Here is a 286,594-nt window from a genome sequence, read left to right on the forward strand (position 1 = left end):
AAAAAAAATGATTCAGGATTTCAAAACAAGCTGATAAGAATTAACATTCAAAATGTTAATAAGACAAAACAAGGGGATACATTTTTTTTAGCAGACAGACAACCATTTACCAAAATAGCAAAAGAACAGTATAGACAATACAGAGTTACAAACAAAGTGGTAGGAAATTAACAATGCTTGTTGTATTACATATTGATATCTTCAAAGTGGTTTCTCATGAAAACAGAGACATGCAGTATTGATCAACCAAGGACTCATTAACAGTTTCTTTCAGCAAAGAAATAAAACACAGTAGAACAACTATGTTAACTATCCTGTATATACATACATACAAAATTTCTCTGTCTTTCCCTTAAGGGAATACATTTATCATTGAAACCAAATTGTCCACAAGTAGTTAAAAATGTCTGTTAAAAATCTTTAGCAAAGGTATCAAATTTTTGTGCAGCAAAATATTACCATGAGCAGCAACAATAGCTGAGAAAGGACACAATTATCATTAATGACAATTAGAGTAGAATTGTAAGAAATAGTGAAGTCTTCACTACAGACCATAATGATGGTGATTTAAAACCTTTAAATTACAGATACATTTGTAGTAACAACCCCAAGTGTTCTGATGCAAAATCTCTTTGAGTCAAGAAATTATAATCCTTCTGAACAATTTTTTAAAAATTGCTTGGTATTCTTTTGATTGTGCTTCTGTACCTTTAAGTCAAGTTCATTTAATACTTTCCTTTGAAACTTCTTAGACACTTTAGGAAAATGCACAACTATAGTCTTTGACCTTGTTAAACCTTCCTCATAACTATCAATCTAGAATGCCTGCTTTCATCTATAACTAAGGCTTAATAAATTAGCTTTTAATGAGTAGTAAAGACTTAAACTGAACCTTCATTTTAAAAGCCCAGAGTCCTATACAATGTTGATTTATTTTTCTTTTCACATCAGAGGGAATATAAAGACCAAGATGACTAACAAAAATATGGAGACTATGATTTGGTGCACTTCTTGAGTCCACTCTCTTTAGCCCAAAATACGTGCATGACTTAAGCAAAAGAATCCATGTTCTCATTTACTGATGAATTCATTTAGTCTAAGGGAATTCACTAACCACCTTCTGGAGTCAAGCATTTCACCAGGCATAAAAGAGACTAAAAGGAAATTTTAAAATAAGCAAAATACATATAATTCTCTTCAAAAAGTTAGGGCACAAACACTTGAGACAATTAGATTACAGTGTAAGGATAGCTCTAAGGCTGGCAACAGATGCTGTGAGAATCCTGGAAATATGTCACTTACTTTGGGCAGCAGGTGAGGAGAGGACCAGGTCCAGGATGGCTTTCCACATGAAACATTGTCCAAATTAAGTCCAGAAAGATGTACACAGATTAATGAGTCAGAATGGTTGGCAAGAGCCATTCCATGCAGGAAAAATATACTTAAAAATGAGGCTACTTTTAGGAATGAGCTTGAGTTAGTGTGACTGGACAACAGGTACACAGGTCAAAGACACTGTGAATAATCAGTTGTAGGACAATGGAAGACAGGAACCAAATCATTACAGTTTCCTACATCATTTGTATTACTCTGTTTTGTGTTGCTGTAACCAAATACCTGAGCCTCAATAATTTGTAATGAAAAAAAATTTATGTGTTCACAGTTCTGGAAACTAGAAACTCCAACATCAAGATGCCTGCCTCTGGTGATACCTTCTTGCTGTGTTACTGTATGATTGAGAGCATCTCATGGTAGAATTGGTAGAAGAGTGAAAATGTAAAAAAGAGCAATAACCCACACTTTTAATAACAAACCCACCACCAGCATAACAGTATTGCTCCATTCATGAGAGCAAAGCCCTCAGGCTCTAAACACTTCTTAAAATTCTCACCTCCCAATACCTCATAATGGCCATTAAGTCCCAACATAAGTATTGGAAGAGACAAGCATTCACACTAAGGCATCACTCTAAAGTGTTTCTGTGTTGTCTTGAAAGAAAGGGATTCAAGGATTTTTCAGTGGCAAAAAGGTTTAAAGTCATCCTCCAAGCTTTGGATCAGTTTTTGTGATGTTTCTTGCCATACTTTATAAGTATTTCCACATACATGTTATTCCTGGATTTATTTTATTACTTTATCACTAAGATGACCTGGAAAGTATTTCTGTGGCATGTTCTTCTCATAGAAGACCAGTATCATAAAGTGAGGGAGGGCTAAGTGATTTGAAAGTATATCTTAAGGACTATTGGATTAATTACAAAATTGGCAGTGGAATTTAAGTTGTGAGAAGAAACGGGAGTGGAGGAAGGCAGTGAGGGACAGTGAGAAGTCATAGGATCTGTGGATTCAGGCAGAATCAAAGGAAGTGGAGATCAGGACAAAACGTTGAGCTGGGCAGGTAGAAGGTGATGGTCTCAGAAAGAAACACGTACTTGAAATTGGGATTGTAGATGGTGACACTGCAGGTTTTGTGTTATGACTATAACTGGAGCAAAGCTTTTTCCTTCTTCTGATGTGGACAGGGACCTCAGCGACTGGACCTTCCCTAACTCACGCTACCACAGTGCGAATGAATTGTCTTGTGTGGGTTCAATTCTTCCCTTCCTTTTTTGCAAGAACACAAGTTCTCTTCTCCTCTCCATGCTGTCAGGTGTGTAGGACCCCAGACTTGTGAGAGGGAGAGGAAGAAGAGTCTCTCACCTCCAGTGCTGCTGGAGAAAGGGTCAGTAGATTTGCCTGCTGTGAGTTCAAAATTAGATGTTCACTTGGCTTACAAACCCAGAATTACCGGCACAAGTTGAAAGAAAAAATTGCTGCTGAGAATTTGAAACTCAAAGCCGACCCTATGCTACAGCATTTGGAAGTAGTAGAATCACTAGCTAAGATCATGCACTTAAGCAGAAGAAGCCCAAGAGACCATGATGTACTCCTAAGAGCCAGATAAGAAAGAGTCTTGTTCCAGGAGCCAAACTGAAAGAGTAATCCAGGCTTTCTGAAGCTAAAAGGCAGAGTGGAATGTGCTGCAAACGTGGTCGCAAATTCATCATTTAGGATCTGGCCAAAGATTCCAATTCTCTCTTTGCCACTTGCTTTTAAATATTAAGCCTCATTTTTCTTGTCTCTATAATGGGGTACTAACACCAACCTTGCCAAAATGTAAATAAGGATTTATTTCTGATAAATATGCTTCCAGACGCCATGGAACACTTTACGTTCACAAGGTAACTGCTGCTCTGTGGATAACAGAAGCTAAAAGATATTCCCATGAAGATGGAAGAATTATAGGGAGAGACTAAGTGATTATGTTTTAATTTAAACCTATGCCCAACAAAGACACAATAGAATTGCCTCGATTGTATTTGGTTTGTTTCCTCCAGTTCTTTATGATATGAGAACGTTTAGTTGGGTTTTAAACATGGATGGTGTGGGGAAAATAGAGCCTGCTGACAGAGGAGAAAACTAGTGTTTGGTGGAACCAGATAGACAAACCTCAAGGAACTAACCTGGGAGTCCTCAGGTTGTAGTACATTTAAGTACATATTCAGATTTGATTTAAAACCTAAATGTGACAAAACACAAATTCTGTCTAAAAATTTAATTGCTATTTTCCTCAGTCCTTATGAAACTTCGTCTTAGCTGACAAAGATATTCATGAGCCTCAAAGACGTTTTCAACTGTGCTCAGCTAAATCAAAGTGTCCTTGAGCAAGTCTGTTATAAATTTATAAACTTTATGTCCTAATCATTTCTATCTTGAATGAAAAATTTATATAATATAGTAAAACAAAATATTTATTAATATGGCAACCATGGATGAAGTTAGTATCCTCACAAAAGCAAGAGATACTTCACGTATGCATTCAGTGGTTGGTTTCTGCATGCCTACTGTGTGCACTCATATCACTTCTTGTGTAGATGCTGTGGCACCCACACATCTACTACATACTGTGCCTAGGTCTTTATTTTGGTTTCTTTCTGATGCTAAGGGGAAAAATTCAATTCCAAATCAATTCTCTCAAGACCCAAAGACTGGCTGGAGAATTGTGGGAAGTTTCAGAGCCCCAGCAAGGACACAGTCTGGGGTAGCATACAAATAACAGACTCTCATTTAGAGCCCTGGGCCCTGATGAAAGCTCCCCCCTCAGGCTTTCTGGAAAATTGCCTCCTGCTAACTCTGCACCTTAGTGTCCTGATCAGAAAGGTGGACAGTTGTACAACAGAGCTAGGAAACCTATGTGAAGAATAAATTTCTTTTATTGGAAATTAGATTGTATGCTTTATGTTGGGTTGCAAAAGGAAACATCTATGAGAAAAATAAACTAGTGAAAGTATTTGCCTCAGTCTCACTTTAGAAAAGATTTATATTACAAAGAGAATCAGTTTAATTTGCTCATGGTCCCATTTGCTCTTTACCAACTGAGAAGGCTCCTTCACATTTTTAATATTTTTTTTACCAAAGCATTGTCTTTTTTGGTTTGTTTTCCACTCTATTGCAACTGTTTCTTTTCTGTCAACCTAGAGAAGAAAATTCACTAGGTACATTTAGTTTTTCTCTAGCTATCGCTGAAGTTTACCTAAGTAAAATTTATCTCTATGTTTATTTTAATTGATCATTCTTACTCTAGAATCTCCTCTAGAAAATGACCACAGCTTTCCCCAAGGATATTATTGCCGACTTCCTCTGAGCTGTACAGCATACCCCTTGAAGTTTCCTGAGGTTGCACGCATATATAACCGTATGATTCCAAGGGCCTTTGCCGTCATACACAGCCACTATGTAAACAAAACATACAGAGATTCAGATTTATCTAAAGATTAATTAAACTTTTTTCTTTACAAAGGAAAGAAAGAATTTGCCATAGGACTTGTCCTGCCAACTCTGTCGCATGTCATCAAACACATTTTAAAAAATATTAAAAGCTACATATCACCTATTGCAAGGTCTGGTAAAGAGTATGCACAAAGAATTTATAACTAAGATGGGGCAGAAAGACAGAACAACTAATTAACTCAAAAACCTGCAACAATCTTTAAAAGGAGTGTAAGTAATGTTGTAAATATGGAGAAAAGGGACCAATGCATTTCAATTGAAATATTGATGCTTCAAGAGCTGTTGTAACTTGAAATGATCATTAACATACCAGTAGAACCATTTTATAGATGGTACAGCAAATTGCCTTGGCAGTCTGCTCTAATCCTCAGCCGTCCCTATTACCTATTACTGGTTTGGCTGATGTGTACAAACCCTAGTAGCTGGTAGGTGCTTCTGCCAGAAGTTCTCATGACCACCCTTCTTTGGACTCATGGACAGGTGAAGCTGGCTTGTTTTTACTTGCCTCATTGACAGCTGTCAAGCAATGACTGGAGGAAATTACAGAAAAACTCTGTCTCTTCCTAACTGTCCATATGGGACAGTATCTGTGATGCAGCTGACAGTCCCCATTTGATCATGGTGACATTAGATTATTATGAAACCCCTTTCGGCCTCATTTCTTTCTCTGCTGTCTTTCTCATGAAGATTTTACTCTAAATGTGATAGAGACCCAGCTGTTCCGCTGGCAGGACAGAAAACAGTGGAATTAGAGTATGAGAAATGTGATCATTATGTATATTTAAAATGTTCCAATGAAAATAATTGTTTAAAAAAGACACTGGGATTGTATCTTGAGGGTAAAACCCTTGCCTGGAGGCTGGGTCTCTCCAAGATGTATTTCAAAGAGAGATCTGATGGGCATGGCCAGATGGATGGAGCCTGAAATACGGTGTGGATCAGATCTCATGAAAAATAAAAGTATCTGGGAAATGCAGAAAAAATGAAAGAAAGGAATTTAAATCCTTCCAAGAAAATCAGTGAGTGAAAAAATAATTCAGAATTAATCAGCAATACCCTCTTCTCCTTAGCAAAAGCAGCAAAAATGGACGTTGATCGAACCCAGAAAATTTTGTCATGGGGCCAAACTACTCACAACATGTCACAGTCTCCCTCTTCAGCTCAGCCCACCTACCTAGAAGTGGGAGATTAGGGACTTGGCCTCTACACATAAGACTCTGGAAGTAGCACAGAGCAGAACCTCTCCATGACCGTGAAAGCCTTTACCCACCCGGAAGGAAAATGCTTGAGATGGAACTGCATGTACCATAACAAGACCAATTACAGCCAGAATGATTGCAGCCGCAAGGATCAGTGCTTCTGTTATTGTCACAGGAGGAGAATTTGGAGTCATTGACACATGGTGTGTTGGGAAAGAACATAATGTTGGCCCCAGAGAAAGGTGCTCTGTAGCCATGAAAAATATGGTCCTCCTCCTAGCAACATCTGTCACCTTTGCTTATGCCCAAAGTGTGGTTACGGTTGCTTTTCTCAGACTATATTTTAGACTTTCATTTTCAACAAGATCTCACACATATATCATGCATCAAAACTCTTACAGCATTTGCTGAGACATATGGGAAGAGGAGTGTGGAGCAGAATATCACTGGAAAGAAGAGAAAAGAGCAGAGCCGAGATCATTTCTCATCAGTGAACCCAGAGTTCCCCCAGAATGGAGTTGAGTCATAGCAGCAAGAATATTTGCAAAACATAAGAAATGTTTTTTGTTCTTTTAAAATAAAACTCTTGAAGTAGACTGTCCAACTGCTGCCATATATGTATTTCAAGATAGTGTAAATCATCACTGCGTATACAAAAGGAAGCACACACCATTTTGTACACATTAACAATCCCATTCCAAACAGTCTGTATGATTTGTATGCCTCTAATGCTAATTAAACCTCTCATGTTAATAATTTCTATTACAAATCCCCAGGGCGTTCCTTTTTTAAGGCAGTGAAAATGAAACTTTGACTTGCTTTAGTCGCAGGTTTTCTTGTCAGAATAAAGCAACCGCAGAAATACCACCACATTCCTTTATGATCATGTCAACCATAAAGCCTCTCTGAGATATAGATTCATCTTGCAGAATGATTTTCTGAACTAATTAGCTGTCATCTAATGTGGCAGTCATCTTCCTTCACTCACCAATATCAGTGTCATAATACCACAAGTCGTGGGATAGGGACTCCTGAGGACATACTCCACCTCAGTGTTGGGAGTGGTTATTCTGTTTTTCCTCTAAGAACATTATATTTTTTTCAGAACTTCATTTGCATAACCACTTTCTCAGAGCAGGGCCAGAGCTTTCCTCCTTGAGTGTCCTTTGGCATAGTCAGTCAGCCAGACTCCTCAATAGACAAGGTGGTGTCAGGGTCAATATATTTTCAGATATCCATTAGCATTTTTTGGAATGTGTTTCCTTTAATGCCTCCCTTGCAAAGCTAATGGCACAGTCCAAACTGACTCAAAATTTAGATGTTTACTTTTATTCTCCATAATCAGGAAGACTGGAAATTTAAAAAAAAACTTATAGTTCAAAACAATTAAAAATGTTAAGGAAAATAACAGTTACACTTTTAATGCAAAGTCTGGCCAATGAAAAAATTAATGAAATTCAAAGGACCAAAACTACATGCACAAGAAAGCACAAATATAGAAAGTTAAGCATGTGCTAGGAATTTTTCTGAAAACTTTGAGTGCTTTATCCCTGGAAGCCTTTGGTTTACTGAAACATAACAAGGTTATAAGGTAAAACCGCAATGTCTCATCAAGAAAAAAATTGTACACCAAAGTATAGTACAACAACTCTTGATAATCTCCTACCTCTTTTGTCTCTAACTCACTATTATTTGTCTATTTGTTTTCCTGAGAAACTATTTTGTAGATAACAATATGTAAAACAATAACCATTGATAATTTCCTACCATTTTGTGTGTAATTTGCTAAGTCCCCCAATTATTATGTTATCCTTCTTTTACTCTTTAAAATTAAAAAATGTTGAAAAAAAAGAAAAAAAAAGAAAAAAATTGTATCAAGACCCAGATAAATAAGGTGTCTTCCCAAGTCAACATCTTTAATAAATAAAGATAAAAATCAAGCAAATCTAAACATTCTGTGTGGGAGCCAGTCATGTAAGCCTTGGGATTCTGCATAGTGGAAGGAAGGGAAACTAACACAAGATCCCTACAGGACAGTCGCGCCTGCAGTGAAGCTATCGGCTGGAGGGAAACCTGCTTACCTGAGGCAAGACCTCAAAGGGAATACACAATAAAACTTCTTTGTGTTAAATATGGTTCTGAGTGAGGGAAGAGTACAATAATGAGTTTTCTCCTGAAATTTTTAACTGTAGACAAGTCTGTATTTGGGCCCGGAATTCAAGTGGAAGTTAATAGCATGATTATGGAGGACTTACACCAGAAAATAGAAAGGAGGAGGAGGAGGGAGAAGAGGGAGGGGGAAAGAGGGTGGAGAAAAAGTAAAGAGGGGGAGGAGAAGGGAGGAAGAGGAGGAGGAAGATCAAAATCCCTTGTGAAAGAAAAATGGGAAGATAGATAAGACCAAATTTTAAAACACATTGCATAGTTTCTGTAAATAATATTCTGGTATTAGTTCATAAATGGACAGACCAATGAAATAATTAGAATTTCCATTTAAAGACCAAAGAGATATGATATCTTGCATAAAAAATATCATCTGAAATCAGAAGGATGATTTTATACATATAGGTGATTCAATAGCTAAATGGAAAAAATATAACAATTAGCACACTCCATACAGCTAAAGGATAAACTGCAAATCATCAGATATGGAAATATGAATAATAACTCAAGTGTTTATATACTATATATAGATTTCTAGATCTCTCTGACAACTACCTGGTAACTGAATAGGTCAAGTAAAAGAGTCACTTTAAAATTCATCCACTATCAAAATATTTTGTGGGGGGCCGGGGATTTAGCTCAGCGGCAAAGCACCTGCCTGGCAAGTGCAAGGCCGTGAGTTCGGTTCGGAGAAAAACCAAAACCAAAAAAAAAAAAAAAAAATTTGTGAAGGTTTGACTATATAATAGAGTACATAAAGTATTACTACTTAACAATCTTAGAGAATGAACATGTGAAAAACGAATGATAGGGCAAGGATGTGCTTATGTAATGATATGTATCTATACAGGATGCTTTTTGAAAACCTGATCATGGGATACTAGAAATCAATATATGAATGATGCAATAAATTGGCAGTTCACCTAAGAGAACAGACTCTTTCAAACACATTACATACTATGACTTACAAACAACTATGTCCATGACATGGCCTAGGCACAGAAATAGGGTAATGAATCAGAACTGCAAATCATTGCTAAGTACTAATTGATGAAATTTCCAAGGAAATTCTCTTTTAAATATTTATATTTTGGAAAAATTACTTTTCTTAGCCTACAGTTGAGATTATATTATTTCAGAATGAACTTTCCTATTTCTTTCTCTTTTTTACTCCAGAAAGTCAATCCTTATTATTGATATTTATAAATTCTGCTACTGCTCAAAGTAAATCATCGGTATTAGTAGCCACTTTCACTCACAACTTTAACTCAGTTTCAACTATGAGTCAGTTGTCGGTAAGAGTGCTCCAAAGGAGCTTTGCAAAGATAAAGAAATAGAATTTTGCCTTAATCTTAATCAAATAAGACCATTGAAGAAACTGCAATGAGAGAGGTGAAAGAAGTTGACCTCTTTTCCCCACAGCCTCAGCAACAACTGGACCTAGCAGAAATGCAGATCTTCATAGTCCTGTGCACAAACCAGGGGAAGCTATCAATGGTTTGGCAGTTGGGATTTTGAATAGTTTTCCACACCAACTTCGAAAACATTCATGTTTAAATATTTCAGTGTTCATCTTGTCATTACTAGTAATGGCTTCATCTAGAATCGAATTTTCCATTCAAATAGAGGCCTGCTGTTATCTCTCTATTTAGAAAAGTGATTTGTAACATTAGAATTGCTAAACCTAGAAATTAGCAATTATAGACAACACCCATGGGGAAGGAAATCCCTGAGCATTTCTGCAGACTTTTCTATTCCTTTAAAGTAAGTCCTCTTTATTATGCCTTTCTGAATTTCATAAAATCTATTGTCCTTGCTCTGAGCTTTTCCAAGTGAAAAGCTTCCTGAAACTGTGTGCAGCAGACCCCAAGAGTGATGAAGAAAGATACACTTGAGTGGAGTGTAGAAAATCATGGCTGTCCAGTCCGGTAGTGTGGAGCTCTGTGCGAAACCCACCAGGTCAGTGTGCTTGAGTTGACTCGGGAGGTGGAAGACTGCTGACCCCAAGAAGCCAAAAATGTCTTGAAAACAGGATGTTTTGCCAGTTGGAGCAGAGATGGACCTGGGGAGGGGGCGGTGCGCCCTAGGGGACAATCAGATAAAAGTTAATTATTCATCCAAACTGTCACCATGCCTTACTTGCCTGCCTTACTACCTAAAACAAACATCTGCTCTCGGCAGAACTCCATTGCCTTTCCTGTTGCTCAGTAAATCTGGGGGTTTGTGTCCGTGCTGGGCTTCACTCCATGCCGGTGAGCACCCTGGCTTTCCCGCAAAGACATTCTCTGTCTCTGGCATCATTTATCTCTCTAACACAGTTCACTGGACCAAACTCGGCAGAGCAGCAGATTATTCCATTATTAAAGTGAATTGTTAAAGTTCATTGGAAACTTGGGAAACAGCAAGGCATTTAAGGCATTAGTTCCAGTCCTCCTTTCTGCACCCTTACAATTTATCAATTCCACTTCCTTTAATAAGCCAGCCTCCTAGATCTCAATGTTTGGGCTCATCTTTGACCCCTCCCCATCACTTCCTCTATTGCACAGACCAACTAGTCTTCGTGACTCATCTCATACTGTCTCTCATACACATCCTTCTGTTTCTAGTCAGCACTCTTCTCAGCCCATTGTGAGCTCTCGTGAGCCTGGCCCCATGTACTTTTTCTGATGCCCTAATAATGACAGCTAGTTAGAACTGTGAAGAAAAGTACAGCACTGACCCCTTCTTCCATCAAATCTAGTGGTGACATTGATTTGCAGAGTACACAATACACACCTTCCAGAGAACGGTGCAAAGGGAGGTGGTTATAACATTTTCTTCATTTGATTTAAAATCTTGGAAGAATTTAGCAATTCTTGTCCCCAACTATTTCTTTAACACATCTCTATTTTGGGAGTGTGAACTTCACTTTCTCATATTTATATCAAATTCCTCAAACTACTTATTGTCATGTAGCCTCCTGGTGGATAGATGTCATGTATTTGGATTATTTATTTTAAAAATAAAGGAAGAGGGGCTGGGGATTTAACTCAGCGGCACAGCGCCTGCCTGGCAAGCGCAAGGTAGTGAGTTCGATTCCCAGTACCAGAAAAAAACAAACAAAAATAAATAAATAAATAAAGGAAGGAAGGAAGAAAGAAAAGGAAAAAAAACTAGGTGAGAGGAATTCAGGATGAGTGAGTCACACTCTGAGAACCCTCACTTCTGCCTACATGTGTAATACTTTCCAGCAATACTGAGTCCTTGCTTCTTTTCAAATTATTCAAGGATCTGCTACCACTCTGCCTCCCAGCCCTGGCTCCCACTCCATATATAATATGCATTGCTTAGTGGTGTGCCTGCTTCACTAACTTCTGATACATTATTTCCACAATAGTAAAGCAACTAGATTTGCACACTACCAAGGTAGTTAAGTGTGTCAGAAACAGTACTCCTTTGGCTTACACCCACAAACTAGCTCCATGGTAATGGATTTGTAAGGTGAACTGCACTCACTGAAGTACTGGTTGCTTCAGATTCCATGGACATGAAGCTGGCTAAATACTCACCTACAGAAACTGAACATTTATATGAGACCAGGAAACTCTGCACATCCCTTTGCTTCCTTCCGTGGACACCAGATTACTAAGCAGGGATTGTTAAATTTACCTTAACTCTATAATAGGCCCCTAATTTTCTGGGCTGGTCATGAGTACACACCAGTGTGTGTGTCTAGTCATCTGTCTAGTTTATTAATATTCTGCTCTATAGTTGCTCAATTCAACACATACATTTTTAAACCTGTTATAAAAACAAAACAAAACAAAAAAGCCCATCTCTGGGACTAGCAGGAATATTACTTAACTTGAAATTCATCATTTTGAATGGCATTGTCGGAAACAGGAGCTTAGAGACGAAAAGTGTAGAAGAATGTGACTTCCAGCCTAGGTGCTGGTGAATATTAGAGATGCAGAAACACTGTCTAGGCTACTCTTTTTCTTATCAGTCAGTGTACAGCTCGGAGCTTATAAATCACTGTGTATTCCTAACAAAGGAGTTTAACCCAGGGCATTGGCAACTAGTGTGTCAAGACTTCTGACTGAGCAAAGGAGAAGAAAAGTGACACCTGAAAATTGGAAAGCCGCTCTCACTGCCAGGGCATGGGCTGGTTCACGGGCCTAGGGGAGATTGAGCCCCCGCAGCTGGGAAGAAGCGGTCTCTGAGAGCCCTTCTTAGAGAGCCCTGTGCAGACCTTGTGTGGCAGCTGTCCCCGAGGCTGCTGGACCCAAGACCACAGAGGAGCCAAAAGTTGCCTGTACTGCCAGAGCAGGAGTCCCCCTTCCCCCTTCCTCCTGCCTTCTCCTTTTGCTTCAGGAGTAAACCATTCAGTGGTGAGATGAGGAGGCGCAATTTACATGGTTCTGGCTTCTACAAGGAATGCAGAGGTCATCATCGACCGCATCTACAGACTGTAAAATGTTATAAAAGACGTGTGTACACAGAACATGGGGCATACAGATGAGGCAAGGGCAAACACTACAGAGAGAGCAGAAGAAACAGTGTGTGCAAAACCACAGGTATGTGTTAAAATAGTGAGCTTAGAAGTACTGTTTTTTAAGTAAAAAGCTTTTGAGTGATTGATACATTTGTTTATGAAGCGACTTTGAATTTTCAATGCAAGCAAAAGAGAAAACAAAATTATTTTCAATACAATTTCTTTTAAGAGTATGTATGTTTATTTACAGTGTACATTATAAGGTTTTGAGATACATACGCACACATATTGTGAAATAATTAAATCAAGCTAAATAACATTTCTATTACCTCATGTGCTTTCTTTTGTAGTGAGGACATTTGAGACCGTCTCGCAGAAATTTTTACTTGTAGCAAGTACACATTTTCATTAGCTACAGTGTCACCAGCAGAATGTATCCATCCTGCCTGGCTGAAGCTGTACACTTTAATGCACGTCTTCACCTCTCCTGTCACACGAGATCCCTGCCTCCCAAGCTCTGAGGACTCGGTGCTCTCTGTGGAAAGTACTACTGAATCGAGCCTCAGGCTTCACCTTAGTACTTCTTGCCTCCAAAACCCTCCCTGGCTCCCTTTACACTAGAAGGATTCCCAGAGTCCTTTCAAGGCCCTGTGTGACCCGGCCACTGACTACCGCTGGGGCCTCGTCTCTTTCCGCCTGGCCTTCTTGTTGTCCCAAACACAAGCTCTTGACCTTTGCTACCCGGAACTCTGTGCCCCGTGCCTGCCAGGTTTGATCCTTTGCTTCGGTGAGGTGGTTGTTCAAATATCTCACCAAAATGCCTTTCCTGGCCTCCGTGACTAATAATACTTCTCTCTTCTCACCATGATTAACTTTTCTTAATGACATAGGTTCTAACTGGCATTATATACTTTATGTACTTACACATTATAACCAACTATTGACATTCTACCCTTAGGCATTGTTTGCACTTGGGGGCAAGGATCCAACATCATTTGCTACTGTATCTTAGCTCCTACAATAGGCTGGTACGTAGTAGCCACTCATTATTCACTTGCAAAATGAACTAACAAACAACTAGATGAATGAACAAACAAATCAACAGGTGGGAAACAAAGTTGAAGACCTAGATAGGGTCTTCTGGTGGGAATATTAAGATAGTAAACTCCACTCTTTCTAGTCAGAGAAGTGCAGCAGAATGGGTAAATGCAGAGAGAAGATCGAGGGGCCCCTTAGTCGCTCTCCACATTCTGAATTTTTCCTGGAACTGGTCCTCTGACAAATCACTGACTTTTACATCCCATAAGAAATGGTTCTGGTACACTTACAAAGCCTTGGAAGGGGAAATCTCTACACAGGCTCAGTGGATGCTGGGTCTTAAAAAACCAAAACAACAACAGCAATGAAAAATAGAGACATTTACTTCCAAATGCTGTATTCAAAATAAAGTATGCTAAATATAAAATTATCACAGATCTCTGGCTGAATGACTAATTTGTGAAATCCCTGGCCCACCCTCCCACCCGGGTCACTGTGGCTCACAATAACATCAGGGAAATCTCCTGGAGACACATGTTGAAAAGAAGTTCCACTTCCACAGGGGAAAAAAGGGAAGAGGATAAAAATAAGAATAAAGACCTGGCAAGGGAAATTAACAACAGAAAGAGAAAAAAGCTGAGAATCCAAGTGAGCTCAACCAGAACCCACCACAGCAAACAGCTGCTCCTGGCAGCAGCGCGGGGGAGAGTGGAGGAAGCAGTGCCTTTTTCCTTCCCAGGAAACCTACAGGTCCCCAGCCTTACCTCCACCTCTCCCACTGCTCAGCCAGTGCACACTCGTTCCCTGGCTGGGCCTTCCTGACCTTGGGCCCCAAACTTATCTTCCTTGGGGCCCGGCCAAGAACAAGACGGAAATTTCACAAAAACATGGAACAGACTCCAAAGCTTCTCCTTGACGGCGAACTGGTCTGAGAAGCTGTCTTTCCCGGCTGCTTGGTTCCCAGGACTACCATAGAGATCTCCTAAGTATATGCAAAACGCTAACATTTAGCAGAGGACAGGGAGAAACGGGATTAGGATGCCTCCTGCTGCCGCCCTCGCAAGGCTTTGTGAGTCGGTTGGAGCATAATACAAACAGCTTGTCTTGCCGCTGTCATAATAACGTCGAATTATTAATACAGATACGCACAGGCAAATGTGAAATTAAAACACTGTTAATGAATTTCACCACGTTCTGTTCAGCTTTGTTCTGCTGTACTCTAAAGCTTTGAAGAGTAAAAAGGCAAGGAGAGGGTGCAGGAAGCTTATTAAAATATATGCAAAACATAAATAATTTTTCTCATTCTAGTCTAGTGAGAGTTCTCTTCTAATCTCTACCTTTTGCCAAATGATTTGGGACACAGCAAATCTATAAGAGAGTTGCCAGGTTTAACCACAAAAGAAAACAATATAAATATTTAAATATAACTAGACATTCTGTAGCTTTTGTTTTTATTTTTGGCACCTCTGCCCTGTGGCTTCTTGCCTTATTTAATGCCATGGTTTAGAATATGGCTCCACAGAAAGGCAATTTTCTTAGCTTAGTAGATAATTTAATTTCAGTAAACCTAAATTTCTTTTCCTGGACCTCAGTGAATAATGGTGTGTGCATCATAGAATGGTTTTGATATTAAATGGCTCAGTTTATTTATTTGTTTGCCTTTTTTATTTTATGGAAAAAAGGTAACACAAAATTTCATAACAAAGTAACAGAAGGATGACAATAGTTAATACCTTCCATATCGTTATCTTTAAAGTAGTTCGCCTTTCTCTCCTGGAGATTCTGACCTCCCCTGTAGACCTCAGGACAACAGGAGTGCAGGGCTTGGTACCCATACAGGAAAATAAAAACTCCCAGCCTGAATGATATCTGGGGACGAGTTCATGTTCTCCAAAATCAAAGAATGAATTTTAGGAACAACGGAGGTTAACAGCAGAATATATTTACTGAGGGAAAGAAAATAAATCTTCGGTCCAGAGAGGACAGATGGGGGGCCCAAGTGTGTGACCCAAGACTGTCTTTTCTAGGGACTTTTATAGAGCAAAACCATGAGGTGAGGCAGGTCCAAGGTAGTGAAAAATGAACAAAACTATGGTCAGCCAATAAGAATGGTTCAGGTAAATGTGACTAAACTGGGATCAAACGGGGAAGTGAGTCGGGTAGCAAGCCAGCATGAGTACAGAACAGGGGCTTTTCCTGTAAGGGGTTGGGTCAAAGACTCTTCAAGGTGATCGCTACCTATTTGGAATATCAATCCCTGATGTCCATCCCTAGGGAGGTAAGAGGGTGTGTTGGTTTAATCTTTAGTCTTGAGATCTGGCCAGAAGCAAGTACCACCTCTCTGTTTGTAAGGTATCTTGTCTTCCACACTGGCTTCTTTGAGGACCTGGCCCTTTCTGACTCCCTGTAAATTTCTAACTCAGCTGCCTATGACTCTCCCCCCTCTGAAGAAGTAACCCAAACTGCCGAGAGCGAGTAACGGGCGATGATCGCTCAGTTCAGTTTACTTAATGTGACAAACAATGGTGTTTCTACTTATAAAATATTGTTATCATCATTATTATTTTTAAAGGGATGGTGAATTTTTAATCAATGTATTAAAAATTTTAGGAGATTAATTACCAGTAAAATTCAGCAAATTTTCTATTTTGTTATGCTTTATTGTGTTTAAGTTTATGAACAAGAACATATAAAATTATTACACAAATAAAAACATCCACATTTCAGTTCTGTGTTGGCTACCAAGAGAGACATGGGAAAGGAAAAGACTAAGGGAGACGAACGTAGGAAAGATGGAGGAAAGACAAGCATATGTGGTTTGTCTGGCCCACACAGTACTAAAACGTGTATTTTATAGCAGTTAAAATCTGAGACAGTTCTCATGAGCGCACCAATTCTGACTTTGCTCAACAAATGAAACTTTGGGCCCTCACGCTCTGAGCACTGGTTGCCCTCTTAGAGGGAGCGTGTGCTTTCCAGGCCCGTCTCCTGTCTTCCACCGGGGGCAATGTTGGTTCCACTGAGAACGCACTTGTGCTCGCTCTTTATACACAGTCAGCAGAAGTCACCTATTTCCTCTGGGTGAGGTCCAGGTTTGATAGAATTGCTCTGACCCTTTAAATTGACAGCAACCCCAAGCCACCTAAGTAAACATACACTCTAAGAAATAGTGGGCTTGGTGAGCTAAAACCACTTATGACAAATCACCTAAATCAAGAGCCCTCAAGCATTTACACTCAAATACCTTTTGAAAGAACTTTTTAAACTTTGTACTCCTCACACATTTTATGTTGAAATCTAGTTTTTTTTTAACCATATGGCTCGACAGTGAAAAGGATGTCAGCTTTAGCACAATGCAGTCTGCTTTCACCTTTAGCTTCCTCCGCCTCCTGATTAATTTTCTTTTATTGGCATTCAGTGACACTCTCTCTTTGTGGTGTACAACTCTGGATTTTTACAAGCGTATACCCGGTACCACTGTCCACCCCCTCTAAGGCGAAACAGTTCCATCATGCTGCCCTTCTCTTGCAATACTATTTAGTATGTGTGATTCCCTTACAGAGTTAATTGGAAAGCAATGAGGTTCACAAATTAACTGCAAAACAATAAAAAAAAAATGCATCTAACCTTATGGCAAGCAGTACCCATTGTTTCCAATAACCGTTTACCCTTTCCTTCACTGACTAGGTCCCCCCCAATTTCAGTGGCATACTCCATCCTTCAGAACTAAGTTTATACTTCTTAGGCTCCCTTGTATCTAGTTTTTGCCATGTAGCTAAGCTGTGGTCAACAGAGCGAAGCTGGAAGAGTTAAGTAGCAGAGCAGATAGCCCTTACTTAGAAGATAGCTGCTGTCTGCCTTTTCTCTTTGCATTTTTGTCGCTACTTCTGTTGTCCCAGCTGATACTTGGACATGATACTGATATCTCTAAGGGGCCAATTAGAGTATTGGGACAAAACCCACACTCTCCAGAGTCCATGTTCAGAGGACCACTTTCCCAGTCCTAGACTGCTTATCTGAATTTTTAGAAGAGGGAAAAGTATTTGTCCTATTTTTTATTTTATAATATCTGTGTCTACTAATCATACCTGGATCTAATTATAATCATTATGCCAGTTGTGTTTCAAGTAAGTTAATTTGAACAATATGATGGTGTCATTTGATAAGTCCAAAATGATACGTTATTGAAAATTCCTTGGGGTTCAACCTACCTGCTCATGGCAAGAGAGTGTGAGAAAAAAACTTATAGAGACAAAAATAATCTTTGGTCACATCACAGAGATAAATAATATTAACATTTTATGTATTTACTAACAGTTTTTCATGCCTGAGTGTGCCAAAATTTTCCTTGTAGTATTGTTGTCATCCTATCTAGAAGATAGTGAACTCCTAGAACAAAACAGTTTTTCTGATCATAACTACAGTTTAAAATTTATTTAATAATGTTTTTCCAAAGGGCCAAATGAGATTGATTGTCCTGTAACTTTAAGTTTTATAATTCACTTTAAGCCTTTTTGGATTATTATCTATGTCCTTCTCCCATGGAAATGTACTTTTTGGGGTTTTTTAGGTATTGAAATCTATAAATTAATCTTTAAAAATAAACTGAAATAAAAATAAGCAATCTTTTAGTATCCAACCTTATAATAGAAGCCCTGTGATCCATATGTTGCTTCTAAAGATACTTTCCAAAAGTCATACCCATACATAAATTTACACTGGCAACATTTCTTTCTTCCTGCAATAGTGCTTTAAAATTCAAATGCGGAGAGATCATCCTTAAATTATCTTGCCTTGTGAGTGACATCCCCCATTAAGGCCTAAATTTACCTCCAAACCACATAGAACCAGTGTCCACAGAGTTTGCTGGTATGAATTTTAATAGTTGGAAAGAAGAATAGCAGAATAGAGCTCTGAGAAATTACTTATGCTGCAAAAAATCTTAGCTTCATATCAGTTTCACTAACCTTTGTAACAGCAGGCTTTAGAGAAGGAGATTTACAAAAGAGTGCATTGTGACTGGGGACTACAGAGGAAGTGGGCAGCATGAGTTGGTACACCTGCAGCGTGTGTGTGCGCATTTGTGTGTGTATGTGTGTGTGTGTGTGTGTGTGTGGTGTGGTGTGTGGTGTGTGTGTGCTTTATCTGACATCAGGGATGACTTTGCAGAAAACTACCTTGTGGCACCTCCCATACAATAAAGTCAGCAACAGGGAGGAAGATTTCTGGGTCATGTCCCTATATAAAAATTTCAAAAGGTATCATCATACTATTTGTGGAAATGAGGGGGAAAATCAGATGAAAACATTGACTTTGAATTTCCACACATTACATGAGATGTTATTATACACAAAAATGACTTTTAAAAATCCTCTGTATCTTCACTGAGAATGGAACAGAAAGACAAAAGAGCGACCTGAAACATGAGGGAGGTCATTACATAAGGGAGGAAGCAGTTTTGTAGAAAGGACTCACAGTGGGGGGTTGAAGTTCTAGTAGTGAAAGCATTTTGGAATCTATGTTCACCCACCAAATAGTCTCTTCTTTTTTTATGGTAAGTGGTAGGAAAATATACTTGATCATAGCCCAGTACCTACTTCCATTTCTCTTCTCAGTAATCCTCTTACTGCCCAATGAAAGGGCAGGTGAGAAGAGTTCACCCAGAACAAGACATGGTGAATATTCTGGGACAGAAACCTGGAGTGAGAGAGAAGTTGTGAGATGATAAGCTGTGAGCAGAAGAGAGAAAGACACTAGAAATGCCAGCTTGGGTGAGGTGAAGGGAGGGCTGGACCTGCGTTCCCATTTCCTCCAGGATGAAGCTGGGAAGGGATGAGAGGCATAATCTGTAGATCCACATAGGTCCAGGCATGTTGAGAAGGTGGATAAAATATTTGCCCACTGGGCTTCCAGACGCTTCTGCTCCCTGGTTCACTAATCTGTTCTCCCGGGACCCTCAAATGCTCCTTTAAGCCTCTGTCATCTCTTTCCTTCAAAATCCATAGTTGAGGGAGAGTTGCATTCACCTAGGTCAACTTCTTGGTCTTCTTTCTTAGATATGTCTGCAAAAGTAGGCCCTATCTTTATTTGTTCATTGTTAAACTCCTAACAATTTCTGTATTCTTCATTTCTCTGTCATTCCCTCACAGTGGCATTGCAAGGGTACAGTAATATGCATCAACACATGAGTTGTTCAAGTAACTCCAGACTCTCCAAGATTCTACTCTGAGATTTGACCCATAGGCCCCCAAAATGTGTTAGGATCCAAAGCTCCTTTAGTGATTCTAATGGACCCCCATATTGGTTATGATTCTCTAGATCTCTCGTGGAACAGAATCAGCAGGATGGATAGGTAAACAGACAGACAGACGTTTGCTAGAGGCTTTCAGGATCAGGGATTAGATAGTCCACAATGGCTGTCTGTATGCTGGAAAGCCAGGTGATAGAATAGCTGCTCAAGATAAGAAGCTGGAAGCTGCAGAGCAAGATGGGATCAAGGATGCAGCACTGGGCCAAAGGCCTGGAAGCCCCGAGGAGAGCCGGTGTCAATCTGCACTGAGAGTCTGAAGAAGCTGGAGTCTGGTCACCACAGACGATGGTGACAGCAAAGACCACACCTGCTGAAGCAGAACGAAGACTCAGCACCGTCTCACTTCCTCCCTCTTCTTGCTTGTTTCATCTGGTCGCAAGGCTATTGGATGATACCAGCATGATCAGGTAGGTCTTCCCCCTCAATGTGCTGACCTGCACGCTGATCATCTCTGAAAGCACCCACACAGAAACACCTTCAGTAATCCAGATGTCTCTTGATCCCGTCAAGTTGATGATCAAGGTTAGGTATCAACACAACTCATAACAGCTGAATCTTATGTGTAGATAAGAAAGTGTGTTCACACACAATGGAGAGCTACTGTGACATGCAGAAGGGTAAACCTGGATCATTAGTAGGAAAATGTGTGCATTTTGAGACCATAATGGTAAGTAAAGTAAATTAGACATAGAAGCTTGATTTCTCTTATATGAGAAAGGCAGAGTACAAATAAATTAAAGAGCAAAATAGGAAACACAGACGCAGATCTTATGCCGAAGGGAAGGTGACCAAGAGATGGGCCAGGAGGAATATTGTGGGGAGGGCAGTTTACCAGCTGCCCACAAGCATGTAGTGGTTATGTACCACAAACATGCTCTAATAAGAGTAAAATCTGGAAAGGAAAAGATTAAGCCTCATAACCCCCTATTTGGGAAAAATTAGATCAATAGATATTTCCAAAGAAAATTGTAATTCACCCTAATCTATCAAAAAAGGTTTTTGCAACCATTTTTAAACTATTGAGGATATTTTCTTCTAGTGGATGCATCTTCATCTTATTTTATTCTTTGTGCATATTACACTTTCTATCAATAGATGGATGATATTTGCATCTTTCCTTTCATTTTTCTTCCCTTCTTTGTCTTCTCTGTTTTGTCTTTCTTGCCTCCTCTGACTAATGCAGACTCACAAGGGTGAATGTCTTTAAGTGGAAAATTTCCATGCAAGGAGAGCTAAGGACCAGGAATGGTATGGTGAAGAAGGGCAGACTAAGAAATCTACACCCCAAGAAACACGTGGCCAAGGGCAAGGAAGGCACAGGCAGAATTCCAAAGTCAAATAAAACATGTTTTCTCTCATATGCAGAACTTAAAATTTAAAAAGAGAGAGATGACAGGAAAGTAAAAGGGAGACCAGTACAGAAGAGAAAGGGGATACAGGGCTGGTGGAAAAGAAGAGAGGGTTAAAATAAAGTATGTCATAGGTATGCATAAATGTGTCAAAATGATGCCCACTATTCCATATAATTAATATTCACTAATAAAGTTTTAAAAGAAACAAAGAGATGCAAGAACACTAATAATATAAAAGGAGACAATCTGTCAAACTCATGCACTTCTGCATTCTTTTCTAGCATGGAAAAGAAAACCATTTGTCATATCATAACATCCTCTGTCCTAACATGAGTCCTGCCCACTAAGAATCTCACAATGGAACATTTCTCCAGGGTGTAACAACTTCCATCCATGGCTCAAAAATAAACTAAGGGGAACTGCAAATACTTCTTCCTGGGGAACCTCCAAATACTTTTTATTGGGGAACCTCTGTTAAAAAGTAATAAAAACAGTTTAAAACAATCTTAATTGATCCTATTTGTCTTTCTCTGCTTTATATCAATATGGGTCAGGAATAAAGAAATTGAGTATTCTAAAGCTTGTTAAGATGATCTAAAATCAGATATATTGTAGGTCATAATTAATGAAAGTGGTGATTTCCCTTTTATAATTTTATTCCCTGTATACTTAAACTACCTGCATATCATTGCTCTGAAAAGTGTAAGCAAATAGATAATAAGAAAATATATAGGCCCAAAGTGGATTATTAAAAATTATAATCTCATCTTATTAAAAAGTTTTTGTGCAGTAAAAAAAAAAAAAAAATCACCAACAAAGTGAAAAAAAAAAACCCACAGAGTGGGAAAAAATTTTAACCGATTGTCTCTCAAAGGGCTTCTATCTAGAACATACCAAGAATTGAAAACAAATCAGATTCCCAGATTCAAAGGCCGAGTTCAAAATGTGCATCTGAGATGAATATACACTTCTCAGATGAAGAAATAGAGATGGTAGGTAAATATATGAAAAAAAGTTCAACATCACTGCTCATTTGAGAAATGCAAATTAAAACAACACTGAGATTCCATTTCTTGTCAGAAGGAATGGCCATCATAAAAAAAAATCAACCAATAACAAATGCTAGAGGGGCTGTAGGGAAAAAAGGAACCCTTCTCCACTCTTGGTGAGAGGGTAGACTGGTACAACGACTGTGGAAATCAGTGTGGAGATTCCTCAAAAAATTAGGATTAGAGGACCCGTTTGACCCAGCTACTCCCCTTCTGAGCATCTTTGCAGAAGAATTAAAAACATCATACCACAGCAATATATGTGCACCCATGTTTATAACAGCACAATTTATCATAGCAAAATTTTGGAAGCAACCCAAATGCTCATCAACCAAGGAATGGACCTAAAAGATGTATTTTTATGCCAAAGAGTATTATTCAGCTATAAGGAAAGATAAACTCAAGGCTGTTATAGGTGAATGGATGCAGCTAGAGACCATGCTCATAAGTGAAATAAAGAAGACCCACATGAGTAAACATTGTATTGTCTACCTTGTGTGAGATATTGCAAGAGTAAATAAAGTCTAAAATGTACAATGGATATTGTGAAATAAGAATTGTTCAAAAAGAAAAAGGAACTATGATGGGTTAAAGGGAAAAGGACAGCAGGAAAAAGGGAAAAAATGCAAGTGATTTATACTATTAGTGTCTCAGATCATTAAGAAGGAATATTTGTACTAATATGGATGGGAGAAATTTTTATGCCCATATTTTGTACCCCAAGCAACTACTTTAAAGATAACAACATATAACGTATTAACTATTGTTATTCCCCTATTATTTTGTTATGAAATTTTGTTTTACCCTTTTTTCATAAAATTTTTAAAAATTACATGAACATTTCTTTTCCACTCTTCTCTGTAATTCTCTCTACAAAGAATGTTTAGCTGGAAGGGAAAGAACCTCTAACCACCAAAAAGACAGGAGACTAATGGAGATGACACTCCATATAATTCAGATTGCAATAAAACCTGCAGACACAAAGGTAATGCAAACTCATTTAAAGAATATAACAAGGTGGTGCAATTAAGGACCTATTACAAAAACTTGTATCATGAAACATACACTTAATATGTTCTATACATAGTGAAGTCTTCATTTCACATATATTCATTCTTACTTCATTTTATCTTATAAAATATTACCAACCACATTCTATTAATAGTGTGTGTAATGCGAGTAGCTGCCAAATCAATTATTTGTCCGTGTATACAGTACTTCTTTAATATACATAAGAAAAATGTAATCATAACATCTAGTGAAGATAATAGGTATTTGTGATTTTTATACATAACTCTTTTTAGTTATTTCCCAAAGCTAAACATCATGGTCTAGTAAATGCATGAGGATGGATTTAAAAGAATTCTATGCCTTTTAGCATGCCGTGTCCCTCATATATAAATGAATTATAATTTTAGTTACTATACAATGCATTATTAAAAATTAAGTAATGAAAAACAATGTAGACATTTATTGTTTGAGCTCCTCAAAGCATAAATTATATTAGTTACATTAGTATCAATTACACTATTTCTTTTATCACCATAAACATGCATTTAGTGTTTTCAGTAATTTTTAATGAAATACAGTCCATAAGTTCCATTTGACAATTTTATTACATTCTGAAAAGTCCTGTTAACATATTTATGTGCATTAAAAAGCAAGCTAGAGTTTTCTGACAACCAAGGCATTTCAGCTTATTCTGTTGACTGTGAAGATTGACGTTTTCAAAATGTGTTATCTGACAAGCAGGTAAATTTCTATTAGTTCAGATCCTCCAAGAAGCAGCTGGCAAGGCAAGATTAGATGCGGAAGAGATCTGTTAGAAGAAATGCCCCTATGGAGTGTAGAAGGAGGATTGAGAGATGTCAGGAGGGCCTTCAGACCCCGTGCAGGTCTCACACATGTGCAAAGAGAGGAGGCACGAAGAGGAGGGCAGGAGGAGCCTCAGACAGCAGCTCACACCCGAGAAAGCTTTGGCTAAGGCAGTGAAGGCCCCTGAGCGCAAGTGCCTGTTAGAGGACCCTCCTATCCACAGGACTGAACCGACATTAAGTGACTGGCTGAGAACAGCCCAAGAGCAGGCAGTCTGAACGAAAATCCACGGTGGACACAAACAGCAGCAGTTGGGCCATCAGCCCACCGTTCTCCAAACAGAGACCTAGAGCTGCGCTTTGTAGCTGTTGCAAACGGAATGACTTAAATCTGCAATCTGTGCTTTTCAGTTTTGAAAAGAGTCTACATAAGATGAAACATGAAGTATTATACTGAGAAAAGGCTTTTAAAATGAAAATCATTTTAATTTTCACAGAATCATCTGGGTGTGCTGTGTTAAAAAGGTGTCTTGACACAAAAAACCTAGGTGTTAACAATTAATAGTCATTAATTCTCAAGATTAGAAAAATACATTATCACAATGAATATGTAGCAAATCTTCTTGTGAACCAGGCAATGTTCAATTCTTTGCCTTAAAATTAAAGGAGAACCTAATTGAATTATCCACTGAGGTGTAAATTAAAACAACTTTTGAAGTCAAAATGCTATGCTTTTTGGCATATAGTATAAGATTTTAGGGAATTGAGCAACATAGTCAAAAACTTGAAATTCTACTTTATATAAATGTTTGCTGCAGAAAAATATGACATGTAATCAATAAAACAATTCTAGATATAGATTTATACTACACGAGGGTCAAACCCTGGAAGGAAGGTGGAATTGAGAAAGTGCATAGTGTACCTTCATACTGTTGGGAAAACATCTACATAAGAGGAGGAAGAATATCAAATCACTATTGCATCGGTTTCATCTTGGAGATTTAGACAGCTGGAAAAAGCATCAATTCCATTCTTGCAAGAAATAAAAATATGAAAAGGATTAAATTAACAAATTTTCTTTAACCAATCAGACCACTAAAGGTACAGGGTAAACAAATGACCTGAAATATTGGGGGATGTAGGGCCCTCCTGGGAGAAGCATTTGTTTAGCTGGAGCTGACAGTTCCCGTGAGACAGGTAAAAAGAGTTAGCTAAAAGTTTTTAGAGAATTACAAGGATGAGTGCAGGCCAGCAGAAAATGTCTATTAGGTCTGTTAGGCTTCCCAGCCCCTTGACAGCTGTTCCTCCACCAGCCTGACTTGCAACTCACAGGAATGATCAGGAAGAACAGAGAGAAAACATCTGCAAGAGCACCATTTGGAAGAGGAGATCTAGTCACTGCTGAAACTCCATGGAAACCCTTCTCCCTGGCATCCTGTAATTTTCAGGCGAAAGAAAGCAACACCACCACAACAACCCTCTTGCCTTTTGGAGCACTTGTGAAAACTCACTGTAGCTGCAGAAAAGCTCTATTACTGTGGTAGGGACAGGAATTCCTGCTAGACTCAGCACAGCAGCTGGAGGAAAGGCAAGAACTCTTCAGAAAGCCACATTTCTGAGACTCAAGGGCATACTACACTATCTACACAGAGAAGGTTAATCAGAAAATACCCTTGTTACCTCCCACCATCGGGTTAACCACTGGCAAATAAAAATAACAGTTGAGTAGAGCTAGGATAGCACTTGAGAGGGATTCTCTCAGGCTCAGTGAACCAGGAAGACTCAAAGTCTACAAGGATCAGACACTGAGCAAATGACTTCCAGGGATATAGCTCACACCCTAATCAACAGAGGAATGTGAAATCTATAGTGCACACAGCCAGTATCCATCCTTCTAAATGAGGCACCCAGCATAAATCAAAAAGTTATGAGGCAAAAGAAAAAGCAAACGAAATACTCAAGAGAAGAGACACCAGACAGGATAAAATATAAACGTTGGAACTATCTGATAGGAAATTTAAAGCCACTATGATTGATATGTTAAAGGCTTTAACTGTACACTACATAAGACAGGTAATTTCAGAAAAGTGATGGTGATTTTAAGAAAGAATCAAATAGAAATACTAGAAATACAAAGTACACTAACGGAGATCAAGAGAGTCTTCAACTGGCTTACCAACAGACTTCACATAGTGATTTTGAAGACAGATCAAGAATACTTACTTAAAAAGAAGTGCAAAGAGAAAAAAAGTTGGGGGTAGTGAAACAGAAACAAATGTTCAAGAACTGTAGGATGATATCAAATGACCTAACACGGACATAGCTGTGTAAGATAAGAGAGAAAGGGGCAATATAAATACTTAAAGAAATAATGGTAATAACTTTTCCAAAATAAATGAGAGATCAAACCACAAATCCAAAAATCTCAGAAAACACAAAAGGATTTTAAAAGAAATAAAACCTAGGCTAAATATCTATCATTTTCCTTAATTCTGCAACATATATATATATATATATATATATGCATCTAATGTATATATAAATTATGTGCGTATATATAAATTAGGGCTAACATAACGGAATGCTGTAGATTGAATGATTTAAACATGATTTGCTTACTTTCTCACAATTCCAAGGGTTAAAAGTCTAAGATCAGAATTCCAGCTGACTTTTGCATGGCAGAGAGAACTCTTGATTCTCTTCCTGTTCTTTTATTGGAATCAGAATTCTTCTATTCAGTCTCCATTCTAAGAAATTCATGTAACCTTAATAATCTTCTTATATGCTCTATTTCTAAGTACAGTCACATTGGAGGTTAGAAATTCTACATAAATATTAGGAGCACAAAGTAGTCCATAACATTCCACCCTTGAGCCCCCAAATTTCATGTCCTTGTTACTTTCTATCCAGGATGTTCCCAAAGTCTTAACTCATTCCAGCACCAAATTCTAAAGTACAAAATCTCATCCAAATATCATCTAAATCAAATATGGGTGAAATTCTAAGTATGAGTGATGCTGAGGCAAAATTTCCCTCTGCTATGAGTCCTGGAAACCAGGAAGGTCATGTGCTTTCAAATCGTAAGTATAAAGAAAACATTCCTATTCCACAAGAGGTAAATAGGGAAAAAAAAGAATGGGTGCTAGGTCACAACCAAGTCCCAAACCTAGCAAGGCAATTCCATTCCATTTTAAGGCTAGAATAATCTGCTTTGTTCCATGTCTCACCTTTCAGACATACTGAGGTAGTAGCTCTGACTTTAATGTTCGTATCTTTTAGTTATCCCTTTGACAGTCTCAGTTTGTTCTAGCACATAGCTCAAAACCCTTCCAACTTTTATCCATCATCCAGTTTCAAGACCACTTCCATGTATTTAGGTATTTGTTACACTAATACCTGTACTCCTACTACCAAAATCTGAATCAACCAGAGAGAGTAATTATAGGGCATTGTGAATTGCAGCAAACTGGAGAACCAGGAGAGCTGATACTGCATTTCCCACTCAAATTCCAACAAGCTTAAAACCCAGAAAAAGCCGATAATTTCATCTGAGTGTGAAGGTAGGAAAAAAGTGATGCTCCAGTTTGAGACAGCTAGGTAGGAGGAACCAACTTTTTTACTCAGGTCCACAATGGATTGGATGAAGTCCACTTGTGGTGGGGAGGGCAACCTACTTTACTGAGTCTTCAAATATTAATTTCATTCAGATACACCCCATTCTAGTGGTGGATGTATGACGCTAGGCACTTCTCAAACTGTACACCGCAGAGTATTATTGTATGCAGAGTTTAAAACATCCAGGTCTCTAGGGGAATCCAAGAGGAAACACAAACTATGATAAATGAACATAAACATATTACAGATTAATGACATAACTGTGCACCAGATGTAGGGGGAAACAAGGAACTGGGTAAGAGATAGTGTGTTGACCAAATAATGTAACCTTAAAGACAAATCAAACTGCATACACTATACTCTAATTTAAAACTTTTTTTCGTAGGAGTATGGGTTAGCAATTCAGAATCTGCTTCTCATGCATAATAACTTTGGTCTATTTTCTCATGTTAATAACTTTGAACAAATTTATAAATATTTTGTAGAAAATGGGAGCCAGTTGTCTGTTAGAGAAAGAAGTTACCAATAAGTAAATGAGGAATGGCAGAATAATCACTGTGATGCTGGTAGAATCTAGGATGTCAGGAAAAACTGGTTTATTTTAATGTGTAGGATGATATATTCAGAAATATAGACCTGTGTAAATGAGTTAGTATGCATACACACATTTCTACTATGTCCTCTTTGAAGCCATTGGCAGTGACAGTCCAGCATCAAGCAGACCTAGCATCAGATCTTGGTATCTAAAAACCATTATTCCAAAAAAGGAACAAAGTCTTCTCGGAGAATGGCTGAATCTCAGACTGGAGTAGAGAAAAATCTCAGAAGGAACTGGGTCATTTTTTGACAACAAAAATCAAACATGTGGAAGGAGAGAAATATTGAAGCTACATCAAAAGGACTTAGACACCAAAGTATGGGAGAATGTAAAAAACAAACCTGGAAAATTTGGCCAAAAATAATAACATAAATACCCATGAGTTCACACTTGTGTGCAGGATAATATATGTTAAAGTGCTGAATGCTAACTGACATTCTTTCTTTGGACAGGTGAAGTTCTGCTGCATTTGCCTTCCTGAAAAATACTGGAAAATGAAAATACAGGCCATTGCCCAGGGGTGTGATCTTGTTTCCTAACTGTAATTGCCTTCCTGGGATATGATTGATCTCTCCCAGCAGTAAGGACTTCCCTGAGGCATATTTTGCATCTCCCACAACGGCATCAGAACAGCTCAAAGGACTGGAGAGAGGCATGGGAGGGGAGAAAAGAAATCTAGGAGTGTTTCAACATTAAATTTAAAAAACATTCCTCATCTGGATTTTATAGATGAGCAAACTTCTAAAATAGATTTACCTTGAGGGAACACTCGTATTTCTTTGACTGGGTAGTTTTTAAAATCTCATAAATTCTGTCAATGTGATACCTTCATAAATTATGTTAGAGGAAGTTATGTTTATGACCAAAATTAAATTATGCATTACACATAAAACTGCATATGAGTGAAAACCTGCCTCAAAGTTTTCTTCCTAGAAATGTGCCTTTAGTTTGTGTGTGAATCTCGGGAATGTAATGTGCATAGAGCCAAAAAAATAAGACATGTAACTGAATATTTTTGAAAATGATAGCTTTTAATTAAAGCAATAACAATGGACTATTTTGCACTTTTAAAAAGTAACATTAGACTGAATATACAACATATTAAATTTGCTAAACAGAGCTAAATCACTGTCTAGAAGGAAACTTCTAGTATGAAATGCTTACATAAGAAAGAAAATAAGGTTTCAAATTAGTTAAGAAACTAGGAAAAGATAAATCAATCCAAAATGAATAGAGGCAAAGAATTAATGAAAATAAGAGGAGAAATCAATGACATAAACAATAAAATATCAGGTAAAGCTAGATGTTTATTCTTCATGAAGTAAAAATTTAGGATAACCACTTAAAGAGATAACCTTCTTTATTAACCACAAACAGGAGAAAATACAATCATTGATGGAAACAAATGAAATTATATCACTACAAAAATTACATACATATTAAGAAATTAAAATGAAATATTTGTGAAGTTTTTATGTAAAGAAATAAACTCAAGTAAATGGAAATTTAAAGTACATAATTATTAAAAGTGACACAATAGGAAATAAGAATAGTTGAATATTTATTTAGAAAAACTAATATGGTTCTTTTCTAATTTGTAGAAAAGTATCAAAAACAGCTGATGGAATTTTTAGATTTGGGGATTTGTGTGCATTTGTTTGTTCTGTTTTGTTTTATTTGTTTTGTTTGTTTTGTTTTGTTTTGTTTGCAAGGGATGAAACCCAGGGTCTCATGTTTAGAAAGTGCTCTATAAATGAATGGCGTCTCCAGCCCCTGGTTGATGGAAATTTTAAAATAAGTGTACAAAATTCTGAGATTAGAACGCCATGTCTGGATAGGACATCACTACTCTTGAAATTAATCTATGATTCAGTGTAATTCCAGTCAAAACCTTAATAGTGTATTTTTGAAGGTAACTGATGAGCCCCCTCTAAAAGCTACAGATGTAGAAATCCAAAGGACCAAAAGTGTTCCCATGGGTGGAACTGAGAGTAAGGGGCCACTAAAGGGAGGTGACTGTTGTACTAGCTCATTGGCGTATTGGTTATAAGAATGTACACATTTTTCAGAATGCATTGAATTATATGTTTAGTATCTATGTATCTCACTGAAAGTAAATTTTGTCCTAACAATAAAATGATGCAATTAAAATAAGTACACTTCAATTATTGCAAATAAAAACTGCAAAGATAGTATACTGAAGAATTATGTTCCTTTTTGTGAGTGTCTTGTCATAGTTTGTCAAATTTGTTTCTTGAGAAATATCACTTTTATTAAAAGAATACTTAAATATTTTATTATTTCTTTTTTAATTTTTAATTTTATTTTAAAGAGAAAAGGACAAAAACAAAGCAACCCAAAAACTATAAAAATGATATAGAATATCAAAATAAGATGATGGGAAATCAACAATGGCTGGTGTATTGCTTACTGTTATCTTCAAAGTAGTTGCTCAGATTACCAGATATAGGTATGCAAAATTGATCAAACAATTAAACATTAACTGTTCCTTTCAATAAACCAATAGAAATTACTAGTACAATTATCTTAGCTATCTTGTGTGTGTGTATATTTCCCTTCCTTCTCTTTCTTTTCTTCTTTCCCTCATTCTAGTTGTTCTTTCCTATTAAGCAGTTTCTTTCCCTTTCACCATATCTATTGTACCATTCAGCTTTATCTATTCTTTCAAGTTCTTACACTAGGGAGACAATACAGTGTTTACACATGCAGGTCTGATTTATTTCACTTGTGAGTATGGTCTCTAGTTGCATCCATTTACCTAGAAAAGCCTTGAGTTTATCTTTCTTCACTGCTGAGTAATATTCCATTGTATAAAAATATGGCATTTTTCTTATCTACACCACAGTTGATGGGCATCAGGGTTGTTTCCAAAATTTTGCTATGAAAAATTGTGCTTCTGTGAACATGGGTGCACATCTATCGCTGTGGTATGATGTTTTTAATTCTTCTGGGAAGATGCTCAGAAGGGGAGTAGCTGGGTCAAACGGGTCCTCTAATCCTAATTTTTCGAGAAATCTCCAGACTGATTTCCAAAGTGGCTGCATCAGTCTACACTCCTACCAACAGTGGAGAAGAGTTCCTTTTTCCCCATAGCCCCCCCAGCATTTGTTGTTGGTTGATTTCTTGGTGATAGGCATTTTTCCTGTGGTGAGATAAAATCTCTGTGTTGTTTTAATTTGCATCTCTCGAACGACCAATGATGTTGAACATTTTTTCATGTATTTATTTGCCATCTGTATTTCTTCATCTGAGAGGTGTGCATTCATCTCAGATGCCCATTTTTGGATTAGGTCTTTTACATTTGGGGGGTCTGATTTTTTTCAATTTTTTATATGTTCTGGATAGAAGTCTTTTGCCTGTGGGACAGTTAGCTAAAATGTTTTCCCACTCTACAGGTTGTCTTTTTACTCTACTAGTGATTTCTTTTAAAGTACAAAAGCTTGTTAATAAGCTGAGATCCCAGTTTTTGATTCTTTGAAGCATTTTCCATGCAGTTTGGGTTTGGTTCATGAAGACTATGCCTACCCCTATGTCTTCAAAATTCTGATCTACTTTCTCTTCCAGTAGATTTACTGTTTCTGTTTTAATATGTAAATCTTTGATCCATTTTGACTTTAGTGTAGTGCATGGTGATAGACATGGGTCTAGCTTTAGTCTTTGGCATATAGAGCCAGTGTTTCCAGCACCATTTATTAAAGAGGCTACCTTTCTTCCAGTGAAAATGTTTGGCTCCATTGTCATAGATAAGGTGGCTGAGTGTACATGTAGTTGTGTCTGCATCTTCTAATCTGTTCCAGTGGTCTTCAGGTCTATTTTCTTTTGGCCAGTACCATGCTGATTTTATCACAGTAGCTTTGTAGTATAATTTCAAGTGAGGGATTGTGGTGCCTCCTGACTTGTCTGTGTTGCTCAGGATCACATTTACTATTCTAGGTCTCTTCTGGTTCCAGATGAATTTTAGGAGTATTTTCCCTACCTCTGTGAGGTATGCTACTCATTCATAGCATTTGTACTAGTGCAGGGATGTTTTCAGAACCAAGTAATTGCTATGAATTCTCAGGTACTTGGAACTGCTTTCATTCTGCACACTTCCATACTTTGTGGAGAGATCCTGACTGACATATAGCATCTTACCTTTCATGGTGAAGTTTTTCTCCAAAAATTATTTTAAAAGAGGGTTCTAAGTAGGTTAATAGGCAGGGCAGGACTTGTAATTCCAGCACTCTGGGAGGCTGAAGCATGAGGATCACAGTAGGAGGCCAGGCTGGGCAACTTAGCAAGCCCTGTCTCAAAATAAAAACATGAAAAATGGGCAGGGCTTGTAGCTCAGTGAAGATGCCCTGAGTTCAATCCTCCCTTCCACACAAAAAGTAAAAATACAAATTAAATTAAATAAAAGAGCAAATCAAGGTGTAGCATATCTGCATGATGTGGCAGTGCATATCTATAATCTCAGCACTTGGAAGACTGGGGCAGGAGAATCACCATGAATTCAAGGCCAGCCTGAACTATTCTGTCTCAAAAAAAACAGTCAAATAATTATATAATTTAAGAACTGAGAAAAACACCAGACATTAAATCTGTTCTAAAAATAGTTTGTATTTCTGGGATTTTCTCCAAAGAAAATAATTATAAAGAATGTGTTGTTAATATAAAACAGCTGAGGTTTTGTTCAGCAAGGGAGAATTTCTTATCCTTCTTTCTAAAACTTAAAAAATATTTTTTGTCAACTCATGAGCCCTGCCCTACCTACTTGCTGTGTATAATAGAAATTAAGTAGTTTCTTGCAATGAGAAATAAACTCCAGTTGGTTTGATTTGTGTCAGTCTAAAAACAGATACAAAAAAGAGCTATCACAATACATAATGTTTATTTATTTGAATAAGTGATATTTAAAATTGTTCACATTGTTATAGAATATGTGTAACATAATAAAGCCTAAAAAGTTTAAAACCACATTACAGTTCTTTGTTTTGAAGGCAAATCAGTCTCCTGAAGTATGAAAGAATTACTGACTTTGCAAATTAGAAAAGAGAGAATTAGTGAGTTGTTGTCTTCCTAAAATTGCCCAGCAGCCTGTAATTCGGGGAAGATAAGTACAGGCTAGGAGGGCCATTGCAAGCTGCCAAACAGAAGCAGTAGCAGAAAGCCACGCTGAGTGGGAGGAGACTGACTACACAATCCATTTGCAGATAAAGTGTTTGTGAAGCCGAGGCCGGGTTTTCTCAGGGCTTTGCCATATAAAGTTCACAGTGAGTTTTTAATATTAGTAAATTTCATACCTGCAGAGTATCTGCACTAGTTGTTCACACATAACACACCTGGAAAATTCACCTATAAAAAGAGCTCTATTTGCAATAGTTTTCATGTGCATTAAAGGAAACAATAAGAATAAGGGCAGAAACGAGTAGAATCAGAACACAAGGCTTGGAGATTAGGGAGGAGGGGGGAAGGAAACAAAGTGCACAGGGTGCAATACATGCGTGAGCTAATTCCACCAGATAAAGGTCATTATTATGTCTCATGAACATATATCAACAATGACAAACAACTTTAAAAAGGAATACAAGGGTTGCTGGACAAATCCCCATGGTGCCCTGCCATTATCCTTATAGTTTATAACCGTATATACCACTAAGAAAATGACCAGTCATTAAAGGTAAACCTAATTCTCCATGCGCTTCCCACCAACATACTACAAATTGGACAAGAAAATTACACTGTCTTAAAAGATAGTTCAAACAAGTAAATACTGCTCCTTCATGTAACAGACATTAGACACTTTCTGTGTTGCTGCAGAGGTGTTGCCAGCTCGTATTATATATAAGAAGGCACAGAAAAATCATAATTATTTGTCAGAATGTCTACCTGGATTCTTTGAGCATGCGGATAGTATTTTTGCTTAACATTGTAGCCCCAACACCTAATTAAAGTCCATAGTAAACTCACATATATGATTGATAGAGGAGTAAGTGAATGGATGAATTGAGATGACCTTGAAAAATGCACAGAATGGAAATAGGCAGAAGTAGGGATGAGGTAAGAAAGAATAGCAGGGGGAAAGTCCAGCTTGTGAAAATGCATCTTAGCAGAGATAAGCATAGAAGTTTGGATGAATAAGCATTTCAAGGATTACTAGAAAATATCCAATATCTTTCTCTCCTTACTTGTGCTTACACCTAAATTAATTCACAAACCAAATACTGGAAATGCTAAACTTCAGGAAATTATTTTGTTGGAGAGTCAGAAAAATACAGACATTCTAACTTGTGCAAAATGTGTATACTCTGTTCGAGATTAATTTGTTCCTGAATCCCTCATACCCATAGTCACACCAAGTCACTTGAGTGAATGATGATTAAACACTTCTGAATTGTTCTGATATACTATTAATGTGTTTTTACATAATATAAAATGCTAACTCTCTACAATTTGAAATCATTTTTGCCAGGTATATGCTGGGATTATGTTTTAATTCTGCTTTGTAAGTAGAAGTGAAAACACTGGAATTCAGTGTGTTCCACAAATATCTTGGAACAGCTGTCCACAGTACAATAATGAGAATTAAACACTGATTCTGTCATTACCAAAAACTGCTCATATTTGAAAGGGTCATGGTCTAGTAGGCATTTTCCTCTCCTAATTACATTAATTTGTAACATTTGTGAAAATATTTCCTTCTGAATCAAGATTGAAAACTGAGTATAGGTACGTATTTTTAAAGTTAGTCTTCATTAATAAAATTTAGTCACTTTTATTTGTATTATATGTGTGTTCTTATAAGAAATTTTGTGATCTGCAGTGAATTAGCTTTAAAGTGGTAAACGTATAGTCAAGAAGTCTCTTCAAGCTAAGATCATCCAATATATTGTTTTCTTGAATAAAAACTTTACTATGTCTGCTTCTGAAACCACCTCACATTTAAATGCATATTACTGTTTTCTGCAAAAGACAATGTGATAGATTTTGGAGTCCAACATGATGCTTTATAATGCCTAGTATGGAATGACATATAATTTCCTCTATCGGCAGCTCTTGGATCCAGTAAAATAACATGATATATTGAATCTAATGAGGCACCACAGCACACTACCTGGAATATCATTTGGATTTGCCAACAACCTTGACTTGTGAAATTTCATGAGATCGAAATGATCTTATACTAAAAAATATGAAAAATGTTCCCTTCCAATCATATAGTGATAACTCTCAGCCTGTAGGAAATACAGTTTGTAACCTGTTGGTTTAGAAAAACGTCATTACTTAACCATTTAGGGTCTTTAAATATTTGCATTGTGAAAATCAAACTCCAATTCAGTGGACACATTGTTGTGTTCCTTGGAAGAATGTCTCCTTTGGGCAGTAAGGCCTCCAAATCCACTGCGTTCCAGGTTGAAGGGATGGGAAGTACGATTCTTCACGCAGGTTATATGCTATAACAGTGACAGAGGCCACTTTTCAGCTTTATGTTTGTGTTCCCAGCCCTGTGCATTCTCAAGGCAGAACAGACAGCACCTTCTACAGTACAAGCCAGCTCTGCCCCTGCTTCCCAACCCATGCATTATGAGTATGAATATGCTCATACTGCGGTGCTGTCTGCACTTCGGCCAGGGACTCCAGATGTCCATTAGCAGGATACTTCCTCCCATTTTATCAAGCCAGATATTTCTGAGAGATAGGGACACCACAGGGCCCATAAATTTTGTGAACATGAACCCATTATCACACTAAAATAATTCCTTTAAATAATTATATTATCTCTACAATAATTTCATTGTGAAGGAATGTGATGTGGTTCTCAGTAGGTTCAGGACTGTGTGGACATAAATACTATAAGCAGACAAGACAAAAACAAATGCATATTAAGGATGTATCTTCATGAGAACAAATTTCTGTCCACTCCATGAAGGAAAGAAGCCAGTATAATCAGTGAGTTACCAGATGGCCTGCTGATTTCCTTGAGGACTGTTACCTTCTCGCAGTTTATTATAGCCTTATGGTGTTGTGGATTAGGTACTCAGCTTATGATGGAACCTGTAACACTGTTACAGGTTCACTGTGTTACAGGTTCACTTGATTCACTGTGTCAACTTGAGAAGTTTAGCAGCTTAACTAAGCCACTCAGCAATTCTACATCCTAGGGTGTAGCCTGCTGACCATATAAGAGAGGAAAAGAGGCTTGCTCTCCCCAGCTTTTGGATCTTGTTGCTTTTGCTGTCTTCTGTCGCCGTGAACTGTGGCCCTTCTGCCATGCCATCCTGCCTAGGAACCAGCTGCTTATGGACTGAAACATCTACAAACTATGAGCTAAATAAACCTCTTCTTCCTAAATTTTTGGCATTAGGTATTTCATCTCAGCAATGAGAGAAAAGTAACTAAGACAGTACACAACTCAGCTTTGGTGAGAAAATTCTTTGTTGTTAAACCCGTAAATAAGCTCCATCCTTATGGGTACAGTTATATTAGAAATGGGCTCATTGAGTGAACACTCAGAAAAATAGCCAAAGAAGCTGTCTTATATCACGAGAGGATCATTTTGTCCACTTGATTAGGGACAGGATCCAGTGCAGTGAATGCCCCCTTGGACACACACATCATATCTGTCCTTCCTCCTGGATTCTCTACCAATTTCTTTTTCTACATCTCTGGCCGGTTGATCAACTTTTTCAGGCACTACTATGGATTTATAGATTTATAAAACCAGCCAACTCCCATTCCAAGAAAGATGCAATCATATATACCACCTAAAGTCCTGCCTCTGTCAGAATTCCCTTCACCTCTTTATCTGTCTTCCACGACCACCCTAAACTGAACTGTAGCACAGTGCTGAGCAGAGATGAGACTCAGCCCCAAGCCAGACCACCCACCAACAGACTGTACAGCTCCTTCTCCAAACCAGGTCACTTCTCAAAATCTCATTTAAGTAGGCATAGGGATCTCGATGAAGCCACAGCTGTTAGTTGAGGGGTACACAAGAAAAGGGGAAAGGAGAAGGAACACAGCCCAGGAAAGTCTAAGCTATTTACTTTATGTGGTTTGCATGGAACTCAGGTCTGCTGGAATTGTCATCTGTCCATATTTATAAGTATCTGGTTCCCTGTCATCTCCCATTTCCATATTACAATGAAATGACGCTGTGCAGTCAACTTTATGATGAGTGTATCTGATAACATACAGCTTGCTATGAGCATTTTGCACAGCCGCTTAAAAACTCATGATTAGGTGATCGCTTCTGCTATGACCCAACAAAAGATGAGGATAGTGAGAAGACTTGACAGGAGAGGGCAAGCCTTGCTGCAGTGCCCCTGATACTGACTTTGTCATTGTCTGGTGGGGCTGTCAAAGGCTCCACACAGCACCCCGCTCCATTTGGCAGATGTGACCATTCGTATCGCCTATATTGAGACATGGGCCCCGGTAGAAGGAAAACTTGAATGGCTGTAGTGCTTTTATCTCACTTGAAGCTAGCAGTTGCAAGTTTACTGGTTAACAGGTGAGAGCACAATCCCTGCATGGGACCTATCTGCCTCCAGAATCCAAGGAGCCAGATCAGCATGGAGCTTTTATGGTATGTCACACGGAGTGCAACAAAGTGTTTCTGGCTGTAGTGAAAACCTGGGTATTCCTGGCTGTCTCAGTCAATGTCCAGTCAGAAGACAGCATTATAATTGAAATAGAGAAATTTTATGTAAAGAATTCTCAACAAGTAACAAGAGATGAGTCACTGTGAACAGAACTCTAAAAAGTACAAGAACAATGGATGTAGGGCGCGCCCCCACTATCTCTATGGTAGAAGAAGATCAACTAAAGGGAATATACTTTAGAAGGATGCCCCACTTGAGGTTGAAATTCAGACCTTACTGTAGAGGGTCTAGATGCAGCAAAGAAGTTTGCTGTGAGGGCTGGCAGGCAGTGAATTGCTGTCCAGGGCAGACCCTAGGAAAGAGGGAAGTAATATAACCAGAGAAATGGGCTGGAGTCACACAGCCCAGGAAGCCAAGGAGTACGTAAAGCCACCAGAAGGCATTAGAGACAAGTGAGTTTTGCACTTCTGCCCTGCACAGCTATGGGAAAATACATTTCTGTTGTTTTAGGGCACTAAGTTTATGGCTCCAGGAAACTAGTACATCTATGTATTTCATGCCTGAATATTTGATTATCACTGTTATGAATGATCATTTATAATTGTTACAGATCCCTACAGGGTCATTCAATTCTGCCTCAGGGTTTCTTAACATTGTGGTAAGTGTGCTTGATGTCCCCTCAACATATTTTTAGTGTACAAAACATCACTGTCATTTATAAGCACAGCATTGTACAGCAAATTCCTAGCGCTCATTCATCTTGCATAAATGAAACTTTATACCCACTGATTAGCAACTTCAATTACCTTTCACACCATAGCCTGTGGCAACCACAATTCCTTGTATTTGACTATATTAGACACCTCTTAGAAACGGAATCATGTAGTCTTTGACATTTCTGACTGGCTTATTTTGTGTAGCATAATGTCTTCAAGTTTTATCCATATTGTCAGATATTGTAGGATTTCCTTTTTGAAGGTTGAATAACATTCCATTGCATATATACAGGACTTTTTAATCTATTCACTATCTTTTTAATCTATTCACTATGAACATTCAGCTGTTCTTTTAATTTGCAATTGTCAACATTGCTTCCCTGAACATGGAGGTGCGGATATCTGTGTTAGATCTTAATTTCAGTACTTTTGGATACTTAGAAATGGGACTATTGGATCATGTGGTAGTTTTACTTTCATATTTTGAGAGATCTTCATACTATTTTACACAACAGTTGCACCACTTTGCATTTCCACTAACAAGGGACAAAAGTTTCAGTTATCTGCAACCTTCACCAACACTTGTGTTTTGTTGTTTTTTTCCCTAGGGCTTCTTATAAATCCTCTCACAGGTTTGTCTGATAGGTAAGCTCCAACCCTGGCTTCGAGCATGTGAGACCATATCATTCCCACTACACCAGGTTATCAAACTCTGTCTCCGTGCACATATTGTCGTGTCAGGACTATAGGGACAGGCTGCATAGAGCTCCTCAAGGGTCACCGAGGCACTTCTTAATCTCTGCATCTTACTATAAATGTCATAGGAAGTGTCAGAGAAGGCTGCACATGATAGATCCACCCCAGCTTCCTGAGGCATTGCTGTTCTACACTGTAGCACTTCAAGCTCACTGGTATTGCCACTCCGAGTCTAGTCTTCAGTGTATATATCCAACAAATTTCCAGACTTCGAGCATGTTAAATCCTGAATTCTAGGCAATAACATAAATCTGGATGAATATAGTTATTCACTTCGCTGTCTTTAGTCTAATACCCTTAGAGTGTTTTTCCAGCACACAGATTAACTCAGACCAGATCACCCCTTCTTCTTCCTTACAGGTGCCTTTATATTAGCCTGAAATCTAAAAGAAGCACAAGTTTAGTTCAACACAGTCCCGAAAATTTTACAATTAAGCTCTAGATTTAATCCTCAGCTATCTCTTCCCTGCATACACAGGCGATAAGGAATTTTTTATAGTTATCATTAAGGCTTTCTCGGGGCTGGGGATTTAGCTCAGCAGCACAGCGCCTGCCTGGCAAGTGCAAGGTCATGAGTTCGATTCCCGGTGCCAGAAAAAAACAAAAATGAACAAACAAAAACAAACATAAAGGCTTTCTCAATTATTATCTCCCCCTGGCAAAGATGTTATCCATATACTTTTCAAATATGTGAGCAATCCATGTGTAGGATTCCATTTTCAGGTCGGTTTCCTGGCACGATTTCTGGGACCAATTACTGCTTCTACTTAGTTCCAGCAGGAACTTCTTGGTACACTCAAACTGCCTACTTTGAGAAGTATTTAATAAAAAGTCTGTTTATAAAGAAGAGAATATGACTTAAGAAAATCAACAAGAAGCAAAGGCATCTTATAAGCTTAAGGAGGAAAAAGGATGATTTCCAGAATACAAAGTTGTAGTGTCAGAGATGACCACACAACTAGTTCTGTGGTCCCAGGCTGAGAAACACTGCCATTGATAACCAATCAAGAAACATAAAAGGAAAGCCAGGTAATAAAAATCCCGAATTTTATCTTTCTGTCAAACTTCAAATTTCCTATTCATTTCTTAGTTTTATTCCACAAATCTTTTATTCCTATGAGTAAATGCTGTAGTGAGCTGTTTACCTGTGGGTTAACGGGATTTCTTAAAATCCTTTATTTGCCCCTATCTGGCACCCCCCCACGATATACACACAAACTCACTATCTTTCCAGCCCTTCTTTCTTGGAGCTATCACACTCTCCTGAACTTTACTGTGAAAATCTGTTATTTTACATCTAGTGTAAACCCGCATGTATGTGTCAAATTGTTACCCTTTCACCACTGGTGAAAATAGTCCCTATTCTGGTTCCACCTGTAATTTGTTGTTTGGGAAGATTCCAGACTGTCTGGATTGTCTATGAAAATAACAGCCTCATAACACTTTCTTCCTGGATGTTTAGATCTTGAACAATTGCCAGGGGCTGTACTTTTGTTATGGAGAGAAAACCTGCAGATATCCTCGAAAATGTGCTGCTAAAATGTTGTGCAATATTTACATAGAACAAATATTTAGTTTCAAGTTTTTGGTCACTAAACTTGAAAGGGAAGCCTCACTAATTACTGATGAGAATTAAAAGGGGGATCATTATACGTCTTTCTATGATTATGTTGTGAGTGGAGTACCATTATGTCAATTATAGATTTGTATTTTTCATTCTTTCCTTGACTAGCTACTCTCTAGCCCTTCAGATCTACTGCCCCTTCTTTCTACTCTGCTCTTTGCCCTGAAGCTGTATGAATTATGACTTCTCCCTCTGCTTTCTCTTTGGGTTCTGCCAATGGGAAGCCCAAGTAGGAGACTGGAAGAAGGAAGACAGATGAAATTGGGTATTTGTTTTTTCTGTTTCACCACGATTGGCTGTTCCCTTGACAGCCAGTCACTGATCACAATTATCTTCTTTATCCTCTTTCTGGGGTGTCAGACTTGTCTCTTCCCAAGTTCATTTAAGACTAGAGGTGGACACAGCAAATGTGATAGCTGCCTCTGAGTTCCTGTGCTATTCCTTGAGCTTACATACTGTCCACATCTTAAAATAGGCCCTTTGGTATTTAAAACCGTCTTGAATTATGCTATTTGAGTGTGCCACCTCTTTTCTGTTAAGAGTGACTGATGGACCATTGTTCGCCATCACAGGTCCCTGGTAGATACACAGTCCAGGTTATTCCTTTGGCTTGCTGATCAAGTTTATTCTTCCTGCAGTTTCAACATTGCCCCTGGGGGGCGGGGGGCTCCTGCACCTCATGGGACAAGATTTCCACAGTTTACCTTGCTTCCTGGCATATTCATTCTTACTTCCATCTGTATTCATAGGTTTGGTTTTGTACAAGGTCTGATGTACCCAGCTTTCTAGCCTGCATTTGATCTGGGAGTGATCATGTAACTGGTAAGAAGTTTTCATAAATATATGTATGTAAATGTATGAGGTGTGAAAATAGCAGATTTTTGTGGGTTTTTATAGTTTCAGTTGTTTTATTGATATATGAACAGGGCAGAAGGTGCAAGCAGAGAATAAAAGGCAAAGATTCAAATCTGTGTACTAAAAAAACTTACACACAAAGATTTTTCAAGAGAGAATTCTATATTTTTTCCCATTCATATACTAATTATACTCCTATAATTATATTTTATTTTAAATAGATTAATTGTATTGAAAGTTGGGCCTGGTTTTTTTTGGTTACTCTGTTTTAATCATAAAGATTTAAATGTTCAAAATACTTTAATGAGGAAAATATGAAAAAATAAAATGTTCTCTTTACTTTTAGCTATTAATTTCAGTAACAATATTCCAATTCAGTTTAACACTGCCTGCCTAGCAATCAGATAACCATATAGAGATGTTTTCATATAACTTATAATACTATAAAAAAAAAAGAAAAATTTCATTTCCATATGATGTGACCTCTGTATTACTCTACTAGCAGCGGGAAAAACTTCTTATCATCAAGCAAATATTTCTGGATCCTCTAAGGACAAGGTCTCCGGACTTCTATAATTTTTGGTGCTGTGTCTACGTGATATTTACTTCTGATCTCTTCTATTTCACCATCATCAAGTATAAATGACGCCAGCACTGGAATCTGAGAGAAGTAGTTCTTAGCCAGAATATGTTTATGTTTGATTCTGTGAATAAATACACGTCCATATCCCTGCAAAGAAAAGAAAATCAAATCCTAATTAAAAGTCACAAATATATTTTGCTGGGCAAAGACTGTCATATTGCAGTGCTTTTGCTTATCAGTTCATTCAGCCCAGAATGCATTTTTTTCTCACTTTGTGTATTGTCTTTTAGGGCTCAATTCCTATGATGCTTCAACCCGGAAGCCTTCTCCCAACCCATCTCAATCAAAACCACTGGTAGTTACCAATCTGATACATATTCATTCTTAATTCCATCTGTATTCATAGTTTTGGTTTTGTACAGGGTAGGATGTACCCAGCTTCCCAGCCTGCATTTGAGCTGGGGGTGATCAAGTAACTGGTAAGAAGTTTCCATAAATATATGTATATATGAGGTGTGATCAGAAAATATGTTGTATGTTTACATAAAAAAACTTGAAAATTTTATTGTAACAAAAAACACTTGCCATTAAGTCCCCTCAAAATATCTTCACTACTCTGACACACTTATTCTGTCATGCTTGCTACTTTCTGAAGCTGTACTCAAGGTCCACTTTCATGTCTGATTGTACTACTGTTGCTGCCTTAACATCCCAAGTCAATGAAAACTGTTTACCTTTCATGTCATTTTGATCTGGGAAGAGCCAGGAGACGCACAGTGCAAGACCTATGAACTAAGGGGGAGGAAGACACACTATAATGCCTGCTGTTTTGTTGGATGGCAATTGGCAGCAGAATTACATATTTTTTAGCACACTTTGTAAAGATATTTATGAAAAAGAACTTCCAGAACTACTTTAGAAAGCAGCCAGAATGATGGGATGGTTAAGCACGGGCTCCACGAGAGAGGGAAGTAGTTTGAGGGGTATTAATGGCAATGTGTTTTTTACCATAATGATTTTTCTTAATTTAACACACAACATATTTTAATAGCATACACACACACACACACACACTTAGATAAAGTTTACAGGATAGCTTTTCAAAGATCAAGGTTCTAATAGTGAAAAGACACCTATCAACCATCTGTAGCATTTTTGCATATGTGGGACATAGATATAATGGAAGCGGTGAAGTTACTGACTCCATATTTTTAGCTAATCTTCTAAAAACTTGATGAAGCGAAGAGGGCAGGGTGTAATGCCCTGCAGGTTGTGAAAGCTGGGTCAGGACTGCTAACTTTTTGTCTGTGGTCGTTTCTACCTTGCCCAGTGTGCACACTATAAGAGATCGGTCTCCCACACTGAGTTCACAGAGCAGACATCTTCTTCAATGACTTTTTATAACTTGTGAGATTCCAGGAAGTCAAGATTATTGTAGGTTTCCAGTATATTTTACTTCATGGGAAAGCAACTATCTTTGTGTACTAAGGAAATTCTGGAAATACTTTAATTTGCTGTCTAACATATTATTTAACTGGACTGCATATTAATATTTAAAAAGTACACCAGGCCAAGACCATAAACAATGCAAAATTTTTTAGTTAGTTTGGTTGTTTCTTTGCTCCATTTACAGAAATTCAGAGAGATTGGCATCTTGAAGTTAGAAATGCCTGTGAACAGACATTTAATTTGATACTGCAATAATTTGACTAAATGCACAAAGGGAGTTGTACAGACTAATTGGAGAAGCTCTAGAATATCAGCTTTGGGAATGAACTTCAATCTCATTGAGTCCTAGATGAAATGATATTGCTGGAACTGGCTTGGCTTCCAGTGATTAAATATTTATGAGGCAGCTTAGTTTACTAAGTATAACATTTAACACAGCTTCAATTTTTTTGCTGTCCTTTTTCAATCCCTAGAGTGAAATTTCTTTTAGCTTGGCTTCTTAAAACTCTAAAAAAATTACTGAAAAAGAGCTAAAAATTTAACTAGTTTCTTCTCTTTATATCTCCTTCTCCAAAAATATTAAAAATATGTAACACTAGGCAGGGAATACTACTATTCAAAATAACTACTACATAATGTCATTTCTTTATTTTCCTGGCATCGTGCATGGAATTGAAGGCGCAGCAACTTAATCAATTGAACGCAGAGAACTAATATCAGTCCTTGGGATCCTAAGCACGCTTAAAATAAATGGAGTTCTCTACAAATTCTTCAGAGACCCTTCAATTTTGTTCATCAAAATGTTTTACAGATTGTGTCTTGTAAGTTACTGAAATTAAATGGCATTTAATTTTCTCAGTGCTTTCTCCACGCCTACTTAGCTGGAAGCAAATGAAAAATGATGCCTCATCAGTGTGATTGCCACGGAGCACACAAAATTATGAAAAAGATTCATTTGACAACTGAGTGATTTTAGGTAGACTCATGAGGATTAATCAAAGTAGCACAGATTTCGGATCCCAAATGCCTATCAGGCGGAAATGTTCATTGATTATTCAAAAAATACATATTAACCTTCTCCTTCATGGTAGCCGCTATTGGACATATCAGAACTATAGATGCAAAGAAGTGAAGCAGGTCCTTGGCTTGAGGGAACACGCTGTGGAATTAACAGGCTTGAACTTGCTATTTGTAGAAGTGTGGTGTCCCACTTAGATACTTAAGACATTCATATCTCTTAACCTTTCACATGTCTTCTCTCCCTTTTCATTTCAATCTCTGCAATACATACTCGCCACAGATTTTGTTACTGTTAACCCATAAATTCTATCTCTTAATCCAGTGGATGCATTTAGATCACTTACGGAATGCATTTACAAAGGTAATCTAGCTACACCTAATAATTCCAGTGACTAAGTTAACTTCCCAAATAGAGTTCAACTTCCTACCTTTTCAATACTTTCTAGCTTGAGATGAGCAGCTGCTTCATCTTTGGTGAGGAGAATGCAGTTCCAAGGGGACCACTCCACGGACTTATCCCATCTGACCATGACCAGGTCATTGAGGTCGGTCCAGGCACTGAGTGCAGACTGCGGTGCCCAGATGTTCTCTATTAGGTATTGAATGTCTTGGAGCTGCAGGCAAAATAAGTTTGAAAGTAATTTTCTTTTATTCTAAATTAAAATGTTTTAAAATTATATTACTTGAGAAAATAATTAAATTATATTGACTACATTCATGAACATCATTCATAAGGTTTAAGTGCATACAGTAGCCCTTATATTTTATCAAACTTTTTATTTTTTTCGTACTGGGAATCAAACTCAGGACCTTGTGCTTGCTAGGCAGGGGCTTGTGTCACTGAGCTATATCCCCGGCCCTCAAGCTTCTGCCCATTTTGCCCTCACTACATTATTACTCTCACATCGTGACTCCATCCTTAACCTCCAGTGAGCTGAACATATTCCTTCTGGTGTGCTAATTACTTATGTCTTAGTAATACCTTAATAAATATATGGCACCAAATGCTTTTTAAAAAAATCATTATTTAAAAAAATCAACTATTCTCACGACCATGATAAGGTCTTTTTATAGCTATTTACTGCCATTTTACAAATGAAGAATCTGAGATTTAATAAAGACGAAATAAATCACTTAATGTTAACTATAAGATTTTGCTGTTCTAATGAACAGAAGATATGGAAGTGAAATAGGCATTTCAACTTTTAAAAAAACTTAAAAATTGCATTAACAAAAACAGATCAAATCCAAGACCTCAAACAGACTAAGGCAAGTGCTGTATCACTGCGCTACACTCCAAGGCATCTTGGAATTACTTTCTATCATGAGTTTTTTGTATGTAAATTTAGAATGTAAGAAAGGATCACACTTGACAAAGTATAAACATTGAAAACAGAATTATTATTTTTAAAAAGTTTGTGTAAGAAAGCAGGAATGTTTTCCATAAAATCAGTAGATAAAATCTAAATTCACCAAACTTTAAAAGAAAAAAAACTAGCCACTGTAACCTACTACAGTGCTCATAAATGAATAATTCAACATAAACTCAACTAACACAATTTAGTTTTTACTTAATGTAAGAAAATACAGTATTATAGCACCTGCTGTGCAAAAGAGTCTATAGTCTATATTAAAGTGTAATGTTTCATGTATTTTCACTTATATTCAAAGTGTGTATCTTCTTCATACTCTGTTGTAAATTGCATCAATTGTAATAATAATTTTAAGAATGTTACAAAGAGTATGAGATATTTATTTGCATGTAAATATCAAATGTGAACCTGACCAGTATAGTTAGTAACAAACCGGCTCTATAGTGCAGAAAGCATTATAGTTGAAATTGCTGCAATAATGAGAAATAGTACTGCTCATTCGGTAGTATCTGTATGGGTTTCAGGTAAACCAGCTGACTACTCAAACACTCAAAATCTCTGGGTATGAGAGCTTTTACTTCTTTTTTTGACACAAGCTCTCACTATGTTGTTCAAGCTGGCCTTGAACTTGCTGTATAGCCTGGGCCAGCCTCAAACTCATGACACACTCCTGCCTCAGCCTCCTGAATGCTGGGATTAGAGGCACGTGTCACCACACCCACCTTGACTTTTACTTTTTATACACTTTAGATTTCATCTTTTTACTGTACATTCCATCATGTTCAAATTCAGTATGATTTTACCATTGCTCATAAGCTTTCCTATTTCATGAGAAAGTTCAAATATTTAAATTATGCCTGACAATAATATTACTGAAATATATATTATTCAAAATTATATCAATTACTATGGAGAAAGCTATTGGGTACTCATATTTGTCTGCTTATTTAGGACATTAGAAAAGCAAGGTAAGAGGGCCAAAATCCAACACAGGCACACGATCAGAGACTAATCTTATCTGAAAGGCAAAAACTTTCCTGGGATGCTTTCATTTGGTATATGTGATAATTAGTTTCATGTTAACTTGAGTGGGCTAAGGGTTTCCAGGTATTTAACCAAATGACATTCGGGGTGTTTTTCTAAAAGTATCCTTGGATTAGACTAACATTTAAATTGGTGAGTCCGGATTACCCTCCACACATGGGTAGGCTTCATCTAACTGGGGAAGTGTGGAATACAATAGAAGCTTGACTCTCCCCTCAAGGAAGGATGAACTCTGAAGCCTAACGTGCTGTGACTTAAGACATCTGTCCTTCCTCTCTCGACAAAGCCTGCTGGTCTCCAGGTAGACCTAGGCACTGGCTTTGCAGATCTAGGAGTTGTTGGGCTCCAAAATCATGCATGCCAATTCCTCATGATAAATCTCTTTCTCACAGACATAAAACCTCAGGATAATCAGCCCTAAAGCAGTACTGAATATTGAAGTGGTGAGCTATTTTAAAGCCTCAATCTACAATTCTCACAAAGGACATATTCATCTGTTATACTAACAATTCTTGAAGAAAAGCACTTAAAAATTTAAACTATAACATAAATCATCTTTATTAATAAAGTGCTTATTCCTGTGAAAGATATGTAATCATTTCTGATTTATAGTTTTCAAACTGTGGGTTGTTATATCTTGAATGATACCAAGTTCTTCAAAGGAAAATTAGAATGAGTAGATTTGGATTGAATAGAAAATATCAGAGGGCATCTATACTAATAAAGGTAAACATTATTTTGGGAAAATTTTGTTTCTGAAGCAATACTAGACTGCCTAGGTTTGAATCCCAGTGACGGTACTTACTAGTGTAAATTTGGGAATGTCAGTTAACCTCTCAGAGCTTAACTTTCTTCATCTGCAGAATGAAAATAGTTCCCATTTTCATAGGATTACTGTGTTAGATGAATCAACACATAAAATGTGTAGAGCCATATAAATACTGTTTGTTGGTTATTGTTATCAATAATCTTATCATTCATGCCTATGCTAAATTTTGATAAAAGCACATATTACAATATAGATCATATCAAAATATTTGAAAGCTATTGATTTGAGACTTTTTTAACAAAGCATATTATATTTGGAAACTATTTTTTAAACACCTAAAGCTTTTTATTCATAGTATTGCCTATTTTGCATTTAATATTAAATTCAATTTAGTTTATTTTAATTAATATCTTCAATTACAGAAAATTTGACCTATTTGATAGTCTGTGAACACAGATATCATTATTGAGATCAACAGTTCTTTATGGGGTGCTTTTATCAATAAATTGTTTACATGGAGAGCAAGTCTACTTTCCCAAAATAGCCTCTGGTAATCATATTGTGGTGGGGAGATGTAAGCACATCGCATGTACTACCATTTTTCTTTCCTTCTGGATGAACATAGAATAAATAATACCAGGAGACTGAACACCTGTCCCAAATGATAATATACACACAATAGCATAAGAAAAGATTACCCTCTTCTATAAGGAACATACATGTGCTTTACTGGTTTTGCTATGTTAATGTTTCTACTAAGAAATACCCATGGAGTAATATGATATTCCACTAAAGAATGTTTTAAAAATCTTACCCTTATCTTTTTCTAAAAGAAGCGAAATTTGTGATTGGATGTTATTCGTGCCCATAGTTTCAGCTCAGGGAACATAAAGAAAAAGGACTGAAACTGGGCCCACCCCCATCTCCTCTTCCCCTGTGAGGCGGTCAGGTACCAGACCACTCCTCAGTGCCCGTTCCTCCCTCGGGGAAAATTTCAAACTTCTTTTATATTTTAACATTGGACAGAAGTCTTGTCAAGTTTGAGGCAGAAGACAAACCAGTGGAAATGACATTCTATTGTTCTTTAGTATCTAGAAGATACTTCAAAAGGAACTGCAGAACTGTTATCCATCTATAAGAGCCAAGAAAGGACTGGCAGAAAGTTTAGGGTGGCACCTTTGGTCTCGGTGACACCATGACATCATCTTTATTTTCAGTTATGAGGCTCCCTAGTCTACACCTCGGACTCCTCGCATAGCAATAGAAATAGAACTTCAGCTCCCATACACAGCTGCCCACTCTCAGGATTTATCTCAACAATCCTATAAACCACCTGTATCTACCATGCCTCTATTTCTTAGGACTTCTACTTGAGCCAAACAGGTCGTTCACTACTTCTCCACTTCTGGTTGTAGCTGCAGCTTCCCACTCACCTAACTGTTCATATTCCTCTCTCCCTTCCTGTCTCCAGCTCTTTCATGGTGTCCTGTGGAACTCCTCTCACTGACCAGCCTCCGCATAAATCCTCGACACCCACTCTCAATAACCCCCGCTCCCCTCCTCCTTCAGCCCCCTTTCTCAGAATCCCTGCCCGCTTTTCTCATCATGCAACTTCCTCCCATCTGAACTCTACCACTGAGACGTCTCAGTATGAATATAGCGTTCAGTCTCCTGCAGCTTGTATGATTTATCACTGAGGCAACAATTCCCCGTCCTCATCGGAATTATCAGCTTATTGTTCCATTTATGTTTTTGCATTGATTAGCATTTTCCTGGTTGTAGCTTCCTTTTTACAGCCTATATTACACATTCTGCCCTTTCTGTTGCAATCTTACCAGTACCCTAACATTCCTTTGCTTCTTGTGTTTTTCTTGTAAAACACGTAACTACTGATTTCAATGCTCCATATTCTTCCTATACATGCTTTGCTAAAGAAAATCTTGCAGTTAACCAGACTGGTACCATGTAAAGTCATGTCACTCATCTTAACTGTCATTCTTACAGAGTTCATATAAAATGTGCCCCCAAAACCTCATGTTCAGAGGGGGGGCAGGGGGGCGGGGGGTAGGTCACAGGAGGTACGACTTGAAAGGCTCCATGCTCATCCCTGGCTCCTCTCCATCTGCTTCCTGACCACGCCCCATGAACAGCTCTCCTCCGCCTGCTGCTCCGCCTGCTGCTCCGCCTTGCTCTTTGTGCCTTGGACCCAGCCAAGTACTGACTGAAAGCCTGAGCCAGAATGAGCTTTTCCTCCTTTAAACTGTGGGTGCCGGGCTTGTCTGAGTGACAGGGAAGTGTCTCACCCAGTCAGCAAAGGTCCTGGCTGTGCATCTTAACTCAGTTTTGCTTCGGTTTTTCACAGTTCTTCCTCCCCTATCTGCAATGACTGGAATTTCACTATAAATATTCTACACATTCCATAATTCTCTCCTTCATAGCATCTCTCAACAAATGGAAATAGACCATCAGGAGGCAAACTATAGAGTATGGAATATATCCGCCTTTATTTCGATAGAGGGGGTATCCTCATCTTAACAAAGGCCAATCCACACACCATGCTTTAGATCATATCCTCTTGTATTCTTTGTTCATGTCATTTAAATAAAGTATAAAGACACTATCCTGTCCTGCAATCAATAATTTAATGTTCATATAATTTCTCTGTGAGTAGATCTTATTGATATTCCCATTTCACAGGCAGGTAGACTGAAGTGCATATGACTTTAGCACATCACATGTCCACAGAGAGAACTGTTATGCTGCAGAGCTAGAATGTGCTATGCTGGCTCCAATGAGCTGCCTGTGAGCTTCAGTCTCTTCCTTCCTACTGGTTTGTTGGTTGGTTGTTTCTAACAGCGTTAAATGTGTTCTGTCTCCCCAGTCTAAAGCTCAGATTCCCACACTGTATGTCCCCTCCACTGCAGCAGAGCAGCGTCACTTCTGCCTTGTCTCCATGCCCACCATTCCCTCGGCCTGTGATGCTTGTGTATAAAGGGCACCAGGTTAACTCTTCCTCACTCTTTTGTCTCATCTTTAGGTCGTATCCTCAAGGAAGTCTTTGCTGGCCCCCAAAATATAGTAGTATCATTTTTAATACCTTATAGTCCTCGGCACTTCCTCCTCTAGCACTGTTATTGTCATTACAGAAATTTATAATAATTTTAATGTCTGTCTTCTAGACTATAAGGTCTGACTCACTAGTGCATACCCAGAACTCAGCATAGTATTTAAATACCAAGAAAATGCCTCCACGTAGAAGTCAGGAATGCAATCATGGTCCACATTAGGAAATGAAAAGTAGCATTTCTGATACTAGCATATGTTCAGCTCCACTGCACCTTATGTCACCTTATCTCCTTCAAAGACAGACTTTAGTCATGGCACCCCTTGTTGATCATACCTGCATCAAGAAAGCAATTTGAGCACCGTCATCATAATTGGCTTCTGAAGCGTAGAGCCGCTGAAGTAAACATTTATATTTCAAAAATGACTCTCGTCGCTGCGCCTCATTCTCAAGGCTAACACACTGACGACACTTGAATATATGGCGTGCAGTAGACGTAACAGCAAATTCTGTAGAAGGCAGGTACAGTTGGCAACTGCGGCAAAAGTAAATCTTCTTGTAAAACTTCAGTGGGTCTTGAGGGACCTAAATGACAGAAAGAAAAAAGTGAAGGAATAAAAGAGAAGAGGGGAGGGAGGGCGGGGAGGGATAAAAAGTCAGGCAAAATACTACACAGAAGCACTGATGACTGAAAATTTTATTGTCCCATGTCTTATAATTTTTGGTAGTAAAACAGTGTGTACATTTAAAACAATAAATTCCTCTGGGTTAAAGAGTGATCTAGACATGGAATCAAAGAACTAGAAGGTAACATTTATGGTTCTTATTCTGAGTTTTACCTATGAAGCTTATCTTGAACAATTTTTTTATCTTCCTGCCTCCCACAAATTAGACTAGACAAATGTATCAGTAGACTTCATGAAAACCAGGTAATACACCTCTCGCTACTGCATGGATAGAGTCATCATGAAAGCATGAAAAGACATTCTCTACCTATTTGAAAAAGAGAAGAAAATTTATTCCTATTATGAGTATGATAGCAGAGAGCACTGATTAAACCAACCTGCACAACTTAACTACATAAGAATCCTCTAGACAACACTGAGTGCCTTCTCTGGCTCCCTTCCAGAAAGAAGTGGCAGGGTAAGGGTATGTCTTCAAATTCTCCTACTAGGTAAACTTGAAATGTACAAATGAGTCACATCCTTTAAAATTCAGTGACAGATTTTTGTTCCAGCATGTAGTTTGAGATTTAAAAGAGTACGTCCCCAAAAATAGAAGGATCAAATCCATAGATTTGTTCTAGATATTACAAAAAATTAAATGTCTTCTTTTCATTGATATTTCACAAATGCATGAGCTCAACATTTTGTTTTTATGTAAACAGAAAAGTAATCTTAAATTTGATAGAAAACATATGGGTTATAGTTTGAATTTGCTTAATGAATTAAAGAATTATTTGGGATACTCTATTTGATCATTTTATGTAAAATTACATTTTCTTTAAATAACAACATAACTGCCGGGTGTGGTGGTGCACGCCTGTAATCCCAGCACTCAGGAAGCAGAGGCAGGAGGATCGTTGTGAGTTCCAGACCAGCCTGGGCTACAAAGTGAGCTCAAGGCTGGCCTGAACTGCATAATGAGACCCTGTCTCAAAAAGACAAAAAAGCAAACAAAAAGAAATAACAACATAACTAACTTTGACAAATGAGAAGTTTCCTTTTGGCAATTTCCAACTAAAACTTATCTCATCTTAAACCAAAACAATTTGCTTTGTTTGATAAAAATCTTAATAAAATGTTATAAACTTCCTTTCTTTATAGAGCATACAAAACATAACTTGACCAACTATTAATGAGTGAGAGTATCTTTGTGATGGTATGCCAGAGTATGTTTGTAGCAACATGGTATAGAATTGATGACTGCGTATCTGCTGCTCTTTGTTATCAGCTGTTATTGACCACATTTCCATTGTTCCTGTCTCTAAGAGCTCTCACATTGTTGCAATTTTTCTTTCTATCCTGTTTGAAATGAAAAGTAAAATCCAATTTTGCCATTCTACTTTGTACTCCAGCAGCTTCAAATATCACCCAAATGATAAGTACTCCTGACAGGGCAAGAGAGACTCCATTTTCTGTTTTTAACTCCATTTTAAGAGAAGCCACTTAAAGTTCACTTACGTGGTAGTTGACCTCACTCTTCACTCCTTCCACTTGGTTAGTTATCAACCCACTCAGAGGAGAGCAGAGTCATAAAATGGGAACAGAACAAACAGGACAAATTGGGAAGTAGGCTGATCATACATATATTAGTTTGGTTGAACTTATCCCAAAGCTTAGTGATGTTCTCTTTTTTATTCTTCTTTCTCCATGTTCTTCATTTTGAATACTTTCTGTTGCTGTCTTCTAGTTCAGCAAGCTTTTCTTCTACATCTAATCTGCTCTTAATTTAATCTGATGTGCTCTTCATCTCATATGTTACAGTTTTCTGCTCTAGTTTTAAAAATATATTCTAGGGCCAGGAATATAGCTCAGCAGTACAAGTGCCTGCCTGGCAAGCACAAGGTCCTGAGTTTGATTCCTGGTATCAAAAAATAAAAAAAAATAAAAATAAAAATATATTCCATACTTTAATTTTTGAACATAATACTAGTTTCAGTAACTGATAAATGTGCTGGGCTTGCTAATTCTAACTCTGGGGTCAGTTTGAGGCCACTTGTGAGTACTCCTTTAGGTACTTATTTTGGATCACATTTTATTTGTATGTGTAACAATTTCCTGTTGGATGTTATTACTGTAATTCTTACTGTGCTGAATTGTGGATTTTTTATTTGTATACATAGTCATAAACATTTCACAGAGACACAGTTGAATTACTTGTAAACAGTTTGCTTTTTTAATCTTGCTTAAGGTTTTTAAAGAAAGAATAAAGCAGCTCTCAAGTTAGGGAAAACTATTCTCCAATACCGAGTCAATCCCTTTCTGGTGCCTACTTCACACTCCGAACTATGAGGTTTTCTCTCTGGGGAACTGGTACTGTGAAATCATCTCCATGTGATGCTTAAAACTGATACCTGAAGATATTCCTTTCCTGCCCTTAAGCGGTTTCCTCATATTCGTGCACGGTCAGAACTCAGCTGAATACCTGAAAGAGGTACTGCAGTTCTCCAAGATTCTTTCTCTGTGCAATCTTCTCATTTCTATTATGCTGTAAAAACACTAGCTGCATTGGTCTCAAGGACCAACAGGAAGCCTGGTTTTTCTCTTCAACTCTAGGAATTCTCCAGTCTTAGCCTGTTCTCTTTCCTTATGCTGTACTGTCAAGAGTCTTTCAAGGTACTGAGAGGGGACAATTACAGGCTTGCTCCATTTGTTCCTGCCTTTCAGGGATCACTGTCTTCTGTGTCTCACAAACCATTGTTTGTCCTTCAGGTAGCGTGGCTAACTCCAAGTTAAGAGTTCTTGGTCAGAGTGGAAGAAAGTAACCAATTATATTTGACAAAGGGGCCAAGACAATTCAGGGAAGAATAATCTTTGCATAAAATTATATATTAATCTTCAAAATAAAAAGAATTATACCAGAATAATGTGTGAAACAAAACCAAAAATATTTCATTAATCTTTTGTAAATTATAAAAATAACAGAATGAACTGTAGGCCTAATTATAAAATGTAAAATGACAAATTTCTTGGATGAAATGTAGGATAAAATTTTTGTGCCTGAGGCTAGGTAGATTTCTTAAATACAAAATTAAAACTACGATCTTTCTAGAAAATAAATTTGGCTTCTTCAAAATCGAAAACTTCTACCCTGTTAAAAATACTATTAATAAGCTGGGCATGGTGGCACATGCCTGTAATCCCAGCACTAGGGAGGCTGAGGCAAGAGGATCGTTGACAGTTTGAGAGCAGCCTGGGCTACAAACTAAGCTCAAGGCCAGCCTGAACTGCATAGTGAGACCCTGTCTCAAAAAGACAAAAAAAAAAAAAAAATACTATTAATAGAATGAAGACAAGCCATAAACTGAAAGAAAGCATTTTCATATCATATTTCTGATAAAGGACTTACACACAAGAAGGGATTGGGAAGAAAAGAAGAATCAAGATATATCATGTACAAGTACAAACTTCTTATGATGAATGTTATCATCATGCATATCTAGAATGTACCAATAAAATTGATAAAATTTTAGAATCTACGTGCAGAACTTTTAAGATTCTCAAAATTTTATAATGACAAAATAAGCCAACCAACAAATTGGATAGTAGAAAAAGGTAGGTGAAAAACTTCATCAAAAATATACATGGCAAAAATGTACATGAAGAGATGCTCAATATTACTAATTGGAGAAATACACAGTAAATATAATAGGACCCCACTACACACTGTGTAAGAATTTCCAAAGTTAAAAACTGATAATGCCAAGTACTTACAAGGACACAAAACAGTTGGCACTCTCTTAGATTGCAGGTAATGATGCAATCTGGTACTGCTAGTTTGAAAAATCAGTTTAGCAGTCTCTTATAAATGGAAATATACATTTATTATTGCATCAGAAATACAGTTTCTTATGTATTTAATCCCAATCAGTTCACCCAAAACTCATAACAAATGTATATTGTAACTTTATTCATGAAAGCCTCAAATTTTAAACACTCAAACTTCTAAACATGCAACTGTGAAAGAATAAAAATAAATTTCTTGCACAGTCCAGATAATAAAAAGGTTGCTAAGTTATAACAAACTACTGACACAGTAAAAGTCAATGGTGAGTCTTAAATGCAACCTGCTGAGTGAAAGAAGTCATTCCCAAAGCCTACCTATATTACTCTATTTATATGACAGCACATTAGCAGTTCTCTACTCTCTGGGACAAAATACCTGACACCTTTGGCTTAAAAGAAGAGGATGCTTATTTTGGCTCATGGTTTCAGAAGCTTCAGTTCATGGTAATCTGGCTCAAGGCAGAAGTGGCAAGATGGAAAGGTGCAGTGGAGGAAAGCGACTCCACCCAAGAAAGCTGGACGCAGAGAGAAAGAGAAGAGGAGGAGCCAGGAACAGGAGCACGGCCTTCCTGGTCACATACCCAGTGACCTATGCTTTTCGGCTGGGCCTCATCTCCTCCTGGGAATTTAGCTGTGAACTCACCAGTAGCGTAATCCACTGACGAAGGTAGTTCCCTCATTATCCTGCCACCTTCCCAAAGCCCCAGCTCTGAACACATGAGACCTTGGCAGACATTTTAGATTTAAAGCATGACAGATATCCTTGAACAGATACAACTACAGAAGCGAAGTGCAAATCAGTGTTTGTGAAAAGCAGAGGTCAGGGAAAGGACTGGCTTCGAAGTGGAAACATAAGTAAATTCTAAGGTCACTGGACTATTTTTGTCTTGATTGTGCTGTTGTCATTTGTCAAAACTCACCAAAAAAGAGGGGATTTTAGCAAAGGTAAATTTAAAAAGCGATTAGGATGCTATAACATTATGCAAAAGCACAGCATGTGAAATTCACTCTTACACTACTGCAAATGTATATAAACTGAATACATCTATAGAGAAGGGCTAGAAGTTCACTTAGACAGATGAAGCACTGGCTAAAATAAAATACAGTGGGTAACTTTTCACTTGGGATTTTGTTATCTACAACTTAGTATGCTTTTGACAATGCAATGAAGTTTTCAAAATCAATTAAAAAATATATAAAAATTTAACATTTTTTAAAGGTTAGTGGATTTTGTTTTGTCAAAAAGCCAAGGAGTTTTAGTCAGCTTCTTCAATTATAACTCTAAAAATAACTGTTGAAATAAAGAAAAACATATAATTCTTTAGAAATCTTCTCCCCCTTTCAGATTTACTAAAAGTATTTTCAAAAGTTTTGCACAGTCGGAAAGCAATGAGTTATTCAGTTAAACAAATACAGGCATGTAAGATTGATCAAACAATTGAATATTAACTGTTCCTTTCATTAAAGCAATAGAAATCAGTAGTACAACTATCTCAGCTCTCCTGTGTATACATATTTTCCCTTCTTTCTTTGTTTTCTCTTTTCCCTCATCCCAGTTGTTCTTTTCTTTTGAGCAGTTTCTTTCCCTTTCACAATATCTAATGTACCTTTTAGATTTTCTTTACTCTTTCAGGTTCTTATACTAGTGAGACAATATGGTATTTACACATGTTTATTCTTTTATCTTTAAAATTAAAAAAAGCAATGAGGACTTATCTTGGCTTTAGAGAGCAAAATCCCCCAAAAGCCTAAGCAAGTTGGAGAAGGTACTTTAATTCAAATACAAATTACACGTGGATTTCTCTCAGAATATCTACGTGGGTCTGTTCACCAATAATTATGACCATAAGTAGAACAAAGAAGAGAAATGAAGGGCAATGCACAACCTTGGAGGTGAACATTTTAACTTTCTCTGAGGACTAATGAAGTGATAAACGTGAGAACTGAGCATTTAAAAATCTAAGTAAGAGTTTGCTAGGTAAGGAGGAGGATGGCATTTCAGGTGGAAACAGAAGTATACACATAGGCATGGGAGTGTGCCAGGTCACAATGCACTCTCTTAGCATAGGATGAACTGGGAAGTTGGTTCCGGTGTCAGGAAAGAATTCAAGCATAGCAAAAGACATAGAAGTTAAACGAGTACTTAGTCAACATAATAATTATCCAAAGCAGATTTTACAAGTAAGACAGTTTTCCATGTAGATTCCAAGTAAAATGTTAAAGCAAAACTTAAAGATATTTCAGTTTAATATATTACATCCTAGGGTTCCTAGGAAAAAAGAATATAGGAGCAAAAGTAGCGTACCTTAAGGTATCTAGCAGCCTCCGGGTTAAATAGAGGTGTTTTGATATAATGAAAAAAGAGCGTTGCGATTCTTTTTCTGAGTCCTTCAAGGTTCTCAGGTTTGACCCCTCTCATCATAAGATCAACTTCTCTGTCAATCAACTCTAGGATTTCCTGGGTCAGTTCACACTCATGCTCCTATACAAAGCACAAAAGTGTTTAAAATAAAATTTTAAAAATCATTAAGTTCATTTTTGAAATTACCACCCAAACAGACCAGAAGCTACATTCCAAGAGAAATGAAACAGTTCCAACAGGGATATAAATTGGTAGAAATAATTTGGAGACAATAGCATTATCTAATAATAATTAATATGCATAACCTATGACCCAGAAATTCCACTTGTGTGTGTGTTAGACAAGTGTGCAGGTACAGCTATTTTCACAGTAGCCAAACGTTGAAACAACCAATTAAAAATGATCAAATGAATGATAACCTATAAATAAATTATATGTTATTCATTCAGTAGAATATTATCTAAGGCATACAAATGAATGAACTAGCCAGATGTAGTGGAGCACATCAGTAATTTCAGCACTCTGGGAAGCTGAGGCAAGAGGATTGGAAGACTGAACCCAGCCTGGGCAATTTATAGTAGGACTCTGTTTTCAAAAACAAAAATTAGCCAAAGCTGTTGGCACACACCTGTAATCCCAGTACTTGGGAGGCTAAAGCAGGAAGATCACTGGAAGTTTGAAGCCAGTCTGAGCTACATAGTGAGCTGAAGGCCAGCCTGAACTATATAATGAGACCCTGTCTCAAAAAATAAAAAAGTAAAAGGGGCTGATAATGTACCTCAATGCAGAGTTCCTGAGTTCAATCCCCAATTCCACGTAAAAAGAACTATAGCTACAGGGGCTGGGGATTTAGCTCAGCGGCAAAGCGCCTGCCTGGCAAGCACAAGGTCTTGAGTTCGGTTCCCGGTACCAGAGAAAAACCAAAAAAAAAAAAAGAACTATAGCTACATACTAATAACATGTTTAAATATTACACAGTAATTATGGAAAAAAAATTAGTAAGGCAGACAACAACACAGCACTATAATTTCACTAAACACAATTTAAAAGTAAATAATACTAAACTATATTATCTAGAGATTTTTACAGAAGTAATAACACTATGGAGGAAAATTAATGAAGTGACTCCCATGAGAGTTAGCAGGGTCATTACCTCTCCCAGGTGAGAAAGGCTTTGCCAAAGTGGGAGAGGGGCACACAGCAAATGTTCTCACTGACCGGTTCAGTATTTGCTGAGCTGTATATTTTGTGTGTGTTTATTGTAGTTCCTAACACTTTTAATAAAGATTAAAAATGAGCATGTTTGACTAAGAAAGCAGCCAGTATAAGTTAAGGGATTAAGGCAGTACGGGTATTTATTTACTAGTAGTAAAACACAATCCCTCTGACTTCCCAAAGAAGTAGATGGTGCACGGTTGATGGGAGTTAGACGGTAGCAATGATGACAGAATAAGGCTCTGCCACACTCTTTAGTACTTGGTAAAGTTAGCACAAGTCTGCCTCTCTGCTCCCTCGCCTTGGAGGAATTTTAGAAAGATGTGGCAATTTTAATGTTTCCTTTAAAGTTGAAGATCCAATTTAGTTGCTCCAAAATGAGACCTAGACAGCATTCCTATTTATTCTCCTATCATTCCCCCCTTGTTCTCAAGGGGTTTCTAATGTGTACCCAGGTTAAACATGCACTAGTCTAACTGTCATCAGAATATTATTTACAGAGAGCATCCTCCTTAGGAGGCACAGTGAATAATTTTATACATAGTGAAACTGATTTGCAGAAATATTAAATAATTTATTTAAGGTTATATAGACATAAATGCATGGAGTCAGAATTTGAGTCATACTTAAATATCTTAAACCTCTATCAAAATAATTATATAAGTGTATATTTAAATACTGTAGATTATTTATGTGCATGGATTATCTTTTGGGTCCATCCTTTGCTTTTTAAATTATCTAGCTGTTTGTCATATTTATGTCTGCACTCCCTTCTGACCAAGCTGGGTTTTTTGTTGCCCTCTACATACAATACGCTCATTTCCTAGCTCTGGCCCTATTGTTTCTTCCTCTCTAACAGCTTCGTGTGTCAAGGTTGGTCACAACAAAACACCTGTGAAAAAGTAGTCCAGAATAAAAGCCATCAGGGCCTCTGTTCTCAGGACAGGCAGAAATGCAAAATATCTGTGAAAACTTGTCTCCCAATTAGAACTGTTTACCCAGCTATTTAATTTGTCTTAAGAGATTTGCAGCTGGCCGTGAGTGGTACATATCTGTAATCTCAGTACTTGGAAGGCTGAGGCAAAAGGATTGCTGCGAGTTCAAAGCCAGCCTTGACTACACAGTAAATTCAAGGCCAGCCTGAACTACATAGCAAGACCTTGTCTCAAAATAAAGAAATTTACATGTTTAGTCTTGTTTTTCTCAACAGAATGAGAGCTCTTTGTAGTTAAGGGGCAAAGAATACATAGGGTATATCTGAAATTCATGCTTGTATAATTCTCAGGCTTATCATCTTGTACCTTACTTAGACCATCCTAAATTTGGCTTTTTCCCCCCAAGTTATTTTAGTGAGCCACTGATTATCACTAGGATGTCTGTACTATTGTATGCCCTAGCAATTTGGGTCATACTGATGATCAAGATGGCCACACAGTTATCTCATCCATTGCTCATGTAAAAACTTTAGTCAGTACAAATGCTCCTTTCAAAACTGATATATCTATCAAAAATTGAACAGAGCAGCTGTCAAGTGTCTTATTATCTTCAAGAACTCAAAAGAACAATTCAGAAACCAAGTATCTTTAGTTGAATTGCTCATTTAATTAATTTACATTGACAATAACATGTGTCTGCCATTACCTTCCATTTGAGCTATAAAAACCAAGGACATTGTTATGGTTTATATCTGGGTGGCCCCCAAGGCCTCAAGCACTCATAGGTGGGGCTTTGGGAAGGTGATTGGGTCATGGACTGGATCAGCCCACTGATGGGTTTATAGCTGGGTGTGATGTTGGGAGGAGAGGTCTGGTGAGAACAGGTGGGTCACCAGGGGCACGGCCTGGAGATAGATGGATGTATATATCCCTCTTCCTCCCTTGATTGTTGCAGCTTCCTGCCTGCCTTGCCATGAGCTCTTTCTCTTCTGCATGCTGCCTTGCCTGGAGCCAGCCAACTACGGACTGAAATTCATACAAACTGTGAGCCGAAATAAACCTCTCCTCCGTTAACTTGTGGGTGATGGGCATTTTGTCCCAGCAATGAGAAAGTAACTAAGACATGCACCACTGGTTCCAGTGAAACTGGAGTTTTCTCTTGTATGAGTATTAAAAACATACACAATGCATCAAATGCTGAAGTGTGCTTCCCAGATCATCCCCACACCTCGAAGGAGGCAGGACAACTCTCCACTGAGCCTTCTCTGGGGATGCACACCGCGGAAAAGAGCCATCTTAGTGAAGGAAATTGCCTCATCAAAGGCCGTGCTTTTTTTCTCTGAGCATCCTGAATCAAATGACTAATCAATGTGCAGGAATAAAGGTTCAGGACCCTATGAGAGTTAGGAGTAGGTGGGAACAGAAAATAAATGGAGAGCTGGCCCGGTTCAGCTCATAATCTATACACTGGATTCACTGAGACAACAAGTGCTCATTTCTCTGGTCCTTTGATAAGTAATTGGAATAGAATACTTGTAGTTGGCACAGACTCTGCACTCTTGATTTCTTGACCTCTGGGTTAAAAGCTAACATTGATGCAAAGGACCATGTGGAAGGCTTTGAAGCCACCCAGCCCTAAGAACAAAGGAGATGGATACAGAAATGGCTCAACCTGCTACTTGGAGAATTTTTGTTACCTTCCCTAAAACTCTTGGAGGATGAAGTTTAGGGGTTCTAGTTTCTGGAGAGAAAAATGTTTCTAAGGGAGGACACAGCAAGAGTCCTTTTATACTTCCGTTCTCTGGGCCACAAGACCTGGAGGGAACTGACCCTGACCTTCCAACAGTTGAGGCTGTTATTATCCAGTGGGGTGGGAAGAATGTACTCAGATACTGGCTTTTCTTGATTACCTGAGTTTTACAATGGAAGTCCAGTAACCCCAGCCTGAGAGGAGCAGTGACCTACACAGTGCTAAAGGTACAGGTCATTCCTAAATGGTAGGTCATCCAGATCAGTAGAGGTGCTAGTTGAGGGTGAAGGAAATCTAAAATAGACGGCAGAAGAAACAGGAGTATTTTCTGTGACTTTAAAGTCAATGACTACAGTTGGAGCTGTAGTTTTTGTCATTAACCTTGCTCCTAAAATTTTCTCCACGAAAAAGAGCCTATCCAAATCAGAGAAAATGCTCCCAAAAACTTGTGGATCACTTGAAGTAGATGGATCCAAGAAGCAGTATGTGTAGTGTATACTATATCCAAACTGGAAGCTCCTATTCTCCTGTCAGCTCTCAATGAGTTCCTTTCTGAGGACCACTAAGGAAGAGAGATGCTTTTCCAAAGTTACACTTCTTCTCCAAGGTCAGCTCACATCCAATAAAAGCTCCATGTGGGAGCCTTCTCCATCCCTTGCCTCAACTCAGGACAACTTTCAAGGGCGCCCTGCCCCGCTGCGGAGTTTCCGTGAGACTGGCTGAAGTCATTGCTGACACTCCACTGTAACTGAATTTCTCCATCTCGTTATTGTCCTGCCTCACAGGAGTTACCCCGAGAGCACTCTGCAGTGAAATTCCTGAACAGAAACCCCCACTTCAGTTTGTTTCCTTAGGGAACTTGACCTGTGTCTGATATCCATTAATTATTCAAAGCAGGATTAAAGATATAGAAAATCAAAAATGGATGCAAAAAACAAATACAAACAGTTTTAAAGCTGCTAAACATATTTCTTCATTAAAAAATATCCAAAATGCACATAATGTAGATAATTATTGCTGTCTTACTGAAATAACTATTAATGTCATGCTGTATATCTGCATATATTTGCATACATTGCATAAAGATATATCTACATATTTAAATATTCATTATTCTGTGTTTACATTTTATTGTTTTTCATCATATTATTATGAATTTTTCAGGTGAATATGAATTCATAAGCTTACTTTTTCCCAAACAAAACAATATAGCTGTCTATATGAAAAACATATAGATAATCACATTAATAATCTTTATGCTTGTTTCAATATTCAACTAATTTTTTACTGATAGTGAACTCTACCCCAACTCTAAGAGAAACTTAACATACCTTCACAGTGTGCTTAAGTGTTAAGAGTATATCCAATCGCTCATCTTGCGAGATATTTTGCAGCTTGATGCATTTATAGATGTTTTGCAGTTCTCTGGCTCTGACTGTGAACTGCGTAGCCATCTCAACTATTTTACCATCAGATCTTCTCCACACCTTTGGACTTGAACACTTGAAAATAATATTATGTTTATAATTATAGTTAGCTAAATGCTTAAAGTAACAATATTATTCCTTCCACTAGAAGTTTCTTAGTATCATTTATAACTAAAAGAATCACTAAAACTTAAAATTAATTGAAGAATTTATAGAACAGTAGAAGAAAAACATTTTAGAGAAAAAAGACAGCTGTTCAGTCTGTTGAAGAGGCAACTCTTCTAACGTATTCAGAATTTGCAACCAATCTATACTAACTGATATACTGAGTGGTTTAATCGGTTCATACATTGCTCACTAGCTGCATAATATGGGAGGGGCATATCTGTTTGCTTCAATTATATTGAGTGTGTATGGTGTGTTTTAATCATGCCTTTTCAATTAAAGATAAAGAAGTTACAACAACTCTCAATGGTTGAGACCTAAAGATATACTGAAAAGGGACCATATGAATGATGGTTTAGTGTCCAGTATATAATCAATTCTGTAAAAAGTTCAAAATTCTTCATCAAGCAGATATCCTTCATGAAAAAGCTATACATACAGTCATCCTTCTCTATTTGCAGGTTCTGAATCCTCAATCAACCACAAATCAAAAACACTGTTTTTAAAATTGCATCTAGGGCTGGGGATATAGTTCAGTGGCATAAATGCCTGCCTGGCAAGCGCAAGGTCATGAGTTTGATCCCTGGTACTGCAAAAGAAAAATAAAATAAAATAAAATAAAATTGCATCTGTACTGAACACTTACAGATCTATTTTTCTTGTCATGATTTCCAAAACAATGTAGTATAATAAACATTTTACACAGTTACTTTTATTGTATTAGATATTATAAGTAGCCAAAGACGATTTAAAGTATATGGGGAGATGTCCATAGATTATCAGCAAATAGTATGCCATTTTATACAAGAGACTTGAGCAACTGAGTATCCCGTGGGTTACTATCCCATGGGTCCTAGAACCATCCCTGGTGGTTATGAGGTGCTATTGTATTCGATTATCTTAGCAGTGCTGCGATGTTTACCACCCCAATGATGGCTAACAGTCTCACTTTCTATTTCCATGCTTGGCTTGATGCCTCCCAGTCTAGCCCACCTCCTCAACTGAGGACCAGTGATGGAGTTCACTTGTTCCATAGCTCATCTAAGCACTCTCAGGCGAAGAAGTCAGAGACCAGCAAATAGGACAAGGAATGAGTCCCCTACAGACTAGAGGACACCAAGGTAGTCTTCAGTGATAATACCTCTGTGGATGCTGCTATTTCAGTTACCCTAGAAGACGCATCCACTGAGAAATGTCACAGTGATAATGTAATTGCTCTTCTACTTTAGGGTAAAATGCAGCTCAGTTTCTCTGATTATAATCTTTCAGAAACAAGGCTATGTTGACCGCAATTGTTAGCTGTTATCTGTTCAAATGTTGGCTGCTTTCATAGGTTAATTGGTAACTGTTTTGAGGTCTTTGTAACCCAACTTATGCCATACTAGCAACCATTTAAATCTGAGCTGAGAAGTAATTTAAAATTTAAGTAGAAGCTCTATGTGTTGGAACAAATCATTAAGAATGTAGACTACTAAGTGGAGCTGGAATATAAAACTATATTTAGAATGACAGTATTGTGAAGAATTTTTTAGTTTTAACAATTATCAATTTATCCTGAAGTTTTTACATTTTATATTAGCAAAGCTACATTGCAAACTATGGAGCTACCTCTTAAAAACAACTGTATTAGATACATTTTCAAAATAATGCCATTATATTTAGGTCAAAGCAAAAGTGAATGTTGTTTACACTAGGAACCCCTACTAAGAAAATTTAGATTCTCACTACTGGTTTTAATTCAGTAAATGAGGAGTTGCAGCTCATAATTAATTTATATTATTAGACCATAAATTTGATAATTAAGTAAAGAAGGTATTGTTAATTAGCAGACTGATAAAATTAAGTAAATTGATTAAAGAATTACAAAATTTAAATAGCTCAGTAAAAAACTGTACTATTTAGTTATTATCACAGAAATACAATGATTTGAAATGAATATAGCTTTGTTTTGGGTAATCCTCAGAGTGCACCTAGCAAACAATGTTTGTCTCAAAACTATTTTCAAAACTTTAAGGAATAAAGAAACATAGGCTGTTTCATATTTCAATATTCTAAAGTCTAACATCATAATCTTTGCATGCAGTTGTGATCAGGGTGGGTGATTTTAAACTACATTTTAAATGTAACCTTCTTCCTACCAGTAATGTGGACAAAATCTTTTTCTCTGCACACTGATTTTTTCCATTTGTAATAATCTTTATGGTAATGTTTTTATGAAATGCCTACTTTATCTACACTGCATTTTTTTCAGTTGATGCCAATTGGCTTTTGGGGGCTTAAATGCATTGATTTGATTCTACCTTCTCTCCAGTGTTTAGTAGGAAGAAACACTATAACATGACAATATCTAGGGCTTTTCTAAAGACATTCTATTATCCAAATTTTTCCCATCTTTTAATTTTGAATTCAATCCTACCTTTTCCATAAAGATTCCTCTAATACTGTTTTGGACCAATGACTTCACACATCTGAAATCCTTCCACAGTTGAACAAATACACAAACACATACAAATCTATAGGGCCTATTTTTCAATCACCTGAGGCAATGAAATTTGTATTCAAATTGTTCTACAATTACTTTATTAATTCTATTTGCACCAAAACATAACAAATAAATTTCTCATATAATTCTGTATATTTCACAATGCATAGAGTATTCATCTATTAATTTAAACATTTTTACTTATATACAGTTGTATACTAGACACTGAGTAGATAAAATATTGCACTGACTTCAAGAGCTCTCAAATTTCATGATATTTAAAGGTAACAAAACAAGTAATTAAGGAAAGAGCAAGTATGGCTAATGATTGCCAATAAGGAGCTAACTATGGGTGGCTATAAAGGACTTCACTGGTGAAATGAAAATAGTATCTGGGTGAAAGCAGAAAAATAACTAGGAGTTATCCAGGTTGAAGAGAACTAAGTGAAAAAAAGAATACTAGATTTGAAGTTCAAGTTCCCTAGAGCTGGAATGAGGATGATATATATATATATATATATATATATATATATATATATATATACACATAAATATACATGTTTGGTGTTTTATTCTTAGATGTAATTCTGCCAATTCTGATAACTTGGTCTTCAACTGTAGGCTTCTTTGATTTCAGGCCTGAAGGTATTTTTTACTCTGACTCAGGAAAACGTCGACTTCGCTTACTTCTCTTTCCTATTTTTTTTACTTTCAACGCTTTGGTTATAAGAGATGTACAACAATCATGTTTTTAAATTGCTCCGAGAAATAAGACTGTAATAAATTCCATTTAGCTGCCAACAAGTAAGACAGCACAGACTCTGGAATAGAGAAACAGAAGAACAGCAGGGAGACACATTTCAGGGAAGGCAAGGTAGAAAGATAACAAAACCTTGAGTCAGCAGGCCTCTCAAAAAAGAGGAGAAATGGCTGCCCTGCAAGCGTAGGTCTTTTCTTTCTCCGAAATTAATTCTCAAGCCCCTAAGGGCACAAATCAAGCGTAAGGTTAAGCCCCCAAAAGCACTTCGCCAAGATCGAGTTTTCTTTTACACAGCGCAGGGGTTCTGTTCATCCAGAGTGACGCCCGTTTTTAAATGCACTGCCCAGAAGAAGTGGATGCATTTTTCTATCCCATTTAGCTGTGGACCACCTGAGTAACCAGAAAAAGCATTAAAATGACACATGGACTGTAGTTTTAAGCTTATGATTTTGAGAAGCAGTGTACAATCAAAGAGAATGAGAGGAAAAAATAGTCTTGACTCTAGGAAAAAGATCTTTAAAAAGTCCAAATATCTCTTCCTCATTGAGTTTGAGTAAACAGTACCCAAAATCGATTAGAGACCAGTTGATGATTTTTCAATCAAATTTTTGACCTGAATTTCTTTATCTCGCTTTATCTGTGAATTTTTAATATTTGATAGCTTGTGGATATCAATGTTTGAGGTGTAAAATTACACATTATTTAATACTTCAAGAAAAGCTTTAGATAGAGTAAGCTTTTTATTAAGAATGAGAACTTAGTATATAAAAGCCTTGATAGTTATTCAGTTCCTCAATTGGACTAATTTTAAATCACATCATGCATTATTTAGAGAAATTCTATGGTCAGACTAAGAAGATAAAAATAAAATATTGCTTCAATAGATCACACAGTATTTGGGCTCAATGAATTTAAATTAAAATATAAACATAAAATTTATTCTCTGAAGTTATTTCCAAACTATAAAAAAGTAAATATTTCTCTTTAAATATCCATACATTGTGTTGTTCAGTGTAGAACTTAAATTTACATTATGGCTTTGGTTGTTTGCTAGTTTTGACATCTGTAAAAACTATCTGTATATGTTCAGGGATTAATTATAAGTCATTTTTTTCTTAGAATCAAACATAAAACCTATAGGATAAGAAGTTGTTTTAATTAAAATTTATGAAATCAATATTGATTTCTCTCAACCAGGGATAGAGCTCAGTGGTACAGTACCTGCCTGGCAAGCACTAGGCCCTGAGTTCAATTTCCAACACCAAAAATATATATATACTTCTCCTGAATAACTGAGACAAGCATAAAAGAAGGGTATCAATGCAAGGGTATGGATGCAAGATAAAGCAACTTGCTGATGGAATGAGTTTAGTTTGAAATATGACTTTGAACATTATGAATTTATGGCTTCCCTACAGTTGAGTCCTCTTTCTCAGAATTAAAGTATTAAAAGATTCCAAATGACAGCATCAGCATCATGTAATTTCTTGATGATATTTGGAATATAAAATTACACAACATTGTATCTGTCCCTTATTTTTCTTTCCTTTTTTTCCTCCAAAAGCATGTATCAATACTTTGAGATATAAAGATGGAGACATGAAAAATTCCTCTTGCTTTAAAAAGTTTAGAATCTAGGATTTAGACATTTAATAGAAACAATTTAAAATGACCAGTGCATACAAAACCAGAGATAAGACAAAGTCCCCTGAAAGCACACAGTTCAGGCTAGAGTAGAAGGATCTGTGCCTAACCCCTAGAAGAGGAATCTGAGCTTACTCTAAAACATGAGCAGCTGGCTACTGAGGAAGCACGGAAAGGATATTTCATGTAGAGATAACCACAGATACAAAAGCATCAAGAGCACATGGTCTTCTGGGAACCTCAGAGTAATTTAGCACCCCTGGAGCAAAGCACATGTAGTGTGCAAGGAAAGATGACACAAACAACAATGGGATGAAAGATGGGTACATAGAATAGATCATGAAAATCACTATCCTTCCAGGCAGTAGGCAGAGACAGGATCAGAGGTGTATTTAATGAGTCCTCTATGGCAGTCAAATGGATGGTAGAAGAGGAAACTGGACAGTAAAATTTGAGAGACCATAGTTCAATACGGAGCTCCATTGCCCCAGACAACACAGCTGGTGAGAGGAATCTGAGTTTGGTTCCTCTCCCCCCACTGGTGGGACTCAGGGCCCCAGATGCCTTTGGGAATGCCAGTGACACAGAGGACCCTGGCTAAGGTACACACAATGGACAGGCAGAACTAGAAGCATGGAAATATAGCATGCAACAGTAACAATGTGAGCCAACAGGTGACTGCTAACCTTTCTTTTGGTTTTATTCTACTCATCCTCTTCCTCTCTTTTGTCAACTATCTCGCATGACTTTAGGATACATTCATGTGAGCAAATATTGTTTCTTCTCTTTTGGGTTCACTTCAAAACTCCTAGGCCTTCTCTTACAATCCTTCCCTCCTGTGTCCTACAGTTACCCAAAACCTGGATGATCATCCTGTGAACTCAGCCTTGCTCCTACTATATTTAACCTTATTCATCTCTCCATCCCAGCCTCATTCTCCTGCTCCCCACCCTTAACATAGGGTAAAATCACTCTATTAAGTGGAAAATCATTGCATAAAAGTTCCTTGTATAAGTTGGATTATATTATATTTCTGTAGACCTTCCTCCTACTGTTATAGATATCAGGCTAATAGTTACCAGTTTGTCAATAGCCAGGATGTACTTGAGTCTATTGTTATTGCCAAATGAACTACTTTAACCAGGATGTCGTACATGCTATAACCAGTTTTCCCCCATATGACAACACTGGAATTGTAAGGAGTGATAACCATCACCATAGTCCAGTACCATAGGAATGGGCCCTAAATCAAATAGATAGCAACTCCTCAATCCTAATACATTAGGAGAGTAGGTTCTTGGGATAGAAATAAAGACCAAGAACTACTTATATCTAGAAGACATCCATAGGAATAAGAAAATTCCTAGAAAAAACTTAACACCAGTGGTAAGGCTTTCTAACATAAGAAATCTACAACCATCAACACAGAAAACAAAATAAAATAGAAAATAGAAGATGACAAGATGAGGAAGCAAAATGCAATCCCAAATGCCCAGCCCACCTAGCACAAGTCCATAGCACAAAGAGACAGAGGAAATTGGAAGCCAACAAATGGAATTCTCTGAAATTGTAGAAGCAGAAGTGAAAAAACAAATGGAAGAGGCCATAAAAATCATCCCTAAGGTGCAAAAAGAAATGACTACCAAAATGAAAGACATTAAAGCAGACACAAATAAACAAATAAAAAAGCTAAGGAAAATGATGAAAACCATGAATGCCAAATAGACAAGTAATATCAATGAAACAGATTCAAACAGAAATGCAAGAGATTAGAAACTCCACTGAAAGTATAGGCAGCAGACTGAATGAAGGCAAGGATAGACTATCAAATCTACAGGACAAGAACTTAACTAATGACCAGGAAATGAAAGATATATTAAAAACAGCAAGAGACTATGAAAAAGCAATCCAATAGGTACAGAATGAACCTAAGAAAAACTACATAAGATTGACTGGAATCAATGAGAAAGTTGGAGAAAGTGCAAAAGCCATTAAAAACCTCTGCACAGAAATAATAGCAGAAAACTTCCCAAACATGAATAAAGAACTTGCCTCACAAATAAATGAAGCATATAGAAATCCAAATAGTCAAGATCGAAATAAATCTACAACAAGGTATATAATAATCAAGATTGCAGGAATTCAGCACAATAACAAAATATTAAAAGCAGCTAAAGAAAAGAAACATCACCTATAAGGGAAAGCTCCTCAGAATCACAGCAGACTTCTCAAAACAAGGATAGCTTGGAGTGACATATTTCAAGCCCTAAAGGAAAACAATCTTCAACCCAGACTGACGTACCCCACAAAACTATCTTTCAAAATTGATGGAGAAATAAAATATTTCCATGACCAAGAACAACTGAAGAAATTTACAACCACCAAACCAGCTCTACAGAATGCTCTGAAAGACATATTAGAAAGAGATAACAAAGACCACAAACACAGAAAGAAGCCTCCAGGCAGGGCAAGCAATTAAACAGAGGAGAAAGACAGGGAACAAACAACAGGAAAACAACAGGAAAAAGAAAAGCCAATATGTATCAGTTATAACCATCAACGTTAATGGTCTCAACTCACCAATCAAAAGAAAGAGACTGGCAGAATGCTTCAAGAAGCAAGATCCAACAATATGCTGCATTCAAGAAACACATTTAACCCACCAAAAAATACACAGACTAAAAGTCAAGGGATGGAAAACAATTCTCCATGCCACAGGAACCCAGAAGAAAAGCTGGTGTAGCTATTCTATTTATAGACAAAGCAAACTTCAAGGCAAAACTGATCAAAAGAAACAAAGAAAGTCACTACATACTTGTTAAGGGAAAATAAGGAGAAGAGATAACAATCATAAATATTTATGCATGAAACACAGATTTACCTAACTACGTAAAACAAATATTAACAGACATGAAAAACCAAATAAGCACTAACAGAATTGTAGTGGGGGACTTAATATCCCACTCTCACAAACAAGCAGATTAACTAGACAAAAAATCAACAAAAAAAATTAGAATTAAACCAAGCCTGTGAACAAATGGACTTGGTAGATGTCTACAGAGTGTTCTACCCCAAAACATCAGAATACACATTCTTTTTAGCTGCACATGGATGTTCTCCAAAATAGACCATATATTATATGATAAAACACATTTAACTAAGTGTAGAAGAATCAAAATCATCCCATACATGCTATCTAACCTTAGCAAAATGAAACTGGAAATCAGCCACAAAGGAAATCACAAAAACTACATACATAAACACATGAAAATTAAACAGTACCCTCTGAATATTCAATAAGTAACAAAGGAAATTAAATATGAAATTAAACAGTGTACACAATTAAACAATAATACTGATACAACATAGGAAAACTTATGGGACATAATGAAAGCAGTCCTTTGAGAGAAATTTATACTGATGAACTCACACATCAGGAAAATAGAATAAACTCAAATAAACACCCTAATGTTGAGCCTCAAACTTCTACAGATCACACGCAAAGCTCATACAAGGAAGGAAGTTACAAAGATAGGTACCGAAATTAATGCAATAGAGACTAAGAAAATAATACAAAGAATCAATGAATTGAAAAGTTGGTTCTTTGAAAGAATATATAGAATTGGTAAACCATTAACCATCTTCATCAAAAGGAAGAAACAAAAAAATACAAATTCAAGCAATTAGGAATGAAAAAGGGGAAATCACACAGATCCCAAGAAATCCAGGAGATCATCAGTACCTACTATGAGAAGCTATGTTCTAAGAAGATGGAAAACACAGAAGAAATGGACAGATCCCTATGTACAACTTAATTGCTGAAACTAAATTAAGAAGACACAAAAATTCTAAATAAGTGGATATCAACCAATGAATTTGAAAATGTAATTAAAAATTTGCCAAGAGAGAAATACTAAGCCCTGACAAATTCCTTGTTAAATTTTACAAGAAATTTAAAGAATTTGTGCCACTAATGCTGAAACTCTTTTAAAAATTGAAAGGGAAGCAATAGCTCCAAAATCATTTCCGGAAGCAAGTATTATCCTGATTCCAAAACCAGAGAAGAATACAACCAAAAAAGAAAACTATGGGCCAATCTCCCTAATGAACATAGATGTAAAAATCCTTAATAAGATACTGGCAAACAGAATGCAGCAAATCATCAAGAAGATGATATATCACTACTATGTAGGATTCATCCCAGGGATATAGGAGTGGTTCAACATATGCTAATCAATAAATGTAATACACCATATTAACAGAACCAAAGACAAAAATCACAGGATCATCTCAATAGATGAAGAAAAAGCATTTGACAAAGTACAGCACCAATTCATGACAAAAACCCTACAGAAAACTGGAACAGATGGTCTTTACCTCAGTCTTATAAAAGCCATCTATGACAAACCAACATCTAACACATCACATTAAGAGTCAAAAACTGAAAGCTTTCACTCTAAAATCAGGAACAAGACAAGGATGTCCACTATCAACACTCCTATTCAATATAGTTCTGAAAATATTAGCTAGAGCAATTAGACAAGAGAAAAAAATAGAAGAAATAAAGATAGGAAAGGAAGAAGTTGAATTGTCATTATTTGCAGATGACATGACACTCTACATAGAAGATCCCAAAATCTCCACCAAAAAACTTGTAATTTTAATATCCAAATTCAATAGTATAATGAGATACAAAGTCAACACTCAAAAATCAATAGCATTCCTGTACACAAACAACAAACTCACAGAGAGAGAAGTTAGGGAAAGCATATCCTCACAACAGCATGTAAAAAATGAAATACTTAGGAATCAATCTAAAAACAGGTTGCAAAAGATCTGTACAGTGAAAATTACATTCCCCTAAAAAAGGAGATTGAAGGGGATATCAGAAAATAGATATCCCTTCTTTTAGGTAGGAAGAACCAATATAGTAAAAATGGCCATACTCCCCAAACTGCCATACAGATTTAATGCAATTCCAACCAATATCCCATTAGCATACCTCACAGATCTAGAGAAAACATTCCTAAAATTCATTTGGAACCAGAAGAGACCTAGAACAGCAAAAGCAATTCCAGGCAACAAGGACAAGTCAGGGGACATCACAATCCCCAATCTGAAATTATACTACAAAGCTACTGTGATAAAATCAGCATGATACTGGCAAAACAAATAGGCCTGAGGATCAGTGGAACAGAATAGAAGATCCAGACACAACCCAAACACACTCAGTCACCTTATCTTTGACAAAGGAGCCAAACATGTGCAGGGGAAGGAAGCCAGTCTCTTTAATAAATAGTGCTGGAAAAACTGGCTTTCCTCATGCCAAAGACTAAAACTAGACCCGTGTCTATCACCATGCACTAAAGTCAAAGTGGATCAAAGATCTAAATATTAAAATGGAAACACTAAATTTACTGGAAGAGAAAGTAGGTAAAAAACTTAAAGACATAGGTGTATGCAGAGACTTCATGAACAAAACCCATACTGTAAGGGAAATATTACACAGAATCAACAAATGGGATCTCACCTTATTAAAAAGCTTTTGCACAAAAAAAGAAATCAACAGAATGAAGAGATAATTCACAGAGTGGGAAAAAATTATAGCCAGCTGTCCCTCAGACAAAGGACTTATATCTAGAACATATAAATAATTGAAAACAAAACAGACTCTCAAATTCAAAACCCCAATCCAAAAATAGGCATCTGAGATGAATACACACTTCTCAGATGAACAAATACAAATGGCAAATAAATACATGAAAAAATGTTTAACATCCCTGGTCATTCGAGAAATGCAAATTAGAACAACACTGAGATTCCATCTCACCCCAGAGAAAATGGCTGCCATCAAAATATCAGCTGATAACAAGTGCTGGCAGGGCTGTGGGGGAAAACAAACCCTTCACCACTGTTGCTGCTGGGAGTGTAGACTGGTGCAACGACTGTGGAAATCAGTCTGTAGATTCCTTTAAAAACAAGGATTAGAGGTTCCATTCAACCTAGCTATTCCCCTTGTGGGTACCTTCCCAGAAGAATTAAAATATCATACCACAGCGATATATATGCACCCATGTTTACAGCAGCACAATCTGCAATAGCTAAAGCTTAGAAGCAACCTAGATGCCCATCAGTTGAGGAATGGATAAAAGAGATGTGGTTTTTTTAATAATAGAGTACTACTCAGCCATAAAGAAGAGAAACACTAGAAATTTTCATAGGCAAATGGATACAACTCAAGACTATAGCCATAAGTTAAATAAATCAGACCCACATGTGTAAACATTGTATGATCTCACTAGTGTGAGAAACTGAATGAGTAAATATGATCCATAATATATGATAGATATTATGAACTGGGAAGAAACTGTTCAAAAGAAAAGACAAACTGTGATGGGGAAAGGGGGAAAGAAGTGAGGGAAAAAGAAAACAATATATTTATACACAAGACAGTTAAGACAGTTCTACAGCTAGTTTCTCTTAGTTCACTGAAAAGTAAGGTTAGTGCGAATACTATTTGTACACAAGACTATGCCTATATTTTGTACTCTAAATAACTATTACAAAGACAATATGTAATATATTAATTATTGTAACTCTCTTATTAACCTGCTCTGAAACTCTGTTTTATTGTTATATTTTTCTCTTTAAAATAAAGAATAGTCAACATTGTGCCCTTTGCTACTGCATTTTCTTTTCTTTTTTTTTTTTTTTTTTTGTCTTTTTGAGACAGGTCTTGCTATGCAGTTCAGGCTGCCCTTGAGCTCACTTTGTAGCCCAGGCTGGTCTCAAACTTACAACAATTCTCCTGCCTCAGCCTTCCGAGCTACTGCAGTTTCTCACTGTAGGTCACTCTCTCTTCTAAGAGTATACTTTTCTTACTTTTTCTTGGCGGAATTTGCTCTGCAAAGCCTGATTATTTTCCTATCTTTAATAAATGTAAAACTATGCTACCAAAAAATAATTATTCAATATGGAAAAATAAAATAATCTGGATGAGAAAGAAATCCCAGTTCAATTAAATGAGTGTTGATCTCACACATGCAAGGTAAGAAAGTGCAAGGTCTGTCCATGACATTCTCCCAGGGAAAACAGGGAGACATGAGAAATTCCCTACAGCAGTTCCTCAAAATCCTCTTCCCATCCTCACACTTTGGAGGAACCCAGAGCACTCCCCAGACATTCAAGAGTAGCCGCATCTCACATTTGATACCGGGAAGGTCTTCCAGATGCCACGCACGATGCTTTTCCTGAAATCAGTGATACTAATTTTGCAAAGGAAGAAGTAAAGAATTAAGGAAATATTCAAGGAACAGGAAAAAAATAAAACAGGTTGATGGGCAGATGGGAAACCAAGAATAAAGCCCAGGTTTTCTTCTGGAACAACTGAGTGGAGGATGAAACATTCACAGAAATAGGTTATATGTGGGTGCTACACAGTAGGATCAGCGTGGAGGTGAGGGGGCAAGAGATGGTGAGATGATATGTCAGCGCTGTGTTACCACCTCAAGGTGAGCTCCCGGGATATCCAAAACAATCACAGTAGGAAATTGTGTATATCACTGGGGAGCTTCTGAGGAACGGATATGGAACTTGCACCGCAGTTAAAGGCAAAGATAACTGCAAACAGCAGAGTATATAAGCAAGATGAGAGAAGGGTATCTAAGGTATCAAAAAGTGATTTGTGATAACAAATGCCCTGAAAGAGTAAGATGCACAGAACTAGAATCGCTACAGTCTGATGTCTTTGGGAACTGCATCCTTTTCTTCAGGCTGGATTGGCCTTTAATTGTTTGGAAAGATCAGGTTTATAAAAGGAAATTTGTTACTATGGAAACAGGCTACTCAATAGCAAACAGGCAGTTTTGACCACAAAAGGGTAATTACTTCAGTTTTTCCTTTAATTGTATGTTTTCACGGTCTTTGATAATCATACATGTTTTTGGCTAAAAATCTCCAATCAGTTAATGGTGCAGCAAGTGAAAGCGGAAACACCGGGCTCTCACCGTTTTCCGCAGGTTGCTCACTGTTACAGCAACCAGCCCCTGACCTTTCGTGACTTTAATACTCTGCATTTTATCCAAGTGTGCAGCTCATAAGTCACAAGGAAAGTGTCTCCATCTTTACTTTTATGGCCAAATGCCTTTACTTAAGAAGAAATGAACTTCATGTTACTATCAAATCTTTACTCTTGGCTGTAGTTAAAATCTACAGCTATACCAAAAGAATAAACATGTAGAATGTAAGGAAATGTTATCAAAATGCTAAACAAAATTCGTGTAAATTTTTACACTGTGCCTCCTTTGGATCTTTATTCCACATTGTTAAACTGAGGCTACGTTCATATTTTAAATAGTAGTTATTTCACTAACCTTATCCATAAAAGCTTGTATTACTTCTTCCTGGTTCTCCGTACAAGCAATGTATCTATGTCTCCCAATGGAAGCAATTATCTGGGTTTCTTTTTCCAGAAGCTCGCATAAAGCAGCTTTCCTTTCAGCTCCAGTAAGACATTGGTTAATGCGTGTAAGTTCTTCTTGCCGCCAGACTAGAACAGTAACATGAAAAAATTGAGTTTTTAAAGCCCCATGCTTTTACAGAGCATTTTTACCATTACATCCTAATAAAAGTCAATAGGCAAAATTTTACGTAAGTAGAACTATTCATATCATACACCTGATGTATAGAGGGGAAAAAAAACCAAATGGAATCAGAAAGACTTAAAACAATAAAGATAAAGTGAAACAAACAGCAACCAGTACCAATTATGTCAAATTATGCCTCCAAGTACATGTGCACGCTCCTCAGCGTCAAAAAGAAACACCGCATGGGTTTTGCCGCAGCCGTGGGTGTGCACAAACTCTCCCTTAAGGAATATCTGTCAAAGGAGTACAGGCAGCGGGCAGTTCCAGCCATTCAGGTCTGCTGCAAAGTTGGAACAGAGGCCACACTCTTTATCACAAATGTGATAAAGTAATTACACTTGCTCTGTACTCAAATCAGTGTGCCACATAATAAAAATGTGTAGGATATTTTAAAGCATTGGTTACTATCAGTAAAGATGGTGTCCATGGAATATAACTTAAGACTAAACCATAATATGCCAAAGAACCATATTTGAATAAACTCATTTTATTAAAAGCTTAACACCTCCCAGAAATACAAGGATGATTCAACATACACAAACCAGTAAATAGAAGCAAGGACAAAAACCATGTGACCATCTCAGTAGATGCAGAGAAAGCCTTTGACCAAATACCTCCTTTCATGATAAAAAAACAAGATTAAAATAAATATAGAAGGACCTCATCTCAATCTGATAGAAGCCATTTATGACAAGCCTATTACCAACATCATATTAAATGGGGGTAAAACTAAAATCTTTGCCTTGAAAATCAAGAACAAGACAAAGATGTCCACTATCAAGACTCTTGTTCAATATAGTACTCGAAATTTTAGCAAGAGCAAGTAGGCAAGAAAAAAGAAATAAAAGGGAAATGTATAGGAAAGGAGGAAGTCAAGTTCTCATTATTTACAGATGACAAGCTTCTATACATAAAAGACCCCAAAACTCCATCAAAAGACTCTTAGAATTAATAACCAAATTCAGTAATGTACATACAAAACTACTACACAATAGTATTTGTGTGGCTAATAATGAACCCACTAAGAAAGAAATCAAGAAAAAATGCCATTCATTAATAGCACACAAAAAAATTAAATACTTACAGATCAACCCAACTAAGGAAGTAGAAGAGTTCTGCAACAAATCTGCAGTACTCAGAGGTTGGAACTGTGGTCTACTAGTTTTTATTCTGAGCAAGCATTTCAAAACGTCATTGTAGTCTTTGACATTTATTATAAGCTTCAGTTCATTCCAAGTTCTTTTGGATCTTCAGAACTATTCCTGAAAATGCCTATGTGCCACACTTTCCATCCGCCTCTTCTATTATCTGCCTCACAAGGTGCAACCTTAGTTTTGAATTTTCAGCGCATCCTCTGGCCTTAAACTTCAAGATAGGAATATCAGAGGTTCCTCCCCCTGGGAAATAGATTCCTTTTTCTACATAAAGGTTGACATATCTGTTATGGCTTGTGTCTAGATGGTCTAGATGTCCCCTCAAAACCTCATGCAGTCATAGGTGGGGCTTTTCAGAGATGGCTGGATTTAGGGTGTGTGATGCTGGGGTTAAGGATGTGATGCTGGGATTTGTTCATGGTGAGATGCTAGGATTAGGGGTGCAGTGCCCCGCCCTGGGTTGGAGTGCTACCTGCCCAAAAGTCGGGTAGCTTGGATAGAATACAAGGGACAGAATGAGGGCTGCTGTTGTCGCTGCTTCACTACTTCATTGCATGCTGCCTTCTGCTTTGCTGCCCTCTGCCTGCCATGAACTGTTTCTCCTCTGCAGTGTCCCTCTGCCATGACCCCTGCCTTGAAGCTAGCTAACTATAGACTGAAACCTCTGCAAACTATGAGCTAAATAACCTTTCCTTTTCAAACTTTGGGTGTTGGGTATTTCACCTCAGCAATGAGAAAAGTAACTAAGACAACATCTTTGGGTTCTTTCAAGATGTCCTCATCCCAGAATATATCAAATGCTCTGGCCTCACTCTATCAGCCTTCTGTTTACAGAGCTCCCAGTCTCTTCTCTCCTAATTGATAGAGAAACCATGATTTCAAGGTGGAACCAGAACATGCTTTCATCTCCTTTTTATTCTTATGGGTGCACTACAGAAAAATGTCTTGCTTTCAGCTGTACCATTTACTACTATCTCCTCTTTTCTCCCCAATGCTTAGTCCCCTTTTTTCTAATTAAATTATGCAACAATATAACAACAAATATCATGCAGCACAGCATGCCATGTGCAAGGCCCTGACCCAAGCATTTTATGCACATGAAACTCATTTGAATCTCTTGACAAGCCAATGAAGCAGGTGCTCATAGCCCCATCTCACAGAAACAGAAATTAAGGGAAAGAGGCTGTGTGCTTTCCAAGGTCACACAACTAATACATGATAGATCCAGGACTCAAACTTAGGATGTCTAACTCTGTTGCTCATGCTCACAACCACTGCCATCCCGTCTCCCAAAATCCAGGCCATCCTTTCAGTTGCGCACAGATCTTTGTAATGTGAACTTGTCTGCTGATTTACTACTAGAAGGGCACATTTACGTAACTGGTCATCCAATTCTCCTTCTCCATGGAGATAATTTATTATTGTACTGTCTGAATGATATTTTAGGGTCTTGTGGTCCGCACTGTGGGCATAGAATCAAACCCATTTCTCTCTGTGTTTTAAAAGCCTGTTTCCCTGATGTGATTATTATACCTGTCACAACTCTATCACTTCTTTGTCAACTCAAAGTGCTCAACAATCTGTGAGCAATCATCGTGTGACAGGAACTGTACAAGACTGCATGGCGCATACAAAAGTGAGAATGACACAGTCTCTTCTTGAAGAAACTAACCTGTTTCCTTTCCTCTTCCTACTGGGACACATGGTAAAATCTGCATGAATGGAACTTCCACTTCTCTTCTTTTTTATCATCACCCCAAAGCCCAACGTTTTTCATCATTAGTTTAAAGACTTCCTTTGGATACATCTCCCTTTGATGTAAGGCTATGGTCACCTTGTATTCAACTAGAGACAACTCAATCAAATATATGTATTCTCCCACTATAGCACTGCAGACTTGATTACTCTCTCATCAGGTTGCAGGGATATTTCAGAACATACTAAGTTCATATAAATTTATATAGTTAGAAAGGTATTTGCCTGTTATTAAAATTTTGGGCTTTCACATCAGTCTCTGTAATTAGAAGACAGATCTCTGAAGCAGCAGTGCTGTTTTTGACCCTCCTTTCATAACCACTGCCTTTCATGCTATTTAGTTTTATAGTTTTTCCATGGTGTTTCTCTCTCCTCTCAAATTTCAATTTGAAATCATCCTGATCTGGTCAAGGACTTGCCAGTCATGTTCTTCATAAGAATCCTCTCTGTCCTTTATCACGAATACATTATTCAAACAGTGTACAGCTTGATCTGCTCAGCAAGAGGATTTATAAATTTAAAAGCTAAGTTATATTATGAAAGTTCAGGAAATCTGTGATTGATGAGTTTGTTATTTCAAGGTAGCTTTACCAACCAAAAGAACTTTAAGAAATATGACAAAATCTGTACACCAAAAGGCAGTTCATTAATGAAGGGAAAAATTGCTTGCTTGTGGAAATAATAACTGTGAATACTTATGTTGTAGGATTATATAAATGTTCTCCAAAAAAAACAAAGAAAAGTTGAATCATGTAAGTGAGCCTATTTTATACATCAGTTTTACATCAGAAACCTTTAGAATCAGTAATAAACCTAGGCCAGTAGGTTATTATTTAAGATATTATGGAAACCTCAAAGACCATTATACCTGTCTCTTACATAAAAACTTAAATTCTGGATAAATCTGAATATATACATATATAATACATACATATATTTTACAGTTGTTATGTTATTAATATGATATATTAAAAGAATCAACCCAACCAAGCTAATTAGAAATTAATATAATGTACTTCATGCCAATAAAATTCTTAATTAGATGAAGATAGTAAATCTATGGTAAAGGATAGAGCATGTCAAGACAGAAATACTATATCCCAACTACTAACAAGGGATAGAAACATCAAAGAACAGAAACCTCCGAACAAAATTCATTTCACATCTGACGTGACAGTTTCTGGAACTATACAGAAATGATATTATGTAACCGTAATATACAATGTTCCCTAGGGATAATAATAAAAACAAACAAAAACTTGAAATGTTACATTAATTTGCTGGAGTTGTGGCCACAGGTGGTATAAACAGCAGAAATTTCCTCAGTTCTAGGTCAAGTTGCCAGTGACCTCATCACCAGGTTGGTTTCCCTGGGCCTCTCTTGTGACAGCTTTCTGATGACTCCCCGGTGTCTTCATGTGATCTTTGCTCTACATATGTTTGTGTCCTAATCTCCTCTTCGCACAAGACACTGGTCATACTGAATGTGAAGCCCCACCCACTTGACATCATTTTCCTAATCACTTCTTTGGAGTCCTATCTCCAAATACAGTCAGCCACATCCTTAGGTACAAAAGCTTGGGACTTTTTAGATATTTTTAAAACAAAAAATATGTAAACAATTGGTTCACGTCTTGGTCACTTTCCTCATCACTGACACAAAATGTCTGACACCTGCAACTCAAAGAAAGAGAGGTTTATTCTTCCTGAAGTCTCCCATTTGTGGTCTGCTGGCTCCAAGACAGAAAGGGCCTGGCGTAGCGGCATGGAAGAGGAAGCTGCTTATGTCCGGGTGGTCAGAAAGCAGAGAGCAGAGCAGAGCTGGAGAGGGAGGTAGACCCTTCCAGGTCACACCCCAGAAACCTGCCTCTTCTGAAGACACCCCACCTCCTAACAACATCTCAGCTACAATGCATCACCCACTCAATTCAGCCACCCTCCAGAAGCCCTGCCTGTGAGAAGAGGAGGCTCCTGATTCAAATCTTGACAGTTCATTTGAAAGAATATATTTTGTCTCCTTACCTTATATTCTTAGACAAATGACCTAACGTCCAGAATCTGAAGTTCAACTATATGTGCATACTCAATCTAAAATTTCTTAAATGTAAACTTGCAATTTCTAAACAAAAAATATCAGAACACACAATATTTTGTCCACCACACACAGTTTACATGCATTTGCATTATAAAGTTTTCAGCACAACCTGGAAGGCACAATGGCATGAAAAGATCCAACATATGCCGAAGAGGGTTTATAAAATGAGAAATAAGGGAAGGAATTGGGCAAAGGTAATAACTAGAGAGACTGGAGAAAAGGTGATATTCAAATGAGACTGCAGTTTAAAAAATTATCAAGAATTATAAAGTTCATAGATTCTCAGGCTTAAGAGGCAAAGAAATTGAAAGCAGGGTAAAAATAAATAAGTATGGGTAAATATAAACACATAAAAGTCAATAGATAAATATTTAAATAGAATTAGATCTTTAAAACTAATGAAAGACAAATATAAAAAGATAAAAGTTTTATATCTTATGATATCAATAATCATATTAAATGTAAATGCTCTAAATATTCCAATTAAAAAGTAGAGATCATTTGATTTGATAGAAAGTGTAAGATCTAAGTATTTATTGCCTAAAAAGAAACATATCTTGAACATAAGACACATAAGTAGTTTTTAAAAAATCACAAAATCCAGAAAAGATATACCATGCTAACAGTGATTAAAGGAAAGCTGAAGAAGGTGTATTACTATCAAACAAAACTGATTTAACAGCAAAAAAAAAAATTATAAAAGACAAGAAGAATCACATCATAATGATGAGAAGCTCAATTCATGAACAGGATAAAGCAATCCTAAATATTTATGCATCTAATAAGATAGTCAAAACACATGAAGAAAAATTTGATATAGCTTCACAGAAAAACAGAAGAATTTACAATTATAGTCCAAGATTTCAATACCCTTCTTATAATAACTGATAAACAAAGAAATGACAAATTAGCAAATATATAGACTTGACCAACACTATTAACCAGCTTGACCTAACTGAAATTTATCAACTAATCCTCTCAAATAAAGAATGTAAATTCTTTTCAAGTGTAGACAGAACAGTTTTCAATATAACCTATATACTGATTGGTAAGTCTCAATAAACTTAAAAGAATGCAAGTCATCTAGAATTACATTCTCTCTCCACAATAAAGTTAGGAATCACTAACAGAAAGATCTCTGAAAAACTCCCACATATTTAGAAATTAAATAACATACTTCAAAATAATCCATGGGTCAAAAAAGGGTAATCAGAAAGTATTTTTGAACTGAAAAGAAATTAAAGCTCAACATATAAAAGTTTTGTGATGCAATTGATGCCACACTGGGGGGAAATTTTCAGCACCAAACACCTGTGTTAGGAAAGGAAAAAAAATCTTAGTCTCAGACCAATGATCTTAGCTTTCACCATATGACTACAAAAGGAAGAGTAAATTGAACCAAAAGTAAGTAGAACAAAGGAAGCAATAATAAAGGAAATAAAGATAGAAATTAAGAAAACATAAAAGAGAAAAATCGATAAATCCTTAGCCAAATTGATTAGAAAAAAAAAAGAGAAAAAAAACAAAATTACTAGAACTAGGAATTTAGATAATATTACTGTAGATCCTAGAAGTATCAAAAGGATATGAAATATTGTTGATATCTTTATGCTAATAAATTCAACAACTTAAGTAAAAGCACAAATTCCTTAATACATACATAAACTTGGTCAAAGTTCACCACAGGAGAAGTACATAACATGAACAGCACTATCCTTATTAAAGACTTTGAAGTTATAGTTTAAAATTTTTCCCACAAAGAGAACTCCAGGCCTACATGGTTTCAGTTGGGGAATCCCAAATGTTATAGGAAGAAATACTAATTCCTTTTTTAATATAAGAGATGGAAAATGTTTATTTCACTTTTTTTTAAACTTCAAAGTATTTTTTGCTGGAATTTCAGTAAAAGATAAGGCAGGGGAATAGTACTGCACACTCTTCAGAAACGACCATGAAAGAGACAGAAGTTGGAGGGGATGATGAAGCAGCTAAACTTTCACTCTCTCCTGTAGGAATGTAAACTGGTACAATCTCTGGAAAAGGATCGAGCAGGATCCTCTGAAGCTGACAATACCTATATCCTCTGTACCAGAAATTCGAAACCTCGATTTACACCTAAGAGAAATGTACACATATCTCCACCAAAAGACATTTGTAACAGCACTACTTGTTACTTGAAAAAACTGGAGGTGGGGTAGGCAGGAGAAATCCACACAGTAAAATAGGTAAATAAATCGTGGTGTGTTCATGCAGTGGTATACTGTCTGAACTAACCCAATAACATGGATGAGTCTCATGACATAATATTGAATCTTAAAAGCTAGACACAAAAAATTCTGAATAATTCCACTTATATAATAAGAACTTAGAATAAACACAACAGCATGAATTATTTCAGGCTTTCTTTAGGAGATGGGGCACTTAGAATCTGTTTTCTTCAACTTCCAGTCCTGGTGACAATTCATACTAGTTGAAAGTGTCACTCTCGATATACTGCTATAAGAAAAAGTCATAAAATCAAATGTTAGCTGGAGATAGCCTTGTCTTTGATATATCTTACACGGTTGTATTTATTTTCTTAAATTGATATCATTTTTCTTTTAGGGCTGAAGCACTAGCTGTCCAGAGGAAAATGTACATCTCACGAATTCTAATTTCAGACTATGTAATTGTCACTATACGCCACAAGAGGGTAGCAGTTCCAAGCATCGTACTTACAAAATCCACACTCACAGGGCAATTTAAATTACAAGCATGTGAACCAGATTTAAACTACGCTGGATAGAATTTTAAAATAGTTATTCTAAGTGTTTTTATTTATAACTTTAGAGTTGGAAAAACCTGGAAGATCTCCTTACACAAGAAACTTCAATTTTTTTGTTCCATACAAAATTTTTAGACATATAAAACGTGTGTTCTACTTCAATACAGAAATTTTGTGTAAAATTATTTAACATATGTTATGCCTTATATCTAGATGTCCCACCAAAGACTTATGTGCTCATGGGTGGGACTTGGGAGGTGGCCATATCATGGGTGTGTGATACTAGATCACTCCACGGACTGGTTTAGCATAGTTCTGGATGTGGATGATGCACTTACAGAAGAGAGAAGACCCACCCTTAGTGTGGGTGCCACCAACCAATAGGCTTGTAGCCTGGGTGGAACAAAAAGGAAAAGAAGAAGGAAGGGTCTCTGCTTGTCACACCATAAACTGCTTGTCCTGGAACAGGTTACCCACTGGTTAGAATAAACACAACAGCATGAATTATTTCAGGCTTTCTTTAGGAGATGGGGCACTTAGAAACTTCATCCAAGGCAGGATGATACCCCTCTGGCTATGTCATTCTGCCTTGGAACCAACAACCAAAGACTGAAACCTCTACAAACTGAGCTAAAATAAACCTCTCCTCCTTTAGCTTCTAGGTGTCAGGTATTTTGTCCCAGCAATAAGAAAATAACTAAGACACCACATAAAGTAACTCACACATGCGTAGATCTTGGTACTTTTTAAGTACTTTCATAAATGTAATATTTTGGGTTCTTTTTACTTTATTAAGCTACATGAAAAAGATGTACTAGAAATTATTGTGTCCTTTTTATAGATAAAGAAAGTGTGGTTTAGAAGAAGTAGGTGACCTGTTCTAGGTAAGACCACTAATACATGGAAAAGGCAGAGTTTCACTCAGCATTTTTTTTTTACATTGTTGCTTGTTAACAACAGAAAAATAACAATTATATCCTGTAGTTAACTTAGATATGAATCTGGGATGTGATTTTCATTGGGCTCTGCCCCAGCACAATGTTAATTTTTTGAATTTTATTTTAAAGAGAAAAAAATAACAAAACAATAATCACAAAGACAAAAGCAAAATAACACAAAAACAATAAAAACAATACAGGGTTTCAAAATAAGGTGACAGGAAATTAACAATGGTTCTTATACTACATATTGTTACTGTCAACAAAGCTGCTCAGATTACCAGATGTGAGAATGCAAGATTGATCAAACAATTAAAGAAAATAAAAAGTAATTGTAAAAAACATTAAAATTGTGAAAGGGAAAGAAATTGCTCAAAGGGAAGGAACAACTGGGATGAGGGAAAGGAGAAAAGAAAGAAAGAAGGGAAAAATATATATGTAAATACAAGGATAGCTGGGATAATTGTGCTGCTGATGTCTGTTTTCTTATTGAAAGGAACAGTTAAAGCTTAAATTTTTTCTTGACCAACTTTGCATGCTATATCTGGCAGTTTGAACAACTAACCTGCAGGCAACAATATGCAATATAACAACAATTGCTGAATTCCTACAATCTTGTCTAGTGAAGTACAATGTCAGTTTTATACTTGTACATAGGGCTTTTCACAGACACCTGGTTAGCAGCGCCCTCTACTGAATTACTGATACTTGACCACTGTTATCATTTGACAGGAAAAATAAAATTGAAGTGAAGTTTAAAGTAAAACAAACAGTATTCCTAGAGGCAAGTGATTAAATGAATCAGGAAAACAGATGTACAAGTAAAAGAAGACAGTTTCAAGCTACCGCAAACATGGCTACATGACGGTAGACATTCCTCAAGCCACTTGATGCTGTATATTACCAGATTAATATGTGAATAATGGTTATAATGTTTTATTGTATTGTCTCCAAGATAGGTTATCATCTTATAGCTATTTAAATAGACCCCAAATCTGACAAGCAAAAATGTATACAATTAGAGAGGAAATCATGACCTGAATGAACAGAACACATAGCACTCACAAAAAAATAGTATGTGAAGAAACAAAACTATATAAGAAAATACAGTTCAAGTTTTGAATAATCAGAGAGAGATTAAAGATTTTTTTCCTTGGACAATAAGACCCTGCTCAACTAAAAAAATGAGGCTATCTGAAATTTTTAAAAATCCTACATCTTCACAAGAGTCCAGGGTTTTCACGCTCAGACACCTAACATCGCTCCTTACTTCAGTCATTTCCACTTCAGCAGGTGCTTCTGGTGATTCAGGGGAAACAACTGCTTACTGACTCTTCTCTCCCTCCTGTCTCCCTCAAGTCACTCATTTTACCAGTATTTGTTAGGTACATGAGCCAAGCAATGAAGAGAGACTGTCAAGAATAAAAGAATTATACCCCTGGAGCTTGTAATCCAGTGACAGAAATAAATGTTAAACAAAAGAGGTTTTATTATAAACTGTGATGCTATAAATGAACACATTGGGGTGCAAAGGGTGCCATGAGGTGACGACAGAATATCCAAGATAGGCTGCCAACACGAAGTCCTTCAGGCAGGTGGCATTTACCCTGAGACTGGAAAGCGGGCACGGGAGACAAGGCCCCAAGAAGGGAAGTGGTGCGCCATTGCCCTGAGGAAAGGGTTCTTGATGCGTTCAAGCAACAGAGACCTTTACTTTATCATTGACCAACACAGAGATTTAGAAGAAATAATGTATAAAGTATTACTGATATTATTATTACTGGCAGATTAAAAAGGTATTGCCAACTTCTTCCTCTGAAGAGCACAACCGACAGGTTGCTGGACTGAGGTATTCAACAGTTTGTCTCTGGGTTGACCAATTGCCAAAAACATAAAAAAGCCAAGAGAGACGTATTTTCTCTCTTTATCTCACATGGAGGAGAAGCAGATGAAATAAAATAGTAAAGCTGCATGATCCATACAGCAGTGGGCACATTTCTTCACTGTTAATAGCATTTTCAATTTCACTGCAGCCTTTATTTCCATCCTAAATATAAGACAACATTCATCTTTCTAAATTCTCCAGCCCTGATTCCCAAATCACCTTCCTAAGATAATAGTCTTCTTCGTGTCTTCAGTAAACTGTTGTCCTAGTCATGACAATTTTTAAAAGTTAATATTTTATGCAAAAACCTATGTCAAACTTACGTTCCAGTGCATTGTAAAGAAGTTCAAAATCTTCACTTGTTTTCGGATTATGCCTTCGGTAATAGTCCAGTTGCATCCATTCTTCTTTTTCTTTTACTTTCCTGAGTTCTTCCTCTGCTTCCCACTCCAACCTCAACATTTTCTGCCTTCTTAAATCCTCTGTGAAGACTTTAGCATGCCATCGCCTATAGTAGGTTTGTATTACTATCACCTGTGTTAAATGAAAAGGAAACAAAAAGTGTCGCTGTCAACTTGGTGATCGGGTGATAAAGAAGGCAGCAATGATTACTTTGCTTCCAGCTCAACAACAACAAAACAGTAATGAGAGTCTTGTTTTAGCTCCATGGCAGGTTTCTTACAGATGCTAACATGAAAACCAGAGGTGATGCACACTGCAGCTCTTTGTCTTTGAAATCTAGCACATGCATCTTCATAGAGGCTGTTAATACATTTAAGTACAGGTTATGGAGTACAACTTAGTTTACGTTTTCCCTCTCCCCAAAAGGGGTATGATTTGGCATAAGGTGCGATCTCTCTGTTGAGTGCCCTCCTCTGTAAAATAGTGATAATAGTATGTACAAAATAAAGTGTTTAACCTAACATACAAGTCTTATGAATCTTAATTATGAATCATAATTATCTCTAGTGTATCTTCATTCCCATTAGCTTAGGCATATATTTAAAACAAAATAGTATGTCTTAAATACATAGTATGTAGGTGTGTGACAGGTTGAGTAAAAGAGACATTTCAGCAGATAAGTATTAAATTGGTAGAGTATAAACCCTCATAAAGCTCATGAGGTACCTGACAGCCTGTCTTTTTATCTATTAAACTCACAAATAAATATGGAGAGGCTGCACCAAGACTGAGGATAGGACAGATGTTGACACACTGCTCTCCCTCATCCTAATATCTAATAATTAGAGAACAATATGTGAGGAGAAGTTGGGAATAGAGTTTTGGGAAATCTCTTCTAGAAAAGAGTCACATAAAATAAACTGAAGAAGAAATTTACAGCCTAATTGTCACTGGGATGGCAAGCTAAAAATAGAAATGGCTCCCAGACTGGTGTAAGCCACAAACTGGTGGATACTCTGGGCAGAAGGGATGCTATCAAGGTAACTGCTTGGAAAACGCAAAAGGGCACCAAGCCTGGTAGTGCATGCCTGTATTCTAGCACTCTGGGAGGCTGAGGGAGGAGATTGCAGTTTGAGCCCAGCCTTGAGCAACTTAGCAATTTATCCAGACCCTGTCTCAAAATAAATTAAAAAAGAGGTGTGTATGTAGCTCAGTGTGAAGGCCTTCCACTGAGTCCCCAGTACCTCACTCAATCAACCAATCAATCATGAATCAATCAATAAGTAAAAGAGACAGGTTCCTCTAAAACAACATAGGGAACAGCAACAGAACATCTGTGCCTAGGGAAGACTGCTCAGTGACCCAGAAGGCCAGGTGATCCTGAGGATGGATAGAAACCGCTTATTCAGAAAGTAGATCCCTCCCCAAATCAAGCATGGCATCCTACAACCATCGGATTAGCACAATGGACATTAAGAATCTCAAATTTTCTAAGCACACACCTACAAAGAACAAATATTTGACAAGTAACAACAAAACAAAACGTCCCTCATCCAACAAAGCGAAGAACTTACACTTGCTTGAAAGAGAACTACAGTACTAGAATAGTGGTTCTCAAAGGGTAGTGGCCTGTGCAGCAATATAAGCATTATCTGGAAAATTACCAGCTGTGCAAACTCTCAGGACCCGTGCCAGAGCTGATGAATTAGAAGCAGGTGTGGACCCCCAAATCCTGTGCATTAACAAGCTCTCCAAGACAATGAGGCTAGGGCTTTAAAACCACTATACTAAAGTAAAATAAACCAGACTAGATGTAATTAACATTTTTAGAGAAAAGGCTATCAGACAAAACAATCATTTGTAAAAAGTTAACAACAAAAAATGCATCATAATGTTTATTTTTGAAATTTAAAAAGTAATATATATTAGCTTCAGTGCTATTGAATTTGTTAAACTTAAATACACCGAAACATATTTAAATAACAAATTTTCCCCTTCTCACACAACACTAGGGACTACTGGCAAGCAGTTTGGAGCTGGGAGAAAAGTTCTGCCACAGATGACAAATTTCATCCTACTGATTTGTCTGCTTGGCTGGTCCGCTTATCATCATCCAGCCAGGGGGATGGGGAAGGGACGAAGGCCACTTTACAAGCAACACCCGGCAGTGTCTCACACCCCTGCCCCTTGCTCCTCACAGTCCAGAGCTCCTGACAAGGAAGGGTCGGAAATGCAGTCTTGCATGGGTGGCCCAGAGAACATTACCACAACAGGAGAAGGGGAAAATGAACTTTAACAGAGAACTAGGACCTTGTTACAGTCTCACTGGGAGCATGTACAAGGCCTATGAAGGAAAACTCCTGTGAGAAAATCTTTTACAGTGCAAACAGAAAGGTCATAAAAATCAGACAGAATGAAAGAAAATAAGGGATGTGAACAATAAATTCAGACATTCTAAAATATGACTGAATCTGGACACTCCAAAGAGAATGCAGGAAGTTGGGTACTAAATTACTCAAAACATAACACAAGAACCTTTTCCAAAGGGAGATAGACAGGCGCTCAGACAGAAGGAGTCCATTACCAAGTCACAGTGCATCATAGTAATATCACAAAATGCCAAGGATAAAGTGAAAAGACCAAAAGTTCTAAAAAGAAGAAACAGCCGGGCGTGGTGGCGCACACCTGCAATCCTAGCACTCAGGAGGCTGAGGCAGGAGAATCGTTGTGAGTTTGAGACCAACAGAGCTCAAGGCCAGCCTGAACTGCATAGCGAGAGCTTGCATCAAAAAAAGACCAAAAAGAGAAGAAACAAAAAATAAGAATCAAACTGATATCAGACTTTTAATAAAATGGAGCTTCAAAGTTATGAAGGAAAATAATTCTGGAAATAAGTCTGAATCTAACCTTTTTACCTACTCAAACTAAAAATTTATTTTAGTTTATTGAATAAACTTATCAAATAAACCTTTTATACCTACTCACACTAAAAAGGTATTTTAGTTTACTGAATAAAGACTTAGACTATTTACTTTCTGCATGATCTTCAAAAGAATTACTAGGAAATACATCTCAGCAAAATTAATAAATTCTAGGGGGGAGTTTAGAGCAGTGAATAAAAAAAATTGAAAAAACCCACTAAGCTAAATGCATTTTATTTGAAGAAATCACATATATCAATGTAAATATATGTAAAACCAAAGGTCTGACATTGTAACTGCAGAGTAAAGATCAAATCCTGAGGGGAGGAATGAGGGAAGAAAGACTCTGAAGACAGGCCTATTACAGCTCTTTACCCACTCACCGAGAAGACGTATAGCCTTATTATATACATATTTGCCATAAAACAATTAGATGTGTTTTTTAAAAGTTTTATTAGTAATTACTAAAAAATACAGATTACTTACTTCTGACTAATAAAAGAACAAAAGAGGAAGAAGTTTATTTATTTAATGAAATGCAAAAGGAAGGAAAGATCAGTAAAGGATAAACCAGAATGATTAGTAAATTCACCAGATGAGATACTAAGGATGAGTGAAAATACCAGCAGGCATACATAACACCACTTGGTCTAATATGAGAAATGCTTAAATATACACTAAGTCTTGAACTCTAGAAACTAAAGAATAAAATAAACTGGGCCCTCATAGAAAGATAACTTCTGAAGATAAAGGAACTTCTAAAACAGAACCTCACTCCTTACCCCGGCTTCTAACTGCTCCCTCTTTCCTCACTCCTCACTCCCACCTCCCATGGAGGCTCCAACTCACTTCCCAAGATTCCACAGGGCACATCTACGTGGTTCCTGATGCCACCACCTTTGGCAGGCAGTTAGATTGTCCCTCTCTCTGCTCCAGTAAGTCAGCACTTCTCCATCTGCTTTATGATTTCAAAAAAAAAATCCTTTACTCTTCTCTCTTCTCATGCACTTTTTGTCCCTGCATGTTTATACTTTTCTATTCCTTTAATATCATTTTACTGGACTTGCAAAGTGGCATAGAGCGTTCTATTTCTCTACCTCACATCCTGTCTCTTCTACTTCCTCTTACAAAGAAAATTTCAACTTTCTTGAGAAGCATCGTGCTTCTTTAAAAATGCATTTCTCACACACTCTTGCCATAGTGATAGTCACATGACACACTTTAGGCCAGTGAGATGCAATTGAAAGTCACTGGGTGAGGCTTTCAGGAGAAACCCTTGAAGATGGCGAACGTGGGACCTGCACCCCTGACTTTTCACTGCTCCCTGCACAGAATGCAGCATAGTGATGAGCACCAGGCAACTGATTCCACCACGTCACACAGCAACTCAGGATGAGATGAGGAGAGTTGAGCCAAGGCTCCTGACGATATTGTAAAACCACCATCCAAACCCAGTACAGCACTTAAGTAAGAATTAGTTTGGACCAAGAAATTAGAGAAACTGTCAGTCTGGAATAACGGGCCCTAACAGAATGAGCAACAAAGTTAACAGGCAACAGTCTTTCTCCCGAGGACCCGCTGTAGCTATAAATGTCATAGCAATCCTTTTCTCTGAGTGGCTACTACTTTCCTACTCCCTGAGAAACTGTTCTCTAAAATCATAAAGTGGAAGAAACTCTGCCGTTTAAAATCAGATCAGCAAGAATGAAACATCCCACTCTTGCCAAGCGGATCTAAGTCACTTTGACAGGGAGAAGCAGCCTTGATTTACAAACCAGGTGATGAAGCTGAGAGAGCTTCAGAGAAGAAACAGCACTCTACAAGTCTATTAACTGTGTGCTGCCGAGGGAGCAGGCCCTGGCCCACTCTGCAGGCTACTGCACCTGGAGGCTGACCCTTTAGGCACACTTTTGCACTGAGAATAGCAAGAGACTCCCTCACTTAAATCCCACCTAAATTTTGCTCCCTCCAAACTCTATACTAACTCTGTTTTTCCTTTGTTTAGTGAAAATAAGTTTACACTAAAAAAAGGAAAGCTTCATCTGCTGAAATAATGCACTGATAAAGTCTGATGAGAGGCTAAATCTGTGGTTACCCTGTGTGCAGTTTCCTTCAAGCAGAGAATCTGTGAACCTGACTTTGAACTGCAGCTTCATCTCTCAAAGTCTTGGGCTGATCTCATTAGAACAACAGGTTAGCTCCAAACTTCCTCTCACTTGGAAAAGAAAATCTTATTTAAACACCTTCTTTGAGGTTATTTTTACTCATAAAAAAATAATGCTAGAAGGTAGATCGAACTAAGCTTCCTACAGGAGATCAAAGAGATTGGAAATAAACAGATGAAAAAATATATAAACTATGCAAATGATAAAATAGAGTTAGAAACTATACTAGTATCAGAGAAAATAGACTTTGCTGTCCTGTTTCGTTGTAATTAGTCAGGAAAGGTCCCTGCATAATTCTGCTCTGACAAGGATTGAAGCCAAGAGACAAAAGTGTTAAGGATAATAATCAGTAAAAATCAGTAAGATTAGTAATAACTCGGCCAAGGGCAACACATGAGATGCTTCAGATGTCTTAAGAAAAAACGAAGGGTTAGGAACGTTTAGGATTCTGGTTGCTGTCACAGAAGGATATTATAGATAAAGACTTCATTTAGCACACATGAAAAGTAATGCACATCCATATGGGTTCTTTCTTAAGCTAGTGTGGTTTAGGAAAACACACAGAGAACAACTGAGTTTTGGTATTTGCCCATAACAAAAGTTATCTTACCGCCTTCAGTCTTTGAGCATGGTATTCTGCTGCTGAAAAATATTTTCCTGGTGTTACAAGTTTATCAGTCATGTTTGATACATACACACCAATTTTAGTCATTTGTGTGGATGTTGTATTTGTAGTTTGTTGGATCTTCTTTCTCTGAAGGACTGTCTAAAATAAAAACAAAAAATTAAGTAAGTCTTCACTGTATATAGTTTTCACTCTACACACATATGTGCACATACACATATATGGAAAGAAAATTTTTCTACACATTCAAGTTAATTTTTTCTTACTATATGTATTGTCATGTAACTAACTAGAAATTTTTATTTGAGAGTCATATAGCATAGAAGTTATTAATTCTACAGCTTTAAGAGCCTAAATGGAAAATAAAAATATTACTATATTACCTGTGTGTCCCTACAAAATACATTAAACTTTTCAGGAATCTTTTTAGGTACAGTTTGTGTTCCAGCATTGTGATATTCTATTCCTGTTACTTTATGTCTAAATCCACCCAGGAATGGCTTGTGAAAGTCAGATTGTACAATTTCAACAGCTACCTCCTGGAACTGATCAATGCCTAAGGAGAAAAAGCCAAAGCTAAATGGAAGTCCAACTGCAAATACACTTGAAATACCTTATCTAAGAGACATTAAACAACTCACCAGTTTGTATAATGACAGTTATGATATGAGAGACATCATTTAATGTAGCTATTCTTTTGATTGGATACAGATCTGGATTTAGAGAAGAGATTTCCACTTGTACACTTTGCTGTGGCTTAATTCCATGTTGTATGAGAGTCTCATTGTTTTTGAGAATTTTACCTAAAAATGAAAATTTTAAATTTTATAGTGAAGAAATTGCTGTGTCTTTTGTTGGTGTCTTTAATGGAGACATAAAATTCTATGTACTTAAAATGTACAACATAATGTTTGGATATACGTACACATTGTAAAATAAAGCAAATCAAGCTCATTAACATATTCATTACTTCAAATATTTATCATTTTGTGGTGAGAACACTTAAAATCTCCTCTCAGCAATTTTCAAGTATGCAATATATTGTTACTAGCCATAGTCACCATAATCACAACAGTCATTAGAAATATATAACAAGGTAAACTCATTTTAATGTGATATAAATTACCAAAGATGTTTATAGGAACACATATCATTTAATTATTAAATACATAATTAATGATTTCTGCCTCTTGCTTTAATGTTAGAACAGAAAACTCTATAAGAGAGTACTATAATGTACTATGTATTTTATGAATAACTACTAGAAAGAAGCTCAAAGCTACAACTCTGAATTCTTTAGATGTACAAGCATAGAATAACCATGAAACATTTAAAAATAAAAACATTCTATAGTCTGAACAGGATCATGTATTAAACCTTGACACTACTGAAAACCACAATGTGCAATTTGTAAATATGGGACATATCTATATGGATTATTATAAAACCCTTTCTACCCTAGGGTTAAAAGCATAGACTCAAAATTCCACAAAATTCCTTCCTTTTTCTCTTTCCATAACCAGAAATTCACAAAAATTAATAAATGCCAAAATGAGGGTGAAACCCAGTTTTATGCTGGAGAAAGTGTGTATCACTTTATTTCTTCTTCTTCTTGTGCCCTTTGCCTGGCTCCATCCTACCATAGGTGTATTCACTAAGTTAACTCTCTTTCTCTGTTTTAAGTCATATGAAAGTGCAATAATGTCGCTGGCTGTTGTTTTGTGTCATGGAAACTTTACTGATGGGCTCTATATCAGTCTTCAAATGTACAGTCTTCCTCAATTACAATTAGAAATTTGAACACAGCAATAATCATACTCATAAGACATATCAAACGCCTGTCATCTGTTTTGGCTATATCCAGGAAAGCACATTCCAAGGTCTTTGAGCATCAATGTCATACCCTATATTCTTAACTTTAAAAATAAATATGAATTTCTGTAGACTTGGTGATTGTTGAATAATGGCCCCCAAATGCATCCATATCCCATTCCTGAGAATGCTCCCTTATGCAGGCAAAAGGGATTTTACAGGGTTCTGAGGCAAAGCGATCATCCGAGCTCTCTGGGTGGGCCCTACATGCAATCGCAGGTACCCTTATTAGAGGACGGAAGACCAAAATTTGATCCTAGAGAGAAGGCAGTGGGACAGAATCAAGGAGACCTGAGTGTGCCACTCCGTGACTCCGAAGACGGAGAAGAGGACAATGGGTCAGTACGTGCTGGGAATGCAGCTCGGACGGCTGGATGGCTAGGAACTGGCATCTCCCCTTCAGTCTCCAGGGGACAGCAGCCCTGGACACCCTGGGAACTGAGTGAGTGTTTCTGGCCTCCAGAAGCAAGCAAAACGCATGCGCTGCTTTAATGAAGCCACTAAGTTCATGATATTACAGCAGCCATAGGAAATCAATACAGGTTCCCAGAGCGCTCTTCCTTTTTCTGCTTGTTTCCACAGTGGGCAGAATCCCACCAAACAGACTCCAGTCCCAGTCCCAGAAGAAGCCACCTATCTTAGAGAACAGCTAGTATAAAATCTAGCTCTTCTGTCCTTGCTGCTGGCATCCCTTGTCACCCAGCGATGACACCTGGTGCTCAGAAAGACAGAAAGTCGTGGAGTACAAGTACGCGGACAGAGAGACCGGTAAGTATGGTCATGAGCCCCGGTCTCTAAGTGCTCTTCCTCTTCAACTGTGAACTTTCCCTCTGATAACCACAAGCGATTTCAAATTTGCTCTTTAGAGTCATACCCTGTTTCAGTTCAGACTCTGCAACTTATCACTTTGTGACTTTAGCAAACTTCCCTGTTTTGTTTTCTCTCAAAAAAAGGTCAATAGTAGTACCTATCTCAAAAGATCGGTGTGTGCATTAAATGATAATGTAGGCAAAATACTTTGTAGAAGTACTAACACATAGTAAGGATTCAATAAACCAATCATCATGATCACCATCCTTATCATTATTTTTTCCTAATAATTATTTAAAATATATCCTGTTTACTTAATCAAACTCTAATCAGTTATTTGAACATATTTTACTTTGTGAGTATTACATTCACTATAATGGATTTTTAAAGCAATATTTCAATTGAATTGTTTTTCTCTGGAAACTTTATAAGGCAATACCAAAGCTCTTGAAACAAAATATTAGGAGTTGTTCACACATATTTGATAGAAACATATACTAATCTGGTATAACTATCACAAAAACTATATCCAATCATGAAACAAGGATAACATAACTTTTGTGAGGCTTTTCAATATCATCCACAAAATAGAAATAAACCTAGCAACGTGGAAAGGACCTTAATATATAGAAAACACAATATTTTCAGGGGCTGGGGATGTAGCACAGTGCAACAGTTCTTCCCTAGCATGCATGAGGCCCTAGGCTTCCTCCCCAGGGAAGGAAGCAAGGAAGGAAGGAAGGAAGGAAGGAAAGAAGGAAGGGAGGGAGGGAAGAAGGGAGGGAAGAAGGGAGGGAGAAAAGAAGGAAGGAAGGAAGAAAGGAAGGAAAGAAGGAAGGGAGGGAGGGAGGGAAGAAGGGAGGGAGAAAGGAAGGAAGGAAGGAAGGAAGGAAGGAAGAGAGAGGGAGGAAAGAAGGAAAGAAGGAAGGAAGAAGGAAAGAAGGAAGGAAGGGAAACCTAAAGTCTCTATGTCCCTTTATCCCATTCTCATAGATTTTTGTGCATACTTTCACTGAAGTATTTACACATTACGTAGTAACTGCCACATGCAATTCTTTTTTACTAGTCTATGGACAACTTGAGAATAAGAATCTCATTTCATGTTTCTTTGTGCTTTCAGTTATTAGCCAAATATGTCATACAAATTCATCATTAAAAATCTTTTAAACAAATGAATGCATAATCATAATATACTGAAATAGTAAATATCAAGATATTGTTAAAGAAATCAAAGATATTGTTTACATGTTAAAACTAGAGATGACTTAATAAATTCATTACCCTCAAACTTACCTGCATGACTTATCTGCAATTCAGAAGGTGGGATACCTAATAAACGTGCAATGTGATCCACAAGGTATTTAAAAAAGGTGTCAACTTTAAAAGACATTATAATTTCCTGACCCACAGGAATAAGTACAATTTTTACTGTTGAGAAAAAAAGAAAAAAATAATCATAATCAAATATAGCTGGGGTAACCACTGATACTCCACAAACAGAAGCGAAATTCTGGGCCCCTTTCTAATCATATGGAACACAGGCTGCTTCTCCACCACACCCAGTCATATAGGAGAAATGGCCAACGATGACTTAAAAACTTTGGCTCAAAAAATTGATCACCTATAATATCAAAAATGTTCATCCTTGTTCAACAGCTGGTACATATTATCCTGATGGAAGCCTAGGAACATCTCAAAAAATCAGACATTTTTGGGTTGTAAGCCCCATGAAGTTAGAATGCACTGCAACTACTTTTCAAAGAAATGGCTACTATATGGCTCACTCACCCACCACAACTATTTTTCACAAACATTGGCACTGTGTGACTCACACTCCAGTCCACAAAGCGGGAGGTCAGGATGCTTAATTTTAAATACAAAAAATGTTATCAGAAAATGATTGTTCAAAAGCTATGAGAAAGAATATATCACTTAAGCCCTAATTAATATGCAGTCAACTTTTTTCTTCTATATCTCTAAACTTTAAATTTTAATAGGATTTAATAAGACGAAGTATAGAATTCATATTATATGAAAAGAGTATGTGTATTTCTAGATGTCAGACATCAGTTTTTCATAAAGCTAAATGAGACATTTATCAATAAATAACCCTATGACAAAACTTACCTAGGCATTAGTAATATTAAGGTACTTTGAGCTTACTAAAATCTGTCCTAATAGTTCTATAGAAGCAAAGACAATACTTTCAGATGCTAAACATTATCAGAAGACTGTTGTGATTGTTTCATGAATACAAAAACCTATAATTAACAGATTTTAAACCTTCCTTAGTAGTGTCCTCTTGAGCATTCAGAGAGGCGTATGTTAAGGGATTTTTCAAACTCAGGACTTACAGGACCAAAACAATTTTTTGTAATTATCATGTGTTTGTTATAAGTTATAATATCAGGGAATTACAAAAATATTCAAACTTAAACCCAAATTTACAGTAACTAATGAAATTGAGAAATACTTTGTTCTGTCAGATATAATTGGCTTAGTTTTCTGTTTTTCCTTTTCATTCTTTTTTTTTTTTTTTGATACCAGGAATCGAACTCACCACCTTGCAGGTGGTGCACAGCTGAGCTATATCCCCAGCCCCACAGTTTCATTCTTTACTTTTGTGGACACATCACCCAAAAATAAACTACCCACTGTGTTCAGAAACTATTTTTGACAAGCCAAAATATGCTGCTGCTACTTTTGTTAAATAATAGCCCATGTTCTCCACCCTATTGCCGGAAACTGTCTTAAAATTCATAAATAAGGAGGAAATGGAATGGTGAATTAATGGCTTTCTGTGTAAACACTTTATTCCTACTTCCCCTTCTTTGGTTTTTTTTTTTTTTTTTTTTTTTTTTTTTTTTTTTTTTTTTTTGGTCTTTTTGAGACAGGATCTCGCTGTGCAATTCAGGCTGGCCTTGAACTCACTGTGTAGCCCAGGCTGGCCTCGAACTCACAACGATCCTCCTGCCTCAGCCTCCCCCGAGTGCTGGGATTACAGGTGTGCACCACCACACCCGGCCCCTTCTTCGTAAACAGGAACACAATAGTAACCACTATGCACCATCAGGGTTATTTGGTGAATGTCTTTAAAACTGATCTACAACGAAAGACTACAGTTTTTCCAAAGCTAAATATGCAGTTAACACAAAGCACACTACAGCCATACGTGAAAGCAACTTGCTTAGTGGAACAGACCACTAAGATGTAAAACTGGAAAAGTCAGGGCTCAGGTTCTCACCCCACTTCTTGCTAGCTGTGTGCAACAGTTAATTCCAAAGTGGCATGCAGAGGACTCCAATTATACAGAAGCATTTGTCCACCCTTTCCCAAGGTCCCCGAGCAATTTTAAAGGCTACTTTTTTGAAAAAAAATATACAAATATGAAATTAAAATTTAATGATGCTCATTTATTGAGGAAGAATACACAGTGTAGGACAGAATTTTTCACAGATATTGAATAGATTCAAATGTTGTCACCACAGAAGTCTGGTGAATAAGGGAAAAGTAAAATAGTATCAGATATAAAATATATCTTCAAATAAAAATATACCAGAAAAAAAATCCAAAAAAAAGCATCCATTTTGCTAAAAAGGGAAAATAAAATATCCTATCTTTTCTAATACCTGTTGCCGAAGGATCTTTAATTGATATTTGCAACGACTGCCTTAGAGCCCTTATTTTATCCAGAAAAGCCAGACTTTCGTTACTGAGATTCTCTTTGTCAGACTCCACTGAATGCTGCTCTTCCTTGGGGCTCACAGACCCGGAAGCCTGTCTTGAGGACAGAGCCTCTTCCAGGAGCTGTTCCTCGCTGGATTCCTCATTTGTCACACTCTGGTCACTTTGCTCTTCAGGTGTTTCAGGACCCATACTGAACTGTTCTACTTCAGATATATTTTCTTCAGTTGGTTCTGACTCTTCCAGTGCTTCTGAGGGAAGTGGGATATTGATGATGTCAACAGCATTCTCGCTTCCTTCTGTGGAATCAACTATATCTCTAATATCCAACTGTTCGTCTTGGTCAGACATTTTCCTAAATTAAGAAAAATAAACACATTTATCACATATGTAATGGTTTCTACATCAAATATCAAATTCTTGCTGGTATAGAGTGATGTTCACAAATTAATACAATGTTGCCCATTAGTTCTCCAATGTTGATTACCTTATTAATGGCAATGTCAAAAAGCATTGGTGTATTTTTAAAAACACAGAAAGTAAAATAAGTAAAATAATTCCAAAACAAGAGTTTCGAGAGCAATATTCTATGAAGCATATATGGAAAAAATACTTGAATACGTTTTGTCACTCATCCTTAGTGCAGTGTGTCTTATAATAAAAAGACTTTCAGAAGTACTCTTTTCTGAATATGGATGACATGGATGTATGCTTCTGACAATAAAAATAATTAGAAGCTTCAAAGAACCAGCCAGGTTCAAAGCAATTGTTTCTTAGCTGCAGTACAGTTTTTGCATTAGTTCTGTGCTCACACATCCTGGCACAGATCTCCAATGACCTGTGCCCACAAAAACAAACATGTAAATGTGAGTTGAGCTTGGAGTTCATTGGAGCCAGAGGCCTTGGGCTTTGGAAACAGGATGACAGCGACTAGAAGCTTGGGCCAGGGTGGTCCAGGGTATGCCAGAGTTAGGTACAGAGTAGGAGCTAGATTAGAGCAGTGCGAGCCCAAAGAGCAAGCTGCGGAAGCTGGCGTCCAGGAAGGGAGGATAGGGCAGGCGGCCCTGAGCTCGCACTTCTATGACAACAGCAAGAGGAAGAGTAAACCTAGGAACAGGAGTAAGATGCAAAAGCCATGTCTGACACTTCTGATCTGACCACAAATTCTTAGAGAGAGAAAGAGGACAAATCATTCCCAGCCAGTGGAGATATCTGACCACCAGCAAACAAGATGTTTAAAAAGGAACATCTAGAATAAAAATATACAATTGTTTAACTCAGTGAATAAGCTATCAAGCATTAAAAAGAGCTGAAGAAAGGATTAGTCAACCAGGAGGAAATACTTTATAATAAATGCTGCAAAGAGATTAGGACATAAAAATACGAGTGATTAAGAACCATGAAGAAGAGAAAAAAGTCTAGCATATGGTTTTGCTATTTTTCAGCAAGCAAAGAATGGTTCTGTAGTCTTAAAAAGCAACAAATATGTGATACAGATCACACATGGCCTGTGAAGCCTAAAAATGGCCTTTTCTGAACATTTTTGTCAGTTTCTGATCTAGCATATGTCAAATTAGAGTTCCAGAAGGAGAAAATAAAATTATGAGGAAGAAGAAATATTTTAAAAGACAATGGCTGAGAATTTTTCAGAACTAGGAGAATGTGTGGATTCACAGATCCAGTAAGCACAGAATAAATCTACCAACATAAGATAAGCAGAAATAATTCATAACCATACACATTGTAATGAAATTACAGCAAACCAAAGACAGATTCCTGAGGGTGAACACTGGTAAAGGACACAATCATCTATTATTTGGGATCATTTTAATTTGATTTAATTAATTTAATCATTAATGTAAAAAAAAGTGACTGCAGACTCATTATAAGAAAAATAGAAGCAAAGCCAAGAAAGGACTAAGAGAAAGAAAATAATCATCAGTGTAGAATTATGCACCCAGAAAAATTATCCTTCAAGAAAGAAAACTGAAACATCTACAAGTCAGTTACCACAAAGATATCTGTTCTAAAGGAATTTCTTTTTTTTGTTGTTTTGTTTTTTTTTCCGGTACCGGGAATTGAACTCACGACCTTGCGCTTGCCAGGCAGGTGCTGTGCCATTGAACTAAATCCCCCCTCTAAAGGAATTTCTAAAGGATACACTGAAAGGAGGAAAAATGATTCCAAACTGAAATCTGCACAAGAGGGAAAGATGAATGCATAAAGCCACAAATATATGGATAAAGTCAAACAAATATTGTCAGTACAGAACTATAGAAAATCAAAATAGTAGAAGTTAGAGCCCACTATACAATTATACATCAACAAATTGGAAAAATGAGACGAAATGGATAAATTGATAGAAACACACAACTACCAAAGAAACAGAAAACCTGAACATACTAGTAATGAGATTGAATTAGTAATCAAAATCTTTCAAAAAAAAGAAAGAAAGAAAAGAAAAGCACAGAACCAAATGGGCTCATGGATGAATTATTCTACCAAATATTCAAATAATTATTCTAATCTTTTTTACAGTTTTCAAAAAGTTAAGTTAGGAAATACTTCAAAATTCATTTTAGGGAGCCAATATTATACTGACAATAAAGTCAGACAAGGACTCTAAAGAAAAAGAAAACTACAGGCTAAATATCCCTGTGAACATAGATGCAAAAAATCCTCAACAAAGTACAGGTTGAAATTCTTAATCCAAAGAGTCAAAATTGAAAATGCTACTAAATCTAAACTTTCAGCTTATTCTAAAATCTGAAAAACCTTCAACTTTGAGACACTTCTCTTTTGGAAAAGGAATACTCCATCTGTGTAAGTAAATGGAATTCAACAGCATTTTATTTATTTATGTAGCATCTGTACACGCATTTACTAGTGCGTGCAGTTCGCCGTCATCTTGGGGAGTGCTTACGTGTACACATTACAGCTTCTTATTTTTTAAATCCCATTCCCCTTGCCTCCCCCTCACCCCTTCCCCTCTGCTTCGCTAGTCCCTTTGTTCACACTGGTTACTTGTCTTAGCTCATGCTGTGACATATAGTGCTTACACTAATTGGGCCTATTAGGTTCTAATACATGGCACATCTTTATTCTTTTTATTTCCTCTTCCCCCCCTCCTCACGCCTAGCCCTTGTGCCCTTGGACCACTTCCCTACTGCAAGGCACCTGTCCCCTTGCCCTTTCTGTCAGTCTTTTCTCATTTTCTTTGTTTGTACTTTGGCTCACTCAAATGAAAGATACCTTCCAGTATTTAAGCTGTGTGTCTAGTTTACTTCACTCAACATTATTACATTTTCCAATAGTTAACATGGCTGTTCTACTGTCTTCTATTTCTTTGCTGAAAGAAACTGTCAGTGAGTCCTTGGTTGATTAGTACTGCATGTCTCTATCTGTTTTCATGAGAAACCACTTTGAAGATATCAATATGTAATACAACAAGCATTGTGAATTCCCTACCACTTTGTAACTCCGTATTGTCTGTACTATTCTTTTGCTATTTTGTAAAATGTTGTCTGTCTGTTAATGTTTTCCTCCTTTTATTTTTAAAATTTAAAAGAAAAATTATATTTTCAAGGTGGATCCATTTTCCTACAAATGCTCCAAATTTATCATTCTTTCCAGCTGATTAGTGTTCCATTATAGACAGATACCACATCTCCTTTATCCAGTCATCTGTTGCTGGGTAATCAAGCAGCTTCCTGGATTTAGTTATTGCAACAGCACTTTTTAAAACATCATTCAACATAATCAAGTGAGAATTATTCCTGGGATGCAAGGATGTTTCAATATACATAAATCAGTAAACATACACAGTTATTAGCATATCAGCAGAATTAAGCCCCAAAATGTATGATCATATCAACAGATGTAGAAAAAATATTTGACAAAATTCAACATGTTTTCATATTAAACGTTTCAGTAAATTGAGCACAGAAGGAATGTATCTCAGTGTTTCTCAAGAAAAGCCACATAATGGAAAGCTCACAGCTACTTCACTCAATGGTAAAATGTTGAAAGTTCTTCAAAGCTCAGGAATAAGCCAAGGATGCACTCTCTCACCGCTTCATTCAACACAGTACTGTAAGTTTTAATCAACCAACTAAACAAGAAAAAAAGAAAAAAGGAAGGAAAGAAGGGAAGGAGGGATAGGGAGAAGGGAGAAGAGAAGGGATGGAAGGGAGGGAGGGAGAGCGTCTAAATAAGCAAGGAGTAAGTGACAATATTTTGCACTTGCCTAGCATGCATGAGGCCTGGGTTGTCCCAGTGCTGAAAAAAATGGTCTGTGCACTAGGAGACTGGCTCTACCTCTCCAGGCTGCTCATCTGACAAATATCCGTGAAAAGCCAGTGCAGAACAACGCAGCCACTGCCTCTCACGCAGAAATACAGGAGAGCTACGGAGAATCGTCTCCCAAGAGGAATGGCAGCCAGCCCCAGGAGCCTCCAGAGCCAGGCTCTTGTGATTATTTTCATAGCCGCCCAGTGAGGATGCTAAGTTCACAACATTAACAACCGTGCGCCTCACGCAATCAACAGGACCTGTGCCCGCTCATCTGCACTCCGGAACACTGTCAAGTTCCCTCTGACCCCACCCAGTGTGGATGAGGCCCCACAGCATGGCCCATAGCACTTACAAGCACCCCCAGGGCACAAACCTACAGGGCATTCAAACAAGGTAGAAAAACAGTAGACCAACTAGGGCACCCACTGCTACGGCTTGTGTTGGGATGTCCCCCCAGTGCTTCACGTGATCACGGGAGGCAGGCTTTTCGGAGGTGGCTGAATCTAGAATTTGTGACTGAGTTATTTGTCTAGTGCTGGGATTATGGGTGTGAGTGCTACACCCACCTAGGGTGAGTAACCTACACAATATACGGACAGAAAGAGTCTTCTCTTGCACTCCTCCCTTTTCTTTGCTTTTGCTGTTTTCTGTTGCCAAGAACTGCTGTCTTCTGCCATGTGCCACTGTGCCTTGGCACCAGCCAAGTATGGACTGAAACCTCCACAAACTGTGAACTAAATAAACCTTTCTCTCTTTAACTGTAGGCATCAGGTATCTTGACTCAGTAACGAGAAAAAAGTAATCAAGACCCCCACCAAGGGAGCAGCACAGATCCTCGTAGGCCTGAGGCAGTCAATTTTGTACCCATAACATATGTAATTCACATCCAGCAGCGTAGTAAACATGTAAGGTTTGCTTTTGGGGTCACCCTCAATTCTTCCCTTTCTCACCACCATTATTCAGTCATTCAGTGAGCCCTGTGGATACTGAAACAGTCTCAGTCACTGTAACTGTCTGTTGGTCACCTTAATTTCAAGTTTGAAATCCTTACATCCAGAAAGTGTCCATTAATCTCACAGTAGCCAAAATAAAATTTTTTTTGGTGACTTGGATCAAATCCAGACCCTCATGCATACTACATAAGTGCTCTACCACTGAGCACCCTCCCCGCTAGGCAGATCAGATCATGGCCCTCTCACTCTTAAATACCCCTATAATAGAATGCTTTCTAGAAGAGAAGTTAAAATACTCATCTTGCCTTTCAAAGTCCTAAAGGATCTAGCTCAGGCTCATTTCTGTTACCTCATTTTGTAAACATCCCACCCCAACCCCATCTTAATATATGTGGGGTTGAGTTCCAACTTTGGAGGTTTTCTCTTTTCTTTTCTTTTCTTTCTTTTTCTTTCTTTCTTTCTTTCTTTTTCTTTCTTTCTTTCTTTCTTTCTTTCTTTCTTTCTTTCTTTCTTTCTTTTCTTTCTTTCCTTCTTTCTTTCTTTTGGTACTGGAGATTAAACCTAGGGCCTTGAACATGCTAGACAAGCAGTCTATTACTAAGCCACCACCTCAGCTATTTACATTTTATTTTTAGGCTGTTGCCCAGGTTGGCCTTGCACTTATAATCCTCCTGCCTCAACCTCCTAACTAGCTGGGATTACTGAGGTGTGTCACCACCACACCAGATTTGCATTTTCCATTTTCTCTGTCAAAAGTGTGTTACCACAGATCTGTACCTCTAACTTCTATTAATCTTCCTCATCTCAGCTCAAATGCAACTTCTGTAAGACGGATGCTAACCACACCCCACCGCCCTCCCTATGTTATTTTATTTATAGATCTAATCACTGCTGAAAAGCATGACTTCTTCCTTTACTTCCTTGGTTCATCCTTTAGTAGAATAATGTGTCGTGAAAGGAGGAATATTTTCTGCCTTGTCAGTCTTGGTTTTCCACAATGAGAAATAGGTTTAGCAAGTGGCACATGCTAAAATATTCTTGATTTTTGTAATCCCAGCACTTGGGAGCCTGAGGCAAGAGGATTGCTGTGAGTTCAAGGACAACCTTGACTATAAAGAGAGTTCAAAGCCAGCCTGAACTGTGTAGTGAGACCCTGTCTCAAAAAGACAAACAAATTCTGGATTTTGATGTATAAATAGATAAATACAAGATGCAAAGATCAATATTATGAGAACGTTGACATAATTCACTATGCTAAGCAAAAGGAAAAATACCTATACATATGTCAAAAGTCAGTACATATTCCTGACTTCAGAAACTTACGATTTAAAAATAAAATCAAAGTTTCTTTTTTCTGATAAAGTGTATCAACCTGTAATGTCTTATTTAATTGAACACTAGATGCATTCTCATTAAATTTAGGAACAGAAAGAAGATGCAACTATTGCTGCATTGAATACCACAAAGGAAAAAGAAATGAGGCATAAATATTTGAAGACAGTGCCAAAATTTTATCACTTATATGAGTCCTTCTAAGTTAAAATAACAAAATTGATATGAACATCCTTTATTGAAAGAAATACCCAGAAATTAAAAAAAAAGGATACACTGGTTCAATTTCTCCATCTATGCTATCAACACCTTTAAGAAAAACCTTGGTCATAATTGACCTCACTCGTTTTCTGACAAATTTTTATTGAGTACCTGCTCATTACCAGTTACTCTTTGAGCTGTGTCTAAAGACACAGAAATAAACAAAATACAGTTACTGAAACATCCCTGCAGTAATCAGACTTACATTCTAGTGTAGAAATCAGACAAGAAACAACTAAATTAGCAAAATATATACTAGGTCAGGTAAAGACAAGTGTTAAGGAGGTAAAAAGTGAAGATAACTGAGACGTATTCCTGTTTCCAGGGATGGCACTGAGGAGGGATTTGCCGAAACAAGCGTGGTGGAAGACAAACAGCTCACCTAGGGTAAGGTGACATTCGAGCAAAAGGCTAAAGTGAGAAAATAAGCCAAGTATGAGGACAAATGGGGGAATAATGGAAAGCAAAAACCTAAGCAATCGTGATTTCATGTGCCTGGACAGTAGTGAGCAAAGGGAAGACTAGGAGACAAGGTTGCAGGGCGAGGGCATCACATCAATTGGGCCTGACAGACCATTAGAAAGACGCTGGCCTTGCTCAGTGAAGCCAACAGAAGTTTTTGAGGAAAGAAAGAATGGTGTCTCACAATTTAATAGACCTAATCAGGCTGCTGGGCAGACAAGGTGATTATGGGAGGCAAAAGAATAGTTAGCTGGTAGATGACTGGGCATTTCCTGGAATCTACTGCAGTAACCAAAATATGGGGTGAAAAGGACCACAGTGATGACAGTGGAGGGCAGTGGGTTGGCAGGGGCTACATTCTGCATATATTTTCAAGATAGAGCTGAAGGGATTTGATGATGAACTAGCTATAGCCTATGAGATAAAGAAAGGAATCAGGGATACTGCTAATATGCTTCGCCTGAGCAACCGGAAAGATAGTTACATTTAGAGAAATGAGGAAAGCTGAAAATAAAGCCGGATTGGAATGTGAGTGGGAGTTATAGCACAGTTTGGTTTGGGGAAAGATGTGTGAGATGCCCATTGGACAATCAGTGTAGGGTGGGTAGTTTGGAGTGCTGAGAAGCTGTCTAAGAAATGGAACGTGGACAGTTAGAAGTCTGCAGATGGTGAGATATGTGACATCTGTGCAGTTACAAATAGCAGCCTCACGCTCTAAGCAGGTCCTCGGATGGGTTCAACATAAATCAACACCCCTCCACGTTGCTTAGCATGCAACTGCCTCCATTTCCTACTTGCTATGTTCTGTGATGCCCATTTTCACTTCATTACTAGTTTATTATGTGATCTGCACTACCCTCCTGCATGCCAGATACATCCTCCTGTGGAAGACGGTACTGATGACATCCCTTCTCGACAGCTGGTAGGTTCTATGTATTGCAGTATCAACAGTTCACAGGGGGTCTTTAATTAATAATATGAGTAAGTCATAAAAAATACATAATTACATAAAAAGTTTTCAAGCTGTTAACTGTCTTTAAAGAAGGTGGTTAGCAATTGTCCTTATAATAATGAGTGATCAGCATCTTTTTATCCTAAAAATAAGAAAGTTTAAATTTCTTTCCTTCTTTTGTCTTTTTGAGACAGGGTTTCACTATACGCAATTCAGGCTGGCCTTGAACTCACTTTGTAGCCTAGGCTGGCCTTAAACTCACAGTGAGCCTCCTGCCTCAGCCTCCCAAGTGCTGGGATTACAGGCATGCGCCACCACACCCAGCTTTAAATTTCTAAATTATAAAATCCTAGTGATTGTAGATCAGAAAGGACTCACTGCTATCTAGTACTGTGGTACTCAGCTTCGGTTTTCCAACATGGAATTTCAGGAAGAAATCGACCCTAGAGCCAGTTTGCTTGTGTTCATATCCTCACTTAGTAAATCCCTGGTGAGAGAAGCCATCCGCCATGGGTTCTGACGGTCCCAGCATGTTCTTGCTAGGTACAACAAAGACACAAAGCCAAGTCCAGTGCTCACCAGGCCACATGTCAGTGTTGCGTTTGCAACAAGAGCCATGAAAATTGAGATACTTTCCCCTACAGAGCAGGCTTTGCTTAGATGTGGTCTGAGTATGTCTCTCACAGGCTCATGTATTGAGCAACTGGTCTTCAGTTTGACAGTGCTGGGAGGTAGTAGACCTCTAAGAGGGGGATCCTAGTGGGAAGTCACTGGGGACTCCATCCTGGAAAAGATTAAGGGATTTCTGTTGGACCCTGGGCTACTCCAGAGAGAGCCCTCCCGACACTGGCTTCTGGCCTGGAGGTTGTGGCTCCCTCTCAGGTGACCTGATGCAGTTACCCTGAGCAACACTGCAGCGAGGGAAGTCTCACCAGGCTGGCACTGTGCCTTTTGGACTTTCATCGTTGGAAACTGTGACCTAAATAAACCTATTTTCTCTATGAGTTTCCCAAGAGAAGCTGCTCATTTACAGTCACAGCAAACTGATGTATTTACCTGTGTCACCCCTGAAGGACCATAGGAAATTGGCACAAACTTGAAGCTCTGGCTACTTCTTTTGCCTGGAGCCCTTTGTCTCTGACCAGCTCACCACAAGCGGTGATAGATAAATGTATTCCTACGCAAGTAAGGCAAAACACCAAACCTTCACAGTTCTTCATGCTTACTAACTGTTTGCCTTGAAGAGATAAAGTTTCTTAGGTCTCATTTTCCTCATGTGTGAAACAGATTATCAATAGCTTCAAATCAAAGGTTCTCTCGAGAATTAAACAAAATAATGTATAGAAAAGTACTTAGCAAATGGTTCCAGGCATACAGTAAGCACTTAAATGTTATCCAACTAGCAATGGACTCTTTGTAAAGTTTCTGAAAGGCTAGTGAAAATTATATATGAGCAGTGCCTCACAGGTGTTACATAATTACTTATTTTTTCAACAGACAAAAATATTTCTGAAATACAGTATAAAGCTAGTAAGTATTTATACTAAATTATCTAATCCACATAGGTGATTGATGTTGTTGTGCTCATTTTACGGAGAAAGAACTAAGCATAGGAAACTTGAATAATGTGTTCAACATCGCTCAGCAAAAAAGCAGATCTGTGACCCAAATGCAGTCAATCTGGATCCACATTTTTAACCATGGCGCTGTGCCGCGCTTCTGGGTGAGAATTCATGGGGACCCGGCAGAACAGGTGAGGGTCCTGGTGATGAAGGAAAAATCTAGGAACTGCTGACCTTCATCTAGATGAGGAGGTGGAGCCTCCGGGATGCCTCATGGTATGAGGAGGTCTGATTCAGAAGTTCATGATAATGTTACAATGAGAAACTGTCCTTTATTTTTCTGTGAGAAACATGACATTTAAAAATTGAGTAGAAAATATTCAGCAAGGTTTTGTTTTCTTCACCTTTCTAGGATAAGCGGGTAATTACAGTGATTCCTAATACTCCCCAGATGTATATTAACATGCTCCACTTGTACTTACAAATATGCATCAACTGTGTCAGTAGATATTAAATGTAAATGACAAAGCACAGATATCACAGTGGGAAACATAAAGTGTTGTGGAATTCCAACCTAAACAGGTAGCAATATCATCAGGTATTTTGTCCCAGCAACAGAAAAGCCTAGTAATATAGCTTATATCACTATGAATTTGAATATGTAAACTACATTATCATCTATTTTAAAGCTCTGTACTGTTACAACTTTTTAAAATTTAATGCGTACTTAACATATTTCTTCACACTTATTTCTACATAAAACCTGTTTTTCTACCTCATTCCTTTCATCGTCATCACAAGAGTGAGCCATCACCAGCTCTTTGCCCTTCTGTGCTCATTTAAGCCATCTCCAGTTTCTTGCTATTAGAAATACAGAGCTGCAACAATCATGTTGTCCATACGTCTCTGTGTGCTTGTGTAAGTGACATACAATATCACCTAGAATTAAAATGAATAAACCAAAAGGTACGCAGAACTTAATTCTGTCAACTCCCATCAAACTGCTTTGCAAAAAGGAAGCATCCTTTTCAGCAGTTTTTTTCCCTTTCACAATATCTACTGTACCTTTTGGATCTTATTTACTCTTTCAGGTTCTTCCACTAGGGAAACAATACAATATTTACACACGCGGGTCTGATTTATTTCACTTCTGAGTATGGCCTCTAGTTGCCAAATTCTGTACTGTTTTTATTGGTTTATTTTAAATTCTCTTTAAAATTTTTTTAAAAAAAAATAGTTGTACAAAAGCAACCCTAATTCCTGAACTGGTATTGATATAATGCCACTTAAAAAGAAGCATCTTTCTTTTTAAGAAGAACAGGCCCGAGACACTTTCCTTCCATACTTATACTGTTTCATGAGGCTTAATCAAATGCCCTATTTATGTGTGCTTTATTTCCTATTATATATGTGATGTGTTTGTGTTCCCTTTTATTATACCCTAGTTTTAAATTGTTAGTTAGTGAAATGTATTCGCCTTTTTGCTTATGACAGTTTCCAAATTTCACGAAATGCTTAGGAACATCTCAAAATGAAACATACATATTTATCTGCACATAAAGTGAGGCATATCTGTAAATGATAAACAGTGATTTCAAGATATACAATGTTAAGAATAAACATGAAGGACAGTACAATATACACACTGACAGGTATAACTACAGGTTTGTATGTACATAAGATCACCTCTGGAAGTTGAACTGGAGGTGTGGAGAATAGGCAAAAGGCAGATTTTCAATGTTCACTCTTCCTATTGTTTAAACTTTTAATCATTTCATGTATTATCTATTCAAACAAGTTCTAACTTTATCATCAAAACCTTAAAAACCTACAAATACTGGTGAGGTTGTAGGGGAAAAGGGATACTTCTACATCACTGGTGGAATGTAAAGGAGTACAACCACTATGGAAATTAGTGTGGAGATTCCTAAAAAAAAAACCCTAAAAATAGAAATTCCATTTGACTCAGCCATCCCTCTTCTTGGAATCTTCTTGAAAGAGTTAAAGACCTCGTATTACACTGATAGATGCATACCCGTGTTTACAGTGGGCAGTACAACACCTAATACCTAAATCTTGGAAGTGGCCTACATGTTCATCAAGAGATAACCTGATAAAGAAAATATGTTGGGTACATAATGGATTACTGCTCGGCCATCAGGAAGGATAAATTTGAGTCATTTGAAGAAAAATGGGTGCACCTTGAGACTATAATACTAAGTAGAACAGACCAGATAAGAGAAAGTTAAATATGGCATAGCTTCCTCCTTCATGACAAACCCAAAGGATAAATAACTTAAAGAGCAAAATACAGATTACAGGAAACGAGGACGCAGATGTTTTGATGGGAAGGCGATCTAGGACGGAGGGAGGTGGGGAGGGAAATAAAGCGGATTTAGAGGCAATAAGTACACGTACCAACTCCTCATGATGAAGGTATTCATGGTGCTCAGCAAAAAACTACTAAAAATAAATGAAGAAAAAAGAACAAAAACACTCTGTTTATGACTGTACACAGGAAGCGCTCCTTTTTACTTGCAGTGCATGATTTCATTTCTTACCTTTTAAGGCTTGACGCACCTGGCACATGAGCGTAAGCAGAGAGGCGGGACCCAGTCTTGCCCTCTACCAGTCAGATAGGCCTGGTGACATTTTAAGTTTAAGACACAGGGACGAGGCGCAGGAGAAGGGCCCGCCTGCCGAGGACAAGCGGAGAGCCCTGGGCTGACTGGACTGAGGAATTTCGAGGGCTGGCCAAGCGTTTCTAGAGTCTCGTGTCTGCATAGTTACCTTGTGACAGGCGCTCAGGAGGGCGGGACGCTCACCGCGCAGCCTGCAGCCGCGCTCGGACTCCCAGCGGAGCGCAGTAGAGGGAGAGGGCAGGTCGGACTGACCGAGCGTGGTGTTCTCCCGCGGCCCGAGGGCAGCCCGAAAGCGCCTCCTACCCGCGCAGAAGCGCAGCCCGCGGGCCCGCAGGCGGTTTCGCAGGTCCTCGCAGGCTGCCCTGCGCCCGCCGAGCCTCCGTTGCCGTCCGTATCCTAGCAACGGCTCCGCGCATCCTCCCGGCGCCCGGGCGAGGCCCTGCCCGCCCCCTCCGGCTGGGAGGAGGGCGCGGCCGGGAGGAGTCCCGCGGTCCGTCTCGAAAGTCCGGTCACCCTGGGAGAAGGGCGCCGCTCTCCACTCCAAACTTTAAGGGCAATTGATGAGTACAATAAAAAACAATCATAATCAGAGAACACAGGTGTGCAGCGGGGTGTGACTTCTTGTTTTTGTTAATTTTAGAACTCAGCTTTTGGCTTTCTGGCAGCCGAAGAGAAAAGGCACACAGCAGTTATGTAGTTGCCCATTTCTAAGGAGAAACAAAACATTTTTTAAACTTGTAAAGGGCCCTCCTCATCTTTAAACTCTTTAAGGAAGTTTTAAAGAAGAACGGAACAGTGCTGGGGAAAGATCGAGCATGTTCCTGTGCAAACTGTAGCAACAAATTCATGTGCCTGTTTCCTAATAGGCTCATAATCGTGCTTATTATTGTCACCTTACAATAGATTCCTCAGTCCTAACGAAGATTTTATTAAGGAGGAACTGCTATTAATTTCATTTCACTGAGAAAACCAAGACACACAAAAGTTAAATTTAAAAAAGGGATTAAACCCAAGTAGTCTTACTCTAGAGCCCAGGTTTTAAACCATTATTCTAGACTACTATCTTAACACCCTAAAGTATTTTTAAAACATGTGGAAATTAACAAAATAAAGTTTTGTTATATATAAAGTGCATTCCTTCATTTACAATGGCCAGTGTCATTTCCGTATACCATGCTCCTACAGTTGTACTCTCATCTCTCCAGTAACTCCCTGATGTTCAGGGCTGGTTTCTCTAGTCGTCCCATTTTAAAATGCCTACTTCTTACTAGGACAATATGGAAGATGTCTTATATTTTCAGATAAAATTGGCTTTGTTTTAGTAATGATTTTAAGACAAGCAAAAGCTAAAATTTTATGTCCTTTCTACACACTTAGGAGGAGCAAAGAAAAAAGTTACAGAGGTAATCATCAGTATTTGTCTCCATGGATAGCCCTGGTGTAGAAGTGTGCAGAAAAGTGTCTCCAAATACCCACTTCTGCTTCCAAAATCATCATGTATCTTGAACCCCACTAGGAATAAAAAATCCCACCCATCTTAATTCCCACTTTTCCCGGTCTCCTCTTTAAAATTTATGTTTCGTTGTCCTCCATGTTAGATGCAGTAGGAAAACAATAGGGTTACAAATAGAGATAAGAAATACAGACAAGAAAAACAGGTAGTAGATTTCCAAATACTTCTTAGCATTAAATATGACTCGATACCCACTCTGTGTTCATATTTCAGAGTTTGCTATCATTTTCCATTTTACTTTCTACCCTAAATTTATCTATTTTCTCAGAATTTATTATCCAAAATGGCGTCTTTGTCAAGAAACATCTACTTCAGTATGTATCTACAAAATAATCATTTGTTTTAACTTTCTTATACTCTACTTTTACAAAGATGCCACCTAGTGGCTTTATGAGATTGAGCATTTCAAAGCAGTTCCCTTACTACTAAGCACCTTACATAGATTTCTAATTTAGTCCTTACAAAGATTTTATTAAAGAAAAACTGCTGTTACTTCCATTTTATTAATGAGAAATCCAAGACAAAGGTTAAATAAAAAAAAAAAAGGATTAAATAGGTTAGGTTAAAATGTATCATGATATAAATGGATATTAGAAAAAAATATATATGAGTAATTGCTATAGGCAGCTGAGTTAGATAGAAATACTATAGGCAGACAGGGCCAGGCCCTCGAAGGAGCCAACATGAAAGATACGTATTTGCTGCAGGCCAGACCTCAAGACAAAGGACTAAACAAATGCACCCACATACCTTCCTAGGGATGGACATCAGAGCTTGATATTCTAAATAGGTAGCCGATCACCTTGAAGAGTCCTTGAACCAACCCTTCAGGAAAAGCCCTTTTGTATTCACGCCCGCTTGCCACTTGACTCACCTCCCCATTTGAGCCCAATTTAATCAATTTTACCTGAACAATTCTTATTGGCCATAGTTTTGTCCATTTTTCCCTACCTTGGACTCGCCTCACCTCGTGGCTTTACTCTGTAAAAGTCCCTAGAAAAGACAGAGTCTTAGGGTAACTCACTCGGGCCCCCCTTCTGTCTCTCTCTTAGACAGAAACTTTCTTTCCCTCAATAAATATATTCTGCTCTTAACCTCCGTCGTTCCTAAAATGCATTCTTCGATTTTAGAGAACACAAACTTGTCTCATGTATCATTCAGGTTGGGAGTTTTTATTTTCCTGTATCATAATTATTTAGAACACTAAGGACCAGAAAAGTATTCTTTGTTTGGTTTTGTTTGTTTTGGATACCAGGAATCGAACTCAGGACTTTATGCTTGTCAGACAAGTGTTTGTGCCACTGAGCTATATCCCTAGCCCCTGGAAAAGTATGCTTTGGAAATTATCTATGTGGATTAATTTTGGATCTTGTTTGTGAGCTAGCTAACAGAAGTACAGATCCACAGACACTTTTCTGAAACTTTTTCAGTTAGTCCAATCTGTTTAATATTCAAAGTTTTTTAGTTTTGAAAGATAATATGGGCATTTGTTTTACATTATCTAACAATTCATGAGTTTGGGGATAGAGCCCAGAATCAAATACAGTAATACTTCTATGGTAAAATATTCAAATAACAGTGGAATAAAGGCCATAAATATCTTTGCATCAATTGAGGTCAGGTTTGTTTCTGAATGAGTTATGAAAAACTGTCAATTTTCAGAGATTTTTGAAATTCACATAAATTGTGGACCTGCTTTATCTGGAAGAAAAGGCATCTACCCTCCAGTTAAAAGAAAGTAAAATGCAGTATTTTTTTAATAAAATAGCAATACTAATCTTTAAGAAAGCAAATGGGGGATGAATATAATCAAAATATATTATACATAATGAAATTCTCCAAAATGTGAAACTGTAGGAAAGGAGGGGCAAGGGAGGCTCCAGGGGTAATGAGTAAAGTCTGCTGTGTCCATGCACAAATCTGCCAGATGAAACCCATTAATGTTTACCCAATATGCACTAATAAGAAAATGTAGAAAAAAAGCTAAAGCATTCACTTAAATTTGAAAATCATGAGAAATTTTTAAAAAATCATTGCAATGTTTTTTCTTTACTCATATATATAGGGTCATCTATCACAAATTACATTTAAGTGCACCACACAAAGTTATCTATCCTGAAATTAAAGAGCACTGTGAACATTGTTAGCAATGCATAGCAAACTCAAGTTCTCTGACATATTCAAAAATACTTTGTGTGTGGTTTGCTTCTATGTGTGAATCTCTCTTTTTCCCATCCCTACCATGTTTATGGAAATGAGTTGGTGCCATGCAGTCTGGATCCCTTGTATGATTCTTCCTGAGCACTCTTTACCCACCCTCCTTAGGCACATAGTATGGATGAGAAACAAACTTGCACTGAAGACATGAGATTTAGGAGTAGCCTATGCCAAGTCACTTTTTCACATTCATTTTCTTCATTATCTAGAGCTTTGGCTTAGTGCCTCTAAACAGAATTCCAAATGCATTTCTATAGTTCCCATTGATATTCCAAGTCTTATATTAAATCTACAATGTAGAATTTCATAGAACAGTGATTTTTATTGGGGAGAGAAAGGAAGGAAGGAAGGAAGGAAAGGGGAGGGGAGGGGAGGGAGGAAGGACGGACAGAAGGGAAGAAGGAAGGAAGGAAGAAAAACTTGTATGTTCAGCAACGTGGTACATAATCCTAAACCCCAGTGTTAGGTTTTGTTTAAATGATGGAACCTGAGAGAAAAAAAAGAAAAAGCAGACATTAGATTATATGTAGAAATTTCCCTATATTGACATTGTTAATATTTCCTCCCTTTGAAAAGTGATACATTTACAGATGTTTGGTTTTTTTCCATAGATACTGTTACCAGCTTAATTAGCCTCTCACTTTTCTGACTGCACTTAGGATTTGAAGCAGGAGGGATTGAAAGTTAAAGTTCCACCCTATTTTCAGGCAACTCTAGCTAAAAATAAAAAATAAAAAATGTTGGAGATGTAGCACAATGTGAACGCCCTGCATTCAATCCCACTATGGGGAAGGAGAAAAAAAGGAAAAGTAAAAAGTCAAAAACAAGGTAAACTCCCTTTCTTCTACCCCCATTCTCTGAAGGCAGAGTTAGAGGGGAATAAAAGGACCACTAAAACCTGACGCCCAGTGCATCATGTTCTACTCAGGTAACAGACTGGACATCCAGCTCCTCCTCTTACAGGAAGGATGACAACCTTGAGAGCTGATCTTTATTTAGTAGGGTCCAGGACAGTTATAGTGTACATAATCATCCTTATGAAGTTACTGAATAATACATTACACAGTTCTCCTAAGTAAAATCCATTTCCTTCCAAAGGAAAGAAATTTGCATAAATTGCAATATTCTGAAGTCCAGATGTGGGAAGGAGTATCAGCTCTCATGTCATTTTGTTTGCAAAGCTCAAATGGAGTACTTCTCTTTCCTGAAATACCTGAAGTATGGTGACTAGCTGAATGAAACCCACAGAGAAGCTACAGCAAATTAAAGTAAACCATTCCGAAAATTACTCAGATTAGTGTAGTGGACACTTGGCAACACTGAAAATTCACGAACAGAAGAATCATCTGCAAAGTGCTTGGTCAGGATGCTTAATGTGGAAGTTTATAGGCAGCAAATAGAAAAAAAAATTTGATGGAGCAAAAGCCATCAAGTATATGGTGGATTAATTAATGCTCAATTTGAGTGGGGACACCCAACTGAACTAAACACACAGTTCCGGGCATGAAGACTCACCTGAGTATTGCTGTCATAATGCATAAAAGGAGAGAGGAGGGGGAGACTGCATGCTGCTCATTTCCCAGGAACTTTGTTGTGGCTGTTTTTTTCTGATATGAACTTGACTGTTTCCATCAGCAAATGAGCTCAGGTCTTCACTGCCGCTGGGGATGGCTGCTGTTCTTTGGGCGGTGGGGGTGCAGGGAGGGCTGTGGTCTTCACCTTCTTGAGTGTCCCTCCAGTGCAGATCCCTCAGCCTGCTGGCACAGATCCTTCACCCTGCAGGTGCAGACTTTGTAACTTCCACCACTGGCCCTTGGGCCTTTCTGGTGCAGAGCCTAGAGGCAGAGCTGCATGAGACACTGCCATGAACTCTAGGACTCCAGCTTGATGGAGGAAAATTGCTGTGGGCTCTAGGCCTTTGGCTAGACTCGTGGCACACTGCTGTGAGATTCAGGCCCTTGGCTGGATTCTTTGGGTCTCTAGCGCAAAGAGATTACGGTTCTGCATCTGAGTTTTTGGGCCAATATTATAAGGTAATCCTATAAATTTGTGTCCTGTATTAAACCTATTTCCTTGCAAACTCTGACTACAAGGTAGAAGGTTATATGGGCAGTTAATAAATGCCAAACAATAATGAACCAAGTTACAATGGCTTTTAAAAAGTATCTCCCTTATAATTTATAACCAATACTAAGCTCTCTGCAAAAAATGAAATCCAATTTACTACTTCTGTTCATATTTGTTTGTAACTGTTTAATGGGAAAAGTCAAAGCAGCAAGATATAGCACGGGCTGGAGTGAGCATCCCAAGTACAATAGTAAAGAATAACATACGAGTTAGCAACAAGAGCTCTAGAGCCAGACTGTCTAGTCTCAAAATTCAGCTCCACATCTTACCAGCTATCTAACTTTGGATGTGCTACTAAACCAATCTCTTTGCCTCAGTTTCCCCAGCTTCTCATGTTACACAACTGCAAGGCAGAATTCAGTCTGGATTCTGGTTTCCTTATCAGAACAATGGAGGTAATTTGCAGTACCTCACTCTTCGGCTTGTGGAACAGATCTAATAAGCAACAATAGTTAAGTACTTAATAACAATACCTAGCATTCATATTTAAGTCCCACAAAACACTATGTTTTACATTTTAACCATTATTCTACTATTTGTTGTATTATTCTAGAACCATCAATTCTAACACAAACACCAATAAGGTCTTCTTTTGGCAATAAAGCCATAGTAATATTGTTAGTGAAACAGAAAAGCTCCTCAAAAATCATGGAGAAATGACACTGAAAGTATGAGAAAGGCACAGCAAGCCAATTTTGTTTTTTATGTACTCAAAGAACCTGGACAAATTCACTGGTTAGAAAATTGGCTTGAAAGCATCCATGCACACATGCTTTAGGATCATATATTTTGACCTTAATAAACACACTAAAGTAAATGTCAGAACTGAAAAAGTCATACATCATAAATTCTACTTGTTTTAAAAAGCAGGAATAAGCCACCCGAGAGCCCAACAACTTGCCTCAACATCATGACTGAATTCACAATGGGGTTAGAATCACAGGAATGAGAACCTCAGGCTTCTGATCCCCCAACACATCTCCCACTTCCCATCCAAAATGAGCTCTCCTGCAATCTGACTGCTAAGAAGCAAACCCATCTATCTAATAGCTACTTTGTACTTACATTATACCTCGATGAGTTGAGAAACATACTAGGTAAAATAAAGAATATAATTTTCTTCTGACTACCTGTCATAAGATACAGCAAAATACATACACACATACATGCACACACAGTAAATAGAATAAGTAATCCCAGCTTGCACTAAAATAAAATGATATTTACAGTGGAGTTGATAGTCAGTATATAATTATATATTTAAATTTTACTTTATATATCAGATTACAGCCAATGAGTTTATAATTTAAAATTTTAATACAAACTATTTCTGCTATTTTTCTCACAATTGAATATATTCTTACTACCGCACCTTAAGTAATGACCAGTAAGTTTAGACAAAAGTATCCTTTCTCTTTTTTTAGGATAAAGAAATAACGTGCTGAAGATATTACTGAAGATACTTCATCTTTTGATTATAGCCTCTAGTGATGATCTGTGGGAATTTCCTAATTAACTTCCAAACCTTCCCACAACCTTTTTGTTCCAAGAGATACTGTCTGCACAATAAACTGAGTGAATACGGTGCAACCCAAAAACTGATCCACAAGACCCCATTACCATAATCACTAAGTTTAACAAGACTCCTAAATATACAGTGTCTTTTTTCTTAATAAGAAATAACAGAAACATTTTTAATATAACAGAACATTTAATTACATCAGTTTCCCATCAACCCATTCAAGATGGTGAGTGACAATTATATTGGCCATTTCCACTGGTTGGCGGGAGGCTCTTCCACTAACGGCTCCCACGGTTTCCACTGCATCATTTTCCTCGCCAGTCTTAGTTCATTTTCAGCCTGTTAATAAAATTTTTTCAAAGATTGACTGTTCAAAGGCCTTTTATTGAAATTTAACTATTAGAACTTCTACTTTTATATTAATACTTCATCAAATATTAAACATTACATTAATTTTGTTACCTTAATTTTCTCAGGTACACTATCATGACTAAGAGTATCTTTTGACTTCTTCTATTTGAGTGAGATTTGCTATAATTTCTAAAGTTTAGCTGGTGAGTTTTCAATCTTAATTGTGTTTCACAAGAACTTTCCGGATCACAAGTATGTCTTTTCATCTGTATCAGTGGCTTTCAAACTTTATTCCAAAATGGCTCATGGCAAAAAATACAGTAATCCCTCTTTATCCATGGAGATCCATTCCAATACCACCAGTGGATGACTACTGAAACCATAAATAATACTGAACCCTATATAATGCTTTTTATATGTACACACAACTAGGATAAAGTTTAGTTTATAAATTAGGCATATGCTAAGACCCGGACTTACAAACATTTGAGTTGCTAATCTTCACTGATACTAAGAGACCTCGCATTATGAACACTCACAGATGGGAACAAATCCTGGAAGTACCTCACGTGACTGCCAGATGCTGTTACAGTTGTGCTGCTGTGTGCTTACTGTATAGTAGTAAGTGCTTGCTGTGTGCAGTAATGTAAAGCAGTATAGTGCTTGAACCAAGCCTAGGACCTCTGGAAGCAAGAGGGAAAAGTAGTGGTGATGTGGAGAAGACTACTAGGAAACTCAAAGTGGTATTTTGTGTATATTTTTGTCAAAGGTGTATAAAACTCACTGTGAGACTTACTAACAAACCCAGCGTTCTCCCAGAACGGAACTCATGTGTAAGTCAAGTACTTACTGTAGCAGGAAACTGGCAGCACAACAACTAATAATAAAACAATTGCTGTATTAAATAAGATTCACTTGAACACAAGCCTTATGACATGACAGCTGATCTGATAACAGAGACAGTTACTAAGTAACTAATGGGTGGCTACTGTATAAAGGGTGGACCCAGGGAAAAAGCAATAATTTACATCCCTGGCAGAATGGAGTGGAATGGTGTGAGGTTGCATCAAACTCTCTGAACAGCATGCAATTTTAAACTTTTTTATTTCTAGAATTTTTCACTTAATACTTTCAGACCAGGTTTGACCACAGGTAATTGATATCACAGAAAGATAAACCTTAAATACGAGGGAACTACTATACCTTTTACTACGGGATCCACAATAAACACACGTAACTAAAATAAAACTAAAACATCATTACATCTATTGTGGTATTTTCTATTGTATCTTCTTTAAAAAATGTTAATCACAATCCACTTATTTCATGACCCATAATCATTTGAGACTTAAACTTAAAAGTTTAGAAAACAGTGATCTACAGAACGCAAGGGAACACACAGGTGCACAGTAAATATTTATTGACTTAACTAATTCCTTTTTCTACATTATTCTATATTTTTATTTAACCTGACACATAAAAACCATACATATGTTTGTACCATGTTTCAATAGAGATATCTGACCTGTAATGTTAAATAAAGGTAAGCCTATCCCCTCAAACATTTATTATTTCTTTATAGTAAAAACATACAAAATCCCATTTATTAGCTTTTGTTTTTCAATAAAAAGTATGTTATCGTTATCTATAGTCACCCTACTATGCAACAAAACACAGTAACTTTTTTTTTCCCCCTTTTAAGACAGGGTCTCACTATGTAGTTCAGGCTGGCCTTGAACTCATGGCAACCTGCCTGCCTCAGCCTCCTCACACCTGAGATTACAAGTGTGTACCACCACACCTAGCCAAAACACAACTTAATTGTCCTTTCTAACTATAAAAGTAGAACCCACTGACCAATCTTTCCACATCCCTCTGATCCTATTCTCTAATATTCATAAGAATGTAAACTAGTACACAACCTAATTAGAAGCAATATAGAAATTTCTTTTAAAAATTAAAAATAGAAGTATCACATGATCCAGCAGTTCCACTACTGTACATATATCCAATGGAACTGAAACTACTACGGTGAGAGACCCCAGCATTCCATTTTCTTTTTGAGTCCAGCTCTTCTAGATAGCTCAGGCTGGCCTCGAAACTTGTGACCCTTGAGATTCAGCCTCCTTTTTTTTCTCTTGTATAAGTAATGAGAAGGACAAGAAAAAGATTTAAAATGGAAAAGATATTCTAAGTATAGTAATGATAATTTGTCCATAATATTCATAATCATGCTTATATTTTAATTTTTTTAAGAGAAAAAACAATAAAAACAATGATACAGAATTTTAAAACATGACAATAGGAGATTAACAATGGTTAATATATCGGGAACTGTTATCTTCAAAGTAGTTGCTCATATTACAAGATATGGGCATGAAAACTTAACCAAACAGTGTAAGCACAACCTGTTTTTTTTTGTCTTTTTGAGACAGGGTCCCCCTATGCAGTTCAGGCTTGTCTTGAGCTCACTTTGTAGCCCAACTTGGTCTCAAACTCCCAACAATCCTCCTGCCTCAGCCTCCTGAGTGCTGGGATTACAGGTGTGCGCCACAAGGTCTGGCCAAACCATTCTTTTTAATGAACTAATAGAAATTAGTAATATAATTATCAGAGCTATCTTGTATATCTATATCTAATTTCTTTTCCCTTCCTTCTTTTCTCCTTTCCCCCATCCTAGTTGTTCTTTCCTTTTGAGCACTTTCTTTCTCTTTCACAGTATCTCTTGTATGTTTTGAATCTTATTTACTCCTTCAGTTTCTTACATTAGGGAGACAAGACAATGTTTACACATGAGAGTTTGACCTACTTCACTTGTGAGTATGCTCTCAACTTGCATCCATTTACCTATAGAAGCCTCAAGTTTATCTTCTTTATAGCTGAGAGTAGTACTCCACTGTATAAAAATACATCTTTTTTATCCATTCCTAGGTAGATGGGCATTTGGGCTGTTTCCAAGATTTAGCAATTACAAGCTATGTTGCTATAAACATGAGTTTATGCTTATATTTTAGATTCATATCATTTTTCAGGATTAGTGAAAGGATACTATAAAATGAAGCTCCATAAAATATGTACTACTAAAAATTGTTTTAAATTTATCAAATAATCCACCCCACCCTCCCATTTTGTACAGGGACTTCCTATCACTAAGCTACATCATCATCCATATTTTACTTTTTATTTTCAGACAGAGTCCTACTAAGTTGCCCAGACTTTGTGAGACTCAACTTGGAATATTCTGCCTCAGCCTCCCCAAATCCTGGGATTTTAGGCTTGAGCCAAATTTCAAGTAAATAATTGTATATAAAAGAAGGTAACATTACTAAAATAATAGAAACAATGTGCTACTAATCTAATTTAAGGCTACTAAGAACTTGCTGATTAAATAGAAAGACAGCATCAAACTCCAATCTTATTTTGAAAAAGCCTCATGAGGGGCTGGGGATTTAGCTCAGTGGCAAAAGCGCCTGCCTGGCAAGCGCAAGGTCGTGAGTTCGGTTCCCGGTACCGGAGAAAAACCAAAAACAAAACAAAACAAAAAAAGAAAAAGCCTCATGAAATTCAAGTTATAATCAATGACAATTTGCCATTCACATGTCTTATATTTGATCAGTCAACGGTAAGTAAATTTAGGTTTCATTTCTCCCTGGAATATCAGTTTTGTCTCTCTATATAAAATGAACATTTGAAATCAAACAACGAAATGTTGAATTTTTCTTTTACCTGAAGAATCACCTCCTCTAGTTGGCCAAGCTGAAGTCGGTCCTCTAATTTGTTAACATCTGGTTCCTGTATTTTCAAAGAAAAAAATTAAAAACAGGAGCACAATATCTGTCTTAATATTTGATATTTTAAAAACATATATAATATGCACTTCTAACATAATTTTTCGAGCACGACTGAAGTTTTCACCAAATATTTGGTGAAAAGCCATTTCATCTCTCTGCTGTTTTACTATTTTTCTGTCTGAATATTGAATGTACTGCATATTTATTGACTTACTTATCAAAAGACACAATACCCACATATATACACATATGTAAAGAATCTGTCACTATTAGGGTGATTTTTATGTTCTATTACTAGAATAAAAAGAAAAAAACAACAATTTTTTGCTTTTTGATTATAGGAATCAGCATGTTTCTGCCTCACAGAATCTGCTAAACAGTCCAAGACAGCGAGGGCAAACCCTTTAGAGGTTTCAGTGACACAAATGGCTCACTGTAGCATCAGCATCATGGTTTGCCAGCACTGGCCCAGGACATCTACATGGTTTATTCCTTCATTGTCTTCCAAATCTTTGCAAAATTATCACCTTCTTAATGAGGACTACTCATAATTTATACTCTAGTAGGCTGAACAGTGTCCCACAAAATATGTAATTATTAATCCCTGGGGCCTGTGAATGCTATGTCATATGGCAAAGACTTTGTGGGTGTGATTAAAGACCTTGAGATGACAAGATTTTTCCTTGGATTGGTCTTGTAGACAATCGTAAGTGTTCTTATAAAAGATGACTGAGGAAAATTACACAGAAAAAGAAAAAAGTAATCAACCACGTAGGTGATGCAACCACAAGTTAAGGAATGCCAAAAATCACAGAAGTTGGAAGAGACAAGAATCAAATTCTAACCCAGAGACACAGAGAAACACAGCCTTCACAACTTGACTGGGCCCCTGATAGCAATTTCTGACTTGGCCTGAACAAGTAAAAGAAAATTTGTATTATTTTAAGTCATAAAGTTTATGGGTGTTATTATACAGCAGCTATAAGAAACTAATACACATTATAGTATCTTTCATCCCTATCATGACACAAATCATTATCCCTTGCTTTATTCTCCTTCACTAAACCTGTTATCTTCTAACAAGTGTAACACTGTGCCAGGGCAACATTATGCACTTAATACTTACTTTTTAGACTTATTTATTTTTTGCCTCCCATCATTAACATGCCATTTCCATAAGGCCAGGAATTTTACCTGTTTTGCTCACTGCCATGTGGGCACAAGCCTCCATGCCTAGAACTATATATGGCATTTAAGTCATTCTGTAACTGTTTCTTGGTTTAATAAATGAATAAATTTTAAAATAAATGGAAAAGGAAGAAAAGAAAACAGATGAGCATGTTTCAGAAAGACAATTTAGGACAAAATTAATTTAGCTACAAAGCCTAAAGTAAAACCCAAACACATGGACATTGTTATAAGATGGGTAAAATAAAGCAAGGAAATTTCACCAATATTTTCAACTCAGGAAAGACTTGTATTCAGAAAATTCATAATTTCTTTTACTGAGAATGAAGCAATAGTGTCATTTTTGTTTACCAGCCACATAATGACACAGCTTAATAATGTACTAAATGTTTACTACATCTATAAGGTCAAGTTAAACTGTTTACACATACTAATTCATCCTAACAGTATGTGTTCAAGATAGGTATTACTATACCCAAGTTACAGATGAAGAAATTGAGACAAAGAAAAAGAGCAATATGCTAACTTATTCAGCAAATATTAGAGCTGAGATGAAAATCCTGCACAGGATACAAACCAATTATTTTTTTACAATATGTTATTACTATTTTCCCAGTAATAATATGAAAACATAAATTTACTTGCATTTTTACTTTATGCTTAGTAAATATGAAGATGCCTTATAATCATAACTACATTCACTGAAGCTTGTATACTGGGTTAGAAGAAATCACTGATAATTTTATCAAAAATAGGAAATCAGAGATACAACTATTATGAAGTGTTTCTGTTTGTTACAGTGGATTTGTACTTATTTAGTCTTTTCAGGGACTTGATGTACCCAGAACTATCCTAGACTTTTGGATATGAATCCAGTCTCATTCACAAATCACTTATGACTAAAAGAAGAGGCACAAATAAAGTACAGTGTGACAGACAAAACTATGCAGGAGGTTAAGAAAAAGCTTCACTGAGAAAGTAAGGACTTGAGCACTAAGTAAGAACTGTGGGTTAATCCATCTGTGCTGCTATAACAAAATACCCAAGACCGGGTAATTTATGCAGAAAATTTATTTTCTCATAGTTCTGGAAACAGGGAAGTCCAAGATTAAGGCACTGGTAAATCTGGTTGTCTGGTGAGGATTGCATCCCCAAGAGGGGAAGAACACTACTGTATCAGGACATAGTGGCAACAGAGGGGCAAGAGAGAACTAATAATCCTTGTTTATTTATAAGAGTTTTAAGCTCATTCAAGACAGAAACCCTCATGGCCCAGTGACTCTCAATACTACCACACTGGCCACTAAGGCTTAACACCCGAATTTGGAAGAGGATATATTCAAACTATAGCAAACTGTCAGGCAGATAAGATGATACGGCCATTCCAGGAAGAGAGAAAGTACAAACACAATAATAAAACTCCACAAAATCTACAAAATTGCCAGCAGCTTGACACTACTGAAGTATAGGGTACAACGGGAAATGACAGAATAGAGCGGCAAAGATAACTATGAGCCAGACCTTGGTGACTTTACATCACGTCATTCTAAAAACTTTATCCTGTTACAATCCCGGTTCCTAAACATGGTTGGCTCTACAGCAAAATCATACAGATAAAGGTCATACAACAAGCTCCACACAAGTCTTTAAGTCACCCTCTGAGAAATACTAAAGGAAAAATTAGTAAGATTTTAAGAAGGAAAGAAAGATTTACTTATTAAACAAACCACTGTTACGGCACTGTGAGACATATAATTACGATAAAACTACAAATAGATCAGTTAGTTAGAAGGCAACTGAAATAGCAAAGAAAAGGATTTAGGAGCTTAAGTGTAGACATTTAACAGTGAACTATTCTTTGTTTACCTTGGTTATGACACAATACCAAGAAATAGGATAGTAAGTACAAATATAAACATAGTTTTTTCTTCTAAGATGGGAATAAGCTACATACATCTTGAGGCTATTGAAGATGATGATAAAATGGGAAAGGTTAAAAAAAGAGCACACAGAATAAATGATTAAAAGGCTACAAAGTTATTGGGAAGGAAAACAGAAAAAAGTCAGAGGTGAACAGATTCACCTCATGAAAAGAAAAGGGGAAACATTCTGAGATGACAAAAATGTGTTGTTTCCTCAAGCAAGACAGGAAAATGAAAGAAATGTGAACTACTTCTTTACAGACTTTAATCTCTAATTTACTTCCAGAATTATCATAATAAATGTTCCAAATCAAACTGCACTGTTCTGCTGTATACCTAAGGAGAATGTAATTCTCTAATTACATAAAGTCTAGAAATTCTAATGTGAAAATTTAACAATAGTGCAATATAGTTTGGTATGAAAAAAATCAGCAGTAGTCTACCCTATTCCTGTTTAGCGTGTTTGATGCAAAGTCTCTAAAATGCTTGTATTAGTTTGCTTGGCTACAACAGCAAAATACCACAGACTGGATTCCTTAAAGAAATTTATTTTCCTACAGGTCTAGAGACCGAAGTCTATGATCAGAGTGACAAGTGAGCTGGTTTCTGGTGAGGGCTCTTCCTTTAGACTGCAGACAGCTGTGCTGCTGTATGCTCATATGGCCTTTCCATACCATGTGCTCATGAAGAAAAAGAGTGAGCATGAGCTATCTCACATCTCCTTTTACATGAATCCTACAGGATCAGTGCCCACCCCCTATGACTTCATTAACCTTAATTATTTCCTTACAGGTGCCATCTTTATTTTGTTTTGTTTTTTTTTTTTTGGGTTTTTCTCCGGTACCGGGAACCGAACTCACGGCCTTGCACTTGCCAGGCAGGTGCTTTTGCCGCTGAGCTAAGTCCCCAGCCCCCAGGTGCCATCTTTAAATAAAGCCATATTGTGTTACGGCTTCAATATATGAATTTCTGGGGGAAACAAATATTTAGTCTCAACATAGTGCCTGATATAATTTTTAGTCATTAAGTGAAATTAATTTGGTCTTCTTTATGAAGAAAGCACTCTTTAAAAGAATTTTTGAAATAGTTTTATTTAAAAACAACAGAGAAATCCAAAATATAAACAAAGAACAGAACAAAAGACAAACAGAAAGCAGGAAGTAGATTTTTCTCAAACGGGACAGGGATCAAGAAATGGAGGCAGTGAGGAGGGAGCAGGGAAAAGGGGTGAAAAAAGAATTAAACTGCATTATGTACATGTGCCAGCTCCCCACACGGAATGTAATCATTATATACTGCAAATATGTACTAATAAAAAATAAAAACAAAATCAAACAATTCTGTGTTATTTTGATTCTTTTCTACTCTGTGATTAGACAAAAAGAGATCAAGATTGATGTATCAGCTGTGGGTGGTAGCGCAAGTCTGGGGGTGGGCCCTGGCCACTGAGGAGAACCATAACATCAAGCCCAGCCTGGGCTACATGATGAGACCCATTATCTGAAAACCAAATCAAAAACTAAAACAAACAAACAAAACCCCAAAAACCAGTTTGATGTATCTACAGATAACAAGCAAAAGATAATAAAAAACTACACAGGAAGGAGAGGTAAAAGGTACAGGTATAATGTTACCCTGGGCAAGAATTAGTAATACAGTATTTAATAGTGCTTTGTCTACATAAAGCACTCAGGAAACAGGAGTTTGTTAATGAAAGGGATAAAAGATGGAAGAAAGCACTGAAGTAAGACAGTGTATAAAATATGCAAAAGTAAGCAACTAAAGGTTTTTTTGTTATTGTTGTTAAATGTTACACTGGATACATAAATCCAAGGAACACCAAACTGATTTACTTACTGCTTTCACTGTCGCCAGCCTCTCATTTGTAATTTGTTCTGTGTATTTTCTATATGCAGCATTTTTAGGGATTTGTTCAAGAACATCAAGAATCTTTGTGTACAATATTCTTAGCCTCTGAAAAAACAAATTGTACAAATTTCTATAGGTTAAAATATCACCATAGACAAAAAAATAAAAAATAAAAAATAAAAAATCACACGATTTTTAAAAACACTTAACTCTTCTCTCCTGCAATTTCTTCATGTCTATACCTTTCTCCTATACATCTTAGAAAAAATCTGAATATATGTGAAAACTCTTTTTGCAGGTTGTATGTAAAACAAAAGTTATATAGGTCAAAGGTATAATAACAAGCAAAAATAAAACTTGCTAATAATGACCTTTCTCAGAAATCAAACCATTTAGTAAACCAGCATTTCTCAAATCATGGTACTAGACTATAAATTCATTAAATTCTTTTTTATATATTTTAATTTTTCTTGCTTGAAATTCTGTAACTTTTTAAAGTACATGTAAACTTTAGATTGTCAGTATGGTAAAATTTAACTGAAGTTATAGAATTCAATGCTTTTGCTGTGATTATAATTGTATTTTCCCATATGAATAAAAGCTTTGAGGCTCAACAAAAAAAGAAGCAAGAGAACTGAGAATGATAATTTTAAAAGTACTAACCAACAGACTTAACTTGTCATCTGACCCTTCTACTTCTGCAGTGAGTACACTGGGGTATACCTGTCAGAGCCTGTGCTGTCTACCTCATATGCTGTTTCTGTTATTTATGTTCCATAACAAACACAGCCACTGCTATTACCACCTATGTTCACTACAGTGGGTATGCAAAAGCACAAAGAAGGACAAGACAGATACTTCTAACTCCCTAAAACCTACTAGAAACACTGTCACAGTCTTTTCTAAATATTTTTAGGAAGAACTTTAACAAATAAACACAGGATTTACGATTTAAATTTGACAAGTGTGTATCGTACTATCTTCCTAATCTATACAATGCATCCACTTTTTTTTAGCAAGTAACAGTGCAAAAGTTTTAAACCAATTGGGACTTTCACTCTTGACTTCTATTCTTCATTCTTACTTACTCCAATTTATATATACAATGCATGTTAGTTTTTAATGTAGCATTTTAACAAAGTTTTAATCTGATTTAAAATTTGGTTTTAAATTTTTATTTTCATCTTTTCTGATAAAAATATATCTGTTCCCAAAGAATACAGATGAGAACCAGGAATGATTAACATAGTGAAAGAAAGATGTTGTGAATAGGATGGACATCTACTTTGTCATTCGAACTATTAGTCTTCATGCCAAACACACGTGAGAAGCAGAATAGTGCACACATACCTGGTCCTTCTACATCTATTTCAATAATTAAAAGTGGGGGCTGGGGATTTAGCTCAGCGGCACAGCAACTGCCTGGCAAGCGTAAGGTCGTGAGTTTGATTCCCAGTACCGGATTAAAAAAAAAAAAAAAATTAAAAGTGTATGAACACTTTTCCTAAAAAATATTCCTCTTCTTTTCAACAAGAATGTATTCCTCAGTTTTGCCATGTGTGTACACTATGTGCTGTCTGGCTAAAAAGGTACATTGGGCATGGATACCACTCCCAGTATGCTTAAGGTATTGTTGGTTAAGAAACAGAAAAGGAAAATAGTAAACCTCAAAATCTGAAAATAACTGTGTATGTGTAGCGGGTAAGGAAAGACAGAGCAGGAAGGTATCACTTAGCAAGTGTGCTAACTAGACTCTGACTGCCTAGATCGACACTGCTTCCTCTGTTGGATGCACTGGGCAAATTATTCCCAGCTGGATGTCTTCATCCTTCATCTGTAAAATGTGGACAATGTTTGTTTCCAGTGCTTTATCACTTGGAATAGGCCCTGGTATATATTAAGTCTTAATAAATATTAGCATTATTATTCTACAAAGAAAGAAGAAATCATTTCAACAGATATCAGAGAAAGGTTCATAGAAAAGGCAGCAGAGACAGATGTAGAGCAGCAGTAGTGGTGAACCTACGGCATGTGTGCCACAGCAGGCTATTTATTATCACTGAAAGTTCCAAAAGGTTCGCCATCACTGATCTAGAGGACATGGAAACAAAGATGTTGGAAAAAGCAATTTCCACACAAAAAGTTACATTCAAACATGGCTTAAATGTGTGGTTCAAATTTCTACTGAACAGTGCTTAGCTAGAGAATAGGATACTCAAGAAAATGCTTAGGAAATATAGCTGAAGAAACAGTGAAGATTGTAAGTAATTTTTTTCACCTGCCTGGCAAGTGCGAGGTCCTGAGTTTGATTTTCGGTACCCAAGTGAAAAAAAATTGTGATTTTTCATTCCAAGTTAAGGCATTTGGGCTTTACTATGTGTACAATCAAAAGATTTAGAAAAAACTGTATGATTTCATCAGTACTTTTGAAAAACTAAACTGACAGTAATGAGTTAAAAGGAATGAAGGTGAAATAAGGTAAAAAATCAATGAAGTTGTTGCAGTTCTCTAAACAGGAGGCTACACGGTGGTAGGAATAGAAAAGAGTCTGACTGGAAAGCTGTTACGGAAAATAATCAAAAGAACTTAACAACAATAAATATGAAGGTAAATAGATACAAGAAGTATAAACTATGGGGTTCAAATTCCTAGTCTGGGGCACAGAAAGATTCTAAAAAACTCAAAAAAACACAGTCCACAGAGGAAGAAACAAGTTTAGAAAGGGAAAATCACGAGTTTAGTTCTAAACAATAGAGTCCCAAGTCATTATGAACTAATGACTGGAAGGTATGCAATATTATTTACTGACCACATGCTTTAGGATAGAGTTTTAGTGAACAAAATAATAAAAAAAAATCCTTGCTTCATGAAACTCACACTCTTGTACATACAGACAACACGGGAAATCAGTAGAATGTAGTCTGATCTGGAAAGCCATATAAAGGACTTGGCTTTTATTTAGCGTGAAATGGAAAGCCACCGCAGGGTTTTAAGGAAAGGAGTGGCATGACCTGACTAACACTGCAGCTGACTGACTTATTATCTGGCTGAAAAAAGCACTCACAAGCGGAAGAGGTGTTAGGAAGCTACTTCAATTATCCACAGCAATGAGGGCAGGATCCAAGTGGGCGACAGAAACAATATGGGGAGGTACAGTCGAAATCGGGATACACAGTACTTGGAAGGCATTTCCAGGATTTTCTTCAGTAGCGGATGCGCGGTGTGGCAGAGAGAAAGGGATCAAGCTACCCGTGCGGCACTGAAGCGGAGACATCCGCTAAGCAACGAGGCACACACTCCTCGTAAAGGGCGAGGACACAGACCTCGGAGTCCTCAGCGCGCACGTGCTACCGAAAATCATTAGGCTGGCCAACTCACCCAGGGTGCGGGGCTAAATAAAGATTTTTAAATGAGAATATAAAGAACCAGGAAAGGAGAAGCAAGGATTAGGGGTGAAAGCAGAAGACTGCGGGCTCCTGACGCCCACGCCTGGGCGGCTGGCAGCAACCGCGTCAAAGGTACTGTCCATCAACTAAGCCGCGCGCGCCGCCCGCTCCCCGGTGACCTTGGAAGGGTCAGCTCCAGCCGCGCCTCGCTGCGCACGCCGAGGGGTCGTGAGAGACACCGCAGGCGGCGCGCACTGAGAACCTGCCTGTAACCGCAGACACGATTCGCTCGTGGAAGGGCCCGAGGGGTGTGGCTGCGGCGCTCTGTGCGACGGCAGCTCGGCGGACGCGGAGCTGCACCTCGCGAGTCCCGCGGGGGGTGGGGGGCAGGAAGGACCGCGCCGGACTCCCCCACGCGCCCGCCCAGGACCGGGCCCACCCGCACGCTCGCGCCGCACACCGCGCCCTCGGGGTCCCGGCCGGCCGGGGGCACCTACCTCGTGCGGGGTCTCGCACACCGCCAGTCCCACCAGGCCAGTGGTCTGTCAGAAAACAAAGCACGACGCGAACAGCGTTTAGCACGGCGCCCCGGAAAGCACGCCCGCCCCCCGGCTGAGCGCCCCTGCGCGCCGCTCTCCCCGCCTTCCCGCCGCCGCGAGCGGGCGCCCGCCCGAGCCCCCCAGAGCGGCCCTGCGCGAGTTCCAAACGCTGCGCTCAGCCCGCATCGGTCAAGGCCACCACCCGCGGAGGGGCCGTGGGGCCGACTCCCTCTACGGTCTAAACTTCAGCAGTGACCTCCGGCCGGCTCACCTTCTTCAGCACACCCGCCATGACGGCGACCGAGCTCGGCGCTCCGGGATCTCACTCAGACCCGCTCAATCGACTGTCGAAGCCGACGCTCCGTCGCCCTGGAGACGGCTTGGCTCCACCCCCTCAGGATCGCCGGAAGGACCGAAGGCTCAGTTCCGCCTGTCCCAAAAGGGGAGAATCGACGCCTGCGCAATGAGTTCGCACGGGTCTAAGGGAGGGTTGGAGACAGCTGGGAGGGAGGTTTGTGTGGACCGAGTTTTGTGTTTCTAAGCCCATCGCTGCCATCAAAGACGACTTGTCCAAAGGCCGAGGGACATTCTACCGACTGCCAGAAGCTTCGACATAGTTGTTCTGTAGGAACGTGTATTCTGCCTAACCTTTGAAGACATACAGAATAGACAGAAACAGTCTCTTCACAGATCCCTGATTTGGAAATAGTGTACACAGAAATGTTGAGGAGCACGTACATACACACAAACATTTAATGCAAATATATTACCTGAGGTTGAATTATACATGATCAACAAGGATCAGCTCAGGCTGCCGAAACAAAATACCATAGACTGGGTGGCTTAAACAATAAAAACATTTCTCACACTTCCCGAGGCGAGGAATTCCAGATCAAGCCCTCAGAGGTAGATTTTCGAGCCCTTTCCTCTTGGCATGTAAGTGGCTGAAAGCCACTGGGATATATGTGGCACCAATAGGCTTACAGCCAGGATGGAATAAAAAGGAAAAGAAGGCAGTTTTCCCTTTGCTTCTTTGGGGACGCTCTGGGCTTCACCATCACCTTTGGATGGTGGCATCTAGTTTCTTCAGTTCCAGCACAGACTCCAGCCTACAACACAGACCCTGCAGGTTTCTAGCGCGGACTCACATCAGACTCTGCAGTGAGCTCCAGGTCTTCACCTTTCAGGCATTTGACTGGATCCTCCAACTCTTCAGGCCACAGACAGTCATTTTGCACTTCTCCACCCCACAAGTGGCCATTGTAAGCCTATTTTGTAAATCCATATATTATATTTATTACTTTTGTGAACCCTAACAGATGCGCTATCTCTAACCCTACCTTATTGGGAGTTAGGGCTTCATAATATGAGTTTTAGAGGGACATAACATAATCTTTAGCAACTGGTAAACAAAAATCTATTCTAGCAATTAATAATCTGAAAGTGGAATTAAGGAAACAATTTACAATGGCACTGGGGAGAAAAAAATATGTAGGAATAAATTCTAACAAAAAAGTGTAACAATTGTACACTGAAATCTTTAATACATTTTTTTAAATACTAAATTCCAAATAAATACCCCATATCCGTGAATGTGAAGATGGTATTCTAAGATAGCAAAATTCTCAAATTGAGTATCTATACACATACACTCACAAATATACAAATATATATAATATATATATATATATATATATACGCAGATTTATTATACATCTTGGCCTATATCATTGTGGAGGCATGTACTGCTGTCTGCATGCTGTAGATCCAGGAAAGCCAGTGGTACAATTCAGTCCAAGTCCAAAGTCCTGAGACCTGGGACAACCAGAGACATAAATCAACATGAGATTTTGAAGGACCTGTAAGCAGCAGTGCTACTACCCATGGGAAAAGAACACTGACATTCTAGCTCAAACAAGGAGAATAAATTCACCCTTCGTATGCCTTGGGCCCTAAGTGGTTTGAATGTTGATGAGAGTGATATCCTTTGCCCTAGTTGATGAATACAGATACTCATCTGTTCTGCAAAAACTTTCCAGACAACAGACACATCCATAAATTATGTGTTACCAGCTATCTTAGCCCAATTTACTTGAATCCTACATAGTATCTGTCCTATTTCTTCTCTTTCTTTGTAGAACCCTCATAATACAAATTGTGTCACCAAAAATATGTATGTTGTATGTACCTCAAAAAGAAACTTCCCACACGCCATAAGTTGAGTAGTTTTTCTTCACCATATCCTTCCATCACGATATCTTTGCCTTGGAGCCTGACAATCATGGACTGAACTCTCTGAAACCATGAGCCAAAATAAACTTCTCCTCCTCTAAGTTGTAGGTATTAGATACTTCATCTCAGCAATAGGAAAGTTGATCAATATACAATTATCATCATAATTTTCAATATATAGCCACCTTTTTTTAAAATTTTGTTTTGTTTTGTTTCCAGTACCGGGAATTGAACTCACGGCCCTGTTCTTACAAGGCAGGCGCTGTGCCACTCAGCTAAATCCCCAGCCCCTCTAGTCACATTTAAATCAGGATGGAAAAAATCTATATTAATAAATACATACATATATCAATTACATTTAAAGGTATAAACATTTGTATATGTGTGTATATGTAGAAACTATTACATTGGGGCTAACCATCTGATGTATCTATTTGCTTCTCTGTGAAGTGACACAGACATACATATACAATCAATGTTTTTCAGGAAATTACATTTGGATTGGGAGAAACCCAGCCCAATCTCTCTTTCTCTCTCTTTCTTTCTTACTTTTTTCCCTCCTTTTGAGACAAGGTTTTACTGTGCAGTTCAGGCTGGCCTTGAACTCGCTTTGTAGCCAAGGCTAGCCTCAAACTTGCAGTGATCCTCCTGCCTCAGCCTTCTGAGTGTTGGGATCACAGGTGTATACCACCACACCTGGTCAATTATCCTTATTTTTCAAACCTGACCATGATGATATAGTCCCTGGGACCGAGATGAGTGGAGGTTTATGAGATCATAGTCTTTGTTTCCTGTCCCTCCAGATTCTAAGCATTTTTTTCATTGTGAGATATGTTCTAGAATACAGAATCATGTGATTATGAAAGATGCTTGTGTTTTCATGTGTTGTAACTTTGGATTGTGAATTCTGTTATACCATATTTACTAAAGACACCAAAGTTAGACTCAGCTGATCCTGGTTAAGGTACTACATAGCTGACTTTGTCCATATGGTGTAGATTCTGTGGACTAATGCTTTTGCACAGGGGCACAGCAATTATGGAGGAGCCTCAGTCGTGGTATTTTGTATTTAACAACTGGCATTAATTGTAAAGGGACATTATCATTGGCATATGTGATATCAGAAGGGGATTCAGGAATGTCTTAATGTGCATAGCAATATCACATGCATTACCTTCTCAGGTGGGAGAGGTGCATTGTGTACCCAAAGGGATAAGTGTTCCAGTCATTTCCAGAAAGGAGATGGATGTGGGGAAGTTCTTCTGTATATAATGTTAGTAGGCTAGGTAATTTGAAAGAAAATATGAGTATTACATTTTACATAATTATCTCTGCATGACTTCTAGCCCATCTAAGGGAGCTCTTGTTTCTACAAGATTAAGTAATAAAAGAGTCAGAACCTCCTCTACTGCTTCTCAGTGAAAGAAGTCTCTCTTGTGAGGAGCTGCATCTCACCAAAATTAGGTGGTTGAAATGTTTTGCTGGAATCTACGGTCAATCTCCAAAAAAGGAACGAGGCTAAGTGAAATGAAAGGAAGAAACATCTCATACTCTAGGGTATGAGGTCCTCATTGTGGGAAATCTACATGAAGGGGACAAGTGCTGCCTTTGCCAGCTTTCCCTTAATTATCATGGTCAAAAAAGCAAATGTGGAAATAATGCCACATGAGGGAGTATCCTTTCTAAATGTAGAAAAACAAATTTGTTAATTATTCAAGGAGACTAACATGCAAAGTCCAGTCATGTGGATGTTATCTATCTCTTGTGTCTTCATCCATATCAACTATGTTCAAAATTAGTTGGACTTCATCATGTCTTCTGAATCCATACTACAGATTCTTAAACACTGTACTTAGTAATTTTATGTTTCAAACACGTTGTTAAAGCTTCATTCTAAAATGAGCTGACATTCAGATAAAAGCCATTACCTTGTTTTATCGTAGTGGCTGTTTGCTTCCATCTAGTTGGAGTAATAAATATGGAAAATTGTGGAGCTCCAACACTCCCACCTACATTTGGGTTAGGTTTAATACTGCGATTAAGCATGGTTTTCTATTGTAAAACAGAAAAAAAGCATATGGGAACACCAACTAATAAAGATTTATGACTACCTCACCCTTACCATCGGGGGCATATTTTTCTCCACTTCTGTACACCAGGCATTATTGCTCCCCATTTAAAACTAAAAAAGAAAAAAAGAGACAAAAAGCAGGGAAATGTGTTGAATAAGATGAAAACTCTTGTGAGAGTAACCATTAATACAAATGCTAATGAGAATATAATAATAAATAAAATGATAACAATTATTATTTTAAAATGAATACCTTAGCATTCCAAAATAGAAAAAACAAAATTAAGTTTAATATAAAAGTTGAAATATGATGTCAACCTACCAGGAAAAAGTCATGCTTTATCTGGAGTACTGAGGAAGATGTTAAGAAAGCAATAAAAGAAGGCAAGGAAAACTAAATATAAAGTGAGATCCCCGTATCAGGGACTGACAAAGGAACATGAGTTGAAACAGCTAGTGTAACGACTGGAAGGAAGAAAAATTGTCAGAGTACCCTTCAAATTCTAGCTGAAATTACGTGAGTCCATATTTTTGAAGAGCTTGGCAAATACTTTAACTATGGATTTTTTTCTAAATTTCATAGTCAACTAATTCCCAAAAGCTATTTTACTTGCTATATATATATTATCATGCAATGTATAGTACAGTAAAATATAATGCAATGAGAAATGGTCTCGGAGATCTTCTGATACAGTCAAGAAACTTGCCCTGTCTGTTGCAGTGTAATCTTGTAACATAGATACAATTATGAAATATCCAGAACTGCGTCTTTTCCATAGTTTAAGATGATTTAAAAGCCATACACTCATTTCACCAGGAGATGGTGATAAAGAGACAGATTTTAATGTCAGTCTTCTATCATTGAGCGGGGCAAAGTGGGGTGTGTGTGTGTGCGTGTGTTTGGTTGGGATTTTTTTTTTTTTTTTAGAAGTTCGACCAAATTCATTTATGAAGAAATATAATCAGTACGATATAAAAGAGTTTGGGCAGAAAGATGTCAGATACCTTTAGATATCAGGGAAGAAAATCAAGTCCAAGAGTGGCTAAGACTCAAGAAGACTTAACTTGCCCTGAGAATATCATTACTAGTAGCACTAAATAATAGGGCAAGGAGGCCTTCCTTAGCGGCCCTGTACAAAACTGAAATGTTGCATTGTAGGTATTTTAAGAGGTACAGGACATCTGCGACTGACTTTGGAAGCCTTAGAAGAAGGAAAGAAAGGGGGAGTGGGTGGATTGTTGCTGGTGCCTAAGGGAAGTGAAGAGGGAAGGAAAAGAAAGGCAGTTAAGGTTGTGATGAAAATCCAGCTGAGCAAGAAGTAGAACCAGCTCCCTCACAATGGCTCAGTGCCAAAAGCAAGGTGGAAAGGGAAGGATATAACATTTCGGAAGCAGCTGTGATGGTGCTAATGGACTTGCTGAAGAAACTTGTGAGGAAACAGAGGCAAAAACATTAAGTATAACTGATTTACCTGATAAGTTACTGGGAAGAAGGTGTAAAAGGGAACTAGAGTGTGGTGAAAATGCCTTCTTGTGTGTGACTTAGGTCACCAGAAATTAGAAGCAAAGAATGATTGGAACTGTTTTAGGAAAAATGCACTGTGGTAGTGCACAATTAAACCCTTGTCAAACATATCTGAGGATTACGTAGGCTGCCAGTGATGAAGGGTAGCGGTTTCTTTCAGATAATGTCACCCACCCGGTGGTTCCGATCCTGCCCTCTTCAACAGAGGGCTGTAGGGGCGGCTGCTGGTACAATGGCCATGTGATTCCTTGCGAAATGCTTTTTTCCTTCTGGGATGATCAAGACATGAACAAAGAAAGCTGATACAGTAGGAAACGGGCTTCTAAAGCCCTCACTCCAGCAGGTTTGCCTGCCTACCTCTACCTACAGGCTTGAACCGACTTACCTGGACACATATGGGCCTGACTAGAATGGCCAGAGTCTTTTGATAAATCACTTATTAGTTCTGCAGAAGACACACTGCAAAAGAGATATAAAATAATTTTTCCTCTATTCTTCATTTGAACATTAAGGGGAATTACATATTTTCGCTTTTAAGCCCCACTTTTCTCTCATTCCCACTTAAATTTATTTGCTGCTTCTAACAAGTTTTCCCATCCATATGACCTTTTCTTCAAAATCATTAAAACTAAAAATAGCTCCAGCAGAAATATAGCTCTAAAGCTTGCCAGCTTTATGGCTTGGGTGAGTCTTTTAACTTTTCTGGACCACTGCCAATATTTCCATTTGGAAAGCACACAATGATTAGACTAGGTCATTGTTTCCTGGCGGTGTTTTAAGAACTCCCTAGCTTTTCAAGTCTGTGTTCTAGGTCATTTGGGTCAACAGAGATTGTAATAATTGTTTCTATTGATATTTTTAGGTAATCAAATTATTTTAAATTTACCAGTAAAACAAATATTTGGAGCCTCCAATTGAACAGCAGGTCTGTGATGTGTGGATAATGTCAGTCAAATGAGATTGGGAGTACTTTATCAAACATATAAAATATATAAATATTTATATAAAACTTCAAGTATAAAACTTCACATTTTAAATGTTATTCAGTATTCAGCTGTTTTTAATTTTGGGTCTGTCTGATTTTTAATTGCATTGAATCATTTTTAAGGCAACAATAGTAAGGAGCCATTAATGACTTACTATGAGTTAAGCAAGAATACAAAAATGCTAATTATGTTAACTTTACTTAATATATTTGTAATTCAATTTACCAGTTGAAAGTGATTAGCTATCACAGCATATCACTCATATATCAAAAAAAATTTTTAAATAAAACAAAATCATTTTCCATCCAGTTGTCTTTTCATTTGTAGCCAATATGTAGGCTCAACCCTCCTGAAAGAAATACTAAACCAAAAAATATAAACAGCTACAACCTTTGCTATACCTTGGCAAATTGCTTTTCAAAATAGCAGTACCAATTTAAAATACAGAATAACAATGTACAAGAGGCTCTTGCCAGAAATACATTCTAATTTTGAAAAAAAAATTTAAGAACAAAGAATATAATACAGTCCTACTTGTCTGTTTTTGCCTTTGTTGCCTGTCATTTCAGTGTTATATCCAATAAATAACGCCATGACTAATGTCACAGGTTTCCTCATACACTTTCTTCCAGTAGTTTTACAGCTTCAGATCTTTAAAGCTTAAATTTTTAATCAATTTTTATTAATGGTGTAAAGTAAGGTTTCAATTCTATTCTTTTGAATGAGGATATCAAATTTTCTCAATGTCATTTATTAAAGGGATTTTCTTTTCTGTATTGTGTATTATTGGAAATCTTGGCCCAGATCACTTGATTACATATGTGGACCTATTTCTGTGAGTTCATTGGTTTATGTGTCAGTTGTTGGGCTAGTACCATACTGTTTTAATTCTGTAGTATACTTTACAATCAGGAAATGACATATCCAGCTTTCTTCAGCTTCATCAGATTATTTTAGCAACCTGGGTCTTTTGTAATTTCACATGAATTTTATGACCCAATAATCCTACTTTTAGATAAAATCAGAAAATAGTTGAAATCAAGATCTTGAAGAGGTATCTGCACACTCTGTTCATTGTAGTACTCACAATAGCCAAGATATGGAAACAAATCAGGTACCAAGCAATGGATGAATGAATAAACAAAGTGTGATTTATGCATACGATAAATTTTATTCAGCTCTTGAAAAGAGGGAAATCTGGTATATGTAACTACATGGATTAAACATGGGACATTATGCTATATGAAATAAGCCAGTTACAGAAGGGTGCTGGTTAAATCCAATTATATGTGATGTCTAAAATAATTTAACTCATGGAAGCAAGAGTAGAATAGTGGTTTTTCAGGGACTAGAGGGAAGAAGAAATCAGGGTAAAATTTCAGTTATGCAAGGTGAATAATTTCTAGAGACTGGCTGTACAATATAGTGCCTACATTTAAAGAATGTACTCCAAATTTTTTTAAAAAGTAAATCATTATACATGAAGTTGAAGTACCACAGTTTATCTTTCCTTCTTATAGGCAATCACTGTAAAATAGATAGATATAGATATAGATATAGAGATACATATACATGTACATATACATGTATATATATATTCCAAACTTCTGGATGTATCTGTAGTCAGTATTTTTTGAATTTGCTAAAATGTAGTAATAGTGAATTATACATATTCTGCAGCATCTGCTTTTCAGTTAACATTTTGTTTTTAAATTTAATCATATTGACTCTTACGTATCAGTTTATTGCTTTTAGTTCTACATAGTGTGCTATTATACTACATGGTGATAGCATGCTATGTGAATTCATTTCTCTCTATGTGGTAAATTGCATGTTAACATGTTTCCTGGCTCACATCTTGATCTCTAGGGGTGAGGGACTGCTTCTTCTCCTCCTCCCCTGACCTCTTTTCCCTTGTCGTCATGGACTCTAAGACTGACAGAACCCGTGGCACTAGAAAGGGTCATAGTTTTTCTTAACTTGACTAAGGAATCTAGGACCAGTTCTAATTTCATGTAAAAACCGTCCTTCTGAATCTTTCCACAAGTAAATTACTTGTAGTTACAATTACACAGAATGTCTTCAATCCTAGAACATTTTAGATCTAAAAACAAAGATCACCAAGTCTATATCTTCAATCATTACCTAAGGATATGTGTCAATTTTGGTTTTTCTCCTATAGAAATATTTATATACTTTAGGCAATGGCTATATCTTATTAATTTAAAAAACTACCATTGCTTTGTGCTTGGTCAAGAAAAGGGGGCAAAATTTAGAAACTTACAATATTATTCTGACTAAATTTCATTGAATACTTTCATAAATATTTGGCAAAAATATATGTTACTTATTGAATTTTCATTTCCTCTGTTAAAAGTGAAACTGTGTCCACACAATTATTAACTGGTTAAGTATTCTCTTTGGAGCAATGTTTCCTCATGTTCTTTCCCAAAATGTTCCCTCAAATCATGAACTTTTTTCATTCTTCTTTGTCAAGCTGATTGCCAGATTCCATCTTCTTTTTTTGTAATTTTTTTGTTTGTTTGTTTTGTTTTGTTTTCTGATACCGGGAATTCAACTCACGACCTTGCGCTTGCCAGGCAGGCGCTGTGTCGCTGAGCTAAATCCTCAGCCCCTCCATCTTCTTTCTTTGACTATGTCGCTATTTCTATTTCACTGCTGGGTTCTCAACACTTCCTAATTACCCTGGTGCGTTCTGAGCACAACCTTCAAACAGCAGATCTCCAACTGTGGCATTCACCAGAATCATCTGCGGGCTTGTGCAAACACAGTGCTGGGCCCTGGTGAACACCTGCTCCAATCCATCCGACACTCCTACTTTCTCAGTCTCCACCTGGGATCTGGAGGTCTAGGATACAGCCTAGAATGTGAATTTCTAACAAATCCCCAGGTGGCTGTTTAAAAGCATTATTTATATTTTAGCCCTATGCTCCAGCAGCTTCCAGGTGCCAGTAATGTCAGGTCTACATGCCCCTGCTTGAGGCCCTCCAACACCCACTCAATTTGACCACTCATTTTATTTCCTTTATTTTTCCAGTAGTCTCACAGCCATGCAGTTAATTCCTCAATCCTCTGTACTTTGTGTAAAGCATCTCATATCAGATGATATTGTTTTTGAAGAATGGACTCATTTTTTATCCAGTAACAAACAGTTCACACCAGTTTGCGTAGATCCAGTCTTACTTTTCTCTATAGTACTTTTTATTTTATATTATTGTATTTCAGTCTCGAAGAGTCTGTTGGATTTACAACCCACTGTAACTTCCAGCTGCCCTGGGCACTATTTAAGACGCAAGAGAGAAAAAAATTATGAAAATAGAGGTAAGAATCCAACCATGAATATGTTAATATTTTTAATTGATCAATGAGTTAGGCTCATTTATATTTAATGATGTGACAGATATAGCTGCTTTGTTTTTTGTAATTTTTAAAACATCTTTTCATGCAATCTATTTTGATTTTTATGTGGTTCATTAGATATCTGGGAAGGCTTGCATTTCTTACTTTAGTGGTTAACTTAATAATGCTACATAACTGTTGATTTTTTATTTTTCTATACATAACCTTTCAGTCCATTACTAGGAAAAAATGATAGAACTGTCATGTTCCTTCTTGTCATTTTCTTTTTACCTCCTCTTCTACTGATTTAATGAAAACTTTCCTTTTTTAGGATTTGCCTTTATATTAAATATGCTTATACTTTCCACTTCTTGTTATGTAAGACCTCAATATCTCCTTTTATATCTCAGCGTCTCCAGATGGGACAATTAACAGCGCTTATTTGCCTGTCCTGCCCCAAAGTTATAATAGTACTGTTTCTGTATTGTTAGCATTTATAAAATCAACATTCTGGGTGGTAACCATCATCCCTACATTTCTCTTATTGCGAGCTCGACAATGAAATCTTTTAAACACCCTCTGCTAATCCATTTATTATAGTACTCCAGTCACTGTTTGCTGAAGTAAAATAACTCACTTGCAATTTCCTAAGGTTATATGGGATCATTCCTCTTACTGGGTAAAAAACAGGCTGAACACTGAGAGTTTAAAGATTTTGTGCTTGTATGTAGCATTTATCTTTGAAAGATAACATAAAACATAGGTAGACGTTAAATTATTTGCTTATACTTTTATTTCCTTGAGTATTTTATAGATATTTCTTTGGAGACATATTATATAAGATTGTTATTCTCCTTATAAATCAGTTGATTTTTTTTTAACCTGACAACACATTTTCTTTATGTTTAAAATCAACTAATATTCCCAGCTTGTGTCTCTGTGTTGATCTTTATGTAACTTTTTCTGGCACACATAGTATATCTTTCGGATATTTAGATTTAAATGTTCTTTTATGTGAGAAAATCTTCCTTGATTTATTTATTTCAATTCTTGCTTGCTTTATATTGTATATGCATATACAAATATGTAAATACTAATGCACTTTAATACCCTTTTCAATGCTCCTTTATTTCTATTTCATTTTTTGTTTGCTTTTCTCATTTTTATCCCAGATGCTTCTTGTGTTTCCTTCAGAGTCTACTGTCCTTAACATTCTACAAAGTTGATCTTTATTTCTCTGACAATATTTTTCCTTCTTTTCCAAGTTCACAGTGTCAATTTCCTCCATTTCCACCCCTCATTGACACATTTGTACATTTTAGTCTTCCTTCACAGATAGAGTTGTGTTATTTTAACTAATGGTAAAATATATGATTGTAATTCTTCACTGGTCAGTGTAACATATCCCAGGTAAGTGTAATTTATTTGTTGGAATAAAATTTGTTTGCAAATAAATAAATTTATTTGCCATTTTTTTCTATATCTTTCATAGTATTTTATCCTTATGTTGTAAGTATTTCATGTTTATTAGTCATTTTGAAATTATCTGGCTTTTCCTGGATGAACAATGTCTATCAGAAAACAAAGAGGCACCTTCCCAAAATCTGATGCTCATAGAAATTGATTGAAAATTTTAATAGACATGTTGAATAAGTTGAACAACTGAGTCAAATTGACATCACCCATTGTTAAGATTTTCTTTGGATGTGGTTATTCAGTCAAACTCACCAACTGTTGTACAGTCAACTCGTATTTTTTCACCTCCAGGATTGCTAGGAGTTTCTTTCACAGGACTTGTGGAATTCATGATCTTCGCTTACTAGTCTAGTCTTTCTTTTGAAAAAGTAGCCAACCATAGACTTTGCACACAAAAATTCGTTTTTAAATACTGAATGAATAAAAAGATAGATGAATAGTAAAACAAGGTTCAAATGAGAAAATTATTCTCAATTCATAATGGATAATTATATTTTTCCTAAGTACTCGCCCATGCGTACTTACATTCTCTGTCAGTGGAAAGACTTATGACATTTATCCATTTAAAACTTCCTGATGCCTCTTTCATTATGAAATTGCCATGATTATCTCTGTGATCAAAATTGCATATTTTTTAGATTGAAGGAAATAATTTGCTTTAGCCTAGAGACCTGTCATTTTCAAATTTGCTGTCTGCCTAAGCTGTGGACAAATCTTTCTTTCCTCCCACTGTGTCTTATTTTTTTATGAACATTTAAAAAGTTTTTTAGACATTCAGTACTTATGTATTTATTGATTAACCCACTAGTATGAATAGGTTCAGTTAATTTGAGGCTTTAATTGTCCTCCAATGATTGTCACTGGCCTTATATTTATCCTTTTTGTACAGACCTTGGTGAACTTCTATATCTATTCTTTTAACAGCTGAGCTTATTAGCAAAATTGCTGTCTACCACGTGATTTCACTTAGTGTCTTACTTCCTTTTCCTCGGTGAGACTTTGCATGCCTAGTTAAAATTGCGTGTGTGGTGCCCTATCCTCCCCTTGTAGAGGTTCAGGCTATTGAATCATTGCTGCCTTTAAACCTTGTGAAATCTTATTTCTTATATTTCAGCAACCTGTCCAAAATAATCCAGTTTTATTTTCTTTAATATGTCTATTATAATACAATTTATATGCAGGATGTTTTACACGTTAAGATAAGAATTAACAGTAAGTGTCATGCAATATGTAAAACTGGGTCATACCTATTTTATCAATTATATTTGAATAAGTGATTCTACACTAACTTCAAAGTTTAATTAGGGAAAAGTTCTAGATTAAGACATTTTCTTAGTTATAATTTAAAAATCAAGACCTTAAATTTATGTTTTAAATAAATAACTGTGTTAAATCTCCATATTGCTGTATCACTTATGATGGTTATGCTATTTTTCATTACCAATTTACTGCTATGAAAAATAAACGATTTATATAAATATTCTCAGAAATACCTGAGTGGTTTTTAAATTTTTTTCCCTTTTAATCTGTGCATGACTCTAGCCTGAGGGCTTAATAGATGATTGTAGTCAAAATGAAAGTTAAAAATTAACTCAGAACAACTTTGCAACCTGCCTGGTGTCATGGAGTTTGCAAATGTATAACTCCTTCAGCTTCTGGGAGCTGAGTTAATTACACAAAATCACACTAATTAAATTATTCACTAGGTCTTTATTAAAAACAAATCTATTATGCTATAGAGTGCATTGTGGATTTGGCTTAAGACTGCCAGCCCGTCTTTCTGTTTATTAGGAAATTCTGTTTAGATCTTCAGTTGAAGTGAGTGCATAAAGTATATGCCGAAGCTACAGGTTTCTCTTGCCCTTGTTTAGCTTCCCAGGCCTTCCGTTCACTTCACATTTCTCAAATGCCCACACTGTGCAAAGCCCAAGTGTTACCCCTCTGTCCTCAAAGAGGTTACAATAAAATCTGAAGTAGCAATGGGCGTAAATAATTACTACTGGAGGCAACTAAAACAAACCGGACAGGGAAATAAAGGAGGAAAGAGACAGATTCCCACAGGAATTTTTTTTTTTTTTTCGGAGATAGAGTTCGGCTTTAAAGGAGCAGAAAAACTTGTCCAGCCAGAAGTGAGGGAGTGGCAAGGAAGGGCATTTGAGATAGATAACTCCGAAGAAGAATCTAGAGAAAACAGTATTTATTATTTGTTCTGAGAGAGAAAAGAAGCAAAGCTAAGGCAGGTGAGCTGCCCAGGTGTCCAAGTTCTACAACACAGCGGCTGATAATTGTTCCGCCTCTCACTGAGACACTTGAATCACTGAGTGGAGCAGTGGAGCCCACTTCTGCTTCTCTGGGCCACTTGAATAAGGACCACCGGGAGTGGGGTGGGGTGGGAAGGCACTTCCAAGAATTTTTGGCTCCAGCCTGGGAAGGGGAAAGCTGGGATTCACTATGAAGTATCCTTGCACATGGTACTCATGCTTCTGGAGCATCTAGCGTAAGAATTAAGTCTGGGTAAAAATCCTAGCTGTTCTTCACTAGCAAATTAACTTTGGGAAAATTTATTTAATCTCATAATCTTACACCCTCTTTACAAAATGGTCACAATGATATGACACCCATTTTGCACTAATGCTGTGAAGATTAACTGAGATAATGCATTTAAAGGATCAGAACTGCCTTATACAGCACATTAATACAGGTTAGAAAATTGGAACCCTCTCTCCAGGTGGATACAACCCTTTGCTAGAGCACTTGTATGGGTGAATGGAGGAGAAAGCAGATTTCAGTCTTATCTTAACTTCATAACCTGCACAACTGCACACAGAAGCCCAGAGGTTGGGGCGTAACATAATACAGTAAGTCCCTGAACTCCAGACAAGTTCTGTCCTGGGAGAATGCAAGTTAGATTTGTTTGTGAATTGAACAAAATGAGTCTTATACACCTGACACAAGTGTACAATATGTATTGCTTTGGGCTTTCTAGAAGTCCCCTCCACATTGCAGCTGCTTTTGCTCTTGCTTCCGAACATCTTGGGCTCTGATTGAGCACTGTACTACTGGACACTACCACACTTTACAGTAAGTACACGGCAGCACAACTATGACAATGTCAGCAGACATATGAGCTACTTCCGGGATTTGCTCACATTTATTAATGCTCAAAATGTGAAGTCCGTTTGTATCTGTGAAAGTTCACAATTTGAATATTCATAAGTCGGTGACTTTACTGTACTTGGTTATAAAGAAAAGCTCAAAAATGTTAACATCATTACAATCGTTAAGTGGAAAAAGACTCAAAAGCACAAAGTTGAGGCTCAGTCAGAGACTGTCTGACTGTCTCCTACCAAATGGGTTGTTCATAATGCACACCTCAGTCTTACATCATTTCTGTGTGCTGTCCTCACACTAGATGGCACTGATTATCGTTTGTGCCCACCTTCAGCTTGTAGTGGAACTGACTTCCTCTCCACAATGGCTTCTGTTTGTGGCAGTATCTGTCTATAACATAACCAGGGGGTATCTGTCTCCCCAGGCTTCCTTCAGTTCTCTGTGGGAGAGGAGGTATTACATCTCTCTCAGAGCATCTATGTTGCGTGATATATAAACACAGCCCAGAGCATATGATTCTCACTAGATGGTAGAAAGCTATAGGTCTATAAGCTGCCACAGAGAAACTCCACTAACTCCTTGTCAATGTGAATTGGAAACCAGAATACCATCAATGACTAATTTACCAAATAGCAGCATCACTGTACTATTTGACCCCTTTCGGCACTGTGAGAGTGTGATAGTGAAGGCAGGACTTGAATACTCAATGGCACAGTTAAATAGTTGCACTCTAAGAACAGTACATAGAGCTCATGCCACAGGAAGGGGATACTGCCTGAACTACTTCCTAGGGGTATATTTTCATTATTTTTGCTTTCATCTTTCTTAATGTGTCACATTCTAAAGAACTTGTGGGCCTCATGCATAATAGCCTGGTGTCTGAAAGGTCCTTTGGTTGAACCTTTGTATATCAAATCACTATGAGGAGAATGGGGTACTTAAGAAAGGACTTAGCAATTACTTCACAAAGTGAAATTTTCTTTTATTACTACTTACATCCAGTTAAGAATATACCACAGTGTTTGCATATTTTCTTCATTTTGGTCACCCATAAGTCCAAAAATTTTGAAGAGAAATCATGAGACCCTCAGGGTACTTTTCAAAAGATTTCTGCAAATCATTTGAAACCACATGAATGAACTCTTTGGATAAAGCAAATGGATTGATTAGCAATGTATAGAGTTTTAAGTGCTCCAGCCATGCATTCTGGGGAGAAATTACGTTGCTACTGTTCTGTATCTATTTATGTACAGAGAGCATCTCATTAATTTGGAACAAAATCCACATTTAAATTTTAATGAAACAATAGCTACAAAATGGAAAGGGGGAGGAACCGTTGAATTAGACCATGACATTTTCCTACCCAAGACATTGCTGGGAGCTCCCCTTGCCTCTGCAGTGGTTCTCTAGCCCAGGCCACCAAGGGACTGGGTCAGCCATTGTGCTGGAAGGTAATGTCCCTGTGGAAGGCAGGCTGTGTACAGAGACAGAAGGTGGGGGAGTACAGGAGAATGCCCAGAGGGAGTGTGTATTTCACAATGCTCCGCTTCGGAAATGCATAGTTTTTGCAGATTCTACTCAGAAATTATGGAAGAGTTTTAAATATTTGTGATGGGACATTCTGCTCTTTATCCTAAGGCAGTTGGGAGTAGAAAGTGTTAGTTTGTATTCCTCCAGACCATGATAAACACTGTTCTCCTTGATGAGTTCCATGATAATACACGACTCACATATTCAGTTGTTTGACTTTCCCCCTGAAAAAGAAATAGTGCACAGCACAGAAAAAGAAAAAAAAGTTAAAGTAATGGGAAGCTTACTACATGTAAAGTATTTATTTTCTCACATTTTTATTCCAGTTTATGCACAACTGAATGAAAGATCTCAAAGCCAAAATAATGAATAGGTGCAAGCAGGGAGCAAGGATGAGAAGGAGAAAGTCTGAAATGTACCAAAGTAAAAATAAAGTGAGATGAGACATCAAAAATTAGTGGAGTCATGTAGAGAAAGACTTCAGACGTGTTTGGAGGGTACCACATTGCTCAGAAGGCAGAGGCCTGACCAACCCAATAGAGCTCTACAGGCTGAATCAGTAGAAACATGATACATAGCCTTGTCTGGGGAGAGAGAGTGGCTGTGACAGTGAGGTCAGTCATAGTCAAGAACAGGATTCTTAATTCACAGTCAAAGTACAGATGTTGTTCGTTTTCAGGAACACAGTGTACATGTGGGCAAAGTGAGGACTGCAGTAGCAGCAGGTGCTTTAAACATGAGTACCAGGATGCCACGTGGCTCCCTGGAAACTCACGCTCCCAAAGCTCTTATTCCCCAAATAGAAATGGGTGGATCCAAGGACAGTCCTTCTAACACTGGGTTCCAACCACTTCAACATGGGACGCTTTGTTTCACTTGCTATAATTATCACCCTGAAATGGGACCTGCGTGCTTCCTCAATGTAGACAGAAAGGGTGTGTACTGGAAGGTCAGTAACATTGTATGTACTTGTATCAGAAAAGTAATACTCGGTTGTTCTTCACCATGAAGTTGTACTGCTTCCCGAAAATCACCCTCATCATCCACACCAGAGGCATGATATTTATATAAAGCTGGGATTCATTTTATTTCCACCTTTAGAAAACACACATGAAAGTCAACTTCTAAAACAGGCCAATGTGGAGGTAATGGTTAACATTATGAATAGATCATTCATTCAAATGTTTGAGTTAATATATATGTGTTCTTATATGTGTATCCATGACTAACTACTGGAGGATAGACCATATAAAATGGAAGGTGTCAGGGTCATTGCATGACTATTATGTCCATATTACAGATGAATAATTTGAATATCAAGGGGGCTAGGGAGATAGCTCAGCAGCTAGTGCCTGCCTGGCAAAAGCAAGGTCCTGAGTTCAATTCCCAGTACCCCCACAAAATTTGAATATCAAAAATTTAAATAATGAATCAAAGGTGACAAAGCCAGTAAGTGGTAAAGGAAAATTTGCTCATAGACCTATGCCTTCAGTACCTAGTGCCTGCATGTTCTTATCCATTTACCACACAGTCCCTCTTTTTTTATTCTTCCTGTCATTTTTAGCATTATTTTAAATATTGTAGGTATAGGAAGATTTATATAAAAAAGGCACAAGTTGATTAAGAGCAGAAATGCCCCTGAAAAGGCTCAAGTACATTTTAAAGTGCAGATTACACATATTCCCATACAGTTATTACACTGTAGAATTAGAATTCTTAATATTGTAAGTTTAAAAAATGTTACATAAAAACTATTTTCACAATGTTTGTGCTTTTGATAAAAATTTTATTTAAAAATTGCAGGTTAGATTCATAATTAGAAAATGCACTAATGTTTTAACCTTATTCCTGACTCTTTCAATACAAGTTTATTTATTTATTTATTTATTTGCAGTATCGGGCATTGAATTCACCACCTTGCACTTTGCAGGCACGTGCTTATGCCACTGAGCTATATTCCCAGCCAAAATCCGGTTTTTTTTTTGTTTTGTTTTGTTTTGTTTGGTATGGGAATCGAACTCAGGACCTTGTGCTTGCTAGGCAGGCACTTGTGTCGCTGAGCTATATCCCTGGCCCGCTTTCAATACAAGTTTAATAGCGGCATAAATGTGAACTATTCCAAGGATGACAGAAGTGCATCCTCTTTTTTGTTATAGTTAAAGAAGCAGCAGGACTTCTCATTTCACATCTATGGTTCCTCAAATTCTATGTTCAAACTGATGAACCCACTACAATCTGCATATTTATTCATTAACATGGAACTAGGAGAAAAGGTCAGAAGGTGGTTGAGAAGGAAAACACTCTCAGAAGCATAGAGGGTAGGAAGATTCAGGGGAAAGGCAAGAATCAATGGCAGCAAATCCATTTCTTGGCAGCAGGCCAAGAAAATGAGAAAAGAGAAGGGACTGTGAACCCCAGAAAGTAAGAGGACACAGATCCCCAAGGATAGTTGTCATAATGGGCGGAGGGCACAGAAGCCGAGGGACTTGGAGCATTACTGTCCCGAGTAAACCCAAGGTCAGCCTGGTCAAAGCAACCTTAAAGCATTCTTTTCATTAGAAAATCAGTAAGGCAGATTTTATTGGGTCTTTTTTGCTTTTTGAAAATTTTTTAAGAAAATAAATGACACTCTTAACCTAAATCTTTTTAGACTGTATATGTGCTATAATTTAACCTAACATTTCTTGATCAGAATAGATGTCACTGAGCGTCCTATCCTCAGCCTAAATTAGATTGGCAATTATTAAATTCAAATAAAGGAAATCAATAAGTTAGTATAAGAAAGTTATATATAATATGATCTGATTAGTGTCTAAAAGAAGAATGAGAAAGTATATATTAAAATATGGATCTGGGTTTCCAGTACACAAATTCACAGGCCTGTCTCCTGGATAATTTTGAGATAAATTTTACTTCTGTTTAAGTGATTTTTTTTTCCCGCAGCAGGAATCCTCCTGCAGCTGAATTGGCAGATCATTTGTTTTTCTGAGAGCTCTCTGAACCAATCAGGACTCAGATAATCTTATGACTTGGGTTTCTTTTGATGAGAGTCTAGAGAAGTCATGGGTAATACTTTGCTGTGTGCCAAGAACCGCTAGTGTTTCAGTTGTACAAGGTCAGATCTTAATTTAGCCACCAACTGGATACTTAATTTTAGATACACAGAGGAGCACATGGGCTCCAGAGCACTTCCTCTGGTTTAAGAAGGCAAATCCCTGGATAAGAATGACAGGATGATCATTCCAAAAGGTGAGATTATGAAATATTTAATCCGTACCTTGTCAACTAGTTTATGGAAGAGTTCAGTATTGGAAATATTTTAAACAGGTGGAGATACAGACTGTGATAGCTATTCATTCTTTTTGATTGATCATCCGGGAGCTTGCCAGTGCCTGTCTAGACCCTTTTAAACTGTAGAATAAAGCCAGAGTTGTTTCATTTATTTATAGAATTCAACTGAATTACATAATATTAGCCCTAACAAAGTGCTGTATACTGACAAAAACAGGCCCAGGATGAATATATCATGAATATGTCTCTGAGAAAAAAAATTAAATGATTTTTGTGAATAGTTAAAATAAAACTCTATCAAAACTTTTTCATTATTGTTGCAAACAATAGATTCTTTTCAGATTTGAAAACAAATATTGTAAGTTAAGATGGAAAAAAACTGAACTCAAGAGAATACAGAATTCTGAGTCTGGAAAAATCCTTGAAATTTATTTGTTAATTGTTATTCATCTGGCTCTTAGTTGAACAGTTGTAAGGAACTTTCTACATCTAAAATGATTAGATTTCCATGAAAGAGCAGTGCTGTAGACAAGGAAAGTTCTATCATTGCTTTGTATTGAGAGCATTAAATTATTATGATAAAACCCCATCATTTTATACTTTGTTTTCATAAGAATATTTTATTTTTAAATGAAAATTTGCCAAACTTTTTGTATTTCCACTGTAGCTGAATAAACTTGCTGGTGGTTCACTTAAATTCTTTCAGCAGGCTTTTTCTGAGGCTTGTGAATTTCTAGTTTACAGAATAAGAGCTACTTTCCATTAATTCTCTCATAGCAGCTGGATCCTCAGCTACATATAGTGGCTGAGCTTTAGTGGCTTCTGCTACCAAGTGACTGTGTTTAGGTCCCACGTCTCTACCACCTACTAGACAGATAAGCCTGAGCACATTATCAAACCTTTCTGTGCTTCAGTGTCCTCTTCCACAAAAGGAGAGAGAAGTATGGTATAAACATTAAATGATCCATTTCACTCAATGCATATAGTATAATATGATTTAAGTAAATGTATGTCAATAGATGTTAGTTAAAATACTAACTTTATCAGTGCTAAGTGTTTAGTACTAAAATAGTTAAAATACTAACTTTATTAATGCTAAGTGTTTAGTACTAAAATATTAAATTATTAACTCAGTATAGCAATCATTTACTGAGGATCTACTATATGTCTGATTCTGTTAGACCTTGGAAGGGAGGGAAGACATTGGTCTTGTTTGGGAGAAAAGTCTGGAACGCATTACTTAAAGGCAGCAGACGCCCTGAAGGCACCGTCCTGTATGGTTTTGTGTAGCACTGTGCATGAAAAATGGCAAACACTGAGTGCAGATTTTTGAATAGATGAATAGAAGGGTCAGAAATATACAAAAGCCAGGAACTTGCCGGTCAATTCTCTTCCTATGTCTTTTTGACTAGTGGAGCAAGTGAGTGGAGTAGAATCTGTAATTCAACAAGGGATTAGACAATCATCTCTTGATGATGGTCTGGTTATCAAAAATGAGACACGAACACGGGATGTGGTGTCTTTCAGAGGATTTGTAACTGGATAAACAGCTTTTCTCAAAGGGTGCTAAATAACGGATCAAATCAACCTGGAACCTCTGTACTGTACTAATTTCTCTTCAACATTTATCGTTGTCAGTGAAGCATAAGGACACATAAGACAGCTTATTAGCTCTGCATATAGAATACTTGAAGGAATAGAAAATACATCAGATCTTAGCAAATGGGGATAAAGGTGAAACCTACAAAAGATGAAATATAATAGAAACAAAGAATCCTACACAGAATTATGCATCAAATAATGTGGGAAACATAAAATTTGTAGAACTGGGGGTCATAAGGGCCCAAATTGAGTGTGTAACATGATAACCCCCAAAATTCATGCGATTCTGGGCTAGATTTACAAATATATATTGTCCAAGGAAAGGGAGGTGGTCTTAACCTCTTAATGTTGTGCTGGTCTGACTCCACCCATTGGGCTGTGTTCAGAAGCCACAGTCCAAAGCCACTTCTAGGAAGAGATGGGTAAATAAGTGTGTGTACAGAAATCTGACAGTGAAGGAGGTTAAGCCATGTCATAAGAGTAGCACGCCAGAAGGCTCAAAGGAAATCTGACAGTCTTCCTGGGAGATAGGTAAATATCTCTCATATCCCAGAGAAAAAACATTTTCTCTGTGTGGTTCTGGGGAAAACACAAGTAATGCTATCACATAATGTTCTAAAGGGATGAATTTGACTTCAGTGTTTTTCATAATCTTTAAAACTAGCCAAAAATGAGGAGTTGTGTGCGTATGGGGGGCATTAATCTTGGCCCTTTGGATTAACTGAGACTGGCCAACTACATGCTGGGCAGTAGGAGATGGGACCTACAGGTAGGGCTGCCTGATGGTTTTAAGCTTGGCATTTGCTGGTTCCAGGGTAAAAAAAAGGAGAAGATAAGAAGGAAGTCAGAGAGCCTATTCAAGGGAGGGAATAAAACCAAAACTGCTGAAACATACTAGAATTCCACTTCCCCACTCCAGAAGAGTTCAGTCATTGGATGATAACAGGCACTGTTTACTGACTGACATGTTAGACATAGCTAACTACACAGTTGATGCAGGCAGACCAGGAGCTGAATAGACACTCAATCGCTACATTCCACCACTTCCAGCAGAAAGAAATTAATGGCATATATATATATATGATTTAAAAACAAGATACTAAAAAAATGCTATAACTCATAATTGTTTAAGTTTTGAACAGAAGAGTATTTGACTTAAACACCACACAGGAATTTTATGTCAAACAAAATACACTATGCTCAGGAATAAACATGTTTAGAGAGAAAATATGTATGCATACAAAAATGCCTCTTTAAGGCATAGAAATTTTTACTGTTATGCCTAATTAATGAGTCAAAAAATTTTTACTTAGCCTACCACTCAGTTGTGTAAACCAATAGTAGCTTTTTTTTCTTTTAATCTGTAGCTTTGCTTTCTTTAGAAACTGCTACTCAGTAATTAGTGAAAAATAACTTTTGGTCTCATGCAGACAATACAATAACTTAGGTTAGTGCTTTGATAATACAGGTTAGGCTTGTGCTTGACAGTCAGATAAATGCATCCATCTTTCAGATTTTTGCTCATTCCCAAGCCAGGAAACAGCCCACCTGTGACAGTTAAATGGGGCTGTCACCTTGATTGGCTTGGGAGCTGTCCAGGAACTGATGAAGCACACTGTGGGTGTGTCTTGTTGAATCATGGAGGTGTGACTTGGGGTTCATATCTGCTCCCTTGCTCCTTTCCCCCTTGTGCTTTCCCTGGCTCTACTTCCAGATCGCCATGAACTAAAATGTCTTTGCTCCACTATGCCTTCTTACCATGATATTTCTATCTTAGAACCAGTTCCCCATAGACTGAATCCTCTGAAACTGTGAGTCAAATTATTCTTATTTCCAAGGTTTGGCAGCTTTGACAATTTGGAAGTTGCGATGGACCTCTCCTCTCCTATAGATGTTTGGAATAGTGCCACCATGACAGGAGACTGATAAACAACCAGCATTCACCTGCTTTGCTATAAATTTGGGCAAGTTACTCTCTTCTCAAGGTCACCAGGGTTCTTTGCCTGCTTGGCCCTAAGAGGTACATGCTAGATCAGTTTGTTTGTTTGTTTGGAAACTTTATCTCCACAAAGTCAGTCTTAGTCACTTTTTTAAAAAATTATTTTTAGTCATCTTCTTATTTATGTTTTTCTTTTTGAAACTCTTAAGATGTACACTCCTACCAAATTTCAAGTACACAATATAGTTATTGTGCAATAGATCACCAGAATTTATTCATCCTGCATAGCTAAAACTTTGGACCCTTTGACCAAAATCTCTCAGTACTCTATTTGCCTAGCCCCTGGCATTATCATTAAATTCTGTTTCTGTGAGTGAACATTTTAAATTTCACATATATGTGAGACCTTGGGGCTGGGGATTTAGCTCAGTGGCACAGTGCCTGCCTGGAAAGCATGAAGTCATGAGTTCGATTCCTGGTACCAGAAAAAAAAAAAAAACTATATGTGAGATCTTTCAATACTTGTTTACCTGTGTCTGATTTATATTTAAGTGTAATGTTCTCCAGGTTCAGCTGCATTATCACAAATGACAGGATTTCCTTTTTCTAAGTGCTAAATGATATCCTATTGTAAATACATTGTTCATTGTCTTTACCCATTCATTTGTCAATGGATGTCTAGGTAGATTCCATGTCTTTGCTATTTTAAATAATGCTGCAACGAACATGGGAAGGCAAATGTCAGTTCCTTTGGAAATACACCCAGAGGTGGTATTGCTGAGCCATCGAGTAGTCATGTGTTTAAAGTCTTGAGGAATTTTGCACTGTTTTCATAATGGTTCTACCAAGAAATTTGGGAGTAAATCTAGGAAGTGCCAGATAGTGTAGTCACTTGATTGTGTTGATTATTTCACAATGTATATGTGTATTAAATCATTTAGTTGTACACCTTAAATATTTAATTTTAAAATAATTTGTAAATATTAGTTCTGTTTACCTCAACAAAATTGGAATAAAGTCAATTTTAGTTACTTAAAAGTGGCTACTCACATCATTCTTAAATATGTTACTAATGATATAAATATTCTTCAAATATATTAACCAACAACTATTGTATTCTACTGTATGTATAAAAATAGCATCTCCTACAAATTCCCTATTGTTGGGCATTTATGTAACTTCTAAGGTTTATGCAGTTTATTTTTTTAATTTTTTTTTATTTTTTTGGTTTTTCTCTGGTACCAGGAACCGAACTCACGACCTTGCGCTTGCCAGGCAGGCGCTTTTGCCACTGAGCTAAATCTCCAGCCCCGTTTATGCAGTTTAAATGTGGTTGAGATAAACAAGGACTATGAAAAACTAAAAGTGAATAGCCACCCAATTAACACCAAAATTATAACAAAATTTTATTTGTAATAATTTTACAATACCTTTAAAATTACTTATAAAGGGTAAAAGTACAGAAAAATGAGGATCAATATCATTTGGCATATAACTATATTTTCTTAACAAAATCAAAAAACGAAAATTTCCTTATTTAACTGTTGCTCTTTCTCTGATAGGATAAATCCCAATGATCCTCTCTAGGACTTTCACTAGATGAGCTCAGCAATCAAGGACAATATCATTTTCAAGGTAAAAGAAAAATTCCTCTATGAATCAAGGTCCTGCATTCCATACAATAGACTTATAGTTCCTTCAGAAACTTGGGGTTTGGATTTAGGATGAACTTGTATAAACTAAGGAAGATCAAATAGTGCTCCTGTTTTGGTTCTCTATCACCTCCAGCTAGTTCTCAACCTTGGACCTTCTCCATCATCCCATGTGATTTTTTCCAGTCTATTCTCACTGTCTGCTGATTGCTAGGATTTTAAAAGGAACGCTAGAGTAACAGTGTGCCCTAAAGGACAGCATCTCTCACTGATGTAAAAGTGACACTGACACAACAGGTGCTGGGGGCAGTGTGATATTTATGGACACACAGCCCTTCCTCGCACCATGGAAGCAACTGTCCTCCACTCAGCCCACTCTCAAGGCCAACTCTGTTGTGGACTCACAGACATTGTTTCCATTTTGTTATGACCAAGACAGAGCTAGGGTAGGCGGGATTATGAACTTGGATGTAATCGGGAGCAAATCGCCTAAGCAATTCATGAGGAAGATAGTTATATTTGTCCTGTTCAGTGCAAAGGAGAACTGTGATTCGGTGTCAAGGGTACTAGCATATTTCAAAGGACGCTCTGAAGGGTGTCACACTTCTCAACGGTCTTAACAGTAAAGATCAGTATGAATGAAGGATTGGAAATAGTTTGGAGGACCTGAAGCAAGGAGGCATCATGTACTCATGCTCACTCCAGCGTCATACCTTGCGACATCCCAGCCTCCTGACCACTTCAGTCAGGCACCCGCTGGTATGTTGATCCTATTTTTTGGATGGTGATGTTTAAACTCCAAAACAAAAAGTACAGAGTGAAAGCAAGGTTAGGACACTTCTGACCACCCTTAGCAACACAAAACCCAATTGCACAGAGCCCAAGAAAAAAGATTTATGTGTCTTTGGAAGCTATTTTTTATTTTTGGAAGGTATTGTCATCAAGAGTTGGCTGTTAGGAGCAGGATCAGTGTGTTTTCTTTTACAGTCAATAGACGATGGGATGTTTTCCTGCAGCTTCTGAAAGATCTTAGAAGTGAAGGTACGATGTGCTCAGACTGTGTTAGCTTTGCAACGACACTGGGCAGGTATTTTAACCTCTTGAAGCCTAAGATTCCACAGTGATCTATAATAACCACAAAATAACATTTACAGTAAGCTTTTAAACAAAGTAATATAGGTAAAGTGCTTTGTAAGGTGCTTCACACAAAGCCAGCACTAACCACATAATTTATGGTTCTTACAACTAAACATATTCTAAAATGTACATGGTTGCCAAACTCTTGCGCTATCTAAATTTTGGATTTGATTCATTCCATCTGTAACATGAATTATTAATTGCTGATGTCTGGATAATGTATTTGGATGTTAGCATTTAAAAATCCTGAATTTCACTGTTTTTTCAACCAGGGGTACATGAAAGAGTTTCAGGATCCACGAATTCCTTAAAATTGTATGCAGAATTTTAAGTAGGCATATATTCTTCTCCAGAAAGAATCCATAGCTCTCATCAGATGGGTTCCTGACCCTCAGCAAGGGTTAAATGAAAAAGCTAATTTACAATAAGATTGCCCAAGTTGTTTAATAAATCACCTACCTGGAGAGAATAACTGATCTCACTAGTGGGATTCTACAGAATAAAACTGAGTAGAAAGGGTCAATTAATTTCTTTAAACAGACTGAGAAATGACACACTTGTGACTAGATCTTAAAGGATGGCAATATATTACTTGACCTTACTGCCTCAACCCTGGAGTGGTACTTTATTTGAATAATTTCCTATTGACTTACTGGCCTTCAGTTCAGATGAAGTCTTTTTTTTGTTGTTCTTTTTTTGTTTTTTTCCTGTGCCAGGAATCGAACTCACAACCTCACACTTGCTAGGCAGGCGCTGTGCCGCTGAGCTAAATCCCCAGCCCGAAGATCGAGTCTTGTTTGAAGTTCGCAGTCCATATAGATAACTCTCTTTTTGCCTGTCTTGTTACACCTTGATATTTTTAAGCCCATCCCGGTGATGCTCCTCGATGACCCAGAACCTTGGTGCATGTATGCATACAGCCTCCCCTCATCCCGAGCTGTTGGGATGAGGCGGGGGAGGCCTGTGTTGGAGTGGAGTTGTCTCATGTAGGTTTTCCTATCTTCTCTGCACTGCTGTCATCAGGGAAATAAACTGTTCAGAATCTTTCTTGACGGTAGCTAAAAAGACATTAAAAGAAAATCCTTTCCAAGACTGAATTTCCAGAGTAATTTAGTTCCCAAGGAGCCTATGGTGTCTCATGATTCAGAAGACCAGGTTTCAATCAGGGTAGATTTAAACTGGTGACTTAAATAGGTGAAAGGCTTTGTATTCCATTGCTAATCCCACAGCCATGCGATTCCCCCATCACCATGGTAAAAGAAAACAGGCAGTGCGCAGGTTTAACTTTGTTATCTAGCTGTGTTATCTGAAGGACTCGGTCCTCCTTGTTCACTAGTAATGAATGTGAATTGGCAAACTTTTTCCTTGACCACTGAAGGAAGCAATTTCCCACAGTTATCAGAGAGTGGGAATAGAGGGAAAAGACATAAAGGAAAAAGAAAGTGCGGTTGCAGGTGTGACTCAGTGGTAGAGCTCTTACCTAGCATAGAGGAAACCCTGGCTCAATCCCAGGAAAAGCAAAAAGAAAGCAATACTGCTTCTGAGAAAACTAAGAACACAAAACATAAATATGTGAAGAAATTGCAAAGCAAATTAGAATGAGTACAAATACAGATGTTAGGAAAGTGTTACACAAGAAGAGATATTCACCGATAAAGAAGCCTAGTGAGAAAGTGAATTCCAGTAAGAGCTTACAACAGAAGGACAGTCTTGGGCCAGGCATGGAGCGGTGTGGGCCATGAATGTCATCAAAAGCTGGAATCTTCATGAGTGAAGTTTACAAAAGCACAGAAGTGAGAAAAATAAAGCCAAACACAGTGAGCAATCAAATTTGTTTAGTGGAAGAAACTCCATTCCTGATAGAAACAGTCAGTTATGAGAACAAAGCAGAGCCTGGTTTGTGTTCCAGTGTTGTTTTATCAGATCATTAATTCATTCTATACACATGTAGCAACCTTGAAACCATGAGGCTATGGCTCTGTACAAACTGAGGTTGTAACTATTTCCCTGTTCTTATGCAGTTACCTTTTTGGGGAGGAAACCATGAACAAATAAACACTTAGAAAAAAATAAAATAGATCTATTTGGCAAAGAAGACCACAGGGGAGGGTGTCCCATGGTGAGTGGCACTGGGATCAGAGGAGCAGTGCTGCCACCGCAGTGACCTCCAAACACTACCATTGCCCTGTATCCGTTCTGTTCTGAAGTTATCATCAATAAAATGCTAATAATGCTATTATGCACCCATCCAGAGGTCAAGACCTTGGCTTTGAGCATGCGTAGAGCTGTCCCTGGAGTTTCAGACCATGTAGCTTTGCAGAATGAGAATGTCTGCTGTCAGCTGTGTTTGGGAAATCACCTGCACAAAGTTTATGTTTTCCCCCCTTGAAAAGGCAGACTGCAATATTAAAGTGTGCACAGAGAACATGCTTCGGTTTGAAAAGTATTAGCTCCAGATTATTTCATATTGGTTCAGTTAACCTATCTGTAGAATTACTTTTATTTCTACACTGACTAAACTTTCTCACCAAATACAATAAAACAATTGATCCAACAGTAAAAAGAGATATTCATTCTTCTAATTTGATATTTGAAAGAAATAAGTCAATAAAGAATAATTTACATTTTGTGTATTATCCCCAGGGGAGATCGGCCAGTCAGAAGCAGTGGCTTGTAATGGATAGACAGAATTATATAGGGAATGCATGGGGAGCATACAGCAGGGCTGCTCTCAGGCCTGCAGATGTCCTTAAGATGGTCCTTAACTGTTCGGTGATGCGCCGAGGCCAGGCAGACCTTGCGACTGGGTTTGTAAGAATGTAGAAGAATCACTGTTCTCTGTTATTGCCACTGACCCAGCTCTTTTTAGGTTGAGCTTTGAACTCGTAATGTGTCCTGTAAATAGCTGGGCCAAAATTAGTACACATCAGAAACTTGGAAAAAGAGAGTTCATATGAACCCAATGGCAGCCAACACTGAAGAGAAAGTAAAACGTTTAAAAATGCAGATGTTCAGTGGGCCCCAGTTTCCACAGTTAGAATATCCAAGTAAAGAAAGTGGACCTCACATATTTTTAAGGATTAAAATATTAACTCCATTTTTATTGTTAAATAGAGAAAGACAAATGCATTTTAGTGTTTCCTTTTGCTTTTGTAATGTTAATCCTGCCTGATCTTCAATATTATTTGTTGACATTAAAAAATTGCCTCTTTCAAAATTATGTCCAGGTATGGATCCTAACGATGACCTCAATGAAGATAATCTTACAAGTTATGATATTCAGCTTAGTATTCAAGAATCCATTGAAGCCAGTCAGCCCATATTTCATCCTGAAAGGTAGCATTCTTTTTTTTTTTTTTTCGTACCAGGAATTGAACTCACGACCTCAGGCTTGCTAGGCAAGCACTTATGCCGCTGAGCTATATCCCCGGCCCAAAAGGTAGCATTCTAAGCAACTATCTTCAGCAAAATTTCCTATGGCATTCATTTCTGACTCTTGCTCTGGGAAAATGTTTCCTTTCTTTTCTAGCAGCAAATCTAACAGCCTTGTAAAGGCCACTGTGCGCAGAGTGTAATGCTCCTTTCTGCAGATCTCCATCTTGTGTGGAAAACAGCACCATCTAAATAGAAAATTTCTAGTTGCACTGGACTGGATAGGATTTCCTATTTTCTAAATTGATAGTTAAAAGGACAAGGAGTCATTTGAACGAGTTTTTGCAAGTGCGGTTTATACAACAAATGTATAGATAGGTCTGAACATTATATAGCACTTTCTTCTACTGTCTCAGGTAAACTTTATAAGTAAACAAATTAAAATACACAATAAAAATTAATGTATTATGTAAGTAGGGGTTAGTGAGTCTAAAACAGGAAAAATAAGTTTCTGTCTGGAATAAAACATGCTTCTGACAAAAAATAAACCTTAGCTTATCTTCATATTCTGTTATCTTATTTAGAATCTTATATTCTGGAATTGAGTAATTTTTAAAATAAACTCAGTGCTACAAAATTATTGCTTTTGAGCTTTTAAAATGGACTTAATACATTTACATTTCTAGTCTTTTTAATTTTTCCTTTAGTGTCAGCAGATTTTAGAACTTGAGAGTTCCCTGGAAGGCATTAAAACTCTCGAATGCTAATGAATATTTTTCCTCAATATGGTTAACTCTTTTAATGGAATTCTATGCGTTTATTTAATTCACGCACACATAACCAGAGAATTGCCATGAAAGTTTAAATCATGACCTGCTGGCCGGTGATTGGGAGTTTGTTCAATTTTCATTTGTAGATTATTTGACAAAAACTCTAATATGCGGTGTGAAACATAAGTCCAAGTAAGTGTCCATTAGCAGTCATTAAGTTCCAAACAACAAACATCTACTGAATATAGAGTTTTCAAAACTGGAAACTTTATCTTGAAAATCCTGCCTAATCTGACCATTTTTATGGGTGAAGAAATGAACACTCAGAGAGAATACTCGGCTTCCCCAGGCTGAACCCAGTAATTCTGATCCTGAATTTGATCATTTTCTTCTTCTTCACTGCTCAGGGAGACTGGAGACACAGCACCATATCTTTTACAATGTTCACTAGTGTTTTGTTTTGTTTTTGTCTTTTTGAGACGGGGTCTTGCAGTTCAGGCTGGCTTTGAGTTCACTTTATAGGACAGCCTAGTCTCAAACTCACAGTGATCCTCCTGCCTCAGCCTCCTGAGTGCTGGACCACTCACCTGGCTTCCCTAGTGTTCTTAAGTCTGGTATATCATAAATATATTCTGCATCTGAGTCAGGAATTTACATTGTAAAAGTGGATATAATCAGTGTGTGTGTATTTCCTTTAGATCTTATTTTAATTATTTCCAAATACACAATATAAATTTTAAAAGTTGGGTTCTTTAAAGTATATCACTAGTATAAACACAGCTTGTTTTTCTTTTCTGGTAGATTTGTGCCACTAAGTGATCAAAACAGAAAACTTGTGGAGGCTATAAATCAAGGTTAGTGGGAATATTTTAGACAGAGGAATAGACTGGAAATATTACCCTGCAAAGGCCAAGATGTGTCATTCAGTATATGGATTTCATTTAGGTCACATCCTTGAGCTCCAGGAATGTATGAAATACAAATATGCACTGGATGAAGCTGATGAGAAAGGATGGTTTCCACTGCATGAAGCTGTTATTCAGCCCATTCAACAGATACTTGAAATTGTCCTGGATGGTAAGACAGCATACACCTTTTGATGAAACTACAACAAAACAAAGTTATGATCATTTCCAATGAACGTAACAAGCAAAAATAAGTGAATAAAAGATTTTTTGGAATTTGAAAAAGGCACTGTCCATGTTGTAAACTCAGTAGAGAAACTTAGCACATTTTGTGACATTTGGGGTTTACCTTTTGCATCCTTTTATCTTAGAATATGAAAGATTGGTAGGAATGTGTTATTATCAATTGAGTGATAAAATATTTTACACATTGTGAGTTGATTCAAACATAAAGTATTTTTCTTTTGAAAGTCATTTTAATTTTTCATCTTGAACTATTACTTGACTTAATAATTACCAAAAGATTATTATGTATTACAACATATAATTCTTACAACCATTAGTTTTTCTAAATGTACCCATTATGAGTAATATTATCAGTCAAGCCAGTAATAAACATGAGTAATAATTTTTGTGCTATAACACGGTGTTTTCACATACCAAAATCTTTGAGAGTGCCTTATCTTTCACCAAAATCTTTGAGAGTGCCTTATCTTTCACCTTATTTTTCAAGAGTTGCTTACTACACACTTCTATGTTTTAGGAGATAATAAATAAATGAAAATTAGTTTACCAGCTAGAAAAGCAGACAGCTAGCGAGACTGATACAGATGACATTAAAGACAATATTTTTCTAACATATTCTTACACATTACATGTCAATATATTCATTCAAATATATTATTTATGCATCTTATTTAACAAAAATGATTTCAGATGTGATTTAAATAATAACACAAGGGATTGGAGAGTTGCATTACAAGGTATCAAGAAGTAAGAATCAATAGCTTTTAAAAAAGCCACTATATGTTGGTTTTCTAGCTGTCAATTTGATTAGCAAGTCCATGTCTGTCTAGTTATCCTCACCATTACCTGGCCAATTTTTTTCATATCTCCTTTTTAATCTTCCCTTTATCATCAGTTACTGTTTAATCTGATATGTATAGTATTGAGTCATGCTGATCTATGCAATATAATTTAAGTAAATGTTTGAAGATTTTTAACGCAATTCTTTGACATTTCAGCATCCTATAAGACTCTCTGGGAGTTCAAGACCTATGATGGAGAAACGCCCTTGACTTTGGCAGTCAAAGCTGGTCTGGTGGAAAATGTAAAGACTTTATTGGAAAAGGGAGTATGTCCCAACACCAAAAATGATAAAGGAGAGACACCTCTTCTGATTGGTAAATGATATTTTTTTGAAAACTTACTTAATTTGAAACAAATAACAAGTATTTAATATATTTAATAGGAATTTATTGGAAACCACTGAGATTGGCCAGAATTATGCAGCCTCAATTCCTTCCATTCTCTGAGCTCCTCCTCTGACCCCCATTTCACCCACGCTGTGATTTTATTTTCCTGTCCCAGAAAGAGGTAATGTGAAAATAGCTACATCCTGTAGAAAGATAGCTACATCTCAATTATAGAGAGGGCAGTAAATTCAGGAGTGGTTTGACCTCGTGTAATTAGACCAGAGATGTAAAGTCTAAAGGAACACAGTACTCTCTGCATAGGATCCAGTTGGAAAGAGGATTGTGTGTGCAACATGGAACCAAAAGAAAGAGATAAGAGTAGAGATTCCAAAGATAGATACAGGTCCTCATCAGAACAACCAGAATGAATGGTTGTTCTGGAATGAAGTGGAACCAGCAAATTCTGAGGAACAGGTGCTGAGCATGGAGCCTATGAGTGCATCACAACTGTGACACAACCACGGAAAGATGGCAAATCTTAAGATATCGTCAATCAGCTTCTTCTCAGACTTGTGAATCCTGCTATTTATTGAACAATGAGAATTGACAGGACTATCTGTGGAAACAGAAACAGGTGAGATTAACTACAGATGACCAAAGGTGATGTTTCCTTTCTCTTACGGACTGACATGATGGAGCAAGAATTTGGACTTTGACACCTGAGATCTGTGGGTCTCTATCCTGGCTGTGACACTGTGATTTAAAGAAATGTAGAAAGTTATAACAGTAGTAAAATATTTTCATTTGATGGCATGCACTCAGCGACATTAATAAAACAAAATGCATTGAGAAGTCACATTAAACCAGATGGTGAACGGGGCAGCCTGGATATGAAGATGAGCAAACTAATCTTCCTCAAAGAGTCTAATAGTGGAGCCGAACCTATGGCGCACTCTCTGGAGCAGGCTGTTTGCATCGCTGACAGCTCTAAATGGGTCAACCATCACTAGTCTAGTAAGAGAGCTATGTATGATTTAAATGAAGAAGTCATGCTGCAAATGCTATTGTACATATGTATCACAGTGAATTAAGGACATAAGGAGGGAGTGAATATGCAGAGACTTCAAAAAGATTAAACTCTTTGAACTGGGTCTTCAGGGACACAGAGATGACTGAGTGGGGAGTGGAATGTCAGTCTGAGTGGATTGTTCCTCACTCTCACTGCATGTCAGAGCCCTGAGCTTTCCTAAATTCAGACAACAACAAACGGTTGAATACAATAGCTATGAAACTGGAAAATCTTCTGTAACTACAACAAAAAAAAGACATAAAGCAAGCAAATAAATACAAATGACTTTAAAAGAAGTCATTTTCCAACCACATTTCAGACATGTAGGGTTGACAAGGTGACTTTGCCACCATGACAGGAGCTTGCAAGATTGCTCCAAATGTCACCATTTTCTAGGAAACAAGCAGGAAAGAGAAGAGCAGAAGCCCTGGGAGCACATCTCCAGTTTAAGAAAATGACCTAGACATTGCCCACAGCAGTTCCATTCATATTACATTAGTTCAGATTATATTCCACCAACAGTTAAGGGAGGTTGTGATATGTACTTCCTACCTGGGTAGTCCATAACCAGCTAACACTTGGGAGTTTCTATTGCTAACAGGAAAAGGGCTAATGTGAATCCTGAGGAACAGACAGTAGCCTCTGCACACATATTAACCAGACTGTGTGTCACAGTAACACTGTGACTTTCATTAATAACCCAGAGCTCTTTTCCTAGGCAGGTTCTACAGAGACTAAGTAGAATATCCACCCCTGGGTTATTTTTCACTATTAATATGATCTGTAATATTATTTAAAAACTAGCATACGCCATGGATATTTGCAACAACATCCATGAATTTGATGTTTTTATAGATAACCTTTGATTCTTGCAAAATGGACACAATTTCAGAGTTGTGTACTATTTTACTTCCCAAACACAGAATTATTGTGTGAAATGTGTTACAGATAGCTGATTAACTTACAGGGGGAGGTAAGAAAGGGGAAAATGTTGTTCTTTTTTCTGTGTAATTCCATTTCTTAACACTCTTCTTAGCCTGTTGTCATCATCGTTTATCTATTTATAGACTATTCATATTTTCTAAAAAAAAAAACCCTATAATTACTTCCGTTCCCTCCTGTGACCTCCTTCCTTGTCAACTATATGGCTCTTACTTTGGGCACACTGAGTATCACCTCAAAGTGTTGCACAGTTACTTGCTGAGGGGTGGATATCTGATTTGTGGTGATATGACACTTACTAAGGCCTTTTTTCACTTTCACTCTCTCTGTCCACCCCTCAAGACTAGGTGTCACTTTACTCAGTTGGAGATACTCAAGCTTATCCTGACTAGCAGAGCCCAGAGTGGGGAGAAGGTTCAGGACTGTTCAGTACAACATCCCAGTCCACTCCCCTCCGTCTTTCTTGACCTTCTCCCATGGACACACCACTTCCACCCCTGTGGACACTCCACTTCCTCCCCCGTGGATACTCCACTTTCTCCCCCGTGGGGACACCACTTCGGCCCCCTTGGACACACCAGTTCCTCCCCCGTGGGCACACCACTTCCTCCCCCTGGGGCACTCCAGGTCCCCCCCCCCCCCCCGGGCCCCCCCCTTTCCCCCCCCTGGGGCCCCCCAGCCCCCCCCCCCCCGCCCCTGTGGACTCTCTACTTCCTCCCCTGTAGACACTCCACTTCTTTTCACTTCTGACATTTTCTTTCTCTCTTTGTTTTTTGCGGTACTGGGGATTGAACTCTGGACTTTGCGCTTGCTAGGCAGGCACTTATATCACTGAGCTACATCCCCAGCCCATTCTTTCTCACAAATTGATACACATCCTCTTCACTCCAGCTCCACTTTCAATCTTCCAGCCCTTTTCCAGATACCTCAGAAAAGTCTCTCTCCTATCTGTTCTGTGAGTCAGAGATCAGTCATAACTAAGAATTAAGTTACATTAGCAATGTACATATATCCAGAAAAAGAAAGAAAATGACAAATTTATAATAAAAAAGAAAAGCCAACCATCTATAAATGTTCAAAAGGGCCTATGATTTAGGTAAAGTTTCCCATATGATTCCCTCAATTCAACTTAAATGTGGTATTTTTTAAGCATTTGTTACTGAAGATATAAACTTGAAAATTATTAAAAAGATTCTGAAAAATTCTAAAGAATACTAAAGAATTTCTCAATTTTGGATTTGAAATGCTAAAGAATTAAAATATATATAATTTATACATAAAACTTCAGAAATTTTTCATTCTCATCTTACTTAATGAGTTCTATTATTTCAAAACTTTGCCTTAATAGTTTTCATTATTTCTGTCACTTATTGTTCAAGAATGTCTTTATAGGTTAGCTTGGGAAGCATTTCCCATAATTTGCCCTATTTCTCTTAAAAATACGTCCTTTCTCTTAAAAATACGTCCTTATATAGGAAGTGGATTTTAATTTTTGAGAATTTTTTTAAGCTGAAGATGGCAATCATATGTTGTTGTTTGATGAAGATTAATATTGCTGTGCAATATATTCTTGAGTGAAACAAAAGGAAACAGATCATGAGGGCAGAGGCTCACTATTTTAATACTTTTTTTCCAATTATAAACGGCAAGGAGATAAATGAGGACACACTTCTCGCAGTGCATTGAGCTTGCCTGGAGTTTGTTCTGCAGCGACATAGCCAGGGTGAGGTAATTCACCGCAATTAGAGCTGCCAGTGGCAGATGGGCGCTTTGGGGAGAGCCATTTGTCAACAGATTCTGCTGCAGACTGTGAACAGGGAAAAAAGTGGAACCTGCTCCAGACGAAGAAGGAAAAACTTGTCTTCACCCCCAGCACACATTTGGGGAGCCCTTTCCCTCCCCTTAGCCATAGATCTTTCTGAGTTCTACCTCTTTCCTACGGAATGGTGTGTGTGTAATCTCACACAAAACATCTCCTCCTGCCTTCCCAGCGAGGTTCCCACTGTGACTCTTTGCAAACAGAAGACAGGATGGGCTTCTTCTCTCGAAGGGCACCCTGCCCGACAAAGAGCCATTCATCTGAGAACAAAATGAATGAATGAATGAATGAATCATAAATGGATGAGGAAATCTAAGATCTGTTTTTTATTAAAACTTTTACTTGATTAAAAGGAAAAAAGTGTGTTCTATCTTCTGGAAGAATTTACATCTTAACAGGGCCAACCTAGAGATACAAACAGAAAAAGAGGCTCTTAACAGTATGGTTGCAATCATTACAGACCAGCAGGGGGCAGAACAGAGAAACATCCCGCTCAGTCACGGACTCTTACATTGTTCATCCTTTTAGAACAGCTGAGCTGCTCAGATTCATCACAGTCCTATTGTTAGGTCTCCACGAAGCTCAGAAAAGTCCATTCAATGTTTACTGCTGCCATTGGTTGGGGGAAAGGGAAAAGCATTTTTCTGGGCGAAAACTTCGTAAACATTGTATATACGTGGAGCACCAGGTTTCTGGGAATGATAAAATGATACAAATAATTTACTGCCCTCCCGTATGTGCTGGGACTAGCACTCTGCATGTATCAGCTTATACAACCCAGTGACCAACCGCTTTGTTAGTGAGTGGACTGAAGCTCGGAAAGAGTACACGGCATTTTCCATGCAACTCTCACCACCCTCGGAGCCTTAAAGAAAGAGACTGCTCCTGAGTATTCATACTGCACAAGTAGAAATTCAGATACGTGAAATACAGTATTCTTTCATACAATAAAAAGAGCTAATATCTGTTTTGATATTAAGTTGGTAATTGCTTTAATACTCTGTAAGTTATTCATGTTAATACGTCTACTGTTGGCTGTTCTTTTTAAAAATCATTCTCAAGCTGTTAAAAAGGGCTCCTTTGACATGGTATCTGCTCTGATTAAACACAACACCAGCCTTGACCAACCCTGTGTCAAGCGATGGTCAGCAATGCATGAAGCAGCCAAGCAAGGCCGAAAAGACATCGTATCTCTGCTGCTAAACCACGGAGGCAACGTCCACCTGAGAGATGGATTTGGAGTCACACCGCTCGGTGTTGCCGCAGAGTATGGTCACTGTGACGTTTTGGAACATCTAATCCACAAAGGTGTGTGAAAAAGAATGACCGCTTCCCTGACGTCCCTCCTGCCTCTGGGCCTCTCCTCCATCCTCCTGAGCTGCTCTTCCACCCCTGAACGTAGCTGAGCATGAGGCTCTCAGATCTATATCCTGCCTCTGCCATAAATCCCCATTCCACAACAGAAATAAGCCCTATATATTACAGCTAAGGATGTGCAAGCTCAGCTCTGATTGCTCTGTCTAGAGGCAGCCTGGTTTCCACCCAGGTCTTGCCTGTATCTTTGCCTACATTGAATTCCTTCTCTTTTCCCACACCCCAATATAATAATATATCTCAACCAGGACTAAAAAATTAGGTTTATCTCTAATTCCTCCAACATTTTATTTTCTAATCCCATTAGCTGCAAAGTCCTAAAAGGCCTCTTTGTCCTCACCTTGCCATCCAGCTGCCATCCTTGGTATCTCTCACATCTTCTCTGGACCAGTATAATCATTTCCTCATGATTCCAGATTTCCAGTCTCCTTATCTGTGTCATGCATGGCAATTAAGGATCCTGTCCTTAAAGGGCCATTGAAATAAAACTACTGCATTAGTTTGAATGGTTTTCCTGAGTTCGTGCTTCACTATTCCCATCTTGTATCCCTATGTTACAGCCAAAGTAGACAGTCAGGATTCCCAGACATACCTGATATTCCCTCTGTCTAGGTTGCATCAGATACTTTCCCTCCCTTGGAATACACTCAGTAAAACTCACCTCCTCTCTAAGTTTTACCTTAATTTTCCCCAATGGATTGTGACCTTGCCTCACTTTAGACCCTTAAAGTGTTTTACACAATTACACAACCAAGAGTTAAGACACCTAATTCACGAAATGGCTTCTGCTATCTACTGCTACCTTCCTACCCCTTTGTCCTATGGAGGAAGTAAAAACATGGCTAACGGGTCAGGGCGTCTTCCTAAACACCATGCTGCTCATGAGGGAAATTGTCTATGAATAATATATTGTGGGATAATCACTTTAAATTAAAAATACACAGTGCCACCTACTCAAAAGGTTAAACATTTATCTACTCTTGTTTCCTCATCTCTAAATGAAGGCTAGGACCGCATAACACCCCAAGTATCATCTATGGGGAACAGCAATGTTTTTTTTTGTTTTTTTGTTTTGTTTTTTTTTTAGCAATGGTTTTTAAAGTGTCTCAATATAATCTCATTTATACCTTAACAAGTCCATGAGAAATAGTATGCATCGCTCCGCCTGCAGGTGCAGATGTGTAGGTGAGTAGACGTGGGCAGCCCTCCTCGGTCATAGTCAGATACCGTCCTCGCGCTTGCACCGTGCTTCCTAGAACTGACGCACTGGAGCGTAGTACAACTAATGCTCTCCGATGACATTTTGTTTCACTTCCCTCTTACAATTAAGAGTCAAATTTAATTCATTCTAGGGTCACACATACTTTTTTTACATACTGTGGAGTCCACAAATATTCGTTGAAGTAGATAGAGGGTTAATTATTGTTACTATTTTTAATAGTTTAATGGTCTCTTTTTCTTGGAAGCATTTGTCCACTGTGGAAATCAATTTGTTGGTTTAACTTTGAGTTCTAACCAGAAAGAAAAGCAACAGATTGTTTTGAAGGAGGTAATCTTAGCAGTGCTGTTCAGTCACCCTGTGCCATGTTTACACTGCCAGGTGGTGATGTGTTCGCTTTGGCGGATGATGGGGCATCGGTGTTGTTCGAGGCGGCGGGAGGTGGGAATCCTGACTGCATTGCTCTCCTGCTGGAGTACGGAGGAAGTGGAAACATACCCAACAGGGCAGGGCATCTCCCCATACACCGAGCTGCCTATGAGGGACACTATCTGTGAGTAGCGCGTTATGGGCTGATAACTTTACACTAAAAATGCAAAATCATGTTCACGGTACAATCACACATCCCTCAGTATATGATGCTGCTCAAAATCCACAGGGAAATAGGCAAAATGTTCACAAGGTTTGTATTTAAATGCTTACAAGTTATTTGATTGTCTCATTCCTATGTTCTTGCATTTGAACAAAATGAATTTATACTATTTTAATAGTGAAAAGAAATGCGATTTTATTCTCTTTTAGATGGAATAAGTTACAGTTGAGAATTTTGTACAAGCTGTTCCAGTGAGTCTATTTAAAAATGTGGTAACAAAAGGCTATGGAGTTTCTAAAAATTTACTCTTGACAAGGATTAAAATTTGTAACAGTATAATAAGTTATTCTATTTCCTAGCATCTTCAGGATATTATAGTGTGAAGGTAAATGTATTCCTCAATAGAAAATTTCACTATAAGTTTAGATTTCTTTGTTTCCATACAACTAGTTGAAAGTAGTTTTGACTCGTGTGTTATCAACACACACAGCAACATAAGTCTAGAATCACTATATTAAATACTCAGTGTAAGAGGTGGTTTAGGCAATTAAACATATTTCATAACTTCAAAAACTTTGAAGTAATTATGCATTATGATTTTCAGTAGCCATGCTGGCTAAGTTAAGGAGCTAATGATGCATAATTGGTGCTAAGTGACATGTTGTTAAAGTTTACCTGGATTTCCTCCTGGTGTTCATAAATTCACACATAGTAGCTCTGAATTAGGCACAAGAGATCAAGTTATCCTTGCTTGCGGCTCTTGTGCATGTCTAGTTGGTTAGTCAAGTGTGAAATTCACAAGTATTTATCACATGTACTTAGAAACATAAGCTGTGGTCAGTTATTTCAATGGGACTGATATAAAATTGATGAAATAATAAAGACTTGTTTTGGCTAAAAATTCTATTCTAAATTATATGGAAAGAGACAGGTTATATACATGACCAATATTAAATAAATGAATGCTTATGAGTTAGTTAACAAGGAATAATTAATATGGATCTTAAGGTCAAGGTCTAATCTCTACATGTAACTGTGTGTTTTAGCCAAATCATCTTAGCCTTGGAGACTTTATTCTTCTGTTAAGATTCCAAGTTTGATTCCAGCTCTCACTTCCTATGACACCATGGTTCTAATGGTCAAGATCAAGAAGATTTCTTGAATGCCATCAGAAGAGCTTTGCAAATAGCATCAGCTTTTTATCAAATAGCATCAGCTACTAATAAAAATTATATCATTCAGAGAAGACGTGGAAGTGGGGAGGGATCCTGAGGAGTCACATCTAAAGCCAAACGTACAAGATCCAACATGTTCCCCAGGAGTATTTGAATGAGGAGGATAATAAAAAGTGAACTAAATTACATTAAACTAACTAGTAGGACTTTGATGGACAAAGGTTAAACATTTAAGTACAAGGTTATACAGAAAAAATAAGAGAAACCAAACAAATTACATTTACTTTTCTAGCAAGGAAAACAGTTTATTTAGTTTCTTCATTCTTTTTATGCCATATGGATATCTGAGAGATGCTTGTTTGTTTGTTTTAGTGCATTGAAATATCTTATCCCAGTAACATCCAAACATGCAATTCGGAAAAGTGGGTTAACTCCGGTTCACTCAGCAGCAGACGGGCAGAACGCACAGTGCCTAGAACTGCTCATTGAAAGTGGTTTCGATATCAACACCTTACTTGCTGATCATATTTCCAAGAGCTATGATGATGAGAGGAAGACCGCACTGTACTTTGCCGTTTCTAATAACGACATCCGCTGCACAGAAGTCCTTCTGGCTGCAGGTGCAGACCCGAACCTGGATCCCCTCAACTGTCTCCTTGTGGCGGTGAGGGCCAGTAACCATGAAATTGTCCGGTTGCTTCTCTCACACGGAGCTAATGTCAATTGTTATTTTATGCATGTGAATGACACCCGTTTCCCCAGTGCCATTCAATATGCCCTGAATGATGAAGTCATGCTGAGGCTATTGCTGAACAATGGCTATCAGGTGGAGATGTGCTTTGACTGCATGCATGGGGACATCTTTGGACACTCATTCGTGTGGTCTGAGACAGAGGAAGAGGTACTGCCAGGATGGACGTCTTGTGTGATAAAAGACAACCCGGTGAGTTACATCCTTTTCTTCTGTGTATTAGGTCATTATCCTAACTCTTATATTTGCTTCAAGAAATTTTATTTTCCCCTTTTGATTTCTTTATTTACCACTGGTTGCTCAGGAGTATGTTGTTTAATGCCCAGGTATTTGTAAAGTTTCCAAAATTCTTCCTGTTGGTGATCTCTAGTTTTTTGTCACTGTGCTTGGAAAACATACTTGACATAATTGTGACCTTCTTACAACCATTTAGGCTCACTTTGTGGCCTAGCATGTGCTCTGTCTTGAAGGCTGTTTAATGTGCTGTTAAGAAAAATTTGTATTCTGGTGTCTAACTCATAACCTTTCCCTCACTTAGGGATGTTATAAGAAAAAAATCAACATTAATTTTTATGCATTTCTTATTTTTGATTTGCTTTTGTTTGCAATATGAGGACCTAACTATAAAGTGAGCCATGAAAATATGTTGTTTATTTTTCTTGACTTGGAAACAAAATATAGAATATAAAAACATCTGTAATTAATCACTTCATGCATATTTGGTGGCATATTGGGGCCAGATAGAGAAAAACATGATTCTTCTCAATTGTATTAATTATAGCTGCATAAAAACCATGCCAGTTTTCAGGGCTATAGCTCATTTAAACAAGCAAACAAATTATTTCCCATTTTTGCTCATTACTGGTAGGGATCCTTTATTTCCTATGAAAAGACACAGTATGATTTTTCCTAACAAAATTAAGTGCTATATATGTGTGGCATATTAAGAATACTACTAAACTGAACTTATCAATTGTCTCAGTTCTGTGAGTTTATTACAGTTCCTTGGATGAAACACCTGGTAGGCAGCGTTATTCGTATATTAATCGATTATGTGGATTATGTGCCTCTGTGTGCTAAACTGAAGTCTGCACTAGAAGTACAGAGAGAATGGCCAGAGATACGCCAGATACTGGGTAAAAACAAATATTTTACCTATAACTTTTTATTAAAATTGTACATAAAGTTTCTTAATATCTTTGATACTTTTTAGTGCTTCTTCACTTTCTATTTAGAATTATCTAGGTTATTTTTTAAAATTACCGTTAACATTTCTTTGCTGTAAGAAACAAACTTTGAGGTGTTCTTGATATTTTCCAACTCTTGTATAGTGATATGACTTTATTAACATTCTGGCTGGGACTCATAGTTTAACAATTAACTTACATAACACTATACAATATGTAGACTGAAATCTCCCTGGCCTAGACCCATTGTGTTCCTTTTTCTATTCTCAAGGTTTAGTATAAGCCTAGTGAGTAGTAAATACTCAGTAAATACTTACAGAGTAAATGAATGAATGAAAAAGATTGGAATTGTTCTTTATGACAACCTTTCTCTCAGGTCTTTATTGGCAAATTCCTACTATCAAAGGCTTTGTGTAATAGGCAAGGCATTTTGTATTTTCCAAGAGAACTTGGTGGTATAGTTCAGTGGCAAAGCACTTGTCTAGCATGTGCAAGACCCTGTGTTTTCTCCCTAGAACTATAAAAATTAAAGTTAAACATTGAGTTTTAAGAAAAATAAATTTTCAATTACTCTAAATACAAGTAGAACCTAGAAAAAAGTCATAGAGGTGTTTTCTATTCAAATTATAAGTTTAAGAAAATTAGCTTTCAAAACCTACTTGGACATCAATTTCACAGAATTTAAAAAGTCACCATGGAGGCCAGGCATGGTGGCACACGCCTGTAATCCCAGTACTCGGGAGCCTGAGGTGGGAGGATCATTGCAAGTTCGAGACCAGCCTCAGCTACAAAGCGAGCTCAAGGCCAGTCTGAACTCCATACTGAGACCCTGTATCAAAAAAAAAAAAAAAAAAAAAAAAAAAGGCGCCATGGACTATACACAAAATGTAAATAATCTGACACTTGCACCTAAATCAGCTTCCCCTGGAATGCGTTTTATAATTAAAAAATTTTCAGCAACTAAAACAGAAATCCCAGGAAATGTGATGAGTCATGCAGTATTGTGAGGATAGAAGTTAAGCTCTAGAATGAGATTCATCTAGGATGAGAAGGCATTTTGGCCTTGCCTGGGAGTAGAACTGATAGCTTACTTTGTCCATAGTGTGATTGAAGGGGCTGACATGTTCATGGGAACAAGCAACAGTTTATTATATTATTTTTGTTTCTCCAAGTGCAGAAGATTTTATTTTCTATACTGAAAACCAAGAGAATCACACTGGCTATGTGACTAAGCAAATTAGCCATCCTTTTTATGTCTTGCCTCTCCCACTGCAAAGCGGAGCTAGTGTCGCGTGTACCTCATAATGTTCTGGGAGGATTTAAGGAGGTAATGCGTGGTGCCAGGGCTGCAGCTCCGTGTGCAGCACTTGCTGCCACACTTGAGAACCGGGCTTTGTTTTATCCCCAGAATGGGGTGGGGGGTGCAGAGAGAATATGTGTAACATGCTTAGCACAGTGTCTACAGTATTAAACATACTTAATGAATTTAGATATTTTCAAAACTGAATTATTACAAATAAAAGGCTAAAGAGAATTACAAAGCAGTCTAGACCCTATGGATTCTTGAAACTACCATTTTTAAAAAAAAGTTTAAAAATTAAATTCAAATAAAAATGATCAGCAGAAAAGTAGCACAATCAAATCTCAGATAGTTAGAAGAAGAAATAGAGGAACAGAATAATATCCTTACAGACCAAATACATCAGAAAAAAAAAGCACCAAACAGATCAAGACTAAAAGTTTCTATTTCAAAATGAACTAAACTGCATAGGAAAATGATTCATTTAAAAAATAAGTCAAAATTAGGAAAATTCAGGAATGAGGTAACAGAACTGAGGAAGTAATTCAAAATAAAAGAAGGTAATATTTTCAAGTATGAAGCCTGAACTAGAAGAAAACCAAGAATAGCACAATACATAAAACCTTAAGAGACATAGAAGATGAAATGAAAGAAAAATTTAAAAATCAAATAGAAGTGAAGAAATAGGTAAAAGGATATGAAAGACTGGTAAATATTGACGTGAAACAATAAAGAGTTGATATATGAATTACATATAAGTTTCCTTAAAAAGAAAAGGAAAGCCAAATGTAGGAAACCAAACAAACACAATTTTAAAAATTTCAAGAAAAACACTTCCCATAATAAAAATGAAAGATTTGAAATTCCAAATTACAGTATCCTTTGGGCAGATAGGTAAAAAGAACAAATGACTTATGAGGAAAAAACACTTAAATTAACATATATTTGTATTAATCTTTTCGTTATCAGCACTTTACACTAAAAAATATAATGGAATAATATACTTCAGACTATCTAGAGCCAGGGATGCAGCTCAGCAGCAACAAGAGCCTGCCTGGCAAGTGCAAGGTCCTGAATTCGATTCCCAGTACCAAAAAAAAAAAAAAAAAGACTGCCCAGAGATGAAGATGTGAGCTGAGGACGTGTGACAGCAAAATTGACTTTGAGTTGCTGTATAAAAAAATGGTTTCCAGCACGCAAGGACTCACGAAATTTGTTCCTCTGATTTCCCACTGAGGAATCCACTAAGAAACAACCTTTAGCAACCCAAAATGACTAGAAAGATATCAACACAAAGACCAGCATTAAATAGGACTAACATTGAACATAATACCAACACTGAGAGTTAAAAGGGAGAAGATACAGTAAATATGCACTGGTTATATTCTCTGGTGACATACACATGGCACAAATATTTACTTTTAAATATCAGTAAATAAATCAAGCAAATAATTTTACTAATAAATATATATTCATTCAAAATATTCTAAGATACTGCAAGTTACAGAACTGTCATGTTGCTACGCTGAGAATGAGGGATATTCGAATTCCATTATTCTTCATACGTGTGAGATTCAGGGTCATCCGCGTAGAAGAAAGGAAATGCAGGTGCAAGATAGAAGATGTTTTGAAGAACTCCTGTGGTTCTAATTTAAATTGGAAGTAACAGTATGAATTTATAAGCCATTTTACCTTGAAAGTATACGTGTTCATGTGCACTGTACGTGTAACTGTGTGTGTGTGTGTGTGTGTGTGCGCGCGCGCGTCTGCCTACAGAAAGCCTTAGAAATAGTGATGAACCCCGTAGCAATGAACCCCGACCACACAGATTCTGGCTTGTAGATGCAGCTCCTGGAAAAGAAACAAGAGTGTCTGAGAGGAACGCTGATTCCAGAGGAAGAAAATGTGTGAGAAGAACTGGAGCACCTCTTATACCAGGGAGTAAAAGTGCTCTCAGAGACTGTCAGAATCATGGCAAAAGAACACAGGAGCCAATCTGAAGAGACCTGCATGGCCAAAATTTACTTTGCAAATGGATAATTATTTCCGTTAATTAAAGCATATCCAACACGCTTTAATACACGACTTTTAAAAAACTGGTCACCTCCAAAGGACGATAGAAAATCACTTTATCTGAGAAACTAATAAAAGAAAGTGCTGAAGCTGTGTATTCTCCCTTATTTGTATAACTTGTGCCACTAGTCACCAGAGAGTGGATGAGCAAAACAGCCTTTTGTAAAGGTATTTCAGATAATCAATGAAAAAGAAATTACATGAATGGACACGTCCCCACAAACTATGGATATAGTCATTGAAAACTATCAGCTGTTAATGCCAAGCTATGTGGTCCCTGAAGAAGTAACATAGTTTTGCTGAAGAAATCAAACCTAAATCTGATCAAGCCTCTGAACCTAGCGATCAGTTTTCAAGAAATAGGGAAGACAGTGCAGGACATGGAACTGTAACACTGCAAAGCAATCAGCACGGTGCAGGGTGTGGGAGATACAGAGCACTTGAGTTCTTCAAAGACTGAAGGATGAGAATGGAATGGAGACCCTGCAGGCAAAAAAAGACTTAAAAACATCGAAATTTCTAAGAAGGGGTTGTCAATACTATGGCATAGAGACAGGACACCTGGGAGGTGAAACTCTAGAGGGAGTGATTGCTAGACAAGTCACAATAGCAGCGACGTGTGCAGGAAGGAAGAGTAACATTGGAAGGATTGCAGAGGAAATTCTGGGGTGGCCAGCCAAGTTCTACTTCAAGACCTGGGAGGCAATTTTTAAAATTTAACTTACAATAACTTGTAGAACTATGCATGTGAATTGTTTCTCTATATTTACCTTATTTTTCAATAAAAAGTTGAAGCAGTTTTGAGAGTGCAACGAGAGACAGGCCCCTGAAGTTTAAATAAATTAATTTCCCAAAGTTAGAACCATAGAAAAAAATAACAAAGCAAAGATTTGAACCCTTTTCTGTCTTATTTCAAAATACAGGCTCATTCTACAATGTTATTATCCAGTCTAGACAGCATAGATTTTGCTTCTGAGTGGGAATTCACTCTCCGTATGTTTTTATTGCAAAAGAATCCCCAGTTCGAATGACTTTAAAGAGACATTCTAATTGTGAATACAGCCAGGACGGTGTCCATTGTTGAGAGCACGCATTACTGGTTGTTATAATACTGATCAAACACTAGATGGCAGGATTCCTCCAAGTATAAGTGAAGCAGTGCGACGGGGACAAACAGTGGTCATCTTTTATAAAAATGAACTTTTCTCCCGTCTCTGCTTTGGTAACAATCATTTTGCCTCAATAATCTTTGGAAATTGTTATTTTAAATTTTAAAAAAATAACTTGAATGTTTATATTCTCCAGTGTATCAGAAATACAATCAGTTTTACTATTGAACTGAATAATAGTTACCATTTCTGGAATGGCTACAATGTACCAAGCACTTTACTAGTTTATATAAATTAATTTGTTTAATATGCAAATGCCCTGTAGGTACGTCTCATTAGTATCCCCGTTTCGTAGTTGGGAATATTAAAATCACAGAGATTGAGTAACTTGCCCGAAGTCAAATGAGTATACAGTGACAAAGCCAGGATTTTAACCCAAACTGACGGAGTCCAGAGCCTGTGTGTAAGCCTGTGTCCTGTGCTGCCCTTTTATGAGTTCATTTGCTGGTATCTTATACCCATATTGTAATTATAATACAAAGTAAGAATTGAAAATAATGGCTAACATCAGATATTTGAATAATCAGTATTTTTAAATTATAAAAAGTTTCGATATAAGATACTATAAACAAGCCTCAGGTTGAACCATGAATGAATCATAGAATCATTTGTATCGATGATTCCTGGATTGCTAGGGGAGAGAGGAAGTGAAGAAATATACCTACCATCCAGTTCTAGATATTTTAAATATAATTAAACATGAGGAGGTGTGAGCATTCACTTTCTTAAGTCAAGTTCATTTATTCATTTAATGCATTTTAGTTAAATATTCACCACAGTTAAATATTCTGTTCCTGGCACAGAGACAGACTAAGTCTCTGCCCTGGTGGAGTTTGCATTTCAGGCAGTATTCTAGAATACTTCACTGCAGTACGAATTTCATTCATTAAAGTATGCACGCATGCTCTTCAGAATGACGTGATTCATGGTATGCTGAAACAATCTGTAGTTTCCTGGTCAATCCACTAACATTACTCATAATTTTTGCTTGTCCCCCTCCCTGTTCATTTTAGAGAATCCTTGTTCACTGAAGCATTTATGTCGGTTAAGAATTCGAAGACTTATGGGACTCCAGCGCCTCTGCCAGCCAGCCTCTGTGGAGAAGCTCCCTGTACCACCAGCTATTCAAAGATATATATTATTCAAAGAGTATGATCTCTATGGACAGGAGCTAAAATTGCCATAACTTAAGAATCTTTTAAAATGTGATTTCTGAAATTTTTTAAAATGTGATTCCTTTAAAATGTGAGAATTTATTGGAACCACTTAACATCCTTAAGTGTATTTAAATCCACTGACAATCATGTAGGTATATTGTGTCCTTCTGGGAGTGGTAAAGACATTGAGTTTTGGAAAGACAGTACCGTATCTGGGTTTCTGGTGGTTATCATCACCTGCTACAAACCTTTAAATTCTCCCCATCACCTGGCTCCTACAATAACCATAAATGACTTTTTATGTTTTAGAAAGCAAATCACTACTTTGCTAAACCTGCATCTCCTGCCAGTTGTGGGGTCCATTTCGCCTCTGCCTTCGAAAGGCCAGTGTGTGAAAGAGCTCCTTCCTGCTGGCAGGTTCACACCCTGGCTTCATACCTGCTGCCCCCACAGCTCTTTGCAAGGTTCCTGACAACCGCTTGTTGCTAAATCAAATGCACCTCTCAGCCCCTCTCCCCATCCATGCCGACTGCGTCTGACGCTGTTGGCTGCTGCTTCCTGAAATGGGACCTCCTTCCTTGGTCTTCACTATGCGGATGCCTTGGTTTCTTGGCTCTGCTCCTGCCCCCTTGGCTGCTCTGTCTTCTTTCACACTGCTCATCTCCCGTCAGTCTTGTAGTAATGTTTTCCCTGGGATAGTTCATCTACTGCAAGATTGCCGTCATTTTGCTGATGACCCCAAGACTTATTTCCACCCTCGGCTCTTGCTCTCCTGTGCTGGAGACCTGTATAGACAAACGGCCCAAAGGGCACTTGAACACAAAGATGCTTCAAATTCAACAGGTCCCCAAGCGAACTCACGGTGTTCCTCCACAAAAGGGCTCTTTCTCTTACATTCCCAATTTCATTAGTTAGAACAATGATTAATTCCTTTTCCAAAGGAAAAAGACTGCATCAGCGATGGCCACCGCACTTCCTCACCCACTGTAACAAATCCCCAATCCCACTAAGTTTGTCTCTTGAAATAGCCTTTTTCTGCTCAGGCTCATCAGTTTGATCCTAAGCCTGACTGTGATCTCCTCTTTCCTGGGGTGATACGGTGACACTCATCTGCTTGCTGGCGGCTGTCTTACCCTGCCCCGCACATCCTCTGCACACAGAATACCGGAATTGCCTTTTAGAGATGTGAGTAGAGTTTAAAAGTAAAATCATTCTCATTTCTCACAGGATAAAGTCCAGAGTCCCCAGGTGGACTCCGCGGTCTCCCCTTGCCGCCCTCCTTGCCTCACCTCTGATGCCCTCTTCCCTCCCTCCCTTTAACTGTAGGCTCTCCAGAGGTTTACTCTTCCACCAGTGACTCCCCAGACTTTAAAGTTGTAGACACAATTAGTTTTGGCTTTCTTAGTTCTAAAATTGGGTCCTCTATTTTTTAAAAATGCCATCTACTGTCACCATTATTTCATAAGAGCGATCAGTTCTTAGAATGCCAGAAAGTGAGACATCGCAAGCTGAGACATGAGAGCTGAATGGCTTTAGTGCTGGACACAGGGACCCCACTGCTTCTTTTCCCTGTGGACGAGTGAAAACCTCGCTGTGGCCTAGTGAGTTATATGAGAACTTTTGAGAATCCTGCTGTAGATAGATAAAGGTTTTTGCACCTCAAACCTGTGCATTTACTTCTCCTCTGCGTGGAACCTTCTTTCCATTTCTATCTGCTTGTCTTTGCCTGGCTAACTCACCCTGACCCTAAGGCCTGGACTGAGAGGTTACTTCCTGTAGGACGCGAGGCCCCTCCCCAACACTTCTCATCTTGAACTGTGGGAAACTCTGGGCCCATCTAGCTTCCCCACCAGACTGCAAGCTCTGTCAGGGCAGCGTCTACTTCTGCCTGATTCCCAGTCTCCCCTCCGGGCCAAACACATTCCCTGGAGCACGAATGTTATACAAGACCCAGACAGAAATAATTGGTGACCTCATGGTGAAATGACACTTTCAAATTTCTGAATTGCTTGGATAATATTAACAATGTGATTATTGAAATTTATTATTCTTAGATTTTAATAGTGTACTTTTCTAATATTTTAATTTTTATCTTGCAGGACTATATTCTTTTAATCGTAATGCCTCTGTGGTTTGTACTTTTTTTCAGTTACAGTTAGTGTCAGTTATCTTTACAACACAAGTGTAAAAAACTGTTTAATTAGGGCTATAGTTTAAGCCTAGTGTATTCTCTAGAGGATATATTCTTATATAAATTAAACTTTAATGTATTTAACTTGAGCTGTATTGTTTTGTGTACACAACTTCTTGTGGCTTTCTTACTCATGGTTAAAATGTGTTGTTACCTACAAACATTGCTGTGAATAAATAAAAATTTGATAACTGACCGTGCAAGTCTGTTACATGACCCTTCAGACGTTAAACTGTAGCACACCGACCTTTGACATTTTCCCTAATGTATTTTGGATACATTCAAAAAAGGCTTGGATGTAAAAATATAAATTAATTGCACATGCTATTTGTTTTGAAATTGTTTCCTTTAGCATTTATGCAGCAGTAAAAACACCTATCTTAAGAACTGAGGCAATTGCTATATCCCAAACAAATGGATTTTTGCTCCCCACATTTTGGACGTTTTTCGGTGTTTTTGTTTTTAAGCAGGCTGACGGAAGAGGAACTAATTTCTGTGTAATTAGGCCTCTCTTTCTCGTAGAGCGTGTCATTTATCTGGGAGAGGGCAGCAGCTGTTCCTCCCAATCAGCCCCAGATGAAGCCAAACATTCCCCCGTGGTGCCAGTGCAACCACGGCAGTGCCGTGCTGGACTCCGACACCGCTGCCCCCACCGCCAAGCTGTCTGTAGCTGCTGCAGTCTCTGGGACCTTGCTTTGTATCTCAGAGTCCGGTGGAAAAGAGCAGATCTGAACTGTCACTAGAGTATGTTTTGTTTATCTTTTCTGTTGGTCAAATAGCACCACTGTTTCCGGCCAAAAAAACTTTCAAGCACACTGAAACCAAATGGCTCCTGAAGAATATGGCTTAATCATTTTAATCGGTTACAGGACATGTATCCAGGCCATAGTACGACCGTGCAGAAGTGTGGAAACAGCTGACATGTCGCAGGTATTCATAGGTAATGCCCCTTTTGTTGCAGCGCTTTGAAAAATCAGTATAAATGGAGCAGAAGCCATGGGAACTACAAGGTGGAGTCTTTCATGATGCAAAGAACTGAAGCCTTACACTTAAGCCTTTTCATTATCACTGACATTTTACCAGAAATTCCTACCCAGCTCCTGGTTTGCAATCATACTATTCTTATGTTTGTAGCCACCCTCCATATCAGACATTATTTAAGACAAAAATTCTAAGCTATTTCAAATTATGCATTAAACAAAATGGACATTATATATCTGCATATATATAGAAGTACATATATATGGCATATGTACCTTTAATACAATGCACACGTACAGAATGTATTGTGCTGTCATGCTATTGCAGTATCACATGTAATGCAGTAGGCAAGGACATGTACTTTTTATTCAAACAGACATGCATTTAAGTGAAATAAGCCAGACAAAGAAGGGCAGCTACCGTATGATCTCACTTACATGTGGAATGTAAAACACACAAACCCAGCAGCAGAAAGTAGAATGTGTTTATGAGGGCGTGGGAGGTGGAGGGGGAACCAGGGAAATGCGGCCAAAGGAAACGAAGTATCAGTTAGACGGGAAGAATGAGTTACAGAGACCTGGTGCACAGCCTGGTGATTATAGTTAATAACAAGGCATTGTGCATTTGAATGTTATTAAGAAAACAGATGTTAAGTGCTCTCACCATAAAAAATGATTAAGTATGTGAGGAAATTCATATGTTAAGTAGCTCAGTTTAACCATTCCACAATGTATACATATTTCAAAACATATTTTATGCCATAAACATATACAATTTCATTTGTCAATTTAAAAACATACACATTTACAATAAATAGTGATTAGCTTTATAGTGTCCTAGAAGAAACATGCAAATAAATCTCATTAAAATACAGACTTTGCACTGGTTTGAACCAAGGTCTTAAATCATTAGCTCCATGAGTTTGAACAAGATGTGAGTGCACTATATTCAACACAGAGCAAGTGCCTGTGAGACTCAGGCTCCCACTATTATTTTCACAGAGTGCCAGAGCTGCAAGATAAGACCCTCGGTCTCACAGTACGGTGCTTCAGATGGTCAAGAGCTTAGAATCTGGAAATAATGCTAGGGATACATGTGGCATCCTACCAGCATCTCTAAATTCTTCCACATAGGAAGGAAACAGCAAAACACTGCCCGTGCCACATAAAACCTCACTTTCTGTCTGTCTGTCTGTCTTCCCTTCTTTGTTTCCTTAATTTTTGTGGCTCTGGGGATTGAACTCAGGACCTTCGCGATGAACTGCATCCTTGGCACCCCAATTTTGTTTTTGAGGTAGTCTCACCGACTCACTGAGGTGCCTAGGCCAGCCTCAATCTTGTGGTCCTTTTCCTTCAGACTCTCAGCTGCTTTTGCTTTTTAAAGTTTTGATCGTGCAGTTATTGACAGAGGGAGAGGAGGGGAAGACGTGTGGAAACAGTAGACTCACTTGACCTCAGTGGCCCGTATTATGCAACGCCAGGGAGTGCTGGAGACGTCTGGGCATTTGCTGTTTTCAGAAGGAGACAGTCTAGTAACTTGAATCTGGGCACAGGGAACACCTGAGTTCTAACACTCGAGAGGCCAGTCATTCCTCCAAAGGCGCTGAACTGGGACTCACAGGCTGTGCCTCAGACTCCAGTAAATGGAACAGCCGTTGCTCTTACCTTGAAATCTTCCATGCTGACCTCTGGAAAGAGATTAAGGTAAAACTTCATGAAGCAGCCTATAATGTTAGATACCTCACCTTTGTGCTGAGTGGGTGTCAGACACTAACATTTGGTTATTTCTGTTTAAAGCAAAGTCCACATTGTCTTTTGGAGGACACTATTTTCATGCTCCATAGAACTTAAATGCTATGCATGACACACAGGGGTCGGTCATCTATGTTCTGGTATGTCTGAGTACCCCTAAAGATGCAGATATCCAGTTAGCTTAATATTGTTTCAATGAAGCAATAATTTCAGCCACCTTTGACTGAGGATGCTAATGTTTACTTAGGCTTGGTTTTAATTCACTAGAATCCCTCGATCAACTCTTTCTTTGGAAGTTACCCAAAAGACTCACTTGCGGGTTGGAGGGTACAGTGATTAAACCTCAGTCACCAGTTGATCACTGATCAACTCTTCTGAGTTGTATACTTCCGACAGTGATTCTCAAGGCTCTGGAAATCTCCTTTTCAGTAGCAAGCAAAGCCTTTTATTTGATAATCAACAACAAATATTTAAAAACAAATGAATTTAAGAGAGCTAGAATGGTATTAGCATCTTTCTAAAGGCTAGGCTTTGATAAAGGTTATATTCTGAGAACCTCAAGTCCACAGGAAAAATGTATTGATATTTCCTACAGCGCAAAGGCTTCATCATTTGTTCCAAAACTGTGGAAAGAATCCTGAGAAACATCTAGTCCATTTTAACACAACTGGAAAGCTACTTTAGCAGCAATGCCTTTATTTGTCCTGTGCTTTAGAGTTCACAAAGCATTTCACGTATAACATCTTACTTGATTTTTATAATCTCTCTCGGAACAGAACAGGGAAGGGTTAATTGGCTCCACTCTCTGTATGAGAAAACAAATTTTACAGATAATTAAGGCAATAAATACTTAAACTAGGATTCCTGACTGCAAATTTGAAGCTTTTCTGTCATTTATAATTCACTAGGAATCAAAAAGCATCATTCATAGTAGCCAAAAATGGAAATGATTAAAATGTCCATCAGGGCAACAAACAGTGTAGCATGGCTTAAAATGGAATATAATATAATCAGTGAACATGCTGTAATTCGGATGAACTTTAGAAACATTAGATTAAGTGAAAAAACCCAGGCATGGAGACCACAAGCTGCATGATTACAGTTATTTAAAATAGCTAAATAAGATTGATAGAGGCTTTAAACTGATTAGTGGTTGCCTGGTGCTGGGGCTTGGGAGCAAGGATCTGCCGTGAGTGAGCACAAAGGATCTTTCATGGGTAAGAGAAATATTCTAAAATTGTTTTTTGGTGATAGCGGCACAACTTAGCAAGTGTCCTAGAAGAGTCATAAAATTTCACCCGCACGGTAAGTAAATTTGATAGCATACAAATTGTACCTCTAAAAAATCCCTTTACAAGGCACAATAGGAACAGTGTTCTCTGGCAGGTGGTGCTATGTTTACAGCGTGGTGGAAAGCACTCAGCTTGGGTTCATCGGGCTCAGAGGAAAGCGCTCGGTTCTTGTGCTGCGAGAGCGTGGCTTGTGAGCTCTGCTCGAGGGCTAAGAGCATGAAGAGCGGAAGACGGCAGCCTTCACAGGCAGTGCAGTGCTTGCTGCCGGCTTCAGCTCACCGGCCCTCACCCGGACCAATGCAGCCTGCGTGCCAGCCTCAGCCGCATTCATGCTGCTCAGAATATGACCTTTCCACTGCTTGTAAATTTATAAAACAAAGCCACAGAAACATATACTTTGAAGAGCTAAAGGTTTCCTGTTCTTGAAGGGCATGAGTTGGCACAGGATTATGTTACTAGCAGGATGAGTCTTTTGTAACACCCTTGAGAATCAGCTCCAGAGAGGAGAACAAGGAGAAAGCTGGGCTGCAGAAGTGAGTGCCAGGGGAAGGTGACAGAAGGCAAACAGCCAAAAGGCCACAGAACTCAGGAACACAAGGAAACTGTGGAAGCGAAGGGCAGTCAGGAGCTGTGTGTCTGAAAACACAGCAGCTTTGATTTTCGTGATAAAATTGCAGTGAAAGCTCAGGAAGGAGATAACAGCTTTCAACACGAACTGACTCACTATAGACAGATTTAGTCTCCGTGTTCCTGGACTTTGACACCGCCTTTACCTTTCTACTCTTCCCAGCTGGATCTCAGCCTTCTCTTTAGGGTATCGTTGCCTACAGGACTTGAAGTTTTCTAAAGGAGCATGAGGACATCTATCCCCAGGAAGAGGTCCATGTCTTGGGTGCCCACACGCCACACAATTCCTTCCAACACACTGTGGGTGTATCTGTCCAAACGGTGATGACAGCACTGGGGTTGCAACTGAAGTAGTTGCTAAAGCGAATGCAAGATCTTTTTGTCTACTCCAAGCAAAAGATCACTTATTAGAACTTCATGTGATGTGTATCAAATCTGTTTCCCATCTCACAAGTGAAACTCCATACTCATGGTCTGTTGTACATGATGAAAGACTTGATGGATAAAACTTGGTTATTTCTTTCTCACTTTGGGATTTCTTTCCGCGGGTCATATTTTTGCCTTTATAGTTTTAATACTGTCAGTTTACGTCTTCATTTGCTTGCATACATTCATACATTGACTCTGTATGAGCCAGATCAACAAATGATCATTGCACCTACTATACCTGTGATCAAGAATTAGGTGCTTTATTACCCCTCTGTCTTATCTACAGCCGTACGACCCTGAACCCACCTGGCCTTGTCTGATTAGGAAGCTAATTAGGGTCGGTCATAGTTAGTACTGGGTGGTATTTCACATCGCTCTTTCATCCCATCTGTGCTTCCTGTGCATACATTTTGAAATGACAAACTAGTAAATCTCCAGTGTGAGAGGTAGCTTAGAGTTATGAGTATATTCAGAGTCCTATCCTATGTAAAATGGAGTATTTCATCATATGCCTCACACACAGGAAAAATCAGCACGCACAGTTATTAAAGAGAGAGCGTACTATTTTGCCATATTGACTGACACACTGGCTGTATATAAAAGCACTTTGTAAACTATAAGTATTATACAATTGGGAGCTGTTGTTATAAATAGCACTAATTTTAAATTTGACTCATGCTCTCTACACGTTGGCACAGCTAGGAGATGTGCTCGGCTGCCAAGCCTGAGAGTGAAGACTTGATAAGGGAATTGCCAGCTCCCATCTGGTCCCTGTGGCCCGTTTGGTTGTTGTCCGTCCAGAGCCTGACCTCTGCCTGACATTCTCCCCGGGAGCCTCTCTTCAGTTAGCTGCAGGGCTCCCAGCACACAGCCTGGCCAAAGTCGGAAGCTCACTTCCTCAGGAACCATGGCACGCATCGCACAGCCTTGTTACAAACCTGCTCTAAGAAACGCTGAAAACCCAAACTCTTCTGTGTGAGTTGGAAACTTGTTAGTTCTCTCTCAGGAAGCAAACTTATACCAGGACAATGAGAGAGATTAGATTAGATAAAACTTGGGGGGGAAAGGCAGAAGTTGGGAATAGCTTGTTAATAATAGATCCTTGACATTTGTGAAAATAAAAGAATTTCATTGCCCAAGTTTGCCAATGACAGTATAGCACAGTATGCATGTTCCTCATCCAAAAACTGGGGACAACTTAAATAAGAAGGTCATCCTTGAAATAAACAAAAACGCTATCATGGGATAGGAACACTTACCGGCCAGACGCGCTGGTTCATTAATTTGGGAGCTGTGCTTAGATGCAAACTGACTGTAAGGCATGTGTTTCTAAGCCCCTGTAGGTGTTAAGCTTTCCAGGAGGCGTAGAGAGTTGGGGGAAGGGAAAGAGAAGCCATGTTACAATTAGGTAGGTTTCCTTTGAAAGCATTTCGGGTACACTCTTTAGGAAGATCTCAGGGCTCAGAGGGTGTAGCTCAGTGGTAGAGCACTTGCTTAGCATGCTTGAGGCCTTGGAATTAATCTCCAACATTGACCGAAAAAAAAAAAAATCAAAAGAAGCCTGAGTCATCTAAAATCCAGTAGTTTGTCATTATTTCTCTTATTATTTCAAACACGCTTTTATTTCCTAACTGATTTTGTGTTTATTTTGTGTTATTTTCTCTAAAGAAGTCCCCAACACCATATAATCGTCAGGGTCCATAGGACCTGGATCTATTCTTGCCTACACTCTAACTTTCTTGTTTTGTTTTTAAACTAATTCTACACCTAACAATTATACTAGCCCTTGAGAACAGCAAATGGGGATGACTGGCTCCTTCCACCGGAAAGCGTGCTTCCTGAAGAGGCCTGTGTGAAACAAGCTCTCCCAAGTGGGGTGCTGCCATGGAACCAAGTTTTATGGGAGCCGAAAGAAGTACTCTGGCCTGGAGCTTCAGGAAGGATAAGTCCGAGCAAAGTAGAGGAGGCAAAGGCTTTCCAGGCAGAGGGAAAGCAAGCACAATGGCTAAGAGGCGGAGCAAGTAAGAAAAGTTCAGCGCAATATGGCTCAAGCTCAGCCCAGTACAGCTCAAGTGCGAAAATCAGGGAGAAGGATTCAAGTTGAAGCCGGAGAGGTGAGTGGAGCACCATTCTGGAGGAGCCAGACCCACTGGCCATCCATTCTGTCTGAAGGACAACAGCAGCCAAGCATTGTAAGCAGGGATTGACCTGATAAGATTGGTATATTTAAAGGTTACTCTAGCTGTACTGTGGGGGAAGGGGAAGAATCAAGCAGCAAGTAACAGGCACCAGGGAGACCATCAGTCCATTTTTGAGGACAGCAGAGACCAAGGGGAATGGCCAGAAATGACACAGGAAGTCAAAGCCATTAATGTCTAGGACTCTGGGCTTCATGACAAAACATGGTGGGAGGGAAGGAGCCAAAGGAAACACAGTCTCCAGCAACTGTGAATAAAGATGGCTTCTCCAGACCTGTGGAAGCGTGAGCGTGGGGTGGGAAGCTGCAAAGAGGGAAATCCATACGCTGGTTTGAGGCAGGTTGACGTTAGGTACTAGTGAGACACTTGGAGATATTCTGAATAGTTTCATGAAACACTGCGGAGCTTGAAGATACAAATTTTATCTAAGTGAAAGGACACCTTTAAAATCAGTGTAAAAAATATAGTATATTAAATCTGCAAATGATAAGTAACTGATGTAGTATGAATCAGAGGGCCCATAGAAACAAAGTTTTTAATTAACTATTAATATATAAATATTAAATATTGAAATTAAAGACTCATAATTCAAGCATTTTATGCTTTTTGTCATTATAAACAAGAATGCCTTCACAAAAATTTTGAAATATGAACAACTCTTGAAATTTCCAAATTCTTCCTGAAATTTGGGGGTTATTAAAGTTAGAAAACACTTTAGAGGGCATATTAAGACTACTAAATACTAACTGCCAAAAGTATATAATCCATAGGAATCGAATTCATTTTTACAATTCTATATGAAGGGTTGGGCTGAAATAGCAGGCTCTATACTTATTGGAATGCCTGCCTTGTGAGAGAGCTGGTGTTGCTGACTTTCGGGGATGCTGATGGGTTCTGTTCACTCTCTCCGCCTGAGTCTCTGTTAGTACACGATACAGGACTTGCCGGGGGGACGAGGTGTCTGTCAGGCAACGATTGCTATGGATGGGGGCTGTGGGAATGACGTTAGATAGTCACTTAATGGTAGACAATAATAAAGTCCAAAACTCCTTGACATGGTTTAAGAGCCCTTCACATCCAATATTTAACATTTGTAAATTTAGCACTTAACCATGTGCAGGGCATAACGCTGGTGGCTCTTAAAAGGCAGAATAGGAGCGAGACACCCTGGAGCGATAACTTCCCAGCAGTGTGTGAGTCAGGGGCAGTTTCTGCCTCGTTTTCACCTTCTCCCCTACTCCCATGTCAAAGTCCAGGTTTGGTTTTTGTCTTCACACACCTGTGAGTTTGCTCAGAGGCCTTCTCCTGGCCTGGAGAGCTGCTTCGGCTTCTGCAGCTTCTCTAATTCCACCCGTGTCTTCGTCTGCAATTCCTCTGCTCAGTTATCCTTGGTGTCTGGCTACGGGCTGGGGGCAGCTCTGCGCTCTGTTATGGTCAGCTGTTTGTTCTCTCCCGTAATGATGAGCCATTTGAGAGGAGAGACTGGAGTGACTTCTGTTTTTGTTTGTAAGTCCAGCTCTCGGCACAAATCTGTGTCATAGCGAGTAGCTGGTAAAGCTGTATTGAACAAACAAATTACAGTTTCTAGAGGAAACTAAAATGGAAATACAGACAAAGAAAAAACACAATTGTCGTTAAAAAGTGAATTTCCAGTATACTGAGGGCTACCTGAGGGTATGTAATTGAAAATCAAGAAGTACCGCAGAGACAGGACAGTCTCTTCAAAAAAGGGTGTTGAGAAAGCTGGATGCCTACATAAAAACAACTACAAAAACTGTTTTTCCCAAAAGAGTGAATTTTAAAAATAAAAAATGCAAATATTCAAAAGGCTTGTAGTATTTTTGGTTCTAAAAACCATTCCATACAAAACACAAAGTAACCAAGTGAAAATCCCAAAATACAAACATATATGGGTCACATATATGTTTGGATTTTTCTGTTGATATAGAGAAGTTTCTAAGGACATTTAAATTATTCAATATCTAACTTTAGTCACTGTCATGGCAGTCTGTTTATTCAACGATTTTTATCCAACAGATCTAGTTTGTGGGGAATACTTACAGGAAGATTTCATGAACTAAGATCATGCATAATTATGCTTATTATTATAAGCAGAGTGATTTGTAGCGAATATACTGTCCCCAGATCTCTAAATGACCTTTGTTCCCCATGAAGCCTCCTCGAGAGGCTGTGTGTTTCTCAGTGATGCGGCCCCAAACCAAAACTTGCTAACGCTGCCACTTTTGGAGTCTTTTTCACGTCATTCATGGGACATCTAAGATTTAGCAAAAGAAACTCAAATGAGACTTTCTGTATTCTGAGTGACCCCAATGAGAAAACTGAAAACATAGGCTGATTTTCCAACCAGTATCAAATGAATAGAAAGAAGGATTTTCTACAGATCTGAGCCATCCAACAATGAAGTGAATTTTTGGACTGTACTCTTTTTCACAGATGATATTCAAGAAAACAATAGACAATCACCTATAGACAGTAAGGATTAATGTATTTAAAAGGTTCTTTCAAATCTGACAGCCTGTGGCTCGGTGACTCTCTGAGCAATTATTTTGTAGACACAGTACGTGTATATTATAATTGGTATCAAACCCCTGCTTCTAAGGTCTGTAGCGTCTCCTTACTTCAAAGATCACTTCGTTATAGACATATTCCTGTATGAAATATCACTCCTACAACCTTCTTGCTTATCCCGTACTCTTTTCTGGTTTTCTCCACAGAACTTCCATCTGATACGTTCGGTATTCCCACGTTATTTATTTCCTGTTGCTATCTCCCAACTAGAATGCACGCTCCACGAAAGAAGACACTAGTCAGTGTTGACCACTGCTCCAAACCAGCAAGTAAAGTAGAACCTGATAGGTGCTGTGGGTTTAGTAAATTTCGAGGAATTTAAAATTTAAACACTGTGTACTGCAAACGTGTCCTAATGAAAAAAAAACTTTTTTATTTTAAGGAGAATAAAAAAAAGAACAATAGCAAAATGCCACCAACATAGACAAAGACAAAACAAAGCAAAACAATAAGAATGGTACAGGGTTTCAGAACAAAATGATAAGAATTAGCAGTGGCTCTTCTATTACATATTTTGATTTTCAGGGATTTAGCTCAGCGGCAAAGCGCCTGCCTGGCAAGCGCAAGGTCGTGAGTTCGGTTCCTGGTACCGGAGAAAAACCAAAACAAAACAAAAAAAAAGAGTGATTTTCAATGAAGTTGGCCAGATTACCAGATGTAAGAATGCAAGATTGATCAAACCATTAAAGAGAATAAAAAAATAAATTTTTAGAATGAAAAAGTACATATATATCATTATGAATATAAAAGAGAAAATACAAAACTTCATTGTTTACATAATTATGTATCCTAAAACCTGTATAGCAGCCGCCCTGTCTTTTTGCCTAATACATAATTATTAAAAGAATGACTTTGTGTTATAATTTGTATATATTTTCTTTTCTCTTAAAAGAAGTTTTTTACATGACTGCAACTATTCTTTTTGTCTAAAATGTCTTTATAAAACTGAATAACTCATTACATTTACTATATTTGGCTTTCACATCTTACCGTGATTGCTAAAGAGTCACACTCGCTTGCCAGCAGTGGGTGGCCTCCACTCGTGTTACATGAAAGTTATGCTACAGGCTCTAAACAAAGCCAGTGAAGCTAGTTACCTTGAGCTGATCACTATCCAGTGTAAATAAGAATGAAAATATCATAATTTACCTTGTAAATATGAAAAATATCATGTCTTTAAAAATAAATCTAAAATAATGAACTTGTCATTATTTCTCTCATTAAAATCACTGAAAACTGTCATAGTTAATTGGAGGCAGAATACCAGAATGAGTTAAAATCACAATATTTAGCCAAATCCTTCCTACAAAAGAGCTATGAGAGGGCTTACATTTGCTAATATCAAAACATACCACAAAGCTGTAGCAATTACAACCATGTGGTATTGCCATATGGATAGAAAGATAGATCAATGAAATAGAAGTGATTATTCAGAAATACACCCTTACATTTATAGTCAATTAATTTTCCATAAAGATCTTAAGGCGATTCCACAGCAGGAAAATAGCTTTTTCAAAAAATTGCGTGAAGATAATTGGATATTGGTATGCAAAAGATAAAGTTATATCCTTACTTTATGTACACACACACACACACACACACAAATCAAGTTAAATGGGTAAGAAGTCTAAACATAAAAATCTAAGATTATAAAACTATTAAAACATAAAAAGTAAACCTCTGAGCCCTTGGGTTAGGAAATGACTTAACTATGACACCAAAATGCTAACAATAGAAGAAAAATGGTGAACCAGACTCCATCAAAATTAAAAACTTTTGCTATTCAACAGGCACTAAAAGACAAGCCACAGAATGGGAAAAATATATTTAGAACATATTTCTGATAAAGTACTTCTGTGTAGAATATGTAAAGTTCTCAGAACTCAATGAAAAGACAACTCAACTTAGAAATAAGCATAAAACTTGAATAACTTTGCCAAAGAAGATACATGATAGCCAACAAACACCATAAGTTATGTTCAACATCATTTTACACTCACTAAAGAAATATAAACTATAGCAGAAATATAAACAACAACAGATAAGGATGTAGAAAAATCAGAATTCATTTCTATTGCTGATAAAAGTGTAAATGGTCCAACCATTTTGGAAAATACTTGGTAGTTTCTTTAAAAGTGACTTTATCATCTAACTCAGTAATTCCATTCCTGCATGTCTGCCCAAGACACATAAAAACATATGGCCAAAGATATGCGTGTAAATGTTCCTAGCAAAATTATTCATCATCCAATCTTAGAAATAACATAAATATTCATCAAAAGCTGAGTGTCTGAATGAAATGTCTTATATCATGAATGAATTGATAAATGTATATTTCTAGGCATATACATTGGAATAGATGTTTATATATTTAAATGCTAAACTTTCATCATTATCATGAAATCCCATAAAGTATCTATAGATTTTACCATAGTCAGAAATATATGCATGATTACAGATTAGCATCTCTTTAATTTTCAGTTTAGGTACAAAGTCCAACATTACCACTTCTTAGCTTTGTGCTCCTAAACTAGTTACCTAATCTCCCTTGGCCTATGCTAGTAAAATATGAGCAGTAATAAACACTTCAAAGGATTGTGGGAATGAATGAAATAAAACATATAACATGCTTAGCGCTGGGATGGCACAGTGTCCTACCCAGTACTATTATTAATGTTCTGGTTGAGGATCTAGTGTTTTACTAATGTGCGAAAGGAGCAAAAGGAGCAAAAGAAAGCTATCTGGTGCAGTGGAGAAAGATACTTCTGCCCTGCCTACTATCCGGCTTCACATACCTCACTTAATCTCTGTGTCTCAGTTGCCAAAATCTGTAGTGAGGATCATGTTATTTATCTCACAGGATTTATGGCTAGGAAAAATGATATGAAAATGCTTTGGGAGCTGCAAAGTACCATAAAATTATAAAGTGCTGTGCTATTGCACCTCTATTTCTATGCACGTTGCCCATGGTACATTTATAGGAGAACAAAACAACTACCCATTAAGTATTGTGGAGTCATTTCTCAACCCTTAAGGTTATAATGAAAGAATCTTTTCTTGGCCATGGGGTAGTGGCAAATCATTTTCATAATAAGGTTTATTCCCTTGTAGTTTGAACACAAAGTAGGAAGACCCGCATCACTCTCTATCTGAAACACTCTTTGCCTGTCCTCATGAGCTATCAGGCTCAGCTAAATATGGCCCTGGCCACTATGTTAATAATCCCCACTGCTTCTGAGACCTCCATCCACCACCGATGTGACATTCTTTGTGTTCAAATGTCTAGCTGACGTCTGATGCTTAAAACAGCCCATGCTTTCACCCTCCCTGCATTGTCACAGCCCTACATCACCATGCTTAAAAGGCTACTGCAGCCACTCCCGGCACCAGTTGCTGCCCAGCCAGCCCACTGGCTTCCCTGCCTGCCTCTGGCTGCCTTGAATGCCTGCTTCTTCAAGCCACCTGTTGGTCTGACAAAGCGGGGACCATGTCTACCTTTGGCTACCGAAGAGGACTTAGTAAATATGAATCCATTGATGAGGATGAACTCCTGGCCTCCCTGTCAGCTGAGGAGCTGAAGGAGCTGGAGAGGGAGCTAGAAGACATTGAACCTGACCGTAGCCTTCCTGTGGGGCTAAGGCAAAAGAGTCTGACTGAGAAAACGCCCACAGGGACATTCAGCAGAGAGGCACTGATGGCCTACTGGGAAAAGGAGTCCCAAAAGCTCCTGGAGAAGGAGAGGCTGGGGGAGTGTGGAAAGGTAGGCTCTTGGGACACTTCCTTGGCTAATCCTACCGCTCAGCCCTCACCCCAAACCCAGGCACCTCTGTTTTCTCTAACTCTCATTCCTCATCACTTTAACTTCCTTATAACTTATTGGTACCCATTACTGAAAGTTTTCTCACCCTGAAACAGGCATGTAACTCTTGTGATCACTCAGTGAATCATAAGTAAAACTTCTTGGCTGGGGCCTTGATGGTTGACTAAAAATGGGAACCTCAAGAAGACAATAATATGAAACCAGTATACATAAGTTTAAATATGTTGCCAAAAATAAGTCTTATTTGAGCTATAAGCTGGTGATGTGGTAGAGTATCTGTTTCTGAAATGTTTTTTTTTTTTCAGCTAAGTACATTTATTTCTTGTTGCTTTCATAGCGATAGTGGCTCCAATAAAAATAGTTCTGTTTCCAACATGAAGAAGTGCAGGGTAGTAGGAAGTATAACTGGGCTGACAGTCAAGGGGCCTTAGTTTTAATCTTGTTCTGTCTTCAAGTTAGACTTTAAAGAGATTTTCAGTCTTTCAGGATTATCTTTCCATCTCTCTTTTAAAGAAGTTCAGTAGGGTACTTGTGTGTGTGAAAGTGTGTGTGTGAAAGTGTGTGTGTGTGTATCAAGAACCCCTTTGAACTTTTGATGAAATCTAGGCCCTCAAGAAAATTGCGTATGTGCACATATACACATACTTTTGCACAGAATTTCAAAATGATAAAAGCCATCTGAGGGTCCAGTTAAGTATGCCTATGCAGATGATCTCTAAGGATCTATATGTCTATATGATGGTGATTCTGAGGTTAGGAAGAGTGCTGCTCTCGTGTAACTCCAAGTAAACAGTTGTTTTGAATTTTCCAAATGAATCATTCCGAGAACGAAATTCAAAGACTGTGCTCTGAGAAAATCATTGAACAGTAAAATGTTAATATATGAAAAAAAAAAAAAAAGTCCTGACTTTGTGGGAGAATACAGGTCAAGAGCAATAATTTAAAACCCCTGCATTCCACTGAAATCACCTAAAACAAAATGGCTTCAGGCCAGTGGCAAGCTTTCTACTGCCCTAATCTAGGTGCTGTTAGATGATCTTGATGATAGGTGTGTGGGCCACATTTGCAGCAAGATATGTGTGAACTTTGTCCATGTCCATCATCGCAGGAAGGGCCACTGGGACCAGGCCAGAATGTGCCAACACCACGGTTACTGCCTGTGCTGGGAAGCTGGAAGGGAAGTGAGAAGGGACACTCATGACCATCCAGAAGTAAAGCCAGTCGATCCCTCCAAAGCCATAATGTTAAGAGCTTTTTTAAATGTGGGAATGAATGTCCAAAGTTTGATGAAATAGAATATTTTCATGACAGTTATTGAAGAATTTCCTTCACGTAAAGAATAAAATTGTCTCTGCATATCCAAGACATGTAGCTAGCATAGCAGTAACCCCACAAAGGCATTTTAATGTCATAATGTCATGACAATGGCAGGAACTGAAGGACAAAGCCTGTTGTCAGCTGTTGATGAGACCCAGCTGATCCTGCCAAAGGTTTTGCAGATCTCTGCCAATGGCTTATCAGACCACTTAGAGAGGCTGCCTTGCCGGGGAACTTTGATTCCTTTCTCGGTGGTTAGCTTTGCTCCCATTCCACTTTCTGCACTGGCCAGCTGTCTCTGTAGTCACAAGGAGTGCTGAGCAGAAGGCTGCTGATGGAGGGTGTAAATTAATTCCCACCACAAGGGAAAAACATCAGAGCAGCTGAAAGGGGACGAGCTGGGCCGCCGCACACAGGGAGAGCAGCACAGTGGGAACCGTGGAGGAGCTGGGGTCTTGGTGGTCAGGCATCTGCTCTGAGAAGTGTCATCAGACTCTGTGCAACACCTACTGACTGACAGCCTTCTGCTCACCTGGGTCCACACAAATGTTTGCTACGGTAGAGTCCCAGGGTCCAGCTCCCCGGCATTCGTAGCCGCCGGATCTCAGCCACAGGTGTGAAAGTCTCCTCTCATTATCTCATTTCCTCCTTACCTTTCTGCGCACAAGAACTCAGACCGGAAATGTTACGAAATGTATTCAAGGTTAACAGCTTAGAGGTAGAACTGAAAGTCAAACGAGGCTCTGGTGGCAAGAAGGCTGTCCTTTTTTTTTTTTTTTTTTTTTTTTTTCGGTTTTTCTCCGGTACCGGGAACCGAACTCACGACCTTGCGCTTGCCAGGCAGGCGCTTTTGCCGCTGAGCTAAATCCCCAGCCCCAAGGCTATCCTTTTCAAAGTTGCAGCTGCTCGGCCAGTCCCCTCAGCAGCACCTGGGAACCTCTGAGAACTGTGAACGCCAGGGTTCCCCGACATCTGCTCAGCAAGAAACTCTGGGAATGGGGCCACCAGTCTGAGGCCTAAGGAGCCCTCCAGGGTGTTATGACACCCGGCAAAATTAAGGAGCTAAGAATGACAACTCTCACAGTTTCTTTGAAACCCAGTAATGTATCTAAAGCCAGCCAGGTCTTTACGGGTAGAAACAGGGCAGAACTGAGAAGCAAGCCTCTCACCTCCTAACTCATGTGATGACTGTGGAGGTGATCAGGAGAAATGGCCGCCGCCTCCTTCTGACCACCTTGTTTATGCTTCACATGCACCAGTGCTCACCTCTCCCTACTACTTCCGTCACTGCCTCACTCCCACCTCCTCCCTGTGTCTGTGCCCTGCTTTCCACCTCTGTCCGCCAACCACCAGGACTGACTCCAGCAGCGGATGCAGGAGATCGAGCCCCAAGCTCCCCACAAATAATACAAAGGAGGCACCCTCCTGCCTCTTCTCTAGATCCCTTCCCTCCTTCAGATATTCTTCTAGATGCTCCACCCCTGGAGAGGACTAGCCATCTTATATTACCCAGGACCATCCAGATTTTGGAACTAAAACTCCTGCATTTTAGGAAACCCTCAGGCGAACAAACCAGACCCCTTGTCACCTTACCCCCATCTGACCTTATCAGTACTCTGTCCTAGAGCTAATCCACTACAGCACCTGTTAACCCATGTCAACTTGATCCATTCAGTAAACAAATATTTGTTGAGCCTCTGCTACATGCCAGCCCCTGGGCAAGGTGAGCAAAGCAGACAGGGATCGCGCTCTCTTCAGTTCATCATCTATTGGAAAAAATGATGATCCTTTGGCAGGATCATCTATTGGAAAAAATCATCTAATTGGAAAAAATCATCTAATTGGAAAAAATCATCTATTGGAAATGATTTCAATAAGTGCGGTAGGTGGTTTACTGGGGAGATGTAATGTTTGGAAACGTATTGCAGGGACAATTCAGGGGAGTGCCAAAGAGGGCTTTCTGGAAGAGACAGATGTTCCATGGTGATCCATTTTGCTAAATGACAGGTTCAGATATTATATTTCTAGTACACTTAGAGGGGGATACCCTCTAAGAAAGAGCCCGGAGCAAACACCACAGGGCCCAACTTCTTCATGTTGTTGGGTTATGACTTAAGCAGCTGCCACAAATGCCTCTCTCTCTCTCTCTCTCTCTGTCTCTCTCTCTGTCTCTCTCTCTCTCTCTCTCACACACACACACACACACACACACACACACACTCCCCTCCCGCCTAGCCCCTGAAGAAGTGAGGAAATTAAGCTCAGGCATCCTGGCATCACAGGAGTGGCTGACCCCTTCCCCAGGCCATCACTCGGGCCTGCCACTCCAAACAAGTGGATAAGGGGGAGATATTTCATGACAGCAACTGGGCAAACAAACCTGTAGACAAGTGCAGAGTTTTCCAAAGCCTGACCCATGTGCCTCAGGTAGCAGCCCTTGGAGGGAAAAAAAAACAAAAGGCAGAAGAACCCCTTTCCACTGTAAAGTATAATCAGAGCTTTGGGGAAGAGGGCGGGCTCTAGACCTCAGAGAAGGAAGAGCAAGGACTAAAAAGATAGCAACAGGGGAAATTCGACTCTATAAGCACTTTCCGGATTTTTTATTATTTCTGAAAGAGAAAAAAGAGGTCTCTAGACTTCTCTGTACAGCACCCAAAGACAAAGGTAGAATGAAGTTGTGTTTGGGGGAAAGCCTTTCATAATTGACACATGCTAAATAAATGTAAAACCACCACGCTGGGTAGTGACCAGCTTCAAGATTTTCTACCGCTTTATGTTGCTCCACACTGATGGTCAGAATACAGCTAGTGTCAAGGGTGATTCTCTCTCCTGCCTGGGGATCTGCCATCTATCTGAGCTCCTGGGGTTTCCAGCTGCCTGTTGAAAAGGGCAGCCTGGAGGTTTTTCAGCCCAGAGGCGAGTTTGACCTCCTGCTGTCCTGAGCAGCGGCTCCTGCGTAGTGGGAGTCTCCCAGTCCCTGAAGCCGGCTCTACTACCGAACTCAAATGGACAAATGTGCAGGAGCAAATGACACCCAGCATTCTGTCTATACTTAGACAAGTGGGGGAGAAAGCCCTCGGCTCCCCTCACATCTGCTTTGCATGGCAAGTTTGGGAAAGGATTTTGAACATTAAATGAAAGGAACTAATTGCCATGTCATATATTTTTGTTGTCATTTGTTTGGGACAGAAAAATAAGAAAGGACAAAGAAATGGTTCCAGAAGAAAAGTTTGTATTTTCTAAACAGAGAAGTTAAGTACCATGAAGTCTGTGGTCAAGAAAAAAAACACAGTGTTAAGGGTTTTCTAAACCCTTATTAAGCTGACTAACTTATTTAAATTGACACAATGATATCTTTTCCTCCTGCAGGGTGAATTCGGGGTACTGTGTACCAAGCAACGGTTTGTAGAAAAACTGTTGGTGGTTATGCAGCAAAATGTTAACCTTGGTCACCTGAATTTGAACAGAAGCATTGTCCATTTTGTCACTTTAGGTTTCTGTGGCACTTGCTATGTGTTACTCCTGTAAATAAATAAAATGTGCTTAAACATGGAAAATTTAACGATGACATTGCATTCGTCAGGTTGCAGAGGAAGACAAAGAGGAGAGTGAGGAAGAGCTGATCTTCACCGAAAGTAACAGTGAGGTGTCCGAGGACGTGTACACGGAGGAAGAGCAGGAGGAGTCCCAAGAGGAAGAGGAGGGAGAGGAGGAAGAGGAGGAAGAGGAGGAAGAGGACAGTGAAGAAGAGGAAAGCACTGAAACCCCAAAGGGCATTAATGGAACTGTGAATTGCGATAGTGTCCATTCTGAAAACTCTAAGCCAAAGATATTCAGGAGTCAAGTAGAAAATATAAACCTGACTAATGCCAGTAGTGGGAGGAGCACAGAGTCCCCGGCTGCCCCTCACCCGTGTGGAAATCCTACTGTGATTGAGGATGCTTTGGAAAAAATCAAAAACAATGACCCGGACACCACAGAGGTCAATTTGAACAACATAGAGAACATCACAACACAGACCCTCAGCCGCTTTGCGGAAGCTCTCAAGGACAACACGGTGGTCAAGACGTTCAGCCTGGCCAACACCCATGCTGACGACAGTGCAGCCATAGCCATTGCGGAAATGCTCAAGGTCAACGCGCACATCACCAGCGTGAACGTCGAGTCCAACTTCATCACTGGCAAGGGCATCCTGGCCATCATGAGGGCTCTGCAGCACAACACAGTGCTCACGGAGCTGCGCTTCCACAACCAGAGGCACATCATGGGCAGCCAGGTGGAGATGGAGATCGTCAAGCTGCTGAAGGAGAACACAACACTGCTGAGGCTGGGGTATCATTTTGAGCTCCCAGGGCCAAGGATGAGCATGACCAGCATCTTGACAAGAAATATGGATAAACAGAGGCAAAAGCGGATGCAGGAGCAAAGGCAGCAGGAGGGATATGAGGGAGGAGCCAATCTTAGGACCAAAGTCTGGCAAAGAGGAACACCAGGCTCTTCCCCTTATGCATCTCCTAAGCACTCTCCCTGGTCATCCCCCAAACTCCCCAAGAAAGCCCAGACAGTGCGGAACCGACCTCTATCTCCTGCGGCCCCTCCTCCTCCTCCCCCTCCCCCTCCGCAAAAGCTGCCTCCTCCTCCACCTCCTCCTCCTCCTCCACTGCCAGAGAAAAAGCTCATCACGCGCAACATCGCAGAAGTCATCAAACAACAGGAGAGTGCCCAGCGGGCACTACAAAATGGACAGAAAAAGAAAAAAGGAAAAAAGGTTAAGAAGCAGCCAAACAACATCTTAAAGGAAATAAAAAATTCTCTGAGGTCAGTGCAAGAGAAGAAAACGGAAGACAATTCCCGACCTTCTACCCCACAGAGATCAGCGCATGAGAACCTCATGGAAGCCATTCGGGGAAGCAGCATAAAACAGCTCAGGAGGGTAAGTGACCCGGAGCAGACACTGGGGAGAAGGCTTAAAGGATGAGCCCAGCCTCCCTTGCGTGGTGGTGCCAAAGTCTCCTGCTTCTCCAAGTGCTCACTAATATTTCAAATACTTTAATATGGGAGAGCAAGTGTGGGACATTAGGAGCAGGTGTGTGAGTGAGCACATTTCCATACGAGAGGTGTGTGCTCCGGCTGTCCTAGCATCCCAGTCCTTACGGTTTAGACCTTTTCAGGACACTGTAAACAACCCAGTTTTTACAATGAGAAAATCAGACAGTACAATCTACACTTACAAATTGTTGAAAATTTAAGTGGTTTACAATCCAATTTATAATATAAAATGGGCATATCATGTGGCAATAATCTGAGTTTTTCTCAGAAATTCCTGCTAGAGACAGACACTACTGTTTTTTTATGGTACTGTTTGTGTCACTTCATTGAAAGAAAATCCCCTATTTTTGTAGGTGGAAGTTCCAGAAGCTCTGCGATAAAAACAGTCCGGAGAAGACGGGCTCAGGACTGTTGAGTGGTGTTTAATGAGATGCGCTGTGAGATAGTTCTAAAATACCCTCCTTAACGTGCAATGTTCCCTGCCTTTAAAGCTAGCCTAACCCGGGAATTCCAAAGAGAATTTTAAGAGACAACAGCATGTTTCTTCTGTAAATATGAAAATAAACTTCTTTTTTATGACAGGAGATTGTTATGGGCAGGGAGTGGTGAAAGGTCCTCTCCGTATTTCCGGATGTACTGGTGACTCTGAGCTGTAATGAATTATAGAAATGTGATGTTATTTTTGTAATCCTAATAAATTTGGATTGAAGGTTTATTTTCCTTTTTTAAAAAAGCCAAACTAATATTTTTCTGAGTTGATACATCTGTCAAGTATGTATGTAATATTTCTGAATATTAAAAATGTTTTCACCCAAAAGTAGTTTAAATTGTTAGCATTTGCCTTTCCTTGTTTCCTATGGCCAAGAAAATCTGACTAGATCTCTTTCTTAAGACCTGGAATCCACAACTATTTCCTAAAAATGTTCTTTTGGGGCCAGTGATATAGCTCAGCAGCATGGCATCTGTTGGCAAGGTACTGAATTTGATTCCCGGTACAAAAAAAAAAAAAAAAAAGAAGTTCTTTTGGTAGTAAAAAGATGGGAAGAGACTCTGATATGGCTCTCATAATCCTGGATTTATAGATGCTAGAGCCAGACAGCCTCACATACTCCTGCATTTCCACAAGTCTGATAGGTAGCCAGAAATCAGTACATTTATTTATTTTTAAAATCAACTATTTGTGGAAGGGAAAAGTGGAAGGCGAGAAAGTCTCTTGCAAGGAGGATATAAGCCCTAGTGAAGTGCCTGAAAGGGAAGCCCCCAAATTCAGAGTAACCTTGAGATTAGTGTTAAAGATGCATCTCTGGATCTCCTTTCAAACTCTCCCTGAACAAGCCTTCGTCCAATGGGTTTCAGTCTTTTCTAAAATTAATTAATTGATTTTTGCTTTATACAAACTGTGCTCATGCCAATACAAATACACCTGGGGTATGGGCTCATGAATTTGCACTCCCAGATATTATTTTTGCTCCACCTTTTGTCACTGAAGGAACATGTGAATTCAAATAAGAGAAAGAGGTAGCAGAGATTACCTTTACTTCATCCTGGGGCTCCTGTGCTAATTTACAAAACCTATAAAGCCCTTCTAAAATCCTTTGTATTAACTGTGATTAGCGGTTTATCCTTTGTGTTCTACAGTTTAGAACGGCAGCCTTGGTAAGCAGTCTGGGCCACCTATTCAATACTTACTTGCTTTGGGGACAGAGTTTTGGACTGTCTCCAATCAAGGGGATTGTATTTCACTAGAAAACTTCTCCAGTGGCTCTTGGGTCTGTTTCTTCTGGTCTGTTTCCATTGTTCAGCCAGCCCTGTACTGAATGAGAAGTGATCTAATCTCTTACAGAGGATGTCGGAGGCCCACGAGCTAAGTCCATGCCCAGCTCCATGTGAGGGCAGAGTTAGGTGAGCGGCATTTTCTGTACTGTTTCCTCATGTATGTTTCAGAAATTCAAAAGGTACAATCCCCGTACAATAGAAGAAGCAGCTGAGGCGCAGGAGGCTTAGGTCATGTATAAGACTGGTAATTTCTGACAGCAAAGTCCAGGCTGTTGTGCATCCCTGCCCGTAGCACCTTGCACCCAGACTTAGATGTCCCCAAGGCCATCCATCCACCGTGGAGGTGGCTATCTCCTTGGATGTAACTTCACTAGTTTCACCTTTCTCCATTAGTGTTCATAACCCCATTCACTCTTGTTCAAAGAAAAAAGTGAAAGTTTAGATTTTTAAAGCATAGCTTGTGTGTGTGTGTGTGTGTTTGCACGCGCTTGCGCACACACGTGCATGTTGAGAACAGAAAGTCAAGGCTTTCCTTTTTCCTGAGCCTTGAGTGCATGAGGACCGGGCTTTTCTATATGAAAGGGATGGAGTGAGGGGAAAATGGCCTTCAACTCCACCTACTGAGGCTGAGCAACAAATGCTTGCTGAGTAACTGGTCACTGATAAGACCGTGCAGGGGTCCCAGACGTGGGATGTGCACAGCCTCCTGAGCGGGGAAGGAACCGCCAACCCTGGTGCTGTCAGGAGGGAGCAGGGCAGGAGAGGCTGGCTGGGGCTTTTCCTCGGAAATGAGGGGCAAGGGACCTATTTTCTCTTTTGCCTTATAAAAGGCTACCTTTGACTTTAGGAAAGTGCAGATTGCACTTACCAGACACTGAAAGTTTAAAGAACGATGCAGACCCTCACACTCAATCCAGAAAGCAATATACTGTAATACCCATAATGAGACATGTAGAATATGCTCAGATACTGAGTACATTCATCATTAGGGGAAAACATTCCTAGGACATGTTATGCAGAATCCAGGACTGTGAATGAACAAAGTTACAGCGTACTGTAACAATCAGTAGTCAACATAGTGTGGAGAACACCAGGATGACTCTTCTTGAAAGAGCATTTGACTTCATTTTGACTAACCCTGGCCCTATTTCCATGTATACTGATATGTACAGAGCTGGCTAAGTTTCGTCTTTATCCCCTCGATTGGCTTTAAGAAATGCAAATGGGTCTAGCCAAAGTATTGATGTGTAGTCTTTAAAGCAATGGGCAGGTCAGTGATACCACACCTGGAGTACGTGTGAGGTAGGCTGGCAGAAGCCACAATGTCACTGTGGGCTGAGACAGAGCTTCCAGAAAAGAGGCTATGATATCTCAGGGCATGAAGATAACACCTCAAAGCTGAAGCACCGACCCCAAAGCATTAGCTACTCCCTCAAACTGTGTTATGCAGATCACTTTTTCTGCATCTCTTTCTCTGCATTTTCAGAGAACTATCTCTCCTCCTACCTAGCCCCGCTCCCAGCACTCATATACTTCCCGCCATTCTCACAGTCACTCATCTGTCACTCCCCTCTTCACGAATTAATAAAACCAAGGTTCAGCCCTGGGCGGAGGCCTTGATTCTGGTTAGCCATTGTTCTAACTGGACTTAGGACCCCCTTGGCTCCCCACAACTATAAATATGCCTGGGTGTTTTTATTCTCACCATGGAGTGCATGGAAGTGGTGTACTGGAATTACGTATTGGAATTCTAATAACTTTTCCCTGGGATTACAAATGTGACTGATCCAGACCTTGACGAGGTCCAGGAGGTCTTTCTACAACATAGGACAGGGATCCTAGTTCATCCTTCCTGCAAACTCACAGAACTGGTAGAAAAGCTAATTACTTCATCTTCTATAAAGAGCTTGCAACTCACTCATGGAAAGCCTGGCCAAGACCAGATGAAGTGTTTAGACTATGATTTATATGTGCATGTTGATGTCTGAAAATATACCTCATCCTGATGAGAAATGGGGCCAGAGTGTGGAGTCTCACTCTGCTTCACTGGTCCTGTGGTCACAGGTGTTTAATAACCCAGTGTCAGCAGGATCTTGATTTAACACCTGCCCTGAGGTCATTACTACCAATGAGTGAGAGAAAGAGAATAACAGGCTGCAATGTGTATACTGAGATGCTCTGAAGACGGGTAAATCAATATGCTCTTGAAAAGACCTCCTAATTATTTCCTTCATGACTAACTTAAAACCATCTCTTTGTTTCTGTGAAGCTATTAAAGGGGGATCTATTTTCATTAATCACCAAGTAGCATGATACAAAAAGCTAAGGAATGCTCAAATGCTTACAAAACTCAGAAACATGCTACTATCATTGATGCATTGAACTTCCACAGATGTTTCCTGTGGAAAATATCTACCATTATCATGTACTCCTCTTGGCACAGGAGATACAGGGAACTGAGGACATAAACACCACCCTCCTGCACCTTCCATTCAAGGGCAAGGAGGGAGCTTGCAGAGCCCCTCACACGCTTGGGAGTTTATCTATCCAGTGGCTCCTAATATACGAAGCTCTGCTCCATGCTGGTGAGACCAAGTTGAATTAGAAAGTGTTTTTTCCTTCAGAGCATTTGGAATCCTAAAGAAACAAACCCTTCTAAAGGAGTAAAAACTCTTCTCAGTTCATGAGCTGTACAGAAATAGGTGTTGGATGGAGTTTGCCTGTGAGCCTCTCTTTATCACAGACCTTGACCTAGAGCAGATACAGCGTACAGGGCAGCTTATCAGAGAAGGTGGCCCTGAATGTGAGCTTTTAAGTCATAAAAATAAAAAAAATTCTATGACGGGGAAGGACATTTCAGTTGAAGGAAATGGGGCATTACATAAAATGGCTGGAAAAAAACCCAGGATTTAATGTACAGTAATTATGTGAAAATAACAATGTGTTTAAAAGTATTTTAGTGGTGGTTTTTCTTTCAGTATTGATAACTTTAGTGGGTTAAGAATAGGACTTCTATAATTTTTGTGTGACTTTCTATAAAAATAGTATGTAATCATTCAAAAATTAGAACATACATATAAGTAAAAGAACATAAAAATATTATATTTCCATCCACTTGGAAAGCCTATGATAACCCCATAGTATATATCTTTTTTAAATCCTTACTAATGTATATCCTTATTAACACACATATAATTATTTTTTATCTTTATTAACACACATATAACTATTTTTTCTATAAAAGGGAATGATAACTTATATACCACCATTAACTCACATTTTATTTAAGTAATTTAAACAATTGCTGATTTTTTTTTTTTTTTTTTTTGTCTTTTTGAGATAGGGTCTCGCTATGTAGTTCAGGCTCACTTTGTAGCCCAGGCTGGCCTCGAACTCGCAACGATCCTCCTGCCTCAACCTCATGAGTGCTGGGATTGCAGGAGTAAGCTACCACGTCTGGCTTAACAGTTGTTAAATATTTAGATTACTGTGAGTAGCCCTCTGGTGTTGGATATTTTAGATATTCCAGTTCATTCCTTATTATTTTGGTGCCTTTAACCTTTCACTTTTCCACAAGCCCTTGAAAATGATTGGTCGAGCACTCACAACCAAAAATCCATCTCCCTGGTACAGCTGTAAGGCACCACCGTGGTGCACTACAACTGGAAATTAAGTTTCAACCAAATCGACATGCTCACCAAGTTTCTCTCAGAGAGCCATTATGAGCCTCTCTGAACTAAAAAGGCAAGAGTCAGTAAGTGCATTCCAAAAAGCAGGTAAAATTTTCGAATATTTACTAAAAGTTTTTAGGCTGATGGGCTAAAAATCTAGGAACCTGCCCTGAGCAAGTCAGTGAAAGCTAACAAATGTGCACTCAAGTATGACTGCCAGTGGAAGCGTCAGAGGACTGTATGAGGGAGCCGCTTGGTGATTACGCAGGTTTCAAAAGCATGGCTTGGGTAACTGAGAGAAGCCTGGGTGCAGGGAGGCCCTGGTGCTGGCAGGAAGGTCGGCTAGGACACTCTTGTAGTGATCTAAGAAAGAAGCCATGCAGACTTGAAAAAATCTGCACACGGGTTGGAACCAATAGAACAAGACCAAAAAAGCACCGACTCTACAGTAGATGGAGATGGAAGTCGGAGGGGGCAACAAAAGAGAGGAGTCTATCTTGACACCACAATCGTGGTTGTGCCACTTGAGTGACCCAGAAATGCCACAAAATGGGGTAGGCAATGTAGTAGGTGCAGTAGTGGAGGAGAAAGATGGGTTTGGATAAAAAGACATGGTAGCTGAGATACGAGTCTGCTAGACTGTGTAGGTCTAGCACAGGGTGGGATTGTCCTGAAAGTAAGAAATTTGAGGGTGAGGGTATGAGCGGCATTTAGAGACAAGGGTTTGGATAGTGAGGTCACTCAGGAAGAACGTGGAGAACAGGGGCTGAGTGGGAGCAGAGGGTGCGAGGAATCAGAAGAATGAAATACTCCAGAGTGCTGACCTGAGGAAGGAACAATCCATAGCGCAGAATGGCTTAGTGAGTCCTAGAGCGTGTATATTCTGCGAACTGTTGGCCTTACTGAGAGCAAGGTCGCAGGAGAGTGGAGATAGGAATCAGATTGTAGGTGTAAAGGAGCACAACTCACCAAAATGAAGAGACAGTGCAATGCTCTAACAAATGAGCGCGCTGCTCTAGTGAAGTCATGGGTCCGCACCGTCTCTGGGTGAAAAAGGCCCATCTTCCTGGTATGTCCTTTTCACTGGTGTGAGAAAAAATGTTCACACACAGAGTCAGGCCTGATATGTTGATGCTTTGGATAATATACAGGAATGATATAATAATAATACGGCCGTGATTGCTTCTCATAGTGACACCATAGCTACTTCGCTTGTGTAAGTACACTCCGATGCTCACACAAGGACACAATCGCCTAGTGACTGGTTTCTCAGCACATGTCCCTGCCCATGAGCGTTGCATGATGTCTTCTTTCCCCTTCCTTCCTTCCTTTCCTCATCTCTCTCCCTCCCTCTTTTCTTCTTCCCTCCCTCCCTCCCTTCCTTCTTCCCTCCCTCCCTCCCTCCTTCTTTCCACCCATTTATCTAGCTATCTATGGATAGATAGAAACCTGTATCCAAGATGCAGATAAAGTCATTTGAAAACTATTTCAAAATCTTCTGCAAGGTTACTGAAAATTTCTGGATGGAGGGTAGGGAATGGAGGTTTAGCAGTTCGTGGTTGTGTCTGGTCCTGTTCTCGAAGCATGCATATTGTAAACCTCTGATTATGGTCCCTATTTCAAACCCTGTTGACCCTATTGACCACATTTACTGACCACACTAGTTCCTCTTCATTTCTACACATTCAATATTGCACAAAGATTTGGGAAATGAAAGTGGTGTTGAAATTACATTGACAGAAATAACATCAAATTGACATGAACTGCCTGCTACTAAAAATCCGCTGGCTGACACTCCCACAGAGACCTCCCCTCAGTGGTTATTTTATCCCATATTAGAGCGTGTACTTTCTGGTTTGTCTTCTCATGATTCTGCCTCATTATCACCTTCCTAGATTACCATTGGGAGTTCCATTTTTTTTTACTCTGCTATGCACAGTAAACTCAGCTTTCCCTACCCTCTTCCCAAAGGCAGCTCTAGCTCTAACTTTTCATATCCAAATTGGTCAGTGTGGTCGAAAGATCAGAGGCACCTTTTTAAGAGGAGCCACTGTGAAGTTATAATTGTGCAAAGGTTTTTCTCCCCTCTGCAAAATGGTCCTCCCTTAACTACCACAGAAGCCCTGGTGAGCCATCACGGTCCATTACCTGGACCGCAGTACTGCTGCTCCTTCAGAGCTGGTTTCTCTGACTTCCTTCTGTTCAACTCTAATTTGTCTTCAATATGACAGGGCAGTATTTTTCCAAAATGCAATTCTGATCACACCAATCACTTGCTTAAAATCCATCAGTGGTCTGTTCTAACCCTTTTTCACAGCAGTGAAGGATGAAGTTCTAACCCTTTTTCTAAAGCAAAAGGAAACTTTTTCTTTGCCTTATTTTCCATCACTGGCCCCATCACTTTGCTATTACTGCTGCCTAAACCATCCCAAGCAACTTTCAGTTCACAGAACAAGTGATACATCCATCTGGATGTGCAGCTTTTAACATACTGTGGTGGACTGACAACTGGTGGTCAACTTATAACCCCCAGCTGAACTGAGTAAGCATGGTGCTGGGTGTGGGAGGCCCACCTGGGGACTGTTGCCAGCAGCATAAGAGGCAGACCTGCAGAGGAAGAAAAAAAAGGCTTTTGGGAATTAAAGAGGCTGTTGGGACCTGCTAGAAACTGTAAGGAGCTGTTGGTTGTTTTGGAGGAGCTTGTCATGCTGGCTTTCCTGATGAACTCGGCTGTTTTCATCCTCCGAGGAGCTCGGGATCTCATTGGCACTGAGAATGGCTTTGGTTCACTTTGGGGGAACTCTGATCCTCACTTTGAGCATCTCTTCCTGGCTGTGGAGGGGAAGATGGTGCACTGCCAGTCTCCTGGAGAAGCTTGCTGCGTTGGCTTTCTTGATGGGAACTCAGCCATCTTGATCATTGGAGGAGCTCAAGACCTCATTGTTGCTGAGAATGCCTCTGGTACCTTTCAGGGGAGCTCTGTTTCTTCTGAGCATGGCTTCCTGGCTCCAGTGTAGATCCCTCAGCCTGCTAGCACAGATCCTTCATCCCGCTGGCACAGACTTCCTAGATTCCACCACTGACCTTTGGGCCTTCACAGCGCAGATCTGTGAAACAGGCCTGCATGAGATGTTGTCGTGGGCTCTGGGCCTCCAGTTGGATTTATAGGAGTCATTGTTATGAGCTCTGGGTCTTCAGCTGGACTCACACAGGACATTTCCGTGGGATCCAGGCCCTCAGCTGGATTCCTTGGTCTTAGTGTGTGGACAGATTTCCTGCGCTGTTTTGTATATCGTTCTTCGGATGATTATTATAAATAATCTTACAAAATATGTGTCCTGCATTATATTGTCCCCCTTGCAAAAATAAGCCCCAAACCATGACACACACCACCCCACCTGTTTGGGATTCCCTTCCCACTCTTCACAAGTGCTTAGTGCCCATGAATCTTTCAGAAAAAGCCTCTGACAGGTGATCACATACTGACCCAAGGAGATGGGGAAAAGGCATCTTCGGAAAGAGCCTATGTTCTTCTCTACACTCTCTCTATGACGCTCATTCAAACCTCAATTCCCAGTCTCAACTCTAGCACAAATCCCATCTCGACAGATCCATCCCAGCAGGCCCCTCAGATACAGTGCATTTAAAACAGAACTCATCTTCCTCTTCTCAGTTGCTCCCGTTGCCTTACAGTGTCTTGCCTGTAACTCACTGCAGTCTTCCTCATCTGCACCCCTCTTTCTTCCCACTGGACAGATTAGCTGTCTTTGATTTCCATAGATTCAACATTGACAAGTTCTAACATAACACTTGCTGCTTGAGTTTATGAAGAAAGTTAACCATATCTGATCTTACTAGTATCCCAGGGTCCAATACAGTCCATAAATATTGGCTGAATGAATAATCCTTCTAAAGACACTTTGTTCACAGTAAAGTTTTGATAATAGCATTTTGCATTTCTGGTGGAAAACAACTCTGACCGGGCATATGGTGCATGCCTGTAATCCCAGCATTCAGGAGGCTGAGGCAGGAGGATCTTGCCAGTTTGAGTTCAGCCTGTGCTACATAGTGAGCTCAAGGCCAATCTGAACTGCATAGCGAGATTCTGTCTCAGAAAGACAAAAAAAAAAGAAAAGAAAGAAAAGAAAAAGAAAGAAAATAACTCTGGTTTGTTCGACACCTTCGGTCAGTATGATACAGATCTTGCTCCTCAAACACCAACCTGCCCTCCAACCGTGCTTGTGCTCACGCTGTCTTTTCACATGGGAATGACCCTTTCATGTCCTTGGGTCAATAGGCTGTTCATCTTTCCAGTTTCATTTCTGTGGAATTTATGTTCATTCTTCCCTCCGAGTCCATCACTTACTCATCTTCTCTTTCAGTAACGTATTCCAGTGTTTCTGCCTTACACTGTGCAGTCCTCCCCTTCCACTGGGCTGGTATCGTGGAGATCAAGCACTGTATCTTATCCTGGTGCACTAAGAAGAGCAGGGACTTAGCACCTATGTTTGAACACACGGAGAGGATTAGCTACTCAACAACAACTAGACGTGATAGTGTCCTCTCGCCACTCCCCCAGTTGGTTAGCCTCAAAACTTTTCCAGTCATATATTTAGATTTTCAGAAACATAGGTATGCAATTGAAAGTATCCTAATCTCCTCTCACTAAAGGAGTTGTCACTAGTGTAAACTTAAATTTCTCTCTTCCTGAATTTCAGATGATCTATTAATCACTGTTACCTAAACACTACCAATCACATGAAGTTACTCTAAGTTATGATTTGCAAGCTATCTTTTGTGAAGTTATCAGGAAATAATCTTCCTTCAACCTGAAAACGGGTAGTGCCAGCCCCCAGGTTACCAAGACCAGCGCATTCATGTGCACAAATAAACCAGTGAATCACAGCTCACAGCGGTGCTTTATATTGAACTAAAATTGAAAAAAAAATTTTTTTTAAAATAAAATTTAGTCTGTCTGTTAATGTTTTCTTCCTTTTATTTTTAAAATAAAAAATAAAATAAAATTTAAGAGGAAAAGTCAGAGGGGAAATGCACTTATTTACACCTATTTGTGAGGGTCTTTCTAGAACTTACACTTCAATCTCCTGCAGCACTTGCTTTTCCCACGTGTCACCACTGGGAAGTTGTCCTAGCCAGGCACATCAAGAAAACACCATAGCCAAGACAGCAAGGTGTACAAACCAGTATCTTATTTATTTTTCTCCAAATTAATGCCAAGAGTTTTAGGTGACTCTTTGCAGAGACACTCATAGAAAATATAACAGGAATCTTGTCCTGTTAGAACTTATTGGAACAAATTTTTAATTTTTTCCACAAGTGTAGGCTTAGTGTCACTAAGGCTATCACTAACGCAAGCTGCTTTGAAAGAAATGCAATTTAAAAAAAGAAAAAAGAAAGAAAAAGAAAACAAATTCAAGTCATTCTTGACAGATGCAAATTAAGTCACCATTGGTTGAAAAAAATGAAGTCAAACCTATATAAAAGGTCATATTGAGTTGCTAACAAGTATGAAATAAATGCGTAAGAAGACACATTGGTAGAGATTAAATTTGTCAAGAAGACTGAAGAAATTCCAATAAATTCTTGTGCAATCATTTATCAAGCATTTGCTGAGACAAAATACCCAACACCCCAAGTTAAGAAAGGAAAGGTTTATTTAGCTCACAGTTTGTAGAGGTCTTGGTCCATAAGGCAGAGTAGCATGGCAGAGGGGCAACAGTTCTTGGCGGCAAAAGAGAGCAAAAGCAACAAAGGAAAAGAGTGAAACAAGCTTCTTTCTGCCCTATTTATCTTATCCAGACTCCTGGGATTAGGGTGGTGCCAACCTAATCAGTGGACTGATCCAGCAATCACCCAGCTTTAGTCCCAGCACCCTTAATCCCAGCACTGCACTATGAATCAGCCCCGAACTCTAGATTCAACCGCTTCAAAAAAGGCCCATCTAAAACTACACGAGGCTTTGTGGGGACATCTAGACCCAAACCATAATATGGGAGTACTCAAACGTGCCAATTATCTGTCTCCAGGGCTGTGTTAGCCCCAGTCCCACATTTTCATCACAGGTCTTTCTCCTTCGAGGAGAACCATGTTACTGGCGGAGGCCGGCAATCCCAGTGGGATTTAGGCTGAGGTGCTGGAATGAAGGGTGCCTAACCCTGGGTGAGTGCTACTTGCCCAAAGGGTGGGTACCCTGGACAGACTATAAGGGACAGAAAGCCGCTTTGCTACTTTGCTGCCTTCTGCCTGCCCTGCTTTGGCATGGACTTTCTCTTCTGCCATGCTACCCTGGAGCCAGCCAATTATAGACAGAAACTCCACAGTCTGCGAGCTGAAATAAACTTTTCCTCTTTAACCTTTGGGTGTTGGGTATTTTGTCTCAGCAAAGAGAAAAGTAACCTAAGACAGTAATCGAGAGATAAAGTATATAGGAGGATGTGCAAGGTTCTATGTAAATAAGGCAATGTTTCACATAAGGGGCTTAAGCATCTACGAGGGGTTCCTGAAACCAATTCCCAAGGGACACAGAGGGACAGCTGTACTTCCTATACTACTTCAGTGATTTAGACCTTGCCTACAATCCCCAGATCTTCCCACTAACCTACATTTTCACCACTGAGTCAACTGCCAGTCTTTTCTTTGTCCTATGTTTTTAAACAAAGGTTTGAGATGCCAAGTGCAGTCATGTAAACTACCTAAGTTTCTCGGAGTAAGAACAGAACTTGTTCACTAGTTCCTCCTCCTTGTACTTGGCAAGTTATTTCTAGTTTCCACAGGTAAGGATGGTTTTGTTTTATTAATATATATATCAACATATATAAATGTTCTTGCCTATGCACACTAAGACCACTTCTTAAAAAACACTGAAGAGTTTGGCATTTCCAATAACCTGCAAGAGCAGACAGTGATCTTACCTAGGTTTGGAAGCGGCTTGAACCTCTGAATAATGAGCCCACTATAAGACTGGATGTTGAATGTCCCCCAAAGGTCCACGTATTAAAGGACTGGTCCCCAGTGTGGCACTCTTGGCAGATGCTGTGTGGGAGGAGGGCTTTGTAAGGGGTGCTTATGACATTGGGGATACATCCCGAAGGGGACTGTGACACCCTAGACTCCTCATCCTTTTGCTTCCTAGGCATGATGAGAGCAACTTTCTCTGTCTGACTTTTTACCACTGCCATCCAGACCACCAGAGGCCCAAAGCAATAGGTCCAGGTGACCATGGACTACAACCTCCAAAACTGTGAAACAAAATGGTTTTTATTTTAGGTATTTTATTATAGTAACATGAAGCTAATAAATGAATGTATGTTCAACATTTCTTGTCTAGATTTTGTCAGCCTTCCTTTACTTCTTCCCCAAGGCACGCCTCTTGCCTTTCACAATTGGTTGTGAGTATAGTTTATTCCACACCTGTGAACGTGGCTTAATAAACTATAACATTAATATTTCCATCAAGAGCATTTAGTTACTGGCTTTAAAAATCAGACATGTGGGAATTTCTGACAACTTGGAAGGACATTTTCTTACACTTCAGTTCCTGCTTTTGATCCACCTGCTTGTGATCCACCACAGCCTGTTGCGTTAATATTTATTAAACTTCTATGTTTGAAAGCTTTCTGGGCAAAACTAAATATAAAACATTCTTCAGTTTTTACTATGCCATCACTATCCTGAGTTTTGTGGAAAATCTTATCAACATGACAATAGTTTTCACAAATCGAAAGTTACTCATTACAAACTTGACTGTCAAAATAATTTAATGAACTATAAAAACCTGCTAGGGTTGATAGAAAGAAAAAAATGTTAACTATAATGTTAAGCAGTTCACATTTTGGATCATTATTGTAAGCTTAACTTGCCACATATCACAAACCAAGAGCAAAATTTAAAAAGAACACTAAAACTAAGTGCTAACTAGCCACACAATGAAGAGCAATCACAGATTTTTTTTCTCCTGTGCAAATTATTCCCTTTTCCAACTACCTATCAGATCTCATCTGAGTATAACAACACATGATTGGTAAAGCAAGCTTTGCAAGCAATTTTATTTTATTTTTGTTTCTCTGCCGGTACGTACCAGGAATCGAACTCATGACCTCGCGCTTGCCAGGCAGGCGCTGTACCACTGAGCTACATCTCCAGCCCCTGCAAACAATTTTAAACACAGACTTTGGGGGACATTTGGAATTCAGTCTTGCAGGAGGCACATGAACCAATGAGAACCAAAACAATTCAGAGGCACACCTGTTTCTCCGAAGCTGGTAGAATAATGTTGGGTTGAAGAATTATTCTGGAAATAAACACATGAAAAAGGGACCAATTCCCATCAAAACCTGTTTTTATGTTTTGGGTTCTGGAAAATACAAAGCAGAAAAGAGGCTGAAAGGTCTTAGAAGTGCACTTAGTGCACAACCTTGCTGACCTGAGCCCTGTCAGCTGGACCATCACGCTACCCGTAGGACTGATGGTCACTGATGCAGATCTAAAAGCGGTCATCTGATCAGAGTGGACCTGAGCTGTTTAACATCTCTAGGGGGCCAGTCCATTGTAAGTATGCTCTACAACATTCAAGTATTCAACCACGCACAGCGAGGCCACTTAAATAGAACCACATGGTGCTCCATTCACAGGTGCCTTAGACATGGTTGAAATTCTATGCGTACTAGACTTACTTGTTAACTACACCACAGCCTGTTGCAAATATCCACGCCAAAGTTCAGACAAGTCTTAAACAAAATAAACCAACAAAAAACCAGAAGGAAAGCTCCTTACATTTGAATGGTCTGGTATAAATTAAACTCTAGCTGGTAATACAACTATATCCTTGCTCAGCAGACAAAAGCAAATGTATTGTCAACTTGTTTTTCAATCTCTAAAATGGTTTTAAATACATCTTTTAAATGTTTATATTTATTATAGTAGTATGTCTGCATTACATGATGACATCCTCTGTGGAATAGATACCCGTACCTAACACATCTCATTTCCTTTCACCTCCCCGTCCTTCCTACCCCCTTCGCCTCTTGGTCCCTTTCCCACCTGCAAAAGATGTCTCCCTATTTTCCATTTATCTTTTATTTTGAGTTTCTCATGTAAGAGAAACCATGTGATATTTAAGCTTGTGGGTCTGATTTATTCCCCTTAACATTACCGTTTCCATTTTCCTACAAGCAACTCAAGTTCCTCCTCCTTCATGGCAGAGTAATACAGTGCTGTATTCTGTATAAATATCATGTTCTTCATCCATTCGCCTCTAAGCTGCTTCCAAGATTTAGCTGTAATGAACCGCGCAGCTGCAAACACGAGAATGCATGTATCCTTATAATATGATGTCTTTTAACTCTTTCAGGAGGATACCTAGAAAATGAATAGCTCGATTAAACGGATTTTCTAGTTTTACTTTTTTGAGGAATCTTCAACCTGATTTCCATGCTTGTCCTGCCCCAGCCTCACCAGTATTTGTATTTTTCTTAATAGCTATTCTTTCTAGATTAAAATGGATCTCGGTGTTGTTTCAATTTGCATTTCTGTAACCAGAGATGTTTAACATTTTTTTAACGTACTAATTGGCCATTTGTACGTGTTCTGAGAGGTGTCTACTTGTTTCAGTTGCCCATTTTTTGACTGGATCTTTTATGTTGGGGGTGTTTAATTTTTTTTTTTTTTTGAGTTTCTGTATATACTCTAGATTTTAGTTCTCTGAAAAATAGCCAGCAATTACTTTCCCCATTCTCACCAATCTTCAAAAAATCATATGCTTATAAATACAAATCCCGTTTTCTCACTTTTACCACAGCTAAAGAAAAGGCTGTCTTTAGGACTGGAGCTACTTTAAGGGCTGAATTACACTTGCCTTACAACCCCATGATTGGGACACGGTCAGTTTTGCTCCCTTGCAGTCAACCTGACATAATATTTTCCTTTCACTTAATTCCTTTCAGCACCACAAATTCTAGACATAAATCTTATTTTCCTGACTCTTTCCTAGTAAGTCTTAAGCACATGCTACCAAATGCAACTCTCCCTTCGCTCGCCAATAAAACTTAAGAAACTGTATTTAGTGTTGTTCGTCCTTACGTTCCTTGAAATGCCTTCAAGTCTTTAAATTGACAGAACAGCTGTTCACTAAAAATTATTCAGAAATATCAGTGTATTCTCAACTTGTCTATCAGACAAGTTGGCTATATTTACAAAATATTTACATGTAAGTAGAGATAGTTCCTGTTTACATCTTTCAGAAACTAATGGAAACTACCCGGATGTACAATCAAAAGCTCAACCTCATTTCTGCCCAGTACTGAACAGCCAAAGTACGATGACCAAATGCTTGCACAGTGTAGGGTGACGGCCACCACTGAGCAAACCTCATCACACGCATCGGAGGCTGACTCCTCAATGCAAGCTAGCCTTTCTCGGCAGAAATGGGCACAGGATGCTTGCTGGCTTTTATCAACCCCCACATATGTGACAACAGTGAAATCTGTAGCCATGAAATCATTCCACAGTAAACTAGATCTCTCTGGCTTACTCTTTAAAAAAAAAAAAAAAAAAAAAGAGAAGATAAGTTTACAACAGAATTATAATACATGAAAAAGAGCAGCTGAACTGTCAGACCTGCCTTCTTTAAGATCCTCTGAAGTGGTATATGGCAAACCCCAGAAGCACTCAAATATGGCACCTTCACCTATAAAATTAAGAGTGCAGGCTTCATGGTATCCACAGGCCTGTTTGGTTTAATGTGATGGTCTCTAAATGCTTTCTAATTGTGAAATAAGTATTCTAGATTTAAACAATGGAAAGTGTGAGTGGGGCCTAAGCTCCACTGTTACACCTTTATGTCTGTGTACTTCTCAACAATACTGTTTTAGGAATCTGGATATTTATGCTTTAAAAATCCTTAGAATTTAGGTTTTGATGAAAATCCTCACATTTATTAGCACAAGATAAAATTAAGCCATGATATGTCAACCAATACAAGACAAAAATAGTGTTTCATCAGGTTCCTACTGCAATTTGCTACTGTTAAAAAAATCAGTATTTTCTTAGATTTTTACTAGGGCTAGCAATTTTTGTAGTTGTTAAAGAATTCAGAAACTTCAAATTTACTAGAAATCCCCAAATGTACAAATATCTGACTAAACTGTGAATCACCTATAAATTGTTACACTTTACTCACAATAATGATATGACAAGCCTCATGAATTTAGCTAAAAATATTACATCCATATACAATCATCTGTCCATCCATCCATCCATGGCAGACGTTGTTGTAAAGACACACTTTTCAGTATGTTCCTCAAGGCAATGGAGGATACTATATATCATACATACAGATGTAAGGGAGGTCTTAGCATTAGCTGCAACTAATGCTAACAATGTAAGTTCCCTATCATGTTCAAACAACTACTTTACCACATCTTGTTCCAGTGGTTTCCTTAACAAGAATACATACATATATAAAGAAGAGCTAATGAGAGAACACAGTGATTTAGAGCCAAGACGAGAAAGTGTCAATAAAATAAATGTGCAAGGTAAAATTTCCCAATCTTTCCATGAAGGATTTTCTACTGTACTATAAACAGTCTGTATCTTTACAGTCATCTTTTAGGAGGTCCATTCCTAAAGCAGTCATTTCAGGAATCTCTCCCCTGATTAGATAAATATCATGTGACTAGACAATTGTGAGACACATTTCTCTTTAAAAATTCTCCCAAAAGTTAAATACATTCTTAAGTGATCACATTGGTACAACAGAAAGAACTTTTTCAGAACATGCTACTCTGGAAATGTTTCTTAAAAGGAATTCTGTAGCATCTCCTACACTCTGAATTCCGTAACTCAGTTTAATCTTCAGACATCCACTTGTGCCAGGGCCAGTGCAACAGAAAATCTAGTTATCAAAAACTGAGTTTACTGTTTCAAGGAAGCACCATCTTTAACACTCTTTTGTTCACTGTGTTTACTTAACGGCAGGGTCTAACTCTCAGGGCATGCACTCCACAGAACACATCCACCATTATCATCTCTTGCTGTGTACCTTTCACTATTGAGCCCTCTTTTTTTCCTAACCTATTTTATGCTCTTAAGAAAGAAAAACACAGTTTTATTATATTGTTTGGGTCAAATTAATTTTATTATGTTCCATGATGAATTGCCACCAGTGCAACATCCTATTCACTATACATTTCAAAAAAAATTCACATACTAAACAAAATTTCAGTTGATAAATGGAAATGAATGATTGAAAATCTTTATGAATCTCATACATACAGTATGTGGCTAGCTGAAATTGTCTATCACACAGCATTTAGATATAAAAAGCCTCATGCTCATTTGTTAAAGGCAAAGGCTACCAGACAATTATTTAGCTGGAGTATACACAGGAGGCTTTCAGACAATGCCTAGGTAGAGCTGCCCACAGCGCAAGACAGTGGAGGACTGAAACATGCAACCTTACATCTTACTTGGTAAAGCAGATTTAATCTTCATGCCCAGACTGAATTCCACAGTTGTGTTTCAACCAATAGTAATTTAGACTTTATGCAGTAACAACAAAAAGTCTTTTTTTTTTTAAAGAAAAAAGAATAAACTCAATTACCTTGGTAAATTATATATTCATCTTACATGTTGTGCTCCTAACTCAAAGAATTGATATCTTCTACTCAGAGAAGCTTCTAATATACATTTATCTTACCAAAGTTAGCTGAAAAACCCGTAGTTCTTTGGTCCAAAGTTAAGAGATATCTTGTATTGGCATTATCTCAAAGATAACTTAAAATGTTTTTATGATGTCAAGGTAAAAATGCTTTTACATTATTACTTAAAATAAACATATTGTTCTATTTCCCATTTGCACAAATTCTTAATTTTATTGGTCAGTATCTGTTCAGTCTCGTCCACACCAAACTCAGTGAGCTCAAGCCACAATTAAAATGATCATAAGCAGGAAAAGGTTTCTTAGCAGCAAAGGGTACTGTGTTTACAATAAACAAAAGTCGAGAGTCTTTCCCATGTGCTCAAATTACTCCTGCAAGGAGGTAACATTCTTTGAATAACTTAACTACTTTACTGCACCACTTACTGCTTTCAGCAACCAAACCTTTTAAATTATTTTTACGATACCTAGATGAATGATCACTAGAGAGTATGTGATAAACTGGTTAAAATTCAAGCCACATCTTGCAGGTCCAGCCTGTCAAGATCAAGCCAATACTAGATTTTGGTCGGAACAATTCTATATAGCATAATTTTTAGTTGGATATTGTAACTATAGTACTGAAATACATTTGGAACTACATTCTGCATATGACTCAATGTGAGAAAATATGTATTTAAATCAAATAATTTTTTACCTAAAATTTAAAGTAGGTAGGCATGATAATTAGCACTATAAATACGAAACAACCCCTTTAGGCAGATTAGTGTATCGTTCAGAGGCAAGGAACCCCTAATTTAACATACCATTCAGTATGTCTAACAAATGTGCAGGATGCAAAGTTTTATTAAACAAACGAACAAAAAATCTATCAAATCAGTTAAATGTTCAAGACATGTGACACTGGACCATCAATCTTTTTTAAAAAAATGGAACCCTTAACCTGATTTTTGTAAAAACCTTGAGAAACTGCCAAAATAAAAATACACAACATGATAAATTCAGCATTTCAGTGTGTAATTTTGCCAGGAATTTGATTTTTTATGGTTCATACAAGCGAAAAAATAAAAATAATTCCACACCATTTAAATGATGTTCTGATTTAAATAGCATTTTAAAGGAATATTGGAGTAGTTCACGAAGAATAAAACCCAGAAACTTCCAACTTAAATCATTTTTCAGAATAATGCCAATACCTTTTCAAAAAATTTTTGCCTAAAAGAACCTGCCACACTTGCTACAACATAAAAAAAACCTCAGTTGAGTCCAGGTATGTAAGGGTTCCTTGGGATTACAGCCTGCAAACACCTCTGCTGTATCAGGAACAGGTAATATTGCTAGAAGAGGTGTGTTATGATTTTCCTCATTAGTATCTCTGTAACCGTGACTCTATGAAAAGCATATTGCTAAAATTTGAAAAATTGTATCAATGTAGTGTCTACAGAACTGTGCAATGTGTTGGCTTCGATATTCACATGTAGCACTGTATTCGAAATGAAGGGGCTAAAGAAACTAAAGTTACATCACTTACAAAAGAATGTAGTGCTATACTAGATTTCAATAAGAAAATTTAGGTACAGAAAAAGTAGGGTATGAAAATAGTGTTTTCCTTCTGGCATTATAACTAAATTACATTAAGGTTTTTGTCAGTCTCACACATAATATTTAAACTCCCTTGTTGATGGAATGAAATATATTCACAAATCAGGTGAGCATCCTGGTGTAAACTTGCACACAGTCACAGGGAGTACAGCTTTGTAGAGTATTACGACAAACCTTTACAGATTAAATGAGGTATTGCACAGATTAATAAAAAAAGCAAAAAAGGCAACAAAAATATACAGCAAATTGGTAGAACATTTACATGGTAATTTTACAGAATTCATAGACAGAAAGTAGTGTTTAGTATTTCACCTTAAAAATATATATATAATATATAGCTCAGTCTTCCCATTCATCATCATCCTCAAAATCTTCTTCATCATCTTCATCTTCATCTTCATCTAGAAGAATATCAAGATAAATAATTAAACATGCTAAGATGACATTACATAAATCTTGGGTGATTTTCTTTTTGGCTCGTGAAGCAGAAACTATTTAATTTCCAGAGAAATCTAGTTACTATGATAGTTCAAAATATAAAAAAATACATCTAAAATGTGTTATGGTTAAGTGAAGGTTAGAATAGGAGTTCCAAGATCTGGCTGTCCCATAGCTGTATGTAACACATTTTTAATCTATGTGTTCTTTTTCATTTTTACTGCATGTGGTTTTTTTCAGTACTGGGTTTCATGCATGCCAGATAAGCTCTCTACTATTAAACCACATCCTAAGCCTACCCTACGTGCTTTTTTAAACTACATTTGGGACAGTCTTTCTGAATTTCAGACTTGCACGTTATCAATTCAACTGCCTTCTTTTACTCTTCACACAGATTTTCAAACTCAAAACTTATCAAGTATTTTCTTCTTCTTAACCTTCTTCCTCTGCTTCCACTCTATTTGGCCTCTCTTTCTTTTCTTTTTTTTTTTTTTTTTTTGGTGTTTTTGAGACAGGGTCTAGCTATGCAGTTCAGGCTGGCCTTGAAGCTCACTTTGTAGCCCAGGCTGGTCTCGAACTCAACAATGATCCTCCTGCCTCAGCCTCTCCAGTGCTGGGATTACAGGCATGTGTCACCACACCCAGCTTGACTCTATCTCAATTACTGGCACCACTAACTTAGCAAGAAATTATGCCAAAAACCCTACAAATTATTAATGACTCCTTTGTGACCACCCAATCATCAAATCTGCTCCTGCCTACCACTTGCACTGCCACTTCCCAGGCCACCATAGTATCTTGCTCAGATTATAGGAACTCTGTAGCCCTTTTGTGAAAGCAAACAGTAGTATTATTTACATTCTAAATTTTTTTTGTGGCTAGTCTGCTAAAGGCTTCCTGTTGTCTGTGACCTCATTCTCAAAGATCGTACATGATTCACCAAATCATTGTTTCTCCCCATCCTTTTATTACATGATGTCCTGTTTGGATTCAAGCCTCCTTCTATTCTAGAAATGTGCCAACCTTACTCCTGCATTAGTTTTCAAAGTAGCTGTTTTTCTGTCTGACTGAACCTTCTCTCCTCTTTATTTCTACTCAAAAACAATGTCCACAGAGGCGTTTCCTGACCATCGCACGTGAAGACCTTTTCTTGTAACATCACTGCCTGAAAACCTCCTACTCTCTGCAGATGCTTGGTCTTCACACCGAACTCTCTGAAAGCAGCCGCTCTGCCTGTCTTTGGCACTGTGCCCTCAGCACCAGGACACTGCTCCACAGAGGGTGCTCACTCAGTACTTGCTAAATGAATATTCAATGCCATCAAATTCTATGAGCACACATCTTCAGTTTATCAACTTTTCACAACTGCTAACTAACCCTGTAAACATCTGCCTGCCTGCCTGTTTATGACACACACGCATGGGATAGATGTACAGAACATGGAGCATCTGTTTTCTTCTACCCTCTCCTCCATGAAAAATATTTTTAAGGAAAGGATGTATACAGAAGTACTTATGCTCTGGTGTAAGGACACTGAAATTAACAGAGGCTAGAAAGTAATGACGGTATCTTCCTTTGGTCCACAAACTAAGTTATTTCTTTCATAATAATAATCTTTATTTAACTAACACTAATGATCAGCACTAAATTACCAGAGAATTTATGTGGAAAGGCATTTAACTGACTGCATGTTACCTTCTGTGCTTCGCTTTCTGCTACCCAAAGCTTCTACTAAATATGCTTCAAAAGTTTACCTGGATGAAAGCACCAAGTACACCAAACCACGCATTTATAGACCACCTAAAGACAAGGACTACAAGCCCCCACTCCCACTGCTGAGATGGAGAAAGCAGCTAACACGCTAACCTCACACACTACACACAGGAAGTACAGTCACAAGAAATTAATCCAAAAATAAAGAAATAAAACATCATGACCCCATCCGGTAAGACAAAATAAATGCTTTCTTAGGGTCACGTTTCACAGAGACTTGGAATTTCTTTTTTCCTTGCCACAGAATCAGGATCAATCTATTTGATACTAGCAGCTTTTAAAATTCTCAAGTAATTTCTATATCTAAAGTGATCTGTTTAATTTTCTTTTCCTGTGCAGCTTGAACTTCACACTGGCAGTCAACTGAGTATGTCTCTATCGCCTCAATTAGAATGTTTACCTCTTGCCGCTGTAAGCTCTCTATGCCTGCTCTTACCAATGTTCTCCTATGTACCACCAGATATATCCCTTTTCTGATGTACTGATGAATGGCCCACTGTTCCTGCCTTCACATATCATGAACGTGTGACAACAGAAAAGTGAGACCACCTACTGATGTCAAACTGTTGCAGAATGTATGGGAGCAAGGACATAACAACAGCTTATAAACAGTTATCGATTTACAAAATCTGCTGATGACAATAAAATAAGGCAGCAGATAAATGTTTTCCTACACAAGTTTCCAGAGAAATAATAAAATTTAGGAAAGCAAAGGCCCTTTAATGAATATCTTTAAAAAAAAGGAAGCAAAAACCCCCCATATTTTTCAGCCTTCAATTCCAGCTCTACATCCAAGAGATAATTATTTTCTTGCACCCAGAGACTGTACCTACTGCAGAATCTACAGCACAGTCCCTGCTCCTTAACTTTCATCTCAGAAACATCTGACCCAGGTGAGCACAGCCCTCTTTCAAAAATCTGCTTCACCTGGATTCTATATTCCGGTCCTCGGATCTCATTAGACCTCTTCCCTAAACCGACTTGCTCGCATCTCGTTCTGAAACCTTGAGCACCATGTGCTACGCACAGCCTGCTGACCCGCAGATTTACACCACTGGCATCTCCCAGGAATTCCAGATACACGACCAACATATACATTTGATAGGTATATCAAGTTTAATAGGTATGAAAACCAAACTCCTAGTTTTTCAAACTTGCTCCTATCTGTTAAGGAAATTTACCCTCCTGACTGCTCAGGTTAAAAACCTGGGAGTCATCCTTCACTCCTCATCCTTTCAAACCTCGCTTCCAATCCATCACCGATGCCAATGATCATATTCAAAGTACACCTAAGCCCTTCTCACTGGCACTGTACATCTAGTTCAAGCCTCCACAGCCTCCTGCTCAAGTCATAGCCACTGCTCTACTTAAAACCTGCCAGCTGCTTCCATCACATTACATCAGAAGGCAGGGTCTTCAAAGCCTGACTAATGGCGCCCACTTCGTTCCTTTCTACCTTCTCTAGCCCAGCCACACAGGCACCCTCATTACTCCTCAACCCAAGTACTGTGTCACTCCTTGGATCCCTTCTGGTCTTCTCTCAAATATCACTTTACTTAGGCTTATTATTCCATTCCAAACAGAACCTCCCTCCCACAGCTTGTAATTAATCAATTCCCTCTGTCCCTTTTCTGATAAGCTTTTGTCCTTAGGACCTATTTAATATATTCTAACCACCCCCTTACTCCAGAAAGGCAGGAACTTTTGTTGTTTGGTTAAAATCTTAGCATTATTCCACAACAAATAATTACGGAATGAAGTAGTCTAGTCTCTCTCTCTGTAATGTAATATAGGAATAAATATGCCCACATAAGAAAAACAAATGTTGCCCAAGTACCTTAACATATCATGTTCTAGCTGTGTGCACATGCCTGTAATCCCAGCTACCTGGGAGGCTGAGGCAGAAGGATAACCAGTTTGAGGCCTACTTGGGAAATACTGCAAGACTCTGTCTCAAAATGAAATTTTAAAAAGGGTTGGGTGTATAGTTCAGTGGTATAGTATTTGCCTAGTATGCACAAAGCCTTGGGTTCAATCCTCAGCACACATTCCCTCAAAAGACACTGAGGTCCCTATAAAGAAAAGGAAAATAACATTTATTGAGTACCTACTATGTGTTAGGCAATCTGATGAGTAAATACTATTTTAATCTTACATAGTCATATATGTGAATTCTCTCCATGTAACGAAAACTTGAAATTAAATTGCAGTTGTAATAAAAACAAAGTTATGATTCTAGCACATCACGCCAGAGCACTTCAGTAGACCCCAACCACATCAATCAGCCAAATCCATCCTACTGCCTTTTTAAAGGGGCAATGTTCATTTATATGGTGGTATGTGTATGTTTAAACCTTTTAAGCAATGACAAAAGATGGAGGGCTCAAGAATGTATTCTTTAGTGAATCCCAGCCTCAGTGGAATCACCAAATTTTTCAGCATTAACCCTCAACAGATCAGAGAAACTCTCAGAATTCATGTCTTCAAAATATCATACAAAGAAGATCCAGAAATCCCAAGCCACTTCCAGAGGTTGCTTGCCAGGAATTCTACTAGTATTTGTCACCACTGGAAACAAAACTACCATTCTTCCAAAGCTGTTTTTCCAGTATTCTGTTATGGCTGTGGCTCCTGGGCATCCATTAAGTTTTAGAAAGACCAGTCATACAGACAATAATTGCTTTGAATATTGCCTAGAACCTGTCTTAGTAACTTACTCAATTAGCACCCAAAAAAGCTACTAATTATAAAAATAAAAATAGCAGAACTTCAAACATCCAAATTTATTTCACATCCACACACTCTCACACACAGGCAAAAAGGGTACCTGAAGAGTGAATGGCTTTGCTCCTCTTCTGCATCACTTCCATCAGCGCACCCACAATCCCTGAGGTGGGTGCAGGTGTCGGCGGGGCAGACTCTTGGCCGTCAGACACCTCGCGAAAGAAAGTTATGGAAACTCAGTTACAGGCTGGAGATGCAGCTTACTGGTAGAGCGCTTCCTAGCAAGTGCAACACCTTGGGTTCAATTCCCAGCACCACAAAGACACACACAGAAACTTAAATACATATCTTTGCAAAGAGGTTCTCTCCTCAGAATGTGTTACTGTTTTAGAATGACTTCTTATTTTAAAAGAAAATACAGAAAAAAAAGCAGGGACATCTGAAGGCCAGGACATGATTAACTAAATGAAGAAGCAAACTACTACTTTAAAGAACTGTCCAAGAACTACTTCCTTTCCTTCAAAATGTCATTAATACACACATAATACCTAACACATCTCTGAAGCAGTGACTACACTTACATTGTAACTAAACTCCTCCTTGAACAATACTTGCCCACTGAACCTGGGTTACTTCTGTTCAGCTGAACATACAAACCGTGAGATGTTAAAATTTAAAACTACTATCACGAGCCTGGGGCAATACTTAGATTCCTACACTTACTAGGTGGGGGCCACGTTCAGCTATCTACGAGCAAAAGCAGAAATTCATGTTTTACAAGAGAAACTCAGCTGTCCACGTGCATGCTGTGCCCGTATGTTATGTAAGCTATGATTAACGTGTGTATAGAATATTTCAAAAGGAACCTCCCTTCTCGTGGCGTATCACTTCTCTTTCAGGAGACTGAGAAGCTTTTAAATGCACCCATCTCACAAGTCAAATAACTATTCCTAATAGAAATATCTCATCCAAGTATATTCAGAAAAAAAATTACCACTTTCATTAAAATTGACTTTTCCAGAATAGTACACTGAAAAATTATCTGTCTTCCCAATATACATACTGAAAAAGGAATATAGGCAAACTATTCAGAAAAAAATACAATTTTAAATGTACTGCTTTGAGTGCTTGAAACATGGAGTCATTCCTGTATATTCACAGTTATATTTGACTGTACTTATCCACATAAATGTATATTGGTATAATTAAAGATGAAAAGTATACCTGTGCTAAATAGTCATACAAGATTTTAAACATATATTTTTATTTATGTAAAATTCTAAATCATTTCCTGAAGAGAATCCTCTTATTAAGACAACTCTAGCCCTAAGCTGCTTGTCTGTTTGGACTAAAGACCTTTTCCTTTAAAAAAAAAATAGTGATACCTGGGTTCACCAAATTAATTCTTTCCATGATTCTGGTCACAAACCAAATTCTAGTCCATGAGCTGAGGTGCTACTGTATTCGCAAGACACAGATCCATCCATTAGCAATTAGGTTTTACAGACCAGTAGGTTTTATGTAACTATTATTGTAGAGACAAGTAGGCCTTATGTAACACCATTATTAGTAAACAAGCACCAGAAGCAGAGAGGGTAACAGAAAGTTTCAGAGCTTTGTACTTTTGCATGGGGCTCTAACAGCAGCCAGGCTACCTTTTAGCATCTGGTAATACAAAGCAGAGAGCACAAAGGAAGGACACAGAATTATCCTCAAACATACATTTTTAGTACAGTATTTACTTGGACAAGGCTACTTGAGATACGATACACATGGAATTCAAAACATATGTAAGTGCATACTTATATAATTCCCACCAGTTCTTTAATTAAATCTCTAATTTCATGTTAGTCATATTCATCACAGAATGAACTGATGATATACAAAGAAAATTTAAAGAAATACAGAAAAATTTCAGATCAGATGTATAATCTGCCAATAATTTACTGGTAAAACACTGAATGCACCCAAAAGGAAAGTGACTGGGGTAATAATGGTTTAGTATTTTACACTGAGGATAGAAAGTATTTTTCTCTCTAGAAGAAATTTAAAAGCCAATTCACAAGTTGTTTCTCCTGGGGAAAAGGAGAAGGGGCAGAATGGAAAGACATGAGCACAATAAACGACAGCCCAAGGGTATTTCAAATCTAGTGTATCCCATTTTAAAAAATAGCTTGAATGTTAAAAGCCAGTTTTATATTTTTAAATGGCTGAAAGAAAAAAGAGGAGCATTTGTAACCTGTGTAAATCACAAGTAACTCAAATTTCAGTGTCGAAAATAAACTTCATATAACACCGTGCCCGTTCACTCATTTATGTACTCTTGGTGGCCACTTTAGAGGTAGAATGGCAGACCTGATTAATAATGGCAAGAGTCTCATGACCTCTAAGCCTAAATATTTACTATCAGGTCCTTTATAAAAAAAGTTTGTCAACTGCTGGAAGATTAAATGACCTGTAGTATTAAATGATCATCTTGCTGGGTATGGTGGCACACACCTGTAATCCCAGTACTAAGGAGGCTGAGGTAGGAGGATCATTGTGAGTTCAAGACCAGCCTGGGTTACACAGCAAGCTCAAGGCCAACCTGAATTGCATAGTGGGACCCTGTCTCAAAAGGATAATCTATCAATCAATAAATAAATGATCATCTTGTCTGATTCAGAAAATCCAAAACTGTCTGCCGTTACTGTCAGTAACTCTATTAGAAGTATTAATTTTCTGTGCAGACTGATTCTCTACTACCCTAAATTTCAGTATATAAACACTTTAAAATATGATTTAATTTTCATAGTTACTGGATATGGATTTACCGAGGGGACCCCAATCGGATTGAACTAGGGCTGTTTTAAATTATCTATAGTTTAATAAGAATTTACTTAAAAGTAGAGTTCAGAAGAATGAATTGCAACATACTACATAACTCCATTTATGTGAAGTTCTAGAACAGGCAAAACTAATCTGTGAATCAGATCAATGATTGTTTTGGGAGGAACTAACTAGGAAGACACATAAAGCAATTTTCTGGGGTGATGGACTATTCTACACTTTGATATAAAAGTACGGATTACACAGCTATAGGAAAAAATTCACTGATTGTATGCAAAGATATGTAAAAGTTCACAGGGTTAAAAACTGAATGTAAGTACCAGAAAAGATAAAACAATAACCTTTTCAAAGATGCCTTATGAATTACTTCAAAATTTTATTCTGCTAGAAGATCTACAATGAAAGGTCACGTTACTTACAGATTTCAGTTGAATACCCTGTCGTATCTGGTCTAAAAGTGCATCCCTTCCAGAGCAGGACACCGGTCGACTGTTCTGTTCCACTTTTTTTAGCTGAGCACCCTCTCTGATTTGATCTAAAAGAGCTGCTTTGCTTCCTGCTGGTGGTGGAACTTGATGGTCCCCATCAGATGGGAGGCCAGGGGGAGGTGGTGGCCCAGGTGGAGGCGGAGGTGGAGGCGGTAGGGGTGGTACCACTGACCCTGTTGTCACCGAAAGAGGTGGAGGTGGTGGTGGAGGCCCTGAAGGTGCTGAGGAGGGAAGGGCTGGAGGTGGAGGAGGATACATCCTGTTTGGCGGTGGTGGTGGGATACCCACTCCGGGTCTGGAAGGGGGTGGTGGAGGTGCAGCGGTAGGAGCTCTTGAAGGTGGTGGAGGAGGAGCACCTCTTCCTCTGGCAGGGGGAGGAGGAGGCCCTGAACTGTGTGGAGGGGGGGGAGGGGGAGGAGGGCCACCTCGTGATGGTGGTGGAGGTGGTGGTGCTGAAATCAAACAGAAAAAAAAAAATGAAAGCATCCATTTTTTGTCCCCATAAACGTCATACTAATAAAGTAACTTAACATGCCCAAAACACAAAGAAACAAAAAATAAGACCACGCAGAAAGGTCTCATTTTGCATTTTATTTACAAACATTAGCTGAACACTCACATTTTGTCATTTTATTTGGATATAAATACTAGCTTAAAGATCACCTTCCTGTTGTTTCCTGAAAAATACACTTAAAACAACAGAATACAATGTCTGGGGTTCAGTATCAGTTCTGACAGTAAGAGCAATAAACGTTTCAACCTTACATAGCAACAGCAACATAATAAAATTAAACATTTTATTTCATAAGCATTACTTTATATTTTAATAAAAATTAATGAATATCTTCCCTTTTTAAAGAATCTAATACATTTAGGTTTTAAAAAATATAAAATCAATTAAAATTCAAATTTTACAGTGTGGGCATAATCTATTAGAATTTATTCACATTAAACCTTAACCTAAACTGAGTGTAGGGGCACATGCAGGTAATCCCAGCACTTGGGAGGTTGGGGCTGGAGGACCCGTGAGTTCAAGGCCAGTCTGGGCTACAAAGTGAGTTCAAGGCCAGCCTGAACTATATAGTGAGGCCTTGTTTCAAAACACCAAATTCAATCAATTTCATCCTAAATCCAAATGTAAATCTTTAAAAAAAAAATGTAATCCTATAATTTACGTGTTCTTTAAGAATATGACATTCTACATTTCTAAAAGTGGTCAGCAATTGTGAAAGTGGTATTAAGGGAGGTTGGATGCTCAATGGAAATGTTAAATTACTTACTTAGGAGATATGAACCGATTACTGACAAATTAAGAATTTGTATAAATGCAAAATTAAACTAGTTACCATTATTCTTCTAGTATTGATATTTACATTCTTATTCTACTTATATGAAAATATAATAGAAAAACAAATCCAAAAGTATAGCAACATCAGACTGTATGAGGGAATGTGAATAAAACCTTAAAAGTTAAATTTTATTTTTATTTTTTTTCTGGAGACATGATTTTTGCCAACAATACACAAATTTGTGCAATAACATCATTTCTCCATTCAGAAAATGATCAGAAGAATTAAAATTTTAGGAGCAGAGATATATTAGTATCCTATAGCTGTTTCTATTTATCTATACAGAATAGGAGGTACTGAGGAATATTCTTACCCAATATGTTCACAGTTTAAAATACCTAACTTAATTACAAATATCAACAGGCTTAGATGCTCAGGAATTCAATGACATGAAAGAGGAAAAACTTTAAAGGGAATAAAATGTGTCTTTTGATTTCATCTGGGACAATCAAGGGGATCATGTTATTGAAAAATTACAGTCAAACTTAATAAAAAAACACTGAATGAAACAAAGCTCACAGGGCCTTGTTTTGGGGATTCATATTTTTCAAACTGCAGATTACATATAGCTGCAAGCAGAACAGTTACCTTACACACATGTGATCATGGTGGGAGACTCCTGTGTCTCACTCAAGTTACACTAAAGGTCAGGATGCTACAGCTAAGGCTCACCCAATTTTCTAACTGGACTTAAAGAAAGGAGGCTTAGAACCTGCCAAAGGTAGAGGTGTTTTCTAACATATTTTCCATTAAAGGGGAAAATGGGAGAACAGCATATAATAATGTACATGTTGCATAAGAGTGTATCAGACCCTTCAAAGAGATACAAATTTAATTTTAATCGGTTTTAGGTCTGTATTTCAAGTTGCAATAATATTTACCTAAATTGGCAGGATTTATCATTTGCTTATCTCTTATTCATAAGGAAAGGAACCTGGATGACTTTACTATTTTATTATCTTACTCTAAATTCTAACTAAATTATGCCATACTATAAAATTTCAATTTTAATTTATTTTATATTTTAAAAGCCAAAGTGCACTTGATTCTTTATTTTACTATTATATTACCCAGTTTATAAAGTATTAAATAAAAAATATTTTTCATGATTTCATCAAGAAGTTTGGACTTAAAGCTCTTTTGAACCTGCAATAAAAGTACATTGATTGGTATAATTTGGAGTCCAGGTAACACCCATCAAAACAGACATTCAATCATTGTTTAGAGAAAGGAGAACCTTATTGTGTAATGAATAAACCATCAGTTGAATACAATTGGAGTGTAGCAAATTTTTATTATCTTGAAAAGTGATGGCAAATTTTCTGTATTTTCTTAAAACACCTATTATAGCAACTTTCTGTTTTAATAGTCTGCATTATATCTACACAAAAAGGAAAAGTATGTAAAACTAAAAAATATAACCCATGGTAAAAATATGAAAGAACTGAGGCAGGAAAGGACAGACAGATAATGCACTATTAATGAGATTTACATGCATATTTGAACCAAACACCACATACCACTTGGAGAAACTCTGATAGGAATTTTCAAAACTTTCAAGTCACCACAAACACCAGACAGTGACAACAGGGTTGGGATTTAAAACAGAGAGAAAGCAAGCAAACACACAAAGAGGAAAGCACGAAACAAAAGTCAACCAATGAAAACTGCTCTCACTGTCAAATTTAAACTTAAGACGTCAGCTAACAGAAACAAAAAAGAAAACGCTGTCTTAATGGCACCCTACAAAGAAACATTGAAAAACTTAAAAAATGATCCCTTCAGATCAGTATTAGGAATATGAATAGACAATTCTCTGGTATTTATAGGAACTAAAAGAAGAAATTCCACCATCATTTAGGTTTAAAAGAAAAACAGAGGCTTGGGATGTAGCTCACTGGCAGAGCACCTGCCTACCAAAAACGCACACGGCCTGAGCAGCAAACAACAACAAGGGCTACTGAGGAATTCAGAAAACACTTAAGAATTGATGTCATGGACTCTCATCAAGATGCTGTTTTTTTTTTTTTTTCCAGTACCAGGATTCAAACTCACAACCTCGTGCTTGCCAGGCAGGCGTTGTGCCACTGAGCTAAATCCCCAGCCCCTCTCATCAAGATAAAACAGGAAAATTTTAACACAAATTTTAATTTACAGGAACATTACCAATTTCCTAAGTATTTTAAAGTTGTGTGTTTAAGTTTAGCTCCTGTCCCTAACTCAAATTAATATAAAAATATAAATGTATTTCATTCAGGCTAGCAGTTACTTAGTAGTAATATAAACAACAGGGGCCTGAGGGCAAGAGATATGTTTTTGGTATCGGGAATCAAATTCACAACCTTGAACTTGCCACGCAGGTGCTGTGCCGCTCAGCTATATCCAGGCCCAGGAAGTATGTATGTATGTAGGCATTATGTATTTATTTTGGTACCGGGAATTGAACTCAAGACCTTGCGCTTGCCAGGCAGGTGCTGTGCTGCTGAGCTATATCCCCGGCAGTATTTTTTCTTTTAATATATAGAACTTCAATAAAATTATCTAAACTGCAGACAAAAAATGTGCTCTGACTCACGCAGAAATAAACTTTTTCTAAGCATGTACATGGCTAAAACATTGGTTTGAGTGTATGGCAAAAAACTCCACTGGAAGCATACTTCAAAGTAGGACATATAACCTTTCCTCTAAATCAACACAGCACAACATGCATACTCGAGCACTGGGTCAGATCTACCCCACATACATACCACTCCACTGCGGTGGGCCTACAGAAGAGATTATTACCAGTTAATGGACTTCAAACAATTACACACACACAAAGAGACATGGTAGAAACTACAAGTCTATCTGTTTTTATAAATTTCATTACATGACTACAAAGGAACTGTCAGGCAGTGAGATTTAATTCAGTAGGTTTTTACACAGCATATTGCCAAGGCAACTTAACTTCTTTTCAGATTTGTGTGAAATATTAACTTACATTATGCACTCTATGGATACAAATTTTAGTAAATTGTTAATTTGCCTTGTTACTCTTTCTTCAAGAAGTGTTCTACATTAAAATCATTCTTTGGTGTCGAAAGGTTCCACACTGAAAGTTAGGTTCTTGAATATAATCACAATTTTTACACCTTATACTTTGTTCCCAAAGCACGTTTTTAATGACTGTGACTTTTTTAAAGGTAATTCAATTAACAAAAGACCACGCCTAACTGTTTTTAAAGAGTGTACAATAAAAAGCAGTGATAATAATAAAGATTTTTTTAAGAAAAAAACAAAAGAACAAACAAAAAAACAACTCCAATCCAGAAAATGTAATGAACCTTCCATTATAGGTATTCAGGTGAAAGTGCACCTGCAGGGCTGACTCAATAAAGTCAAGAGTAATTCATGACATAGATTCAAAGAGCTGAGCCACCGTCAGCATCACTGGCAGTGTACGGGGAGGCGGGTGGCAGGGCGGGGAAAGGCTCTGAGGAGCGCACGAGCATTCTCAGTACCTCTGTCACTGCACACTGCGACCCACCCAGAGCGCTGAGAAACAACCCCCGCACTGTGCCCGTACGGCTTTTTAAATTCAAAGGACCTGAAAGTACAATCTGTCTGCAAGCAATTTAACACCATGCTGGTTTCAGTGGAACTAGCACTGTGTTTCCACAACAGCAAAGTTACTTTAGTATAAATTGAAAGGTTGTATTTATTGTAATAAAAATGTTATATTAAATTGTTATATAAAGATTTATACATACTGTTTCCATTGTAGACTTTAAGATTTATGAGGGAAAAACCATATGTGTACATTTAAATATCCTGAGAGCCGTACTGGAATAGCATCATTTATTGACTACATGAAGAATGAATCAATATATCACAGACTGAATAAACACCAACAGTGACGAAGACACAATGGAGTCAAAAGCTGACTTAAAAGATGAATTCTGCCCTGAAAAATGTACCGTATTCTGCTATAATAACTGCTAAGATACAACTAAAATACAAGGTATTTTAAATATAAGATCGTAAGAAGTTGAAAACTCTGCTCTCAGGAACCAAAATAAAATTTGGTATTTTTCCAAGAGGACACTTTGTATTTCAGAATTAGAGAGTGACCATATTTAAACTACTAGTTCTGAATTACAACATAAACCACTGTAACGGTGTGGTGGTTTCTAAGATTAACTGAAATATTTAGGTAACCGTAATTCTTTACTCTAAAATAGAACAGCTGGAAGATTCTATATGGATTTTCACAAATATAAAATTTTTATAATAATAAAAGCAGTAATTACAACCTTTCAATTTATACCAGAACAACATAAATAGTATGATAGGCCAAATTTAAATATTCTGCTCAAGGAAGGCTCATAGAATGTATAAAGCCATCTGTCATAACATTGATTTCACCAAGTTCAGAAGAAAAGAAGAGAGACTCATGTGCTCAAACAGAATGAGTTACCTTGCCTTCGTAGTTCATTTTTAACAGCTTCCACACCTCCTGTTTTTTCAATGAAGTCATATATAACTTTTGATGTTTCTCTGTCTTTAAGCTGTGCCTCTGAGATGCCACACATGTCAAAAAGATTCTTCAATTCTGGATCCAAATTATTCAGCTACGACAGACAAAATAACTGGTAACTATCCATTATAATTCTTTAAAAATAAGTATGATAAAATGTAGTACTTAGCTGAGTCCTTATGAAATTACTTTAAGTTTATAAACTTTCAAATGGTTACATAATTTAAATAAATTTTTTTAATCATTTAACAGTTTACCCTGAGCATCACTAGGACAGAGTCTCTGATTATGTACTAACTATTCCAAGTGTTGCTTGGGCAGGTATCATTTCAACCAGCTGATTCTTGCACTGAATTAATTTGATAAAACTGTCATATTTGTATTTCCTGTTGTATTACCTTATGAAAATGAATGAAATAAGCATGCAATTTTCGGTCATCCTGTACTTAAATAATTGGATTGGTAAGTGGTTAATAAAAAGCCTTAGCAGTAGAGAAGAAAATGGATTTTTTGTATTTTATCCCATCTTTTTAGTCTGTACTCAAAAAGACTAAGTCCCATTTAGATTTCTCCTAACCCATTCATGATTAGGGTACCTCCAGTGTTTATTTTATCTTGTCCTAGATTTAGGTATAATTATGAATAAACACAAAAAAAATAATTTAATTTGCAAATTTATGGGGAAAGACCTTTTTGTAACCAAATCCCTTGCTACAGTGCCAACACAAAGAGGTACTGAATACGTTTGTAGAGTTATCACGGTAGTTACATAACCCAAAGGATTGTGGATGCCAATCATAATAATTTTTCTTTAAAATATTTCACAAAAATTTGGTAGATAAATTCACTTAAAATTTTCAGCTAGCAGAAATAGCTCCTCTTGGCTTTCCAAGCACAATATTTTATTTATTGAGTATAGGACAAAAGACTTTGTCCTAAAACTTAGCAATAACAGAACAATCCTGTGGTTGCAAACCCTGTACTATACCCACATAAACACAAGCACATTCAAATAAGCTGCAGAATTCAGAAAGAAAAATTCAAAGAAAGAAGAAAAAGGATGGACAGACAGGCAAGAGAGAGAATAATAACAAAATCTAAAGACAGTTCATAATACCCCATATATTTTGAGTACTAATAAATATGGCTTCAAAAGATACTTACATCAAAGCCTGTATTTGGATCCCACCCAACATGTCCAATGTGTCTAAAATAGAAAATTAAAAAAAATAGAAAAATAAAATGCAAAAAGTGTATTTAAAGCATACTATGTATGAAATCTAATCTATCTTTGAATTTCTGTATTGAACTAATATGTACTTCTCACAGGCATAACCACATTTTGGGAAAAACTATACACAAGGAGTCAAGAGACCTGAATTCCAGCCTTGGCCCTGGTAGTATATGAAGAAAATCTTCACAGTCTCTCTGAACATCAATTTCTCTAACTATCTAATTAGTATAAAAGTACAAGTGTTATACATGATAGAATAGGCGTTTTATGATAAGCTAATAAAATCTGCATATGGAACTGTTTGAAATATATGAATACCAAACACGTTCTTTTTGGCCTCTTGACAATGTTTATACACATTTCCAAGTACAATTTATAGATCAACATGAGAAATCATTTTTATGTCTAACACCTGAATAAACAACTTGAATTTTTCTTTTCTAGTGAGTAAAAACAGTAATATCAATGGAGCAATTGTCAAAATAAAATCTCCAACAAAATCTATAGCTTTGAAAAAGTACAATGTAAGCATCCTTCCCAAAAGAAAACAAAGGTTCCTAAAGTAAAAAATCAAGAGCAGCAATGAATACATCAAAGTAAAGATAAGAACAAACAGTCTTACTGGAAATTGCTTGGTGTTCCAATATCTGCCTTGGTTAATCTCTTCTTTTTAGCTTTTCCTTTCTTCTTTTCTTTGGTATGGGAGATATTGTTGACTTGCGGACCATAAAACCTATTTGTTGTGATTTCTGGATTTTTTATGTCTACTGTAGCCATGGGCAGATTAGGACCTACAAATAAAGCCAAAATAATATGAAAAAGATGTAATTTAAGAAAATAATTATACACAATTCTTATTTTGAGATCATCTTTTTCTAAAGTAGAATCACTTCATTACCATAAATTAAAATTTAAGCCTGCATATTGATACTGTCTAAATAATAAAGTACTGGCTACATTCCTAAAGCCCTTAAACTTAAAAACCCTACCAAAGGTGCATTATTTTAAATCACACTTGTATTTTTACAAATTTAAATCTCATGAAGAACATGAACTTTGACAGAAATTAATTAATCCGATCCTTTCTTAAATTCTGACCATAATTCCTTCATACCCAACATACTGCTTGCTGGTAAAATGGTATTTTATACAACACGTAACAGTGAGAATGAAGATAGTAACAGAAGTACCCACTTTGTTTTAAATTTAACGAAGATATCTAGTCTCCTGTTTAATTTCACCTTTATTAGTCTATGAGAGAAAAAGTACTTCTAAAATTATTATTACCATTTTCCCCAAACCATGATATCTAAGTTCACTATTATCTTCCCCCCAGCAAATGTGTATGCATACATACATGCACATACAGCCTTGGACTGTGAGCAGCAGACACCCTACTGAAACTGGAAACACTCTTAAAGTACATATCTTCTGCGAGATTCAATGGTAAAAATATCTCAGGCACTTTTGGATATCACTGATAGCATCTTCTTTTTTTTTATCATTATTTTAAAGAGTAAAAGAAGGTTAACATAGTAATAAGGAGGCTTACCAAATTACAAAGTGGTAGGAAGTTATCAATGGTTGTTGTTTTATATATTGTTATCTACAAGATAGTTTCTCAGGAAAACAGACAAATAATAGTGAGCTACTGACAAAAGTGGTAGGTTATTATCAATGGTTGTTGTACTATACTTTGGTATCTTCAAAGCAGTTTCTAAAGAAAATAAATAGAGCTATACATGAGTGACCAACTGAATATTCATTGACTATTCTTAATGGTTGTTGTTGGAAACACATAGTAATAAACATACATCTTTATTTATTTATGAAATAGCACAGGAACAATACAAACATTACAGAGTTATGGACAGATTAGTAGGAAAATATCAATGGCTGCTGTAATATATGGTGGTATCTTCAAAGTGGTTTCTCAGGAAGACAGAGATACACAAGAAAGATCTAACAAGTACTTACAGCCTAACAGTTGTGAAAAATAGCACATTACCTCCTCACCAGTGACTCCTTTCACTGAGGTGTGATGGCTGGAAGGCCGGCCAGGATTGAAAAGGACCGAGAGACTTGCACCTGTGTCTAGCAACAGGCTGTTTTCTTTTTCCTCTATAGACATGATTATCTGGGGCTCTTCATGGAGATGAGAGTCTGGCCACAGGGAGAAAGTAGAGTAAGCCCCAGGCCCCCTCATTCTTATTAGACTAACTGGTAAGATGCATCTGAGCTTTGGGGCCTCCACTTTAGAAGGCAGACCAATCTCCAGTGGTCACCTTTGCATTCAGGGCATGGCCCATGGGGCTTCTGAGGGCACTCCCTCTTGAGGTGGCCTGGCTTTTAACAGTGGTAGCTGACGAATGTAGTCATCGAGTTCTTGGAGCCCTGAGAATCAGACTTAGGGTCTGTTTCTCTTGGTACTGCAGCAAAAGCAGCTTTTTCTCAGTCTCTTTGTTTTCTCTCCTTGGCCTCCTCGTCAGGGCTATAGAATATTGAGGAGGCAGTTCTTACTATCACCTTAAGTGAGCCATCTGGGGCAAAAGCCATTTTTTATAGCTTTTTCTCTCCAGCCTCCCAGAACACAGACCCCGCAACCACTTAATGTCCTCTCCCCAACCATCAGCACAGGCAGCAGGTATCTCAGTGCAGACATCTCCAGAGCTCCACGCGCTCCTCCACTGCAGCCTGTACTGTCAGGGGAAAATGGCTTCCAGGGCATCTCCCCAGGTATTGCGCAAGGTCCTCCTGGTTTCCAACTTCAGAATGGCTCTCGTGATCCCAGTCAACTACACCCCTGAGTCTTTGGGCGTAGTCTGTATTCTCGTGTTCTCCGAGTCCTTGTTCAGCAGCTGCTCCTCCACTGACTCTGAACCTTTCTGGTTCTCAACGGCAGGGACAAGAGCGACCTGTTGCGTAGCAAGTATTCCCAGGGGTTTCTACATGTAGGGATGATGCATGCACGTCCTCCAGCAGGCATCCGTAGCCAGCGCGTGGTGGGCCAATTGTGTGATTGCTTCTCTGTGCCATGAAAGTTCTTGACCACACAGCGGCGGCTGGCCTGAGGTTGGGCGCGTGCTGACGCACAGCTTCCTGGACACTGGCTGCCCACCTCCTGGGCGCCCGCATGGCTGGGGTTCCGGCCGAAGGCTGGAGCTCCCTGTCGCGTGGCTTTCCAGGCGCAGGCAGCCCGCCTCCTAGGGGCCTGCACGGCTAGGGTCTGGCCCAAAGGCCAGAGCTCACTGGTAGCACCTTCAAGAAGTGACTAAATAATGTAGCAAAAAACTTGCAACACCTGCTCCTCAAAAGACTTCATTTTAATAAAGGTCCTCTGTCCAAATCCCTCTGAGGTGATTACATTAATGACAACTCTCAAAATGTTATCACTGTTTGTAGAAAAGGACTTAGGACAGCAAGCCTGAGGCCACGACTCAGAAACACCTGTGTGCAAGGGTGGTCCTCCTTGAGCAGGCGGGCCCTGAGATGGGGGGCCGTTTCCACCATTCCCTGACAAGGCAGGTCATGTACCTAAACCTGTGCTACCAAAGTGGCTTACGCGGAACCTCTGCCTTCCTTCTAGGAGTGTGAGTTGTGTGTGTGCCAGGCGGAAGGTACCAACATGACTATCACCATTAAAACTCCTTGATATCATGTCTCTAACATGTGTGTCCTCTAGGTAACACTTCACACACCGTCACAACTCATTACTGGAGGCATGAAAACCGCCTATGATTCCAGTGGAGAAAGTCTCAGAAGCTTGTGCAGGTTCTTACAGACTTCCCGTGCTGTTCCCTTCAGACTTTGCTTTGTATTTTTACTGTAATAAGTATATGCATTAAGTTCAGCTATATACCAAATCCTGTGAGTTCTAGTGAGTCACTACCAATGGGGCCGACCCCCAACACAATCACAAAATGACTTAGGTAAAGGCAACTTACCTAGGTCGCCCTACATAGTAATGAAGGTGGAGAAACTTAAGTTTAATAGCTTAAAATATTCAAACTAGTACATTCTCTTCTATGAATTAAATTAGCATTCTTGTAAACCTGATATATGGCTTAGTAGCAAAAGTGACACAGCTGTCTCGGAAGAAAGTTCAAAAGTGAAGACAGAAACAAAATATAAAATGGTGTATGGCATAAATTACAATGTTTAACTCACACCGTGGTCACCCTGAGTTTTCCCTTCTCCCTCTACTAAAAACTTAGGCATGAATACATTGTTATGAATCTGCAAAGCAACTACAAAATATGGAATGATCTCTGGAGGCCTTATAGATAAATTAGTAAAGGTTAAAGTATTATTTAAACAAGTATACATAGAAAAGTCCAATTATAGAGGTGATAAAAGAGTAATACAAATGGAAAGAAGAGTCGGCTGACCTATATGAAGTCAGATAATTAGTGACAGAGGCAAAGGTTAACGCTGGTATCTTGGTTCCTTATCCATTACTTTTCCCATTACTAATTATTTTGCTTTTTGTACAGAAGTAAAGCTATGAAGGGAATGATAATGCTAGTGTTACAAATATCACCGGACATTACTGCTATACTAATTTATTAGTTTTCTCAATTTATAGTCCAACAATTCATTATTCAATAGATAGTAAAAACTTCAAAATTTAGAAAAGAAACATCTTCAGAAAAGAAAGATTCTACAGATTAGGTACTTGGTTGTTTCTGTTGGTAACAATGACTTACTTTAGAATTTGAAGATATTAGAAAATAAGTTTAAAATGGTTTTAAAGACTAACTCTCTTTCAAAAGTGACATGCTAATAATATATTAATTTGTATAAAGCACATTTTTAAACAATTTAAAGATTTAGTGACGTATCCAAGTCATGCTAGTAAGGTTTCATTTAGCTACTCCATTTATGAAATCATATTTAGTCTAAGAACTACTAGACAATATATAATGGAGGGACCATTTGCCCGCTCCTTCAAAAGATACTCAAATGATAAATTATGTCCTTACGTTTAAGGACAACTGTCACAGGTAAAGGTTTTTCTTCTGAACAGCAGACATTTCTAATTAATTTTAAATCTAAGAGAACAAACCCAAGTTTCACTTAAATCCCACAAAAAGCAGAGAACTCTCACCACGGTAAGATAATTGAGAAACAAGCGGCCCAGTGGCCTCTGATGTCAGTCAAGAAGTGAGAACAAATAATCAAGAAGTGTATAAGCTAAAGGTGAGACTGACCAAAAAAGAAGTAAGAGTTAGTGAGGAACATATCAGGTTGCATTTTGGGAATTTATGTGACTTCAAATACAGTGTCTTTTTAACAGTTACAATTTGAAAAGATGTGATAAACTGATCATCTAAAGGAGGATCTGAGACAAAGCTCCTGTATGAATGTATGGTGAAAGTGCGCACTGCCACCTAGTGGTGCTCCACCAAATGCAGCAGATCAATGACTGCTCTGAAATGTACTAGATTCCACATACGATTATCATAATGACAGAGAAAGCAAGGTAACTGCTCAACTGCAAGACAAAATATTAAAACATTTACTAATAATTATTTGATTATTATATACATAACATATACATTAAAAAGCACAAAACTACTGGCCAGATTAGCTATATAATTTTGTCTTTTAGCAAGACTTTGAAAAATATTCAGTGAAAAAAGTCTGGAAGCACTACATGAAAGAGTTAAAAGTAAAAATTTAAAACCAAGCGGATCCTCAGGGAAAAGAGACTCTACTTCCTAAGTGACTGAGAAGAGGGACAATAAAATCGTGAGATACCACTGTTACACAGAGAACTTCTAAAATCTACTGTAGAGAAAGAACCTGAATGTTTTATATGGTTTGTACAATTGCTACACAGTTTAAACTTGTGTTACTTTCTCCAAAGCTTCTAAGGTCACCACTAGGAAGCCTTCTCTTTTGTTACTCAATACATGCTCAACAAATGCAAAATAATTTAATAAAATCAAAAAGGGATCAACATGCTGTGTGTACCATCAAGAAAAAAATGTTTTAACACTGCATTAAAAGTTCAAATATGAATGATATGACATCACTGCTTCTGCCTTTGCTTCCACCACACACCGGTTGTCTATCTTTTTTTCTTTTGGGTTTTTTTTCCGGCACCAGGAACCCAACTCACGACCTTGCGCTTGCCGGGCAGGCGCTGTGCCACTGACGTAAATCCCCAGCCCCAGCCCCAGCTCCCACCCCCACCCCCACCCCCGGCTGCTTATCTTGAGACATGTTATTTATCCTCTCTAGGTGTCCGTTTTTCTTCCAGAACCATCTTAGCACAGTGGTTAAAGGGCCAGGCTCCGGAGTGAGGTCACTTGAGGTAGAATCCTGCTCCAAAACGTACTAATTACGTGGCTGTTATAGCTTATGTCTAGGTGTATGTTCAAAGCCTCAAAAGGTCATAGGTGGGGCTTTTTCAGAGGTAGCTGGATCTAGAGTGTGTGATGCTGGGATTAAGGATGTGTGATTATTACATTAGTCCACTGTTCATTTTGAATAGCTCTGACTGTGGATTAAGGGAAGGTCCACCCTGGGTGTGATTACCACTGTCCTACAGGTGTGCAGCCTAGATAAAAGAGAAGAGACAGAAAGAGGGTTTGCTGTTTGTCTTTTGTCACTTGCTATTTTGTTGCTGGCTACTTTCTGCCTGCCCTGGGTTGCCATGTCCTGTTTCTCCTCTGTGATGCCCCACTGCCATGCCACCCTGTTTTAGAGCCAGTCAACTATGAATTAACACCTCTACAAACTGTGAGCTACCATAAATCTTTCCTTCTTCAACTCTGGATATCAGGTATTTTGTCTCAGCAATGAGAAAAAGTAACTAAGACAGTGACCTTAAGCAAATTACTTATCTGTGTCTATTTCCTCATCTGTAAGATGGAGATAATAGTAGCTATTTCAGAAGGTTGTTGAACAGTGTTTGGCAGGTAGTAAATGACTACTAAATAGAAGATACTATTAGAATTATTATCAGTATATCTTCATTCTGATAACTAATAGTTATTGAGCACTATGCTATGCAATTTGATTATATCATTTAAGCCTGAGAAGAGCCCTATATTATTATGCCCAAAAGACATAATTTAAATATGTACAATAAAGGAAAATCTGTAAAAGACAAAGTATATATAATACGTGGCAGATGGTAAACACTACGGAAGGTAGCCATTAAAGATTTTAAGAAGGAGAGCCAGAGGGAGAAGGAAGGGGGCTAAAACCAAAGTGAAGAAATATCATGTCCATGTACCAACTCCCCACAGTGAATGTAGTCATTATGTACAAACGTGTACCAATAAAAAATACATAAAAAAATACAAAATTTTAATAAGGTAAATAATAAAATTTAATACAGCAATAGTTGGTGCATGCTTTTATCCCAGGAAAAGAAACTTAAGGACAAAACCAGAAAGTAATTGATCTGTTTCAAGCAAAAAATACTTAACAATCACTAACAGTCAACATACAGTAAAAACTCTGTATTATGTATATTTCTCCCAGAAGAACAATTCTAAATTCTGATGAGAAGATTCGAGATGCTTAAAAACAACAAAAAACAAACAATAGGCGTGTTCTTTATTATAATGAAGGTTACTGGAGCAATGGTCTTTCCCTTCATAAAGTCAGGGACACTCATTTAAATGTGATGAAAGCTATATAGATCTTCTCTTCAGGAAAAAAGAATGTAGACAAGGATAAAATTTAGTGCATGATTTGTGGGAGGGTTTATACAATCTGGGATGAGAGCATCTGCCTTAGAGATCTGGGAATTTATCCTTTATATCTCTGATATTCAATACTAAAATAAATGAACTCATTGCACCCTACCTGCTCCCTATCAAATTAACGAAGGCTGTGTGCAGCTGTGAGTTCTAAACGCACAAGCAGTGAGTGTGCATTTTCAATGTGCTTCATATAACAAGCACGGAGTATTTTGCAATAAGAAGATAAATCTTAAAGAAGGAAATTAATAAATATGGTAGATAAAATTTAATGTTTTTAAGAAGATTTTAAGACAATAATGTACCATTTCTAAACTTGGGCAATTTTTTTAGCACAGAATTAAGTACTTCACACTACGCATTCTTCCTTCATATTAGATAAAATTTAATGTTTTTAAGAAGATTTTAAGACAATAATGTACCATTTCTAAACTTGGGCAATTTTTTTAGCACAGAATTAAGTACTTCACACTACGCATTCTTCCTTCATATTAGAACAACAACATAAACAGTTAAAAAAATAATGTTTCCATTATTCATGAATGGAATTAAAATTCACCTGACATTCATGAATTAAAATAAGAATATCAAGTTTCAGTAGTTGATCAAAGACATAAAATATTAATGTATGGAACATATCTCTACAAAAATTAAACTGTAACCGAAAATCTTTTTAGTCAGTAATCATGAAAGAGCTTACCATTTGGGGGGTCTCGTCTTTTCTCTGTTAGAAAATAAATTATAATATCGTTAGACTTGTATAATGCAAACACCAATAAAAAAATTAATTCACTTAAATCCTGCCATATTCTTAAAACAATTTACAGGTTACAGAAGGTTTTTCTGAAAAACTGACACCTAAATAAAGTAAGGAAGGGAACAACATATTCAAAGGTCTAAAAAAGCCAGCATGAGAGAACCTGTAAACATTAAATGTTATAAATATGATCTAAAAGTAAGAGTAATAACAATAATGAAAATGGGGACAGTGGATCTGGAGACAGAAGTGGGTGGGGAGGGTAAAGGGAATAAAAAGAATCAAGGTGTATTATGTACATGTACCTATTCCCTAAGATGAACATAAACTTCATGTATAGCAAGCACATACTAAAAAGCAAAAAATCAAATCACTTTTTGCTCATGACACTGTTCTTACAACACTGCCACAACCAGAAGTGTCACAATAGAAATAGAGAAGAAAAGACTGGACTGGAGTGCAAGGAGACAAGTCAGGAAGGTCAGGACTGGACCATCGAGGGCCGCGCCATCCACAGTCAAGGACGACAGATTTTATTCTGAGTATGACAGAAAGCACTTCTGGGGCTGTCAATGGGGAAAGGACATGACTTCATCTCCGTCTAGATGGCTGCTGCGGGGAAGAGGGAGCAGGGGACAGTGTGGCTGCAGAGTCTGGCCAGGAAGCAGGCTGCCACTGACTCGGTGTGAGCCTGGGTTCAGATGGTGACAGCAGAGGTGGCAAGAAATGGTCACAAGGCTGTTTTTGAAGAAAAAGGCAACAGATAGGATTACGAGGGAACACAGTGAGCTTCAGTAGTGCCACAGGCTAATGCCTGTTACTGAGATGGGGGAGAACAGCAGTGGAGCAGAACAGGTCTGGGGAGGACTGAGGGTAGGGTGGGGCTGGGACAGGCGACAGGGACCCAGTGTTCTGCTGCTCAGATGAGCTAATAAGTCTGAGAAGGTATTCTGATACCCAATTTGGTATACAGTGTGCAAGTAAGGAGAGAAGTCAACAATGAGATAAAACTATAGGAGTCATTAGCATATACATGTTTTTCAAAGCCATGGTATTAGAAGAAAGCACACACAAAATGAAAATAACTAGGGAACTCTGAGTGCTGAGACAGGCCAGAAAATGAAAAGCTACAGACAAGCCAAGGTTTTTTTGGTGTGGTATGACCTCCACAGTCAGCTACATTCCCACCCTTTTCTTTTAAGACAGGGTTTTGCTAAATTGCTAATTGCCTGGGCTGGGCTTAAACTTGCAGTCTTCCTGTGTCAGCCTCCCAGACCGCTGGGGCTATAGGCATGCATCACCACGCCCAACTGAAAACCAGGAATTGTATCAATTCTCTACATGCATGGTTGTATATCAGGTTTGTAAAGAGCAAGATACTATTTGGCCTTAGAAATTTCAGAAGAGATTGAAGGATGTTTTAAAAATGTCATTTCTATAGATCCTTTAATACAACATTTTCTGAGTACTCGTAACTACTTGATGAAATAATTAGTTTATAATAAATAACCACAAAACAAAATCAATAGGACTTAGTGGGCAAGTTAAAAACCTTAGCAATGTGAAATGTGGATGTATTATTTTATTTGGTGAATAGATGGAGTGACTTCTAGAAACACAAAGTGAGCAAGTCCTCTCTATGTCAATGACTGTCAATTCCTAGTTTCTAAGGTAATGTTTTCTCTGATTCTAGAAAGGAACTATTTCTTAAGCTAGTGGATGACACACACAAAGTATGGGAATATAGTGAAATAAGTAAAGGTTCAGAATGTAAGTTCTAAGAAGGAATTACTTAGATATACTGACTTAATAATCATTCATGTGACATAGAGGAGCATGGATTGAATAAAACAAATCGGGAACTAAAAGTACAGTGTTTAATCAAATTCAGAAATGTTTTACTATCACAGTACTAGTCAGACATATTTGAAGTTCAAATCTAAACACCATATTTTGAAAACACATAATACCTAGAGTGGATTCAGAGTATAGTACTCAGGATGTTATGTCTAAAAGCTGTATCATAGGAACAGTTTAAGACAATGGATCTAGTTAGGTGAAAGAAGAGAAAGCATAAAGAGAACATGATAGCTCCCAAAGTTACACAGCTATAAGTGAGAAAATAAAAACTCAAATAATTTGTTCCCCACAAGATGGACCCATGTACCTAAATCACAGAAAATTGAAAATGGAGTTTGATTCAGCATGCAGGGCTACAAATGATGATTAAGCCACCTCTGATGTTATGATCCTTCCACTACTGAAACAGTGTCTAAAGTTGAGGAACTCTACACAAGAGAATTACTATACCAGGTAAAAGACCTTTAACTTATCCACTAATTTCAAAGCCAATTTTTTTTGTTGTTGTTGTTGTTTTTCCGGTACTGGGAATGGAACTCACGACCTTGCGCTTGCCAGGCAGACGCTATGCCGCTGAGCTAAATCCCCAGCCCCAATTATTTTTATTTTAAAAAGTATTTTTATTCTTTTTCACACATAAACAAAGTGTATTAAAAACGTCACATTTTGACTGAGAGGAGCCCCAGAAAGCCCTTGACCCAGCACCATAGTGTGACACTGAAATAGGTACTGAACCATAATTATCCCAAGGTCAAGGTTTAAACAGTGAGTATTAAATTCTTTCCTAGCATGGAATCAAACTGCAAACACCTCTGACCCCCAAAAGAAACAGATCCTACCAACTCTCCTATTCCCTTATTTTAAGTAGAATATAATAAGATGGCAATAGTGAAGCAACAAGTTGGTTTACTCTACTTTCACTTTTATCTCACCATCCTCTCACCTAGAAATCAATAAAGATGTGCAAAATGAAATACATGCTTTTACACCTCTGTTTTGCAGATTCCATCTTCCTTATCTTGGCCCATTCTCTCTTATTATTAAAGACTGCATACAATGATCTTCAAACTATGTATTCCAGGAAGTACAGAAAGACGTCAGAGTATAGGGCATGCCTAGTTTTGCAGGATCTGTTTGCCAGTCTCAATTCCAGAATATTACCCCTCATAAAACTGATTGCTTAAGATATGATTTTGGAGAGGCTCACATTTCCTAACCACCCTTTTCTACTTTTTCCAGAGCAAAGCTTGGTATACCTGTCAAATAACAGTCCTATACCAATTAATCTAAAGTTCTACATTATCCTTCATCATTTTCTAAGTGTTTTATGTAAGCTACGGTTGTTTCATGCATTAAGTTCCACATGGTTTTACAGTAAGAGAAACAAAGCCATGTTTACAGATCTTGTTTGTAATTCTACTTATTTGCTTCTAAGCTTGCCTATAGTATTTGTGAACAAAAAATGAAACACTAATAAATTTAAATCACAATGACATTAATACTGCAAAATTAGATTCAGTAAACACTGAATTACTAGAATGAGTCAATAAACATGAAAAAAACAAATTCTCAATGAAAATATTGTGAGGTAGGAGTCACCAAACTCATTTTGGAAGGTATGGGATAGTAAATATTTTAGGTTTTCAAGATCATACAGTCTCAGTGTTGTAGCACAAAAGTAGCTACAGACAATAATGTAAATTAATGAATACAGCTGGGTTTTAACAATGTTCAGGTTCAAAACCAGCCAGTGGATACACCTGTCCCATGAGACTTAGTTTGCTGGTCCATCTCAAGTAACTATAAAAAGGAAAAGAAAAAAATGGAGGTGTTACCAGATTTCCTTTGTCGCCGGCTCAACAGGTCTGTAACTGCTTTTCGAAACTTTTTTGCTTCTTCTTCATTGGCAAAATTAAGAGCAACTTGACAAGTCTGAAACATTTCCATTAGTGAAAGCAAACAACAATTAGTTTTATCTAACAAAAATGATGAACAAAAGTTACCTAAAACAGCACACAAATGACAAACTGAACACTTTATTTTTCAAAAAAATAAAATAGTAAATTGAATTAGATCTTTCAACAGGGGTTTATAAACAATCTGGATTAGAAAAGGCAAGCAATGGAAAATTTCAACACGGCAATCAAAGAAAATGTAACTTACATCTCCAGCAAAAGTATGAAAATATCCTCTAGGACTATTATATACAAAGTTATTGTATAGTTCTTGTTCCCACAAAAGTTTCCCATCCTAAAAAAAGGAAAAATTCAAATAAGAGCTACAAAAAACAAACTCTCCAGGAATGAAAGCATAGTAACGTAGTTATCTATCTTAACTTTTATACATTATGACATATATTTGTAATATGCAGCTAATATCACATGACAATAACTTCTTAATAACAAACCATTAAATGCTAGCTAACATTTTCTTTCATAAAACCTACATATCAAATGAGTTTAGTTCAGTAAGCTAATATAATTAATGGGCTAATTCTGAATATAGGTACTAGTTCAAATATTTAACTAGAATAATTACTAGATTATCAATGTCACATTGAAGAAAGAAGATAAGCACAGGTTACCAATTCATAGTTCCATCAGTAATAGATTATGTACCATCAAATATTATAGGAATATTTTATATTCTTTTTCTTAATTTTATAGATATGGACAGGTCAAATATACCTTCTCGGTACTCCTCACTAACAATCTTCAAATTCTTAACTTATGCAGAATGGCCTCTTAGTTAAATACTGGTATAAGCAATAGGAATCAAGATACAGAAAGAGACTGATGATTAAAACACATCAAGGTTAAACTACAGGCCAGGTATGGTGGCACACACCTGTAATCCCAGCACTCAGGAGGCTGAAGCAGGAGGATCATTGCAAGTTCGAGACCAGCCTGGGCTACAAAGTGAGCTCAAGGTCAGCCTGAACTGCACAGGGAGACCCTGTCTCAAAAAGACAAAGAAAAAAAAAAAAAAGAAACTACAGATAAGAGCCATAGCTTATGCCTATGTCTAAAGCCATAGTATAAGAATATATTTAACCTTCATAGGAAAGGCAGCTAATTGTGAAATGTTCTGCAGTGATTATCTCCAAATGGAAATATGTGGTTAGAGAAACTAGTAACTTCCCTATTTGTAATACAAGGTTCTATTTATATAACAATTTTAAAATATGAAAAATATATTGTAGATATATTATGATCACTATAATGGAATTCCTTTAGTCTCAGTGGAGTTGTATTGTATCTCTAAATAGTGATGAAGAATCTATCAAGGGCAGTGAGGGTGAACTTTTTAGAGCTTTCAATGATAAACAGCCCCCACTGGCATCTTTGCCACTAGTAACTTAGGGGTTTGTTTCGAACTATAGATGTGTTTCCATTTCCCAGAATCACTGCCACAGTAAGCCATTGCTAGTAAAAGGAGGAACATGTTGCACCTCTCATCTGAATTGGGGTTCATGGAAATAGATGTTAACAAGCATCAATTTACAAAGTACAGTAACTTAAACTTCATTTAAGTTTTAAAAGCTGAAAACCAGAGATATAAAAAAAACAGGTCCATGATCTAGCCGATTTTATTAGTGCATAGCTGAATGTCAGTTTTAATTTTCTATAATTAAAATCCCATTCTACTATTGCCACATGTAAATATTAACTATGGAGGTTACAGAAAGATTTAAAAAGATACAATAGACTCCTCACCTCAGCAAAATGAAAATTACATTTGTGGTAACTATAAGAGATAAATACCTGATAAATGGTATCCAATCTAAGACAATGTGGCTTTATAATTAAAAATGAGGAATATAAAGCTATAAAAATTTCAATGTTCCTATGGTAAAAGAAAAAACAAGGAAAACGGACAGAAAATGCATTTTTATAGATATTATATAATGTTGTAAGCTTGGCCTGAAGTAACAGCATATACAAAATTAAAACAGTCTTTTATTGTTCCTGGCAATGACTACATATGCTAGTCTATAATGGATAAGATGGAATAAAAGAGTACCACTGGGAAAAACAAAAAGAACCTAAGGAAAGTCCGGGATCAAAAGGAGTCATTTTTTAAAAAGTCTTTCATTCACAGTTGCAGTGAAGAGATACAAGTACCCACAGTAGTCTCCCATTATCCATGGGTCACATTCCAATATATTCCACAGATGCCTAAAACCTCGGATAGTATCTAAGACCAAAGACATTTTGTATTCTTCCTATACATACACACTTACGGTTAATTTATGAACTAGGACAGCACTTCATAGATTGCACAGTAAGAGATTAACAACAGTAATAAAACAGAACAGTTATACTATAATAGAATTTATGCATTATTTTAGTAATTTTTCATTTAATAATTGGTACTATAGTAGAATATATGAATTATTTTAGTAATTTTTCATTTAATAATCAGGACAGTGGCTGATCACAGATAAATGAAACCACTAAAAGCAAAACCACAGATAAGAACAAACTTCTACACTCATTTTTGGCTTAAGATATACTCCCATTTGGTCCCAAGACCAGTACTTCAGTATCTAAATTTCACTATTTAGGTGCAATTTAAACACTAAATACAGGGTAAATAAATACATCTATATTAAATTACAATGGGGCAGAAATTCAGATTAAAGTAAAAGCAAGGCAGAACTCACCTTAATGTCAAATATTCTTAAAAAATAAGATCTCTGAGGATTGTCCTTAACAAGACAAGCAACACCACTGCACTTCTTTGACCACATACAGTTCCGATCCGCAGCATACAACTGTACCACTGCAGAAGACATAGTCTGCAAAGCATAAAATTTATAGCCATCAGTTTCAAAGTAACACTCAGATGACAACACCCCTTCTGATACTTTAACCTCAACCTTATGAGATACACCAAACCAGGACCACCTAACTAAGTTACCCCTGAACTGCTAGTTCCCAGAAACAAGGAGGTAATACACATTTACTCTTATTTTAAGCCACTGCTTTTCAAAATAATAAATACAATAACCATGTAACAAATTATTAAAAATTAGGATTTACTGACAAATGTGTCAGGAAATGTGCTAAACATTTGTAAACATAACCCCATTTAACTGTTATTGCTACTATAATCTCATTCTGCACCTGAGAAACCTAACACTTAAAGAGGGTTAGTAATTTACCCAGTATAATAGTAAATGGTAGAGATGAAACTCCAGTCCAGGCAATGCATGATTTCAGACCCTATATTACTTTTTGTGTTATTCTGTACCCAATAAAGTGAACATTTGGTATGGCTCAGTTCTGAAAGACTAAAGACTCATGTGTTCAGAGGTGGGACTTTCAGAAAGTGCCTGTACCATGGGAGTGCTACCATCATCAATGGATTAATTCACTGAGTTCCTTACTGAATGTACTTTAAGAGGAGGGACCCAGCGAGAGGAGAAGGTGGGTCACTAGGGGTGGACCTTTGGAAAGTGGTTCTTGCCCTGGCTCTTCTCTCTCTCTGCTTCCTGCTGTCAGGAATGAGCAGACTTGTTCCCCTGGGTCCTTACTTCCGCGATGCTCCTGATTTACAAACCATGTACTGAAACCTTTGAAACGGTAAGCAAAATAAACCATTTCCTCCTTTAAATTGTATAGGCCAGGTACTCTGGTTTCAGCAGCAAGAGAGCTGATCAATACAACATTTAAGCAATGAATTAGTTAAACACTTCACAGTGCAAGAACTAAATCAAACTTAAAAGCAAGATTTGTAGTTACTACTTTTAGGTATTTCAAATGTATTATCTTTCAGACGATAGATTAAAAAATACTTTTAAGGGGCTGGGGATTTAGCTCAGCAGAAAAGGCGCCTGCCTGGCAAGCACAAGGTCCTGAGTTCGGTTCCCAGTACCAGAGAAAAACCAAAAATAAATAAATAAATAAATAAATAAAATATTTTTTAAAAATTGTAAAACTGAGGGGGAAAAGGATTTTAAGTGATTTACACAAATGCCCACATGGTTTAAAGACTATATTGAGGATATGAAAAATAATTTGAGTGACTACCATCTTGATTTCTCTAAAAATACTATCTAATTAGAACCCTCGCAAATGCACAGGAGAGAGGCTAGCTCATTACATGCGCTAGACACTCTTGGTATACGGGTTTTCTAGGATATCTTGCTGCCACCCAGAACAAATATCATGAAACAATGGAAACTCCCACTTCATTCTAAATTAAGTTTCTTTTTTGATATAGTTTAGAATGTAACTATTTAAACTGTTTTTGTAAAACTGTTTTCGTAAACACACTTTACTGATAGGGCTCATACAAAGCCTCAACAAAAGTAATTTTTCTGGGCCAATAATATTCCTAAACTAAAATTAAGGAAATAATTTGGATAAATTAAAAAGTGACTTTGAATAAAAATATAAAAAGAAAATATTATGAATATATACTAATCATGGGTTTTAAAAAAACATAGGATCAGAATCAGAATAATCAGAATCAGAAGCTGATATAATTATGGTACCCTAGTTCACTAAAACCTGGGCATTGTGGTAAAATACATTAAAATTTGGAGGTTATATTTTGAGTATACTTAACTATGTGTGGGGACTGCCCTCCTTTGCTAAGAGGATTCCTTGGAATTATATACACAAATCTTATATAGTACTAAAATCAGAAATGTACGTTGAGCATACTGTTACGAATCAAAAGATCATAAAGACTTTCCCAGATAACAAAGAATAATGCTGTTTTAAGTTTTTACAAACCAAATACATCTTTGAATTTTACACCCAATCATGAACAGAACACAAAGCAAAAGGAAAATTTACACAAAAGCTATCAAAAATCACGAAGATAACTTAGAAATGTGGAACATGTTTATACTACCAGGGTGAGTTGAAAATCACAGACTGAAGAAGGTGAGTACGTACACCTCTGGCCTGTTCCAGAGTGTTTCTCTGCCAAGTGCTCCACTACAAGATGGCAGCCTGTAGGCTTCCTGCCTCTCAGCCCCTAGCACTGAAAACTTCAGGAAAAAGACGGATTTTGCATGTAATTAGCTAAAGGAATCAAATACCATGCTCAAGACCTAAAAAACCAGATGTTAAGAATCTGTGTTCTGATGAAAATTCATGTAAATGACTGTGCTTTTAGTATACAGCTCTCAAAATGTATGACTTTCTGAAAAGAAAAACATGGTAAGAAATTAGATGCCAAGACAAACATCTAAAAATCTCCCTACTTTTATTTTTTAACCAGAAGTCAAGAATTAGTAGTGTAGGAAAGAAAAGTGTTATTTAGACTCTGAAATTTTATTATGAAAATACCCTTCCTAAAAGTTCAAAAATTAACATAAATCATCTGGATATAGAGAATGGAAAGGAACAAAAACTAAAAACCTACATTTAAACATTTATATAAATTTAAAACAAAGTTTTAAAACATCTGTTTAGGAAATAAAGACAACTATTTTATAGTGTTTTCACACAGACACAGTTTGGCATTCGTTACAAACTTCATCCTAATACTAAAAGAAAACCCAGTATTCACAAGTAATTTTCGGTTACAAGCTTTTAAAAATTTGCTGCAATATTATTTCTTCTGTGTCTATTTCACTTCCTACCTTAATGTGGCGAAGCCTGAAAGGGACATCATAACGCCTTATAAAGTCTTTTCTGATTAATTCAGAAGTACAGTAATGACAAGCAACTTGTACACATTAACATTTAATATGTAAATGCCAGATATACAAAAACAGTAACTATCCTTTAAATTCCAAATTGACAGTATCTTAATTAAGTTTTCAAAAACATTCCTTCCATTCCTTTCAAGTAATTACAGCCAATCAACTATATTACTTCCTGTCTTTCATAATGAAGAAGATATGAAAAACAACCTAAGGAAAAGTGTTTAAAAGGAGAAAATTTTTAATAGCCCAATAATGTTAAGATTAAAACTTGCTAATTACAAATAGAAAAAAAGGTACTGTGCTAACTTTTGTAGACACATTCCCGACAGCTCATTACGGAGTAACTGCAATAACATACTCACATTCATGGTCAAGGACAAACGTAAGAGGGGAAGTGACTCCCTCCCAGTGTTCTTTGGCAGAGCACTTTAATCTCATCTTGTTTGACTTTGCATCAACCCAGTATTTTCCTGATTCTCGAGCTTGAAATGATTGCTTTTTCTTCATGTTTCTAGTCCATACATTTTTGTGTATCTCCATTATTGTTATGCCACAATCTTACTCTATAATTAATTTTTCTGTATTAATTTCTTATCCATTAAAAGAGATGCTAATCCTTTTAAGCACCTAAAATAGTTTTTAAATTCTATGCTTTCACTCCACCTATACTGTCTCCAACTAAACAAATATTTATTTAATTAAAAACTGCATGTGCTGATTTTAATAAGTATGATAATACATAAAAGAATGGCCTTGATTTTATACCGGGAAGTAATGTAATGGGGCATTATGTAATTTACTCTAAAATTACTCAGAAAAATATATATATATATTTTAGAGAGGTCTAGAAACAAGGTCAAATGTTATAAGCATTTGGCAAATCTAGATGTAAGATATACAGGAATTCTTTGTATTCTACTTGCAACTTCTCTGTAACTTTGAAATTATTTTAAAACAACTTGAAAAAACACATACGATTCATAAAAATGTTAAGACTCTTCTGTTCTCTTCCTAGTCATGGCTGTTTCGAGAAAGTAGCTCTCTTTACTGAGCCACTATACCTGTTCCGTACATCAGCCATGCCACAAGGACCCACACCTGAGAAAACACGGACTCACTGCTCCCTCCAACTGCTCCTACTCACACTCAGCGCTGTTGAAAGGATCTCCACTCCAAGACTCAACTTACAAACGTCACTTCTACAGTTCAAATTCTGTTCAGATTTTTGGAATAATCATGTTATGAAACAGGTCGAACAAGAATTTTATAATAGAAAAATAGGTGTTCCTTTGATTACAGACAATCAGATAATGATCAGGGAAGGACACTCACAAATTCTTAATTTTAAACAATGAACTCCCTATAACAAATACTAAGATGAAATAACACCATCTGTAACAATGTAATATTCAATATTATTAAAAGAAATATTTTAAGATAAACATTCAATAAATATCCAAAAGCAAATATGAAAAATTTTATTACTGAATAAAATAAATCTCTTCTATGATCACATTGGCTTACATGAAGAGTCAAACATTCCCAACTTTTGTATGTATGTGTCTGCGTACTGGGTCTCAAAATTTAAAAACTAATGGGGGATAACCTATCTTAAGTTTTTTCTTTACATAAAAGCCAAACTCCTAGCTGCACTCATGATAAATTCACATGAAATAACTCACTGTTATTTTGAACATGAAATTTTAGTCTATATTAGGCAGGATGGAAGAAATAAAACTAGGTAGAAAGGAGACTAGGGAATCAAGAATTTAAAATTATACTTTCAAGAAAAACTGCAGCTTCAAAACTTCAAAACTTTTCCTGCTTCTGGAGGCCACCCTACCATGCGACAAATCCCCCCCTTTCATTCTTAGAATAATGCCAAATGTCTAAAGGTCTTTTACAATAACCTGTAAATTCCTAGGTACTAGACCCTTTCACCTGCAAACTGCCCTTCCCTCCAGCCTAGAAAGCAGCTGAGGACTACAGAGCTTAACTTTAGTAACATGTAAATTCCCAGGCACTGAACTCTTTTCACCTGCAAATTGCCTTTTTCCTCCAGCCAGAAAGCAGGTGTGCTGGAGACCTGTCTAAGCTTTAAACTTATCCATGGTTTGCACTGTATCCTGGCACAGAGAAACCATACATTTGAGATTAAAACGGCCTTTAAGTGTGCCCCACCCTGGGGCTTGTTACGCATGCATTCTGTATCTACCTCTAATACACCCTTGGCACACCTCTCTTCCTGATGTGTCCTTAAAATTCCTTTTCCATGACAAGAGTCAGCAAATCTGCATACTGATTTTAAAGGGGTGGGCTGAGTTCCTGATTTCAGCACTGGGACCTTAGCCCCAGCCCGAGACATGTATGGTATAAAAGAAGAATAAAAGCAAAGAAACACAAAGGATTTGGCTGAATTTCTGTAATTAATTTTGCAGTGACCTAAAGATCAATCTTCTAAATAATTAAAAGTATGACAACACCTTAGTTTGCATTAGGGTCAAAAATCCAAACCAGAAACTGTAATTGAAATAAATAAAAACAATACACATGGCAGTGAACAACAAACAACTCCTGAGTGGTATCAGTGACAACCAGGAAGAGAAAGCCCAAAATTCACCTGGAAAGGAGGAATCTTATTAACTGGTCATTTTTACAGTAAGAAATGGAAAACAAACCAAAAGAAAACAGTAGCAATTACAAAGAATACAGCAAGAAGATTTCAAAAGAAATACTAATTTTAAAAAGAGCTACAGAAATGGAGGAGGAATAGGATGAAATCAAAACCTAACGAACAGAATCCCAACAGTGAAGAAAAATGGAGCCAGATAAACAGCTGCTGTATTAGGGATCATACACAATAGCCCTTTTAAATATATTTAAGAAAACTCTACTGTTTCAGACATTTTGCTCATGATTATCTACTTATGTGTAAAAGATGGTGATAAATAGGGGAGGGTAGGACTGAAAGTGAATGAATTAAACATTGCCCTTGTGAAACATACAGTCCAGTAAGACAGGCTTTATTTAATAACTGCTATGAATACTATAAAGGGAAAACTCAGTATACAAGAAAAATGTAAGATCTAATGAGAGATGGAGGAGAAAGTGATGTAAAAAGAATTAAGTTATGTTATGTGTGTGCACCAATTTCCCATGATGAATGTAATCATGATGTACTGCAAACATGTACTAATAAAAGTAAAAATTTTAAAACGCAGAGAAGAAAAAAATCTAGAGCAGAAGTTTGAGTCAGGTGCACAAAGGGTTGGAGGGAAATGGGGTGGAAATAGCATTCTAAGGCAATATATCAACAAAGCTCTATCATGGGAAGTTTTAGGAGCTGGGGGTTTGGGGTAAGAAAGTAGCACGGCATGGAATGAATTTACAGACTTAATGTTAAAGTCACAGTAAATACTGCTTAATTCTGGTTTAGAGGGATAAACAGTCTGGGAACCTTGGACTGGAGATGTGGTACTGTGGTACCTCATTCCTGTAATGGTCCTGATATCTCCCAATATACACACTCTTATATATTCCTCCCCACTGACCCAATTGTCTTGTAACTTGCTTTGACTAAAAGGCCATCAGTAAATGTAAGCAGAAATTTGAAAAGTACCTGGAAATTGCTGCCAGGCCTCTTGTTAACTGCTGCCCTAACACTTGGGATCAAAGATCACACGGAGAGCAAGGTCCCAGGCCATCTACCTGTCCTTCCAGCCTGTGGTTTACGAGACCTGCCAGCTGACTGCAACTTTAAGAATGTGTCTCAGTGATACCAGCTAACTACCCACTGAATTCACACAATCATGAGAAACTAACATTAACTCACAAAGTCATAAGGTGGTTTGTCCGCAGCAATAGGTAACCGACACAGGGGATTGTTTTAAAATACTAAAAGACATAATATCTGTACCAGATAGCTTCAGCTTCTTCCTTTATTATAGTTAGAATAGACATGTGCTTGAAATGTTACCAACATTTCAAAACTAGAAACCATAAAACTTTTAAACCTCACTTTCATACCAGCATGTGTTTTTAGGGGTGGGGGAATCATTTTAAAATCATTTTATCAGTGTCTTGAGATCTAAACCAGACTCACTCATGCACACACAACCACACAACAATCTTACATGACGCATGACTTAGATCCATATATGCATTTAAAGAACCATAAATGACTAGTGTATATAGTAGTGTATATAGTACAGACTTTTAGTATTACCTGCAAACAATAAAAATTACAGATGATGAAACTATAACTGGCAAGGTTTAATGTATTCTGCACTTCCTACTTGATGCACAGTCATAAAGAGATTAAGGTAGATGGAGCCTGAGCTCATTACAGACTGGGTCGTATTTGCAAATGGATAAGGACACTGTTAAAAGGGCATGTAGGTGTGGTCTGCTCTTTGGTTCCTCTCCCTTTCCCGCAGCTAAAGTGGACCTGCCTAAAGGAATCTTTCTTCTCTTTCCTCTTCATCACCTCTTCCTCCTCCTCTTTCAAAGTCCATTAGATCATGGTAAACCTGAAGAAAATGAAGGTAGAAAGGAGGTGTCCCAAGATCCCCAACTCTGCTCAATGTTAGCAGTTAAGACTCACTGTCATGATGACAAAGAAAAGGGGAAATACATATATAACTGCTAGTACTCCCCCAAGCATCCTCCCAGGGGATGGTCTGGAAGACAGGGCAGAAAAGTAGGTATTTCAGCTGCTAATAAGGATGCAGCTAATCTGTAATCCAAGAGCCAAACACCATCTGAAAACATTTCATTGTAGACTTTATCAAACATATATTCCAATATCATAATTTTAGAGATATATATTTAGCATGTGTCAGATACTACATAGCTTTATATGAGTTTCCTAGTTAGCTTCTAATTTTATGTGCAAGATAAATTATTCAGTAATTCATCTCAGTTCCTAATCTGCCATACTTCTGCTCTGTCCCATCTAAATGGCTCTCTAAGAAATATATATCCTGAATATAATTTTACTTTCCTATGGTGCCTCTTTGGTCTCTTATATTATTTGAGGGGTTCGATGAGATGGAGCATTGTGATGCTGGTAGTGGAATGTAGAGGACTGACTGTTGGTGCATGAGCATTATCTTCTTAAAAGATAAAGTACATGCAGACATAAACTGTGTCTGCTGAGTGAAAATGCAGATTTACCCATGAAGCCTATTATGTTTCAGGGTCCTTTACCGAAAAAAACCACTTACAAGGCTTGCCTTGTTCTTTGTGAACGTGGGGAGGTAATGGCAACCCCCAAACTCAGACTGAAGGGGCTCCTCTCTTGCTACCATTGAGAAACCATGGTACTTCCATCAAAGATGCATTATCTCTGCATCATTTAGCTCCCAGAAATAACCTATCCTTTCCTTCCTCAACCACATGATTTACTCAGACACAATCTTTAACCCCAAGTTAAAGGAGCTGAATGCTGCCCAAGCTCCTGTTAGGAGTGGGACACTATGACCAAACTTCATGGACACTTCTAGGGTGGCAAAGTAGTCCAGCCAATAGTGACCTGGAGTTCTTCCTAAGCAAAAAACCACTTTTTAAGCTAACTCAAGTAATTACTTCTATTACTAGTAATTGTCAAACAATTCTTTCACTTTCACAACTATCAATAGAAAAGAAATTCTGAGCAACAGGTTATAGATTAGGAGTACTTTTCTATGAAGTGATAGTTAATATTTTAGGTTGTGAGGGCCATATAGTCTCTTTTAATGGAGTCTTTGCAATGGCCCAAAGCAGCCACAGATAAGATGGAAATGTCTGCATTACAGTAAAACTTCATTAACAAAAATGAACAGGCTGGATTTGATTCACAAGCCATATCAAGCACTGTGCAAGAGGAAATATTCTATTATAGAAAATACAAAATTGTTATCATGTAAAGAACTGACCCATGTACATGTGGCCAAAATAGGGGAAAAGTATCAAACTACTATATCTTATAAGCCATCTTTCTGAATTGTGTGATGTTTATAATTTTTTTATTTGTTGTATTCTTTTCTTGCACTACACATTCATTTTCATACCTAATTTTAGACTTTGTCTTAAGGAGAGCCCCTTCAAATTACTTCAGGTCACAAACCTTATATCATCCTTGCTTAGGGTGAGAAAAGGATGCTATTTGTGCAATAGTATTTTGTATCTTAAGAAAATGAACAACTACCTAAGCCAATATAGTCAACTTGCCAAGCTACACTTGATGAAATAACCATTTAACATACAATGGTCTTACTACTTAAGAAAGCCTAATGCCAAGCAACTTTTAAAAACCATTAAATGAGATACATGGGAAATATTGATGGGTGCATATGGAGGAAGGGAATTCTTCTGTATTCAATGTAAGACTTCTCCAGATAACATTCTTAATAAATAATTTCACAGCACTTGCTTAAATGCTTGCTGTAATGGGGAGCTCACAACCTCAGGAAAAACTATCGTGTTCAACAATAAGAATGTCTTACTGTCTGGCAGCTCAATTAGAAAATTGTGAATACGTACTGGCCTGAAACCTGTTTGCTCAGCATGCAATAGGTATTTCATTCTTTAACTTAGTATCTGTTCAGCATCTTCTATATGGTGGCCCAGTGCTGGCTAATGTAGCTATAACATGCAGCTGTACCAACACATACTCTATAATTAAAACACGTTTTTTATTCCTGTGAAGTGGTACTAACATTTTCATTCTCAGATCATCTCTTTCCTCAGCTAAGTTTTGTTTTTGATCACGGTTCATCTGACCTGTTTATAGATCCCTTATCAGTCTTGTCACTATTTTATATGTAGTCTCATCAGTGCAGAACATTAACAAAATGAAGAAATACTGTTTCCAATCATTAAAAACATGCATATGCAGCCTTATTCTCATCTATCACATATAGTGCTGGTGATATGAGACTATCTTATAGCCTTATCTTCCATTTCAAAATCTGTGCTCCCTAAAGTACAACACCCTTCACTCCTACTACTGTATGAGACAGAAGTCTATCCAGAGAGGACCACAGTGCTGAGGCATCTTCACTGTAACAGTCACTGAATTGTACTCTTTTCACTTAGGTATATTCATGAGACTGACATCACGTTGAAGTCAAGGTCCTGCGTTATTTCTGTATGGACCTAGCACAATGCCAAAAACATGGTATTCAGTTATTTAATTACTGAAATTATAAGTAAAAAAAGTGTTAACTCAATCTATAAAGGTAAGCAACACAGGCATGTCTAACAAGACATATTGGTCAGCTTTAAGAATCAGAAAGAGGAGAAAGCAGTTCCTCTTTTAACTGAACCTTACCAAAACAAAAACTACAACAAAATTAACTTCAAAATAGTCAGTGGAATGGTGAGGTAAATGTCCTTTTCAACTACTTCAATGGTTATATTCAAAATTTTTAAGTAGGTTGGAAACACTAGGGATTAAGATGAGATACAGAATTTTAAAAGCCAGTAATAATACTGAAAAGCAATTTTATTTGGAAAAAAATTGAACAGGAAAAATTATGATCTCTGATGACAGCTAGTAAAAGAGTTTTCACATTAGGAGGCATACACACTAATAATGCTCAGGGAAGGATGCTCTATCAAGTGCTTCCTCAATAGCAGAGCTGCTGTAAATCCTTTCTAGGCTACCAGAAGAAACAGCCGAGCAGCATTCATACAACACTGCTTATGTGAAACAGCAACGAATCTACAAACAGTAAAGTAAAACTTTCTGGCAATTAGGTAGCATGATGTATATTACAGAATCAAAAAACAATGTAATATGCAGGAAGAAAAAAAAAAAGAACTATACACCTGACCTAAAAGTCAAGTCTCACCATGGTCAAAACAGAATAAATTCAGAAAACACAGTAGGATAAGACAATGTGCGTTCTACAGTAAAAAAAACATAAAATAAAAACTCTGGTTCAAGGAAACACAGCACAATAAAATACACAGTACCCAAATATTTACATAGACCATCTTATCAAATAAGAGTTAAAATAATTTCAGTAAAGTATTTGGCCTATTTAAAAGTGTACATGGATAATACATTTTAGAAACATTTCTACCAAAGTCATTGACAGAATGACTTTTAAGTATTTTAAATCTTACTAAAGTTTTATTAGTTCAAATCTTCAGAACCTTTAAAATTATTTAAAATTTATTCAGACAACTGGAATTGTTTTAGATCATCAAGAAAAATACCCATTCAATTTATTAAATAAACTAATTTAGCTATATAATATGATGGCATACATCTGCTTAAAAGCAGCAGCAGTTCCTTAAGTAACAATAAAGATGGTAAGACAGACATTCTACGAAAAAAACAGTAAAAAGAAGAGTAGAATATGACATTTGTACACAACAGGAACAAGAGTAACTTGCATGTGCTTATGTAAGCATAGTATGCCTGAAAAAAGAAACAAATCTAATAACAGGACCTACTTAGAATTTGTGTGCACATGCTTTGAGAGATAAGAAATGACTGGGCAAGGGTTGGATACATACAAGAGAAGCTTCTCTTTATGTATGTATAGTTTTATTGTTAAACTATGTAAATATTGTACTTTTTCAAAGATTAAATATTGATTTGAAAAATACATGGCAGAGAAAGACCAATTCAAGTCACACCATGGTGTATGTCTACAAAACAAAAAGATCATCTTTCTGACCCAGAAACTGTAACCTAGGAATGATTTTTAGAAGCTTTTAAAACTTTCTCCTTAAAAATTAGAAGAGAGTACTGCTGAATAACATATTATGTGCTTTAACGGCATATAAAGCAAAAACTTTGGCTACTATAGCCAAACCATTGTCCATGAAAAAGGTGAAACCTTAGAGCAGTGCTTTCACAAACCTTCTCTTAGGCTTCTCAACTCCTAAACATGATTAATGAAGATAAGCTTATTTAAATTCAATTGGCTTTGTCTTCCACATTTGCTACTCCATATTTTGCAGCTCCTAATTATCCAGGCACTGCAAGGCAGTCTCAGAGATGCATGCATATATATACACACAAACACAAGCACACTTAAATGCTGAGCTTTCATATGTACAATCAAGATGAGGGAAAGACATGCAAAGGGAAGGTTAATCTGTGAACAAATGAACAAAATATGAGAATGTGAAAGAGTAGGATAAATGTAAGTGCATTTGTTTTTACAAGTAACAGTTTACATTTAATATTAAACCTTACTAAGGACTTTAAGTGTATCTGAACCTCTTGTAATGTATTATACATAAATGGGCAAAAAAAGCAAGAATTTTGTGGAAGGGTTTTTTCATGATTTACGTTTTATTTACAAATGAAGACACTTAAAATTGAAAGGTTAAAACAATGAGCTATTCAATTTTCATAATTACTCAATAACTAAGACCTATACTTCCTCAGAAAGCTTAATGCTGCTAGTTTCAAATGGCAACTTTTATCCAAATGCACAGATCAGTATTTCTAACTCGGGTTATTATTACTACCCTTAATGAAGAAGCATAGTGTGATGTTCATCTGCTATGCCCAAGAGGAAGCAGACTGTGGGAAAATAAAGGTAAGTGCTATGGATATACCTTGGGGTTGGGTGCTTGCTTAGGTAGCAAGCTCAAGGCCCTGGACTGAATGGCCAGACCACAAATAAATAAAAATCAGATCATGATTTTTTCCACCTTTTTAAGTATCTTAACATTAACAAATCAAGATCCATGGGGAGGTGAAAAGAATGTGAAGATTTTATAACACTACCCTATAAAATTATATTGTGCACTATAAAAGCAAAAAAATAGCTGAAGATTTTCTACGGAAACAGAAAGGGAGGCTTTTAAATCTCATATATAGATTTAAGAATTTTAATGTTCGGTATTTTTTGAAAAGTCTCAATTATTTGGAAGTGATTTCACTTTAAGTCAGACCTTTTACAATGTTAGTGTTCTCACAAGTAAGTCTCAGCAATGTGGCTAACAGCTGGGCAGGGAGGAGGTGGGCACTCTTAGGTTTGGGACTCATTCCTGCTTCCTAGATCTGCACTAATGAAGAGGTAGCCAATGCTTTAGTAGCCACTAGTTACATGTAGCTATTTTAAATTTAGATTAAAAACATTCACTTCCTTAATCACGCTAGCTATATTTTAAGTGTTCAGTAACTACAGCTGACTACCATATTGGACAGTATTATAAAGTCCTATTGGCAAGTAACTCTGGAAAGTCCCACAGAAGAGATTTTATGTAAGTACCTATCTAAAACAAGATAGAGAACTTATAAAATCAAGGGAAACTCAGAATTGGGAACATTATACAAAGAAATATACAGAAGAAAAAGAATTAGCAAAATCACATTTATTCATAGAAAGTCTGTGTAACTAAGTTAGAACTGGGTATTAAATGTAACAAATATTACATACAGAAAACTGAAAAATAGTTAAGAAGTGTCATGTCTTCAAGGAGTTAATGACTTAGTGAACTGGAAAGTCCTAAGGCAATGCTGACTTCAGGACTTGGTGCTGGCCCTGGTGGACATCTACAGGAAGAACACAACCAAAAGCACTGACTCTAGGATGGATTCCATCACTTAGCAGCCATGTGACTTTATACAATTACTGAGCAACCCTCTCTGTTTTCTCATCTGTCAAACAAGGATAATACTAATTTCACTTAGTTAATACATGTAAAGTGCTCCAAATAATTTCTTCTCCACTGAGTTATTAGGATTAATGAAAAATACACAGCATGTATTTGGAACACTGTTTAGCATTAACTCAAACATTTTAAAAAGTTATCATGATATCAAATTATCAGTTGCTATATTTTTAATCAGATCATTTTAAAGGTTTTAGTTCCTAGCTTACTGCAAGTAGTAATTAGAGGACTAATATTTCTTATGTTTTCAGCAAGTCGGTCAAGTAAAATAGTAAACTTCCTCCGAAATCAAACAAGAAAAAACCCTCATATGTATATTTTCTTCAAATCTGGAATATGAGTTGGAAGTAAAAAAGCTTTTCATTACACTAGAAAGTAAATATTTTGAACAATGGCATTTAAAGGAAGGTTTGATCAGTGAGAGACCAAATAAATAAAGATAAATTGTATCTTCATAGAACTTTCACTAACTTCTACATATGACAATCCTACTGGTAACAACTGCCTGTCCTCCATTCCGACAGTATAAGTGTTAGACACACTGCCTCTCGGAATAAGCACCTGCACTAAACACATATATATTTCAAATGTCTCTCTCTTATTCAAGTTTTTCTTGATTTTCTCAAGCAAATACTTCTACCTTGCTGTATTCCTACACTTTATTTACACATTCAGTGAGGCACATACCATTGAATGATTTGCGTCTCCCCTGTGCAGTCAGCTTCACAGCTGTATTACCAGCTTTCCACAGATAAGGGATACTTATCTATTGATAAGGTCTATGTATCCTCATCTAACAACATTATATGCATTTCACAATCACTTGCGGAAATGAAAGGGGCTCTTTCTTAGAATCATACTGATCATTGCTACATTATTAAAACCATCTTAAATATTTTTTCAGAGAGGTAGAAATTGCTACTCTATGTTATTCAAATTGTTTTTAGTAGAAATTTCAGACAGCAATTTTCGTCCTGGGATTTCAATTAATCCTAAATCCAATTAATACATGGCTATTCCTAGTATTTTAAATGCCACAACCCACAAGAATCGGCTTCTACCTCAGTTCCCCACACATAAGGGGATGAGATCAAAGGAGAAAGAAGGGAGATACATCCTTTTAGGTCACATGCCCAGGGACTCACCTCCTATAACCAGGCTTCACCTCATAACATCACATTTACTTATTAACTCTTCAGTGCACCAATCCGCTGATAAGTATCAATCACCATGACGCATTTACCTCCAAGGCCCCACCTACAAATGTATGAGGCTTTGGAAGGACATACAGATATAAATCACAACAAGCTGTATTAGGTACACATCAAAACTATTTTACTTATGTTTTCATATTTAAATATCAAGCCTAGAAGGAAATAACTTCATACATATGGATTAAAACATACACTTAGTAACCTGGTCATTGTCATAGAAGTAACAGCTGATGGAACAGTAAGCTCAAAGTTGCCTTATGGCAGAATCTACTGTGCTAAGTAAGCACCACTCCCTGTCTTTACAGAAAATATTTAAATGTTCCACTGGCTTTTCAATGGGGAAGAGGAATTTCAATTCCTTTCCTAAACTAAAACTTTCAACTGAACATCAAGTTTGTAAGAGTTCTTGAGTTAATTTTGGCCACAAGAAAGAAAAGCAGGTGTTTTTAAACATGTAATTTCAAGATTACATATCATCTAGAGATCTGAAATAAATATAGATACAGCCATAGATATATATCAGTATAGTGTTGACATCAGGCCCTTCACATGGAACTACATACTTAGTGCTTCATTATTATTATTATTATTATTATTATTATTATTATTATTTTGAGATCAGGTCTGACAAAACTGTTAAATTAATGATGGGCTTGAACTTGGAAACTTCCTGCCTTAGCCTCCCACAATGCTGAGCTTGCAAGTGTGTGCCAAAGTTAGCATTAACCTTATCTGTATGAATGAAACAAAGATATTACAAGTAAACAAAATGGCCCTCAGGAATACATATGCAAAAATACAAAATATTTACAAATCAGATAAAGAAATCCATAAAAAAAAAAAAGGAGTTTAACTCAAGAATACAAGCTTAGCAATAAAGAAATCCATAAAAAAAAAAAAAGCTTAACTCAAGAATACAAGCTTAGCGTAACATTTAAAAAATAAGTCAATTCATCACATTAGGAGAAGAAAAAAAAAATCACAGGACCATTAAATACAGAAGAAACCTGTGTGATGGTTAAGCTTAACTGTCAACTTGACTGGACTAAGACACTACTGACCAGGTGACTAGCCCATAAATGCATGTACTCATCAGTAGATTAATACACTGATATTCACAGCTGAATGTGCCATTAGGAAGTGGGGCTCAGCTAGAAGAGGGTCACTGAGGTCATGCCTTTGGAGGGTACATCTATCATTGGCACTTTTCCCCTGGGTTCTGCCTCTGAGCTGCTATCTATGAACTAAGCAGCTTTGTTTAGCCATACCCTTTGGCCATGATGTTTCTAACTTGGAGTCAGCCAGCCACGGACTGCAACCTCTGAAACCATGAGTCAAATAAACCTCTCCTCTCCTCCTCTTAAATTGCAAATGCCAAATATTTCAGTCATAGCAATAAAAAGCTGAGTAATACATTGTTAGAATATGTATTTCCCCTAAACTGATCAACAGGTCAGTCAAAATCCTAGCACACCTTTTGGATAAGTTTGAAAAATTTACTTTAAAACATAGATGCAAATTCAAAGAGCCTAGAATAGCTAAAACAATCTTTAAAAGCCAAAAACAAACAAAAAATCAGTCTCATCAGACCTCATTTTAAGATTCAGAATAAATTTATACTACAAATCAACATTATATTGGTAAAGGAGAAAAATTTAACAGTCCAAGTCAGAATCAAAAAATAAATCCAAATATATATGGTCAACTAGGTTTATAATAAAGGGTCCAAGTTAATTCAATGATAAAATGTTTTCTAACGAACAGTGCTGTATCTCAAATGGGTAATTATAGAAAAAAAACCAATGTGGTAAAAAAATCATACAATCAGCTTATATATCACTCTTTTTGCACTACATATGAAAAAATAAATCCTATATGAATCATAAGCCTAAACACAAAACGTTAGAATCATAAAGCTCCTAGAAGACTCCTATTCTGCCTATGGCACAGTGCTAAGACTAACTGTAAGAAGTGTTAAAACAAAGCACCAAACATTAATGACTACATTAATTACTACATTTGACCCAATCTTGTTTCAAGGTTACTAAATAAATTAGGGAGAATGTTCCTATTAACAATAAATATTAATGAACACTTTCTACTTCCTTTATTTAGAAAGAAACACAGTATCTCAATTTATAAGATACATAAAATTAATAAAGTACATTGCTATATATTTTCTTTTTTTTTTTTTTTTTTTTTTTTTTTTTTTGGTCTCTTCAAGACGGGGTCTCTCGATATAGTTCAGGTGAGCCTTCAGTTCACTTTGTAGCCCAGGCTGCTCTTGAACTCACAATGGTCCTCCTGCCTCAGTCTCCAGAGTGCTGGGATTACAGCCATGTGCCACCATGCCTGGCAACATATTGCTATACGCATCTTCTTATTTGTTTACTTCCATTTGAAAGGTGAGATGTCCCTAACAATACCTCAAAAATCATGTCCAACATTCAGAAAAGTCATACTTTAAAATTCTGAACATTGAAGCTGGGCATGGTGGTGCATTCCTATAATCTCAGCATCTGGGAGGCAGGAAGCAGGAGGGTCACTGCGAGTTCCAGGCCAGCCTACACTACAGAGCAAGACCCTGTCTCAATTGATAGGTAGATAGACAGATAGATAGATAGATAGATAGATAAGACAGACAGACAGACAGACAGATAGATACATACACAGGCCAGACAGACAGACGGATGGACAGATAAGTAAGTAGAACATTTCAACAGAATTAAATCTTTTAAAATAGTTAATGTTACATGAAATGTGGGCACTTTCAAGAACTACAAAAAATATATCAGATTATCACTGTAAGTGGCACAAAGTATTTAAAAATGCAATTTGGGGGCTGGGGACATAGCTCAGTGGCATAAGTGCCTGCCTGGCAAGCGCAAGGTCCTGAATTCGATCCCTGGTACTGCAAAAAAAAAACAAAAAACAAAAAAACCCAGCAATTTGGCAAGGCAAAATTCAAATTTAAAAAGTACTTACTTTTTTAACTAAAGAAACCAACTTCTTGGAAACTATCATTGTAAAAAGCAGATCAAAGGCTGGGGGAGAGTTTGATGGTAGCACACTTGTCTAGCATGAGCAAGGCCCTGGGTTTGGATCACCAGAACTGGATGGTGGAAGGTAATCTAGTGAAGATAAATGCAATGTGACTGTGTGTGTGTGTATACTCTCTGAACATTATGCTGGAGGAGGGTCAGGAGCAGAAACAAAACTGTCCATCTAGAGGAATTGGTTAAGGCCATATACAATGTCTACTGATAATGGTATACTTACTGACATGAAACAAGGTCTATAAAAAATTAATGTCTGTATCTGTGGGGTATGTTTGAATACTGCCATTTAAAAATGTGTACTCAAAACCAAAGCAGTGAAGCATTATGTACTTTTGTGTACCAAGTCTTAGAAAGCCAATGTATATTGCACACTTACTAAATATCTCAATTTGAATTAATCATATTTCAACTGTTTAATAACGATGTTGCTAATGGTTATCAGGTACTATGCTGGATAGCACAAGACTACATCTTTAATACTGAGTATTTTGTTTTTAGTGAGAATGAAGTTATTTTTAAAATAAGTCATTTGACTGCTATCAGAACCTTTTCCAAAGTCTCGCAGCTGTTTATTACATAAGTTTTGGACTACTTCAAACTGTTTCCTAGGATTCTGAGTATTCTAAGGAAAATTCTTGTTTTTAGAAATCAACATGTTGGTCTTGCTTATGAAACAGAGATGTAACAATACAAAAATAAATTTAAAATATAGTCTTAAATGAGTCTTCTGGTATGTATATGGATATAAAACCAAAATTCTCTGATCTCCATGTATTTTAATAGTAAATTTCTGATAGTTAAATTCAATAGTTACTAATTAGGTACATCCTATGAGTACTATTTTGGTTCCCCTTAATATGAGATTATAATCAGTGTATATTTTAATCAAATAGTTTAAAAAGTTTCTCAAACTTTCCTGAATCTCAGAAACAGGGAAAATATAATTATTAGGCACATCAAACAAGTTCAAAATTTTAATAATTCATTCAGTGTGTCTCAAATAAGCCTTAGAATTCATATAGGAATTTTCTTCTTTTAGGGAGAAAATGGCTAAGAATTAGACAGATATTTTCATCAGGAATCATGCAAACAATAACAAAGTAGGATGAAATATTTATTGTTAAAAGAAAAAAAAAAATCCATCAACCTAGAATTCTATGTCCAGTAAAATTATTCTTCAAAAGTAAAGTAGTAGTTTCTCAAACACAAATTGAGAGCTTGTTACCTATAAATCTGCCTTGCAAGAAATGTTACCAATTTTTTTTTGCTTGTTTGTTTGTTTTGTTTTTCTTCCGGTACCAGAAATCGAACTCGCAACCTTGCACTTGCCAGGCAGGCACTGTGCCACTGCGCTAAATCCTCAGGACCGGTAATTCTTTAGAGTAGGAAAATGATATACTGTGGATCAGAAATTTAACTAATGTACAAAGAAAGGATACTCTTAAAGAATGAATGATGCTTATTTTCTTATTTTTAATTGCTCTAACAGGTAACATTTTGATTAATAACAGCAGCCATGTATCAGTAACTATAGCTTTTGGATAAATAAAATTAATAACAGTAATGTTACATGGGACAGGAGGAAGAAATTAAGAATCCTCCAAGATACCTCCTACTACTCATGCAGCAATATAGTTTTATCTGAAACTGGACTAAGAGTAGTTTTAAACATGTACTGCAAAATGTATGACAAATACCAACAAAATTTAGGTAGAAGTATAACTGATATGCCAAGAAAGATAATGCAATCACCTGAAATGCTCAATTAAAACCAAAGAAAGCAGAAATAGAATCAAAGGGGAAAAAAAAAAAAAACAAAAACACAGAACAAGGGTAACACCCAAAAGTTACAAATATAGCTCATATTAATAATCACCTTATATGTGAATGGTCTAAATATGCTAATTAAAGAGGCTGTTGGAATGGATTTTTTAAAATGATACAAATATATGTTGTGTACAAGAAACAAGTATAAAGATCCACAATGATAAACTAAAAGCAAAAAGATGATAAAACCATCAATTCTCCAAAAAGATGTAACAATCACTAATGGGTATGTGCCTAACAAGAGTCACACGAGGCAAAGGCCCACAAAATTTCAAGGACAAATATAAACAAATCTGCTATTGCAGGTAGAGATGTCAGTACCTCTCTACTAACATCTGATAGACTGGGCAGGCAGAAAACCAGTAAGGATACAGCCAAACTGACCAGAACGATCAATCAACTGGATCTACTTGCCACCTCTAAAGTACTTCAACTAACAAGAGTGTGAGGCACATTCTTCTCAAGCTCCCATACAGTGATTACCACGACAGATCATATTCTGAGCTGTAGGACACTTTTGTATACAGAATGGGAAGAAATAAAACTGTGTTTTTAAATGACCTGTGCATGCACATTTCACAGAATCAAAGAAAAAAAATCTCCAGGAACTAGTAAATTATTATAGCAATGCTGTAAAAATACATGGCTAACATAGTCAGTTGCTTTCCTATGTAACAGCAACGAACAAAAAAGACCCAGTACTGTCAACACAATGCTAAAAAACAAGAACAGTGTTAAAGGACTGACATTACCTGATTTAAAGATTTACTATAAAGCAAAAGTTATTAAGAGTGTGATATTGTTCAAAGAATAGACAAAAAGATCAGTGTAACAGAACAGAAAGCCAAGTACTCCAGCACAAATATTGTAAAACAATGAAAAGATTATTAATGGAAAAATATAATCTTAATAAATGATGAAAAATTGTACAATCTCATAAAAGAAATTCTAAAAAAAATTAAGATATTGATCTTAAACCTTACAGAGAAACTAACCCAAAATAGATCAAAGATCTAAATACCAAATGCAAAGCTGTAACACTTTACAAAGGCGAAGATAAAAGGAAGTCTAGGTTATCTTGGGTTGGTGATAGCTTTTTACTTACAACACCAAAAACATGAACCATGACTGGAAAAAAAATACTATGAAAGACACTAATAAAAAAGAAAGAAAAGACAAGTCACAGAGAAAATACACACAAAGACATTTAATAAAAGACCTACTTCTAAAACAGAAAAAGAACTCACGAAAGTCAACAAGAAATGATACAATTTAAAAAAGGGCAAAAGATATGAACATCTGACCAAAGAAGATAAACTGATGCCCAACAGTCATATGAAAAGATGTTCAACAACATAATGGCATTAGGGAACTGTAATGAATTAAGATATAGCATAAACTTATAGGCTGAAATCGAAACACTAGCAACATCAAAAGCTGGTGAGAATGTGAAGCAACAGGAATAGCGAGTCAACCTCTAAAGGGTATATATTATGTAATTCCAATCATGTAACATTCTAGATAAGGCAAAACTGAAGAGTATATTAGAAAACAAGTGGATAGCAGGGTTTGGTAGAAATAGGGACAGCTGAGTAAGTGGAGTACAGGGTACTTTTAAGCAGTTAAATTACTTTGTAATGGTGGATAAATGATATTATGTATTAGGGAAAAACCAAAATCCATAAATCTGTACTATACAAAGAGTTAAATTTAATGTAAACTATCAATTTAGTTAATAACGTATCTCATTAATTTACCAACTGTAACAAATTTACCACACTAATGCAAAATGTTAGTAACAGGGTAAACTAGAAGACAAATGGAGAGGAAATATATGGGAACTCTGTGCTTTCTCACAATTTTTCTAGTAGCCTAAAACTGTTCTTTTGGTCTTCCAATAAAAAAAATCCAAGCCAACTACCTCTATGAAGTAAGTAGTCCTTTCAAGCTTAAATATGGGCTAATAACTAATAATAGTAAGGCAACTGAGGAACACCAGCAGCAAAGAGCAAAGGAACTACGTAAATACAAAGTGCAAGTATTCTGCCAGGGCAGGAAAATGGTCTTCAAATGAGGATTTTTAAAAAATATCAGTATCTTCAGATTAATCAGGTATTACTGTTTAAAAGAAAAGAAAGAGGTGGTTACAGGCTGCTATTAAAATACAGTGATAGTAATTATAGCAAAGACTTCATGGGAGATAAAAATCCCTTACTAAACCAAAAATTCAAGACTAGTTAAAAGAGTAAGATAAATTTGCCATTCAATAATAAATTAAGAAACAGGAAAACAGGATCCACTGTGAAGACAAAAAATCTCAAGAAAAACACATGATAAAATTGGCAAAGAAGTTAAGACAATTTTACCTGTATTCCATGTTACAGAAGCCACAGCAAGGATTGAACATATTGTAGTGACAGTCTATAACAACCAAATTAAACTTTTAGAAACAAACAAAAAATGTGCAAAATGAAAAACACAGTGCATGATGGCATATCAAACACTGCAGACAAAAATACTTGTGAATTTAAAGACAAAGTGAACTGAGGCATGATGGCACATGCCTACAATTCCAGTAATCCTCAGAATGTACTAGGGAGGCAGAGGCAGAAGGACATGAGTTTGAGACCAGCCTGGGCAACACTGCAAGACTTTCTCACAGAAACAAATAACAAAACTAAACTAAAAATCAGGTGTAATAATGTATGGGACAACTTTCAGCAGTCTAGTATATGCACAACTGAAGTCCAGAAGAGTGGAGTGGGAGCTGGATTTCTGAAATAAAGTAAGATCTGAAAATTTTTGAAACTTGACTTAAACAGAAACTCAAAAAACTCTAGAAAGAGATAGTAAGAAAACTCTACAAAGGTACATCATGATCAAGTCCCTAAAATCTGTAATAAAGAACCCACAAAAAAGATACATTATGTAGAAAAGATTACAGAAAAAGACAACAGATTTCCTGTAAGAAATAATGTAACCCAGAAGATAGCACAGCAACATTTTTAAAATACAATAAAGAAAAAACTCTCAATCTAGGATTCTATATCCAGCAAAAATATTTTTCAAGATTCAGGAAAAAAATACAGATTTTTTTCAGATAAAGCTCAATTTGTCAGCTGGATACTTGTACTATGCAGGTGGGACAGAGAAAGGTAGGCAGGGAAAGAAAAAGAAGGGAGGAAGCAATACTTGGAACTGAAGGAAAACAATACCAGAGAGAAACCTGAATCTACATAGACAAAGAGCTTAAAGACACCAGAAATATTACTGAATAGATGAAGCTATTTTTTCTTATTATTTAAATCTCTTTGAAAGATAACTCCATGTTTAGGGCAAAAACAATAAAAATAGATTGTAGAGTCTATAACACATACAGAAATAAATTATACAGCAACAATTTAACACAATAGCCTGGAGAGAAGTGGAATTATTGCTATTGTTAAATTCTTATACTTAATGTGAAGTGATAAAATGTCTCTTGAAAGCAGGCGTCTGTATTAAGTTAAAAGGTATGTGTTATAAACTCCAAAACAAGTTAAGAAAACAACAAAAAAAACAGTTGCAACTAATAATACAGGACATTAAAACAAAATACTAAGGCAATCCAAAGAAAGAAGGAAAAAGGGACAAAGAACAATCAAGAAAAGGGAAAAGAAAACTGTTATACCCAGATCTTCCCCCAAAGCCTCATGTACTCATGGGTGAGGCTTTTGGGGTGTGACTGGATTACGGGTATGTGACACTAGGTTAGCCCACTGAGTTTATAGCTGGGTGTGATGTTGGGAGGTGAACCCTGGTGAGAAAAGGTGGGTCACTGTGGGTGTTGCCCTCCTCCTTCCTTGATCCCTCTCTGCTTTCTATCTTCTGTTATGACTTGTGTCTAGGTATTGTCCCAAAGCCTTACATGGTCATTGGTGGGTATTTTCAAAGGTGGCTTGATCTGGAGTGTGTGATGCTGGGATACAGGTGTATGATTACTAAATTAGTCTGCTGACTGGTTTGGCATAGTTCTGGATAGGATTAAGGGTACCCCACCTTGGGTGTGAGAGTTACTTGCCCTAAGGAATAAGATACAAGGGATAGAAAAAGGGTCATTGATGGTTGTCACTTGTCACTTTCTGCCTGCCTGCTCTGTAATGTCCCTCTACCATGCCACCCTGCCTTGGAGCCAGCCAACTATGAACTGAAATCTATATGAACCATGAGTTAAATAAACCTTCCTCCTTTAACTCTGGGTGTTGGCTATTTTGTCTCAGGAATAAAAAAGTAACTAGGACACCTTCCTTTGAAATCTGCATGGAAGACTCCATGACCCCAAACCTCTTACATTCTGCATGTCTATACAACTAGCACCACTTGGATGATGCCAAGGTTTGCTACATGCTAAAGCAGTAGCCTGGCCCTCTTGGACTATGGCTGTAATAGCCTCTGATGGTTAAACTCAGGAAACACTTCCTAGAAGGCCTTTAAAGAACAAGGTGCCGGGGCTCGGGATTTAGCTCAGCGGCAAAAGCACCTGCCTGGCATGTGCAAGGTCGTGAGTTCGGTTCCCGGTACCGGAGAAAAACCAAAAAAACCAAAAAAAACCAAACAAACAAACAAACAAAAGAACAAGGTGCCCTCAGGCTTTCTTATCGAAGTACAATCTTTCAAAAGACTTTTTTAAACTCTTCAGCCTGCAAAAGATGGGGACTGACCAATTCTTGAGCTGCCTTCAACCCACCATTGCTATGTGTCTTGATGTAAAGTAGCTGGCTTTTTAATCTTTTTAGCAACTCTTATCCTGAGTCCCAACTCTACCTGGCTCTTCCTTTCTGTCAGGGCTACAAATTTTTCAAATCCCTCAACTCCTGATTCTCACTATAGACCTGGCTAAAAGCAACCAACAGTACCCATGCCACAGCCTAAACAGTGGGATGCCTTGAAATCTCCACCAGATAAATTAGTCTGCCACCTTTAAATTCAGCCTCTCACAAAGTCTTAGGGCAGGGGCAAAACATAGACAAGTTCCCTGCTAGAATGTAGTATGTATCACCTCTAATCCAGTTTCTGGTAACACTCTAATTCTCATTTGAAACTTCAGGACCTGGGCTTTCCTATCCATATTCCTAAGAGCATTCTGATCTTTAGAGCTCCCACCAGAATCACCCACCAAGCTCTGCTTAAAGAAATCCAGATCTTCTCTAGCTGACAACTCCAAATTTTTCCAAACTTCTCCCCAAAACAAATTCCAAAATCTTCCAAACCCCATGGTGAGGTATAGTCACAACAGCCCCACTCCCAGTATCAATTTTCTGTATTACTCACTTTCCCATCCCCGGGGGAAAAAATGACTGACACCTACAAATTAAAGGAGGTTTATTTTGACTCAGTTATAGTCAGCTGCCTCCAAGGTGGAAGGCAGAGCACAGGAAAGATGCTTCACTTATGACAGCCAAGAAGCAGAGGGAAAGGCAGAGCAAGGGAGAACATATCTTCCCCGTGATCCATTTATTCTGACAAAGCCCCACCTTCTAATTAAACATCTAGTTAATAACTCATCAAGGGATTAATTCACTCATGAGTACGGCACCCCAAGATCTAGTCACTCTCCAACAGCCCCACCTCAGAACTGATGAGAATTTTAGGGGACATTTTAGATTTAAATCATAATAATAATGACAAAAGGGTCAGTGTTCTGTAAGACCAATAAAATTGATTAATCTCTAGCCAGACTGACTGCAGAAGAGACAAATGATGCCAAGGATTTACTTTAAAACACAGGAAAGAAGAGCACAGGTGAACAGGTACATACAGGTTTATCACAATACTCTAAGTTTGTATGTAAGATTCCATAACTGAAAAGTTTTTTTAAAAAGTATGAGGCAGATGTATCTGTTCTTCATATCTGTTCTGCTTAGAATATTATTCCTTATATATTAAAATAACTTAAACATAATGATCAAACTGTATGACCATTATAAAGCTACATTAAACTTGTATGTGCTGGCCATGAAAGAAACAAAGGAGAAAGTAAAAGCAAATCTAAGTACACCTGGTAATTTATTCTATTTTAAGGTAGCATTCCAAATAGGTGGGAGAAAATACACTGCCCAATAAATGGTGTCAGGACAACTGAATGGCCCTTTATAAAAACATAAAGCTGAATTTCTACTCCACTTGTTTTCCAGTGTCATTTCAAGAAAGATTTATTTTGTTTGTTTTTTTTTTTTTTGGTTTTTCTCCGGTACTGGGAACCAAACTCACGACCTTGCGCTTGCCAGGCAGGCGCTTTTGCCGCTGAGCTAAATCCCCAGCCCTCAAGAAAGATTTAAAAACTAAATGTTCAAAATACACTGCTAAAAAAATGTGGGCAAATATTTTATAATTCTGAACTGGAAAAATATTAAATAAACTGATAAAAACATTTACTAACTATACAAAACTTAAAACCTGTATAATCACTCAAAATAGCAAAAGTGACAAACTATCAAAAAAAACTACAATATAAATTATCTCTAGCAACAGAATTCCTTCAAATTGCCAAGAAAAAAAAAAAAAAAAAAAAAAAAACCACCAAGAGAAAAGTGGTCAAGAATTGGCAATCCACAAAAGAAATATAAAATGGATAGCAGACATGAAAGTTGTTTTATTCCACTCATTGTTTTTGGCTGTCAAAAGCAAGTTTTTAATACTGTCTATGAGAAAATATTGTTTAATAAAAATTATTTTGGAAGACTATTATATAGTATCTACTATTAACATTTTTGATGCTTGTACTCTCTTGATATTTTCTCTTAGAATTTATTCTATAAAAATACTTGGAAAGGAAATGTATATCACACTGTTTGTAAAGGTATAAACCTGGAAAGTCAAAATATCCACTGAGATAAGCTGAACTGTGTACTCCAAAAAGATATGTTAAAGTACTAACCCCATACTTGTGAATGTGAGCGTACTTGCAGATGTAACCAAGGGTCTGTACAGATGAGAACTAAGTCTAAATGAGGTCATTAAGGCTGACCTTAATCCAGTTTGACTGGTGTCACTATGAGTGAATAAGGAGAACACCTTGTGATAACATATGCAAAGACCAGAGTGCTAAAAAAAGCTACAAGCCAACAAACCTCAAGGATTGCTATCAACTGCAGAAAATTAGAAGACAGGTATGAGACAGATTCTCTTTCAGTTCCTCCAAATGGAATCAATCCTGCCAAAACCTTGAATTTTGGATATTTAGCTTCCCAAACCACCAGAGGATGAATTTATGTTGTTTCAATCAGTTTGTCTGATACAGCAACCCTAGGAAACTATTATACCTACTATTAAAATTTTACATATTATAGTAACATAAAATACAATGTAATAGTAAAAATGATCCAACGGATATCAATGAACGTGGAAATTTACTAAAGATGTATCAATGAAAATAAAAAAGATTGTTAAACATTATGTATTAAATCATCTTTCTGGTAAACTAAAAAGAACATCTCTCAATCAAAAAATAAATAAAAATGAGCCAGGAGTAGTGCATGCCTGTAATTCTAGCACTTGGGAGGCTGAGGCATGAGGACCACCACAAATCCAGGGTAGCCTGGGCTACACAGTGAGCACAAAGACAGCCTGAATTACATGGTGAGATGCTGTCTCAAAAAACCAAAAATACAAAGAAAGAACACCTCTCTGCCCTTTTACTGGCCTACTGAAATCCACCCTCCTCCGACAATGGCCAAGTCAAAAGGCTACAAAGCAGAGATGACAATCCTTTTAGAGCTTTGAATGATACAAACAGCTTGCTGTGGCACTCATGGCATAGTTCTGCTACCACTGGGCTAGGCGTCTGTCTTGACCTTGACACATTCTCAGATCTCATTCCACTTCCAATGCTTCAATAATTAGTGCCGTGTAAAACACTCCTATAATTCTTCTTTTTTTTACTGTTTTGCTACTCTGAGTGATTATACAGGGAATTGAACTCAGGACCTTGAGCTTGCTAGGCAGGCGCTGTGCTGCTGAGCTATACCCCCAGCCCCAGCAAAATCATTTTGAAAAGCTAGGCAAAAGTAAAACAAATGAGAGTATGATAAGCATGCTTCATTTGAAAATCTTATTCTTACCAGTTTTTATACAGACTGTAAAAAATTATGAATGAGAATAGTAAAACACTGATGGACATCACAGAAGCTGCTCACCAGCACTGTAAGTAGAACACAGCTCTCCAGTACTTCTTCAGCTAAGACTTAAGCAGGCTCAGGTGTGAAGCAATGCAGGGAGTCTTGAACGTCCTAGTCAAACCTTATTCTAACAAATGAGTCAGAAAACTTTTTAAAAAGTATTTTTAATAAAATCCTTTACAATGTCGTCCAAGGGAAGAAACATAGGTGGCCAAAGAGTGGCAGAACTCAGAGGTGGTGAGGGTAGGGAGACACAGTTAGAGGACTCAGCTTTTTCAAGCTGCTCTTAGTTCAAAAGCTCTGCATTTAACTGACTTTAAATAAAATTATTGGAACTGATTTACCTACATTGAAGCAAATATGACAGAGTTCAATTTTTTTCTAAAATATCCCTGCCAAAAATAAGTAATCTAAGTTGAAGACTGAATAGAATAACAATTTTCAAATGCTTCTCCAAATTCCCAGAGGACTTTATATCCTAAGTGTTTTGCATAATTATTTCACTGCTCTTTGAAACCCCTGACCAGGCCCATTTCGAATCTCTAGACACTCAGGTCACACAGTTAAGAACTATGCCTGTGTTACAGGGCTAAGGATGACCAGAAATAGAATTTACAAGGTAGTGCTGTTTGATTCTTCTGAATCTTTTCCTATGCTTACAGTCTCACCTTTCTACTCAAGACTAGAAAAGGGTGCTTTCTCATCTTTTTATATTCCAAATCCAGGAAATTTAAATATCTTTTACTCCTTCCAAACTACTGAAAGTGAAATACATTCACAGCCCTAACTTCCCACCAGTAGTGCCTTAATTCAGTCTGTCATAAAGCCAAAGCTCTCTCTAGGCGGCACATCTTTTCCCTTTACATCTATTTAAGAATTACTACCCAAATGTTCTCATTTTAGAACAGAAACAAAGTAACTTAGTTATTGCTAACATCAATATTAGTGCAAGAGTAGTTAGACCATATTCTTTTCCTAATAAATGAAGATCTAATTCCAGATAGCATCTGCATTAGAAAACGAAGGTTTTAACAGCTTGATCAAGCTATTAGCAATGTCGAATACTAGACATGATGAACAGGCTCCTAAGCAATAAACATGTAAACAATTAGAATTATTCAATAGGTAAGGATTCACTATCTGTAGCAGATGTTACAGAAGTTACAGAGAACTACTGAGAACAAGGTCCTTCTCCCAGAACTGTATATACTGAAGTGGTGGCAAACCTACAGCATGTGTGCCACGGCAGGATGTTTGTATTGTTAAAAGCTCAGAAAGGTTGGCCATCACTGGTATATAGTGACAGGGGAAAAACTATATAAGGAACTTAAAGCAAGTGCTGAGGAATTAAAGGAAATAAAAGTTAAAGTTGATTAATAAAAATGGCTTGTTAAGCACTAAATCTTGAAAAAACAAATCAGGTGGGTATGGCAAGGAAAGGTGAAGGTCACCATTACCAAGTCCTATCTAATCAGACCAGAGAGGGATGCCACAGGCTCACTAAAGGTTTTCTTTACCCAACTCCTTAATTTCTTACTTACTTGGACTGCATATATTAAACTCCACTTGGCAACACTGCACACTCTTCACAGAAAGTATCACACTAAACAAAATTCCACAAAAGTAACTAGAAAACAAGACCTATGAACCTTGTTTACAAACCTGTTAAAATTGTTCTACTATAAGAAAAGACTTTCAGATAATGAATGGCATGGTAACTATTCATGTAAAAGCTCATAACATATGTTTATCTACTACATAACTTTAAATGAAACCTCAATTTTCACAAATTCTGCTTTAAAAGCTATAGCAAAACAACAGATTTACTGAAAATTGATCGCCTCCATGAATCCAATCACCAGTGCCCTCTCATTAACATCCTGGTATATTTCCAGTTAAGAAGATATGTATGCTTCACTCTTGCTCTGCTAGTGTTTATAATGCCTAGCTCTATTGTAAACCCTTTCCTCACCCTTTGTACCTAAGCAAGACTAATTCTGCAGGAAGTCTTTTTTAATTGTTCTTGAATTTTCATTAGTGCTTTAATTTAGGCCTTCATCATATTTCATGTGGATTTCTATAAATAACTATCCGATCTCCTCTATCTCCATTCTCTAACCTCAATCGTTTCTCCAAAAACATCTAAAAGTCAAATGTGATCTGTGGTTCCCCACTAAGTACTGCAATACTTCCTGAATTTTATATTCCCTTTACAGCTGTAAAATGCATCCTGCTATCTCTTGTTTTAATTTAATCTTAACTCACTAATATAGACCAAATATTTAAAGAAAACCTATTATTTTCAATGTTTCTTTTCCAATACAACATCCACTGTTTCCCAAGTGTCATTTCTAGGATTACCTTGTAAGAACACAGTAGGCTTTCAGTTCACAATCTGTGATATACATACAAATATTCAGAGAAGCTAGCTAAAAATAGAAACACCAAGCTCTATCTTGGCCTCAATAAATTTGAGTTATTATCTAGGAATTGCAACTAGTCATATGTATTTCCTAATAATCTTCCCACAGTGATTCCCATGCATACCTACATCTGAGAACCCAAGAGCAACTCCTCAATCCGTAAATGTGCTCTTTCATACCTCCCAACAAATGAGTACCAATCTTAGAATAAAAATTCCCCCTTCTAAAAACCTGTTATTCATCTCCTCTCTCATGATCCTCTAAACTATAAAGTTTTCATATATTTATGTACAATCTTTCCAATCACACAAGCACTCTGAGATAGTACATGGACTCTATAGATGAGAAAACCAATTCTGCGACCCCAGGAGATAGTATCACTATTTCCCATATCAGAAAACCAATTCTTTGAAAGCAAGGTTAAGACATTTATCTAAAGTGACCCTGAGTTTGAGCTCATATTTGCTGACTACAAAGCTATTGTGTTTTCTATGGTGACATATATCCTCTTACATATCACTCTCAAGTATTGACTTACTCATCAATTTACAGGTTTGCTTCCCTTTGTAGACATACATACCATGCTCTCCGAGGCCAGGCATTAACCCCTGATTTCAACCTCAACATTTAGTTACTCAACATATGTTTGTTGAATGAAAGATAGCTCCTCCAGACCTGGTACTATTAGTTGTTTCATTTCTTGACTTCTTAGAAAGCTCTGACAGTACTTCTTGCCTAACGCATTTGGTCTGACCCACAATTTTATTGCTGGATTTATGAGACAGTATATATTGGTACTTATTAACAACACGAAAACAATCTGCATAGTCAAAAAGGGGAGAAAAGATTATTCCAAAAAATTCTTACATTAACCCATTATCAAACTGGGGACTTCAAATTTTAATCTTCAACAACGATTTTATCCTGCAAGAGCACACAACTATAACTGTGTGGTTCTAAACGAAATTCAAAAGGTAAAGCTGATTAATAATAAGTGACATAAACTGAGCACTGAGTACTGACAGCCTGTTTGTTCAGCGATCCACTTAGGACAACCAGGGAGCAACATTACCCGTCTCTATCACAGCAATCTTCAGCATCTATCACTTTTTGAAGCTATCCGTAAACACTATTAGTAAGCACAGGGCAACCAGTGTATTTGTGTATAAAAGTAATGTTCATCCTGTCTAATGTTAATGTATCTGGTATGTAAAACATACAGTCAACGACTTCCTTTTTGATACAGATTACAGAGCAAATGTAAGTTCGGCAAAAGTGGCATTTTCCCATTTGCAGGTAAGTAACGTTCTAAGTGGTGGTGATTTTACATTGAAAACTACTCAAAGTTAGCACCTTAAGAATATTACGTTTTAATGTATTAGTTTTTACGGAAAAAAAAAAAGTGGTTATTCCCTTACTACCACCTTTAAAAATAAGAAAAAAAAAAACCCTTTGAAACAATGTGATGTAGAGGAAAGTACAAAGACTACGCATAGGAGTCCTGGTTTTCTAGTTCGGCTACACTACTAAATTTCCGTGAGACTGAAGCTCGCTGGTTCTGTTTTCTCATTTGTTTTCAATATTGTGATACAGCGGGGAAGGATTTGGTCACCTTGAAGGTGTAACCCCAAGTTCTCATTTCATTCCTAGCAGTAAACTCAGTGTTTCTCAAATTGTTACATTAAAAGACTCTGGAATGGAATGGAATGATTCAGCCTCGAACTGGATGGCATAAGATATAAAGGCGTAGGCTCATATAAAGTTAACAATTAATCTGGTAACTTTCCAGAAATTGGTTGATCTTCTTAAACAAGCAAATGCAGTCAGACTGGACATCTCCATACACAAGATTACAAAATGGCACTGCTCTGCTGAAACCTCCCTAGGTTCCAGGGGCACACACTCTGCAAGTGTTAGCAAGCAAAGTGGAAAGAGAACCAGCGAGCATTTCCACAAACCACAGCTCAACCCTGTCGCTTCGGTAAGAGCCGACAAGGCCTACATCCAGGAGCAGAAGCTCTCACCCCCAGAGATGCTAGCGGCCAAAGCGATGAATGCTTCCGTCAACAAGACACATTCCCCTTCCCACAGAACTGCTCGCTCCCAACCGGCCCACAGGGATGGGAACTGGGCGCACAGAAACAATCTAAGAATCACTCTCGGTCCCAAAGGCCACCAGCTACTGGTGAGCGAGGTTTTCGGGCGCAGGGCTGCGGGGAGAGAGGCACCTCCTCCCACCAGGGCCGGCGAGGGGGCGATCAGAAACCAGGCCTAGGAGTGACTGCTGAAGAAATGAGCCTCTTCTCCCTGCAGTGGGGAGCACTGGCATTTCCTGCACTCGCTCTGATCGGAAAATGCCCCGGAACCTACACTCGACTCCATTCCCTCCTGGAATGCTGAAGGGAAGATTAAACCCCGGAACGGCTTCCTGCCCCGCGTACCCGCTCCATCCTCTGGCATTGTTAAGGAAGGTGCCCTCCAGCAGGAGGTGGCGAGCGAGGCCGGCACCAGGGTCCCGCCTGCGCCTCGCCGGCTCCGCAGCAGAGAACCCCCGCGCGGTCTGCGAGTAAAGTTGGAGCGGCAGCGGGGGCGCGGGCCGGGGCAGCCAGGCCGGCTGCGG

General features: G+C 37.7%; 6 protein-coding genes and 1 long non-coding RNA gene across 14 annotated transcripts in view; 2 read left to right on the forward strand and 5 right to left on the reverse strand.

The window, feature by feature from the left end:
• Window positions 1-42,030: 42,030 nt before the first annotated feature.
• On the reverse strand, window positions 42,031-113,113 carry Iqub (IQ motif and ubiquitin domain containing). Its single transcript, XM_005402325.2, has 13 exons — window positions 112,868-113,113; window positions 100,208-100,617; window positions 97,872-98,006; window positions 94,538-94,699; window positions 94,280-94,452; window positions 93,882-94,037; window positions 88,107-88,317; window positions 76,920-77,095; window positions 63,401-63,571; window positions 58,113-58,289; window positions 51,636-51,884; window positions 45,478-45,663; window positions 42,031-42,727 (listed from the first exon to the last, which is right to left on the reverse strand). Exons 2-13 carry the CDS (start codon window positions 100,611-100,613, stop codon window positions 42,545-42,547), a joined length of 2,385 nt encoding a protein of 794 aa, XP_005402382.1. The 5' UTR covers window positions 100,614-100,617; window positions 112,868-113,113; the 3' UTR covers window positions 42,031-42,544.
• A 6,147-nt stretch (window positions 113,114-119,260) lies between these two features.
• On the reverse strand, window positions 119,261-133,528 carry Ndufa5 (NADH dehydrogenase (ubiquinone) 1 alpha subcomplex, 5). 2 transcript variants are annotated; one of them, XM_005402326.2, is made up of 5 exons: window positions 133,416-133,512; window positions 133,103-133,147; window positions 129,208-129,324; window positions 124,176-124,241; window positions 119,261-120,437 (listed from the first exon to the last, which is right to left on the reverse strand). In XM_005402326.2, exons 1-5 carry the CDS (start codon window positions 133,434-133,436, stop codon window positions 120,336-120,338), a joined length of 351 nt encoding a protein of 116 aa, XP_005402383.1. In that variant the 5' UTR covers window positions 133,437-133,512; the 3' UTR covers window positions 119,261-120,335. The 2 variants fall into 2 exon arrangements, with proteins under 2 accessions (XP_005402383.1, XP_013358749.1); XM_013503295.1 differs by lacking the exon at window positions 129,208-129,324 and having other exon boundaries at window positions 133,416-133,528.
• A 1,321-nt stretch (window positions 133,529-134,849) lies between these two features.
• Window positions 134,850-136,170, reverse strand: LOC106146449. The gene is made up of 3 exons (XR_001230884.1): window positions 136,100-136,170; window positions 135,333-135,439; window positions 134,850-134,959 (listed from the first exon to the last, which is right to left on the reverse strand). It is a non-coding gene; the product is annotated as an uncharacterized LOC106146449 (long non-coding RNA).
• An 83-nt stretch (window positions 136,171-136,253) lies between these two features.
• Window positions 136,254-183,732, forward strand: Asb15 (ankyrin repeat and SOCS box containing 15). 7 transcript variants are annotated; one of them, XM_005402329.1, is made up of 13 exons: window positions 136,254-136,340; window positions 143,205-143,300; window positions 156,167-156,348; window positions 157,830-157,902; window positions 162,284-162,392; window positions 164,000-164,052; window positions 164,144-164,275; window positions 165,348-165,506; window positions 170,411-170,656; window positions 172,323-172,494; window positions 174,081-174,651; window positions 175,442-175,595; window positions 181,202-183,732. In XM_005402329.1, exons 5-13 carry the CDS (start codon window positions 162,286-162,288, stop codon window positions 181,372-181,374), a joined length of 1,767 nt encoding a protein of 588 aa, XP_005402386.1. In that variant the 5' UTR covers window positions 136,254-136,340; window positions 143,205-143,300; window positions 156,167-156,348; window positions 157,830-157,902; window positions 162,284-162,285; the 3' UTR covers window positions 181,375-183,732. The 7 variants fall into 7 exon arrangements, with proteins under 7 accessions (XP_005402386.1, XP_005402388.1, XP_005402390.1 ...); XM_005402331.1 differs by lacking the exon at window positions 156,167-156,348; XM_005402328.1 differs by lacking the exons at window positions 136,254-136,340; window positions 143,205-143,300 and adding an exon at window positions 152,579-152,684.
• A 13,010-nt stretch (window positions 183,733-196,742) lies between these two features.
• Lmod2 (leiomodin 2 (cardiac)) lies at window positions 196,743-204,409 on the forward strand. The gene is made up of 3 exons (XM_005402335.2): window positions 196,743-197,163; window positions 202,124-203,473; window positions 203,943-204,409. Exons 1-3 carry the CDS (start codon window positions 196,891-196,893, stop codon window positions 203,967-203,969), a joined length of 1,650 nt encoding a protein of 549 aa, XP_005402392.1. The 5' UTR covers window positions 196,743-196,890; the 3' UTR covers window positions 203,970-204,409.
• Window positions 204,410-221,163: 16,754 nt separating this feature from the next.
• Window positions 221,164-253,825, reverse strand: Wasl (Wiskott-Aldrich syndrome-like). Its single transcript, XM_005402337.2, has 10 exons — window positions 253,667-253,825; window positions 251,164-251,250; window positions 250,836-250,932; window positions 247,084-247,107; window positions 239,288-239,456; window positions 238,596-238,638; window positions 237,372-237,525; window positions 231,498-232,018; window positions 228,353-228,461; window positions 221,164-223,715 (listed from the first exon to the last, which is right to left on the reverse strand). Exons 1-10 carry the CDS (start codon window positions 253,796-253,798, stop codon window positions 223,654-223,656), a joined length of 1,398 nt encoding a protein of 465 aa, XP_005402394.1. The 5' UTR covers window positions 253,799-253,825; the 3' UTR covers window positions 221,164-223,653.
• Window positions 253,826-285,724: 31,899 nt separating this feature from the next.
• Window positions 285,725-286,594, reverse strand: part of LOC106146452 — a gene marked incomplete in the record, with an annotated part of 19,757 nt that continues 18,887 nt past the window's right edge. The window contains 1 exon segment of the mRNA XM_013503304.1: window positions 285,725-286,594. Within this exon segment, the coding sequence (XP_013358758.1) occupies window positions 286,154-286,594 (441 nt within the window).

The sequence above is a fragment of the Chinchilla lanigera genome, unplaced genomic scaffold (genome assembly GCF_000276665.1).
Source record: "Chinchilla lanigera isolate Chin_1 unplaced genomic scaffold, ChiLan1.0 scaffold00078, whole genome shotgun sequence".
Lineage (NCBI taxonomy): Eukaryota > Metazoa > Chordata > Mammalia > Rodentia > Chinchillidae > Chinchilla > Chinchilla lanigera.

Bases quoted from the DNA above. Each gene is read 5' to 3' on its own strand.
- Iqub (XM_005402325.2), bottom strand. From the start codon at position 100,613: ATGTCTGACCAAGACGAACAGTTGGATATTAGAGATATAGTTGATTCC. The intron at 94,700-97,871 runs GTAAGTTTGAGG...TTTCATTTTTAG, and splicing joins ATTGCAGATAAGTCATGCAG to GTAAAATTCTCAAAAACAAT. The intron at 51,885-58,112 runs GTACGCTACTTT...TCTGTCATTTAG, and splicing joins AGGCTGCTAGATACCTTAAG to GTCCCTCAAGACCCACTGAA.
- Ndufa5 (XM_005402326.2), bottom strand. From the start codon at position 133,436: ATGGCGGGTGTGCTGAAGAAG. The intron at 133,148-133,415 runs GTGAGCCGGCCG...GTTTTCTGACAG, and splicing joins TGGCGGGTGTGCTGAAGAAG to ACCACTGGCCTGGTGGGACT. The intron at 129,325-133,102 runs GTAGGTGCCCCC...TTGTTTTTTCAG, and splicing joins TGTGCGAGACCCCGCACGAG to AGGCTAAGAATATTGTACAC.
- Asb15 (XM_005402327.2), top strand. The intron at 172,495-174,080 runs GTGAGTAGCGCG...TGTTTGTTTTAG, and splicing joins GCCTATGAGGGACACTATCT to TGCATTGAAATATCTTATCC. The intron at 174,652-175,441 runs GTGAGTTACATC...CAATTGTCTCAG, and splicing joins GTGTGATAAAAGACAACCCG to TTCTGTGAGTTTATTACAGT.
- Lmod2 (XM_005402335.2), top strand. From the start codon at position 196,891: ATGTCTACCTTTGGCTACCGAAGAGGACTTAGTAAATATGAATCCATT. The intron at 197,164-202,123 runs GTAGGCTCTTGG...TGCATTCGTCAG, and splicing joins GGCTGGGGGAGTGTGGAAAG to GTTGCAGAGGAAGACAAAGA. The intron at 203,474-203,942 runs GTAAGTGACCCG...CTATTTTTGTAG, and splicing joins GCATAAAACAGCTCAGGAGG to GTGGAAGTTCCAGAAGCTCT.
- Wasl (XM_005402337.2), bottom strand. From the start codon at position 253,798: ATGTCTTCTGCAGTGGTACAGTTGTATGCTGCGGATCGGAACTGTATG. The intron at 250,933-251,163 runs GTAAGTTACATT...GAAATGTTTCAG, and splicing joins TTCATACTTTTGCTGGAGAT to ACTTGTCAAGTTGCTCTTAA. The intron at 239,457-247,083 runs GTAAGCTCTTTC...CTTTATTTGTAG, and splicing joins AAGACGAGACCCCCCAAATG to GTCCTAATCTGCCCATGGCT.